This window comes from Alosa alosa, chromosome 5, assembly GCF_017589495.1.
Source record: "Alosa alosa isolate M-15738 ecotype Scorff River chromosome 5, AALO_Geno_1.1, whole genome shotgun sequence".
Lineage (NCBI taxonomy): Eukaryota > Metazoa > Chordata > Actinopteri > Clupeiformes > Clupeidae > Alosa > Alosa alosa.
In genome coordinates this window covers 15,459,115-15,719,988 of record NC_063193.1, presented here as the reverse complement: position 1 = coordinate 15,719,988, position 260,874 = coordinate 15,459,115, and the positions used below count along the sequence as shown (strand labels likewise).

The 260,874-nt window shown below is 43.8% G+C and overlaps 12 protein-coding genes, 1 long non-coding RNA gene and 1 other non-coding gene across 34 annotated transcripts in view; 6 read left to right on the top strand and 8 right to left on the bottom strand.

Moving 5' to 3' along the window:
• The window catches only part of fbrsl1 (fibrosin-like 1), a 233,947-nt gene extending 222,350 nt beyond the window's left edge, over window positions 1–11,597 (top strand). Inside the window, exons 10-19 of the mRNA XM_048242723.1 lie at window positions 1,854–1,904; window positions 2,125–2,220; window positions 3,535–3,606; window positions 3,731–3,760; window positions 3,925–3,996; window positions 4,789–4,921; window positions 6,113–6,196; window positions 7,715–7,798; window positions 8,713–8,992; window positions 9,099–11,597. Coding sequence (XP_048098680.1) covers window positions 1,854–1,904; window positions 2,125–2,220; window positions 3,535–3,606; window positions 3,731–3,760; window positions 3,925–3,996; window positions 4,789–4,921; window positions 6,113–6,196; window positions 7,715–7,798; window positions 8,713–8,992; window positions 9,099–10,419 — 2,223 coding nt within the window. The 3' untranslated portion in view covers window positions 10,420–11,597. The remainder of the gene's footprint in view (window positions 1–1,853; window positions 1,905–2,124; window positions 2,221–3,534; window positions 3,607–3,730; window positions 3,761–3,924; window positions 3,997–4,788; window positions 4,922–6,112; window positions 6,197–7,714; window positions 7,799–8,712; window positions 8,993–9,098) is intronic.
• Window positions 11,598–25,442: 13,845 nt separating this feature from the next.
• On the top strand, window positions 25,443–39,441 carry chfr (checkpoint with forkhead and ring finger domains, E3 ubiquitin protein ligase). Its single transcript, XM_048243915.1, has 18 exons — window positions 25,443–25,751; window positions 26,228–26,368; window positions 27,237–27,336; window positions 28,139–28,248; window positions 28,587–28,640; window positions 28,894–29,091; window positions 29,803–30,027; window positions 30,834–31,008; window positions 31,861–32,015; window positions 32,829–32,991; window positions 33,846–33,988; window positions 34,789–34,911; window positions 35,030–35,113; window positions 35,385–35,455; window positions 35,568–35,655; window positions 35,809–35,916; window positions 36,226–36,298; window positions 37,208–39,441. The coding sequence occupies exons 2-18, from the start codon at window positions 26,257–26,259 to the stop codon at window positions 37,248–37,250; spliced, it is 2,025 nt and encodes a 674-aa protein (XP_048099872.1). The 5' UTR covers window positions 25,443–25,751; window positions 26,228–26,256; the 3' UTR covers window positions 37,251–39,441.
• A 990-nt stretch (window positions 39,442–40,431) lies between these two features.
• si:dkey-112e17.1 lies at window positions 40,432–59,249 on the bottom strand. Of its 2 annotated transcripts, XM_048244185.1 has the most exons (8): window positions 59,072–59,229; window positions 53,618–53,720; window positions 51,173–52,167; window positions 49,437–49,488; window positions 48,362–48,497; window positions 47,528–47,679; window positions 44,470–44,697; window positions 40,432–42,247 (listed from the first exon to the last, which is right to left on the bottom strand). In XM_048244185.1, exons 3-8 carry the CDS (start codon window positions 52,027–52,029, stop codon window positions 41,564–41,566), a joined length of 2,109 nt encoding a protein of 702 aa, XP_048100142.1. In that variant the 5' UTR covers window positions 52,030–52,167; window positions 53,618–53,720; window positions 59,072–59,229; the 3' UTR covers window positions 40,432–41,563. The 2 variants fall into 2 exon arrangements, with proteins under 2 accessions (XP_048100142.1, XP_048100141.1); XM_048244184.1 differs by lacking the exon at window positions 53,618–53,720 and having other exon boundaries at window positions 59,072–59,249.
• An 85-nt stretch (window positions 59,250–59,334) lies between these two features.
• Window positions 59,335–60,348, top strand: LOC125294942. 2 transcript variants are annotated; one of them, XR_007193589.1, is made up of 3 exons: window positions 59,335–59,405; window positions 59,910–59,972; window positions 60,073–60,348. It is a non-coding gene; the product is annotated as an uncharacterized LOC125294942 (long non-coding RNA). The 2 variants fall into 2 exon arrangements; XR_007193588.1 differs by having other exon boundaries at window positions 59,340–59,410.
• Window positions 60,349–61,334: 986 nt separating this feature from the next.
• zdhhc8b (zinc finger DHHC-type palmitoyltransferase 8b) lies at window positions 61,335–114,628 on the bottom strand. 4 transcript variants are annotated; one of them, XM_048244026.1, is made up of 11 exons: window positions 114,301–114,628; window positions 69,980–70,101; window positions 68,755–68,912; window positions 67,310–67,482; window positions 66,869–66,971; window positions 66,455–66,546; window positions 65,647–65,737; window positions 65,362–65,473; window positions 64,977–65,086; window positions 63,082–64,214; window positions 61,335–62,304 (listed from the first exon to the last, which is right to left on the bottom strand). In XM_048244026.1, the coding sequence occupies exons 1-11, from the start codon at window positions 114,402–114,404 to the stop codon at window positions 62,136–62,138; spliced, it is 2,367 nt and encodes a 788-aa protein (XP_048099983.1). In that variant the 5' UTR covers window positions 114,405–114,628; the 3' UTR covers window positions 61,335–62,135. The 4 variants fall into 4 exon arrangements, with proteins under 4 accessions (XP_048099983.1, XP_048099982.1, XP_048099984.1 ...); XM_048244025.1 differs by having other exon boundaries at window positions 65,605–65,737; window positions 114,301–114,626; XM_048244027.1 differs by lacking the exon at window positions 114,301–114,628 and adding an exon at window positions 83,206–83,595 and having other exon boundaries at window positions 65,605–65,737.
• Window positions 114,629–115,105: 477 nt separating this feature from the next.
• Window positions 115,106–118,674, top strand: pgam5 (PGAM family member 5, serine/threonine protein phosphatase, mitochondrial). Its single transcript, XM_048243328.1, is given in 7 exon segments — window positions 115,106–115,817; window positions 116,396–116,568; window positions 116,673–116,798; window positions 116,986–117,074; window positions 117,415–117,467; window positions 117,469–117,543; window positions 117,978–118,674. Coding segments are annotated over 7 exon segments (900 nt in total). The 5' UTR covers window positions 115,106–115,584; the 3' UTR covers window positions 118,129–118,674.
• A 1,143-nt stretch (window positions 118,675–119,817) lies between these two features.
• Window positions 119,818–131,885, bottom strand: ankle2 (ankyrin repeat and LEM domain containing 2). Its single transcript, XM_048243329.1, is given in 15 exon segments — window positions 119,818–121,145; window positions 121,907–122,038; window positions 122,153–122,847; window positions 122,849–123,048; window positions 123,541–123,731; window positions 123,987–124,093; window positions 126,321–126,490; window positions 126,584–126,647; window positions 126,787–126,909; window positions 127,157–127,345; window positions 127,707–127,900; window positions 128,082–128,273; window positions 130,291–130,530; window positions 130,533–130,741; window positions 131,389–131,885. Coding segments are annotated over 15 exon segments (2,952 nt in total). The 5' UTR covers window positions 131,418–131,885; the 3' UTR covers window positions 119,818–120,928.
• A 1,394-nt stretch (window positions 131,886–133,279) lies between these two features.
• Window positions 133,280–151,038, bottom strand: golga3 (golgin A3). Of its 4 annotated transcripts, none has more exons than XM_048243690.1 (24): window positions 150,942–151,038; window positions 149,455–149,711; window positions 148,757–149,008; window positions 147,176–147,288; window positions 146,224–146,948; window positions 145,773–145,884; window positions 143,945–144,251; window positions 143,445–143,647; window positions 143,176–143,313; window positions 142,833–142,994; window positions 142,099–142,467; window positions 141,917–141,994; window positions 141,550–141,813; window positions 141,138–141,232; window positions 140,761–140,977; window positions 140,470–140,613; window positions 140,182–140,379; window positions 139,876–139,992; window positions 137,770–137,909; window positions 137,403–137,535; window positions 136,899–137,021; window positions 136,329–136,493; window positions 135,881–136,038; window positions 133,280–134,634 (listed from the first exon to the last, which is right to left on the bottom strand). In XM_048243690.1, the coding sequence occupies exons 2-24, from the start codon at window positions 149,597–149,599 to the stop codon at window positions 134,445–134,447; spliced, it is 4,548 nt and encodes a 1,515-aa protein (XP_048099647.1). In that variant the 5' UTR covers window positions 149,600–149,711; window positions 150,942–151,038; the 3' UTR covers window positions 133,280–134,444. The 4 variants fall into 4 exon arrangements, with proteins under 4 accessions (XP_048099647.1, XP_048099646.1, XP_048099648.1 ...); XM_048243689.1 differs by having other exon boundaries at window positions 149,455–149,750; window positions 150,942–150,995; XM_048243691.1 differs by lacking the exon at window positions 150,942–151,038 and having other exon boundaries at window positions 135,881–136,035; window positions 149,455–149,746.
• Window positions 151,039–151,634: 596 nt separating this feature from the next.
• Window positions 151,635–156,036, bottom strand: ranbp1 (RAN binding protein 1). The gene is made up of 6 exons (XM_048243872.1): window positions 155,900–156,036; window positions 154,212–154,348; window positions 153,953–154,110; window positions 153,477–153,605; window positions 153,066–153,143; window positions 151,635–152,751 (listed from the first exon to the last, which is right to left on the bottom strand). Exons 1-6 carry the CDS (start codon window positions 155,912–155,914, stop codon window positions 152,621–152,623), a joined length of 648 nt encoding a protein of 215 aa, XP_048099829.1. The 5' UTR covers window positions 155,915–156,036; the 3' UTR covers window positions 151,635–152,620.
• Window positions 152,901–153,034, bottom strand: LOC125295375. The gene has a single exon (XR_007193666.1). It is a non-coding gene; the product is annotated as a small nucleolar RNA SNORA77 (small nucleolar RNA).
• Window positions 156,037–156,293: 257 nt separating the features above from the next.
• trmt2a (tRNA methyltransferase 2 homolog A) lies at window positions 156,294–161,091 on the top strand. Its single transcript, XM_048243871.1, is given in 13 exon segments — window positions 156,294–156,535; window positions 156,810–157,454; window positions 157,797–157,905; window positions 157,992–158,173; window positions 158,597–158,711; window positions 158,943–159,058; window positions 159,136–159,247; window positions 159,363–159,485; window positions 159,637–159,712; window positions 159,858–159,974; window positions 160,426–160,522; window positions 160,688–160,767; window positions 160,770–161,091. Coding segments are annotated over 12 exon segments (1,866 nt in total). The 5' UTR covers window positions 156,294–156,535; window positions 156,810–156,819; the 3' UTR covers window positions 160,874–161,091.
• An 857-nt stretch (window positions 161,092–161,948) lies between these two features.
• On the bottom strand, window positions 161,949–172,338 carry dgcr8 (DGCR8 microprocessor complex subunit). The gene is made up of 14 exons (XM_048244144.1): window positions 172,225–172,338; window positions 169,698–170,699; window positions 168,855–169,017; window positions 168,567–168,709; window positions 167,846–168,179; window positions 167,346–167,543; window positions 167,149–167,250; window positions 166,819–166,917; window positions 166,611–166,693; window positions 166,333–166,433; window positions 165,925–166,031; window positions 165,615–165,742; window positions 163,589–163,702; window positions 161,949–163,372 (listed from the first exon to the last, which is right to left on the bottom strand). The coding sequence occupies exons 2-14, from the start codon at window positions 170,391–170,393 to the stop codon at window positions 163,289–163,291; spliced, it is 2,352 nt and encodes a 783-aa protein (XP_048100101.1). The 5' UTR covers window positions 170,394–170,699; window positions 172,225–172,338; the 3' UTR covers window positions 161,949–163,288.
• Window positions 172,339–173,179: 841 nt separating this feature from the next.
• On the bottom strand, window positions 173,180–200,644 carry tango2 (transport and golgi organization 2 homolog (Drosophila)). Of its 2 annotated transcripts, none has more exons than XM_048243342.1 (9): window positions 200,306–200,644; window positions 198,547–198,675; window positions 193,523–193,611; window positions 189,272–189,391; window positions 187,976–188,090; window positions 175,588–175,655; window positions 175,157–175,307; window positions 174,504–174,608; window positions 173,180–174,354 (listed from the first exon to the last, which is right to left on the bottom strand). In XM_048243342.1, exons 2-9 carry the CDS (start codon window positions 198,600–198,602, stop codon window positions 174,234–174,236), a joined length of 825 nt encoding a protein of 274 aa, XP_048099299.1. In that variant the 5' UTR covers window positions 198,603–198,675; window positions 200,306–200,644; the 3' UTR covers window positions 173,180–174,233. The 2 variants fall into 2 exon arrangements, with proteins under 2 accessions (XP_048099299.1, XP_048099301.1); XM_048243344.1 differs by having other exon boundaries at window positions 175,157–175,304; window positions 200,306–200,642.
• Window positions 200,645–205,228: 4,584 nt separating this feature from the next.
• arvcfb (ARVCF delta catenin family member b) overlaps window positions 205,229–260,874 on the top strand; it is a 176,406-nt gene continuing 120,760 nt past the window's right edge. For all 12 annotated transcript variants that reach the window (XM_048242923.1, XM_048242920.1, XM_048242919.1 and 9 more), the window contains exons 1-2: window positions 205,229–205,928; window positions 243,289–243,365. The gene's annotated coding sequence lies outside the window, so the exon portion shown is untranslated. The remainder of the gene's footprint in view (window positions 205,929–243,288; window positions 243,366–260,874) is intronic.

Here is a 260,874-nt window from a genome sequence, read left to right as displayed (position 1 = left end):
TTTATAGACAGCCATAAAGCGCGCTATATTACTCCCCAAGTGTAAAACGTAAAACATAAAACAGTTCCCCCTTGCTTCAGAGGGGACGGCGAGGTTTTAATGAGCTCGGAAGCTGAGCTCAGCATTTTTTGTGATGTATTTTCCCCCCCCTCCAGTCAATAGGGCGTCCTGTGTTTTTGATTTGGGGCAATTATCGCCCGTTGCACACTTAGGCACAGGCTGCGGACGTGAAGGGCCCCCTGCTTCACCGGAGGCCCGCCCGACAGATCGTGCACAGGCACGGTCTTTCCCTCCGGCCTCCTCCCCCCCCCCCCCCCGACAGACATCCTAGCTGGAGGACACACACACACAGAGAGAGAGAGAGACGGACATGCATAGACACACACATGCACAACAGAGACATACAGCAGTGTCTCTGTTCCGCGTTCGCTTCCTCCTCATGTAAACCTGAGACCACGGTGCTTGCCAAGGCGGCTTTGTGAAAACACAGTCAGAAAGTGCCTGTAAATGGTTTGTGTATTTATGTAATAGAAATGAGTTACTGTCAGTTGCAATTACCTCGTCCACCCCACTCGCCATTCCACCTCAGCCTACCCCAACCCCCTCAAAAACAGCAGAAGCATATTGACTTACAGGCAGTAGGACACACAAAGTCTCCATTCATAGATGGAAAGAGACTAGTGGGGGAGATGGGGAGGGGGGGCTGGTTCTCCCCTGCCTCTCTGAGGGGGACCCTGGTGGAACGGCTGCCAGCAGTATGTGCTCTGGGCCCCCTGAAATCAAGAAACGTGCGCTGCATGAAGCCATAGACCCCCCCCACACACACACACACACACACACACACACACACACACACACACACACACACACACACACACACACACACAAACACACCTTCCCCCCAGTGCCTCTCCTCTCCGCTCCAAATGGGATTATTCCATTAGCCTGATTTACCTTTGAAGGAAGCGCACGAGAGCTAGCGTTAAATCACGGCAAATCTCCCCCAATAAGAAGAGCTTTAGAGCTCATTCCAAACAGGCCTCCCCCAGAGACGAGCTGACTCTCTAGCCACCATGAGCCATCTCCCCCCAGGTGTACTGGAACCGCTTTTAAAAAAGACCCAGGATGCAGGTGCCCTTGTGGAACACTATATTCTTGAAGTCTAAGAACATCCCCAAGGTTGCTACTGCCTCATTCACATTTTGATTGACAGCTTTTGAGCTCATAATTTCCAAATTGATCATAAGATATTATACATGTCAGCTTTTCATTACTATTTTTATCAAAACACGGAGTACATTGGCGCTCGCAGTACACCACATTTAATCAGTGTATGAATGCTATTAATAAATAAGTATGATGAATAGACTAGATAAGGCTGTTATTAAGATTAGTGGCATAAAACAGGCCTAATTAGACACAGTCTGCAGGCAGTCCCTGGAGCATTGGTGTATTTTGTTGTGGGGATTAATGGTGCCAAATAAATAAATCTGTGGAGAGACAGGCTACATGAGGGGGTGCAGGTATTTCAAAGACCTGACAGAGCTCTCGGTTGCCATTGCCAGCTGCTGTGAGAATGAGGGCTACTTTCATGTGATGCTCGTTCTAATGCTGTGCTGTCTGTTTGCTCTGTTGAAAAGAAAAGATTTGATCATGCTCAGGTTTGTCTGTTTTTGACCAATGCAAATCGCTATGCAAATCAAGCACTTTTCTAAGTGTTGTTTTCTCTGAAGGCTGGGGGCTTGTTTGTAAAAGTGTGGTGCAAACACAAATCTGACTTTTTTTTTTTTCTATCTCTATCTATCTCTCTATCTATCTCTCTATCTCTCTTGTCTTGTTCTTGTGTTTTTCAGTTCGACAAATATGCTCCAAAGCTGGACAATCCTTTCTTAAGACACTCAAGCGTAAGTGCTCTCAAGATCAAGTTAAAAACAAATAATAACAATAATTGTTGATATAATCGCTCATTTTACAAATTTTATGTTACAAATAATAACAATAATTGTTGATATAATCACTCATTTGGCAAGTCTTATAAAGGGCTTGAGACTTGCTAACATGATGTAGTTCCAGTTGTATGAATGAAAAGTGTTTTTCACCCTGAAAATCCTGTTTGTCCCACAGTTCTTCCCCTCCTACCCTCCCACCATGCCTGGGATGCCTCCACTGCTGCCACATTCAGGACCCTTCAGCTCACTGCAAGGAGCATTCCAGCCTAAGGTTGGCAATCCTTTATTTTCTTTGTTACACACACACACACACACAGACACACTGTCTTTCTTACTTAATAATCCATATGTACACCTCAGTAAATAGCCATAGTGAGTGTTTTTAAAACTAAAGCAGAACAGCATACTCGCACACCATTCCCAGATTCCTTTCAACCAGGTTTTCGCCCTGTCTCATTGCGAGCACGGAATTACAGGCATGAAAGGCGGCAGAGCCTTTTTTTGTACTTTGCATTCTGTGTACAGGGAAAGCAGCTGCATTTGAACTAAATCAGCCCCAGATAAATCTGCCACGGCTTCTTCTCCCACCCCCAACTCCCTCACTCGCACACCACCATCACCACCACCAACCCCCCACCACCACCACCACCCTTCCAACCAATAATGGACTATGCAAACAAGGTCCCTAAGCTGCTGGGGGCTTTAGCAGCGGTGAGCAGCCCGCTCGCTGGGAGATAAGCAGCCGCGGGGCTGAAGTGTGACGATCGGGCCCTGGCAGACGCCCAATGCCGCTGACCCTGTGTAAGCCACCAATCAAAGCTGGCCCAAATCCGCTGGCCTTATTCCCCCGCGGCTCCATTAAGACTTTTTGTGGCCGGCCTCCAGATGGTTAGAGCGCAGTTAGGCCCTTCCATTCAGCACCTTAAGCCGTGCTGGGCTCCAGGCTGTGGCGCCGATAGAGAGGGAGAGAGAGAGAGAGAGAGAGAGGGAAAGGAGAGAGGGAGAGGAGGGAAAGGGGAGAGAGAGAGGGAGAGAGAGAGGGAGAGGGAGAGAGAGAGAGAGAGAGAGAGGGGAGAGAGAGGAGGGAGAGAGGAGGGAGGGAGAGAGAGAGAGGGAAAGGGGAGAGAGAGGGAAAGGGAGAGGAGAGGAGGGAAAGAGAGAGAGAGAGAGGGGAGAGAGAGAGGGGGAAAGAGAGGAGAGAGAGAGAGGGGAAAGAGCAGGAGTGAGTGGCCGCTGTTCCAGCAGCCTCACGGCTCTGGGATAGATTAGAGGGGCTGATCGCATTGCTGGCTCAAAAGCTGCGCGTGATTGGCTCGTTAGATTTGGCCGCCCGTTGATTTGTTTTTGGCTCCCCGGATGAAGTCAGCCGCCTTTTTTTTCTTTCTTTTTATTTTTTTTTAAAACTCTCCCGCTACTGTGAAGCCAGGCAGTAAGAACTTAATTGATAGAAAAACAGTTCCATCGATTTGGATGGATTTAGTTCACTTTGCTCACATTAAAATCTCACCTTCCATCAAGCTTATTATGTGCCGCACACTCTTATTTTTTCCTGGTCTTTCTAACACTTCTCCCCTGCCGTCTTTAGGCCTCTAATCCCCTGGATGTCGGCGCTCGGCCTGGAGCCATACCTCACACTCTCCTGCAGAAAGATCCTCGGGTAAGCTGGTGGCACTGGCACTCCCTCTAAATAGATCTTATTTTTATTTGGCGGCGACTACTTTGCTCTGCCCCTGCTGTTATTAGGCCGAGTTGACTGACAGGTTTGACTTGTTGTTTTCCAGGTACCAGATCCCTTCAGGACATCAGTAAGAGTAAGTTTCGCTCAATTTCTTTCTCTTTTCTTCACTCTTTCATTCTCTCTCTTTCTTTCTTTCTCTTTCTCTCTCTTTCTTTCTCTCTCTGTCAAATCTTCAATTTGCACTTAATGCCAAGGTCTTTGAGCCAACTGATATCATTTTCCACCTACTTATTGCAGAAGCCTGGCAAATGGTGTGCGGTTCATGTACAAATCGCCTGGCAAATCTACCACCATCAGCAGAAGATGAAGGTAAGCCAGCTGAGCTCGCAGCTCAGGTGATAGTCATGAGGTCAGACACAAGGATAGGTATAACTTTTTTCCCCCTCCGGAGAAGCAAAGCTTATGCAGGGATTGTGTGGGTGTGTGGGTGTGTGTGTGAGAGAGAGTCCCACTGGAAACTGCTTTGGCCTACTGCTATCACCTACTATTCGCCATCGCCTTGGTAGACTCATCCACACGGGGGTCATGTGCCCTCACAAATCATCTGTGGGCGATAATGTGGCCTTAAACGTGTTTTGTACTGCTTGTGTAACTTGGAGTCTCATATGCTTTCACATTTGCCTTTGTACCCGTGGTTCTTTTTTCATGTTTTTTCAGTACTATTGTAGGGCTTTTAAAGTTGTAATACTTTTTTTTTTTTTATATAAGGACTTCTATCTCATTTTTTCTCTCTCCACAAATGTATCCTCTCATCAACAAAGCCATTAGATTTTAGAACAATGGGTAGCAGAAGAAAGGTTGTTATTGTAATTCTGTGCAGCACAGGAACACTTAACGGATCATTTTCAGTGTAGATTGCCGTATGTAATGTACCATAAGCCAAGATAGAGGGGCAAGCGACAAGCATACTGATGTCGTCCTCTTGTATTTATTTATTTTAATTGTGCTCAGCCTTTCTGAATTCTTTATGAACACATTTCACATTAGAGAGTCCTGCTGATCCCTGGAGCGCTGTTTTATGCAGGCCAGCTCGATCTTGCTAATGATGCAGCTGTTATTGCCCATCTTGTTTAACGTCCCTGTGTCTGCCCACCCTTGCAGCAGATGCAGCTGGATCCTCACAAACTGGACATGAACGGGAAGCTGGACCTGTTCAGCCGGCCGCCCGCCCCAGGAGTCTTTCCAGGATTCCCGTACCCTCATGACCTGGCGCGACCTCTGTTCTCCTCTACAGGTCAGTGGGACTTCTCTCCCCCCTCCTCTTCCTCCTCTTCCTCCTCTACCTCAGCCTTACAGATACAGGTGCCGCTTGAGCCAAGCTCACCGGGGCAGCCCCTTCTTTTTCAAAAAGTCAAGATTATTTTTTTGTCCACATCTGGGAGTGAATGTGTTGCAACCATTTAGGTTTTATGGTCTTATTGTTGTGAAATTGGCCAGTGAAACACCTTTTATTTCTTGTTCCTCTCAGAGGGCAGTCATAGTGATTACCCTTACACTGAGCATTGTCTGAGCATGTCAGCTGGTAGGCCACAGCTCTGACTGTGAATAACTTTCCTGTCATGCTCCTACCTGTAATTGACTGGTGGCCCTGCATTGAAGGGCAACACAAACACAGGTGTCCTTTAGGTTGTTATTATGCAGTATTGTGTCATAAATGAGCTTGTAATTGGCTCTCCTGGTAATGATTGTAACAAGCCAGGAGAGAGACTACACACATTTTCTTTCCTCACAAACAAGGTCAAGTCCTCAGTCCTCGACAGGCTGTCTTATTCGAGTCATACCAAAAACTCCTGGCCATGTGCAACCTTTACTTGCCCTCTGTGTGATACATGCATCGAGCAAATTTGTACACAAGTGAGGGGGAAAAACATGTAGTCACAGGGGATGCAAATCTACTTAATTAGCTTTGTTTATCAGCTTAACACTATAATCTGTGCATTTCTAAACCCTTTATAGCTGCAGTTTCCTCTGTTAGCGCAGCCTAATTTAGCAAAGCACAGTCAATCGCTGCAACTCTACCGAGGCGACTGTATTCTTACACTGATTGTCATACAAACAACAAAACTATCTGTAAATGCAATAGAAAAACACTGGTTTTAGATGGCAACACAATATGCTCACCCATGTTGCCATTCAGTGTATCCTCTGTTGATATAGCAGCTGTAGGCTTTTTGCTGGTGTGTATAGTTATGAAAATCAGCAGAAACTGATTTACTGTATTATACATGTCCTAGTCTGTTGCCAATGAGCTTTCAAACCTAGCTTAGCGTAAAGTTAACCTTAACCGACTTTGTAGAGATGCAGCACAAAGATGAATCACAATGCTTAAAGTACAGTTTCCGTTACCTTAATGGATAGCTTTGTAATCTTCATCGCATACAGGTTGCAGCCTCTTAAAATGCTTCCTCTTCATATTGCTCTATAGGTTCAGGCCATCCAGCTGCTTCGCCCTATGGCCCTTCACCACACCACAGCGGATTCCTGCCCACGAGCCACCTGGCAGGTAAGCGTAAGTAGCCCCAACATTTTACATCTCCTTCCACTCTCCTTTGGTTAATAGATGTAGCTCTGTCAGCTCACATGCCCCTTTTGATTAAGACTAGATGGTTACAACAGCGGAAAAAAGGGGTTACTTTGAAGATTGTGCCATTGAAAATAGTTGTTGTTGAATTTCTGTGATGTTGTGCTATAGCCAGCTACAGGGCTTTCATGATATTTCAATATATCCTCCAGACTCCTTTAGTTTGGTGTATACTAGGAAAAGTTCAAATATCGAGCAGCCTTCTCAAAGTGCTATAGCAAAAGGAATATCAAAAGTGACATCTTTATAGAGACATCTTTGAACATTGCTCAGTGTGTCCTCTGGCCTTACACTAAATACAGTACCCTCCAAAATTATTGGCACCTCTGCTAAAGTTGACTAAAAAGAGGAATAAGTGCCAATAATTTTGGAAGGTACTGTAGATGGGTCTTTGTATTTCATGTGTAATTTTTTTATTTTTTATTTTTTACCAGAATGGGTCTGGCTCAAACGATTTTTATAAAAACACATTTCTCGCCTGCCCTCCCCCAGGGATTTTGCAAGGTTGAATTGGGATTGTGCTGGCATTCAGCAAATCACATTTTACCTTGGGTGAGGCCATTTCAATGGGCTCTTCAAAGTTTCCTTGGACCCATTCACAAAGCAAATCATTTGGCCCGTTGTATTCCGTGGCTTTGCTTTCCCATCTAAGGCATTGTGTGGATTCAGGGCTGCAGGGTGATTTCACAGGATAAGCGTCTGAGTCAATCCAATTTGGGTTCATAAGCACCTGGTGCACCGGGGGTGAACACAGGGGAAATGATGTCAGGCAGGCGCCAGGATTTCTTGGTGCAGAAAACCATCTATTGAATTTAGATCAAGGGAAGGTTGAGGCAAGATGCTACAGGCACAGTACAGTGGTATTCTGATGTGCCCTGTGTTTATTGATGTATGGATTGTTTACATAAAGGTTTTTATTTACGGCTGCTTCATGTAAGGTAGGTAGCTGTGGTTCGTGTGTTTGTTTTTGAGGCTGTCTGAGAGATTGGAGTTTGCCACGGTTAAACTGAGGATACTTGAGAGGAGCTCTAACAAATGTGAAGCACATACTGGGCCCGCTTTCAATTTGGTCTGGCCAATATGTGTCTGCCACAGCTCAGAACGCCTCACCCCCACCCCTTGCTCAATGCCTTTTCCCACAATCCATTGCTCCTCCGGCCACAACCCCCTGCCTGCAACCCTGTTAGGAGCGGGCGAGCCAGCTTCTGAAGCAATAGCAGCCAACACTTACATACATATACACACACACACACACACACACACACACACACACACACACACAGGGCAAAAAAGAGACAGGATAGGAAGGCTTTACACACCAAAAAAAACACACAGAGGAAAGAAAAAGGGAAATACCAGAGCTGGCTTGTAAGAGAAAAGCCGAGTGGAATGGTGCAACTCCTCCAGCCACCAAGCGCTCGCTAATCCCTGTTTGGCATTTTGCAGATCCTTTTAGTCGCTCCACTACCTTTGGCGGCCTCGGCAACCTTTCAAGCAGTGCCTTCGGAGGATTAGGCAACCCCTCGCTCGGTAAGCGCTCCTTGCCCCCTGTCCGCCATGCGCCTTACGGCTAGACACAGTGGAGCTAAGCGTCAGACCACAGTGAGGGCGAGGAGGGGAGGGGAAGGGATGGGAGGGAGGAATATAAATAATGAAGGAAATCAAATAGACAAAGGCACTTAGCTCTGCAAGAAAATGCCAAAGAACATCTCAACAACAAGGAACAACAAGATAGGCATTACAAGCAAGATACTACCCTAACCCCCGCCCCCTTGCTGCCAGGACTTAATCTGACATCTGCATGGCCAAAACTCATTCTCACAGGCAAGCTGTTTAGTTGCTTTTCATGCATTAATTACTCTTTGCCTAAGTGTTCTTAGACCAGTGTGGAGTGTGTTCTGTCCCTCTCCTTCCCCCCCTCTCTCTCTCTCTCTCTGTCCCTCCCTCTCTCTCTCTGTCTCTCTCTCTCTCTCTCTCTCTCTCTCTCTCTCTCTCTCTCTCTCTCGCTCTCTGCCTACCACTGCCAAGCTGGGCACCCTCTAGTGAAATCGATTTGAGTGAAATAGAGACTCTGTGGAATGCTGAGTCCTGGCTTTTCACAGCCCTCAACCACGGAGGGCAATTCACTCACTCTCCACTGAAAAGTCCTTGAGATGGAGTGAATGGAGAGCAGGCCACTGGTCAGCCATCAATCCAGGTAGAGAGGGGAAAACCATTAACCTCTCAGTCTTCTCAGACAGCAGAGCTGCAGCAAGAGCTTGAGAGACTTGAGACAAAGACAAGGCTACTTTTTTTTTTTCTTTCTTTCTTTTTCGCTCTTGGTCAGTCTGTCCATCTCTCTGTCCGTCTTTGCTTTTGCTTTTTGAGACTTCATTCAGCCAGTCAAATGATGAGGGGTGCTCACATACCCCTTTTTTGTTTGTTTTGTTTCTTTCCTTCTCAAGGCGCCAACAACGTCTTTGGTCCAAAGGATGGGCCAGGATTGCCGGGCTTCAGCAGTCCCCACCACGACACCTGGAACCGGCTCCACCGCACCCCTCCCTCCTTCCCGACCCCTCCACAGTGGCCCAAGGCCGCGGACATAGAGCGGAGCAACTCGGCTAACAGCCACGAGCGCGAGCGAGAACGGGAACGAGAGAGGGAGCGAGAGAGAGAGAAGGAACGAGAGAGGGAGAGGGAGAAAAGGGATTCCTCCATTGGAAAAGAGGAGAAAGATAAAGACAGGTTTGTATGAGCGGACCAAAACATGAAATAGTTTGATCCGGACCTTTTCGCTTTTCCTTTTGTTGATGCTAACTTTTATTCACCCCCTGATTCTCTGCACCTACAGGGATTCGCTGGATCGGAACCGCCACTCCAACCGGTCCTCCCCTGCCTCCGCCCCAGTCGGCTACCAAATCAGCAACCTGATTCGGTCCAACAGCCAGAACTCCAGCGACTCGGGCCGCCACCACAGCTCGGAAAGGGCCCGCGAGACCGAGAAGGACATGATGGAGCGCCACCGAGAGGCCGCCATGATTGCCGACATCAAGGTGAAGGAGAGCCGCTCCCCCGGAAAAGAGGTCCAGGAGCGCCGGTCCTCCGAGGACCAGTGCAAGCCCATTCACCGCTCGCCCTCGCCTTACTCCAAGGCCGTTAACCCCGACACCGGTCTCAAGATGGCTGCCGCCCTTCCTCCACCAATCAAGGACGGCGACCGCAAGGAGCCACCATCTGAGATGATCCACAAGGTCAAAAACGACATGAAGATCAAGGAGGAGCGCAAGGAGGAGCAGGAGGTGATGGTGGTGGGGTCCGAGCCGCCCTCTCAGCCCACGGTGCCTCCCCCTCCACCTGCACCTCCCGCCCCTTCTGGCCCGCACCACCTCCACCCTCAGATGACCCATCAGCACCCTCCGCCCTCCCCCCGCTGCAGCGACCTCCCGACCTCGGCCGCCCTCCACGGCGTCCCCATGCCGCACTCGCTCCCGCTCTCCATGTCGGCCATGCACCAGATGGGCAGCCTGAATGTGCTGGACCGCGCCCGCATGGCCCCCTTCATGGGCGTGAGTCCGTTAGCGGCGGCGGCAGCGGCTGGGCGCGAGCGTCTGCAGCACCCGGCGTTCAGCTGGGACCCGCTGCGGGAGGCCTACCGCAACCTGGACCTGCAGCGCCGCATGGACTTCCAGCTGCGGGCCGAGCAGGTGCAGCGCTTCCAGCAGGGCTCCCCCTACGCCGAGGCGGCTGAGCGCGGCTACCGGGAGCGCGAGCCTCACGACTACGCGCACCACGAGCACCTGATGGAGGTGCGGCGCGAGCAGGAGCGCATGCGGCAGCAGGCCGAGGAGCGCGAGCGCATGCACCTGCGTGAGGAGCTGGACCGGGCACGCCTGCACCAGCTCCACCAGTCGCCCATGGAGGGACACCTCCCGCACATGCCCCCCTTCATGTCGCACCTCGGGGGGATGCCTTACCCGAGACTTAGCCCCTCCACCGGGCACAATGGCCTTCTCAACCGCACGCCTCCCACCGCAGCACTAAGTGCCCCACCGCCACTCGTGCCCTCGGGAAGTGCCAGGCCGTCCTCGCCCAGACGGACTACCCCCCTCACCACCCAGGACCCCCGCGATTACTCCCCCTCACGAAACCCCAAAGAGGTTGAGGCGCGATAGCTTCACTTATCTGGATTGACTTTGGAGAGGAGTCTCTCCCATTCTGAAGACAGAATGCACTTATTTTCCTGAGCGAAAATCAAAAATGTAAAAAAATTGAAAGAGACGTGTATAAATTGTACAAAGATTTGTACAGCTGAAGAAGCACACGCCATTATTTTATATGGACTTGCAGAGAAGGTTGGTTTGGAAAAAAGTTGAAACTCAAAGCATATGTTCATTACCAATTTAAAAATTGATATTAATATATTAATCCAATTCTTCTATCATTTTTTTCGTGTGAAAAGTGAAATTATGAAATGAGTTTGTACATTTCCTATTATCTTTCCATGTATAGACATTATTTTTATGAATTTGCATATTGTTGCATTACAGTATGTCACATTTCCCCCAGTATCTATTCCTGTCCACTGTAAATCATGTCCACAGTGGAGGCTGGATTTTTTTTAAAGAATTGCTTGAACAGTCAATTTTCCCTACGGTACCTTAAAGTTCTCAGTGCTGATGTAAAAGAAAATGACATTTAAGGTGGTTTTGTTCAATTGGTTTGCCTTTGAGATTGAGACAAAAAGTGTATTATCCCTGTTGGTTATTGTAAAGAAAAACAATGTAAATATCTTGTTGATATTCCGCGAGACGAAAAATTACCATGTAAATTTACTAGGCTTTTTAAATGTTTCTAGAAAAACAAAATTAAATAAAATTGAAACCACTTCCGAAATGAAACCATGGTAACAGACCAGCCAGCGCAATCAAAAAAAAGCAAGCATTAAAGCGCGGTCATAGAGTGAAGACATGCAATCTATGCAACAACGCATTGGAAGACCGTGATGGAGTACAACCTGCAAGTGATATTGGGAATATTTTATGAGGAAGGAACCTGGATTACTGACACCCATCTGTTTTTCAAACAAAGGATTATAAAACTGAACTAGAGCCTGCCAGGTCCAAGACAAACTTTCATAGAAACAAAACAGTCTTGCAGCCCTAGAGAACTTGGGAGGAAAGAGATTGATTGATTGGGCGGCAATAGACTTTCTCTGTCGACCTTGTGGTGTTGTGCAGTTTCTTCTTTTCTTAGACTCTTGTATACAAAACAAGTAGAGTTTTAGGCGTGCAAAAAATGAACATTCATGGTTTTAAAATGTACGGAATAAAGGTTGGACCTTATATCTGCAGACTGTCTAGTGCTTCATTTTATGTGTCCTGCCAGTAACATCATTGTGTCCTCAGACAGAGAGCTCCTATTTAATAGCCATGCTCTATTAGCTATGGAAAATGGCACCCGTAACCTGAGGTTAAACACTAATATGATGTCCCTGACCAAAAATGCAATTCACCAATTCCCACTGTGTGGAGAGCTTATGAATGTGCTTACTTTCTTTATTAGAGCTGTATCCAATAGCTCATTCATATTTTATTTCCAATTATTATCATTTTAGTCTGACATTTTCATGCAATAAAGTCTGGTCTTCCTTGCAAATCGATGAGATGAGGGGAGAGGGAGAAGGACTAATAGAACATTGATTTTGTGAGAAAGCAGGTTTTGAGTGTTTGTGTTGCAGGTAACCGTTATTGACTCACAGGCGAGCGGCGTATTGACCTGCGGTCTGCACTCATTAACAGAAGCAGTGCCTGGGAGGCAGGCGATCGGATGTGAGGGGAGAGAGTGAGAGAGTGCCCCCCCCCCACCTCCTCCACTCCTCTCCCTTCCACTCTCCTGCGTGTGTGTTTGGCTAATAAGCCCAGAAGGCCCTCTAGTCTCTCTCATGCAGGAAGAGGAAGTGTAGGTCAGCACTGCTATGGCCCATTATCCGTCCACCTGGCTCTGGCCCCACTCTCTCTCCATCTCCCTCCCTCCCTCTATCTCTCTTCACCTCCCTCTCTTGCTCTGCCTCTCTCAGCGACTGTCCTGAGACCCACTATTCATCCTTCTAATGCCCCCCCCGCGCTTCCCATCTGTTTCTCGGCCAGTGACCCGCCTGGCTCACGTCCCCGGGTATCAGAGCGTAATGACAGCGCACATCAAACCTGCGAGGTCATTAAAGGATGTTATTGAAAATCAATGTTCCCCTGTGTCTGGCAGACCTCTAGGCACAGCTTTTTTGTGTTAAAAGGGTGGGGGTGGGGGGACTTGTGGACTAGATTGCCAGGCGGAACACCAGAACTGTGTATTAGGGAGATTTAAAACACGATCACTTTCAATTTGGAAGGGCTGTAATTGAGCCAGGGCGTGTGCAGAGTGAGAGCTGGTGTTTACTGCACTGATCCTGGCTTTAGCGCCTGTGCTTTCTTGGCCAATCTTTCAGTCTGCGGAGACAACTTACCACCACCAGCCTGTAATTGCAGAGTGTTTTTACTCCGTTGTTTACCTCAGGGAAATGCAGCCTTCTCCCTCCTCTCTTCAATGCATCAAACCTTTTTACATGGACACCCATCCAGAGGTGGTGCTGTACAAAGGCAGTGCTGCTGCAGGTGGTGCTGTTTATTGTGTTGCCAAGCTTAATTTCTTTTTGACCTATTCGCCAAATCAATCTGTGGTCAGTCTTGGCCTTTAATTGCAAATCTTTGGGTTTGGGATTTTCTGCACTCTTTATCATCAGGTCATACTTGTCCAAGTGTCCCCACTAGACATGAAATAAACAAAAAGATGCCTGCTGTGGCTGTTTTTATTTTTTAGCAAGCTAATGTTTCCTATTGCTGAAATATCCCTGTGAGGGCCATTGCATTAGTTCCCACTTAGAGAGTGTTTTGGCAGTGGAGATTGGTAATGAGGCTGGGGCGCAATGATCACATTCGAATTGCACCAGGCACCATGGGACCTACAGATTTTGGGGGAGTTCCGCTCTGTGAGCAAGCCCATAATAGCAGCACGGGTCCACTGCTGAGATTTGAGATTACCTTCTTCAGTCAAATCAGCCAAGCAAGGCCCAGGGCTGTGCTCAAGAAAATATCAAAATCTAGAGGTAGTATGTGCATACTCATTTACCCGGTATAGTATTTGTGTTCCGTGTATGTTTGTAAACATGGAGTCTCGTTAATCTAAAGGGTGCTGTCATAATGTACCATGGTTATCATTTTATCTCCTTTAAAGGTTACGTATGACTATTACTCAACTCCCACCCTAATCTTTTTATAGGTCCCAGCGTCAACAGATCAACAGCTGACATTTTCCAGGCCAGTCACGTCACTGGCGCGCTGAGCAGAAAGCTGCCCAGACGGTGTGAATTCCAGTCAGCAGTGACAAAGTGCTGGCTAATGTCTTTGCACCTCTAGTCCAGTGGCAAACGCCCCCTGTGTCACGGCCCGCCGTAAATCAACACGTTTCAAAACAGAACTCTCCATGAGCTAGAGTGAGTGTTGCTCTGGAGAGCCGGGGGGGGGCAAAGCAGGGGGGAGATTGGGTGGGAGAGAGCTGCTAGTCAATTTAATTCTCTTCCTCCACTTTCATTCAAATTGGAGTGTCATTTGTTTATTTTATGCATTCCCCCTACCCAATACCCACACACTGGCAGCATTATGGATACACGAGCTGTGCAAAATGTGTGAGGGAAAGGAAACGTTTGAGCAGCTGGGTGCAGCTGGCAGAGGTAGTCCCTTCCCCTGAGTGGAGGTCGGAGAGCCTGGCATGGTGCCCTCGCCACCCTGTGCCTTGTGTGGGCCAACCAAGTGGAGAGTAAGGGGGAGGTGGGGGAGAGAGAGAGAGGGAAAGAGGCCCCCCTCAGAAGCTCTTGAGAGCGAGAATCTTGAAGCAGATCGTATGCACACAAAACCCCTTCCAATTTGGCACATTGGGAGTACACAATTAGTCATTGAGACGTTAATCAAATGTGCCTCCGTGTTCGACTGAGGGAGGGAAGGACGTTTTGCCAGCTGGTAACAACACGACACGCTTGGACGAGCCAAAAGTGTACTTTATTTAAATATTAAACTTGTCTTGACAGTATTCCTCTGGAGTTCTGTTAGCACGTTGCCTGGCCCAGTGTTAGCGGATTGCCTCAGAGCTATTTGCCAACGGCCAAGATGAAAGATTCTTTTCAGAGCCGCGGGAGGAGAATAAAGACTTATTCCACCAATGTCTGATGTTCATAAGCATTTTTCACCTCTTCACTTACAAGTACACATATTTTATCTGGCATGGTTGATTCAAATCTCTAATACCTTTTTTTCAAAGGGAACAGAATAGATTAATAGAATCAGCATAAATCTCTTGTAATGAAGGTACATTTGGCAGGGCATTTTAGGGTTATTACTATTATCATGGTGGTTGGAGAAGAGCAATTACTCTTGAAATGAATGATAGATAATGTAAATCTCTGAGTTTCCATCAAAGATTGAATTCTCTGGTTCAAATTATACCTAATAGAAATGTTCCTCCTAATTTTTTAATTTTCAGTCCATAAATCCACTGGAGTACATCTTTAAAATCTTCCATTGCTGCAAGAAAGTGATAACAATCTCACTGAAAGTCTCTTTTGCACTAATACCAAGGCCAAACATACCTTGGAACATTTAAACACATAGGCAATATATAAAGTTGCTATTTACTGCATAGGTTTTATAGCTCTTTAGTGTCTCTTGTGAGTGATAACAAGGGGGAACACTTCAGTAGTGTGTTTACAGTGCTTCTTGCACTTAACATAACAATGTTATGTTGTTTTGTCTGAGCACAATGGCTAACTCAAACACAATGTTCAGTGGGGGAAACAATTTGTCTCCACCTGCCAGCAAAAGTGCTCCCTGTGCAGCACATTGACCCTAAAGAAAATGGATCAATTACAGTAAGCCTTTGTTTGGGCCCAGCTGTCTGTTTCCTGCTCTTTCCAGTTTTTGGTTAGCAACGCCTCCTGATTCCATCAGGTTGTGTGAGAGACCTGGAAGCTCCACCTCATGCTGTGTCTATTTCACTGAAAGCATTTTAGTTTTGTCAAGCTCAAATGGTGCTTATGCTCTTCACAAGGACAATGATGTTTAAATGTGCAGTACGTATTTTAGGAATGACTATAATAAATGACAGGAATAAAAAATTGAAATATTTTTTTTTTTTTTGTAGTTCATACAGTTCATAGGATTTGCACCTTCTATTAATTTCCCTTTTTCCTGTTGGTGGAAGAACACTTTGCCCAATATTAAGACCATATTTCAAACTGTCATATGACTTTAAAGACTATCTCCAAATGGAAAACTAGTTGTGACGCTTTCTGTTGTTTTGGAAAGGCCTTGGCATTCATTTGACAGCTCCAGCACTGCTTTGCTTATCAGACCCCTCACGTGTATTTTGATACTATCTGCTTCCTAAAGTTATTACGCATACACTATACAACACACATTCATGTAAGTTGTTGCTATTGTCAGCTACACATTTGAGGAAGGAGTTGGTGTTGATATAGGCAAATTGATGCTTTGAAAATACAACACAAAGAAAGAAAGAAATCCCCCTTTCAATTTTTTCTTAAAGAAAACACATAGCGATCCTGTCTGGGGCTGTCTTCACAAGCCCACTGAATTGCTGTCATGCGTGTGTGTGTGTGTGTGTGTGTGTGTGTGTGTGTGTGTGTATGTGTACAGCCTATTGTATTCTGAGAAGTGATCTCCTGTTGATTTGCTAAGCGTGCATAGCCAGCATGGATTCTCAGCCAGGTATTGTTCAAAATGTTCACATCTGAAAAACTCCAATCACACAAAAGGGTGCTGGAACAGTTATTTTCAAATAGAGAGAAATGGGTGAATTTATGTTAAGTACATGATGCAGCCAAACATAATTCAGTTCTTGTACCTCTATTGGCACCATCTTTTCACACCATTTCTGTCAGCCTTTGTGAAGGAAAAATACTTTGTGAAGGGAAAGAAAAAACATTGGCATACTACCTTTGGCACACTACTTGCATTGTGTTCATGGGCCGCTACAGGTCAGATTTCACCACAAAGAATAGCACAGACAGCCAAAGACTGGCTCTCACTCAAAAAACCTGAAATAGATTGTTGCCTGATTGCTAAACCCATGACATTCCACAGAGCTTACATCACTGACTGGAGACAAGATAAAATGTTTGTTATCATCTTGTCTTGTTTTAGTTGTCGCACACTGACACCGCTATACAGTCATTCAGACCCGGAGATGACCTCTATTTTAACCAGAGCACTAATGTACACATTGTTGTGTTTGGTATTATTTGTCTAGTGTCAACTAGGGAGCAATATGGGTGCACACTAATAAAGCGATAGCAGATGACTTCGGAAACTGGCCCCTTCCACAGAAACGCAAAGCATTCCTCCGCTGGTGGAGAGAGATTGGGGGCCTGGACTGTGTAGCAGGCCCTGTCTGGCAGCATGCTTTGAAAAAGCACTTATCTGGTATCTGTGCAGGAGCACACGATAACACTCCCCTATCTTATCTCGCTCTGTTCGTTAATGTCACAGCTTAAGGGCTGTTTCCCCACTTGCACCAGGATCTGCAGAGTGGATTGTTTGCAGATTAGCCAAGGGGGCCTTTGTAAGCTTGGACGACAGACAAAAAAACACACCCCAAATGCCTACTTTGCCCTGCAGAAGTTCCCATGTGTACGTGCCATGGCCCACTGTTTGCTCAACGTTGTGATAAGATCTCCACACTGAGGAAGGTAAATATAGTCTAACTGTATTCAATGTGATTGAGGCATTTCAAAATTACCCCTGACACGCCACAACGTCAAATATACAAAAGCACATACGTGTAGCCATAAATGATCTGACCTTCATTTGAGAGCACTGGGTGTGTTTTTCACAGAATGTTTTCATATTATAAATAGCTGTGATGTGTCACACGCCGTTTTGAGGAAACATGTTGCAATTATCTTACTATGGAATAAGGCCGTGCCAAGCTCCATTGACTTCAGACATCTGGCTATCTCTCTGTACCCTTGGCTACAGAGTGACTCACTCAGCGGTTGGCTTGGGTGTTGAAGGCCAGCTATTTAGCACATCAAAACAACAAGGACCCATATCAAGCAGGCCCTGTCCATGGCTTGCTGCAGTGCCGCCCAAGAATGTCTCTTATCTGGCTCTCGGCTTGTCGGTTTATGTCGCCAAAGCAGATGCCCACATTCTCTCCTGCGTGTTGCACTCTGGGAGAAGTGTAGCCATGACAGACAGGTCACATCGAAGCGGTGAGAAGGATTTAACTCTTGGAGGGATTTCCTGAGCCTCAAGGAATGGGGGAGGGGGAGAAAGTGCCGGACAAAGAGATGGGTTGCCAGAACCGTCAGGGCTGTAGTGGTGTGTGTCGCCACGGTTGTCAGGAGCTAAACACATTCCCCCTTAAGCTGTTCCTGCACCTGATCATCTTTCAGTCTCTGAAACAGCCACACACACACACATACACACACATATGAACACACACACACACACACACACACACACACACACACACACACACACACACACACACACACACACACACACCATTTCCTTCTTTGTTATTAGCATTGCTTAGGAGTCAGGCCTAATTTCAGCAAGCTGTGTGCAATCAGGTCCTGTTAATTTCCCACCCAGTCCGCACTTATTGATGTTACTGGATCCTTTTGAAATGAAAAGTTTATATGTGGCGTAATTATCCGTCTGAGGTTATTATGGAATCCAATAATAATCCACAATGTAAGTGATTTTCATTTCCTTGTAATCTTTATCACCCAGCAGCCCTAAAATGGGGCGTTTTTCAAAGGGCACACACAGGAGGCTTTGAATGCTCCGGCATTTTTTAAATGAAGTGGCTGGGGCCTCTGTGCTCTCTCTCTCTCTCTCTCTCTCTCTCTCTCTCTCTCTCTCTCTCTCTGCTCTTTTGTCTTTTCATTTTCAGCGCCAGGGCTTGACAGCGCGGGAGACACAGGGGATTTGTCAGTGTGTGATCACGGAGACCCTTTGACAAATGAGTGAATTTGGCAGGAGTGGCAGAGGTAGGGCCCTGGGCTCTGTCTGTGGACTGAGAGATTGGTCCTGCATGGGCTCCTGTGAATGTAGCAATTCAATGTAAAAATGACCCACACAATGACATCTGTGGATGAGATTCCATAAAATCAGACCAATATTTGTCCACAAGTTCCCAGCAAATAGTCTGTTGTATTGGATCGCAATTGGATAACAATATGACTGTCATCCGTTTAGCTTGCCTTTGGCCCGCCTATATCAGATACACCGATGTGATTGGCTCCCCACGATACAAGTGGCAAAAGTTACATGCATCATTACTCATTGCCAGAATGTCTCGCAGAGACAATTCAACTTGTGCTCTTGCGAGAACTCTGGATTTTTCTGGGTACACCTCAAATGCTTTTTCACCTAATGTGGAATGTAAATTATAGGCAGCCATAGTGACTTTGGTAGAAAAATCGTATTGTGTTGCCACGACTAATGAAGCATGGATACATTTCATTTCATGTCAATCTTGGGATGAATTATGAGAATATGTGTCGTTTGCAGTTAATCACAGTATCATGAGTAAATAACACTTAGTTCAGCTGCCTACATGAGTTGAAACACTTGTTTAAATAAAGTATCATGTTGTGTATGATTATCCTATACATTGCAGACCAATAGCTCCTGGTACACTTTCAATTTAGTTGTGGTCACATTTTCAGTCCAAATACTAGCAAACATAATATGGTCACAATTTAGTGATCACCTTCCCTTTGCTTATAACTCATGGCCTCAATGACAGCAAGCAGCTCGACGGGAATTCTATGGATTAGCCATTTTCCCTAAAGCTTGCTAGAATCTGCTTTACACAACAGTACCCTAAACTGCATCCACTAGGCCAGACACCTTGAGCTCTTAACAATATTCACTGAATGTTCCATATCATGAAGGCATGATTCCAAATGAAGTGATTAGTATCATCTGTCAGTGGTGTGTTATTTCAGTACCGGTAAATCTATTACTGTCTGTTCATATTAGAACCACATACTGAATTGTGGTCATTTTTCAAGAGAAATATCCAGTAAATCATATTAGTACAGTAATTGCAATGCAATCACCTTCTAGTCAATCTTTATTACAGTCAAGTCAGACACACACAGAGTACACAATTGACTCTCCTTGACTGATATTAAAATCATTGCTTATGCATTGTGTTTATTTGCCCATACACAATTTAAATCACTACCGGTGGAAACAAATTAGTATACATGCACTGATGTAATTGCCTTTTTATGTAATATGTACATTCTATAAATGTTTTCCTGCGAAATTTCAGCCAGAATAGGTCTGCATTGATAGTAATGATTGTGGAGGGGCAATAACATGGCTTTGTGTGGCTTGGCAGAGAGGTGGCTTACAAAGAACAAGTGCTACCCCTAGTGGTAGGTTAGGCAAATTGCATATGAGTCTTTGTTCCTATACCTCATAAGATAATGGACACTAATGCTTAATGAGTGAAGTAATTAGATGCAGACTGGCTGAGATTATATTTAACAGCAATAAGCACAACTTTGGCCTTTCATATAACACTGCTAATTATTTGTCACTGATTAAATTAAAATGTTAGTTTTGATGTTGCATAATTAATTGTTTTATGCATATTTAGATTCAAAATTGAACAGATGAAACAGTATGTGAAGCAAATACTATGTGTGTGTTCTTGTGTTCATTTTTGGGCTTTTCTCTGTGTTGTATATTTCATCAAATGATGAATAGAGTAATTGTGTGTTTGTGTGTGTGTGGGGGGAGAATTAACACACTGGAAAAGCTCATATACTCACCAGTCTTCACTCTGGCCATTCTGTCAGGAATAAATATCAGAGATTAGCTGCATGTGCAATAAGGAATTGCTCAGTAATTGACTATATGCCACGGACGGCTCTCAGCCAGTTAATATATTTCCAGTGAAGTGTCAGCTGTGTTGTAGTGGCTATAGTTCTAATCTGTCGGCTCTTTTTTAGACAAGCAATGTGAGATAAAGATGTCTCTTCTTCCCGTAACACCTTTAGTGTAGGCCTACCTGTTTACACGGACCCGGTTGGGTGCTGCACCTAGTGAATGAGCATGTTAGGATTTATGGGTTAGGGCAGGCTATGCACGTGTCAAAGTTGAATAAAGAGTTGCCCTGTTGGGCATAAACAAGATAGTCAGTGTCCGAGTGAATGCAAAAGGAGCAGAATATAACTGTAGAAGCCGTTACAACCCAGCTGACACTCCACCGGAGATGTATGCACTGGCTTAGAGTCTTCCATGACATGTGGTCAATTGTATTACATGTAACACCAGAAAGCTGCTTTAGTATTCTCTCATCGGCATCAATTTACATGTAGGTTTTGTGGTAAATGATTTATGTTCACCAAAAACTCAGCAAGAAGAGGGTCTCACCAAACCCAGACGAATCTGACCTCTCTCCCTGACTAGTGGTTGTCACTTAGCATGCTGTTTGTGAAAACTGGGTTTTTCCATCCCCACAGATACTGTCTATCAGAAATACAGATCACAGTTAAGGTGTTACATCATAAGGATCTTTGCATGTTACACTAGTGATGTATGGTGCTGTAGGATGTGCCTGCTTTAGTGCTTCATTTGAACAGGCTTCTTATGTCGGTTCGTAGAATGTTACTCTTCCCTTCCATACCTAGGCTATAGCTATACAGGGCCGGTGGTAGCATAGTGGCATACTGTAGCTGTTAATGATATAATCTGTACCACATTTTGTAATCACTGTTTTGAATTCTGGCAGATATGTCACACCATAGTAATGTTAATAGCTTCAAACTTTCAGCAGCTTTCCCAATAAGGCCTGACCAACCACAAACCTCTGTATTGTTTATTCTTACAGTAGTATGCTTACTATTACAATAATTTATGTTCCTTCTGAATTGTTCTCCTGGCTGCACTAAATTTTCCATGGCTGTACTGCAAGTGGCTGCAGTGTCCATATCACATTCGAGTCCAAGTGCCCACTAGGATCCAGGTTCACAATTGACCTACAGTCTTTTCTCGACCCCACCCCATCTCTCTCTCTCTCTCTCTCTCTCTCTCTAATTTCTTGTCACTCTTCAGTGTCCTATCTGAATATATTTATATAAAGAAAAGATACATGAAGGAAACTGGTAAAAGCAGTAACACATGATATGAGCCAGCTGACATCAAATGCACAAAAAACTGCAGGAAATAAAACAGTGCTCAAAATAAATAAAACCATACATTTTTTTTGCCGTAAAACAAAACCAAAAAAGGCACTTTTTCCAAACCCTGTTTTCTCCCTTTTCTCTTCTGAGATGAATAATCTCTGCTCGTGTTGAATTCATGGCACCATCTGTAAATGCCGGCACACAAGAAAACACTTCTTTCACTTCTGGTCAAATGGACATTGAAAGTTGAATCTATCTATAATATAATCTTATTCTGTAACTACAATGTACATTGCAGAGTGGTATTTAACCTCACTTCTCGAGTTCTCAACATAACGTAAAACTGTTTGTTCCTCAGAACAGCCAATCAAAACATCCCCGCCTTTCAGTGACCTCCCGTATTTGCATGCACACTGCAGTTACACCACCTTGTGGCACCGAGGTAGGGCACCTGCCTGCTATGCGGGAGACCCGTGTTTGATTCCCAGACGTACCTAACATGTCCATTAAGGGAATTACAAACAATACTACTACTGACACACTTTATATCTGATAAAATATTGAAGATTGATGTGTCTGTCATATATTCTTCAATTTCCCCTTGGGGATCAATAAAGTATCTATCTATCTATCTATCAGTGCTGCCTTAGCTTGGACACAATTAACAGGCATATCATGTCCTGATTGATTGGCTCTTAGGCAGATATTTTGTTTGTTTTACAAACCTTACTATGATGGCCTTAGAAAGCAGACTTAATCCTCGTTAGTTACCTTATAACCACATAAAACACATAAAGCTTTGTTGAATGCTTTACCCTTTCGGACCAAATCAAGACATTCCCTTTTGTGTTTGATAGTGTCAGATTGTCTATTATTGTATATCCATCATTGTCTATCATAATTTGCTCGATGGCATCATGAGGCTAGTTATGGTAACATCAATATTGTGAAAAAGGGGTCAACAAGGTACAGTAAATAGTGAATATAACAATAACATGGTTATTTAAAGCCTAGCTCGATTAATAAAAAATGCACATGTGTACGTATTTGGACAGTGTTTTTTCCAAAAGGAACTTAAGCTGTACTTCAGCTGTCACAAAATGTAGTGGAGTAAAAAGTAAGATATTTGGCCTAGAAATGTACTGGAGTAAAAGTAAAAGTTTAACTAAATTTAAAAACTCAAGTAAAGCACAGATACATAAAAAAGCGACTTAAGTACAGTAATTGAGTAAATGTACTCAAGTAATATACGCCACTGCTCTACATAAACACATTGCACAAGGCATTTAAAAGTAGCAACATTAGCAAGTTGTTTGGGTTTAATGATGCCCATGTCAAACAAAATTACACTTAAAGCAAAACCCAACATTTGTGTTGTGAATATATGAATAAATCCACATCCACATCCACACAGTGAATATATTTTTGAGTGACCATAATAAAATAAATAAACAATCAACCAAATAAAAAAAGATGAAGAAAAATAAAGAAACCATAATGACAAATCCAGCAAAGCAAAGATTCTGCTGCCACACTGAAACTTTATGACCATTTTTAATAATTATAACACCTGAACAGAATTTAGGCCCTATGTTATACAACCCCAAAACAGAAAAAGTTGTTACGTTGTGTAAAATGCAAATAAAAACAGAATGTGATAATATAAAAGTATCGTAAACCCATATTTAGCAGCAAAAAGCACAACATATCAAATGTTGAAAATGAAAATTTGGACTATTTCATGGAAATATATGTTAATTTTGAATTTGATGCCAGCAACATGTTTCAAAAATAGTTGGGACGGGAGCATGTTTACCACTGTGCTGCTTCACCTCTTCATTTAACAAAAATTCTGTAAATGTTTAGGAACTGAGGAGAACAGTTGTTAGAGTTTTGATAATGAAATGTTGTCCCATTACTCCCTGATATAGGATTTCAGTTGCTCAACCAGTATGGGGTATTCTTAGTCATGTTTTTTCATTCCATTATGCACCTAATTTGACAAATCTGGACTGCAGACAGGCCATTTTACCATCTGGACTCATAATCTATTGAGAAATACTGTTTAAATATGTGCAGAATTAATTTTGGCATTGTTTTCCTGAAATATTCAAGGTCTTCCCTGGAATAGACATTGTCTGGATGCCAGTATATGTTGCTCAAAACTCTGTATACATCATTCAGAATTGATTGTGCTTTGCCAATGTGCAAGATGCCCATGCTGTAGGCACAAATGCTCCTCCACACCATCATGTTGGGTTTTGGGTTGCCTCTTTAGCCCAGATGAGTCCATGATTTCCAAAAAGAATGGCAAATTTTGATTGGTCTAACCACAGGACCTTTTTCCATGTTACCTCAGTCCATAAACAAGCGTATAGGCCCAGATAAGACTGTGGTATTTTCTGTACCATGTCTCAATACAATTTTGCTTGTTTTGGCTGTTACAATTTTGGCTGCAGTTTTTGAATTGAGTATCAAACTGTGCACATAGACAATGACTATCAGATGTTTTCCTGAGCCCATACAATGAAAGGTCTGAAAACAGGTATGATGTTGATGCAGTGCCATCTGCAGGATGCAGACCACGGCCATCCAATTTGTTTTTCAGCTCTTTCCCTTATTTGCAAAGATTTCTCTGGATTCTCTGAATGTTTTAATAATATTATGTCCTGTATATGATGAACTCCCCAAATAGTTCACAATTTCATCTTAAGAAGCATTTAATCATTGTTTCATCATTTGTGCACATAGGTTTACACAGAGTGATGAATACCCCTACATCTTTACTTCTAAGAGCTTTACTTCGGGGATGCTCTTTTTCATACCCAATCATGTTGCCAGTTTCCCTAGTTGTGAAATATTCCTCCTTTTGTTTTCTGTATCATTACACAACTTTTCCAGCATTCTGTTACCCTGTCCCAACTTTTTCTGAAACATGTTGCTTGCTGGTATCAAATTCAAAATTAACATATTTTCCATGAAATAGTCAAATTTGTCATTTTCAACATTTCATATGTTGTCTGTGTTATTTTTGCCACTAACTACGAGTTTAAGAAATTTGCAGATTACATTCTGTTTTTATTCACATTTTACAAAATGTCCCAACTTTTTCTGTTTTGGGTTGTACATATCATTTTAAATCTCTGCCACATCTGACATTTGGGAGTTAGAAATATACATACAAAATATATTAGGCTATACTCTTAAATTCATCACTAAAGCAATTTCATTAAAAAAGACAGAAGGCCCCCAGCAAGGGCCCCATGCTGTGTTGACTCATCTTGTCCACCTGCTGCACGTCATTCCACTCCATTCACGGTGATGACACTCAGTGCTCGCAGATGATAGTAGAACGCACAAAAACAGAGAGACGATGAGATTAACCAGCCTGTCACTCTCTTATCTTAGCCAGACAGAGCAGAAACCTCCATGTCCCTCTGAGGGGGACTCTCCATTGAGTATGTAAGACAAGCAGAGAGGAGATGACTACTACTCCTGGACTGCCAAGGCAAATCACGGCTGTCTGTGGTATGGCAGGGTCTCGTGGTGACACTTCACCCGGGGAAACTCTGTGTCCTCTGATCTCACACTGACAGGTGACTGACTGTAAGGGAAGGTGAGGTGAAGTAGCCTAGCATACGCCATGGGAGCTCAGCATTCATAATTGTAACAGATTGTTTAGTATTTTGCTCAGGGTTTGACTACCTGGCATAGTCTATTAAGGATTGTAGTAGGCTAGCCTATTGCAAACTATATAATATATTCACACACACACACACATTCATACTCAATGAAACATGTGAAACTGCACACAGACGACTGACAAGTATGCCCCCCCCCCTCCTCCTGCTGTCTCCATTCCCACAGTCCACATCCTCCGCCCCTCTACAATCAGCTGATGTCTGTAAATACCTCTGGTTGCCAGGAAGTGTTGGGACTCGGGGCCAAGCACTGACTTGAAGGTGCTGAACATCGCCAAACAAAATAACCTAGGCTAACCAGATACACTTGCCAGCAATGAAGAACGAATCTAATTGTTTATTTCAAACAAATTGCCTTCGTTCACTTAAAAATAAGTTTGCGATTCATATGTTGCAAACTATTTAACGAATTTTGTCTTGTAGTGGATGTGGAGCTAGCAAAGAGCACAAACACTGGAGCCACGTTTAGCTTTTAAGGCAACTAACGTTAGCCAGCTAGCATAGCCACTTTGTCAGCCCCAGAAGGACCGAATAGTTTTATCTGGTAAGAGAAACAATCGACTGTAAGGAGACTTACCATACATGTGATTTCCTGTTAAGAATCGTCGTTGTGTTCATGCATGCTTGAACGTTTATATCGGGTATCAATCGATGCGAGTTAGATAGAAGCGATAATTACAAGCTAGCAAAGCACTTCCTGGCTGGCTAGCATGTTGGTGGACAGATAGCTTGTTGGTGTATTTAGTGCTGTGCAGTGTTGGAGTGATTTTCCCCTCGACTCAGCGGATGTTTCTGTGCGTAAACTATTTATCTTTGGGTAGAAGTGAAATTGGTCTTCAACATATTGTGGGGATCATCACATCGATCAAAACTACCGAGCTGGTATAGCTGACGTTCGGCAGCACTGCTGTTTATTGTCGTTATTTTGCCAACTAGCAAGCTACACCCATGTATGTGAAACGAAAACACAATTTCTTCAACATTACAGTGATTCTAACCTCGACATCGTTTCGGTCCTAGGCGTTGTTTTACAATCAAAATCGTGGAAAATGGAAAACCAGTCTAGAAGTCAACCTTGGGGGAAGCTGATAAGTTTGGACCGAAGTTGTGATTCGGAAGTATTACTTGTCAACCGAGAATGCACCATCGGGCGAAGGAAGGGTGAGTTACATTTCTCCATCTTGATTGTCTAACGTTATGCATGGGTTTGTTTATGTTTTTGTAATTACAACGCACCAAACGCCCACCAGTATTTAACTAGTGGAAAATGTTTATAGAAACCCAATAATCCCGACTATGTTGAAATACTGGTTAAATAGCCTGTCTTTGTCATCTGCAATCCAAACTTCGCCATTCCTTTGCAGCAGTAGCTTAATCTACTTTAGACATGACAAAAGATGCTGCAGACACGGACTGCGCGAGTCTGATTGAGCCCTGTATAATCAGTTCATCTCTTGCACAATATCTTCTTTAGTTCTGTAAACTTAGACACCCACCCCCACCACACACACACACACTCACACACACACCACCCCCTAGTAATAATGACAAAGGCGTCTATTGAGAACATGCGTGCAGAATATTAATCAGTTTTTTTGTATGGGTCTAGCCCAGGCAAAGGTTAGATGTCCCTGGCTCTGTCTGAGTCTGGGCCTTTTATGTCGAGATCTGTGTCTGATTCCCAACCAGTGGGCTTTAATTCATTTGTCTGCACGCATGTTGAATGAGTTGGTGCCTCTTCAGTCCCATTCCCTCTGAATTTTAATGTAAAACCCAGGAGCACTTGAGACTACAACAGCTTTCGCATGAGTAATGCTAAAAAAACAGTTGCATTAGCTGAGGAGAAAGTCTCAAACTCCACTTTTGGTATTTGGGCTTATTTTTCGTTAGAAGACCACAGAGAAGTGTTGTGTTGTGTTTCTGTTTAATTTTCACACAGTTAGGCATACCACTGTGCAAATGTGTTAAATTATGGTTACGTTCATCCATTGGCCAAGACTTAAACTTCTCATCCTTGTTGTTTGTTTAGGCTGTGATTTGTCTTTTCCTGCAAACAAACTGGTCTCAGGAGACCACTGTAAAATTGTGCAGGATGAGCAATCAGGGAAGGTTTGGCTGGAGGATATGAGGTAAGCCCATGTTTTAGGCTCAGGATGTGCTTTATTTGTGTTTAGGTGTCTGTGTGCCCCGTGGTAGAAGATTGCTGTTAAAGTTACCTGGTTTTCAGGGGTTAGATTAACATCAAACTTTGCTATAGGGCTACATGATTTGAGGAAAATATCAAATTGCGATTTTCTGACCGATATTGCGATTATGATTTGCGATATGATTTTTGAATGTCAATTAATCGATTCAGTTTATTATTCGAATGTCTCTTTAATTCGTGCCACCCCTGATTGGTGAGCATACCTAGTGCACAAGAAGCACGGCACCCCAAACCGACTGTGAAACTCACCAATCAGAATTTCTGTGCCACCAACCAGAAGTGGCATAGTCTAGGAGGATGGAATGAATATAAAAGTCAGAAATGTGACAAAATGAACTGTACACGATTATTTGTACCTTTTGCAATTAGGTAATTGCGTTGGTTCATATTGCGATTACGATTGCGATAATTGTGCAGCCCTACAATATTCACAGCATTGGCTCCTATTCTTCAATATGGCATGATTGCAACAAACAAAGATTGCAACAAAACACCCTCAGAGCAATTTGGACTATCCCAAACTATTAAGTGACATTTCTATAGGTTGAGTAACAAAATCTGCAATCTGTTCTACTTCATTCTACAGTTTCTCATAGTTGTTAATGTAAAGTATCTGTTTTTATAAATGAGCAGAAACCTAAGCAGTAACCAATAGCCTAAACACTATTTTGTTCTGTAACTTCAGAATAAAGTTTTATTTAATTAATTATTTTTCTGCCCCATAGTACAAACGGTACGGTGATCAACATGTCCAAGTTAGTGAAAAAACAAATGCACCTCCTGCAGAACGGTGACGTGATCTACTTTGTGTATAGGAAAAATGAACCAGAGCAAAGTGAGTATGACAGGCCTTGGCCTGGGCCCTTTGTTCTGTTTGTTTGTTTGTGTTTACTTGTTTGTTTTGGTCCTGCAATTTATTTACCCGTATTGCATGGCTCTTTAAATGGATGACATTTAACGGACCTTTGAGTTTCGCAAAATGTGAAGTTGCTTAATGCATAGGAAATCAGTTGCCTGTGTAATTTGCGTATGTGGCACTGGTAAACGAAAACTCTGCTACTTGTCAAGGGACATTTCAGATTTGTTCCTCCTGGTTTCATGTGGGTGTTGCATGCTTTACAAATAACAATATTCCTTCAGTTCAGCAGAATACAAACTTTTTTGTTCTTGCAGACATTGCATACATTTTTCAGTCCATGAGGCCACATCAAGCTCCCTCTCAAAATGGCAAGTATGACTTTCAGTCATTTCCATTTAGAACTGTATGGAGTAATCACTTCTTTAGAGCTTTTTTTGTTTTTATTTTGATCTACTGTTCGTTGTATTCAGCAATCATTACAATTCAATTTTAAGTTAAAGATGACCTAATTAAGTTAAATTTAATTCAACCTTCCGAATTATGGAGTCTGCTCCCAATTGATCTTGTCGAGTATAGAATTGTTTATAATATATGTTGATTTGTTCTGTGTTTACCTTGCAGACGGTGGGAAGCCAGTAGAGGCCAGACAGGAGAGGAGAGCCGAGAGCACCCCAGAGCCCCCAGCAGTGGCAGCCTCTCCTCAACCTCCTGCCCCACAGCAGCAGCTGGCCCTGGAGGAGCCCCAGCCCTCCACCTCCACCTCTCATATGTACTGCCTCTCCCCCTCCACAGCTTCAGGACCCCAGGCTTCGGCCTCAGGTACAGTAGGCACAGCGCAGAACCCTCAACCCTCATTTCTAAAGCGTTTTTCTTTCCTTTCATGTGTTTCTCTGAGTTTCTTTTGTTATATACTTCCTACAGTCGTATGCATATTTCTTGTCAGTATTACACACTGTGAGATCGTTGATGTAAGCAGTGGAAAGGAAAGTGGTTTTCAAAATTTGAGCAACCATGCAAATTAAGTCAAAGGTGTAGCTTTGGAGCATATCACAGCAGTTGGACATTTTGGGGGGATTTGTAAGATGCTCAGAGGATAATAATTTAGTGATGCTTGTGAAACTCTTTTAAGGAAGGGATGTACAAAAGCAGAACTTTTTGACTGGGGCTTGTTGAAACTATTGTTCCTGATTTTCATTTGAACCTGATGAATTGTAAGTAATCCGTACAGGCGATCAGTTACATTAGTTTAGACTACCTATAAGCCTCCTATTTGGGAAGAGCTTGCAGGCAGAAATGTGTTGCTTTGTAAAATCTGTTTCTTTTTTCACACTATGGAGCTACTTCACTTCAGTGAATACAGGTTCTTTTTATGCTTGGTGCAACCACAGACAACACTGCACCATTAAATTGTATTCACATCACAGTAGATCACTCTTTATTTGCTGATGGTTTCTACCTGCCCCTGACTAATAGCCTAAGTTGCCTTGTCTTCACTGAACGTGAAGTAAGACTGTGTTGTATCTCGTGTAGGTCCAGGTGAGGCTGCTTGTTTACACGCTCTCGGTGGCGAGTCCTCCTCCCCCTCCTCCTCCCAGAGTCCTGCTGCTGCTGGACTGCTCTACGCTGGGGGCCCTCATGCCCACGCCAGGCCACTCACCCTCCGGGAAATGCTCCGGAGCCGTGAAGCCAGCCCGTGCTCCGCTGGGGAGGGAGAGAGCCTGGAGCCGGAGAGAAAGAAGAGGAAAACGGGCACAGGTCAGCAGTCCTCCTGTACTTGTACTGTACTGTACGGGCACAGGTCAGCAGTCCTCCTGTACTTGTACTGTACTGTACGGGCACAGGTCAGCAGTCCTCCTGTCCTTGTACTGTACTGTACGGGCACAGGTCAGCAGTCCTCCTGTACTTGTACTGTACGGGCACAGGTCAGCAGTCCTCCTGTACTTGTACTGTACTGTAATGGGGCACAGGTCAGCAGTCCTCCTGTACTTGTGTACTACAGGTGCAGTCCCTCCTTGTAATTTGTACAGGTCAGCAGTCCTGTCCTCCTGTACTTGTACTGTACGGGCACAGGTCAGCAGTCCTCCTGTACTTGTACTGTACTGTACTGGCACAGGTCAGCAGTCCTCCTGTCCTTGTACTGTACTGTACGGGCACAGGTCAGCAGTCCTCCTGTACTTGCTTAGACGCCTCAAGACGAAGATGCCAGCAGACATATGTACAGTAGAGTACATGTGGACTTTGTTGTCACACTGTTGTTTTGCTTTGATCCCTGACTTCCCTCCAATTGTGGGTTTTGTGTTCATTTGATCTCTCTCTCTCTCTCTCTCTCTCTCTCTCTCTCTCTCTCTCTCTCTCCCTCTGTCCTCTGTCTCTCTCTCTCTCCCTCTCTCTCTCTCTCTCTGTTTCTCTCTCTCTCTCTCTGTTTCTCTCTCTCTCTCTCTCTCCTTCTCTCTCTCTCTGTGTTTCTCTGCTCTTTCTCTCTCTGTTTCTCTCTCTCTCTCTCTCTCTCTCTCTCTCTCTCTCTCTCTCTCTCTCTCTGTTTCTCTGTCTCTGTCCCTCAGATGGAGAGGACTTGTGTCTAGCGCCCTCTGGCTGCGGTGAGGCAGCAGCGCTGCAGAAGCAGCCTCCTGTGGTGGAGCTGCCAAGGAAGGAGAGAGCCACAGGGGCCAAAACAGACAAGATGGAGGAGTCACTTACGTGCATCATCTGTCAGGACCTGTTGCATGACTGTGTGAGGTAAGACACGGTGATGTCCGCAGGTGATGATTCCCCATCACACTCCACACACCTCCACCTCCACCTCCACCTGTGTAGAGCTGTTCTATTCCTTCCCTCTAGTCCTAGTAAATGGACCAGATCTGAGTCATATTGCTCAGAAGCAGAATTTTGAGAGGATTAGTTACCCCTAGGGCCGGTTTCCCAAACATGGATTAAGCCTAGTACTAGACTAGAAGAAGACTTCAGTGAAGATTTCTTTTAGTCAAGGACCAGGCTCAATCAATGTCCAGTAAACCAGCCCTAAGTGTACTGCCAAACACAATGGCTAACAACAATGGCTAAAAACCTAATGGAAAGTGACCGGAAGATGAATCCTTCCACGTAAGATAACGGTACATTTCTAATAGTCCTGGATACTTTAGCTTTCCCTAGCACACCTAGAATTTAGCACTGAGATATTTCTCCTTCTGAGACAGACGCGTGACATCTTGCCTCATGTCTGAGTCTGGATATTTCCTCAGTGCTGTGATATGTGGGTCATTTAACACTGTGAATTCCAATTAGTTTGTAATGGCGGTGCCGAGGCCAGATTGGGATGTTCACACAGCAGATGTCCCACTTTAGATTAGCCACTCGGCAGCATGTGCCGTCTCAATCCTGTCCAACAAGCAGTCAAACCGGTCACGGTTTCGCCAGACTTGCACTTGGCGAGCCAACGGCGGTTTCTGTTGTGCCTTTATTAAATGTTGTGCCAGCTCTATTTTTTTGTGTCTGTGTCGATAGTGTTTTAATTTGTATTCATGTATTCCAATGAATTCATGTGTTAATATTTTATCATCTTTCTTCTGTTGTGTGTGTGTGTGTGTGTGGTCTCCAGCCCTGTATGCACACGTTCTGCGCGGCCTGCTACTCTGGCTGGATGGAGCGCTCCTCCCTCTGCCCCACCTGCCGCTGCCCTGTGGAGAGGATCCGCAAGAACCACATACTCAACAACCTGGTGGAGGCCTACTTGCAGCAGCACCCAGGTATGCACACACACACACACACACACACACACACACACACACACACACACACGCACACCACAGAGTGTGTGCACACATAAGACAGCACAGTAGCAGATAGCACAGTAACCTAATGGAAGTTTATCTACAGTAGTCTCCAGATATGAGTCATGCCACAGTTTTGATTGAATTACGTTTGTGTCCAACGTTGTACATACCAAATATAAGCTTTATACTTGTAACCAAAGCTAAGATCAGAGGAATCATATGCATGTCTTCAACATTCACATTTAAGCAAATTTGGGACATTTTCTGTTCTTCAGCAAGGAATATTCTCACATTTGAGACTTCATATGCATATCTGCAGCAGAATCCCATTAAGCACTCACGGGATGCATAGGTGTAAAATATACACACTGTCAAGGATTTAGTAGGATCTCACTGGCAGTAAATGTCCAGGTGACCCACAGACAAGGCAGTTAAGCACATACTCATTAACATGAGACTGTGAGCATGCATACAGAAGCACTGTATGTACAAACATGCTCCCTCTTACCCCAGCTGAAGAGTGCAATTTCAATTAAATTTGACTCAAAAAACTTTATTTATTCCTGAGGAGCAATTTGGTCATGCAGGCATAGTGACGTATAAGACATAACACAACATATAAGACAGGATAATAAGAAAGAACAGGACCGACAGGCCGCTGTTGACATTTTCTGGTAATCGCCTGATAATCATCTGATAACAAAGCAAGGAACAGTTACAAGGAAGGTGGAGATGTACATACTGATGGCTGTGTGTGTGTGTGTGTGTGTGTGTGTCCTGCCACAGAGAAGTGCCGAAGCGAGGAGGACTTGCGGAGCATGGACATGCGCAATAAGATCACTCAGGACATGCTGCAGCCAAAGATCGAGCGCTCGTTCTCCGACGAGGAGGGCAGCTCTGACTACCTGTTTGAGCTCTCTGACAATGACAGCGACACGTCAGACATGAGGTGAGCCACCCATCAGCATTCCACTCTGTCAGCACCATAAGCCCTTACCTGCAGCTACCACTCATATCTGAACAGCTGATTACACACAAAGAACATACCTGTCAACAGGTTTACTCCGTTCAGCTTCATGCTCTTTGATATTTAAAGAGTTCATTCAGTCAGGTCATCCTGTATGGCAGAAGGAAATGTTCTTGAGTTTTGTTTGTATTGTGATATTGTATTGTAATCACCTTTTGCATCTTACCATTATCTTTAATTGGAATCAAATTACCAAAGACTTTAGTTGGGCAATACCTTGGTCAGTTGACAAGACTAGCCTATTATAGATTATCGTTTAACCAGATAATGTGGTTACGGTAGTTGTTTTGCGGCAAAATTTCAGGTGGCCATGTCTGTACATTTTGCCTTTAGTATTTACAGAACGAGAAACTGCCCTTGATAATAAATGAAAAATGGTGTGACCTGATGCCATTTTAGGGTAATGACAATGGGGTACACTGCCACCCTGCCTCCCAGTGGTGTAGTATACGTGATACGCAGGAATACGCAGTATACTCACTTAAAAAGCATCACTATCCCAGTATACCCACTTAAAATAGGCAAGGATACGTATTAACATTTGGGATTGATCACAGTATACCCACTACAGCTAACTAGACTACATCTCAGTATACCCACTACAGCTAACTATACTACATCTCAGTATACCCACTACAGATAACTATACTACATCTCAGTATACCCACTACAGATAACTATACTACATCTCTGCTGCCTCCCCAGTTTGGCTCTAACTGATGAGGGAGTCTGCCGCTTGAAATCTGATCCTGTTGTGTTGTGTTGTGTGTCCACAGTCAGCCGTTCCTGACTTGTCGCCAGTGTCCAGGCTACAGGAAGGACATGAGCCATGCGTCGTGGATCACAGGCCCACCTCCAGACGAAGGGCCAGGGAAGCCCCCAGGAGAGGGACCCTCCACGTCTGCAGAGGCCTCCCCAGGTGCTGCCCTTTCTCTCCTCCCTTTCCGTCTTTTCTTTTCTGTCCCACTCCACCATGAAACCAAAGACTGTTAAGGCGGAGCAAGATACTTCGTCAGTAGTTCATGTCTATGGGCCTTGAAATGGGGATCGAATCCTGTCTGCATAAAGAGGTGTGTCGATGACGTATTGACGAGTCACGCTGCAACCGCCAAACAGCAGCTGCATAAATAACCAGCGACACCTGATATAAGGTTGATTTTCTCCAGACTGGAATGCTCAAAAATGCTAAAAATGTACCTGAAATGTTCAGAAGGGTTTGAGGATCGTGAAAACGTGCCCGAAATTCACATTCCTAACTCTATAGAACCAAGACCTTAGCATATGTGGTGAAAGAGCTGAGCTATGCCCATAGACTTCCAATGGAGCAGTCGCTGCCTCTGTTCTGCATAAAGGGGATTTTGACCCCCCCTCGTGCGATCCGGGTTCCCGGAAGTGGCTCCTGATGAAACATCTTGCTCCGCCTTAACAATCTTTGATGAAACTCTCTTCTGTGCTGTTAGCACAGACATCATCTTTCATTTCTTGAAAGGGTACATTTATTACTATTCAGTGCAAAAAATAGTCCAAACGTTATTCTTTCCCCTTTGCTTAAGGACCCTCGTGAGCTGCCTAAAATCAATAACTAATAGCTTGACGTGTGTGTGTGTGTGTGTGTGTGTGTGTGTGTGTGTGTCTCTCTCTCTCTCTCTCTCTCTCTCTCTCTCTCTCTCTCTCTCTCTCTCTCTCTCTCTCTCTCTCTCTCTCTCTCTCTGTGTGTAGCCACCACAGAGCCGGAGTTCCGTTGCCCTCCCCAGGGCCCCCACGTCATCTGCACCTGCTGCCTTCAGCCAATGCCGGACCGCCGTGGAGAGCTCACCGCCCAGCAGATGTCTTCCCAGCAGTGTGAGTGGTCGTCTTGCCTGTCAGTCAAAGGCAACCAACCATTCAGAGAGTGCAGTCTTGTTTTTGTCTTGTGCCTTTGTTGGGTAGGTGTCCATGTGATTGGTCTTTGGCTCCACAGGTTTGGTGTGCCAGCGGCCGTTCTGCCACATGTACTGGGGCTGCCAGCGCTTTGGCTGTCAGGGCTGCCTAGCACGCTTCAGCGGTAAGCGCCTCGGACGATGCAACACACACACACACACACACACACACACACACACAAGTCGTTCCATTCTCTGTGTCCAACAAGCCTCTGAGGCAGCAGAGCTGTCAGCTGTAGAGGAAAGAAGACTTCTCTTTGTCTTTTTTGTCCCCCCTACCTCTCTTTCTCTTCTCCTCCTTTCTTGCTCTCTGTCTCTACATTTTCCTTGTGTGCAGTTACTCCAATAGTGTGTGTGTGTGTGTGTGTGTGTGTGTGTACTCACATCTATTTGCAGAGCTCAACCTCACAGACAAATGCCTCGACGGGGTGCTGAACAGCAACAATTACGAGTCTGAAATCTTGCAGGTACCGACAGCAGTTTTCACTGCTCTGTTTGTAAATCCATAATCCAGTCGCTCAGTCTCACTCGATCTCTCACACACAGAAACAAGTGCAACTGTGGTGTTTCTGTTGGTAGAATTATCTGTCCTCGAGAGGGATGTCGTGGAAGGAGATGCTGCAGGACGGCCTGCAGGCGGCACAGCGAGGGGTCTTCCATCTGTCTGGTAGGGAGTCCACTCCTCCTGCCACCACACACATGCACACACACATGCGCACACACACACACACACACGCATGCATATACCATCTCAACACACACAAACACAGCATATGCACCAGATACATACATGTATAAAAAAAATGTGTGTCTGCTGTAGATTGCCGCATCAACGGCAGTGCCGTGTTGTGCTTCTGCTGTGGTCTGCGAGCCTTCAAGGAGCTGGCCTACAAATACAGGGAGAGCGTCCCTGCCTCTGAGCTTCCAGGTGAGCCCTCACCTCACACACTTCCGAGTCCCTATCACCCTTAGACCACCACCACCAATTGGGCTAATTGCACTGCCTGAGGGTAGGAAGCCATTACATAACACGCTGGACAGGGTTCAGCTATCAAAGGAAAACTACATGGTGTGAATATAGAGGGCTATACACAATATTTAATTGCTGCCGTTTTGAATGCCGTTGTCCTTTCATGGGTGTTCTTTCTTTAGTGTAATCCACTGGGAGGTGGAAGTTTAGTACGTGAGGATGTTTTTGCGAAGTCCAGTGTCACTCATCGCTTGTCTGCCCTCTCAGCTGCTGTGACGTCGCGGCCAGACTGTTACTGGGGACGCAACTGCCGCACTCAAGTCAAAGCACACCATGCCATGTAAGCCTCTTCTCACATGAGAGCCACCCATTTTACACAATGTTGTTCTCTCAATATAGTGATTATTTTAACTTACTGTAGTTATGCATTTCACTGTAGTTTATGAACACATCTTGTGATAAAGTGAAGGTCATCCACCTTGTATTATTTTATGCTAGTCATTCACTTTGGATGCCATCAGTGGTAGGTTCTGTAGCTGATTTCTGGCAGTTAGCTTTTGTGTTTGACATTATTGTGAAAAAGGCTGGTTTAATAGATTGGCACAGTCAACGTTGTACATGGTGATAACATACTTAAGACTAGCTTGGCAGTAGTTTGGCCTCGTGCTTTGGAACATTTGACTGCAAAAGTCTTTTTGATATATTTAATATTTTCATACTACCTATGCTATGTATATCCCTACATTTCAATGTATGACCTTTTGCTTGTTAGACAAGTTGCACTTACTCAAAAACATTCAGTGGTGGTCCTGGCTGCCATACACATATTTCTCCAGCAGAGGGACCTGCTACATTGCCTTGGCAGTTTTTAGAGCCTGCTGAAAATTAATTTAGTTACTGAAACCAGCTGTAGTGAATTCTGAATGAAATGAGTTCCAATTTAATTCTACATCCCCAAATCAGAAAAAGTTGGGACATTGTGTAAATTGCAAATAAAAACAAAATGTAGTAATCTGCAAATCTCGTAAACTCATATTTAGCGGCAAAAAGGACATAGACAACATATCATATATTGAAAATGACAAATTTGACATATTTCATGGAGAACAAATGTTTTGAATTTGATACCAGCAACACGTTTCAACGTTGTCTACATCCTTTTTGCCGCTAAATATGGGTTTTCGGGACGTCCCAACTTTTTGTGTGTGTGTGTGTCGTTTCTTATTTCGTGTGTGTGTTCCCTCTGCAGGAAATTCAATCACATATGTGAACAGACACGTTTTAAGAACTGATGTGTACCTGTGATGGTGTCCATTCCACTGAAGAGAGAGAAAATGCCCTTGGCTGCCAAGCAGCCCCACAGACTGTGTGCAAATGAACATGATCAGGTGAACCTCATGTCACCAAACCCACATACTTCAGATGATGGACGCTTTATCCCAGAGAGGACATCTTTTCATTAATTTACTCTAAGTACTCCACCGTACTTTACCACATTGCTTGCTTGTGAATCACTGTACTTTTTTTGTACTTTTTTTTTTTTTTCCTTTTCTTTTTTGTCTTGTTATGTTAAGTATGTCGTTTGGTCATGTGGACTTTTGGGGAAGCAGCAGTTAGACCAGAAGTTGCACTTTGGAAGGCAAGTGAGCACAGAGCCTGCCAACACAGGCCAGCCACTCATTTCATTCCGCACAAGCTTCAGTGCTTAGTTTTTCTGTGTCCCTCGCATTTGAGGGCCTATATTTTACATTAGCGGAGATAGCAATCAAATCAATCTGTGTGTGAATGTGTGGTCTGTTATAGCTGAAGGGACTTGGTGTGGAGAGTGGTCAGATGCTGCCTTGCTTCTCTTAGACTTAGATGACTGTATACTCTATATGTATGACTAGATCCAGGCAGTTAAAAGTCTCTTAAACAGTGTAGTGCCTACCCCTGCACAGTTATGTTAGTGTAAACAGAGAAGACTGTAGGCTGTATGTGACTACAGGCCATAGTGACCGCAGTTAGCCAATGGTTTTGGAACTGAACAGGGGTGGCCCTGACTACATGGCTTTGCCGGATGCATGCCAAGTCAGGGCCAGATCCATTCCAGAATCGGAAGCTTGCTGGGATGATTTTATTAGTTTTGATTTCTTTTCTAAAGTGCTTAGATACTTTTGCTAGCTTTTTAGATCTTCCAGCAACTTCTCTTCATCTGCTGTAGCGCATGTAATGTTTCTTTGGAAACGCCACCTACTGGTAACTGCATGTTATGAGTGACTCCAGTCACTCAAAGGACTAATGGTCAACTGCACAGGTATGTTGCCAACAGTTTCTTATGCATCTTTCGAAGAATTATTTGTGGTCAAGGTGAGCCACACTCAAAAACACTCAAAAAAAATGCACTGTTATTGCACCGTCAGTCAACTTTGTTGCTGCTTCCATCTAATCTGCTTACTTTGGGAGGACAATGCAATTCTGTATTTATTTTCTCGTAGGTTAGTTTAGACAACTAAAAATGAAAATTAGGAGGGGGAAAAAAAATCTATTTGTAGAAAATGCAACTTTTTTTGTTTTGTTTGTTTGGTGGAACGCGTAGATGTGAGAAGCCTTGTGAGCTGTACTGAGCACGGCTTAGTGGGAGTCCATGTGATAGTTGTATAGGATTACACCTTCTACTCTGTGAGGGGATAAGAGTAATGTGTTGAAACTGTGTAGTTTTATCCAAGGCCACGGTCGCTCCGTTGTATGCTTTGCTCGAGATAATCAACTCTAAGCTGATTAATGCCGTGCATTACGGACGCTTACTCCGACCAGATGGTAATGGCCAGTGTTGGCTCTAGGTCGTGTAGAAGGCACAATGGTCGTCCATAGGAGAGGGGAGGAGATTCCTCTCTCTGTTTTTTTGCATAGGCTCATAGTGTTTTTTAAGCTCACACACATAAGTCAACCTTACTCCGACACGGAGGGCAACCTAATCAGGTGCCTAATGGAGTGCGCAGGCACGACTGCGGTCAAATGTCCTGTGGAAAAGTTCACTCGAGTATTTCCGGATATCTAATGTGCCAGTGTGTATGGCGGCTACTACTACACACAAATATTATTGTGGGTTGTGGGCGGTCGGACACATTTGTGTGACGATCTTCGAAGTCCAAACCTATTGTTTTGGTGCCCTTAAGTGTGCTTGAGGGAACAGAAGAGTGACCTTTTTTATAACTCTGGACGATGTATTCTACCCTTTTTAATAATTAATGAATCAGTGGTGGCCGAGTCAGAATGCACTCCAGTGCTTTGGCTTGAGCCTGTCACCATGTTTGTCATTTATATATGGCCTTAGGGTTGATTTTTCATTTCTCCAGATATTGGACCAGGGGGTTCAGTATGCAATATATTACATGTCCTGTTATTCTATATACCTTTTCCCAACTTTGTTGCAATGACTTATTTTGTAGAATTGTGAATTTATTGTAGTATTATTTCCCAATTGGGAATGTAGGTAGTCCCCCCCCCTAAAATACAAGTGTTTACATATAACATTTGATCAGTTGTGGGTTAGTCATTTGCCTCTTGGCAAGGGTGAAAGTTTGCTGTTTTGTAGTTTGCCCACAACAGTTTGGAACTGGTTTTGACCCCCTCCAATAATCAGTATTGCACAACAGCTTATTTTGATCCAGGGACATTGACCCCCTCGAGTGCAATACGTACAGTTAAGTGCATCTTCCAGACTTGCCAATCACTGAACAGCTATCTGTGTGTGTGTGCGTGTGCAGAGCCCTTGCCCCGGAACCTGCCCGCTGATGTCCAGAGGGCGGGAGAGGGCAGTTGTGGGTTTCCTGGTTTGTAGGCTCACACTAGCATTCCTGAGCGGCTCAAGACCCTGAGACGCCCCAGACGACCCTGAGACCCCGGCCCCCCCCCCGTGTTTTAATTGTATCCAAGCAGAGGACCTCTGCACCCTAAAGCCAACAACAGTGCAAGCCGCTGATCAGGAGTGGGTGTTAGGCCGCTTTGCCATTTTTTTTTTTTTTTCTCAAAAGGAAAACATTGTACTCCAGGGCAAATATTTACTCACTTTTGTGAGAAAGTCTGGAAAGCGCCATACAGTTCGGAGCACATAAGAACATAAGAGGGGGGTAGTTGAATTCTACCTCATCAAGGCTTACTACAAGTTCAAAAGGAGAACAATCCCGTCTGTACATTATGTCCAGCAGGTTTCTTTCTTTCTTTTTTGAGTAGCCAAGGACCATAGGGGGCATTTAGAGTAGCACTGTTAAAGTTGAATGCCTTTGACAGCTTTCAGTGCCTCCTGTGCATTAGCAATGCTAAAAAAAAAAAAGTAACGTCAGGTAGAATCATTCTAACAAGAAAGTTATTTTCTGTTTACTGCACTAATAAACCCTTGCATTGATTAAAAGACCTGCATTTGTGTCTAATTCATTGCATTTTTTGAAAAATGATAATACAGGTGCATCATGTGGGCACAGCAGAAATACAAAGAGATGGCACATAGTTTTTATTAGTGAATCTTGTTCACACACTCCCCTTTTGACTCCACACATTTTTTGTTACACTCACTATAATATTCTCTATGCAGTAGCGTGTACTTACACATAATAAAGGTTAGTTGCTTTTTTTTTTCCAGTCATGTTTGCAGTTATCAGTTCCCTTTTTAAAAAAAAAAACTTGGCTACATGCGTAAATGAAACTGCGTTTTGGGTTGCAGCGTCCGCATCCGTCGGTCATGATCCAGCATGGCAAGAGTCCAGGTGTATTTTTTTCTTTTCAGCAGAGCGGGAGGTTATGCGTGAGCACACATAGCAGCAGCAGCAAACAGCAGTAGCAGCATTAACGTTGGCCACAGTCCCACTGAAGGTGTGCTGATATGGGGCACGAGTGGGAACTGGGCCATGTGTGAATTAAACTCAGTGTACAGAGAGAGGCATGTTGGACCCAGTGAATCGCAGAAAAAGGGCCTGCCAAGCGGCTTGCTGCTCGACACTCTAATTGGTCCTCTACATAGTACTGCAGGATTAACAACAAACTTGTGTAACAAAAAAGTGCAGGTATTTGGAATATCACTTTGATATAGAAAAAAAAAAAAAACACATACAATCTATCATTTCAGTTAAGTGTTAATTCATAGCCCTAGTGAATGGTAAAATATACGCCTTTACCCCTAACTACTGCATTTACATATTGGATATTTTATATTCTTTTATAAGAAACATAAAAACAGACTTAAATGGCTACATGTTGAGTGGAGAAAGATGAGATACAGAATATTAAAGCACTTCGGCTGTCATTTTGAAATCATGATTCTTTCAGTCTCTGATAATATATTGACCTATGTGCAGATATAATGGTTGGTAAATGGATGGTTAAGAGTAACACAAATGATTACACACATATAGAAAACAAGTCCTTTCCTCACTCTTTTCCAAGACGACTCATAGATTGACTACAAGTTTAACTGTAGGGATTTTTCCAGGCTTTTTTGCCGGTTTGCCTTTGCCAGTGAAACGCCAGCTCAACACGGCTGGTTCGAGTCAGGAGTCATTTCTCAGTTCCGACTCAAACACTGCTTCGATTGATCGTGTCCTTGGCCCACCGTACTGCATGGCTTTGTTTACTGGCTAAGGGAGGACAGCTGTATCTGACCAGACAAGCTGTTTGACAACACCAGGGCTGATTGTGCAGCTCCGGTGGACACGCCAGCTGGGAGAAGCCCGGGCTCTGCTGTGCTGCTGTTGGCCCACGGCCTCCACTCGGACTTCCCGTTGCGGGACAGGACGGACCCATTGAGCGCGCTCCCGTCTGTGAGCCTCTTGCCCTGGCTCAGTCCGTTGTGCATGACGGAGGACTGGCTGAGGTGCTCAGCCAGCACCAGAGGCTGCCGGTCCTCCTCCTCCGATATGGCAAACACCGGCACGGTGATGTGATCGTCACCGCCTCCTCCTCCGGCGAAATCCCGGATCTTTCCGGCCTGCGCCTCCCCAAGCTGCTGCTGCAGCAGCCCTGGAGAACTGCCCCCGCCGTGGGCATCAGGACCCTGGTGGCCCCCAGGGGGGGACCTGCTGCCCTCTGGGGAGCCGGAGAGGAGGCCAAAGCATGGGGCGGCGAAGCGTGTGCGCCGGAGGTTACTGGTGGAGTTGAGACGCCGCTGCCGCTGTGCTGGCTGGGCGAGGGGGTAGGAGGCGTTGCTCATGGAGGAGTCGGACTGGCTTGTGTCCGCCTTGCCGCCCAGCGTGGTGTCCGAGAAAACCTTCCTCTTGCCCTCAGTCTGGCAGTCCGCTACCGAGCTGGATGGTGCCTGAAGAATTAGAATAGCCATGAGCCACTAGCTACTACAACAACTATTGTTAACTAGAATACATTGTATACAATGCCGTGTCATTATCTGTCTTATGTGATCATGTAAACAATATTCAAACCAAAAAAACAATTGCACCCTAAACTAAGCTATGACACCTTTTAACTAGATACCTGTCTGTTTTTGCTCCTTTACATCATGCCAACCCCCTCCCCCCCCAACCCCGCCCTAACCCCCCCCCCCCCCCCCCCCCTTGGCTGGTCTGAATGCATTACATGATCACATGGAACTATGGTATAGCCACACAGAGGCATACCCAGAAAGCACATGCAGATTCAAGTTTTTGAATATTTGCTACTTTGACCACAATATCTAGACTTATTTTCTATACCAATGCACAGGTTCATGATCAGATTTATTATTCAAACTGTATTATTAGACATGATTGTGTAAAAGAAATAATATAAACATATCACCCCATGTGTTTGTATAATAGAATGGCAGGATCTGATTTCACCCGCCATGCACATTTGCAGGAGAAATATGCAGATGTGAAGACTCAAGTCTTACTTATTTACATATTCATTTGGCTGACACTATTATCCAAAGCGACTTATATGGACCCTTTCAAGAGAGTTCCATTATCAGCATCATAGTTGGCCACACAAGACTTCCGTTTTAACATTCCATGTGTTGTTATCTTAATGCAGAGGAAGTAGATTTGGGGCCCAAATAGAACGTTCAAGCATTGTTTTTGTTTACCTTGTTGAAAGGGTCTATAGTAGTAAATTATTACGAGCAACTTGGGGGTCCAGCAAGGACACAGCAGTGGCGGCTGGGAATTGAACCCACAACTTTTCTGGCTGTTGCAATGCTAGCCCAGCTCCTTAGCCAGATCACTGGGCCAGAGGATATCCAAACCAGTAAGACAGGCTGTTTCTACGCCAACCCCTATCCAAACATCGAAAAGTGCCTCCAATTGGGCACACAAGCAAGCACAAATAACATGTTGGAACAAGGGGAGGAAGGTCAGAGTTGGTGGAGCAAGAAATCAGGACCATAGTAGCTCCACTTTGGCACTAGCACAACTTGAAAGATAAACTAAGAATTTGATGCCAGATATACCACAGGGCACAAGGCCTCAGTGGGCCAGAGGGGCACACAGAGGAAAAAATATTATATCAGGCAGGTAGTCCCAATAGACCTCTTAAAGGAGAATTCCGGTGTGATATTGACCTAAAGTGTGTTGAAACATGATACCGAGTGTGAACATACAGTATGTCTCATAGCTCACCTCGGCTTGTCCCCTCTACTCAGAAATCTGCCGCTAGTTAGCCAATGCTAGCAACAGGGTTTCGGTTTGTTGCCTCGGGCATCGGCCTAGCCATGAAAATAAATCACTGTTTTACACCATTTACAAGTAGCTCCATACTTCATTGGTAGACTTCCGAGGGCCTTGACATTTAAAACGAGACATGGAGAACTTTGAAAAAGCACTGGTAGTTTATTGCCTGTTGCTCTTGGGTGCTCCTTGTTGGTGCCCCCCACCCAATCCCAATCCTCCCCCACCTTTTTTATGCAGCCCTTGCCACTTAATCTACTAAACCCCTCTTCTACTGCACTCTTTACCCCCCCCCCCCCCCCCCCCATTAATGCACAAATAGGCTGACACCAGACATAATTTCACTGCATTTCTTACTTCCAGTAACTATATGCATGTGACAATAAACTTCCTTGTATCCTTGTATCCTTATTTACAAGACGATTTATACAGACAGTACCTTAAGGAATTTTACCGTTCAACGCCATCTTGAATTTAGTCCGCGATAAATTCGAATGAAAATCACTAATGAACAGGTATGATAAAGGGATCAGATTCCAAAAATAATTCAGTGGAAATGCATGGATTCCAGTTGCTGCTACTGGAAGCAACTGAATCCATGCATTTCCACAGAATTAGTTTTGGAATATGTTCACACTCGGTATCATGTTTCAAGACACTTTAGGTCAAAATCACACCGGAATTATCCTTTAAGTTCATCTATAAAAGAAGCCCCAAAGCTGCCATCTTTGCCCATATTAAATAGATCCGGATCTCATATGGGCAAAGGTGGCAACTTTGGGGCTTTTTTGTAGGTGACCTTCATAGGGCTATGTTTTGACCATCAGTGTACATCATATACACACAATATCATACATGCTAGCTTTTTTCTGCTACTCACACTATCGACCAGCTTGGTGAAGGGGCTGGTGGAGTTCCAGCTGCACCACTTCTTATGCAGCTGTGGCAGAGGAGGGAGGAAGTCCTGGAAGGTGCGGACGCTCCAGGCTCGTGGCCGAGAGCTGCTGGAGGACCCCGCGGTTCCGGCAGGGGCAGCTGTAGGCTCTGGAGATGGCCAGTCACTCACCTGGGAGGGACCGGTGTCACTGTGTCGCAGGAACCTCTCCCGCTGTTGAGGAACAAAAGAGTACATTAGGTCATGATGACTACCACAAACCCAAAGGTACCTTGACCTTTATACATGAGAGAAAGGCACTAGACATACACCAAAGGTCTGATCTACAAGGTAGTGCAAGTTGTGCAGATATTATGATGATCACATGAACACCAATACAAAACATGCATAAACTTTTTTAGTTTGTCCATTTAGTACATGTTCACTCGATATTTTAATTTAAGGAGTGCCTTGGTTAGTAGACTTTTCTTCTTTCCTTTTTTCTTTTTGACTCCTTAACACCAAAGAGCATCCGACAAAAACAAACATTGAAGGCTAAAACTTTTTAGTGTTAATGCAGTGTTGACACCAGCTTATTTCATCATCTTCCTGATTGACTGCTTAGCAATGGCTTTGATAGGGTTTTCTCACTGCCTTGAATCTTCCTGTCTCATTAAACAGACTTAAAGCATTTTCATAGATTCCATGCTGAATCTCTTCAGATGGGTAAAGCGGGCAAACCCATTTCAGTTTCAATATTAAGATTCCATTTTCATATCATTATCTTTATCAGTAAAATATCAATCCATGTTTATATGCATATAAATATAATGCAAACATTTTTTTTAACAGAGGAAAAAGTATGTTTCATGAATTAGATTTTTCAAAGTAGCTTCCTTTTTCTTTCAGGCCTGCTTTGCACACTATTATCATCATCATTTTAGCGGGTAGTGGAGCAGTGGTAACGTCCTGACGTCAGTCGACCTACTGTTGCAAGTCTGTGTCACTTTGGAAGTGTCTGCTAAATATCCGTCATCATAACCAGGGCCATGAGATGATCACCTAGAATGCCTCTTGATTAACATGAGTGAATGAAAAGCAGCCAGCAAGTGCTCAACATGTTTAGTCCCCTTTCAGCACTGTTGGAAAACTATTCTCAGTGTCTAATCAGGGTTGGTTGAGAGAATGCCAAAACTGTGAAATGCTGTCATCACAGCAAACATTGGCTGCTTTTGAGAGCCTAAAAATTCACTTAGACTTTGTTGTTTACTACATAACCCTGTGTGTTTACTTCATAGTTTTGAGTTTTGTTTTACAATGTAAAAACAATCCAACAGCACTTATTTTCATTTTTATTGTGTATTATTTAACATTATATATTTTTTTCTGTTAATGATGACCTCATGCATTACACAATATGTTGAGTCTTTCCCTGCAGTGGATTGTTTAAATTTGAATTGAAGTACAGGCTGGCACACAGAATTTTGGTGTTTTAAAACATCAGCCAGCAACTCTCTCTTATTAGACTTATGCACTGCAATAGCAGATAGAGGCAGATGTTAAAATCAGTCACTGTCAAATTGCACTGTTAGCAGCTTGGTCTCCACAACATTCAACACATTTCCTGCCACAGTTTGAGGTGAATGAACCTCTGGGTGAGTAATGAATGTTCCCAAACAGATTTTTTTGGAGAATATTTGATGGATTATAAGAGAACAGCTCCGATTAGCACTGACTAATGCAGTCACTCCATGAAGTGGCTTAATTAGCTACCAGTCTGAATTACACACCAGACTCGGTCATTAATTTAAATTTACACAGGGAGGACAAACACCCCGTTCATGCTGCACAAGGTGCTTTCCGAGAAGTAAACAAAAGTCTCGTGTATTGACTCACACGGTGAGCATACACGCAATGTTGACTCAGCTGATTGGTCGGTCGGTCGGTCATTAGATTATTATCATGTAATAACACCCAATTCAGGCCTTAAATCTGTCCCTGTGCTTAAAAAACACAATCGTACACTTGATTCGTGGCAAGAAAAGGAAAATAAACAGCACAACACTGAGGAACAGAGCACAAAAAACTAAATGGAGCGCGATGTAATTGAATTAGGAATTATATTACATTTTTCTGTTTGGGCTTGCCATCCAGTGGCATGGTTTAGGTGCGATGCCAGTTGGAGAGCCAGGCTCTAAGAGGGACAACAGTGGCCATCCTGTGGCCCTGTAGGAAAGCCCAGGAACACTGGCAGTGGCTGAAACGCTCCATTGATTGGAGTGGCTGATCAGATGTGAAAGGCACATCAGGCACACGTCCCAGTTCATTAGTCAGCTGTTCATCATCGGAAAGAGTAAGGTAATCCTTACAAAGAATCACTAACAGCTCTCCACGTCTAGACACGAATTAGGCAGGGGTTTAAAGTGGAGGACTCTATGCACCACAAAAGCTCCAAACACAATACTGACTTGTTTGAGAGCTGGACACGCACCCACCCACACACATACACACACACACACAGAAAACCTAAAAGTCAATCTAGGTATAAGAGACCCTCTAGTCCCACAGTCAAACTTTAACTTTAATACATATACAACACTAAACTTTTACAGCACTATAAGTAGAGTCACAAAAAAGTGACACACACTCACACACAGAGAGAGAGAGAGACAGAGAGAGAGAGAGCCACACACAGAGCATTAGACCAGGGAAATTGGCTGCACAGATAATACATTCATTAGCCTGGGCTGCTGGAAAGCACGCCAGCTCCCTAAGTGCTGCCAGAGATCTTTCATGCCAGCTTTTGTCGCAGAGCAGCACAAGTGGTTCACATGCAAAAAAACGCTGGGGCAGCCTAACCCCCAACATTATTATACATTCGCTTCGCCAAGGGAGAAGGGAACACTGTTTATCGTATGGGAGGTCCACTTTAAATGGCATCAAAGCCAGCGCCACTGCCACCCTCCCCTTCAGCATTTGGCAAGGATGCAGCCAGCTTCCCGAATGCACTGTGGACACCCCACACCACCCCACCCCACCCTACCCCACCAGCTCTGTTACTCACCGTGTGGGGACAGAATGGCAATCTGCTTGGACTGGGTCCGGAGGAGATCACAAACACCTCATCTGTGCCCAGCTCCAGCTCAGAAAGACCCCCAGAGGAGGTGTCCTGCTCGGGGTTAGTGGCAGACTCGACGCCAGCTGTAAATGACAACCCTGGACAAACACCCACAAGGCACAAACAACAACAAAAATAGAAACAGATTTAAAATGGATATTTATGTGTAATCAAACCCAACAACACAAAACTACTTTAAACTGACAACAACACAAAACTACTTGAAAGAAGAGAAAGTGCCTTTTCCCTGGGAAAGGGGTGTTACGTCTAGGTTAAATGCCACGACCTTTAAATCTCCCCAGTATTTCAGGCGGAGGCTTCGCCAGTCACAGTAAGCGAAACAACAGATTGCTGAAGTTACCCAAATGAGTTTAAATCCACAGACACCGTTTCTTCAGGCTGATGGAAATAAAATGAACTGCACTACACACTACATCATAAACCCAGTAGCACGTTGTATTATTTAAATAATTATTAAAACACACTTGAGAAATAGATGAAGAGTTCAACATTGGCTTACAGATGGAGACAATAATAGTGGGCTCCTTTTGCTTCCGTTCATGGAAACAAGTAGATTCTGTTCCCGACCAATTAAACTGGATGTATAAGTTCAATTCCGGGACAGATGAGGTCATCGTCAGCATAGCTGGACTCAGCCCAGAGACCCCAAAAGGGTCCCCTCAATTACAGATGGCAACAGAGATGCAGCGAAACGACAGCGAGGGAGACAGAGACGAAGAGAGAGAGAAGAAAAAGAGAGAGAGAGACGCAACATGCTACCTGTGTTTGGCAGGCTCAGGCTGTGCGACCGGTTGTTGTTGCCATTCTTGGGCACAGCCTCTTGGCCAGGATCATTGGGAGGCACCAGCTGCAACTCGCTGACGTCCGCCCCAGGGTTCTGCAAAAGCTGAGGCACCTATGCCAGGCCAGGCAGCAGGCAGGCCATCACACCACGGGACACAGAGACAACACGCAGCCAAACCATTAATGACAAACAACAAGTCTACTAAATATGGCACCACTTTCCTAACCATAAGTTCTGAGAGAGCCTGACACCATGTAGCCTTGGTAAATAAGAAATACATTGGAACATAATATGCTGTTTTATTAACTACTCCATATTTCTTCATGCCTTCTCGAGCCTCTTGCTGCTTTTAAAATTGTATTTGTTTATTGTTTGTTTATGTATTTATAATGCAGCAATTTATGGCACAGAGGCTGGTTGAAATATGTTAGGATTTCAAAAGGCTGTATGCATCCACCACAGTAAATCAGGACTTTGCAAAGTCACAAAATGTTTAAGTCAATCTGCTTCAGTGTGCTAATTGAGCTTGAAACTCGCTGTTGTGGGTAAACTGTTCCAAAGTTCTGAGCCAAAGAATAGCTCGGTCATGTAAAAGAGTTCATGTCCTTAAGTCACCCAAATGAAACATCTGACCTCAGGCTCATTGAGAATCTGTGGCTTTACTGGAGAAATGCAAAATGCAGCCCATAATAAGCCAATTGAGAAATTAAATAAATTATGGAATAAAAAACTTTTGAGGTGCAAAATGCAATCCCTTTTTCTTATCAATTAACTGTAGGTCTATACAGAAAGCTAATATTTACATGACTTCCATATGAATAAGTAAAGCATATATAATGCTTAATCAGTTCAAATTAGTCTGAAGGTCACTGATCATCATCATTGTGTGTGTGTTATAAAGACTAAAGAAGAACATTATGGGGCATATGGCTGTTACAGAAGAATATGGAGGATATGAAGGTAAGGCCGCGGGATCCGAGTCTAATCTAACCTGAGGAGGAAGGTCTACTTGCTTTTTATTGAGATCAGAGGATTGTTTGGTTGTTTTACCTCAGGGTTGCTGGAGGGAGATGCGCTGGCCCCTTTTGCGCATAGTTTTGGTCTGGAACACAAAAGACCCACAACATTTTGACGATGCGTGTAGAATTTTGTCTAACCTTCAACGTCAATCAAAGGCAATTGCTTGATTCCAGTGTATTACTTGGATCTGCTGAAGATTCACCCTTTATAAATAAGACTACAGAAGACAGCAACAAAACAGAAAACAACAATAACAGACATAACAATGCACCTTTGTTTTGTCTCTAGATCCTGATGTTCATGGCTCAATACTAAAAACGAAGAGGTTGTGCAAAACTAACCAAGCCTCCAGCCAAAATCAGACTGATTACTGCTGGAATTCCTTTAACAGAAAATGAGAGCCTCATGCAATTTAGAATTCCCCTCAACCGTATATTACTTAGGGCAGTGTACTGATTCCCTGCTGTTTTTTTTTTAACGTCTTTCTTGTTCCTCTTAATTAGATGTTTATTTAACTGCCGAGATCTGCTTCATATTCCCCCCTCATGAACCGTATATATACCACTGGTGTGGCACGCGGCACACACACACACACACACACACACACTTAATGGAAGCAAACATTTATTTTGCTACAGATTTACTTTCCACTATTACTGTGCTCATTTCAAAATGGGTCAGTACATGTCTGGGTTTCTGCAGCTAGCCAAGCAATGCTGGGAATGGGGGACGTACAGTTCAAAATGAAACGACATTTCAATCAAGCCTCAAAATCACTAAATCTGGCAAGCACTGAATGGCCTGTGCTTTCAGGGTATGAGGCGGTTCACAGTGTTGGTTGGGCATTGGGCAGGGGGAGTGGGAGTGGGAGCGGGCAAGAGATGAGATAAGGACACTCTTTGACAGTCCTCATCCATATTAGTACATGTCACTCTAAATGGATAGGATTACATCCTCCCAAAGTGATAGCATCGACTTGGAACATTGTTTGAGAACCCCATGGGATTAACAGATGAGAACAGCTTGTGAATTACACTCTTTGATATGGGGGCACTTGTTCTATTAAACAATTACAATAGCATCTGCAGGGCAGAAACGTACAGCTCTACTTGTTTTTCTTCCTTTTTCATTCGGGCCGACCATTGTGCGGCTGTGCTTTTCCTTTTGTCCGAGGGAATCAATGCCAGGTGCTGCACCTTGAGCAGGCTCTCCCTCCCACAATAGGAAACAGGCCCACATCAAGGTGCAGCTGAGCGGCGCAGCCCTCGTACTCCCACTGCACTTCAGGGGCTGAGAGGACTCCAGCTGAGTCAACACCAACTAGCCACCACGTGTAGGAGTGCAGCCCCATCAACAAACCCATTCATGATAGCGTTGCAGTTGCACTAACACTGAAATGAATATCAGAACCCCCTTCTATGTTACACAACTTGCTGGCCTGGCAACTACACCATGCTAAATCTGTGGCATGGGAATCTAATATTCAGTAATTCAGAACAGGTTTTGCAAAATCATTCCACATGTGGAAATTTAGTGTAAGACTAAATAAATTAAATAAATATTTTTTCTGTGACCATGAGGCTTTATTGGAAATTGGGTTGGCATGCTGTAATATTCTCTACAAATGAATACGTCCTGATGAGCACCTGCTCTTAGTTACCCTTTTTTTTAGATGAGAATATTATTGAAGCCATCAATACAATAAAATCAAACACATAAGCTAAAGTAAGGGAGAGTAGTTCTTTCATTCCCCATAAAATGCTTACCTGAAGATGATAAAGAGCACACAAGAGAGAGCCACAGCGAAGAAGGCAACCCCACTCACAATGGTCAGAACAGCATCCGTTTTCCTAGCCGTGGGGGTGAGGGAGCGCTGGTCGGCCATGGCGTCGCTCTGGTTGCGGTAGTGGAAAAGCAGGGCGAAGCCGCGGCCCCAGTGGGTGGTGGTGATGAGCTCCATGATCACCTCCACCATGTCGTCCGAGGAACCAAACACCAGCTGACTGCTGGCCGGTCGGTTGGCGCCGCAGAAGCGGGAGGAAAAGGTGATCAGGTCAGAGATGTAGAGGACGTCGTGCGGGCAGGCGTCTAGCTGTGACTGCTGCGTCTCCGGACTCACTGACTCGGTGGCGGTGGGCGAAGGTGGAAGCGAGGTGGGCTCGTACACAAACTCGCTTCTCCCCAGCCTGGTATCAGCCCTGAGGCCTTGCGGGGAGATGCCGTCACTCTGGGCTTTCTCACCATCTTCCAGCACCATCCCGGCAGCATGGTGTACAGGGGACTGCAGCGAGGGGACCAGAGGCGGCGAGGATGATGACCATTTGGCAGAGTTGGACACTTTGGCCATCTCCATTTTCGTGGACTGCTCTTGGACGACCACGGGCTTGGCCTCGTCCTTTGGTGAAGACTGGAGCTCCTTGGCGTTGCTGCTACTGCTGCTGCCTTGCGTTGCCGTGGCGACGCCTTTATGCTGTGAGGGGTCACCTTCTTCAACCTCGGGCCTCTCGGTTGAGTACACCGCACTGTCGTCCATCATCTCCTCGTCCAGGTCCCCCTCCGAAATTGCAGCAAATCTGACCTGACTGTTGTGATTCTCAAAGACGTCAAAGTCAAACATCTCCATGATGAGCTGGTGGCCTACAGGTACAAAGAACTGCCACACACAGTGAGTCCCTGAGGAGTAGTTATAGGGAAATCCAGGGGAGAGAATAAGCCCCTGGGCATCGACAACATCCACTTTGGCTCCGCAGTCGAAATAAACCTGAAAAAAAGACAATATGTTTCAAATGGGAACAGAGGATGGTGGAGACCAGAACAGTGAGGACATAATATACATATGAGTGTATTATGCATAATATGGACGAGGGACAACAAATCCAGCTTTTACGGGAAATGGATTCAGCGCAAACACTTAGCAGTTAAATGCAAGCACTTAAAAACTGTATCATCCTCCTTGGTTTACCATGTTCGTTAGAAATACCAAAATGTGTACTACTTGGAAATACCACCCCCACCCCCAACAGTTCTCAGTCAAACAACAAAGACAGAGCATGAAAGATGAATAATATTTTTTATAAACACCATGTCCTCTCATTATGTAGTTACAGTTAAGCCACTATGAGTAGGACATCCAACAATGCAAGCACTGTTTATTGGCCGCATTGTTCAGACCACCCAAATTTTGGTGAAACCAAAAACACAATGGTTATAAGCGTCAAGTAAATCAGTTAACTTTACATTCCCAGACTTTAAGACTTTAAGACTTTATGCCTGGTGGGAAGAAAGAAAAAAAAAAATCATTCCATCCACAAGAGGATGATCATTTAGGGGCGCCCACTTAAGAGTATATCACTGTCTCTGGACTCCCTCGCCGCCATTGCTTTTGAAATGCAGTTGAGGCCAGTAAAATTGAGTTGCTTTACGCAAAATGTGTGCATGCCTGATCTAGTCAATCCTCCTCCTTTGCTGACATATCAAAGCTGCTCTTTGCTCCTGCTATGGTAACCCCGGGGAGGTATTTCTTCAAACACACTGGCGGTAATGCGTTCCAGGTGCGCAGGATGCAGGGGACCTCACTCTAATGGCAGTCAGATGTCTGTCGGGGCAGACCACTCCAGATCCAGACCTTTCTGGGGGTCCTGCTTTATTAGCTTTCCTGCCGACCTGGAGGCTGGACTGTGGGAAAGCAGGGTGAACCAATGGCCCAGTGTGCCGTGCTACCAGACAGGTAATGAATCCCCTGCGCTCCCCGCATCCAACCAGCAGCATTCGTACATCCTGGCCTTGGAACTAAATTAAAACGGCTGCCAAAGCAGGGAGGCTAAACGCAAAAGCCTCCATCCCTTCAATAACGACAAAGCACTGTGATTGGGTCATATGTGCGTTTTCATCAAAAACATTCCAACCAGTCTATTTCTAATAAGAAATACTTTCTACATAAACATTCTGAGGCTGTATGGAAGCACTAAAGGGTCAAAAAGGACTAGCTCTACACCTCCACAAAAGTAGCCCTGATTAAGACCTTGAGCTCTCCTTATTGCCGACACAGCAGGAGGACCTTAGACAGTAAAAATGTCCATTTACAAAAACATTCTCATCGCATGTCGGGAGAAGCGACTGATCAGACGTTTTGCTGCTAATTCTAAGACATTGCTCTCCTGGGGGACATTAATGTCATTCTCTTGCAAGGACAGAACCAAGTATAGGCCTACCAGTCATGAGCACTGCTTTTCCCCCCTCGTCCTCTCTGCGTGTTGTACCACATCACTTCGTCCTCCCTCCCTGACCTCCTTACTTGACTTTGCCGCAGTTGTACTGAGAACAAAAAAAACAACCTGAACTGTTGAAACCTAGCTGGACGCTGTCCAGTAATTTGCACTTTGCAGTAAAAGAGGGAAACATGTTTATAGCACAGGAGGTTGCTAAGTGGCTTATCACCCATACTACATAGATACAGCTAAGGCTGCGGTATTTTGAGTATGTTTCTAAAAAAATTCTGAGCAGTATTAACAAATGTATCAAATGTGAGACACATTCTTGGACATACATGTTACAGACAAATCCTCAATCATCACATACGACATTACCATACATGTTCCCTAGTGGCTTCTTGTCCATATTTTATAAGAAAAACAAGGTTTGTGCTTCAAGAGTGAATTTCAATACAAAGCCTGACCAATATGAACAAATAAGTACCAGATTGTGAACACACATACCTGGAAATGAATACACATGCATGCAAGTCATCCATCTGCATACAAATAATAGATTTATACATTGACATGCAGCCAAATTGTATAATTCTAAACAGAGCTCTTTAACAAAACTCTGGCAGCCATTGTACTTCGGTAAGACAACCTGCTTCCTGGGTGCAGACGCTTTGGGTAAGCTGGCCTCCTGGACTTAGCGCAAGTCTGTGTACCACTACACAAATAATTACATGACTGACATTTGAACCGGTCAAATGCCATTCTCACAGAGGCGGAAGTGTAAGCCGATTTTGGCTTTGCGTGGCACTGTTCTTTATTGCATTATAGAATCAAGGAAACTTTGGGGGTGGAACTGCACAATGCACGCTTCGTTCTGACATTTTCCTTTCATATCTAAATATTTCACAAAAATGATTCAGCATTTACTTCCAATATTAGGGTCTCTCAAACTTATTCCAAGCTAGTGAATCCCAATCCCTATTTGACAAAACTAGGTTATAATTGTGGATTGTGCCTCAGACTTAGCTATCCGTTAGTGGGTAGGCACAGAAATGTGCATGGTAGACTTCACATGAATGGCTTCCAAAGTGGCACAGTGTATAATGGAAATGGGACATTCTTATAATGCCAAACATCCCAGTTCTGTTACATCACAGGCAGGGGGCTCAATTAACCAAGGATGCCTTTTCTCATAGGGAACAATACAGGACCATGCCAGCCGGTACTGTGCTTCATGCTGGGACAGGAGATGACATTTTAATGAAGTGATGCTAATAAGTAGCAGAAAGCAGAAGTTTATATAAGACCTGCTGGTCATCGCGCCCTAGTTGTGCCTTGGTCAAAATGACTAGACAACCCCCATCCAGAAGTAGATCACCCGGACAAATACAGTAATTGTGTGAGTCAAGTGACAGATTGCAATGACAAAGCAGAGCATTGTTCACACTGCATTACGGTCTATGTGGTTTGAAGTATTTTTTCACACAGGACTTCATTACTGTAAGACAGCAATGCACCATTACATTAGGCACTGACAAGATGCCATTGCGTAACCTACAAACTCTAAAAGCAGTCGAGGATGTAAGCCAACTAAGCTTTATTGAGAGAATAAATGGTACAAATGGAAGCATTAGCTCATTGATGGAAAAAAATAAACACATTTCTGATCCATGTTATAATTCATTTGTTTGTTTTTTATTTTTGCATGTCTTTGTTTGTTACAAATATTGAAACTCTAAGCAACTGCTACTGTGTTTATATCAAATATAGCAACTACAGGAGTAACTCTAAGGACAAGCAATAACAATCCAGTACTAATGTGGGTATTTATTGCAAATAGTATCCTCATAAAGCTGTATCAAATGGAATAAAACTTGTTATTAAATTCTGTGTAAATGCAATGTTTTTGTGAGGTTTGGCAATGTAAAATCATCCCAATATAAACAAAGGAGTCTCAATAAATTATTTGATTGATTTGAGAAACAAGCTTTTAGGATTTCCATCTGGTGTTTCACTCCCTTGAATACTTCTTCCAAAAAAGGGTGCCTTAGAGCACATTTGTTCTCTTTTATTATTTTTCTACTCTCAGTTCCTCTGCGTGGGCTCACAACAAGTTTACGTCAAGTTTTTTTCCCCCACTCCCCCCTGACCCCCCACCCCCACATGACAGGGGGAAAGAGCAAGCTTACGTCCTGACTGCTAAACTCCAGCAGACTGAGCCCCTAGTCCCCCAGGTCTTGCCACACACTCGCTCAAACGCACAAACAGACCCAGAGTCGCTCATAAACAGACAGGCGGGGCCCTCGTAAGGGGGCTGAGATCCTTGCAGCAGGGGCTATTTATTGGTTGTGAAAAGTGAGCCCCGCTCCACCGCCGGGCTATCAGCCTCTGCTGGTGTGAATGTTGTGACGATGTGTTACATTAGGTTCATCTCCGCGGCCTAATCTGTCACCGCGCTCCTGACAGCTCGGGAATGAATCCACCCGTTAAATCCCAGCCTTGCCGCCCGCTCCGGTGCATCTCCTTCCTGCGAGAAGAGAGGGAGAGGAGAGGAAAGGAGCGGTGCTTCTTTAAGAGGAGAAGGATCCTTGCGAGCAGTCTTGACACAGCTGTGGAGGGCTCAGATACACTAGCCTCCAATTTATCACATATCTTCCTTCTGATGTCAACTTTGCTCTCTCTCTCTCTCCCTCTCTCTCTCTGTCAATGTTTCTTATGACTAACTAACCTTGAATAAATGTGAATAAAATACTGCTTGTTTTGTTTAGGGTCATCAGGTTCACTTGTTATCTCTAGTACATTGTTGTTGCATCCAAAACAGTGTTTTATATTTCTTCTCATAATCCCCAAACAATAACACACTGCCAGCAAGATCCACTGGTATCTCGACTAGGTGGGTGGGCAGCTAGTGATCCAAATGTGTGTGGTACACACCAATTAACATAGTTTTCACAGGCTTTCTGCCATTCCACAATGAGCTGCCGTAATTATGGATGTGCACAGTGTGATGCATGTGGGCGAGATGCAAGCCTTATCTCCATGGAGAGATTGACTAGTTTAGCAAAATCGTTTCCAGATCTGGAATGTGATTCGAGCCAGTGCTTCCGAGACAGTTAATCCCAATATATCCAAGAGGCAAGCAGGATGACAGGGCAATTTCTCCTCCAAAAGACAAAGTGTTTTTCTCCTCATATCTCTGTTAGGTTACATGGAAGGCTTTCCAAGCCACTGCATTCATTCATGCATGCAAGTTATGCATCACATCTTATGCTTCCAAAATATTTATCCGCATCAACCAAGGTCAATGGCAAATGTAAATTACAAAACAAACAATGCAACATGCACAAACACCTATTCTAAATTCTAAAACAGACATGCAAATGCTACACATCTTATAAACCACTACCTCCTCTTTTTAGAGGGGGGCAAGCATGGCTACCAATCCAATTCATGTTTACGCTGTTTCAAAAAATCAACTTAACACAAAGGAGGACAAAGGCATCATTTAGACTGCCCCCTCAGGCAGATAATTACAGAGATAGTGAGTACCCTATGTGCACAGAGACTGAGGCAAGGGAAAGCTGACAGCCCAGTGCACCGACGGCCTTTTGTTTGTCCAATTCTAAGAATTCTGCCACTTGCTCCGGCTCAGCCACAGTGGACGTGGATGAGTCTTGACAGTTCGTATCCCACAACTGTTGCCCTATAGGCTTGCATACTTGTGAACTTTCCTTCCGCTGTGCTCTCAGAAGACAGAGAATGTAGGAGTGTTAGAGCGAGAAATGGTACAACTATTCAGGTAAGGGTTATTCAGGGAGCTAGGGTTATTCAGAGAGCTATGAATAGGGATGCCTGGTGGTCATGCGTAGATACTATTACATTTGGGGTCATTCACTGAGTGAATGATTTGTTGTAGTCATACCACCAACTGAATGGCAAAGTGAAGGAGTGGGAGTGAGGTTGCCCCAGAGTAATTCATTCAGAAACCAGACTGCCAAAAGTGGCAGGAAGGATTTGATTATCAAAAGCATGCCTTCAGCAGGAATCTGCTAATCATCTGTAAATTGTGGGGAGATTAAAGAGGCCTCTCCCCAATGCTGAGAAAGTGAAAAAAAAAGAAAGGGAAAAAAATGGATGCTGAGTTTCCACTCTCAGTAGCGACCCCACAGAGGGTGGAGGAACCAGTCAAACTACACCAACATCCACCACTTCCCCCTTTCTGTCTGCTGGTGTTGCCTGCAGATCTACATACTCATTAGTTACTGATCCATCATCTCCCTGGAGGAGCAGAGGAAACCCCAGCAGTTTGCCTCGACCACCGATGATGTTTATCTGTGTGACCTTGAACTGGCTCAAACCAAACACAAACACAAAGGAAGGGGCCAGCTATCCAACGGCAGTTTGATTACATTTGACACCAGCTCAGGCTGTGACCTCAGCCTGTGGGTAGAGTGGTCATTCATATTGTAGCTGCCCCCCCTGACAGTGGATCTAATAAGCAGCGAGCGGACCACCGTAGCAGAGCAGTGATGAGATAGTGTAGCAGTGAGCCGTGGAGCAGCGTAATGAGCACCAATTGAGGAGGTGTTGTTTATGCTGCTCATTGCAACACAGAGGCCAAGCTTCCACTGTGAGTGTAACCATGGCACTGCCAGGGGGTACAAAAAAGGCTCCATGCAAAGTTTCAGAAAGTATTTTATAGATGAAAATAAATAAATAAAAACTCAAACTGAACAAAATTAACTTAAGTAATAGGCTACTCATAATGGCGCGTGCATGTTGAAATACCTGCAAATAACATCTCTTTAACAAAACTAAGACTCTAGTGACAGCTCTATTTATGTGCCACCTAGTCTGAATAGAGCCCATTTAAACTCAAATAACAATAATTTACCCTTACTGAATTATGCAAACACTGACACATATGTCAGTGCCTTAAGACAGCCATGGCGGTTAATAAATTCATTTGAGGCTCGAACTGGATTGTCCTCTTTTAGAACTCCGTGTCATGCGCTGGCATTTTGTTTACTGATGGCAATGCGTTAATTTTTCCATTAGCATTTCCATTTACGTGACACCAAAACAACAGCTCAAAGTTCAAAAAGTGAATCTCGTCATGAAACTTATATTTAATGATTATATTTATTTTAATGCATTAATGCATTTCATGTCGAAACGTTTACAATGCGCCACGACGCCAAAGCTAAAAACACCAAAAACTGGGCAAATTCTACTACACGCTCTTCTTGTACTTGTTGAGTAAAAACCGCGGGGAAACTTGTTGAAATGTTTCCCTTTGGACAAGAACGCAGAGTCGCAACGCAGGGCTTGCTTCCATCGCATCGAAGTGACAGTGCAGTTGCTGTCTACAAATCACGTACGTACTGGTATTCTAAAGGAAAATAAAGTAGCCTAACAAACAACATAGGCTATGACGGTCAGATGACTGTTACTTACTTTTTGTGGTGCACATCCTGTGATCCAAAACAGAAAGGACACAATAAAAACGGGTGTACTTCTGAACATACAAAGTCCCATTTTCCCTATTTTTCAGTTTCACCGACGAAGACAGGACAGCAGAGCCTCTCTTGTCCCCCTCTCTCTCTCTCTCTCTCTCCATTCACCTGAGTCTGTGAGCGCGCTTTCATAGCGCGTGGACCCGCACGCACAACAGAACGGCGGAGGCTGAGCCAAGCGTATTCACGACACACCAACTGTCACTTCAGCGAAAAGTAGGCTGACCTGTTAGCAGAAAACCCCGTGAAGAAAATCACATCGATATTATAAGGTGGTAAGGTAAACATTAGGCGAAAATATTTGGGTGAATTACCTGCTGATATTTGACATATGGTATTTGGAGATAGGGCGATGAGAGAAGTTAGGCCTACAACAGCAAAAACAACCTTAACAGGCACAGTAGGGTAGCCTAGGATGTTTCTAAGTGCTGCACCAACTTTGTATAAAATTAGCTAGGCTACTTTGACGTTTTATATTGGAATTATTTTACAATGTTGTGGCATGCCTCATAGGCATGTTGTGTTGTCAAAAAAGTGCATTTATGCTTCATTAATTCCGTAAATGTTCCACATAATCTTGAGGCTGTCATGTTACCGGTGATTCAGTATTCATTCGGGGTTAGACCTTAAGTTATTTATGCAGTCTATGGTTTGGACACTTGTGAACCGTTTGGCCTTACGTTACGCAAGACAAAAAATGTGCGAGGCGTAGCCTACATTCCAGACCATGGTGTATTGGTTTGTGGACTAACATTCACATTATCTTTTTCTCATTTAAGGATCACGATCTAGAAGGACCCCCCCCACCCCTCTCCAAACACGCCAGCCAGAGGGCGCCCCTGGTAAATATTTTAGGAATATCCCAGTTCTGAAACTGACACAAAAAAAAATCTTCAGTGCTTCAATGCCGAGCCAATTGATTTGATATTGATTTGATTACAGCATGAAGAGTGAACAGGAAATGTATGTTCTCTTGGAAATTCTTACATCTTGTGGCGGTCAATCATGGGCACAAAAATCTATCAAAAAATATGAAACTAGTGTGATTGCATCATTCACTGTTGATCAGTCCTTATGAAATCTGGAAAAGAAAAATACTTGACAGAGGGCAACGTTCAAGCTATATTTAATTAGATACTTTTGATGAACAAAAAATAATAAAGTGTACCTGGATATCAAACTATATTTCTTCAGAAAGGAAATCTTCATTTCAACAAAAATCCTGCAATTTCCATGAATTTATACATGAAATAATATATGTACGTATGCTGTGCCAGACAGCCTTTGGAAATGGCAGGGAATTTTTGTCTGGGACATTTTGATGAGACGTACATGTAAAATACAGGCAGTCAGGTATGCAAAAAAAAAAAAACAGCTGTGTAAGTATGACAGGTCTGTTACCATATCAGGCCACATCTTGAATCAAGGCTTGTTAACAACATTCAAACCCATTAAGTACATTTCCTCATATTTTCTTATCCTTTTTATATTTTAATACACTGCAAAATATTTCAACATACAATTATACCTTCTATAACCCAAATATTGTTTTTGAGTACTTTTTTTTATTTATTTATTTAAATTATTTCAATTATGCACAAAAACCACTCAAAATACAAACATTCACGCTTTAATTGAATATCTGTATAAAAAAGCAGGATGTATCAAACAATTGAAAGGTTGGGTATAAAAAAAAAATCAAACTCATAAAAAACAGCAATGCTTGACCTGTATGCTTGAATAGGCCATGTAGCCATGAATCACATGTGAATATCTATTGCAAATGTATCCATTCCATTGATGTGGTATAAAAATAAATACAGAAACTTTTAATAAATGCAATCCACCACTGCATTAGATTTGTTCCAACAAATAACTAAATTTAAAAAGAAAATGAGTCTTTATGATTGCTCATGGTTGAGTGCCACACTGAACTAAGACCGATACTGACATGGATGCACATTAGCACCCCCTGTTGGGTCAGCCAAGTCATGGAATTTGTATGATGTCTGAAAACCAATCTACAATCCCCAGGGAAATAGATTCGATAGATTAACTTGGGGCAAATGCCAGGAGGTACAAATATCTGCCTGTCTTGTGCTGAGTATATCAGTGCAAACAATGTGTGAGGACCTGCAATAGTTTACAAACATTGTTTCTCTTTTGAAAGCATAGTTTAGGCAAAAAAAACATGAAAACAACAAAAATCATTCAAAAGACTAGCTTACAAACTATGGATATGCATTAAATGCACATGAGTACTGGTAATGCTTCAACATAACAGATTCTCAAGGACTTGGTTAGAACACTGGAAATAATACAAATAACAGAAGCAACAAATATGTTAGCAAGAAGAAATGCATTTAAAGTCTTTAACATTACCATATACATTTGAATGGGGGATGTACAAAAAAGAAAACAAATGGACTCAAATGGGCACTGTGAGCACCTTATTTTTCTCCATCATGGTAATATAACATTACCTGAGAATGGACAGAGAAAATAGACACAGAGTACTAGCCTTTAAAGAGAAGAGGCTACAACTAGCCTCGTTGCTGTTCTCTGCCCACCCAGCGTTAAGCGTATAATGCGCTACTTAAGCAACTTCTCAACAACACAGAAGTGCCTTCATCATATTCTTTTTTCTTTTTTTTTTTTTCTTTTTTGCTGAGGGCATGTAAGACCACAACATAAGCCAGGGAGCACAGCTATTGACGTTTTCCACCATTGAGACTTGTGCCCACACACTTACACACACACACATACACATGCACTGGGCCAAACCACAGAGGTCAGAGGATGTCTACTTTGGCAGTCGTTTTGTTATTGGTAACGGTTTTGCCAGCCTCTGATAGGTCAATATACAGTGTTCGGATGAGGTTAAAAAAGGAAAGGCCGCGACCCATGTCTCTTCTAGCACGCGTAGTGGTGGTGGTGTTTGCCTTGGCAGTGCTACCTCCTGTGGGTGGCGTTGGGCTGGGTAGTTGGGAGAGAGACCGTCATTCTCAAACCGATATCTCGTAGGTGGTGCCCCCCACCCCCGACACCTTTTTCACACTGGTGTGTCGGGCGGGGCTGAGAGGGGTGCCCGGGGTACCGGAGGTTGTCCCTAGGTGGCAGTCTCTCATTTGACCCATAGGTTGTCCATTAATTTTCACCTGGGCCATGTCCTCTCTGGATTAGAGAAAAGAGATGAAAGGACATGTATGTTTAACAGGAATTAAAGCGATTTTGAGATTCAACATCCTTCAGTTGCAATTTAAATGGTGATGAAACGGATTAGGTGATTGTGAGAAAGACTGTTAGATCATTCTTGCGTGCATGAGGGGAAGGTTAGTCCATCAGATTGCAGGTGGGTCCTTGATGCAGGCAGTATGAAGACCAAAATGTTAAAAGGAAAAAAGCAGAGATAAGATGGACTGACTAAAGTGAGAGAAATGTGAGATGGGATTCATCAGGATGGACAATCTCAAAGAAATCATGAGAAGGTGATGCATGGACAGTGTTACAGAAATGAGTGATTGACAAATAAAGACAAATGGAACAAACATGCAAAATAAAAATAAAAAATCAGTTGTTTTCAATCAGAGTTGAACACAGCAAGTTTATTTTGTTTCTAAACATTACAAATTCTATACAAAACAATGTTTGCTATGAAGGCAAAACATTTTCTTAAGGACAAACCTATATAGAGTGTTTCCTTGTTTACTTGCTGACAATGATAATAAGTTATAACAGGGACAGACTGACTGCTTCACATGATTTACGGGCTCCAGTCTCGTTCTGGCCGATACATGCTCTGACTAGGACTGACTAAGTTTCTGTAACGCTGCAGTCGGCCAGCTGAGTAAAGTTACAGCCATGCAGCGTCCATTCTGGATGGACTGCATGTTTTCTGGCCTTCAGCCCTTAGTGAGTGGTGGGAGGGTGGGGTGGGGTTAGGATTCGTACCTGGGGGAGCCCATGCGTGGCGAGTCACTCCTCTCCAGAGCGCTAATGAAGGAGACCTTCTGGTGGGAGTAGGAGGGGGAGCGGGGGATGGGAGCGGGGGAGTGGTGCGGCTGGTGAGCGGGCGAGCGGTAGGAGGCCGGCTCGGCCGTCCGGCCGTCTGTGTGCAGCGAGCTGGAGGAAGTCCTGGGGGCACGCGCCAGAGAGGAGGCCGCCGAGCGCAGTATCGGGGTCCGTGCCCCGTAGCCCATCACCCCCCCACCTCCACCGACTCCCCCCACTAGGTTCTCCCGCGAGCCGCCGTAGCTGGCGGGCCCCACCTGCGAGCCGGGGCCCCGGGGCCCGTCCGCGTAGCAGGCGCTGGGCGGCAGCCCGTAGCTGCAGGCGTCGAACACGCCCGAGTCGGCAGCAGTGCTGGCGTAGCTGGCCGACGGCGGCTGGCGGTGGCCGTGCAGGTGCATGAGTTTCTCCCGCTCCTCCAGCTCCTTGCGCTCCTGGATGGAGGCCATGATGGTTTTGGAGAGGTTGTCGTAGCGCACGGGCGAGGGGTCGCGCTCCTGCGGCTGCTGCGGGTGCGGCGAGCGCCGGCCCTTGAAGCCGCCTATCCGCACGGGGCTGTAGGAGGCGGTGACGGTGGCGGTGACGGGCGGAGGCGCGTGTCGCTGGAGTTCGGGCCCCCGCACGTGGCACATTTTCGTTGGCAGGTAGGGTGAGTGGAAGCCCATGGAAGGCACGCCTGGGTGGACCACGCACTCCCCTGCCGACGCCGGCGGAGAGGCGAAGCTGGGGTTGAGCAGGCTGTCGTACGACAGGCTCCCGTTGCGGTTGGACAGCGTGCCCGGTGTATACACGCCCTTGTAAGGCGTACCCGCCACTGCAGCAGCGGCCCCCACCGCCTCAACCCTACCGGCCCCCAGGCCCCGAGCCTTGTCGGCTGCGTGCCGGTGCTGTTTGAGGCTGAGCGAGCGAGAGTTGATGCTGAACTGGTCCAGCTGCAGGGGCGACGACTGGAAAGTGCGGTGGAGCGGAGTGCTGCTGTAGTCAGGGAGGTCCAGGTTGGGCTCTGAGCGATAGTCATGGCTCCGCCCGCTCTCCTCCAAGATGGCAGATGTGTTACAATCATCCGGTATTACAATCTGAAATGTCAGCAAACACCATAGAATGGTTATTGCATGAGGAAAATAGCACTGGTTTTAAAATAAATGATCTTATTTGAACTATTTTTACTATTTAAAAATACTCTAGACTGTAAAGGGCCTTTCACACCAGGAATGATAACTATAATGACACATGATGGATTCTGATTGGCAGTCAACTTTTGATCATTCTTAAAATCACTCTGAAAGTGATCCCCACACTCATAAAACGAATATGTTAGAAACAACACAAACTGTGTTGTCCCTATCTGGACTTAGAGATGTGTTAAAAAACAACACAAGTTGTGTTATTTTCAACACATTTGTTGTAAGAGTGTACATAGTATAACAAAAGCAATGTGTTAGGAACAACCCAAATTGTGTTGTGCCTATCTGGACATAGATATGTATTAAAAACAATACAAGTTGTGTTATTTTCAACACATTTGTTTTAAGAGTTCTGCATGTCGTTATTGATATAATTTATGTGTAGAGATCGTCAGTCATATTAGCTAGAACAATACTTATAACAATATGTTAGCGCTATAGTTATCATTATTGGGGTGAATGGCCCTTAAACCTAATCACCAAACAACATAATTTTTTTGTAAGATCCCATATAACTGTTGAGAATTACAATCAAAATATTTATCAATAAATTAGCCCGATTAACTAACAGACAATACATTACTAATGTCTATATTTTATGCATTCAGATAACATAAAAATAGATCGTCTGAGTATCATGGCAATAATTCTGACCTTCTCTCCAGCTGCATGGTAGTGTACTTTGGGCATGGTACCAAAAGAGGGCCGGTACTTGTACATGGCTGGGGTAGAAGGGTTCACTGGATTACTGGACAAGGAACTCTCTAGAAAAAGAAATACACAGATATATCTCACTATCACAATCAAGTCAGACTATGCATAGATGAACTTCAGAATGTGCTTCCATAAAGTCACCACCAGATGGCAGTATATGAGTATATCTGAGAGACAGGGAGGGAACAGAGACAGTATGAATTTCCATCCAACATCTCTTTGCATTAAGGACCACCAAATCTGCCGACAAAACTGTTGGATTGTCTCCCCTCAGCTCTAAGCAAGGACCCAACAGCTTTTTAGAGTGGTCTCTGGATATACTTGCCCTCACTGGATGTCAGCTGGTTCTTAAGATGGTTATAGCGGTCAGCTTTTGGTGGAAGAGGTGGCTGCATCTCCATGCCTTTGTCATCCAGGTCAGCAAGACTGATTTTAGACTGGAGAGAGAGAGAGAGAGAGAGAGAGAGAGAGAGAGAGAAAGAAAGAAAGAGAGACACATTAGCCTTCAATGTGTGGGCAGTGGACAGAGGGAGGAGTGCGGAGAGAATGACGAAAGGGTGAGGCTCACTTTTGTCCGGAGGATGCTGCTATGGATTCCATTGTCGCTAACCTTGATGGTGAGTTGTCTGTCGGAAAGGTCTGGCCGCAGGAAAGGTGGCTGGATAGGCACGACAGGCTTCTTCCTGGGAGCCACCATGTACCTGTTGAGGGGTCAAAAGCCACTTCTGAGATCAGGAGAATCCATTTGTGTTATGATACAGTATTATTTTACACGGCACAAGCACTCACTACTGTTACACAGTAACAGGATAATGGGATACCCTTTCTGAAATGCAAGACTACTGAAAATATTTTTTTTAGAGAAATGATGGATGAGGCTATGGAGGTCTCTCATCTCATGTCTGACCTGCAAAGAGACCAACCTGCCATTTTCTCTGAAAATAGTCTTAATGAGGCTGAAGCCCTGGCTGGCGGATATCAGAGGTCCTGCTTATGCACTGATCACTTTCCCCCACAGCACCATTGTTCTAGGCAGTGATTAAATCTAAGCGGCCATCTGCCTTCCCCAGGGTCGCTGCCTGCAAAACAGGACGTGACGCCTCCCCGCAGACTCCTGCAGCCACCGATGATCTCTCATCGTCTGCTTGGAAATGAGTAAACCATGAACGGTAGCAAGAGGGGCTTAGGTACCTCTGCGATGCCATGGAAACCTTGTTGGTGCAGCGCTGCAGTTTGTGAGGGCCTGTGGCATATTGTTTGTCTGAACCCTCATTTGCACAGCGACTCCATTCTGACCTTGGTAATTTCTTTACTCTGCGTTCTGTTTTTCCAACCTGTTCACTCAGCCATTTGACTCCCTTTCTGTCACTCTTTCTTTTTTTCTATCTATCTATCTCTCTGTCCGCTTTTCTCCTTACCTGGGAGCCAGGGGACTGCACAAAACATACTTCACGTTGCCACAGCAACCACGGGTGAATGGATTCACTCCTCCGCGGAACTTTCCAGTCACCTGTGGAACAGACCGCTTGTTTAGAATGCAAACACCACATCAACAACACAGAAAATATTGCACTCTTGTTTGTACATCCTCACACATGAACATCCCCTGTAATATGGATTTGTGTCGTTAAATGTTTAAGTGTGAAGGGAGGTGATATGAAAGAGTACATGTGTGAAGAGTTATGTGCACACGTTTTTGTGTGTGTGGTTGTATATGTGTGTGTTCAATAAATGTGTGTCTCTGTGGGATCTCGGTGAGTGAGAGTGACAGTGAATCTGTGTTTCGAAGTGTGTGGGTTTTGACCCCGGTTAACCTCTCAGCCCGACCTCACCTGCTCGTTTGTCGTGCGACCCCTGGCAACAAGCACCATATGGAAGCCAGTGAGCCCGACGACGGGGATGAAAAACAGCCCTGATATGCACATGACCACCAGACTGCAGGGGACTGGGAGTCAAGGAAACTCACAACTCACATCAACCTGGCACGCCCAAGCAATACATTCTCACATGAGCCAGAAACATTGTCATACACACACACACACACTCACACAAACAGTCACATACACACAGACCCACACAGCCAAAATCAAAATCGCTCTCTCCAACAGGACACACTCAAGACCCAGCGGCCGAATCATCGTGACTCATCAAGCACTCTTATTCCTACGAACCCTGCGTTGAAATTACATATTTTCCTCTTAACCCAGGGCTGTTGTTTTCCACTGATGCAAACGAGCGCTCGATGAGAGACGTTGGGGAAAAAAAAAGGATACGTCACAGTGGTGTGCAGGGCGCCCAGCCGCTCCAGATGGTGGAGCACGAAGAGCAGACCGAAGGAGAAGACGCCCACCATGTGGGTGCTCAGGGACAGCAGGAAGAGGAAGAAGTAACGGTAGTTGCGCCGCCCAATGCAGTTGTTCACCCAGGGGCAGTGGTGGTCAAAGTCCTGCGGGGGGGGGTGAATTAGGTACGGAGCTTTTTTCACTTTTATTTGCTGAGTGATTTGCTAAAGCATTCCTTGGCTCGACCATTGACTTTAAAATGTGTGCTAACTGCCAAGTTTGTGAGAATTTGTGCCTATCCGAAGTCACACTTTTGCCATGAGGAATTACTGCGATCTGTTCCTCTCTGGAGATGGCCATGTTTTACACCCACATTATGCAAGTCATCTCCCTGCCATACGCCTCCTGAGTTACAACCCCCCAAAATTTCCCCAGGATTACAACCTACTCCAGTAAATTCACAGCTGGCCTCCATCTTGAGGTTACACTCTCCTACTCCTCCATAGCACCACCAGTGAGCTCATCGTCAGTGGTAGTGTGTGTGTGTGTGTGAATGGTGGTGACTGGCACAAACCCCAAAACACAAAAGCTCTCCTCACAGGCAGTGTTCTCACAAGCCGACCAACTGAGGCTTATTCTCTCCTCTTCTGAAGAACACTCATATCTCTCTTCACACATACACACACACTGTGTGTGTAATAATACGAGACTCATGATGGGCATTATGTAAGGGGTGTATCAAGAGGACATTAAAACATGCTGCACGCAGACACACCCAGCTGGACACAGTGCGTATGGACCCACAATGCAAAGTGGCATGCTTGAGTACCCAGGGACTCATAATTCCCCCTGACCTTCTAATCCTCTACTGGCAATAACACAATGTGTTGCCACAAGCATGAGTGCACTAGTCAGTTTTATAGCTTTGTATTTCGAGACATTACATGCTGTGTGTGACAACCATTAAAAGTCTTGCATCTTCCCATCCGCTGAGCACCAAGCCATTTCGCTGTTGCTTCTGCTACAGGCATTTTATACTTAGTCATTTAGAGAACACTTTCACTCCGAGACAAAGTAGACATTTTATCTGGGCTAATGCTTTGTGTTCCTTTCATTATCAAGATAAAAGCCAAAGCGGTGTATGAGTGAAAGAGTATGGAGAAACCCATAATGCAAATTTAGTCCACAGGGGAGTAAACTTGTCAAGGCGTAATCTAACGAGGTAATACAATGTGCTGCCCGTGTTTATGTTGAGACCATATTAATCAAGAAAGAGATGAATTGTAACAGAATACTGCACATAACTCCACTACTGTTGTGATCAACTACTGACTACTGCCTCACATAGCCCACTGATCCTAAAAAGAGTGGGAAATCCAGTGGGCCTACTGTGGTAGTGAAATTGAGGTGTGTGTGTGTGTGTGTCTTCGCCTCACCTCCACGCAGTTGTCACACACGCTGCAGTGAGAGCAGCGTGGCGGCCGGTAGAAGTGGCAGGTGGCGCACCACTTCATTCGCACCTGGATGCCCTTGATCTCCACGTTCTTGTAGAGCGGCGCCCGGAAGTCGTCGTCCTTGTCCTCATCTTCGTTGGCTGTGGGGATCAGAGGGATGGCGATGACTGCATTGCCACCTTCACGCACACAAGTGTGTGGGGGTTTCAGTAGCCCGGGCGAAAAAGGTCTTCACAATAACTCAATTCCAAACACTCACCAACTGGCTCCAAATTAGATTTTGCAACAAGCTCTCAGAAGCTTAAGGTAACAGGTAACACTTTTATCCAAAGCAACTTACAAATACTCGCAACGTTAGTGAATTGAACTCGACTCAACCTCTTACGAGGTGATAACACTAATCGCTGCACCCACATGCCCCAGTGAAGGTCTCCTTCACTGCCAACAGTGCAGCGTGTCACCGCACAATCCTCCATCTGTTCCACACCACCGTCTCCATGTGCTGTCCAGCCAGAGCAGTGGGCCCTGTAGGGTAATGATGGGACCAAAGGCGCTCAGAGGGAGAGAGCCCATAAAAGCACTGCCATGATTATAACCTGTTTACAGTGGGAGGAAGAGCCCCCAGAGATCATATCATTATCCAAGTGGACTGCTTGTGAGGATCTGATGGGCCATATTCCATTCTATAAACAAACACACGTACACACACACACACACACACACACACACACACACACAGAGCACCCCATGTGCTGGTAATAACTGCTATAGCCGTGACAGATTAAGCCTTGGACAAAGAGGTGTGTCTCGTCCTTTGCTGCTATAAATGACCCAGAGTCATCCAATCAGGGGAGTTGTTTCTCGCGCAGCCAGTGGCACTCTCTTCATTTTCCCAGAAGCCCTTTGGGCCCCTGCCACAGATGTGTAAGTCATCCGACGTCTACGGCATATGAATTCAGCAGGCTTACAAAGAATGGGGAAGAGAGATGGACCAAATATGTCTATCGAGGTGAGAGCCAAAAGTCTCTCGCTCTCACACACACACACAATTGTGTGAATGTCATTTCACACACTGATGCACATATGGGCAGTCTCACAGGATCACATACCCACATGCAGACAGAAACACACACACACACACACACACACTGTGTTTTACCTCTCTCACACAGACGGACAGACGAATGGAACAGCTGGAATCACTGACCTCTGGGAAAGACGCCAGGGTCCATGAAGGTAGCCATGCTGAAGTTGGCCAGAACAAAGAGGAAAACAATGCCATTGTACAGGGGCACAGCTGGGGAGATTGCCTTCGTAAGCCAGGGGCACCTGTACAGAACAAACAAAGAGGATTTGTATTTTTTATTTACATTCAATCAATCACTTTGCACATATTTGTCTTTATCTGAGCTGACAGAGACAAAGTAGGTATAAATTGTAAAGATTGAACTTGTGTGAGGGAAGCTTGAGAGGGGGGACATTAGACTTAAAGGTCACATTTCACTGAAAACCGTTTAATACTTGTTACTTTTGAAATACTATAGCTCACTCCAAGTTGCATATGCATGCTGCACGAAAATGATCTTCTACCCCATTGGCGCATTAGCCAATGAAAGAAAATACACGGAAAAACAAGCAAAATCAGAAAGAGCCCTTCCCAATGGCCTTGAGGGAAACTGACTATTCATGGCCTCGCCCACCTTGGCTTGTGACCGCCTACAGGAAGACTGGAAGATTTTGGCGGCTAGGGATTGTCTCTCTGCAGCTAGTAGGAGCTAACAGCAAGTTGCCAACATGGCAGAAAAAATGGTGCCTGTTTTATTTCTGGCAATAACACATCAATGTTGCATGTCTTGCTGCTTAGAAACATGAGTTGAGGAAGAAATGGTTTGGATTTATCGTTGGAACACCACCACCGAAATAGTGCAACATTAGTTCTGTGTTCCAATCATTTCGACAACACTCACTGCCTTAGAAAGTGGTTTTGCATCGATGTTCTGAAAACCTGGTTCTGTACCGTCATGACGATCGACCACCAGCTCACAGGCTGTAAGTACAAACAAACTTTTACACCTAACGGCTGTTACAAAATAGCATGTTCATTTTCTTCACGTGAACATGCATGAAAAGGGTACAAGTTAGTTTCTAGTTGGGTGCTAGTTAGTTCTAGAAGTCTTTTTCCAGTAGGCTAATACAGGTTCTTATGTGCTCGTCAATGTTTTTTTTGAAGAAGTCAATTCATGGGTTTCTTCAGGTCACTTTCCACAGGTGTATAAAATCAAGCACCTCGATTATGAATGCAGACTGCATGATGCTTGATTAATACACCTGTGTAAATGGACCTGATGAAGCCATGAATTGCATAACAGATAAATTGATATTACCGAATGTCTTCTTGTGGGTATGCTACTTAGTACATCATACACCTTACCACAGTCACTAAAATATTTTTGTTTCCATTGTGCCAGTAAAGTTTTTTTGTGAGATAGTGAATGTCCTGTGTACTATTAGTATCTTGTAACTTGACAGTAATACACATTTATTTACTTTTTTAGGTACCCAAACAGAATACTTCATGAAAAGTATGAGTATTGATACAAAACGCCGGATACACCATGGGCATGGGGGGCCTGCTACCTCTACTGCCATCCAAGCCTGTTCATCCAAGGCCAGCTAGAAGATCTCGGGTTGATCAAGAGGAGGAGGAGGAGGATGAAAGCGACATCTCACAATAACACCTGATGGCTCCACCTATGGCCCAAGCGCAATTAAAGAGCAATGTAATAAAATCACAGCCAGCGAATGTGTTTGTGTGTTGTCCCTTGGGATCCCCAGGACAATACAAGCCCGAAACAATAACTCAGACCAACTCAGACAAACATTTCCCTAAATAATCCCAGCACCATCTTACAAAGGATCTGTAGGCCAGATGTCTGCATCGTCTGGCAAAAAAGGGACATTGTTAATTCTGTGCATAGTTTGGATGTTCTTGTTTTGTGTTTGCATTAGTTTAATAGACTGCAATATTACTATTTGTCAGTGTTTCACGGACCACCTAGCAAAAAAAAACAGTAGACCTACTTCAACAGTATATTACACAATAGGCCTTCTTACTGAACCACCTTGCTTATTGTCTTTTGCACCTTGCTTATGGTGTCAGAGGATTCATATGATTTAAACTGGCATAGGTTACATCAGTGTTGCAGAACTGTTTGGATTTACATACAAGTTGGTTCAATATTGCAAACAACTTTCGTCTATTATATTTTACCACATCTACTTGTGGAACACTTGAGATAGCTTGTGGACCACACTTTGAGTACCACTGCTGTATGTAAATATAATAAAGTTGTTTATAGAAAATTGACCTGTTTTGTATATTTGTTTTAGAAGTTTCATCAGTTTTGTCCTTTTTAAGCTAAAGGTTTATCTTACCTTTCATATCTTCTGTCTCACAGAGGGCCATAAGTCATCATAGTCGAATGTTTAGTGCATTTTTGAAGGGAGTACATTATGCTAAGGCAGACTGGTTCTAATCCTGGGTACAGGGTCATACAGACAACAGGGGTACTGGTGTTGCCCATTTTTTCTAACCACATGAGCAATCCCCTTACGAAAAAAAGTAGTATAGGAATCTTATAGTATTTGGGGCAAAAATATTATAGTAATCTTATAGGAATAATTGGGACATACTGTAGTAGTACTACTAATAACTATAATATCCTGTAACAGCTATATCCTGTAACCGTTTTTTCTATAGTAGTCTTATAGTACCTATAGTATGTCCAAATACTATAGTATTCCTATAAGATTACTGTAATATTTAGTCCCAAAATACTATAAGATTCCTATAGTAGGCTACTTTTTCTGTCATACGTGACAGAAAACAACTTAGTGAGCTAACCTCTGCCAATGTCAGGCTATCATAGTTCTCATTACCGGAGAAGTCTTGCAGCACACATTCTCTCTGCTTCTGTAGGCATTCTGGTACAATTCCAGCAAAAATATAGCTAGGTAGGCGTGTTTGCATTTAGATCTATATATATATTGGGCTATGACCAAGTGGTCTTTCAATGATAGTATCATGGAATTCAAACCATAACTATCTAGCTATTCTGATAGCATTAGCAGGCTAGGTCAGTGGCTGAACTGCATTTAGGGTGCTTACCTGTTGTTGTGAAAAAAAAATATCTACTAGGAAGATTGCAAAGACTTTTGACTATGTAAAGAAATAGGTCTTTTATTTTAAAACGTTTCCAACTGTTTATTATTAAAAGCAAGATGTGATTGTCACAAACGTTTACCTCTTTTAGGAGAAATTTTTTTTAAGCTGACAGGCAATTGTTACCATTCTATTAAACCAACGTTCACCGACAAGCGATCAGGAGCGGTTCTTCTTCCTACTGGATCAAACACATGAAGTTGTATCTCCGAAGACATTTTGTGCAACAGTTTTTGACTGCGAGTTTAGCCAGGTTTATCACTGTAAAGTTGAATATGGAGCATAGCACAGGCAGAATCGGGATGAGGGCGCACTGGAGGAAGGCGTCACAGTACTGTTAGCCAATCAGAGGTGAATTCATTAGCATGTCATTATGTTATTCATGACTAGAGGCGAAATCCAGTCGTTCCTCCCCGCCCACCTTCCCCCCAAACTAGAACAGCATGAAACAGGCGCAGGACAGCATTTTTTCACCAAAACCGGCTCACAGGGCATTCATCAATACTACAGACCACTGCAAAATTAATGAAAAAACGATGAGATGAGACCTTTAATGTGAACACAGCGACACCAAGAGCAAGTCATGTCCTCCCTACAACACGTGATGATATACTGCACTGCTTGTGATGTACACATATTCGCCCATCATTAATCATGTGGACATGTACAAATGTATAACCACGCCGTGCAAGATGAGGAATGACATACATGTATGCTGCCACCACTGAATCTCCTACCTCCCAGTCTGCAGCACACACACACACACACACACACACATATGCACACACACACACCCTCTACAGCCAGCAGAGAAAATGAGATTTTCAACATCTTTAATCCTGTGGAAATAGGAAACAGCAAGCCTTGCAGAAAGGAGGACATGATGTAAGCTACAATTAGTTTGCCTCAATTCCCCCAAAATAATCACATTATATATTTTACATTTGTAAAGGCTATAAAACAGTAACAGTAACTCAATCACGGTATACATGGTAGGAGATCTAATTCAGTCTGAAGTATTAAAAGTTGGATGAGGAATGACATATGGAGACAGACCTATACTTGGACTGGCAGAGGGCGCTTTACAATGGATTACATTTCCTGGGACTAGGGAGCACAGTGGAGCAGGCTTGGCCAAGGCTGGCAGAGCCCGCGCTGCTATCCTAGCAGTAGCTAAAAACAGTGAGTCCCACATATTGCTGTAAAACGGCTGGACAAACCCATATCCCTTCTGTGCCAGGGCCTCGCCACTCTCCATATCTTACCCGAGGCGTGATATTTGTGTTAGCTTTCCAAGGACTTTTCCCTTTTTTTTTGTGAAATATTTTTTTTTTCCAAAAGTTATAGGCTATATCCAAAACAAACCCCATGCCATTGGAATGGTGACAATAACCAGCACAATGGAAGTCTAACAGCACTTGATTGGTTTAGCTTACAATGCCAGTGCTGCTTTTTTTGGCTGCGTATACAATGAGAAGGAAAAAAAGGGCCAAGAGAGAATTGGCTGAAGTCTTCATTTTAGCACTCAAACACAGGTATTAGGTTGGATTCATGCCGTAATCTGGATCATGCCTACTGATCTCATATTAAAGGCATATGCTCTCAGAGCCAACTCTCCACAGCCTTCTGTAGGATCCTTTTGGAAGTGAATGTAGATATAATTACCCACATCTCACATCTCGCTATTAACTGAAGTCCATTGGCATGAGCGGCGTTCTACAAAAGTTGCCGGAGGTAGCCTATTTGCTGAGAGGGAGTTGGGGCAGTGGAAGTCTAACAGCACTTGATTGGTTTAGCTTACAATGCCAGTGCTGCTTTTTTTGGCTGCGTATACAATGAGAAGGAAAAAAAGGGCCAAGAGAGAATTGGCTGAAGTCTTCATTTTAGCACTCAAACACAGGTATTAGGTTGGATTCATGCCGTAATCTGGATCATGCCTACTGATCTCATATTAAAGGCATATGCTCTCAGAGCCAACTCTCCACAGCCTTCTGTAGGATCCTTTTGGAAGTGAATGTAGATATAATTACCCACATCTCACATCTCGCTATTAACTGAAGTCCATTGGCATGAGCGGCGTTCTACAAAAGTTGCCGGAGGTAGCCTATTTGCTGAGAGGGAGTTGGGGCAGCGCCATGGCAGCCGTGCTGGAAAAGCCAGAGAGAAGTCATCTGCTGACTTCTCCCCTGACAAGCTCAGGAATTATTCATCCCCCATCGTCCATCTCCCTAGAAACACTGCTGCTGCTGGACCAGCCTTACACTGGCTCACTCACATGCTGTCTTCTCTCACTTCGCCTCTCTCTCTCTCTCTCTCTCTCTCTCTCTCTCTCTCTCTCTCTCTCTCTCTCCAAAACATGTACACTTTCATTAACTCTCCACACTACTCGCTCACTGTCTCAGCTCAGTTCAAATCAATTCAAATTCAACTCAATTCAGTCCTATTTAAATCAGTCTGGTCCAATACAATACATCTCAAATCACAACATAGCAGTAAAACAGTCAGCACAATTGATCAATATCAGCATTTTAACACAATTGTAAGCCAATATCATGACATAAAAGCAGAGTCTTTAGAATAATAATCCATCCTCTCTCACTCTTTCTCTCTCCATCATCCCTCTATCCCTCTCTCTCTGTCTCTGATCATTGCAACCTTTCAGACAGTCTCCGCTGTTCTGTTCAATAATTCAGGGCTGAGGCTGGGTGGGGGGTTTAGAGGGGTTGCCACTGCCCTCTGATGGGTCCAGCAGAGAGAAGAGGGGTACTGCTCTGTGCCCCCCCCCCTTCACCACTCCACTCTACTCTACCCCCGGCCCACTGTCACAGTCAATGCCCACGGCTCACCTGGACCAAGGTGGAGGGCATGTGTGTGTATGTGAGTGTGTTTGTGTTTGTGTGTGTGTGTGTGTGTGTATGTGAGTTTGTGTGTGTGTGCGTGTGTGTGCATGTGAGTGTGTGTGTCTGTGTGTGTGTGTGTGTGTGTGTGTGTGTGTGTGTGTGTGTGTGTGTGTGTGTGTGTGTGTGTGTGTGTGTGTGTGTATGTGTGTGTGTGAGTGTGTGTGTGTGTGCATGTGAGTGTGTGTGTGTGTATGTCTGTGTGTGTGTGTGTGTGTTGAGGGAGCTTGTCAGGGTGGGCTACAAAGAGCATGGGGCACATAAAGGCCCGGGGGGGAAAGGTGATCCACCACCAGACCCTGCAGTCCTGCCAGATCCGCTCGCTCTCTGGAGAAAGGGTCATGTTTGAATTCAAAGCCCTTCTTAAACTCTAAAACTGTCTAAAACTGTGTGTGTGTGTGTGTGTCATATGTACGTGTATACATGTTGTGTATGTGCATGAGTGTTTGAAAGTGGGTTTGGGGTGTGGCATTTTATTATTCAATACATAATTGTTCCATGATTATATAGGCTAACTGTAAGCCAATAAGAAAAGCCACCGTTTGAGCCAGCGAACACACACAATCCATCTCCATTGTCTGTTTGAGCACAGAAACAAATGCAGAGGAAAGGTTAACCTGCCGCCCTTCTAGTAATAACTATTGAGCGAGACAATAAACCAAATCATTTTCCCTCCGAAAAAGGACAAAAAACAGCTTTGCAATGCATTACAATAGAGCAGTTCTGACAATGTTACAAATCATGAAGCACACCGCAGAGGACTTCTGCAAGTCGATTTCTAAAAACATTAAAACCTAACGGGGGGAAAAAACCTCAGTGGAGTCAAGCACTCTATTCCAGCAGAATCTAATTGCAGCACACGGGGCCATGAAATAACATGTGAGCGAAGACGTGTGGGCATTTCATTAGAACAAATAAAGGATTGTTGTTTGGGAGAGACACAAGGCAGTGGTGGAGAGATTACAGAAAAGAGGAACATTGCGGCGTACAACCATAACAAAGCGCAGGGTCTCCGTTTTCCAGCCGGTCGTATCAATTCATAAGAGCCTGCCGCTGGCAGCAGCCTTGTTTTTTTCTGCGGTGAGAATGCTGTTTTAATCCTTTGTCTGAATATGTAACACCGTGGTCAGCCACAGAACAACAAACACATGTGTCTTACCAACACACACACACACACATGCACACACACACACACGGTAAAGGCTTACACCCCCCCCCTCCACCACGGCATGATGATCCTATCACTGTTCCTCGTTTTTATCACGCATGCAAACTCTGCTGTCTGCGGGGAGCACATCTATGGTTTCTCACAGGATGAATTTACACCTCAGCATCTTCCTGGTCTCTCTCTCTCTCTCTCTCTCTTTCAGTGCCTGAGTGCTCACAGTGTGGTTGGGGCTGAGGTGGAGCTGATCTGAAGTCAGATGTAGGACAAAAGGACAAAGCTGGAGGAGTCTGAGAGGTGGGGGCAGATCACAGGACACAACCTAACAAACACAACCCTCGATTCCCCAAAAATAATTATATTCCACATACACACACACATTGAAGATAATGCCTTGATGCACAGCCCCAAACACACACACAAAAAGAAGCATGTAATCTTTTTCATACTCACAAATAAAGACAGGCAGACTAACACAAGACACACTCTCTCCCACACACACTCTCTCTCTCTCACCAATATGCTCACACACACTTCCAATCTCCTCTCTGGTCTGGCTTGAGATGCCAGTCAGTGTCTACAGGGAGAACCATTCAGTCCTGACATCTTTATTTGAACTCTGAAACTGAACTGAAAAAATACCACAACGACACTCTCTGAAAACCGATTCCCTGCTCTTCTGGCTCTGAGCCAATCATGTACCTGGGATGCAACTAACCTATCACAAACTCATCAACACTTTTACTCATAGGATCTGGCACTACTGAAGACAAATGATCCTCACTGAGGCTTGACACGCTAATTAAGTAAGCAATACTCCATCATTCTATCACCAAGGGTTATCAGAATTGAATTCAATTATCAGAATGCTTAATATCTTCTGCCTATTGTAGGTCAAGTGAGTTACTCTGTGATGCTTGATGTTTAGAAATGTCATTGCATTACAGTGTCAATGCAATTACCCATTATAGAATGGATAGCCCGGCTCAGATAAACAGGTAGGCCTACTATGGTACTAGACAACAATTTACAGGTCCAAAGCAAATCATGCTTACAGTCCCTTTTTTCTTTGAAGTTACCATTCCAACATTGTGTTACTACGCAGATAATCTGACAAGGCAGATTCAAGCCCCTCATCAAAGGCAACAGTCTATTCTGACAGTGAGCAACTGCTTCTGTTAGGCTACTCTAAAAATACTGAACATGCACTGTGGTGCTAAATCCATTTGCCAAAGCAAAGATAACACTATCAGAAGATGTCCAGTGCGTGTTCAAATATAATCTGTCTAGACAACTCATATAGACACATACAAGCCCTCCTCCACTGACTTCTTCACTGTGGGGGGGGGGGGGGGGGCATGTTACATGTTGTGGATGGAGCCGATTTTATCTTAGCACCCAAATCCCCTAGTCGTCCCATGTATGCATGGCCGCACCAGAGAGCGTAAGGGGGGAGGTTGAGAGCACACTGCTCGCACTGAAATGATAGATACTGGGAAGAGCAGCGATTAATCATGGCGGGTCTCCGGAGAGGACTGCTCTCTCTTCAGCTCATCTTACGCGCTGGCCCCCGGGACGTTAAGACGCGAGGGAAAAACAAACTCCGTCTTCATCAAGTGGCCATCTACACATTGCCCTGAGACGCCGAGCACAACGGATGGCTTACTGTCCCTTTCATTAGGACGGCGCTATTGGGCTAATTCACTGCTGGGAAAAGGACAGATGAGGCAGACAATTCCACAGAATTGCACTCAAGAGAGCAGACATAACTTCGAAAAGTTTTAATAAGCTGAAATGGTATGTGTGTGTGTGTGTGTGTATACATGAGTGTTTATCATTCATTTCAGCCTGTTGAACCTTATTGAGTCATGTACACACACACACACACACACAATGCTAAGAGGAATTGTCCTTTGTCCCTGCATTTTAGTTCCTCTGTTTAAATGTGTCCCATCATGTCCACTCTCAGATGGAGAAACTGGAGTCTGACCTCACCTGTCACACAAACGTAATTTTATCTAACAAACATTTAAATAGGCCCAAATCATTTAGCGACACAGCTTGGCAGTTTATCAGCTTATTTAAAGGAGCAGGAACATTAACTATGTTAGAAGTGAGTCAGATCCTCTGCTCACTCACTAGTTTAAGCATTCCACAGTCCACCAAACACACACACAAACACACACATACTGTCAGAAGAGGGACACACGGCTTAAACAGTGTCTGACAGAAGGTTGTCTGACAGAAGGTTGCCCCAGACAAGCTGCACAGTGAAAGTGGGAGGGAGGGCGATTGTCAAATCCCAACTCTCAAATGGATGTTAATAGTGCTTCACTTGATTTTAGAGGCTAATCGCTGAGTGGAAATATCCTCCGGATGTGTCTCTGTGGCTTAAGCTGCTATTTGTGCAAAAAAAGAAAAGTAGGGTGGGGATAAAATTGGCTTAGTGTACAATCAAGCAGGACCCAAGAAATCCCACGTCAAACATCTATAACATTAACACAGGTGCTGTGAACGTGGATGTCCGCTCTTCCGAAGTACTGATGTGCTGCCATGGACCACTGTTATTTCCCCTGTTGTGATGACACACACACACACACACACACACACACACACACACACACAAATACACACACAAAAAAAAAAAAAAAAAAAAAAAAAAACTGCTGGTACAGCACAAAAAAGAAAAAAAAAGACCCACTGACCCTATCGGGCACCTCTGACCTGAGAAGGTGAAGCATGGTGCTGAAGTCAGAGGGCCTCAACCTCCCTCTCTGCCTCTAATGGGCCTCGGAAGGAGTCAGACGCCATTAACACTCTGTGTGTGACACACAGCAGGGGGGTGGGTGTGGATCATGGAGATTCCTCAACCCCCACTGTACTCCTCGTCTCTCCACAGGGGTGAGAGAGGACAAGCCATCGGACTACGCTTACCCACAAATCCCCTGACACATTTGTCTAATGGAGAAAGGAAAGTACAACAACAACAACAACAACAACAACAACAACAACAACAACAACAACAACAACAACAACAACAACAACAACAACAACAACAACAACAACAACAACAAATACATATTTATCCCATCTGGCGACCCCCCCCACTCCCCATCCTCAAGAAGGAAACTGAGAAACCGGTTCTGATCTGATCCTGAATCAGGCCTAGCTCTGCCTGAGAGACCCCTGCTATCTGGATAAAGAATGAGACAGACAGAGTAGGCACTGCTACAGGGGGGGTTCCTCCTCAAACTGTCTCCTTAATTCTACATTTCTAACAGGGGGTGAGGGAGGGAGGGGGGTGCCGGTTATGGTGGAACGAGGGTATTTAGGACAATGGGTCAATCGGATTGTGTGAGACAAAAGACAGTTGGGCTAAGCCTTAGCTGTAAATATGTATGGACGTTGAAAGTCCACAACAAGGCATCAGACATTTCCACGAGAACACCATCCCTTATTGCCTTTGAAAGTGTAGGATGACCAAATGGTGTTGCTAACACAGATTCTGTGGCAGAAGGTGGCGAGGCCTGCATTTCATCATAACTAATCGTCCTTATTTTAAGACTCCAGCTGGTGGCCTTACATGTGGGCCTTTAGCAAATGCCAGTGAAAGCATTTCTCTCCATGTCTGAATATCGGACTCTGAGCAGCATTTGCTTTTATACCGGAGGTGCTGTACACTCGGTCTTTTCAAACTCCCGGAACTAACACTGACAGAAAAGAAAAACGCAGCAACAAAAACAGAAAAAAAAAAAAAGACAAGAAAAATCACCATCACAGATGTGAAAATGATGCAACAATCCAAGCTATAAATTCTAGCGGCAGCAAACATCAAAAAATGTTTGTTATTATTATTCACATCATCCTTCAGATTTATGTCATATTTAGTCATTGGAATGGTTATCACATCATAATTTGCTACGAATAGCTAATCATCATTGTCTACAAACTATACAGCTATTACTGCTGTACAGTAGCTTTGGGGTGCTGCCCTTGACCTTGAATGCCACGCTCTGCAGCTGTGAGCGCAGCATTGCACTGGCCCTCTGAGGCGGCCTCCTGCCGCTGCCACACAATCGGGATTGTTGGGACTTATCTCGGAGCAGCATCTGCGAGCTGGAGCGAGGTCGACGCCATTTTTCAGCCACTTCCTGCAGGAAGCTGCAGTTAGGGCTGAATTACTCTGCATTTAGAAAATCCCTCCGAAAGAGTGTGACCAGAAAAAAAACAAATACACAAAAACAGAGAAGACAGGAGTATGGAAAGACTGCATTGTATCTCGGTGTTTGCGTGCGTGTTGCGGCGCTAGTCTGCTAAGCCAAGGTGGTTTGCAGCAATATCAGATTTTTGTGTGTTTGACACAAACAGAGTACATGCCCGTGACATGAGTCTGAACTTCCCCCGCATTGGCTGCGCTCCCTGGATCTGGCAAGGGCACGTACTTTTAGCTCGCCGCTCCTTCTGCTAACAGTGTTTACAAAACAAGCCCTGGGCTTCCACTGGGGCTGAATCAGTGGGGCAGTCAGCATGCAGGCTTTGCATGGATGAATCAGATTGCAGGACCTGGCTGAGATGCTAAATCAAACATGCCAGAGGAAAAGCTTTACAGGATTAGCATAGGTATTTCTCTCAGCAAGAAAAGAAGATTCAGATAACATTGCTGGAATTGGCCATGTCTGACCAAAACAGCAAATACACTTGCTGTGCCCCTGACCCTGCAGCATCATATAGCTTAACTGGCACTGACTCATAATTTCTCCTCTTTCCTTTTTTGCCCCCACATGCAATCAGCTGAATAGCAGACCCTATGGAGGCCATCTCCCTAATGAACTGACCATCAATCACTTTAATGTATTCACCGACAGGCCCACGGCAGCTTGACCTGCGTGGGGGTTGTTGGGAGAGGTCTGCTGAAGGGGTAGAAAAAGGAAAAGAAGTAAAATTTCTCCCTGGACTCGAGAGGATACGTGGTTGGCGAGATTAGCTGTTGGGCTCTATAAAGGCTGGCCAAGGCCAAGCATAACTGGGAACTTGACAGTTCTCCATGAGAGTGATGGGGATTACATGCTATATGCTATGACAAGAATTACCTCCTTATCCCTCCAGTTTGCACTGCTGGTGAACCTACCAGTAATAGCTACCTTGTGGTAGTGTAATTCAGTAACATCATGACGAATGAGGATTTGAGGCTATATGAAGGCTAACAGGATTAAACAGTGACAATACAGCCATTTTCAGACTGTAATAAAAGAAGAAAGAGAGAAGGAAAAAAATGGAGAACTCAACACTCCACCAAGTTAAGTGTGGCGACACTAGCAAAGCAAAGTACCCCCCCCCACCACACCCTCTTGCCGTTCATTTCCCATCACAACACAACATTGTTTAACTTTAAAACAGTTCCTGGCAGAGCCCAGCAACACTTTTAATGGAGCTTAGTCGAGTACATCAACATCGCCCACGCTCGTTACAGGATCCTGGAGCCTTGAGCAGGGGCCCCCCCCTGTGGGCGTCTGCGCTCCACTCAGCTCCGATCCTGCTAGGCTGGGCCCGCGACCAGGCGGCCCATCCCTGCCCGGGCTCAATTGCTTCCAGATGCCGGGCACGGCACGCCGTGGTGCGGCAGCCTCACACAGGGGCCCAGGTGGGGCTCCGCCAGGGTTATTACCACACCTAAGTACTTATTTGGAGATAATGGGGTCAAGTTGCCTATTGTGTATGAACTCAAGCCAGAGCCCAGTCGGGACAGTTCATTGTAACTAAACGAGGCCACACAATTGCCGGAGAAAGAACTTCTGAGAGCACTGTGTGCGCAACCAACATTGTATGTCTGCCATCACAATAATTTAACTCTATTATCCCAGTGTGCCCTTTACTTCTTGCTTGCTAGCTGTTATTGTTACCAGCTCAATTAGGTTAGCGGTTAAATTACCTCTTGTTTGTAGCAATGGAATTCTAGGAGTGATACGTTGCCCTTTCAGGTTAAAACAGTTTCTAACTGTGGATACACATTATAGAAAGTGAGATTTACAGAAAGGCTCATGCCATCTGCAAGCTGGCAGCCCCGTAGAAAATGATTACAGATTGTTGCTATAGCCCTTGGGGATGCTGAGCCCACTCATACATAAAATAACAGCTGTAATGACACTGACCAGGTGGACATGAATAACAGTGAAGCAGTGGAAAATTCCATTTGCATAATCTCCATCCGTTAATATTCACAAGCCAAAGCGACAGCAGATAGAACCACAGTCCTCCCAGCACCATTCAGCCATGTAGAGCCTTTTGTGTGCGTGGATGTAAGGCTCTATTCTGAGTAGGCTTTCTCCTCAGCAGAAATCGACTGAAATCAGCTTCAGGATTAGGGTCACACACAGGCTTGCATTGTGGGATGGATGCTGAGCATCAGGGAATATTGGGGGTGGCAGCTTGGCGATATCATCTTCCTCGTCTCTTGCGGCTCCGCTCATGAGACCAGCTGATGGCCTGATTGCACGCGCTCTGGGGGCCGAAATCAAATGTGACAGGCCGGTGTTTATTCTTGCTGCCATTTTTTATGAGAGTTCCATCACCCTCGCCCCTGAAAAACAAGAATATATATGCTGATGCAGCATGACACCGGACACTTCATCACGCTTCAATGTGGTTTGTCGTGCTATTCTCTCCAATTCTACACGCAGTGGAGGGAAGAGCCCCCCTGGAGAACAATGGGGGCCTTTCAAAGGCTGAGCTGCAACAAGACACAACAATGGCTCCTTTTAGCAATTAAGCCTAGCTGCAGTGGGCGCGATCCCAGCAATGTACTCAGGGAATAGTGTGTGTCAGTGAGAGTGTGTGTGTATGTGTGTGTTAGAGCTAAAGGGGGGGTGGGGTCAAGCTCCTGACAGTGCCAAGTTGTATAATAAGTGTTGGCTGGCTGTCTCATGGCTTGTCTTTTCACCCACTTAAAACATTTCTTTATGTGAAATACTGATCTAGTGCATTTGCTATAAATATTTAAAAATCACAAATAATTTGTCACAGATTTATTAATTGTGTTTACAACTGTACTGTATTCAAATTATAATTAACTAAGAAGAACATTCTAAAAGATTATTCTTTTAGTAATACATGAATACAAACAACGATATAGACATTCCTGACTGTTTCAACATCTCACTAAACATTTACAAGCCAGCCAGTACCTGGTAACTCAACCTGACCTTGAAAGGCTGTAAACTGTGCTTTGATTTAATGGCATAGGATTTAACAGGCTCCAATGCTAAGCGTATTTTATATCAATCGCATGTATATTATAGTGGAAAGATCAGATTACATGGCCAACTGAGCTGGAAATCATACAAGTCCACCGAAATCTCAACACAATGATAACCAAACACACTTTACCCACATATTACAACAACAAAGTCCTCAGTCCACCGTGTTGAAACCATTTATCTGTAAGTGGTCTTAATGAGTCTCTTTGCCTCTCTTGCCCTCTGGCTCTGGTGCTGGCCTTGGGGTCATCGTCGCCTTCAGCACACAACATAATCAGTTCATTATTCTGGGAAGTCCAGTCACTGAGGAAAGTGCCTATCCCAATGGGGCAGCTGCCACGACGTATGTGACCTCTTTCAGGTCAGTGCTAGTATGGAGCTATAGTCACTGGAGGGTGTGGGCTATTTTAGGACAGTAGTCATAGAATGTTAAGGTTAATAGTCATAGAATGTGGAGTAGTCGTAGAATGCTAAGGTTGATATGGAGCTATCAGTAATGGAGGTAAGGGCTAGTATGGAACGGTAGTCATTTGAGGTCAGTGCCGGTCTGGGCCAGTACCCATTCACATTTCATACTGGGACAAATCCCAAATCCTTCCTTGTGTGAGTGGTGGGGTGAGGTAACTCAGTTAAACGTTGCTAATGTGGAGCGGATCTTTGAGAAGGCACTTTAATAAAGCCAGCAAGACTGCCTACTGAAACATAATAGGGATACATTGCATCGAGGAACCTAAAAGCAAAATGGTAGTAGTGCAGGCTCCGGTCCAGGGGTGGACCGGAAAGCCTGACGGCCTTCCTCCTTATTAAAAGGGATTATTCTGGACATCTCTGGACGAGCTACTGCAATGCCACACCTGTTTGCCCTGTTTGCCCACTTGGACTCAGATATGCAAGGCCTGATGGGATGGCCCCACTGAGAGCTTGGAATTCCATGATCAAGTTGTCGGGCCAACATGAGAAAGCAACAGCAAGACATTTCTGTTTGAGCCTGGTGTGTTGATGTAAATGTTGTAATCAAACAGTCACAGAGTGATTGAACTTTCAGCATATTTAAACAGAAAAAGCACTTAGTTTCAATGTAATTGTCTTGAAAGAAATCTGACACGGAGACAGTATATTGCATGCTAAGCAAATTACAACACTAAATTTGACAATTGGTTGCTTTTGCACATGTCTCAGTAAGCGCTTTCAGATATAACCTCCGGAGTATATGCGGAGGTTTGTCAAACGGAGGTCCTATCCTTCTGATGATTCAGATATGATGCTAACCTGCGGACCTTATACTGACCTTATACGGATGTATGTGTGAACGACATACACGCACATTACAGAATCTCTGTGTGGTTGTCGAGTCGGGGGTGGGGGCTTGTAGAGTTCACAAAATGCGAGATATGACGCAGAATATATGCGGCCGCTGCCTGTCACAGCTGCTTTTTGTTTACAAAGTGTAGCCTATGCATTATGTAGGCTAAAGAAGAGAAATCTATTGTACATAGGCTAATACTTGAAGTAGGCTAGTCACGTAAGTGCGCACTTGAAATTGACCTACAGTATTTGTATGTGTTCTTCGAATAAACACATTTATCTGTTTTCAACGTTATGTACCAGAATTACTTATAGAACCCCAAATCTGGTTTGCGTTGGAGAGAGAGCATGCACAAACTTTATGGTAGGCTACCAGCCAATTCAGTAGGCAAATTCAAGACTTCAAGGCCATCATACGTTTTTAAGCAACAAACAAAATACTAACATAACAGTGAAGTTGATGGTTTATTTTTTCCAAAAGCATCCTCTCCCCATGTGTCTATTGCATTTACGTAAGGAGCTTGGAACAAAGTTGCGTTTTCTTCGTTTTCATTTTCTCTAGCCATATTTATGCTCAACAAATATCAGCGAGCTCAGCTCTGAGGTCATGAGAAGGCTATCAATCAACAGAAGTGTTGGCTAACAATTTATTAAATACTCCTGTTATTGTCGTCAACGACGTCGCTGCTACATGCCTTTTCAGCGCCTACTGCTTATGATTCAGTCTTTTGAATTCGTTTGGCCTTGCCATGCAGTTGTAGGCTACAACGTGCCGTTCCCTTCATGTGTTCTATCAAAATGTTGTATGCCCTCATGGACAGTAGCTCTGTGATGTCTGCATCTTTCCCTGTCGGAGATTTTCTGGACAGCACTATGCCACTCCATCATAACACTGGCATTTAAGTCAGATCTAACCACATGGACGCACGAAAGAAACGTCACCAACACACCCTCTCACTAGGTGTGAATTTTAACCGCATGTTCTACGCCTCGTTCAGACACAGCACATTTACATAATGTCCGGAGGAAATACTAGGTGGGGAGTAGTAGAACAACCGGCTAAATTCGGACTTCCATATGACCGGTTATGTCGTTCAGATATACGGCCCCACCGTTTAACATCAGCAGAACCTCCGGTCTTACACGTATGTCTGAAAGCGCTTATTGTCAAGGTTTCAAAGTGTGCCATTTATGGTAAATGAAAACCATCCCTGTCCAGGTTATAGCCCCAGAACAATCTGCTCTGTGTCTTAAATTAAATCACAAATCATCACTCCAGTTCAGCCAGCGAGGCACTAATTCAGTTTCTCCTCACAGCAGTAGCAGGAATTTCCCGTGATAGTCTGTCACTGATGAATTGCAAATTGAGTTTTTATTTTCACGTGTAACACTAAATGGTGTTGCTGAGCAGGGAATACAAACTCTCACGGTTAAACACAGGTGCCATTTAAGACTATTTAGTGTGAATGATCTTTGAGTGTAGGGGAAAGGTGGCTGGCTATATATATAGCTCACTGACCTACACAAGAGTCAGTTACAACTGTGCCAGTGATGAAGTAGATACAAGCAAATCGAGGCTAAATATGTTTGAAAATGAGGGTCAAAGAACTGAAAGGCAAACATGCACAGTAACCCCCCCCCCCCCCCAACCCCTTGCATGTTGCCTTTGTTTAGCTATTTTAAAAGTCAAACAAGGGTCAGTTCTATTTCCAACCTAAAAAGAGACCCTCTCATTCCGTCACAGGGGACTTCGGGGAGGTGGAGTGCAGAGGCCCTCAGCAGCTCTCCTCGGCTTCCTTAACCCTTTCAAAAGAAAGGAAAAGAAAGAAAGACAGAGTGCAAGGGGCCTGGAAACAGGACCACTCCTCTGTGTGCACTGGGGCCTGGAAACAGGACCACTCCTCTGTGTGCACTGGGGGCCTCCTGCCCTGGCGTCCTAATGAGGGCTCCGTTTCAGAGGCAGACAGAAAATACATCACAGGGGCCTAGGAGAGAGAGAGAGAGAGAGAGAGGGAGGGAGAGAGGGAGAGAGAGAGAGCACACACACCTCCCCATGACCAAAAATAACCCCCTCCTCCCCACTCCGCTTCCTGTTAATCCCAGTGAACAGGTGCTGCTATTTAAAGCGCTCAAATCCCCTCCAATCCACGACCGAAATCTCAAACCTTGCCTACACGCTCACGATTTCAAAGAGAGACAATGCGCCGATGTTGCAGTGTCATGAGTTATGTGGGGTGCATCCACCACTGTACGCTAGCCTGAGAGTGCTATAGCACTGAGTGGGTGAGAGAGGGGGAGGAAGTGTCTTATAAGTGAACACCAGAACAAATTAAGTGTTGCCGTCAGAGGCTTGCTGTTGCAGATTGTGTTATTCTCCCGGGGGGGTTCAGTGGAGGGCATGTGTGCAATTAGCAGGAAGACTTCTTGACATGGCGGTGGGAGGCTTATCGGCCTAGCTTATCATCCCGCTTCCATTGAAATCATGGAAGTCTCTTTGTGAGACAGGCGCTTTGGAAAGAATTTCACAGGGCAGTCATTAAAAAAAGAAGGGAAAAAAAGTTAGGCCGGGGGACGTTTCCTCTCATTCTTGTACAGGGAAATATCTCAGGCTGGCTGGCTGCTTGCAGGAGAGAGACGAGATGGCTTGGCATGAGAGTATGCACAGAGAAAGGCAAGGGGTGGGGGTGGGGGGGTAGCAGTGTTTACTTTGGGTTTTCATATGTTTTCACTCCCTCTGGGCTTGTTGATTGGAATTGATGCCTTCAAGACGTCACCGACAAGCCCCTCACACCACTCCACCTCCACCACCACACCATTCTGCTCCCAGCCTCCTTTGACTGGCAGGCATCTAGGAATCCAAGGTTGCATCCCACCTCTAAACAGGAGAAATGAAATGTTGATCCCTGGCCTAATTTTTAAGGGCAGACAGAAGAAGGAAGTTTGGGCCCAGCGCCAATGAGAGCTAAAAAAACCCCTCATTACAGATTTTCCCCAGGCCACAATCCAATTTGTCTTCGTTTCAACACATCCACTCTGCACTGGGAATGGAAAGCAGCTTAAAAAAAAAAAAAGTACCTCTGCAACATTCAAGTACCTTTGTACGCTTGCATGAAAATAATAAAAGGCTAATTAACTAATAAGTAGCTAATCAATCCTACTGTGAGTATCTGATTTGGTTATATACTTGATGGGAAAGGGCCTGACCCTCTGGATCTGCCGGACATGAGCAGAAGCTGACCTTTGGAGATACATAATTTCATGCTGATCTGGGAATAGGTTACATCTGTCCACTAATGGTCCAACCCAGAAGCATAAGTGGAAAACAATACTCTGCATCCCTTTTGAGCTACGCTATGGCTGGACCTCACAACAGAGACATAAACTCTGGGATAAGCGGAAGGCAGGTTTACACACTCAGATATACGTACACATGCATAAACATACAAATCCATGTTCAAAGAGATACATACAAATTGCAGACACAAAATACAAACAAACATACACTCGCACACGAACACAAGAGTACACATACGCACACACATGCACACACAAAACATTCACAACATTCCTGGTTTTCATTTGTCACAGCTATCAAAACACATCCTATCGCATTCATCCATTCACACCTCCCTTCCTCTGAGTCTCCCTGGCCCAAGTGAGTACCTCACGGCTGATGAAAAACAGAGCAGTCAGTGATGGAAGTCCCCAGAGAAAGTGGCAAGATAGTACAAGCTGAATGAAAAACAATGTACACAATCTTGTTTAGACAGATGAACGGAGAGAGAGAAAAAAAGAAAGATGTTATAAAAGCTGTTCTGATGTTCAAGTGCGAACCAGAAAGATGGTGCAGTTTGACCATTAGACCCCCTAGAGTTGGCTGCAACAACACTGGACACTTTGTGCTCAACCTCTCAGTGCTGACTCACTGATACAAATGTCTGGAAATAACTGTTCCCACAGAGATGAGAGATGGGAAATGGAGTGAGCAGGACAAAGACAAAGAATGAGAAAGAGTGAGTGAAGAGAGAGAGGGAGAGAGAGAGAGAGAGAGAATAAAGAAAGATTGCACTGAAAATACAACATGACTGTGGCATGAGTGAAGCTGTCTTCTATCTGGAGGAGATAAAGACATGAGCGAACGTGGTGCCACTTCCCATACAAGGCAGACGAGACTATGGCCTAGGACCGTCAGACAGGTGGTAGCAAAGATGTGGATTTAGACATGCTGTGCAAACCACAGAGACAGGAGCAATTCATCAATTCACCACAGACGACACTGAACAAAAGAATTTCAAGCAGGCTGCGGACCCAGAGCACAATTCACACTGTTTAGTCTGTAGAATTTCCCGGCTAATGTTGGACTGCACATGTCAAGACAAAGCACCATTGGCCATCCGCCTGACAGTTACACAGGCAAAAAAATCGGCAAAACGTTGAAGTCTTAACAATGAAAAACATCAGTTATCGGCCTGTATGGATATTTACATTTGTGCTGTAGAGCAACAGCTCCTTTGCCCACACACACTTTACAGAAAAAAACATGAGAGCTAAGCTAAGCTAAGCTAAACTTAAGTAGCACGCCACTGGTAATGCTAAAGTGGATGATGAGATTTTTCACTCTCCAATCTCAAGCCAAAGCTATTGCCCCCACAAAAAAGTCACCTCAACTGCAGTTTTGCACAAGAATGCAGAATCTTGGACATGAACAAAAAAATGCATTGTACTGCATTGTACTTTAGAAAACCTGCAGTATGACTGCAGGGCCTAGGAGGATCACAGCAGACACCAACTAAACAAGATACCACCTCATCTTAAGGTGAAGTATAGAAGAGAGTAATATGCAAGCATCAGTGTGTTTTTTGGAGGCCTAGGACTAGTGAAGATCCCAGCAGAATATCCAGCGAAAATTGACACAGCAGGCAAGTCATAAAATGGCTAAATTAACAGCAAAACATGGTTTGTAAAGGAAAGATATTCCATTGTACCGCCTCTGTTAATCCGCTCCAGTGGAGAAACTCAATGCCTCTTTACATGCACAAGACCAATTACTTTAGTCTATAACAAGAATCTCTTCCAAAGTACTGTACTGTTGTTACTAACAGAAGCTTAACTGGTGGAATGTTCCATAGGATGTTCTCCATTCTGGCACATCTAGAGCGAACAGCCACTCTGTGCAAGAGACGAAAACAAATGGGTGCAGAGAACAGAAGTGGTTCAGTCCATGCCAGTGACTGTATAGGCACAACTGATGCCAGTTTTTTTTCCCTCGTTCTGTTTTCAATGCACCAAAGAACTGTACGTGACTAACCCTCCAGCACAGACACAGGCATATGAGTCACCTGCCACATCCGAACAAGACCTGATATCAAGGACATCGTGCGGTTTACTCTGCTACACATAAACCCTCATAAAGAGCATCTTAATGAAAATGGTACACAGAGCAAGTCGCATTCACATTTTATTCCAGCAATCGTAGCAATGCTTTCAAACTAAATAAATGCATCAAAACACTTTTAACACATTTTATAATAATTTGCCTTCATTTCATATTTTCACATTTTAAAATACTCTAAACAGCCTTAGTTTCCTTATGCACTGCAATAGCCCTATTTTATAATAATTTGCATTCATTTTACATTCACATTTAAAAATATGTTGAAAAGCCTCACTTTCCTTATACAGTGCAATAGCCCTATAATCATTATGCTTCAATCTTCACAATGCACTATGCATGAGCAGCACATAAACCTGTGAAGGTAAGCCTAGACAGTAAATAGACCCAAGACCCAATTGGGACTGACAGAAAGACCAAGCATCTCTCTAAGAAACTGACACATAACGTAAGACTGTAGAGCAGCTCCACTTGCCCACTATCACATCAGACGGTAGCAGAGAGGGAAAAGCTGTCATGTGAACCAGGCGAAGCCCCTGCTTACCCAGCCAAGCAGCTAGATTCAGTGGGATTAGGTAATTAGAGTAAACTCTGCACAGATAAGTCACTTTATCTTAAGTACATACACAGCCAACGTTAGCATGCTGCATGACTGCTAAACACTGTGATGCCTCGAACACTATGTGAACTTCAATAAACGCTAACATACACCCTTGATGAACTTCGATCATACCATCATCAATACTGGCCTAACACGGTTACTTCGAGCTGAGATTTATCAGTTCAACGTGATGGCAGGGCGCCAAGGACGTGGATCTCTCAGCAGCCAGCCCCACAGGCAAGGCATTTTGTGGTCAACCAGTTATGGCTGCAGGCCACTTCACTTGCTGAGTACCCACCGAAGAGCCAGGGGAGGGAACTTTGTAATTAAAGCTCTTTGAAATAGAAATGAGTTTCCGCAAAAAATTATATATAAATAATAATAAACAATGAGCATCCAAATCCTCACTATCTGTCCTTGGATCAGCACAAACACAGACCAGCAGGTACAATTAGTGAATTACATCTCACGTGGCGGCCCTGCCAACATTGGACTTCGTTTGAGTGTGTGATGAAGCCCTGTGATTCTAGACCTTGGTCTTCCCGGGGCAGAGATGAGAGGCGTTGTTAAGTCCTGTCCGTCCTCGCCCCGGAGCGAGAGCCTCTTGCTCTCCTCAAGGCCATTAATCATCAGACAAGCAGGCGGCTCACGTCAGCGTTAAATATGCATGAGGGCAATTTGTAGTCTGGGGCCTCATATAGCTTTCTGCAGCCCACCAGAGTTTCCAGGCCGGAGATGAGAGAGCGAGAGAATGAGAGAGGGGGGAGAGAGAGAGGGAGGGAGAGAGAGAGACAGAGTGAGTGAGTAGGATGGAGGATGTGCAGTTTGAGAAGCTAAACCCCAAGAGGACCTTAATAGGTGTTTTACATGGGCTGTAAGCTCATTACGAAGCCCCTAAAGTCTTATTGTGTTTCAGAGAGGAGAGAATACACAGAAATGTGCAGCGTCTTGTCAAGACGAGCCACTGGTGTCCTATTCAATATTCCAACCCCAACATCAATCTTGAGACGATTCTGAGAATCTATCTGATTTCAAGACTATATGGTGACAAACAAAAAGAGCCCAGGCAAAATAGTTCATGGTTTGTTGCAGCCCTCTCGTTCATGCCTCCACTGTACAGCGTTAACTGGTGAGGATCAGCCGCCTTCTCTCTCTCTCTCGGGCTCACTCTCTCCCTGTGCCTGCCCGCTCGCCCTGACTGTAATGAAAGGAGCCCTGTTGAGCGCGGCGGCCCTTCTGGCCCGAGCCCACGGTGGAAAATATGACGTGCCACCGGCAGGCAAGCAAGCAGGCCGGCAGGTAGGAAGCAGAGAGGCTCTTTCTGCCCGTGTGGGTGGGAGGTCCCGGCTACCGTCCGTGGCTCCCTTTCAAAACACACCCACCAGCATTTTCACCGAGCCCCTAGACAAGGAAGCCGCTGTGAGCTCCCTCTGAGAGAGGGGGGATCTATCTGTGAAGCCATGAACACGGCCATTAAGACAACAGGGGCACTGATTGATGGGCAAGCAGTGGCGTGACAACTAACACTGGCTTTAGATGGCATGGGGCAGCTTTTTTTGGCCGCCGGGAAGAAAATAAACTCCACCCACCAATTCCAGCCCCCACTCCTGCAGCTATATTCACCACAATGCTACCTTGCAACAGGTCTATAAACTGAATCCTTGTTTTAAGTTGAGTGGGCGAGGCAGACTTCATTTATATTTAAAAATGGCTAATACATAGCAGGGCTCAGCATATAAAGTTCTAGGTTCTTCCACAGCACAGTGTCTGAGTCTGTTCATGGCAGAGATGTGATAGGCCATATACGCTAAAGTGGACTTAGAATGTTTCCGTGCACAAGCTCATGGTGTTCAAGCCCGTTATTGTTATAAATCTCAAAGCTACAGTGCATTGCGAAACAAGGGCACATATATTCAAGGCATTAGAATTGTTACAATGCCTAAGGCTACAGAGCATATTTTATACCATTGATTCTGTCTGTAATGTGCTCAGAGGCAGAGCTGCACACTGACACTCCTCCCTACAGTCAGTAAGCCAGGCTCACTGCACCACCTCAGCAACCCTCCAGAGAAAGTCCCCTCTGATGCTTCTTACTGAGCCAGAGGCGTTAACCAATAAGAGGCTCAGAGAAGCTCGGTGTCGACTCGGAGAGGGAGTCTCCGGCATGTCAGCTGAACACCACAGAGCAGGTGAAAGATGGAGTGGACCACAGAGAATGATGTGGAAACTCCGTCTGACTCCACATTTCAGAGACAGAGTAATGGTCGTGTTCAGGTTACAAAGCACATAGAGTATGGTGTAAGAAAAGATAATGCAACTGGACCTTGTTGTAATGCTCTTCTTAGGCTGTTGTGTTAAGCTGTTCTGTGTTTTGTTGACTAATGAGCATAGTGGATAATGATCAGAAATATTGTGACTGACTATTAAGGCAGTAAATATCAGAAGTCTCAGATATAAAATGAACAACAGCTGGCTCTTTTGTACATAAAACAGGCATTGTGTTTATCCAACTTCAGTCTAAAATGAAAATGGTCTACTACAACATCTAAAAGCAAAGAGCCATCCTGGGGTGCTTCTATTATTTGCACTAAGTGTGGCAGAGCAGTGCTCTAGTCTGCACTACACATGGGTTTAAATTTAATTTTTGTGAGTCACATATTCCCATGGGACATCTCTCCCACAAAAACACAAATACACTAGCACAGTTGACAGGGGTATGGACACAGTAGACCCTTCACGCTATTTAAAAACACACAAAAGGGTGCTCATTACCAAAACCCTATTAATATATTTTAGTGATATGTTACGCAATCATCACAGAGTGTATATTATTAGCCCAAAGCCTTTGTTCTGAGATGCAGCCACAAAAACCCAAAATCTTGAAACCACATCAATGATCCCCTGAAGCAGGCCCATGACACGTGTGACGTCCACCTGAAGAGAGAGAGCCTTACAGGTCTTAAAATATCACGGGCACTGTTACGTACTGGGCACACAGACCCTTTACCAGGGTCTATGAAAAGAAGACAGTTAAATATTTAGCGCTAGCCTCGGCTAAAGCCAAGGGTGCAAAGGCTTTTAACTGAACCATCTGCGCGGCCTGTGTCTCTGTGTGTCTCTGCTCATTCCGAGGGAGACTGTTCTATTTTAGTATTTTAGACAGGGCCATTTAACAAACGGCAACAACACGCATCAATCAGATTCCTCCTCCTGTGCCGCCCATCCTGTGGAGGATTCCATCAAACAACAGTGACTAAAAAAAAAAAAAGGGGGAGGAAAAAAAGACAGAAAAAGAAGAAATCACATTCCTCAGTCTAATTTATCCCTCCAGTCAGTGGTCTTTTTCAGACTCGTCTCCCTTACTGTGCTGCGCCATCCCAGGCAAGTGTTCACTTCAAACGGCGGGAAATTGAGACGAGCCAGATGAAGAGAAGAAATATTCAGCCCATTACCAAGGATGTGTTTGGCTGCTTTGGCACAAAGCCCATGAGGAATAAAAAATATCTGCACACAAAAAGGAAAGTTCAACAGACGTGCAATTATCTGGTTGTGCTATCAACAGCATGTGAGCTACATGTTTCATGATGACCACGTTTACCAAGTAATACAGTAACATCCATAAGCCGGTAATTAGATGCTAATTGGTTAGATGGGTTATGGAGAGATGCATTAGCCAATCATGTCACTCAAACAGCGGACAGGCACAGCCAATACACGCTCGGCTTGGGCCACTCGGTCATCTGTTTGCGCTGGAATTCAACGACCGGTCTGTCACCAGGCAACCACACTATTTATGGCAACCATTTACATGTCATCTTCCATTTCATTCTAACTTCTCTTGTAATCTATTAAAAGCACTAAACACCGGTTAACCACTTCCAGGCAAATATGCAATTAAAATTCAAATGCCCTAATGATTTTTTGCAATTACGCCATGCCCTATTTTGGGACAAAATGGTCCATGCTGAAAAGCCATTGGGGACTTTGCTAAAGTGGTGGCATGCTGCGGTGGTGACAGCCCATGGTGTTGGCCTGTCACCAAAGCCTTCGGAAAGCACTAAGACACAAATACAGACACAAATCCATCACTACCTCCGAAAGCCTAAGCCTTAGTAGCTGAATCAGCCAAGCCTGCAACCCCCAAAAGTTGGTGGCATTATGGCCTCCACAATGTCACTGTGACAAGAAAGTAAAGGCCCTCTTACAAACATAGTGCGATGTACAAACCGAACGCAGAGTCAGCTAAAGGACGCGCGTAAAAGACAGCGCTCTGACAGCCATCTCTGACAAACCGTCAGAGACAGATTAAAAACCTGCACATTAATTCAATCAATCCATCATCAGACGTGGGAGGATGACAGAAGGTGTAAAGCACAAAGGGTGAAGGAGGCTTTTCAATCTTTTTAATTAGAGACCCCAATGTCCTCCCTCTTCGCACCATTATTATTCAACACAGCCATTTTCTGCCGGCTATGTCAGTGTTTGAATTCAACAGAGAGAGACAGTGAGGTAGACGGGAGGTGGAGGGAGAGACACAGAGGGAGAGTAAGAGGGCTAGAGGACAAGAAAGAAAGATAATAAGTATACGACGCTAAGAGAAAAAAGACACACAGCGAGACTCATGGTGAGCAAGCGTCTTACTGTGTCCTTATTTGACTAGCCGTTATCTACGCAGCCCAGCGTCTTGTACATTCCAGCTGCGGAGACTCTGCAACTCCACAGAGGCAGAAATGGACGGTTCAACAGGCTATGCATTCATTTTGGTCAAAGGACAAGCCCTTCTCTGTGCCAACACACGGTTCTGCTGACCTCACCGTTTCAAAGCCCTCGTCTACCCACTGTGCTCTGTTCTGCTTTCATTGCCCGTAAGCGACACACGATGACCTCTGGCCTGACCCTTGGCTACTCCTACACGACTGGTCAGGCGATTGGAAAACGTTTGGGCCAGTAACACAAGGCCTTTAGGCAAAGAGGACTCACCTGCTATTTCCCTGCATGCGCGCGACAGCAAGGCACAAAGGCAGCTGTGGGTTTGTTCTTACATGCCTGTGGGCTGTGCATGTGTGATGAACTACAATGTCCCTGCTGAGAAGTACAAACTCTTATCTGAAGTGCTGACACAAACACTATGCTCACACACGGACAAGCACACACACACACACAAATACACACACACACACACACAATACTAGAGCCTCAGGCTAAATCTAAAACATGTGCATAGAAATGAGCAGTTCCCTGAACTGAACATAGGTTTTGCTAATATATAGCTACATGCATCTATGATCTGTTATCTAAGGTCAATATATTTTTGTTTAATTCTAGGGCTTTCAACTTATGTTATAGGTTTCTTACCAGGGGAACAAGTGTTGGTTAAATAAATGTAAACGTAAATGGTTGTATCTTCACATTATATCATGGCCGCCTTTGATCATAACCAAATTTACTAACAACTGGCTGTTATTTGTGTTCCTGTTGAATGTGATTTTCTGGTAATTCTCTAAATTCCAAGGATGTATTAGCCATAACAATCCCAAATCCAACAGTCCTCTCTCTTCATGAGACGTAAGACAGAAGACAGACATGTCACATCCATTCAAAAGTTTCACTGATACGGTCACAGAGGGTTCTAGAAGAAACTGTGCCGAAGCCTTACTTCTACAGACAGCTCTGCTTCTAAAAAGAGAGTTCCTTATGCCATTAATGCAACTACTTTTGCACCCTAGAGAGCATGGGAAAGTAAGCATCCTTCTTGACTCCTGTGACTGATGAAGGAGACAAGACTGTCAGCATACAGCCTCAATCCCCTCAGGACATGCCATAGGACACATAATTAGAAATTCAGCCTGGGATTCGGAAGTGAAAAAGTGAACACTTGTGTCTGTACCAGTCACACTCACTGCTGCGCCACATATTTTTTCTGCCCTTTGCTGGAAATCTGCTGGAAATACCTTTTTTTCAGTTGAGTTCAGAGATTACCATTTTTTGCGTAAAGTGCAACATTTGCCAAGTTACAAGTTCAGCTTGGTGCCAAGTCTTGTTTTCTCTACAGTGACTTATCGCAAATCATATGATCTTAGATTATGTCTTTGGAATGCTAATAACTAACATTAGCAACAGCCGAGAAAGAGATGTGCTTTTAGCCACTGGAGAGTCACATTCGTTGTGAGTCAGCTAAGCTAAGCTTCACAGAGATATACGAAGCGACCGATGCCAGCTGCTGGATAGCCCACGGCTCATTAAGCCCTGGCACAGGGGTGACATCCGCCGTGACTTGATGACAAAGGCTCTCTCTCTCGGGCGTTAAGGAGAGAGGGAGAGAGGGAGAGAGGGAGAGGGAAGGGAAAGGAAGAGAGAGAGACACCATGCCAGGTCTTTACTCACGCGATGATGAGAGAGGAGCCAACTCGTGTCAGTGTGACGACAAAAGGCAGCATGACGCACGTGGCTGAAACGCACCTGCTCATGCCATGCTGCATCACAGCTCGCCCGTGTGGACACTAGTCCCTCCCATACCCCCATCTCCACCACCCTAGGACGGTCACTTTAAGTGGGTACCCACAAGGCTGGACACCGGTCCTCTAACATGCTGAGTCAGTTCTGCTAGTCCTCCGCACTCATCGGAGGTAAAAGCAGACCATAAGTCACTCTCAGCAGGTGTGAACTGACAGCAGGTCCATCAGATCGCATGTGCCAATGCCATCTGCCCAACTATTAAATGTTACTGATGGCCACTGATGGGCTTGAATCACATGCTCTAAGCCCAGATAGATTCAAGCAAGCATGGAAGCTTGAGTAACAAACACCAGAGGAACACTGGATGCATCTACAGTGTTACACAGAGTGTAGCACTAGCTGCCTGGTAGCTTTAGCTGTTGGTTGCAGCAACTCAAGCTAGGTAAAACTGATTGTTTTCATTCCCCCCCCCCCCTTACCGACAGTAGGCTACTTGGGTGACCCTGCGAAAGAGATCTAAGTGAAAAATCGCCAGAATTCTTTTTTTAAAACAACCTTGTATCTACCATCACCCCCAAGCAAAACCCTGAAATATGCAAAGAAAGTCAGCAGTGTTGTTTGTGTAACTTTCTGATGCTTAGCCAATACCTAAACTGGTAGCTCTCACGAGTTAAAGCAGACTATCAGCGCCTAACAGAATGTTTTTGAAGTCATCCAACAAACAATTCTCCAAAACAAGATAACAGGCATGCATAAACAAGGATTTGCCTGAAAACAATTATTTTCTCGCCTCGTGCTCAAATATCAAAGAACTGCCTGTAAGCTTGGATGGAAGACTCGTGCTACAGACGGAATTTGGTGTTGGGAGCTTTTGGTCTGGCACTAAAGTTTGTACACAGAAGCAGACGATAAAACGTCCTTTTCGATGTGGTGAGGAGATAAGGCTTGGTCCCCTGCCAACACAGTAAGCTGCTCTCGCAAGCTCAGTCTGTGCGTGTGTGTGTGATAGGAGCTCAGCAACAAAAAAGCAAGCTGATGTCTGCAGGTCTGAGGAGTCTTCCCAGAACCTACCTATCAGAGGCACTGCACTCACAGCATTTTTACTTATTAATGCTATCATCTTCCTCATTCTTACACAGGGATGGATTACTGCACGGGCCTAGGCCCAGGGGCCCAAGGGGTCAGGGGGCCCTGAAGCCCAAGCCTTTGCATGGAATCATTGCCTCAATATCAACACATCAGGATGTAGGCTATGAATCTGATTGAATTTAGTATTGGCCATCCCCAATATGCACCAGAATACAGGAAATCACATCAAACAAATAAAAAATGTTCTGAAAGTTCATAATCCGTCCATGTTCTTACAGCTTCACTTCATGTGCTAAAAAAGAGGGAAGTAGGACATCCCATGGGCAGGTTAAATAACACAATTGTGACTGCAAGCAGTCATCACATGAAAAAATTACATTTAAGTCATCTGGTAATTGATTATACTTAAAGCTGATAATAATAAGTGATATTTCTATCAGTAAGTTCACTAAATGGACCCTTGAAACTTGACATTGTTAGCAAAATGCTACCCCTTGAAACTTAGCATTGTTAGCAACATGCTACACCACAGCCAGGCTAAAAGAGGCCCAGAGTTGAGAGGGAGTATCGCTGGAAACAGAAGGTGGTCCAGCCCTACTGATTGACAGCTGCAGGCTCGAGGCTCTAGGTATATTTTTAAATGACAGAGAGCCTTGATCCAGTTACGCAGGCAGGGCATAAAAATAGCCATGGCACTCTGGTCCACTCAGTCACCACTTGGGGTCCTGTGTACGGTCCAAGTGGCGAGAGGGTGAATGAGTCACCGAGGCGTTTGAATGGCTGTGCTTGTCAAGGGGCCCTGGTTGAGCTCATATGTCCGACACAAAGCACAGTGCGGAGGTTACACTGAGGACCATTGAGCCGCTGCGTGTGTGTGTTTATCGGTAAGGCCGCTGAGCAGAGAGAGCAGGCGGCGTGTTTTAAAACAGCAGGCGCCTTGTGCCAACACACACCTGCCTCCAGGCCTGGTGGTCCGGTGGTCCAAAAATGGTTGGGGTTCTCCGATGCCTCTTAAAACAGCAGCAACGTGATTTTTGTGTTGTCATACAAGTGAATGAATTTCTCGTGAAAATAAGTATGTATGGATTCTGCTCTACAGCGGCTGCCATTCAAACAGGGAATGCTAAAACCTAAGTGCTAGAAGAGAGACGGATGTTCTTGAGCGTGCGCCAGACGCCGTCTGCCTGTCAGGGGAGAATGAATCCTTCAGCAGCAGCACAGAGGGAATGTAACGGACCAGCGCCCACTGCACTTACCGTTGCCACGGTCACCCTGAAGAAAGGCATGACACTCACAGACAGTGTTTATGAACGTGTATGAGTCGTTTGCATGTCCTCTATGGCTAGAAGAGGACACTAAAGATCAGCTGCCCACTCAAAGACAACAAGGCTACAGCAGAGGGCATGAAACAGAGGCAAACCACTGACGTTGACCACTGCTGCACACCATGGCATGTCCTTTCTGTTCCCTCTTTAGTATGTTGGGGGTAATATCGTGAAGAGAGGGCGAAGACTAGTCTGACTTTCAGGATCAGACTGTAGCAGTCAACGGCATTCCCTTTCAACGACTTCAATCAAATTGGCTGGTGTTTTAATTTAGCCCCATGTGCCTGGTGAGCTGTAGCCTCATTCATAATGACTACCTCATTATGCCCACCGCAAGGCAGCTCATAATAGCAGCCTGTGAAAATGTGTCACTTAGCAGCAAGAAGAGTGTCGTCGCCCGCCACCGTCCACCTCATCATCGTCGTCGTCAAGGGGAGACACAAGGGACATGTCTGCCACTCCCACACACTCTGTGGAGATGCTCCATTTTTCCCATCCGCTTTCTCTCTCTCTCTCTCTCTCACTCTCTTCCACCTCTCTCTCCCTCCTTCTGCATCTATCTCTCACTCTCTCTTTCTCTCTTACACTAGGGTACCTCAGAGGCAACGATGACCTGACACTTGATTGCTCTCTTATTTAGGAGCCATTTCCCCACACAGTTTGCCCTTATACAGACAACATTATCTCTCCAGCTAACACGCATTACAGGCCTGTTAAATAATGTTGAAACGGTCACATGAGCGAGAGAGGGAGACAGACAGAGACAGAGCGAGAGGGAGAGAAGCACTGCATGAGTGGCTGCCTGAATATTGCTGTTAATGTCAGCCCAACCTTCAACAAAAGCATCATAAGCTAATGGAGAAATCTCCCTCAAGCCCCTAGCATGCCCTTGTTGATATAAAACAGCCATTATGGTTCCCTTTCTTCCCTTCTATTACTTTCAAATTGTTAGCAAACTCCAACAAAACACGCCCTCGAGGATGAAATAAATTTATCTACCCGTTCCTCTCCCTACTGTCGAAGGTCATTTCCTGTAAAATACTGTAAAACGCCTTTTGTTAATAATTTTCTCAAAAAAGCAACACAACTCAGTCGTCTTCAGCCAGTGAAATAGCCATTGTTCTAAAGCACAGCCTCAACAACACTCTTCACCAATCCACCTTGCGGCATGTACCAGGGCATTAAGACCAATCCGTGCCCACAGAAGGTGAGAATGCGTCCTCTTGTAGCCAACCAAAGGGTGGCACAGTGCCCAATGGGGCATTTCAGTGGTGTGGACTGCGCTCTGCCAGTGGGGTCCACGGTGGTCCAGAGGGGGCTTTTAATCCTATGGGTGCACACCAGAAGGCAAGGTCAGGGGTCTGCCCACATTTGGAGCTCCCAGCTGCTGCCTCTCCTCAGCCTGGAGATTCCACGGACCCCCCAAGGGGCAGCTAACCAACACCACCCAACCCCCCACCCCCCCCCGTACCCCCGCAATTCCATCTCAACCGGCAGGGGGGCCATTCCTCGAGACATCCACCTGCCTGACCCTGAAAACACACACACTACACACACACACACACACAGAGTTCCCGCAGTGCAACCATACCCATTTTCTTTCATGTGTTTACCTTTAAGACGAGCCAGAGAGCAGGTGTGGCATCAGATTGACCCCCTGTCCACTCACCGAGCAGCTGAGGTTTATGTGACAACACTGTTTGGGGGAATAATTCTCTACAGCTCACAGTTCAGCCAACCATGCTCTTTTATGTAGCACAGCAAGTAGCACCATTTAGTTGTGGTTACTGTGCTAAAACGCAGGGTGACTGTAGCAGCACTCTGATAAACCATTGCACACTCGAGCGATATTTCTGTCAGGACTGGGTGGAGATTACATAAGTGACTCTGCTCTGAATGCAAAGAGGAAGGCGGCCATTGTTGCAAAGTAGGAGAGGCCTGTAAATCCATGCATTCTGCCACCACCTTCTTAATTTGTGGTTGGGGGAGTCTTAGTGTGATTGATGAAACGAAGCAGGGGGACAGACTGAGCAGGCTCCAGATAAGCACAATGCTAAATGAGTTCATTAAAGGAGGAGAGGAGAGATTGAGGAGGGAGGAGGGACAGAAGGATAAGGCCCCAGAAACCCATTTGAAAAGCTTTAGGGCTGCCGCACTTAGGAAATGAATCCCATCTTAAAGTCGAACTGTCATCCCAAAAGCTGCGTAACAGACAGACCACAATCAAATCCTCAACAGCCTCTCTCTCTTTCTCTCATTCTTTAAAAGACAGATTGAGATATGCAAATGCCTGGCCCTTTCGAGAGATCGTGTAGGGGCGTGGTGGATGCAAGTGTGGATGCAAATGACCGTGTTGGAAAAGCATTTCTAAGAGTAGCTCTCTGCATGTTCCACAGAGGAGAGAGAGCAAAAACACTCTGGGCTTTCTCTTACATATGGGGCCCATAATCACATGCCACGCTGTGGTGGCAGAAGCGTAGAGTATAGATGGGGCAGTAAGACTCCCTTGAGCTTCTTGGATGCTGCATTGTATTTAAACTCAGCATGCCTCCTTTTATATTTTCAAAAAAGAGGATGAAATTGTGGGATATCTGCAAATTGCATCTTTTTGAAGAATGAAATATATTAAAAAGTTTGCGGTTTTGCATAATGCTAGGCTAAGCCACAACGTAGTTTTGTGATAAAAAAAAATGTGGTAGGAATAGTAGGATCAAAGCAAATCTCCAAACAAAAACAATTCCAAATTGCTAAAAGGCTTATCCTTCTGTTTATTTGTAGATCAAGTTGCTCCCTTTGGTGGATAGCAATTCTCTGAGAAGCTGTAATCACCATATAGGCCTATGAATATTATGGTTACTGTCAGATTTTGTATGTAAATCAAATTAGCTGGGATTGCTCTCTCACGTACCATTGCTATCAATGGAAGTAAGAAAATCAGTCAAGATTGAGAAGGGGTCTGGGAATGCTTTGTTTGGCACATTAAACTCTTACCAACCGTACAGCAAACACATCTTTTTTGTAATCAAAGGCTTTAAATACAGTTGTTCACTCGATTCTAAGGAAGATACAAGTTGGTGTTGTTAAATACTGATACCAGCCATCGGTTGTGTTCAACAGCACTCCTAACCATATTCCCCTGTCTAAGTAAGAACAAGCTCATCCCATGCCGGATAAGCGATTGTGATCGGTTCCTGCTGGGTCTTCTGTGATTTTGGAGATCGCAGTGAATTGAGGCATTGCCAGACGGATCTGCAGAGCAAATTCAAGCTGGCCGTTCACCCTGTCTAAATTCAAGAAGCATTAGGAGAAACTGTTTATTTTAACTGACCAGACATACTGGAACATTAGATAATATATAGGCCAGACACAGTAAACACTGTTAACACAGTAAACAGTTAACAGAAATAAATGTTGCCATGGATCTCAGCCAGGCTTCCACTCCACACTGGCCCCTGGTTGAATCCCTGCTACCACCTTGAAAGGTGTCCTGATTGATGAGAAAAGCCTCTCAAACTCTCTGTTGAACTCAAGGGGCCAGCCCCACAGAGCTGCTCAATTAAACAAGCCCTGCATCCCAATGTGCACCTCTGCCCACAACAGAGCAGTTGTATTGAGTATGTGTGAGGTACCCACACCAGTGAGGGAGAGGAGGGGGACGTCAGGAAAATGTAGCACACTGCAAACACTGTGCATTGTGTACAACCATTACATATGGAACACCTAACATACACAACATAACACAAAACATAAGACAGTGTGTTTAAGGTAAATCATTTTTGTAACGGCATTCTAGAAAACACTTCCTGGCAAAGCAAATAAGAGGCAATCATGTTTGATAGTGCAAGCGCTATATATCAGGCAGAATGGCTGATAATATGAAGTTGCCTGTGTACTGAACAAATACAGAAAGCCACTTGAAAGCTGGAGCCTACAATAGCTTGTGTTTGCACAGAAAACTTTGTATAGTTGTATAGACTGAATACACATAAGCACACAGCTGAAAACCAAATAACTGTTGAAGGGTATAGTGTAAAATGACTGCCACATATTACCACACATAGAATTTAATGGGCACATTTTCATTTCACACACTCTCATAAAAATCTTTTTCAACCCATGTCACTAATTGCATCTCAGTGTTAATTCTACATAGTAGATCATCGCTCACAAAATAGGCTCCTTTATTGCAGACCACTACTTTCAGAGGGCAACGGCTGACAGATGCAATTAGAGAATGCGAGGCCTTTGTGACATGGCAGACACCAGGCTACAGACTGCGTGTGTGCAGTGTGTGCACATGCACGCAGACACACACACACACACACACACACACACGCAGACACACACACACACACACGCGCAGACACACACACACACACGGTCAAGCTGAACTCAAGAAAATGATCACATGAAAGCGCCTCTAGCCTCTCCTCCCTCTCCCCGGCCTCGTGAATGAGACAGTGATTTGCGCTGTTTGGGCTTTTCCATCTGCCCTCCCTCCTGCTCCTGGATAGGCCGTTTGCCATGGCAACATGGGTAAATCTGGACTATTGAAACAAAATCAGAAGGAAGCTTCAAAAATGCATTTCAACCAATTTAGCACAATCATGTGGATTTGGCAGCAGCAGTAAGTGCTGAGGAGGGTTGGTAAATGTGTCTATGGAGCTAAACGTGTTGACAAAATGGCAGACTCATACAGGCACCAGCTGGATTAGAGTCCTTCAGCCATGTACAATAGCTGTACAGTAATCAGTGTTTTGTTCAAACTAAGTGTGCCTAAGAAGTCTCTTTGGTTATGCTATCCAGCAACCCTGACCAGATTCTCTCTCTCTCTCTCTCTCTCTCTCTGCATTTATCACCGACTACAACACCACATGGCATCCTACACTTCATCCCCAAAACACCAAGCCACTTTGGCTGGTGACAATTTAAGAGCAGCTCAGTATAACCACACATGATTCATTTCCATCCTACACTTTCAAAAATATATTATGCAGTGCTTCAACAAAACAATAACAAAGCTGTATAGTATACTTGGGTTAATCAACAGAGCAAAACTAGCCTCATGCTAAAAATACTCTCAAATATGAGAGGAGCTCTCTCATTGGAAAGTGTAAATATGCAAAATATATATACCCAAACTTTTCTAAATGACTGATTTCTGGTTGGTCATCTGCCGGCTGAGCAAAACAATTTGCCTAAAAAGGTCAGATGGTTGCGTCACAAGAACAAGAAGAAGCCAAACAAAGAAACTCTAGAGAGATAAGACAGGAGTCACCACTTCCTCCAGTGCAGCCCTGACCCTATCTCTCCACAGGGAAGAGATAACTGAGGACATTTCTGGGGGTTGGGTCCCATGATGATCGATGACTGCACACAACCACCTAACATAACATAACATCACATGGGGGCTCATGCCCCAGAGTGTAGCACTGTAGCTGCCTGGCCACTCTAGTTGTTGGTTGCAGCAACTTGAGCTAGGTAGATTTGATTATTTTCGTTTTTCTTTGTACCGACAGTACTCGGTGACCTCGAGAAACAGAGATCTATGTGAAAAATCACCGGAATTCTCCTTTAAGGCCTGTATAGACACTACCTAAAATGATCAAGGTAAACACAGCATCAAGAGCCTAACACCACTATCTCAACTCAGTAGAGACACGACAAAGGAGATGAATGTGATAACGATAAGTGAGAAGGTGGATGGCCCATCAACGAGAAGCATACAACTCCTTCATGACAAAACCTGTTCCTTCATTCCAATACAAGCCTCTTCCAGTCTGCACAGCTTTGAAAACTTCCTGGCCATACTATGGATTTCCCCTGTATAACAACAATTACCTCACAGTATTTTGACAGCATATGATCTAATTCTTGGGGCTGCATCAGAGGTTATTCTCTCAAAGCCAAGAAAAACATCCCGCTGGAGTGTAAATAAACACAGTGCAGGAATGTTTGATGGGGGGATGTGTCCGTCAGCGTGTTGCCATAGTTACCATATCTGTGCTCTATATTATGCGCACCCTTGCATGAAGTCTGACTCACGTTCGAAGGTAAGGCAAACGTGACAAATACAAATCTGCACTGAAATACATTAGCATAACTTAGTTTAGAGAACACAGCACAATTTACGCAATTACACTCAATATGGCTGGGTCTGACAGCGCAATGATTTCTCAGTCAGTTTTCCTTTCGATGAATTTTCACAGTCAAATTGGTCCATTTGCATTTGCAATTTCTCATCAATTTGCCTGTCCAGGGAGCTGCGGATTACGAGCGGTGGTGGCGGCGGCAGCGGTGGCAGGACTTCTTCACGGCTAACAGAGCCATCCGACTTGTCTTCTGTAACACTCGCTCTCACTCTCAGCTGTGTGTGTGCCTCAGTTCTAAGGCCAGGCACTACGCGAGGTGTTGAATACCGATTAGACACAGACACACACGGCAGCATTACTCACGGCATGAGTTGACTGTCAAAGACACCTCTCAAGGACAAGAAGAGAGAAGCTCAGAGAAATGCAATCATAGAACATATAGCACAGCTGACATATATTCATACACATTACATATTCTGCACAATAACAAAATAATAATGGTAAAAAAGGACTGAAATGAGTCAAGGGCAAACAGGCAAGGAAATATTATGTTCCTTGAGATCTGAGTGATTCTTGCTCGTGGGGATGTGTTTGTGTAAAGACATCTTTTGATCATCATTGAACAGCTGACAAGACAATAGTAGAAGGGGGACTGTAAGTACACCAGAAACAATAGGAGCTATGACATTAGAATTGAAACCACACGTTCACATAGTTTGCTGTAATGCATTGAGCATGAAGTACTTAGTATAATAAAGAATTGTGAGTATCACAATGTATATTAAGTAGGTAGAGTAAACATTAACTAGAATGTACAGGTACTGAAAATACGTTTAGTACAATGCAGGCATTAAGTAAGAAGTGTAAACATTAACCACAGTGTACTGTAAATAGGTTCAGGTCACAGTTTTGGTAATGTAGGTATTAAGTAAGTAGAGTAAGCATTAACCACAGTGTACTGAAAATAAGTTTAGCTCTGGGCAGGCCTGAAACATCAATAGAGGTTCCGTGCAGCTGCACAACCTTGTCTACACCCTACACACACACACACACACACACACACACACACACACACACACACACACACACACACACCTGATGGCTTCACTCAAGCCTATTCAACTTCAGAGCTAAGTTGCTTTTTCTTAGAGTCCCCTGAAGCCTTTGTGCTCCACAGTCCACAGACACTACATGTGTGGTCATCAGCCATCAACAACAACCTAGAAAAACAAGCTTCATTTCCATTATTCAGAAGCATTCTCAATCAGAAACACAGCTGACCTTTTCTGCTAGGAAAACAGTGTAGGCTTCACAGAGGAAAAGATGACAGCATACTCCCAAAACATTCACTCATAATGACTGAAAGCTCTCTAGTAAATAGGCAATCATTAATGACAACTAATTGCCTGTGTTTGTGTAGATACTAGTAGCCATAATGATCCACACAGAGTCATTTAGTTTGTCCCATTTTGTTAGAGTAGTAATCAATGGTTTATTTTTGTCCTGACTGAGGCGAGAGGCCAATGACATCTCTATCTCTGGGCTACTGGTTTATGACTGGTTCCCCCTAGCGAATATAGGCCACGCTGAAGGCTTTCTAAATATATGGGAATGCGGTGGACATGATAAGAGCTCCTCCACGCCAGTACAGAGACAGCGGTAAAAAGCCAACAAAAAGCCTGCTAAGCATTTGGTGCTCAGTCTTCAAAGCCACCCTGACCACTCACATTTAGGCTGAGCTGCCCTTTGGAGATGAATGGTGGACATTTCTGTTTGATGTCTCCGACTACTGGGACTATTTTTTTTTTTTTTGTGTGTGTGTGTGTGTGTGTGTGTGTGTGTGTGTGTGTGTGTGTGTGTGTGTGTGTGTGTGTGTGTGTGTGGGGGGGGGGGGGGGGGGCAAGCATGACACGACACTGAGAAAATCCCACGATAATTAACCAGCTAACTCTTCCACTCTATCAAAAGGCCTCTTCTTTGTTCAGCCAGGCTAAGTGTGGGTATGAGGTGTGAGAGACAGATTTCTGTTTCAACTTATTCCTGGTCTCCCTCTGCCAAAAAGAGGGAAAGAGGGAGAGCGAGAGACAGAGACAGACAGAAGGAGAGAGACAGCGAGAGAGAGAGAGAGAGAGAGAGAGAGAGAGAGAGAGCAGGGTGGAGACACCCTTGGAGGGAGCAGCTGGAGATGCTAAATCAGTTCCACATGTTTTTCTTTTTCTTTTTTTTGGGAGGCGTTTCCAGAATGCTCCTCTGCACCACCATAGCAGCAGCAGCGGCGGCGGCGGTGCAGGGCGGCCAAATTGAGGGACGGCCAGAGGGCCTCCCTCCATCACTTGCTCAGCCTCGCCTCGCCTCCACCCACTCTGGCCTCTGCCAGAGCCTCAGCTTCTCACTCCCAGTTCCCGCACTTTTCACCTATTAGCGTCTTTCTCAAGCACACACATGGCTTCATTTACTTCCCCCATGCCATCACGAGGTGGGGCTCCACTTTGGTGGGAGGGTGGGTGGCTCAGGCAGAGTAAGAAACATGCATAACAGAGCCAGGTTTCCATTATGAGACAAGGGCTATGTACGGGTGTGTGTGTGTGTGTGTGTGTGTGTATTTTTAAAACACAACTCTTATGTCTTTGGTTACTGGGATATGCACCGATGAAAAGAAAGAACCTGAAACCTACTGGAAGCCCACAACCAGTCTCTCCCAAAATAGGCGGACAATTTCACAGAGAGCGAGAGACCGACCACAGGAGGGGACAAAAACAGTACACAAGGACATCAGGGAAAAAAGGAATGAATGTCCCACAGGCTGACATGCCCTCTCCAACATTTGCCAGGCCCTAAAGACTGTCTGGTGACCACGTCAAATGCGATGAAGTGCTAATTCATTTTAAGCCCTAAAAAACCAGGTTGGAAATAAATATCAATAAGCTCCACGGCCTGCACAGCGCCTGCTGAAAGTACATCGATCCAGGGCTTGTTAAAAGCACAGGGCCTGGGCCTGGAACAGATGCCTTAGAAAAAAAGAGAGCTGGGGAAAAAAACCCAGCATGCCTCATTAGAACCTCTTAAATACCAACAAAACAGGTCTGTTACAACAATACAATCTGTTCTTACTGAATTATGCATGCACTCTTTCCGACAGTGTCGTTTCCTTAAATCTACGACATGTTACAAAGGATAAACAACTCACAGAGTGTTTACGTAGGCAATACACTCACTGACGCTGATTCATTTTGATTCCACAGAATCATGTTGCTCTCTGTCTGTGTGCCAAAGTCTCGCTCTAAGGTCTGACAGGGAAGAGGGAAGCTGCCCAGAGAATGCCAGGCAGTCTGCATTATCTCACACTGACTGGCATGAGCTGTGAACAGTGGGGTATAGATGCAATAAGATTAGACACTCTGGGCCTTTTGATTCTCCCGGCCTCCATTCATCGGTCCAGAGGCAGACAGGAGCAGTGGCGGCAGTGGAGGTAATGATGGCAGCTCAGCCGGCCCCCCCCATCTCACCGCTGCTCCTTCACGCTCGACAAAGAGCTGACGGTCGTCGGCTTCGCAGACGCGGAGAGGACAGGTGAGACAAGACGAGACACTGATCACCAGACTCATCCGAGAGGGGGGGCTTTGGTTGGGCCCAGGGGTGTGGGGGTAGCTGCTGGACGTGCCTCATTTCACCGATAAGAGCGACTGCAACACATTTCCTGCGGTCACTGATGAGTCAGATCAAAGGGGAGGTGATGCCAGCGGTAGCCACAAACTCACAAGTGGGAGTGGGAGGAGCCGAGAGTGCAGGGGGGAAAACATGTAAAAGATTGCATGAGTCAGACTGTCTTAAAGTCTCCCGCCACACTGATACAAACTCACTTGCAGGTGTTACGTGTGATTCCATCTATTTGCAATTCATTCAGTCTATAATACAGTATCCTGCAGTGTGAGCTGGCAGAGCCAATTTTACAGACATTTTCCATAGCTTGCGGCGTAGTAATGTCTGTTGAGTGATACACGTCCTGATAAGGCAGCAGAGACAGGTTTAGGTTCACGGAGAACAAGTGCCGCAGAGGTAGCAAATGCTTTTTATCTCACCAGGCACTAGCCATGCTCTCAACAGAACACTGGAAACTGTGCTGAAGGAAGACTATGGCTAGTAGGAGTTCCTTCTCAATTCGTCCAAATGTTTCTCAAATCTCACTCTGATTACAGATGAGTAGAGCTGGACCCGTTCCAGTGGGCTTGAGCTCCACAGGGGACTATATACAAACCATTTCTCGGCGAAAGAGAAAACAGAACTGACCTAGATAGATTAGCAGGGGTCTAAGGAGCTGAAGAACAGTTAGGTTATTCAAACTTTAGCGTGGGTTTGGACAAGATATTTGAAATAGCATCACACACAGCCCACCGTCTTCACAAATGTTCTAATGTTCCAGATTTAATTAGCGAATGTCAGGGGACCCCTAAACATGGAGAGGACTCCATGACCTAAATACAACATATGACAATAGCCCTGTCCCCATCTGATTTGACAAGGCGGCACACATTGTACTGTGTAGGTGGATGAAGTGATATTGCTCTGTGGTCCTACAATTAGAAAGAAAAAAAAAAACTCTTTGAAAAGCTGCAATTAGCTCTCGACAGTGTTGTGCAAATTATATGAATCACTTACGGATATTAATGCACCCGTCTTTCTTCTAAATAATAAGCATTCATCGTGTGTTTCAAATCCTGGTTTGAAAGCAGGGTATTAACAGTAGTTGGACACACCAATCCAAACGTTTTCCTGTGCCCGTTTACACAAGCTTGGTGTGCTACATCAAAACGTTTAGTGTGGATTAAACACAATCTAAAAGCAAAAGAGCCCTACATTTAGCTTTTGTTAGGACTGTTGAGTGACTAGAGTATGGTCTAGCAAGCAAACGAGTCCAGAATTATGACTATACATCTAAACACGTCATAAACAGAGTAAATGAGCTTAACTGGATGATAAAGCAAACCATTAGGCAGCCTTACTAAAAGAGAAAAGAGATACATTTCCTGAACCTTAGCCACTATTGCACTACTTAAAAACAACATACTGAGAAGAGACGATTAAAATCACTGGGGGATGAATGTTCAATTACATGCTCACAAAGTTCTCCTAAATGCTTTGGGGATTAGGGGGATGTTTAAAAACAGAGCAGACGAGAGCACAAACACACTTATCTCTCTCTCTCACCAGAGTCACTTTGGCATCATAGAGGAGCGCCTTTAAGATAAAAAAAAAGTCCCCTTCTTAACCTTTGACCCTGAAATTTACCCTCTTCAATTATTATATAATGAAATCAGCATTTAATAAAACATAATAAACTAGTTACATATTTGATGCCAGCTAAGAATATTTTCATTCCATTTGGCTAGTTCCACTTCCCCATCTAAACTTCAGACAGACTGCTTATACCCTTTCTTTCCGACTGGACACTTCCCCAAAATCAATTCCATTCCCTGAGTTGATTTAGGGACACCAAGTAGGTGAACTGTGGCGGTCTGAAACACAATTTGTTCTAGATTTTTCTATATTAACGACTCTGGTGGATGTAAAATACTAACACGACTATTTATAGACATAAAGTAGGGTTAGTATGGATTTTCAATCTTTAAAAAACAAACAAACAAACAAAAACATGTCCTATTCACACGGCTCTTCTGTCCCCATATGGAACTGACTGTATGCACCATAATGCCACTCTAAGCTTCCTGGCTCCGAGCCACTGTAACACAAGCACAATAATGTGGCGATTTGTGTGAGTGCCAATGCTGGGCCGGTCTCCCCTCCGCACGGGCTGATGAAAAGGGCGCTCACGTGGCCCGTGACTCACTCTCCCCTCACCATGACTTGGAGGGGCCGGCTGGTCTGCAGACTGCGCTCGGAACGTGGAGCATGTGCCGCTGCACCGATGGACGGGGCTGGAGGTGGAGATGGTGTGTGTGTGTGTGGAGGGGTGGAGGGGGGTTCTGGGTTGTGTGGTAAGAGTGAATGAGGACATAGTGCAAGGCCCGTGCACGGCATGTGATATCCCTCTTAGTGATTCAGACATTCCCCAATCCTTCAGATATTTATCGGGGGGAATCAAAGAGCATTGGGGTAAAATCCTAATCTCCCCAGGCACCCATCTGCTGGGGGAAACCGGCCCCGAAATGTGTTGCTAGGGTCCAGTCACATGCAGCTGGGTGCAAAAAGGGAAAACAGAGCAACAACGGGACAGAGAGATACCAGTGGCAGATGACTTGTCACCCCTTGGACATCAGAACTTTCATCATCAACATCAACTTGACTTTTTGCATTATCTTACCATCAGGTACAAAGTAAAAAGGATCCACAACAAAACAAACGCATGTGAACAAAACAAGACAAAAATCGTTGCATGTGCACTGTGAATGCATACTGCAGTAAAATGAAGGAGATTAATTTTTTTTATATTGTCAAGAAGTATAGTCTTTCTTGAATCAGTGTGTTCTATAGGATCAGATTAATGTAATTATTACAATTTACCCTCCATTAATTGCTCTTTATGTGTTTCTTTGTAAAGCCAATATGGTTTGAAAGAACATGCCACTCCGGAGCAACTGACCATTCATATGTCTGCCCTAACATGTATAACTTTAATCTATGCATATTCACAGAGAACTGTAAAAGGGCAAACTCACTGTACTAGCAGGCAACACAAATAGTAGCACTAGGGGCCTACTAGGTTTGTGTGCACAGCTGTATATTCTACCAAATAAATGAAGAACAGATGAAATAATGAACAGTTTGGATCCCAGTCATGGTCTGAGCAGAATAAACAGAACTAGGCCTGCATTATGAAATATCTCACATGGCCAAGCAAACACCAACATATCAGAAACCCAATCACTATAACAATGTTGCCAGTATGCTTATAGCTGTAATCAATAGGCTACTGCAAGGTGATCACCTCAAAGATCAGTGTCCCTGATCAAAACACTGCTCTTTCTTTATGTGCTTCTCAAATAAGAAGGTAGTGTCTCTTCCTCAGATCTGGTAACCGATCAGGCAGTATAGCTTCATAGAAACATTGCTAGACAAGAGGTGTTGAAAAACGATACAACCAACAACCGGCGCCGACTGATGTGGCCTTGTAGTACCAAATCATACTTATGGTCAAATGAGTCAAACGAGTGTGCCATTCTATGGTGCCATTTCGTAATATCCCTCATTGCGATGACTGATACGGGGCCGGGTGAACATCTTAACGCTTTCTGAACGAAAGACGTAGGCTGCTGTTAACTTTGCCAGAGTGATCTCTGCAACATATTCCGTGAAAGATGATGCACCGCTCACACTTGGTCAAACACAACACAAAAGTTATAGCTCTATAGCTGTTGAACCAGCTAACCTTAGTCATGTGGAACGCTCAAGTTTTCCTTCACGTAACTGATTCCATTGAATGAAGCAAAATTTGTGCTCGTAACAGCCTAACTACTGATGGAATTAACAATTGAAATAATAACTACAACAGGTAGCCCATGCCCATCAAATATATTCAGGTTACCGTTAGCTACAGCATCGGGAAATCAACTGAGAAAACATCGGCCCATTGTGGACTCGACCTGTCAGAAACTTTACAGAAATAGCGCAAGCAACGATTCAATCCAACAAGAAAATTCTGAATCACCATATACGTTACAGTAACTGAATTAATGGGTTCAAACATACTCCCACAAATAAGACTGCGGAACTTACGTAAAAACGAAGAATAAAGTGGTGGATCCAACAAGAAGAGTAGCTGCAGTGGACACCGGGATATATTTGGTGGGTTTAAATCTCTTTCCAGCGCTGTTGGGCATTCTGTAATGTCCACATTCCTTAATTATTTATTCCTATCGTGGATGCATAAATCTGGAGGTCTGTTCAGTGCAACCCTTGAACACGTAAGGTTTCGCTAGTTCGTCGCCGCTGCTACCGTTAATTTTCTCTAAGGTCGTTAGACAGGCAGTCAGAAATACACGGCGCTCAAGAGGCTGAAAATCCCACCCTAGCAATCCAACCCACTGCTGAGGTCACTGCACTGCTTGAAAGGTGGAGCCTCTTCTATGCAAATCCAAGAGGTGTGCGCTCCGTTAAAGTGTTGCAACTAGTCTTGAAGAATTAACCTTGGTTAGATGCTGCGATGGCTAGAGAGAATGGTATTCAGTGTGGATTTAAGTAATAATGTTCCAGTGTAAGCTTACGAAAAAGATGGAATGGAATTTCTAGCATAAAGTCAGGCAGAGGTGACAAAACACCATTAGCGACTGGAAAAGAGGAACATGTTTGAAAATGATATACTTTAGTAATGAGTTCCACATACCCTCTGCTGGTGAGTAGTAATAGTGCAGAGTAAAGAGAATATTTTGGTGAACGCGCGCTGGCAAGACCACAAGTCAACGATTCTGCATTATTTGCAATATCTTACAAACGACAGAGAAAGTACTCACTGCTACCACTATAGTCTAAAATAACCACAACAATCTAACCGTTAATTGTTTTACTACAACGTAATACTTCGGCGAAAAATTAAAACGGGAGCTGATTTAGTGACAGGAAATGTTATGGTAACTATTGTATCCGTCCTGTTTGACGCTAACGAGCCACCGTATGAGTTTGGTCTTTTGCCTCCCTTGAGTCATTAGCATAGTGACAACTTTATTTTTAGCTATCCTAAAAAACTAACTTTAGCTGTCGGACACTCCCGAACCACAAGTGCTTAGTATTTTATTTTCCCTAAAACAATGCAAATATTTTCGAAAGAGGAACGGTGATGTGAGAGTTACGAACATAGTCTTGCTGCCGATGGTTGACACTTCCGAAGCATCTAACTGGCTTGCTAGCTGCTAGCATATTAGCTGACCGGAGGTGTCCAACGTTTATCCTTTGTGCGTCATTAGCTAAATAGCTAGCTGTTCCAGCTCTTTGTGCGCACAGAATTAGCTATATATTCCCTTAAGGAAACCGGTGAATTGCCTGGCATTTGGGAAATCTACCAGTATGTCGTTTCGGAGGGCAGTTAGGTTAATGTGTGGTTTTGCGGGCGGCTCAGGCGTGTTAGTATATGCTGCTTCGGCAGCTGAATCGAGGGGATATTTTGGGGAGACGCAAGGGGAACGGCAATGGTTCAAAACTGGCCTCGCAATTATCCACGCAGCTCAGCCAAGCGTATTGTTATCGGGGAACAATTCAGTGCAACCGAGTGGAAACGGTTGGGATTCCAACTGGGATAAGTATGTCTGTGTTTTCTAATGTTATGTCATGTTCAGGGTTGAAATGTCCGCTTCAGTGAAACAACTGTTACAATCAGATCAGATAGTAACTTAGTCTGCCTGTGAGCATTACCAGGTCTTTGGCCTAAGTTGACTTAATAAATCACTCAGAAGTCATTGCATCCTGGTGATGTGACATATTGTTGCTTCAGTGGGGAACTGAAACAAGTGATCACAAAAAGCAACACATAGGCCCCCAACATATCTTCATTGAGCACTATGAAGAAAGATCGTCCAAAGTCTTTGAGAGAGATGCTAATTTTCTGTTGATTTGCTAGTGGCAGTGGTCCCAGAGTAGCGTATTGGCTTTAGCAGTATTGTTTTTGCATAAACATATACAATTTATTGAAAATAGATTCTTTAATGGAAGTTAAATCTACATGAAAACACAACCACAAAATAATTGTTGAATATGTTGATGTACACATTCCATATAACAACCAGGTTTTAAAGTAAAACCAAGAAGTAAGGGTTGCCCAATAAGCCCATTTTTATTTTCAGCCTACTAATTGCTTGCACTACTTCCTTATTGCACATAGGAGGGACCCTGCTTCACTATTAAATGGAAAGAAAAAGGAGATCACAGGTGATGACTTGGCAACAGAGGTGGAGAATAACAAACCAAAGGCCACCCGTCATATCCTCCTCATTCGCCACTCCCAGTACAATCTCAGTGGCAGCGAAGACAAGGAGCGGTTTCTCACCCCACTGGGTATGGGTAGTGGAAGTCTGGCTTAGTCTGAAACAATGTAAGTTCAAGCTCAAGGACGGGCTAAAACACTTCTCTCTATCTCTCTACCTCTCTCTTTTCCTCAGGTCGCGAGCAGGCAGAGTTGACAGGACAGAGACTGGCGGTTTTGGGACTGAAGTATGATATCCTTGTGCACTCCTCCATGACAAGGGCTACAGAAACTGCTCGCATCATAAGCCAACACCTCCCAGGTCAGAAGAAGTTGCAACTGTTATGCTGGTTGTAGGTCAGCATTCAGCTGTGTTAAGGATAGTTGTCATTTGCAGAGGATTGCTCCTTTGTAACATCAGCATTTACTTCCCACATCCTTGTGACTACAAACATGTTAAAGACTTAAAACATGCACAGTGCCTAACAGTTCCTATTTGAAAACTGCAGGGGTAGAACTGTTGAGCTGTGACTTGCTGAGGGAAGGAGCTCCCATCCGACCAGTCCCCCCTGTTGGCCACTGGAAGCCTGATGCAGTGGTACGGTTCATGCAATCCACCTCAGTGTCACTCCCGTGTGCTGCAAGAGCCCATGGTTATTTTGTGTCATTTATCAGCCAGACTCTAGATCCCTAGATCTAGAACTCTAGCTCCTAACCTTTTAGATCTCCATACACTAACCTAACATCACCATCTAAGCAGCAGTCCTCTCATAAGGCCGGTGCACTGACATAGTGAATGCCACATGGGGGCCGCCATGTATTCCTTGTCATGAGCCCAAAGGAATGAGAGGGCCCTGAGGTCCTCATTTGTGTTGTGTGTGCGTGTGTCTGTGCGTGCGTGCGCGCGGTGTGTGAACCTGTGTACCCGATCCCAGCAGTACCACGAGGACGGGGCCCGGATCGAAGCCGCTTTCCGCCGCTACATCCACCGCTGACGTCAAGCAGAAGGAGGACAGCTATGAGATCATCGTCTGTCATGCCAATGTCATCCGCTATTTTGTGTGCAGGTGTGTGCCCACCCCCCCATCAGTATGGGTTCCGCTCACCCCTCTCCCTCTGTAGGATAACGGGGCCCAGTCATCATATTCGCTGTTCTATCTTTGCTATTTTGCTCTATCAGCTCTCTGTTGTGACACTCATACCTAATGTGCACTCCACCTGTGTGTCAGTATTGAAAGCAAACACTTTGGTGACCTTATGTGGTGTCAGGTCAATACTATGTATTGAATAAGTCAATTCTATTAAATGTCTGCTTGACTGGTAAGTCGGAACTCTACAGAAAGCATTTGCCTTGCACAATAATTGTATTTGCATACAATAAGGAACGTTTTATCAATGGCATACTGGTATTTAGAGCACGAGGACGGGCTGTGTATATTCTGTGTTCTTGTATTGAGTTTGTGTCCCAAGCTCTGTGATGAAGACCTCTCGTGTGTTGCAGGGCTCTCCAGTTTCCCCCCGAAGGCTGGCTGCGTATGGGCCTGAGCAACGGCAGCATCACCTGGCTCACCATCAGGCCCAGTGGCCGTGTAGCACTCAAGGTGCTGGGCGACTCGGGCTTCATGCCCCCAGACAAGCTCACGTCGACCTGACACCAGACGGCCACTCACCATGTGGGACTGCCGCTTCAGCTGGAGGCTGTGGCTTGTTTTTGCTGTTTTTTGTTTTGTTTTGTTATTGATTCTCCTTAAGTGTCTTGAAAGTGTGACAACTGTTTTGTTGCTATTTTTGTATTGATGATGATGATGATGATGAGGCAAGTAGTTTACCTACCTAATGCCATGTTTTTTCGTCAATTACATTCAGGACACTACACCACCTTGTATTAACTTGGGTTTTGTACGAAAATGGGTATGGGAAAGTTGTATGGGGGAAAATAGTGTTTGCATATTTTTTTCTGGATTACTGGAGCTCTGAATATGAATGCAAGTAAGTGTCTTGTCATTCAGGAGGACAATGGAGGGGATTCAGTCAAACCAACATTTGTCTGATAACTTGGCTATTGTTGCTCATATATTATGTTGATGGTTTGCCTGTGAAATAATGACTCCTGTCCTTGATATGCGTGCAATAGAGTTGAAGCATGTTAATGTGTTTCTTCCTCTATGTCTCTTCAGGAAATACACCTATGACAACTACTCCAGTTTTGCTTAATTCATTGGTTGAGATATTTTAGATGTTCAAAATGTAATTTAATAATGGTGGAAAATTTGACGTTATTTGTGAAATGTTAATTTCCAAAAGTGCCAAATACAATAGATTAAGTTCCCAACAGATGTTTTTTTTTTATTTGTGTTTTGCACAAGGCATTAGCTCCAAAGCCCATTTACAACTCAGTTCTAAGATACCACATGAAGGAGCTCAAAATGGTGTTCACTGTTTTATTCGTTCCTCAGAAGTACATCAAATACTTTCCTTTGACATATACAGTAATAAAATTGGACTAAAAATGCATGCAATGGGGAAGCCAGATCAAAAATAATCAAAATATCAACAATTAAACAGCAAATCCAATGCACCACAATGTTGGCACTACGAAGCCTTTAACAAAAAAAAAATGGAGTAAGGCTGGCATTAATGTACTGTATTAGCATACTAAATTGTAAACGTTTTTTACAATCTTATGTAAGAGGTATTCAAATGCTGCATAAAACCAGTGCTACTATACTTTATTCAAATTGGGCTGTTGTCAAAAATTATTAAGCCTTGATGTCATCAGTGCAACCTGAACACTGTGAAACAACTGGGTTTGCCACACATGGTCATACTAAAAAGGCACTAAGAAAGCTGAATGAAGCAGGGAGCAAAATTCCAGGCTGTCACCACATTGAGTAGCAGGGAGGGTGGGACAGAGGGTGAGTAGTACACAATCTTCAAAATGAGACCTTTTTTGTAAAGTGGGCTCAGGAAAGGGGCTTGGGGGGGGAAATCCAGGGTCCCCTACTGCTAAACCGTAAAAGTCAAAGTGAAAGGTACATTTTGAGCCACTGGGTCAAAAGCATAGCAGAAAACGAATATCTCATGGAGAGTGGCACGCTTCAAATGTGCTAGTATTTGTGATCCCAAATGGTTTCCACATAAGAGCTGGTTAACAGAAGAAAATCTGTTAGTTTGACCCCCAGGTGATGAGGCAAAGGGTAGGTAAGGGCAATTAAAAAAAAGACATTGACTTGACATCTGGAAAATTCCACATTCTTAATTAATGCTGACAAATGATCTGCCCATCTCTGGTGCTAACACTGATGTTGAGAGGCAGTACAAACCAGACCTGATTTCATACCCTGTGCTAACATTTTGTTCAGTTTTATTAATAAATCTTAAGAAAAGACTACAGATACCTCACTCAAATTCACAACACCACAACTTACACCACTGACCAAGATCAACAAGTTAGGTCCCACGTGACCATAGGATACAGATGGTGCGGTTTGGACCACCCCCATCTCTAGAAATGCACCATTCAGTTGAAATATCAAAGTTTGGTTGTTGATATGTTCAGACAGTTGTGCAGTTTTGTTGGAACATTCATTCATATTATAGAGATGTTAAGAGACAATTCAGTAACCTGCAATGTACAGCCCACAAACATCAGAAAGGTAAGAGACATCATGAGGATGGCTTTTGTGTGTCACTGAGAAACTGTACTTATAAAGTGACATGGCTGCAGCTTGGTGCATGGCATAATAACTGTGTGAACGAAAACATTCAGGTATCTACAAAAATTAACACATTTATTGGATTTAAAAAATATGGACAGGGAGGCATTGGTAAAACACGATTGGCTGATTCTGGACAAGGTGTGGCAAATTCTGACTGGAGGCTGTCCCTCATCTCAGAAAAATTAAGGCAATTCTCAAATTCATGAACTTAAAAACAGGAACTGGCAGTCATTTACACAGATAAACAAAACAAAAACAATTTTTATCATTTTGTGCTACGTAAGAGATATACCAAAAATAATTTCACACTTTTTTCTCCTCACATTAAGCTTAAATTTTTACAAACTATTTTCAAGCAATGGGTCCGCACAAGGATTTACATTGGATGTTTGGAATGCAACCCATTTTTTTTTTTTCTCCATTATTAAACAATAAAATCTTTTCTTTTTTTTTTTAGCGAGGACACAAGTGCATGTCACCATGTTCTATAAATAATATTATTACTGTCATTTTTGACAAAGCTCACACTCATACATACACTGTAAAGAGACTAGTTTGAAAAAATTCTGAACATACATCCAAAAAAATCTGTACATCACATGTCGGAGTACCACATCGTTAATACAAACCCTCAAGACACTTGTGCATATTTCTGATGTGATTGAATCCAGTATGCAGTCACCCGGGTTGGCGAGGTGTGCAGCACGGGGGGAGGGGGGCTGGCAGGTGCATCTTAAATTGGGGGGTCGCTGAAGTGCTTGAGGCGAAGGCGCTGGATGAAGCTGGCGTGTGCTGGACTGTAGCGGCCGGGGCTGCCGAAGTCGGGCGACCCCGGCGTGTACCGGGAAGGGCTGCAGCGGCTGAGGGGGGAGGCCAGAATGCTCACGGGGGAGCCCGGGGTGAACGTCTGGACCTTAGGAGGCCGCCGCACGAAGGCTGGGGTCGGCCACCTGTAAAAGGCACACAGGCAGGTAGGTAGGCACACACACACACACACACACACACACAATTCATTTATTTGGGATGACCAATACTGATTACAACAACACAGCATTCCAAATATTAATTAAAGAGCTCATTTGTGTCTCACACAGCAACACAAACAGTGTGCAAGTGCTTACAGCTTTACAGGTAAATCAGGATAAATACATATTATCAGGGGTCCATACATGGTGACTGCCTATGATGGCTGACACAGAGCAGTATTTGGCTATTTGCTTAGATTTTGTCTTGTTAAGTCCAGTAATTTGCAATCCTCTAACACAGAGTCTATGAACATGTCCAAGGGTACCATAAATAAGTACAACCATTTTTGTGCTATAACCACCTACTGAAAGAGCATGAGTTAATGGCTGGTATTTAAAAAAAACATTTCTGAGAAACACAGGTCCATGTACATGTCAAAGCAACAACCCACTTCCAGAATCACAATAGTTTTTAAAAGATCATCAACAACAACGTCAGAAGTGTTTGGAGAGTCTCTGAGAACACACACACACACACAAATAAATGGCTGCTTTTGGATTTAAACAAATGGTTGAGAAACTAACGCAGGAAACAGACACCAAGGTGTGTGTTAATTAACACTTAAGAATTAGAAACTAAACCCAGATCTATACTGAACTAAATCTACAGTACTTGCTCATCCTGTCATTTTGATTGCACAAAATGTTTACATACAAAGAGAGATTATAAGGACTTTGGTACACACCTTTGCATCTCAGTGGGGGAGTATGTTTGCATTGTGCTCTTCCATTTGTAAATGCTGGGGTATTTCAGGGGATCAACATCTATGGCTTCTACTGCAGACAGTACTTCTCTGTCCAGCTTGGTTGGCGAATCCCTAAGAAAAGCACCAGAATCAGCTTACATTGGCTCAGCACATACATCTCAGGTTATACCACAACATTAAAACTTGAAAGTTGTCCAACTATCTTCAAGAACATAATTCACTTACCCTTCAATGAAAAGACATTTTTTAAAGCGGGGCGGCGTCCTTAATATAAAGTCAGGGGAATCCAGAGATCTGTAGGAGCCAGATGACCCTGAGCTGCTCATATCTCGGCCCCCGTGGTCCCAAGACTTGGACCTGGAGCAGAGAGTGCGCTCAACCACGGGCCCCCTAGTCCTCTGACCCCCACCCTCCAGGCTCTCCTCAGCCGACACGTACTCGTCCGACCCCGAGCTAACCCGGTCCTCCAGCCTCCGGTCACCTTCGTCCAGCCCGTCCCCCTTGCCCCCGCTCAGCCCCTTCCACGAGCTGCAGTCACGCTCCGAGCAGCTCACCGAGAACACCGAGTCCTCGCCTGCGCCCAGCGACAGGCGGCCCACGCTGGAGATTAGCTCGGCCGCCGGCAAGTACGAGTCCCTCAGGAGTCCGTCCTTCTGCCGGGAGCTTTCGCCACTGCGCCGCCGCTCCCGGGGCTGCCGCTCCATCTCGTCCAGTAGTGTCATGCGCTCAAACTCCACCATCAGGTTGGACATGGGGGACAGCAGGCAGGCAGAGGAGGACGACAGGCCGCGAGGGGAGCCCTTGTCCCCGTTCTGAGTCCGGTCGGCGCTGGTGCCAGAGGGGGGCGGACACAGGCCGTTCCTGCTGGAGGACGAGAGCAGGCTCTTGTCGGAGGCGCAGAGGAGGTCATGCTCGCAGCCGCCTCTCGATGAGGTCGGCGCTCCGTGACACAGGCAGGATGTGGAACTCACGGCCGCCCACTGCCCCCTTCAGGTTGTCCTTGGAGCAGACGCTGGTGAGGGCGGCGTTCTGCCGGTTCTTCATCTCCTCCAGGCTCAGGTCATCGCCCTCGTCCAGGAAAGCACCAACCGAGATGGAGTTGCAGAACTTTTTTGGCTTGCCTGTATAACAGAAGGAGAGAATGAATTGAACTTTCAACAATGACTACTGAGATCTGAAGACATTTACATGACCAGTAAAATCAAGTATTTTTGTCCAAGATGGGACACTGGAGAAAACTTTGATTTTGAGTGCATTAAGCGCAGATTGTATTGGCTTTCCTTCCAAAGCTTTCGCACAAGATTCTTCTCTCATTTGGTTTTTCAGCGCTACACTCTGGGGGCATGCACATGAGACATGCCCCCAGAGTGTAGCGCTGTAGCTGCCTGGTTCAGTTAGCTGCTGGCTCTAGCAATTTGAGCTAGTTAAAACCGATTGTTTCGGTTTTGTTTTCCGTATCGACAGTACTCTGTGACCTCGACAAACGGAGATCTACGTGAAAACCCGGATTTCTCCTTTAAACGTGTTGTGACAGCACTCCACATGTTAAGCACATCACAGAGGCTCACCAAGAGCAGGTCCTTTCGATTCAAAAAAGCATTCTACTCGTTTACCTGGTGATGGAGTTCTGAACCTGTTGCTGGTCTCGTTTTCTCCGGTCTCTCGGTGGGCACGCTCACTGAAGTCTTTCTTGCTCAGGTGCTCCTCCAACTTTCGGAGACCCTCTGCAGACGACAGGTCGACAAAGGAGTCCAAGAACTCCCAGTACTCAGCCCAGGGATGGCCCAATTCATGGGCAAGATTTCTGGAAACAAACAGATCATACAGACTGTCAGAGTCAGAGGCAAGAGCAACAATGTTTGTCTCAGTAGCTTTTCCTGGGTGTGTGTGCCAATGGTGCATTAGAACAAGACTAGGGCTGTGTTCTAATTTGCATACTTCTGTACTAACAATACCTAATATGAGTGCAGACATGCATTCACTTGTGCACTATTATTAGGTATTGTAAGAGTACAGAAGTATGCAAATTGGAACATAGGGTAGGTTCTCCATCCTGTACCTGCCCACTCTCTCGGCTCCTCGGTCGGGATCAGACTTTAGGATGTGGTGGAAGTGTACAGCACGATCTCTGGGGGGCGTCTTCCATGCTCTGGCGGAATTGGCCGCCTGAGGGGGTTAAATTTGATCATACAGAATATAACCAGAGATGCACCACACTGTTAACAGGCTTCCTCCAAGAAGTATTGAGTGCAAAATGCTGGCTTTTTGCAACACAACCGTGAACAGTTTTGCTAACCCATATCATTAGGACTAGAATAGTCCTAGTTGAAATTCAAATTTGATGATATTCTATTATTTTATAGCAATTGTGTTTCTCTTATTTCAGACCTACACAGGAACGGTGGTAAATTCCTTGTGCTTTAGGTAGGGGACTTCCCACAGTGACAAATCAACAGCCAAGCCTTTCACACATTGCACAGCATGACACAGCATGACAAGAGATTGACTGACAATGCACAATTGATTTGTGGCAGTTGCAAATGCGCCGCATGTCACACCCGGGATCCGTACAGGCCCTCTTTCATGGTACAACTTGTGGTGCCACAGAAGCCAATCAACAACCAAGCCTCTGTAAAACAGTCGTGGATCTGCTCAAGGTTTCTTCGTATATGTATCTCCAATCTAGGGAGTTTTTCCTCGCCCCTGTTGCCCATGGGCCTCTTTTCTTTTCTCTGATTGTCTAACACTCTGTAAAGTGCCATGAGACATGTGTAATGTTTTGGCGCTCTATAAGTGAAATTAAATTGAAAAGTGAATTGACAACAGGACGCAAGATAAAACAATCATAACCAACAGGTTTCAGGCAGCCACAAACGCACCGCGTGTTGTACCCGTAAAGGCTCTCCTTTGCGATGCAGTTGTAGGCTACATCAACGTGTCTCATGCCATTCCCTTCATGTGTTCTATTACAATGCTGTCTGCCCTCATGGACAGTAGCTCCGTGGATGTCTGCATCTTTCCAGGATTTTCTGGACAGCACTATGCCACTCCATCATAACACTGGCATTTAAGTCAGATTTAACCACATGGACGCATGAAAAGAAACGCCACCAACACACCCCTCTCACTAGGTGTGAATTTTAACCGCATGTTCTACGCTTCGTTCAGACACAGCACAATTACATAATGTCCGGAGGAAATACTAGGGGAGTAGTAGAACAACCGGCTAAATTCGGACTTCCATATGACCGTTTATGTCGTTCAGATATACAGCCCCACCGTTTAACATCCGCAGAACCTCCGGTCTTACAAGTATGTCTGAAAGTGCTTTATGTTTGCCAGCCCCTTGCTTCTGCTACCCGTACTTTCAGTACCAGTTCTTTTTTTCATAGAATTCCTCCATCACATCTGCAGAGGGGAACAGTTAGCTCAATAAAGTCAGCGATGTGCTCACATTCAGAATACAACACCGCATCTGGTCTCAAAATAGTCACATCAATACAATGTGGAACTTGCAGTTGCTTTTCAACATCCACCAGGAGTTTCCAATTCAGTGCTTTGCCCCATTTTCCTGTAGTGCTTGTATTTGCCCAATGCCCACTTTTCTGTCCCTCTTGCACAAAACAATTTCTTCTATCCCTGTCGCTAACCGGCAAAGAGTTAATCTCAAAAACTCTCTGATTCTCAAGCATATATATGCCAGTGGTTTTAAAACCTGATTATGTCTCCAGGTGTAGTGACCCTGGGTCAGAATATGCTTTAAAAGAGCCATGGCCCACACATAGCTTGCAGCTTCCATCTTCACTAGGTTCTGTGGAGTAGGAAGAACATCATATGTGGCTCCTACAATGAATTTAAAATGGTTAGCATCCTTGGCCTATAGTTCTCTCCAGCTGATCTCAACATCTCATCAGTTCATCCATTGCCCTTGTTTCGCTTGAAACACTGTCTAGCTTTCCCTTCTTGCTCGCGAAGAGAGTCAGTTACCATCTGTCTTTTCTCCTGTGCTGTAGCCTTGCCCCATGCTTTCCAATAGGCACCATGACCAAAACGAGCTCTTCCACTCCTCACCTGCCCAACAATATCCTTATGTTACAATGCGCCTTGAGCATGTTTAACTGTATCCCATGGATTCCACTTCTTCCATGTTTTCACTAGTGACTAGATCCTAGGACTGTGACAGAGTCATCTCCAGACAGGTCTTGAACTCCTCCACCAAGCTGGTCACTGTTAACTCCAAAATTCCTTTTCCATACAATGCTACCATACTAAAACAACATGGCACCCTGAGCCATTTCCTAACTGCATTCCCGGTACTAACAATTCTCTCAAATTCCTCCATCTTAGACCAAAGCTGTTACTTGATATAATGGCACAGTGAGAAAATTGTTACCTTTGATGGACTCAGAGGCCCAGCGTAGGCTTTGACCGCCATGACGGGGTCCATAGGACTTCTAGACAGCATGGAGGGTAAAGGCTCAGAGGGCTCAGGGGACCATGGAGTTCCAATCACCGGCTGGGAGGAGTTGTCCGTCGCCCTCAATAAGGGCACATAACAGCGATCTGGGTCGGGAGAGGGAGACACGCTCAACTTCCAGCAACAATAAGAAGTAAACAATAGTATGCTCAAAGCTTTTATTGCCGGGGGGTCCGTACCTTCTAAATATTCACAAATCTTCTGCTTCACTTCTTGAGTTTTGTTTTTTCTTTCACATATGACCTGACAAAGACCCAACAAGATAAACTGATTAGTCTGTGGTTGGTACAAAACAAAAAGACTGGAAAATGAAACATAAACATAACAAACATTTGCATAAACAAAACAAATCACAAACCACCATAGATAAACAGTCCCTTACATCGCATGGCTTCTGGTCATACTTGTTTCTGCAGTGTTTGTCAGTGTCAGGGTGGGAGCAGAGAACGTTCACCACCTCTGGGCAGCCAAACTTGCAGGCAAAGTGAAGTGGTGTCTCAAAGCCCTGAAATGCAACAGAAACAAAATATAACCAAATCTTTATCTTTTCTTAATGCAATGGAGAGATGAAGAAAACAGGTGTACAGAATACAGGAGGACAGAAAGCATGGCAAGGAAAAAATTATAAAGAGGACAGAAAAAAATGAGAAGGCAGAGAGGTATGAAATGAAACAGACACAGACTAAGAAGAAATAATGTAGAGACATGCAGAGAAAGAGACGAGTCAAACATCTTGGTGTTGATGGACTCACGGCTTTGTCCGGAGTGTTGAGGTACAGGTCCACGATGTAGCGGATGCGTCTCCGCAGCATGTCCTCGTGGTCGTCGGGGTACATGAGACGCATGAACTCGGGGTTCTCCAGTGTGTCCAGCAGGAGCTGGGCCACCCCAGCCTGGTTCTCCTTAGCAGCCACGTGCATCACATTGTATCGGCAGCCCTCCTGTAGAACAAGGCCCACGATACAACACTAGTGTTAACACCTGGGGAGGGAGGGGGGTTTGGCTCTGTTTTTGGTTATTTGAGCCACCGAGATCTGACTGAGACGGCAAAGAGCCTAAACTATATGGTGAATGGTGAACTGCAGTATGACACTGCAGCGACACAAGTCCACTTTATTCCAGTTTGAATGGTCCTGTTTGTGGTCAGGTTGAATGCCCCATTTTCAGCTAGTTCCTTTATATAAATTTTTTTTTATCTGACGTGAAAAACTTCTTTATCTCCACTTCTGCATTCCACCTCCAAAAAAGAAAAGCTCTCTCCTGAGCCCCCTGACATCACTCTCTCACACACACACAGCTCACCTGCACCACAGTGGGATTATCCCCTGAGCCGATGAGATAGCGTGGATTGCTCCAGACCAGCTCAGCGAAGGCCACCTCGTCGCCCCTCTCCACGGCCTTGCGCAGCTTGGCAGTCAGGTCCTGTGTGCGCGGGCTCTTGAAACTGTTTGCCTTCTCCCTGTTGATCGTGTCCGTCTCCATCCCAGAGCTGTTGTCTATTGTAAGGGTTTAGTGGGAGAGAGAGGAGAAGCGTTCTTCTATAGTGTCGTTCCATATTCAGCCAAACTTTAACAAGCCACCATGGACAACTGATGGTATTTTGTCAATGTGTGTCCCCAAATATGTAGTATGGCCTTTCAGGAACAACTGCACTGTGAACATCACCCCCTCACTCACCCTTAGCAAAGAGGCCTGGTTTGACAGGCGAGATGCATGGCATGGCTTTGCTGGGAGAGGGGTAGTAATCACAGACACCTTTGGCAAACTTCTCTGCATCCTCACGGCTGGTGAAGGCTTTGAATCGAGCCCCTTTCATCATCTTCACCACTTGCAGAGCTTCTTTCTTTTCACTGTACACATGTACTCTATCTTTAGAGGAGAGAAAAGAAACAGAGAGCTATTCAGCCAACAATCTACGGCCATAAACCTACAGCAACGGGCAGCATGAAAGCATTATTCATAGCCAACAATAGCTCAGCGTATTACAAGAACAGAGGCATTTTCATTTTCCTTTGGAAATTTTTAAAAGAGGTGAGACAAAAGCAGAATGTCGTTAATAATATGAAATGGGTTGAAAGACTGCACAGGGCACTCAATTAAAAAAAATCAACCAGACTAAATTATGAATTTACATAATTATAAAACAACCAAAGAGGGGCCCCTTGCACAACAGAGCTCATAATCCCTTATTAAACTAATGTGTTAGGCCTCCTCTGCAACGGAACAGAAATAAAGTCTCGAAACGTCCACAGCGCGAGCACAGAGGTCAGTGTGAATCTCAAACTATGCTAGGCACAGGTAGAGGCACAGACACTTCCAGCCACCATATCAGAGCAGCCAAGTAACCCAACACCCTTGTAGCACCTCTGAGGCCAAGATAACAGGTATTACAGCTGGGCTTTACTGCAGGATGTCCCAGCGTTGACTCTGGGTCAAGCTGTTCCCTGAGCTCTTCCTGAGACTAACATGCCACTCGACAATTTTTTTTTTAAAAAAGTTGTTCTTTCCCACTAAATGTACTTTTAAACAAACAAACCATGTAAGGGAGGGAGATTGTACATCGTCCTAACACCTGAGTTTGTTTGAGGGCAAACACTGAACAGGAGTGTGAGGAACAACTTGCTGAATTTATCAAAAAGTGCACACAGCCTCCAATACAATATTACTGTCCTGACCCGTTTCATTTCCGTTTAAAATCTACATAAGTAACCTTGACAGGGATGAACCAACCGGCAAGAGCTTTATTCAGAATCACAAACTAAATCTTTCAACAAGCAGCCTATAACCGGTTGTAAGGATTAGGCTATATCCTATGTAAATGGCTGTAAACTCAACTCTGGCAACGAATAAGCCTCCTGAGTAGACCATAATTAGAAAACTACACAACTGCCCAGGCATTGAGTTACTCAAGAACAAGAACAAGATAAATAGAGTTCCTCAAGAACAATAACAAGATAGATATTGAGTTCCTCTAGAACAAGAGTGAAGAAGCAGAGGTATACTGTAATAATGCAATCAACTAATGTCTCTATCTCTATGAAGGAAACATGGTACAACTTTAACACTTTGGGCACTAACTAATTAAATATGGAACTATTCCAAAACTATAGATTTTCAGGTTCCAACTAGCTACACATGCCATTTTTGTCCTATGAAAATAACCAAAAAATTAATTTCTCCATGTTCATATGCTGTAGATACCTCAAATATTGGTTCAACATTAACAAATCATTGTATTTGAAGATGAAAAAGAAAGCATTTTAAAAGTATACAAATCCAAGCACAAAGAAATTATGCAATCATAGGAATTGAACAAAAATATTTTACAGGTCTTCGGTCATTATTCATTATTTAGACAAACTTTGAGCAACTTGGAGAACCGGAGACCGGAAAACTCCACTGCAAAGTGCCGTCAACATTAACAAGTAAACGTGGGTTAACACTCTCAAAACTGTTGGCAATGTATACCGAAAGCTCCAAAATGTCAGACTGTTACTTTACTGACCCTTTTGAAATATGCCCCTACCTATACAATGGCCCCCTGCCCTTGCCAAAATCTATACACGTCACTGTATTGCATCTCAGAGACTTTTAACACATTCACTGGCTTGGGGGTTACCGTAAAGACTGCTGACTCCATTAACTAGATCAGAAATCTGCTCCCTTAACCCAGGCCTCATTATCAGCATCTTTAATAATGCACATATTCTGTCAATGATTGCCCATGCTTACACCTGCCATTTCAATCCACACACTAATATTCGTAGGGCTACCAGTAGCTGGCCACTTATGATTCATTCGAACGGCACAGATTAGCAAGATTAAAATGGACCCATGTAGGATTGAATGAACCCAACCAGGAAATATGTAGTGAGGAGCATCATACCAGTCCTGACCAGCACATCCTCCCATGGTGGGCACACGCCATAGTAGAAGGATGGTGACACTTGTGTGGGCTTGGAGGGCGTCTGCCCATCAATTTGAGCCTCGTCGGCCCTGACGCAGCCCAGCACGGCCGTCTTCTCCGTCAGAGCCTCCTCCTCGGGTGGGTTGAGGCCCATGCCGTAGCCAAAGTCACCGTCCTCGCTGGCCTGTGGCTCTGTCGATGCTGATGGGTTGGAGGCCCCGAATCAGGGTTGGAGGCCCCCGAATCAATGCCCGAGCCAGCGCTGGTGCTGCCATCTTCATTCACCAAAGCACGGGCCAGCTTCCTCTCAAAGATGGCGCGGGTGGTGGCTGTGATAGGGCCGCACTTGAGGTTGGCCTTGGCGAACTCGTCACGCAGCTCATCTGCGCTCAGGCCCTGCAGCCTGCTCAGGGTGGCCTCCATGCTGCAGCTACCTGATGGATGACAAATAGCACTGTGAGCCAACCAATCAAATCCAAATGTAACTAATCAAACACTCTGAATTCACAGACTACAGCACTTCAGTATACAAATATAAAGATTACAGAACTTTCATTCAATTACATTCTTTGTTAACGTCTATTCCATGTGCAACTTAAGTGTGCTATGCATGAGCAAATGGGCTGTGAAACATCTTGAATTCTGACATACAAGGGGCATCCGAACCATAACACTAACTTATACCGGAGAAATGTCTCGCAGTTAAACTTGCAACTACAAAAAATAAACACACATCACAAAACACTGTCAGTTGTCTCTTGATGTCATATGCTGTGCAACCAGACCCATAAGCGAAGATGGCAAGCAACATACAATTTAGGAAGAAAAGCCAACTGTTTTAAATTTGGACGCACGATTTTAAACACCGACTTCCCTTACAATAATTCTCTTGTAAAAGGCTACACTATATATAGTGACTAAATATACATATTTTCCAATGTCACGCCCAAGTGGGATACACGACAGCTTTTGTGTTTTAATCATTCACCATTCCCTATGCCACGGTTCTATCACTGTTTCGACAACTCAAGTGGGCATGATGGCATCGGAAGGGTGCAATCGCATCGAGCCACTTACCAAAAATTACCGTTATATCCGCTGCTCATGCTGTATATAACGCTTTAATAAAACGTAAAATAAATGTTCAAACAGACACAATGCTAGGGATAGTCTGGAATGGTCTCATTGTTTACAAGCTTCGGCGCGCATGCTCAATGAGAAAGGGAGGGCTCAGTCGCACAGCTGAGCGAAACGAGCTGGACTTCCAGCCGAAGGAAGTGCTCAAAGGTGTTTCATCTACATTATCTTTGGTTTGTCCGGCCCACATCTTGGCCCATTACATGCACCTGCATTGCTAGAACTGTTGTTATAAAAACAGCACCTCACTATAAAAATCAAGGGAGGACCCTTTGGACCGGCTGATATGACACCACAGCAAGCCACCATGTAAAAAAGTCCTTAGGAGCAGGTTGCACGAACAGATAGCTAGGTCCACGAAAAGACACAATACTACTTAGAAAAAAAATTCAAACACATGAGCAATTCGTATGTTCCTAAATGCCATGTAATTCAGCTGGATATTCAAAGAAACCACACATCCATGGTTGCTAGCTAAATCTGGCTAGCTTGCTATAAATAAGCAAGCAGACAGGGAGGGCCAACCGGTATGTTGTATTTCTCTCATGTCAGCTAGCATTATTAATTTATGTATAGAGCTAGGTAAGGGATATGAAATATCAGTCAGGTAATGCAGACCAACCGACAACTTGTCGCTAAATCAGCAGACCGTGTGACGTTATTATTTTCTCATCTAGTTAGCTAACTAGCTACAACTGAAGGAGCTAACGTACGCGTCGGTTGAGCACACCCAGCTAACTAACGCAAACAGTGGCAGTTAATGGCCACTGCAAACAGTTACTACATAACTACTTTCAGCAAAAATCGAACATTTCTCTGCCGCTAATACTTATCTATGGGCAAGGGGTGTAAAGTCGCTGAAAATGAAAATTACTGTTTTAACTCGGTTCTAGCAGCGTGCTCATACGCCCACCTCCTCTCTGCTTCTCCACCTTCTTTCACCGCGACGCTTTCAAAATGTACTGAGAAAGGACCCTGTCGTGTAAGGTGTCATCAAACACTGCCTGTCAGAAAAAAATGGCGAGCCCAGATAACATAACTAAGTCTCTGGTTCACAATCATTGATGCAACAGGGTGCTTACAAAGTAGATCCTTTCCTTATGAAACTAGGGCAAGCTGACTTGGAATAAATAGCAAGATGCCCTAGACCTACCCGTATCCATTCTCAAACAGTAGGCTAAGCATGGTCATACAGGCTATGATGGCAAGAAATAAATCTATAAATCATGCTATGTGGGGAAAATAGAAAATTATTTAAAAGTATACCCAGCATCTCTACTCTTTACATAGTCTAAATTAAATTACCAACATTTAAGAACAAGACATTATGTAGCCTAGTTTATGTTGCCTAGATCAGTCAGAATTGAACCAAAACATAGTTTTCCCAGTCTTTACTCATAGAAATGTATTTTTGCAGAATTGGGACACAAACATTTCTTTTGTACAAAGAAGCTCTTTAAAGTTTTAAAAGAAATCACTGCCAAGTGAATCAACTCCCCCCTGCTTAATTACATGTGATGTGCATTATTCCCTTTGTTTTATGTGTTGCACCATAATTATATTTTGGAAAGCATTCTAATTACTTAGGATTACAATCCCCAGATTCTTGCATCTTAATATTATGCAAGAGTTTAAAATACAGATACATATGATGTTAGGACATGTTAGGACTGTAAATTTGATGCCAACTGGACATTCAAATTACATTTAATCACACAGGTAAATAACTTTTGGATGTTGCAAACAGCAGATATGAAAAGGTGCCTGTAATTGCCTGATAAATGAAAATGCTTCCAATAAAGCTGATAACAGTAATTTTAACCAATCAGCCTAACAACGCTAACATGTGAAAAAAAAAAAAACGTTCTTAAATATAACCATGGTAACAATAGACTAAGAACAAAAAATATATATATATCTGAGTAAAAATCACTCAGAAATAAGTAGTAACGTTAAGCATAACATATATTATAACTTTCTCTCCCTGAAAGTCAGTTAAGCTTGTTTTCTAATTGTGCAACATCAGTAAATGTCTCATATTTTTACACCCAAGTCCATTTGATTAGATCCTGACAGCAGTCATTTAACATAATCATATAATACATCTCTCAAAACACTCTTAAACACTTTCAATAGAAACATTAATTATATTCATTTAAACAGGAACGTTCTTAACAGCTTTGAAAACATTTCCCCCCATTACAGTCTAAGCCAAACAATACACCTTTACACACTTGAGCATCCAAAACAGTGTGATTCTTTTGAGAGTGTGATATTAAACTGTTTACTAGTGTAAGTGGTCAAAGAGCTGCACCCTGTTGACCTTTAAACAAACAAACAAACAGGAAGGTTCAGAGCTATGACCAAAAAAAGTGAATCTGCACAAACTGTAGCACAAAAGATTTAGTTATGGCAGAGGCTGTGACCAGTGCAGTCGAAGACCGCCAGGCACACGGATTTCGGCTGAGCAGGAAACGGAATGAGTGGGCATGCTCATTCACAGGCACAGAGGAATGGAAGAACAGTTCATCCGCCGCAGGGCCCGGGGCCCACAGCATCAGTTAATAACACCATCAAACTCCTGCATGTATCCCCCCCCCCCTCAAATCTTTCATCATGATGACCAGAATCATACTCTGACCAAACAAAAAGTAATTTAAATAACTAATATGCTATAGACATATTTCAGAATACATACATACTCTGCTCACTTAATATAATCTGATAATGTTTTGAAAAATCATAAATAAATAATGACAAAAAAAGATACCAATCAGACAGATTTCCTGACACAGTAAAGCTGGGGTATAAAAATGGGATTTAACCCAAGAACTGTCAGTAATGATGGGACACTGCCAAATGTTGGCAGTTGACAGGAAATTAAAATACAAAACAAAACATTGGGGAGGGGGGGATTTTTTTCCCGCTTTTAAAAAGTGCCTAAGTAGATAAAACCGAAAGTTTTCGCACAGTGTCTTTTGCAGATCTCTTGCATATTACGATAGTGAGGCCTTCTGCTCTGTGTCGCCATCCCCCTCCTCCTCCTCCTCCTCCTCAATGACGGGTCCGTTGTCATAGACACCCAATCTTGAGAGCTCCTCTTCGGTGTTTGCCAACGACGTCATGGACTCGTGTACAGTGACCGTGTGCTCCTCCATCTGCTTCTGAAGGCTGTCCATCTCTTCCCTATGAAGCATCAGGGATAGCAGGGATAGCATCATCATTACCAACACATTGACACACCACTCCTATGGAACAAGATTAGCTCAGTAGTGTTACAATGCTAGTTATCCCCCGGAGACAAGAAATACTCTTTTCTAATTGGCTGGTAGGGTGGCTATTAATTCTTTATATCAGGATTGTACCATATGAATGGCAGAGGCTGTGACCACTGCCCATTTCTTCCTTGGTAATGAGTTTTTTGAGCGGTAACTTGTTGGTGCCCCCCAAATCCCAATCCTCCCCATAGTAAACAATCTACTAAACCCCTCTTCTGCACTCTTTAATTAATGCAGGCTGACAAACATAATTTCACTGCATTTCTTACCCAACTTATGCATAGACAATAAACTTCCTTTGTATCCTTGTAATGCTCTTTTGAAAACTAAACTAGTAACTTTGAACATGGAAGCAGGCTGTAAACAAGCTCCCCATGTTATCATAGTCAGTAAAGTAGTGAAACAAACTGAACTTTGAACTTGAAGTCGGCTTCTTTTTAAACTGAACCGCATGCGTCCTTTGTGTGCTATAAATGCATGACTATTGCCTTTACACATGAGTGGTAACCATGGGATAAGCTGTATCCTTTGAGGTGTCCTCAAATACGGAATTAATGGACTTGGCAGAGAAAATGTTCTTTGCCTCCGCCTTGTCCATTAACCCTTAAAGGAGTACCGTCACACCGGTGTGACGGGAATGTTGGGAAATTAACATTCTAAAGAATATCTGGGTTCATTGAATTCAACATAGAATTTTAGAACCTTCAATTGTTGCGGAACTTAGAATGTTCAAAAACCTACACCTTTAAGGGTTAATTCCGTATATCGGGACACTTCAGTGGCAGTAATCCCTTACATATCATTACATAATAGCTATTTTAAATAGCTGGGTGAATGACAGCGTCGTGTGAAACTAATAACACAAAAGGTAGTCTCATTTTAAAATATACTATGCTGATTAATGGCATATTATTTTACAAGTATTAACGCAGACTGTCTCATAGCCTTACCACAGCTCTGCTTCTCTGTAAGGTTCACTAAATGTTCAACCTGGAGGCATTTTATTTCCGCACAAAAGGCAACCCTCTGAGAGGAAGCCAACCAGACTGGAAAGCTGAGCCACTCTGACCATTAGTCCAGTCTCTAATGCACCACGTGAGAGCAGCGCCGTGCATGAACCTCACTCCTGCACAGCGTGTGTCTGTTACACTCACTTGAGCTGGCGCAAGCAGTTGTGCAGGTTATTGAGGGGCTCCCTGCTGATGGAGGTCGAGGGTTTCAGCAGCTCGTCCAGCAGCGAGGCCGGCACAGGGCAGTCGGGGATCTTCACAGGGGTCACGGGGTTGGAGTCCGCCTTCAGCTCCATCCGCTGCTGCAACGTCATTTCACAACCAGGGTCAGTGCTCGACTAGACTTGACTCAAGAGCAGCGATAACAAGCAACTCAATGCGGCATGACTTTTTGCTTAAACATTCACTTGCTTATTCACGCTCGTCAAACATCAATGCCTCCTCTGAATGACTTTCACATGAGATAATGAGAGAACACAGGCATGAGTCCACTGCGCTTGCACACAATGCCAGTATTTGGGTTTTTTTTTTTTACTAAGGGAGGCTGAATCCCGCTTTATTCATGGCCGCTGACACATGAGTGCTGGCTGACCTTTCTCATGCGCGTCTGCTTGAGGTCCTGCTTGAGCTGCTGGTTCTGCTGCAGAACCGTCTTCATGCTGTTCCGCAGCTCGGCCACTTTGGCCTGCAGCATGAACTTGTCCTTCCGGGTGCTAGTCAGCTCCTCTTGCACCATCTCCAGCTCCACCTTAATCCTCTGCACACACACACACCAAGCAATGATGGCACAGCATAATGTTACATCTTCATTCTACAAAATGTTTTCCAGATGTAATGTAATTATATATATATATATATATATATAAATATACACACATATATATATATATATAAGTTCAAAACGATAACTAAACTACTGTTGAGACAAGCAAGATTTTAAAACATTAAAGGGAAGGTCTAAATGTAATATACATGTACATACACATATGTAAATGTAATATAATATGTACATTCAAAACAATGACCATTGAGACTAGTAAGATTTTAAAACGTTATAAGGAAAGGCCAGTTTTTGCATTCATATAAATCATGTAGCCCATTCCATAAGGGGCTCAGACTCCTGGGCCAGTGTTTTCAGCGTGCTCCTGGGCAGCAGCCCTACCTGCAGTGTGTCCTGGAGGCCGTCCATCTCCCTTTGGTTGCACTGCTCCGACATCTCTACCTGCTGCTTCTGGGTCTCGATCTCCCGCTGTCTCTGCTCAACCTCCCACTTCAGATCCTCCACCTGAGAACAGTACACACACACACACACTCTAATGAGGTCATCTTTCATAACAGAGTTTCATGCACCTTGGAGGAATAGCTGGTACAATGCAATTAAGAGACTTCCCAGGGCAATTAAGTCATACAAGCAAATGCATAATTCAAATTAAGAATGATGGAGCGAAGAGTGAGTACTGTACTGGTTGTTTTTGGTGCCTGATTTTGGACACTTTGTAGGCCCTTGTTTGGTAACTAAGCAGCGTAAATATAGACAAAACAGCAGATCCCCTCAAAGCCACATGACTAGCAGTCACATTAGACTGAGCATCTGGCAGGGTATATAAATGAGGCTCAAAAACATCCATGAGCAAACAGCACAGGGCTGATGGCCAGGCGGCCGCACCTCCTGGTTGGTGAGGGGCTGTTTGCTGAGCTGCTCGTCCAGCTGCTGCTGCAGGATCTGGAGCTGGGTGTTGGCCTCGGCCAGCTCCTCCTGGAAGCGGGACACCTCCTGACCGTGTTTCTCATCGTGAGTCCTGCACCAGGCAGCAAAGAGAGGGAGGGAGGGGAGGACAAAGGGAGGGATGAGTGGATGAATACTGATGTCAGTGTAACAGTCAGTCTTCATGAAGGCATTTCAGCAAAACTCAATTTCAAATGGGGGAAATCACAGTGGAGGGGTTCCATAAAAGAGTCTCTCTGCCTCAGGAAGTTCAAGTGGAAGTCTTGATCAGCTGCTTTTGCACTGACAGATATGGATCCCGACTGACCTGAGCTTATGGGCCTCTGTCTGTAAGGCTTTGATCAGCTCTTCTTTGGCCTGCAGGTCCTTTTTGATCTCGGCAAGCTCCAGCATGGCAGCCCTGTAGTGCCTTCGGTTGTGGGCAGCCTCCATCTTGGCCTCAGCCACCTGTGAAACAAGCAGAACTATTCATATACTTGCTTGCATTCGTTATCCACTCATTAAGACAGCATGTCAATAATCAAAAACATTAACACTCCATTTTTACTGATTTTTATCTGGTGAAATAACACACAGAAAATGGTAGCATGGTTTCAGATAAATGAGGTTAAATTATGTCTTTGGTGGATGCATTTTAATCTGATGCTAGCCTAAACTTCAAAAATCCTTCAGACTTTATTATTTCTCAGAGAAGCGTCACAAAAACCAGTTAGTTAGCTAAATAATTAAGGAAAAAATATAACATCCGATCAGAGTAAAATGTTTGCTGTGTGGCAAACAGACAAAGCAGACTCATGTCTGAATGTTTTTAGCAGCACACCTGGGTTTGGCTAATTATACATAATAATAATTTATTTCTATAGCACCTTTCATACACAGAATGCAGCTCAAAGTGCTTTACATTTGGAGCATTTAACACAATAATAGAGAGGAAAAGTTGTAATAATACAAACAAACAAAACAATAAAAAAACGGAAGACCCTGTAAAAAGCAGCAGAATGCAAAATAATAAGCGCTTTCAGACATACGTGTAAGACCGGAGGTTCTGCCGATGTTAAACGGTGGGGCAGTATATCTGAACGACATAACCGGTCATATGGAAGTCCGAATTTAGCGGTTGTTCTACTACTCCCCTAGTATTTCCTCCGACATGATGTAAATGTGCTGTGTGTGAACGAGGCGTTAGAACGTCGCGGTTAAAATTCACACCTAGTGAGAGGGCGTGTTGGTGACGTTTCTTTCGATGCGTCCATGTGGTTAGATCGACTTAAATGCCAGTGTTATGATGGAGTGGCATAGTGCTGTCCAGAAAATCTCCGGCGGGAAAGATGCAGACATCACAGAGCTACTGTCCATGAGGGCATACAACATTTTGATAGAACACATGAAGGGAACGGCATGTTGTAGCCTACAACTGCATGGCAAGGCCAAAAAGACTGAAAAAGACAGTAGAAAACAGCGCCTACAGCGGCGTCGTTGGCGATAATAACAGGAGTATTTAATAAATTGTTAGCCAACACTTCTGTTCATTGATAGCCTTCTCATGACCTCAGAGCTGAGCTCGCTGATATTTGTTGAGCATAAATATGGCTAGAGAAAATGAAAACGAAGAAAACGCAACATTGTTCCAAGCTCCTTACGTAAATGCAATAGACACATGGGGAGAGGATGCTTTTGGAAAAAATAAACCATCAACTTCACTGTTATGTTAGTATTTTGTTTGTTGCTTATGATGGCCTTGAAGTCTTGAGTTAGCCTACTGAATTGGCTGGTAGCCTACCATAAAGTTTGTGCATGCTCTCTCTCCAACGCAAACCAGATTTGGGGTTCTATAAGTAATTCTGGTACATAACGTTGAAAACAGATAAATGTGTTTATTCGAAGCACACATACAAATACTGTAGGTCAATTTCAAGTGCGCACTTACGTGACTAGCCTACTTCAAGTATTAGCCTATGTACAATAGATTTCTCTTCTTTAGCCTACATAATGCATAGGCTACACTTTGTAAACAAAAAAGCAGCTGTGACAGGCAGCAGCCGCGATATATTCTGCATCATATCTCGTGATTTTGTGAACTCTACAAGCCCCCACCCCTCCCCTCGACAACCACCGCGGAGATTCTGTAATGTGCGTGTATGTCGTTCACACATACATCCGTATAAGGTCAGTATAAGGTCCGCAGGTTAGCATCATATCTGAATCATCCGAAGGGTAGGACCTCCGTTTGACAAACCTCCACATATACTCCGGAGGTTATATCTGAAAGCGCTTACTGTGAAGAAATAGGCTACATGAATGCTGTGACCTGCTAATGTGGTGCCGAAGTAAGACACAAGAGATAACGCACAGCACGGGTCAAGTGAGGGTCAAGGAGTCTCAGTGAGTGGCCCAACCAGTAGCAGTTGCTCACCTGCTCTGTTAAAGTTTTCACTTTGATCTTCTCCTTCTCGAGCGCCGTCTGTAGAGTTTGGACCAGCTGCCGCATCTGCTCGTCCTCCTCCTCTTTCCGCTTGAGGACAGCTTGGACCTGAAAGCAAGTTCAACCACACTGATGCATTTACTTCTATTTACCAGTTGATCGAGGTGAAATGGATGTGTTAAAGAAAGGTTTGACACAAGATTGGATCAAACAATCTTTATATAAATGTTATAACACACACACACACACACACACACACACACACACACACACACACACACACACACACACACACACCTGAAGATTGAGCTGGACCAGGTCTGCTTCCCGCTTGGCCAGCGCCGTCTCCAAGATGTTGGCGTGCTCCTTCAAAGCATTATGGGACTTTCCCAGTCCTGCCAACTTCCCTTTTTCATGCTCCATCTCGAGAGCCAGCTTCTTGTTGGCGTCCTCCAGCCGCCGGATTCGCTTCTTGAAGCATCGCGCTTCCTGAAGCTGAAAAGACATATTTCCAAACATTTAACTTCTCAGGTAACCTACACAAGTTAAAGAAAAATGTGACACTAGCAACATCACCCTTCCCACCTCATCCTCCAACTCCATAACCTTCTCCTGGTATTCCTCCAATTCCGTGCTGGTGAGAGAGATGACCTCCTGCAGCTCCTTCTCCAGCATGGCTTTGCTGTGAGCGATTGCCTTCAGCTCGGCTTTTAATCTCTCCACCTTGTCCTGAAAGAGTGGACAACATAATTTCACGCATGCGTTATTCACACGTCTTTCCTTGTACACTTCGGTCATAACTGTCTGTGTGGAATCATGTAGCAATTCTAAAAAAATCAATTTTTTTGAAAAATAATGTCAAACTGCAGACTGTACCTGCAGCGCCTGGTTGTTGCCTCCTTCTGTGAGCTGAGCTTTGAGTTTGACCACCTCAGCCTCGGCAGTCTCCTTGTCTCCCAGGGCCTCCTGGAGTCTGCGGCTGAGGATGCCCACGGCGTTCTCGTAGGCCTTGTGCTTGGCCTTCATTTCCTTCTGCGCGGTGGTCAAATCAGTCCCCAGCCGCTTCATTTTTACTTTTTGCTCCGAGATGGCCCTGAAAACGGTGACAGGAACCATTACGTAAAACATACTCATGCTACTGTCCATGTCAGACATTTGCTGTCAATAACAGTGCAAAAAGTTGGAAACTTAAGTATTATGCAACATTTTGGACTGCTACTATAGAGACTCTCGAATTTCGTGCCATGACTCACTTTTTGGCTTCTTCCTCCATGTGCTCCACCCGCTTCCTTAGCTCCTCCCTCTCCTCCGTCACAGCAGCTAACTGACTCTGATCAAACTGCAGATTCTGGAGAAAAATGAAGAGCCATACACACGTTAAAACATGTTAAGAGCCTTCTGAAATGAAGAGATCATTTCACAGCAGCAAATAAAGCCAACAACAAAACAGTTTTTGGGACAAAGAAGAGGAAGAGAGAGAGAGAGAGAGAGAGAGAAAAGAGAAGAGAAGAGAAGAGAAGAGAAGAGAAGAGAAGAGAAGAGAAGAGAAGAGAAGAGAAGAGAAGAGAAGAGAAGAGAAGAGAAGAGAAGAGAAGAGAAGAGAAGAGAAGAGAAGAGAAGAGAAGAGAAGAGAAGAGAAGAGAGAGAGAGCTTGTATCAGTGCACCTGTAGCTGCGAGTCAAGCTGGTTTCTTTCAGCCTGGACAGACTGGAGATGGGCTTCCAGGCTGGTCATCTGCTTCTGCACGCGCTCCATCTCCGCCTGCAGCCGAGCTTGCTCCTGCTCGGCGCTCTGCTTCTCCCCCTGGGCCTGCAGCAGCTCCTGCTTGAGGTCCTTCACCTCGGCAGCGAGGCGCTTCTTTGTAGTCTTCAGCTCGCTGATCAGCTGCTCTTTGGAGCTGGCGTCTCGGCGGTAGGCCTCGACCATTACCTGCAGGGTTTAAGGAGTGACCAGGGTGAGTGAGTGACGAGTTAAGGGAGTCATTTTGAGAGGCATCAGAAAAAAGGATTAAGATGTGGGGAAGCAAGCAGACCTTTTGTTGTGAAAACTGTTCTTTGAGTTTCTGGGCATGTTTCTTTAAGGTGCTGTTTTCCTGTTGTAATGTCTCGATCTTGAAGAAGCAGATGACAGAATAGAAGTTCTTATTAATCTTCAGTCACATACCAAGACAATTATGCAGTATATAGGCACCCCACCAATCCTGGATTGTCTCACCTGTGAGGCTTTCACCTGGACCTCCTGCTTAAGCTGGTCCAACATGTCGGCCGCCACCAGCACGTCCTCCCCGAGCTTCTCGGCCCCCTCATCGATCTGGCTCTTGTCCGCCCGCGCGGCCTGGAGAGCCACCTCCAGCACTATCTTCTCATTCTGTAGGAACTGGATGGTGTCCTCCTTGGCAGTGCCGTCCGTCTGCAGCTCGGCCAGCTGGGCCTCCAGCTCCAGGTAACGGGCCTCCAGCTGGTTGAGGGACTGCTCTTTGGTGTGGAGGCTTTCCTGGGTGTCGGTCAGCTGCCTCATCAGCTCCAGATGCTCCTGCTGAAGGGTTTCCAGCTGCGCGTCCTTCTGGGTCAAGGTCAGTCTCACCTGCGGACCAAAATAAACCTCAATGACATGCTACTATGGGCCCCGAGTTTGGCGGCGATATAGGTAGCGGGAAGCTACGTCAAGACAGGGACTCTGAAATGGGCGAGACCTCTTAGGTGAAGTGAAATTGAATAAACCATTCACATGCAACCAGTGTTACATTCTGATCAATCTATCGATCATTTATAAATTAACTTCAGCCTGACTAAGCCCACTTTTTGCATCTGACTTCGCTCTGGCCAAAAAGTGCACTGTCTGCAAAATACGCACCCCTTGAGATGAAAAGCATCTATCGCCCATAACTGCTGCCTGCTACAAAAGAACATCAGAAGCAAGTGATTATAGAGATTCGTAGGAATGTTTACCTGTTCTAGTTCCCTTTCTAGAGCAGTCGCAGTGTTCGCTAATTTGAGCAGATGGTCACGCTCTGCTTCAAACTCATCCAGCTTGTGCTGGAGATCCTCCTCCACCATGCTCTTGGCATCCTGAATCTGCTGAATGGCAGCCTCTTGAGACATCATGTCCACCTGGGGTCGAGAAGAAACCAGATCAAACATGATCAATATCACTCAACTTTCTCCATGATGATCAGACCTGTTAAGCAAGATTCTGCCTTCCTTATGGGTGGGGATTTAATGTTTATAAATGCTTCTAGAGCTTCCAAAGAGCTTTTCATTCCAAAGAGAGATAATGACATGATGATTAGACCTCAATGCTTTGAAGCTGGACAGCAATGCGCTCCTTCTCCTTGATAGAGCGGTGCTTGGTCTCCTGAAGCTCGTGAGAAAGAGTCACATTCTCTATCTTTAGGTTTTCCAGCACGCCAATCTGGGTCATTTGTCCAGCCTACAAACAAAGAACAGATTCATTATTAGTTAAATGGTCATGGTCATAGTCATTGGATAGTCCGATTGGATGGTCATCTCGTCATGGAGGTTTTTTGACACTGCCTTGCAGATTTCCCCGTAAATGCTGACCTGCATGTTGGCCATCTCGCCCTGCAGGCGGACCCGGGCCTCCTGGGCTATGGCCAGCTGCTGGTGGTACCACTGGCGGAGCTGCTGCAGGGAGTCGATCTCGGCCTGCGAGGTCTTGAGCTTGCTCTGCAGTGCGCTGCGCTCCAGCTGGACCTGCTGGAGCTGGTTCTGGAGACCCCCCATCTGCTGGCGCAGGTCCTCAACTACGAGCAGAGCACCGAGGGGGTTAGGGTTGAGAGCACTGCAAAAACACATCAAGCTGCACTGGCTCAGCACACACACGCACGCACACGCACACACGCACACACACAGGGCATCCATAGAGCGTACATGACCAGTTCTTTAGCGTTCACAGATTCACAGTTCAATGTTCACTTTGCTGGTGTTCATGTTGACAGCTTCTCTCATTCCAAAATGCTCTCGGTACAGCCACACTTCCTATGCCTGTGCATTCTACTCCCTACTGTACATTTCATGCATGAATTCAGCAATGCACTCACCAGTGTTGTCCTTCGTAAGTAGTGCATGCTGCATCTCCTCCACTTTACCCATGAGCCTCTGGTACTGCTCCTCGGCCACCTGTAGGTCGGTGCCCAGTGACGCCAGGCTGGCGTTCTTGCTCTCCAGGTTGCCCTGTAGCTCCACCATGGCGCGCTCCAGCTGGGCGCTGTTCTGACGGAGCGAGGTCACCTCTGTGGACAGGGAGCGCTGCTTCTCCTGGCTGGCCTGGGTCTGCTCCACCTGGGCCTGCAGCCGCGCGTTGACCGTGGCCAACTGGGCCTGGAGCTCAGTCTTTTCTTTCAGCGCCTGGAGAGGAAATTTCACCGATTGTCAGGGCATCGGAGGTGTGGTTGGAGTATTTGTAGCCAAAGTGGAAAAACACAATTAAACTAACAGAAGAGATAAGGCTTACACATTTCTCCGGTTTCTGTTTTAAGCTCTCAAGTACATAGACCAAAAGCACATTGTATTTGCAGTAACTGAGAAAGTAACCTTCATAAAAAGGCTAAGATGACTAGAAAAAAGTTAATGTAGTGAGTGATCGATATTCCTGGTAGAGGGAGCACAGGCCTTAGACCAGGGGTGGGCAAACTGCCAAGGGGTTTAATCCGCCCGCAGCATTTAATTTAGTTATCAGGCTGCTCGCTATTTTTTTCCTGCGATAGAGACGACGTTGGTTAGCTTTACTGCAAACTGCTTTTCACTCTCCTTAGATAACGTTTACAATGTCAATGATAAAAAAACATCATGTTAAATAGTTTAACATTATGTTATCTCTAAGTTAACTCTTAGTTATCTCCTTTGCAGCAGATCTAACGTGAACATTATGCAATCCATTTAATTGGGAACGCGTCTGCACTCACGAGAGGGAGAGAGAGCCGCAGGTTCCAGCTGGCTTGTGATTGTTGATAATTGGTATCTCCTTCTTATAAGAAAGTTTTAAAAGGAAAATCATGAAGGCAACAGTAGTTCCCACTACTGACCATTTAAAAACTGTGAGAGGGCCCAGCCGTAGGTACAGCACTAGCCAAAGCGGAGCAGGCAGAAGATCATTGAGAAATAAACGTGAATTAAAGCGACTGTCTTAAAGCGACAGTGCACAATTTATACATTTGTTAAACAGCATAAAATTATCAGTATTTTTAAAACAAATACTTATCATACTAAATTATAGGCTATAAAAAATGTTATTTTTTTTATGCGTGTGTCGTGGGGGTTTGTGCGGCCCGCCGGCCAATTTTCAAAACCCAATGTGGCCCTTGAGCCAAAAAGTTTGCCCACCCCTGCCTTAGACCAAGGGTGTGATGTTTGGGGGCACTACATGCTTTAGCTGCTAAATGTTTGCAAGCCCATAAATGGTTTAATGCCACAACCTGGAGGGCTCTCTGGGATGGTTCTCTACCAAGTTTACTTTCACAAGCTGCTTAAGCTGCATTATAATCCTCCGTGAGGTCTGAAACCCCACAGGAACATGTGCCTTTATTTAGCAGGCCCCTTCATTTTAATAAGGCTATGACTTCACACTTTTGAACCTGAACGGGATTGGGTGTTTTAATTTAAATGTAACACCTTTATAACATGCTGTGTGGCAGGACACAGCATGTTATAAATTCATTCCAGTTTTGGAAATGAATGCAGACATCTCCAGACTACTGATTAGAAGTGGTGAAACAATTAAAATCTGTTTTTTTCAAAAGATACACACAACAGAACATGGGAAAGGACTGACATATGAACGGACTGTAATACCCACAACAATGAGACAAGCTCAGTGGTAAGTCATTAGTAGTCACTGTTCTGAGTTTAGATTCCACACCATAAATGTACCTGATTGGCCTCGGATGACAGTGACTCGAGTTGCCCTTCTAGTCGCATTTTTTCTTTCAGGACTTGGAGCACTTCATCGTGTGTTCCCATCACTGAGCTACCTAAGGACACACTACATAAACACAGGGGTCTTAGCATTCACAGTCAGTTTAAATGTGAAACAGTTCACACACTCACACACACACATACCAAAGCCCAGACATATTTCACCAGAACAGAATTCTTGAGCATAATCCTTTACAATCACAATGACCTCACATAACCTCAAACTTACTTGATAAGAACATCAGAATCTCATGTATTTACATTCAATTGGTTATCAGACAGTAAGAGTCTTGTAGTTTTATATGTCTAGACATAACAAAAGCAGCCTGTTCGTTCCATTTTTATCACCGAGTGCCTGATAGCATCAGTCTCATCTGCAGAAGCTTTTGTTATGGGGCCCACGTACCTGCTGGAGAAGCTGTCCCTTCTGCTGCGGGGCTCGATGCTGCCATCCTGCTCCTGCTCCAACTCCCCCAGCCGCTGCTCCTCGGTGGCTGCTTGCAGCACGTCGTGCAAGGAGGGGAACTGCCCCACGGCCTCCGCGGCGATCTCGCGGCCCTCCACTGTGTACGGCGCCCTCTGCCGCCCCACCGCCACCGCCAGCGTGGCGAAGGTCCCCGTGGTGGACACGCTGCTGTAGGACGAGCTGTCGCTGTCGTTGCCGTCGTGCCTCGTGCCCGACTCGCTCCCGTCCGCCTCCGACGCGTTGTCGCGGATGGCCACCGTAGGCGACTCGAGACGCCTCTCCGCCGCCTCCGGGGAGACGCTGACCTCCGAAAGCGTGGAGACGGAGGTGACGGAGTGCGCCGAGCTGAAGGAGGAGTCGACGCCGCCACCGCCACCGCCACTGGAGGTCACCTCCACACCGCTGCCACCTCCGCCTTCTGCCGCCTCAGGGGTCTTGTAGTCGGCCAGGGAGTGGATCTTGGTGCGGGACGACTTGGACTTGCGCTCCTTGGCCGGCGGGTAGCCCAGGCTGCCAACTTTGGGCCCCCGGGGGACGCTCGTCCTCAGGAAGGAGTACTCCTTTGTCATGGAGACCGTACTAGCCCTTGGTAGACCCTCAGGGTGAAGCATCAGCTCAGGGTCAAGAGTGCTCATCGGGCGACTTCTTGGAGTAGAGCGATGTGACTGGGAAATTAAAGAAACCCCATCACACATTAAAACCCTGCAATAGGTTAGTCCCACTTACACAACACCTAAATGATTTTACTTTATCTAAATGACTCCTCTGGCCATCAATACTAGGACTCAGTAAGACTATGTGTTTGAATACATTAAAAAACATGGCCAAAGACTTTGGACTGAGAACTAACAAATCAATTGAGTGGATTACTACTCTTCCATGGTAAACTCACCCTCTCCTTCTGCCTCTGTACCCGGTACTGCTTCAGCTGTTCCTCCAGACGCCGCCGAGCCTCTCGTCTGATCTTCTCCTCGTTCTCCATCTGAAGGGATGGCTCTAGGGAAGCTATAGAAGGGAAAACGGTTTGAACACAAAAGGGTCGCACCTACAGCTCAGAATCAACTCGATCGCAAATGCATTTTCCAGTACTAGGATCCAAGCATGGCATGTTTCAGGCCTCTGTACTTTACTGAAGTGGCTATGTTTATCCTCTAGAAAGCTATGATTAGCTTTTAGGTATGCGTCATCTTCTGAGAGCCTTAAAACATACAATACTGTGGATTGCCCAAGAGAGGACAGAAAATGCTTCATTATGGCTTCACGCCACGGTCATACAAGCAGCACTTGTGTGCTTTTTCACGTTGACACGTTTTTTTTGGTGGTTTGGTGGCTTTGTTCAAACACATAGATGTTGCTGCAGCCACAAAAATCTGTGCTTGTATGAGGTGGTGATTTTTTCTATTGGCAATTATGCCCACATGCAGTCAAACCCTGCTGCCAAAGATGAGTCATAATCATGTTACAGCCATTCTCTCAGTCCTGTTAGTCAAGTGCCAAATTATGGTGGAAACACAAACCAATAAACTTATTTTAGCTTAAGGTTAGTTACAAATACTGCCCCACAGCCTGTACGTTTGGGCACACACTTTTATCTCGTGTCACAAGATAAAAGGCAAGAAGGTATAAAACAACATTGTCCTTTAATATTAAATCAGAATAGCTAGCTATTCTAAGCTTCAACAGGCCTGTGGAAATGACATCACTAACAGTCTGGTCACTGCACATTTGTCATAAACACCATTTGGTTGGGCCAGATTTGTTGGCATTTGACCAACTTACTAAAGGTTCTGCAGGCAGATAGGGATGGCCAACTCTTTGGAAGTTCCTTCATTTTGTTACAGCTGGACTATGAGGAAACTAGCTACAGATTACAAAGTCCAGAGGGGTCAAACAGTTGTTCCCCATGGAGCATCCACTTCAGTGACAAACATCACATCTTGGATACAGGATTGAATATTCCAAAATACATATAGCACACGGCAGCGAAGCTATCATATTACATATGTTCAATTTACACTTTGAATCTCTCTCTTACTTATCCATGAAACAATGAAATCAAACGGTAGCCTTGTACCAAAAATGCTCCAAACCTTACCAACTTAAATCCCCATTTTCCCAAAACACAAACAACAACAACACAAACAACTTGTCAAACAACCAACCACACAAGCACCCACAACCAACTAAGGCCAACAACGAGGTAGGAAGCACAACAGAGAAAGGTCACAAACTACAGCAGGTTCCCAATTAATCTCCAAGCGGTGAAACAGCACACAGGCAGGGGCACCAAAAATCAAGGGGTGGATTATATCAGCCTCAGAAGCATAAATCCGAGCCAAACCAGGGTTAAAAAAGGCAAAAGGATATTACTGTTGTCGTTATTATTATGGGGATTAATAATCAAACGCAGGCTGGGGAGAAGGGGGTAGCACATGGGTGGGTGGGGACTCAGTGGATGTCACCGTATGCTTACACAATTCCGTCTCCTGCATAGGTATACTTAGTCTGAGCGACTGCAATGCGTCACCCTTGTGAACAGAGCCCTCAGCAATAGCTCCCTCAGACTTCTCTAGGCTGTCAGGGAAAGCAGGCACACCTGGAGACTGCTCTTTGGTCTGGGGAGGGGGTGGTGGAAGCAGGGGGCCGTTTGGCTGCCGGTCCCCTCCAGCTCCCGGGCCCTCCACCAGTCCTTCTCCATTTGGCACCTTGTCTGCCTTCACAGGACCTGCAGGGAGACAGGGATGGGTGGATCTGTGAGGACAACCATCTCCTACATCAAAGCTGTGACACAATAGGCTGCAAGCATGTGCGAAGCCAGGTGCTCAACTGGAACACAATCATTTTGTTTCTTGGGGAATAAGTAGAACTGCCCTAACAAGTGACGGGAAACGCCAGCATAATATTAAGCAGAAACTACATTATGCCTGAAGATGTTAAATTTATGGTAATGCTTTAATTGTCAAAGCTCCAAAGTGCAAGAAATAATTGTTAGACCTGCAACTACAGAAATACTAAAAGAGTCTCCACACATCTGTATCTGAAATGCAGCAGAAAGTTACTGATATAATGGACAAGGCCATCTGAGGTCATTGAAGACAATAGGCAATAGACTTTAATGGCCTAGCTTGACAGACCCCATTTTTACAGCAGTTCTGCTCTAGAAAGACTTACCATTAGATGTGTCCTCCACTGCTTTTGAATTTGATTCAGTGACACTTCCAACCGGATCAGAACTACTATCTTTGGATTGTTCCAGGGAACTCAGGTGGTGGGGACTGCTTTCCATGGTGGAGATTTCTGCTTTGCCGTTTTCCATTTTTTGGGGTGAGGTGACGCCACAGTAGCGCCCATGGAAGAGAAATGGGGCTTGTAAAGGTATTCACTTCTTCACAAACATCCTTTCAGAAAAGCTTTGGTGGCAGAAAGTCCTGATGAAAATGGAATATTGGCAAGAATTCATCAGTTATCTAAAGAAATGAAATGAAGACATTTTAAGATTCCCATACCATGACATATATCGGCATTGTAAAGACATGAAGACACTGAAATTCATGATCTGTATATTTTAATCTATGTTTAATCTAATCTTAATTCTTGTTACATTAATCGTGTGGGCGATAAAGGCAAACTGGTTTGACAGCACAGCGAGTCACGTGTCACTGATGACAGCTCATGGGTCATGGCACTCAACGCATGACAAGACGCAAATCTTTATTTTAGTGTGCTGTGTGTTCTGGAGCTACTTAGTTTGTATGAAATTTCATATTTATAACAGTCAGTAATTTAAAAATGGAGGCTCAGCAACAGAAATAAACATTTCATTAAGAACAGTTAAGTGGATTGAGATTAGCCAACGTTAGTCTTAGACGTCTACACCAAGTTAACGTTAACTCCATTCTCTTCAAAAATCTTCAGATCCTAGTGCACATTTAGCTTGCAAACTAGATGACAATTTCGGTACACGTTATGAGGTAAATTACATAGAACGCTGACCACAATTTGTGCACTTTAGCTCAAGGCTAAATAAGCTAATTTCGGGAGAGACCTGTCTGTTTTGTTAACATATTAGCCCTCCGATTACTATCATTACCGCTACAATCCTCTGGTTGTACAGAGCTGCCGATTAAGCGTTGAAAAAAACAATACCTCAAAGTTTCCTTAATTGGTGAAGATCTTGACTTAACCACTTGATCGTGAAACCACGGAATCAATTAACAATCTGGGATGTTTAGCCACCGCTAGCAACCTACCGTCAACTTACCTACACACAGAGACTACATGCAGCTACCTTAAATATCTTCTACATTTCCAATTACGCTCAGTGATTAATAGAAACTGTATGAATATCAATCTTTATAATGTCAGTTTTTAAAGACAGTGCGTTATGATCAGTCAACAATCCAAATCACAAACATGAGATTGCCTTTCAACGCGTAGAACTAGCCTCTGCTGGACCAGAAAGATGTTGGGTCCATGAGAAGCTAACTCTAGCTATAGCTAACTAGCTTAGCATACTTACTATCTAACAACAAAATACAAACACGCTGTTAAAATATTATGGCAGCACATATGCATCAACTAGCGCCCAACCCAAGACTCCAGTCACCCAATTTCCAAACATTTTCATGCCTGGGTAACCGTAAAATTAAAATACCAACCTTAGGATACGTTCTCCTTCTTGGTTCTACGTGGCTGTTTAGATTCCATGTGTGCCTCATTCCGAAGAGAAACATGGTCACAGCTAATACGTTCCGGGGTGGGGTGTCATTCAGTGGTGAAAGCCAAGATGTGCAAGGGAATTAAATTACATATTACTTTAGATTATTTAGGATGTTCATTTTTAATGCCTTAAAAACGGCAAAGAGCAAAAATGCACGACGTGTTTGTATTACATTTAATATGGGTAGTGTCTTCCCTGCCAAGTTCTCAAAATTAAGTGTGATAAATAGTCCTCTAATATGCATTCCTCCCATTGTTCAGACATAGAATATTAGAACTCTCCATTGACATAGAATAGCTTAATTCATCTGTCCCAAGGAAGTTCTTGTGCATCAAGTTAACCACCAGGGCACATAAAGTCACGTAGAGGTAGAGGATGGTACATCATCTAATTTTGTTCATATCTCACTTTATATCATACCACATATTACCACAGAAATAATTCAAATCTCAGGGTCATGGAAAATAATGTTCCTTGTTACCAGGGGTATGATTGTCAGGCAAACAATTATGGAATTATTAGCATAACCCCAGCTTCAACTTTAAGAGCTGTAAAATACTAGAGCTCAGTTACAGCTTACAATTAGTCTCAAAAGTTATTGAGACACTGTTAGTTCAAAAGGTCTGAAATATGATTTTCAAAATAGTGTCATTTATTTCCCCCCCTCCCCCAAATGGAATGGAAAGAGACAGGACATCTTCATTGGTTGTTTAAAATTGAGGAACCATATCCATACAAGCACAGATCAAAAGCAAGTCTTTCATCCATGTACACTTATTTACAGATGCAACTGGAATGCCAAAACAATCTAAGATCTGAAGTGCCGACAAAAATTGTTTATGTGCTTTCTGCCCCAAAAAGCATTACTAGTTGTCACTTTCTACTGAAGTTCAAGTTTGAGCCTTTGCATTAATCATCAAAACATACGTGAACTGTTATTAAATACATCTGCCTCTCATAGAAAAGCAAAAATATTTGGGTTGTCTGCCCATGTTCCACTGATGTGATTTGAGGGCAAAATTGTATTGTAGTTCTAGTCTTCCATCCCTTGGCAGGGGAAAAATATAATAACCCCCAAGAAAACCTCTTGGGACTGCTAGATTTTCATCTGTTTAATATCTTGCATCCAATATCCAAGTCCACATTTGAAAAAGCTCATTCGTCATGCCTCAAACCCACCCAGACCACTTACACCCGATCTTAACAGCACTCACAGTTACTTTAGAATGTCTATAAAAAAAGAAAGAAAAAGAAAAACTAAGTAAAAATTACCCAATGTGGGAATCAATCAATACCACAAGCCTCTTTTCACAGCATGTCTTGTCGATACTTTTGAGTTACAGATGGCCAGAGCGGATCCAATTTATTTTCACCATGAAGAAAACAGGGCAGGTGAGGAGGGCAAGATAAGCACTTAACATCTTGATTGAGGAATGGACAAAATTGTTGAAGTGTGGCACCAAGGTCTTGTGATCTCAGAAGGCAAACAAATAAAATAAACAAAACAAAAACAAGTCAAACAAAGAAGCAAGTGTCCAAATTCAGTTTCAGAGTCTATTGTAGAAAAAAGGGGGAAAATGACAAGTTGAAGATCTGAGTGAAGCCGCCGTCCGGATCTCATTTCTTCTCCTCCTCGGCCTTCACTTCATCTTTCTGCCCATCCGATGTCTTGGCGTCATCTTTGTTCTCTTTTACTGAGAGTTCCTCCAGTTTGTCAGCCACTTTATCTGCACCATCACTGTCACCAGCTGCAATAAAACAAACAAAACTAATGAAACTGGACTGTCTTGGACCGTAATGGTCAATACCTGGTTTGATTTTGTATAGTCTTACAAAGATAAAACAGAGTCCTAGTTATTCACACTTAAATATAAACAGTTGATGTACAAAATGCTTTTCAGTTGTAGCAGAACTAACATACCAGCACTTGCCCCAGAAATAGCAAGCTAGCGTGTTACATTCTGCATGTTAATGTAGCAGACAGAAAAAGTTCCATGCCGGAAGGGGCAGCAAGGAACAGAGTGAGTCTGCAGGTCAGGAGGACAAAAGAAAAGCATCTCACCAGATTTCTCTTCTTTTTCTAGAAATTTTCTAACTTCTTCTTTGCACTCATCAAACTTTGCCTTGAACTTCTGGGCATCTGGGGGGGAAAAAAAAAGTTTTATTAGGAGTGATCTCAAAAGACAACACAAACACAATACTACTTCTGACTTGTACTTGTCCATTTAAGGTTTTGATTGCACCAGGGCCCTTCAATATCAACACTAGAGCTCATCAGTAAACACAAGTGTAGAGTCCATTTTTAATAAATCAAACATTAAAAGAAGCAATACAAAACATGTTATGCTATGTTAGAGATTATCCACCCTAAAGAGATATACTTAAAATGTTGTCAGATGTTTACACATCTGCACTCCAGTGATCCATGCTAAGTCACCACAGCATATGGTTTACTAATGTCAGGAAAACTTACTTTCTGCATTTAGGAATCTAAGTGCTAGGAGTTCTGGTTTGGGTTCCTCATCTGCAAAGTCAGCATGTGTGTTCCACACCCAGGCCCTGTCACTGCCAGCATTGGGTTTCAGCTCCATCAAAGGCATAACTACAAATGCAATTGACAGTCAACACATGAAACAAATGTTTAAAAAAAAAAGAAAATTAAAGTTAGCTCTAAAATATTAATAATTAGAATGAAAAAAAACACCACACTTTAAACCACACCATAGTAAATTAAACATAATGATCTGACACTTTGCAAGGATATGAATCTCTGTCTTAGGAAAGACTATCATTTCAGCCGACATCTGCACTCTCAACCACTCATTGTAAAAAATGACACACACCACACAGGACAACATGGCCTACAGTCAGTAGAGCTTACACAAACAGCAAAATATCAGGCAATGTTTCATTGTTAGCATCCCACTCCAAGAGATTAGACACACATACTGTTGTGGTTGGCACAGATCTTGAGAGTGCGGTCTCTCCTCATCAATAGACGAACGGAACCCTTATCTTTGTGTCGCAAAAGTTTCACGTCACCCGTACCACGCTCCTTCCATTCTGGTGGGTCATTTTCACTAGCAAAACGGTAGAGCTTTGCTCGCCTGATGAACGTAAAAGGACAGACAAAAAAAATTACAAGTTAGTTAGAGGATGTAATGCAATTTGGACAACTATTCCAGTAAGTCCAGTAAAGTCAACTTGCATTTTAAAAATTTCTTCCTCATCCTCCTCAAGCGTCTTCACATCTTGTACTGGAAGTGACACAATGGGCTCAAAATGGGGGTCATGGTTTGAGTCTTCTGCATTTTCTGTAGAGGCATCATGCTCCTCCTGTGTGTCCTGTCAAGATCATGAAAATTAAAAAAATTACTATCAACAAATGCTGGCACACATTAACATTCAGCCCAGTGCTGCAGAAGACAAGCAAATGCTTAATGTTAAAACAGTTTCCATCAAGACAAACTCTTAACTACTCGCCAACATGCTGTGTCTACTGGGAAAAATGAACCCACTGCTGAACAACGTGCTGAAAGACGGGGGATTTGGGAGATCAAGCGTTAGGGGCTCCCTTTTGTTAGCGATTTGCTGCAACAACCAAACTTGTTTCCATGGCTGCTGAGGTATGCACTTGTTTTAAAAATCAAGTGAATTCTGATAAAACAGTTGTAGGCCCCACCCCGAGTGACTGGTGGGGATGAGAAATTATTTTATGTATGGCCAGTGGGTAAACCAATTATAAGCCAAAATACCTTCACAAATTAATTTATTTTATTAACTATTGATCGTGCTACAAAATACCATAACTGGGATATGCATGGATGTTTTGTAACTTAACAGGTAACTCCGCTAAAGCCTAGCTTGCTGACAAACCGGACAAATCATCCCGCTAGTACTTGACACGAAGTGTCTAATTAACTGTTATCTAGCAAGTAAACGGTCACCCTCCCACCCATGTCACGAAATATAAAAACATGTAGATAGAAGATAGAATTAAGAGGTAAGTCGATGTTATCTCGTGCAGTGGCAAGACGTAATAAACTTAGTAAGCATGCCTGCTGCCAGCCATTCTACATGCCCAAAAATCCCATCTAATGGCTGGGGTCGGTGAAAACGCTTGCTGCGTATCTAGCAAGCTAGTCCACGTTAGCATTCAATGCTTTGGTTAGCTGTTCGGCTAAATAAGATTTGGGTGTAACGTTAGCCAACATGTCCCAGCTGGCATTTCATACGCAACTTGAGCTTGTAAAGCGATGCTCTAATAAAACATTTTCTCCACCAGGTGGTATTACTTATATTTTTATACATCTGCTTTTCTCCCTCCTTCCTTCAGTCATGTCTGTAGAAACTGGCTATTTGTGAGTAACGTTAGCCAAAGGTAGCCTCCACTGCACGTCAAGCAAAAACATTTGTCAGTCTACCTAGTGAGTCGAACTAAACCAAGTCATGCTACATGAAATATTAGGAATTACAAAATGTCAACTCCATGAATCATGATTAACCTAGCTAAATGCAGTAAACTGATAGTGTTTCCTTCTCATGCTTCATTGTAACGGTAAACTAGCTATCCCAGCCGACTAGCAGGTTAGCATGATATGCTCCTACAATAGGGCGGTAAACGGATCTCTCCGTAGATGCTTGTTTTTAGACAGTGCACTCGTTGTATTTGCAAATGTGTTGTAGTCAACACACTGACGTTAAAATGTGGCCAATTTACAATGATCTTAGTATACAACGGAACATGTAGCAAAATCAACTAGCGACCGGCTTTTAAAGCTAACAGCCAGAGCCCACAATGAACTTCGTTTAAGCCATCCGATAATGCAAACACTATCAAATGTTTGTATATGTCATTTCTGTACATCCTCAAACGAGTAAATAAACTATATTCACCTTCGGATCTGCCATTTTAATGTAGATGTTTTCAGATTGCGACAATTGATGATTTCCAAAGTCGAGCACTTTTCCAAGCTTCCTGCACCGAACTGATTTCGCGCGCGGAAGAAAGGAAGTAATGGACCCGCCTCCTTTCTCTGATGAACAGGAAATAGTGTTAAATGAACTTGGAAGTTATTTTAAGTTAAGAAGTTATCTTCCCTGCACCACATCACACATCTTTAAAGTTGACAAAGAAAAGTCCTTTCCATTAAAGAGAAAATGTAACAATTTTGTACCATGCTCCCCTGTCAATCTTTAAATTACGTGGACCTGATCTACAGAAAATAATGCCAGAGACCGTGCGCAGCATTAATTTGTTCTTACATATTATTTGCCAGAGTGTCATATGGGTGATTGTAATGCAGCTTATATCGATTTAACACATGGAGGAAAATATTATTGTGAAGCAAGCTGTCGCAGAACAAGAACACGTTCTTGCGAATGTAAGATTGTAAACTCCCATAACTCCCAGCTTTAACACGTGGTTAAAAATGGCTGCGCAGTTGTCAGTGTAACCATTTTCTGTATTCTACTGAAATTGAGTATTAACCGACTTTAGGAGGCTTCGTGTGACATTTTCTTTTAACCAAGGTAAGTGCATGATTAGGACATCTAAGGGTAATTAAGCTTGTAAACGTTTTGCCCAAATTGCATGTTTTGGCTAGTAGTATTTTACCATACCTGCTGTTGGCATTCGTCTATAGGCTCATGCAGCCATAAATTAACATTTCTATTTCTAGCAAATCAAGCCGGCACCCTCATTGACAATGTGTCTTACAAATGCCAAAACTAACAAGAAATGTTTAATCTTTACCTTCCTGCTGCCATGTGAAAGAAATAGTATATTAACTTTCCTGCCCTCCAGGTCGAGGAACATGACAGACATTTCAGACACAACAACCCTACCTGTCACTTCAGCACTAAATGACAAAGACGTGCAAGAAGTCACAGACCAAGATGTAAAAAGCAAAGAAGATCCATCAGGAGGTGATGGGGATGTTACTGTGGACCCCAACTCCAATGTATATCGATATATTAAGGAGGATCTCTTCACCTCTGAAATCTTCAAAGTGGAGATTCAGAACCTGCCCAAGTTCATTGGCTTCAATGATCTCAAGAAGTTCCTCACCAAGCATGGGCTGAACCCACATAAAATCAAACTGTTTGGCAAACAGACCTTTGCTTTTGTCACTTTCAAGAACCAGGAGGAGAGAGACAAAGCCATGAAAGTGGTTCATGGTGTCCAATGGAAGGGCCGTGTCCTAAGTGTGCGGCTGGCCAAGCCTAAAGCAGATCCCATCCTGAGGAAGAGAAAGCAGGACGAGGCTGAAGATGGTAGAGAGCCCCTCTCTAAGCGCCAGGGGAAGGACGGAGACCAAGAAGAGAGGGAAGCAGAGCCTTTGAGCACACAGCTTGCTAATGTGGTCACCCCCTTATGGAACTTGCCTTATGACGAACAGTTGAGACGGAAAGAGGAAGAGGTGATGGGGATTCTGCAAAGGTTAACCAGGTAGTGCTCGGATACCTTCCACTTTTTATGTTTTTATATATAGACCCTTTCAACAATAAAAACAAAAACAATGCTTGAACATTCTATTTGGTTCCCAATCTACTTCCTCTGCATTAAGATAACATATGGAATGTTAAAAAGGAAGTCTTGTGGGGCCAACTATGATGCTGATAATGGAACTCTCTTGAAAGGGTCCATATAGCACTTGGATCATTTTCCTATTACTGTAAAAATTGCTCCCAGTCCTGTCTCAGTCTTTTAGTAACAAATTAAGTCTTCTCTACAAGTTAATCTTCATCTGCCAAAGTGTTTAAGTGGATTTTAACATTTGTTTTCGTACAGAGAAATAGGCAACACCAATAAGGCTATGTTGCCCTGGCTGTTTGTACAGAAGGAGAAGAATAATGGCACTTGTTGCCCTTTAGAGAAGATCCGGCCTTCTCCAGTGCAGGTACAGTCATGAGAGTGCCACCATGGAGCGATCCAAAGCTCTCCTGCACTTTGGAGAAATAACTTGTGATATTGTGTCAATTGCAGACTGACTACAGGAACAAGTGTGAGTTTCTGATTGGGATGGGAGCAGATGGCCAAGACAAGACTATAGGCTTTCGCCTTGGGAAGTATAAAGGCGGCACATGCGCAGTTGTGGGACCTGGTGACACCATTCACGTTCCACCAGAGACCAAAAAAGTGGTCCAAGTCGTCCAGGATTACATCAGGTAACATGGGAGTAGAACGAAATAAGTTTATGTACACCTTATACCGTTTAGTCTAGTTTTTATTACAAACAGTGTCAAAGTAATTTTAATGGTAAACTAACTTGTAATAGGAAGAATGGCATATCTGCAGATGTACCCTACCCGTCTACAGAGAATCAGCTCTCCCACAACCCAGAGAGTCACAATATTACCCTGTCAGTCAACATGGCTCTTTGGAGATCATCTTTGCCAGTTTCCATCCTTTGGCTTGTAAACAAATACGCATGTAACGTGTCCAGGGGGTAGGGCATAAGTCACTAGTAGTATTTATGACGGTTGTGTCAAATACAAGTACTCTGCAAATGTAGGGGGTAAACAGAATTGGATGCCTTTTAATGTATGCTGGTTGGTAATGTTGAATGTGTATTATGTATTCCTGGACAGGACTACTCCATACTCTGTCTACAGTCCTGAGACCTATGAGGGCCACTGGAGACAGCTGACAGTGCGGACGACCAGGACCAATCAGGTCATGGCCATGGTGTTCTTCAACCCTCAGGTACATAAATGAAATATTGTGCCTGTGCATGCATACTTTTACTGGTTGTGAGTATATTTTGAAACGTACACATGTACATACAATTATAGTCATACAGCTTTTTACCTATGGCATGTTTTAATGAGATTAATTACAGAGATTCGTCTTACAGAGAAAATTGATCACTTTAAAATAATTTGGTTAAGTTTTGGCATTATTAACCTATTTCATGTCTGCTGCTGTTCTTTTCAGAAACTGACAGAAGAAGAGATTGATGGACTAAAAAAGTCAATGAAGGTGTATTTCACTGAAGGAGAAGGGAAAGACAGCGGTGTTACGTCATTATACGTTGTCAAACATGGACAAAGGTGGGTTCCATTTCTAAGAGTTGTCTTTTCTGGCTGCATATTTTGATCTGTGTGCTCATTGTGATGTATCATGGAAGGACATCACCAAACACAGATGACCTACCCTGTGAGCATGTCACTGGAGACGAGTGGATTCATGAGGAGCTCCTAGGCTTGAAGTTCCGCATCTCGCCACACTCATTTTTCCAGGTAAACACTTTGTTTATATGTTTTCATTGGGTTGGACGTTAATGGATGGTCATATAGACACTATTCATTCTGTCAGAATTGGTTGTGAGTAGTTTGTGGACACCCTTTTTGGCAGATCAACACACCGGCTGCAGAAGTGTTGTACTCTGCTGTGGGGGAATGGGCACAGCTGAACCAGGACAGCACTGTGCTCGACGTCTGCTGTGGGACTGGCACCATCGGGATTTCTCTGGCAAAGGTACAAGTAACAGGGACTGTGTCTTCACTAATGTGTTCTGTGTGTGTGGTCCTATTTGTGTGGTCACCATTTGCCGGGGTGAATTGTCTGTGATCGTTTCCCCCTCGTCGCTGTTGTAAATAGTGGTCGTTTTATGTTCTTGGCATCACAGAGAGTAAAGAAAGTAATTGGAATTGAGCTGTGCCAGGAAGCTGTGGAAGATGCCAAAGTCAATGCTAAGCTGAATGGCAAGTCCGACATCTCTTCCCTTCTCCATAGATCTTCCCTAATATTCACACATGCTTAATGTTTGTTTAAAATGTAACTTTTTAATCTTTTTATCTATACACTTCCAGGGTCTCATTAGGGGTTTATCCTCTTTTTGTGTTCTAGGATTGAGCAATGTAGAGTTCCACTGTGGAAAAGCGGAAGATGTTTTCCCCACTGTGCTCAATGCAGTTGTATCCCCTAATGTCACTGCTATCATTGACCCACCAAGAGCAGGAATGCGTATGTACTTATACACTTACTCTTTACTTAATTTTTCTAGCCTTTTATATTCAAGTAATGGTATGCCCTCATTTTGGTTTGATTTTTCTAAACCGCTAGTTTTTATATTTTATTCAAATTAATTTTGATGGTATATATGGGTATGTGGAGGACAGATGAACACATTTGTATTTCCTGTTAGCCACAGGCTAAACACTATGTAAACGTATAAGCTTTCACAAAATAAAATAGCCAACTATACCAAAACTGTACCACTGCCAAAAGACACCAGTTCAGCATGTTATGCAACTTTTATCAGTTGTGGTATTGGTGTTTGTTTGTATGTTATATAGTTAGTTAGCTGTTTTACAACTCCATTCTGCTGTTTAAATGAATATTGGCAATTTATTGTTCCTACATTGCATACTAAGTGGTTTGTCACAATAACATCTCTCATTAAAATGCTTGACAGACTCTAAGGTAATTCTGGCCATAAGGAGAGCAGAGCATCTTAAGAGGCTGGTTTACGTCGCATGCAATGCCAAAGCAGCCATGAACAACTTCATTGAGTAAGTAATCTCACTGAGCTTGTAAGTGACCAGTCTAAAACATTTACACATCTATGAATAATCACCTTATTATTTGTCATTGTTTTAAGTTTACTTTTTCCACACACCCAAATTTGCTACGCCCTGTGCATGGAGATCAGTGTCTAATCAGAAGCTGGTTTTCAGCCTGTGCAGAGCACCTTCCAACCGTGTGCGAGGAGCTCCGTTCCGTCCTGTGCGATCGATGGCTGTGGACCTGTTTCCCCAGACCCTCACTGCGAGACCATCCTGCTCTTCGAGAGGGTGGACTACAGCTCCATGGACGAGAAAGAGAAGGATCAGCCTGCTGATGCCAAACCTCAAACATCTTAACTGCACTCTGTCCTGATAACGTTTTCTTTTTATGTCCAAAACATTCAGATTGAAGTTTAAGAATTAGCATGTGTCTGCAGTGTTTGTCAGACAATATTTGTATGGAGTTTGTTTTGGGTAAATGTAGGACCGTAAAGCTCTTTTTCCTTTTGATCTAACTGCACAATGTTTGGTGTACATGGACAATTTTGTAAATGAATAAAATGGACTACCTTACAGTTGCTGCAAATGGTTTTACACAACAATGACCAACTGTAGAGTACTAGTCAAGACACCTTTATTTGCATAAACAAGTCACTGTAAGTCAGCGATCATAAGTCACATTGACAAGAAATGTTTTCTTCCTAGGCATCAATGCCTCTATTAAACAACTTATTAGACCTTCCATGGTAACAAGTGTATATATATATAAAAAAAGAATATATTCTTCACACACCAACACACTTGGCAAGACAGTTTGGACAGGCAGTAAACTCAGAATAAACTGGGGTGAAAAAAGCACATTCTTAAAAGCGTTCTAACTCTGTAATACAGCAGCCTTGTGTTCATGTACAACGGTGAAGTTCTGAAAAACAAATGCAATCCAACACTCTGGAAAAGCACACTAAACTAAAATACTTCACACAATGACAGTGCACAGCAGTTTATATATAGATTTTTTTTTTGTTCCAGCAGTTATTGCAAACTTTTATCCCTCCTTTCCAGTAAATATATCTATTGTATGTTTTATGCAGCAACCTACAGTATTCTATAAAAATGCATAAGACTATTAAAAGCTTTGGTTCACACCTTGTATGTCATTACATGATCACATTGTCACGAGGTATAGAGTACCTAGCTGTTTTTGCTTAATTGCCTTTTGTACTGCAGTTGACCAATTTGAAAATTCATATCATTATTTTGAAAACCTGTTGACCTGAACACAATCAACTCGCTACAATGATTGCAACGTACACATATTTTAATAGGCCTGTAGACACAACAATCGGTTAAGACAGCTGTAAAAACTCATGCTAAAGGCATTCACCCTTCAACCCCCCATCCCCCTCCCACTCCCAAAATATCAACATAATAACAACTCCCATTTCATTGCACTGCTGTTAGTTTCTAGGTAGCTTCACCATCAGCAAAGACTCAAGTAAAAGGGTCTTATATTTCCCTTGTGTTGGACATTGAAGAGATTGAGATAGACTAAGGCAACAAACACCAGCATCAAACTGTCTATTTGAAGTTCATGTAAAATGGGCAATACTGATGTTCTCTGGACTTGGCGTCCTTGTCTTAAGTACTCATTGCAGGTGTTTTTTAATTAAAGGCGATATATAAAAATGTACGATGAGGGACCGAGAAGCTCAACGCCTTCGACCTACAAGTCTTCACAGCCACAAAGACTACAGTACTTGAAAGCTCTGGTGCTTTGTGTTCTCCGCAGTGCCAATGGAAAGCAAGAATTATAGCTTGTCAGATCAGCACAATTGGCTGTCCTTTGATATGTTTCATCCTGCGTTTCCACAAAACAAGGGGGGGGAAAAAAGGCATCGTACATACTTTTACAAGTTTTGCAATAAGAGCAAAACAGTAATATCACTGCAGATTGTGGGCAGGGTTCAAACAGGTTTTAAAATAAGACAAAAACAAAAACAAAACAACAACAACAACAACAAAAACTCCACTTCAAATGCAAAAAAAAAAAAAAAAAACATGCAAATGAAGGTCTGCCATGTTATGTTCACCAGTCATGACCCTAGCATCCTACACACCACCAGCATCACTGTGTACACAATGCTACCACAAACTTCACATCAATACAGGTGCTTGATTCTACTGGTTACCACCAAAGCATGATTAAAAGAGGTGAAGAAACACAAAACACGAAACCTATTCATAGACAAAAAAAAAAAATGATGTAGAAGATCAAATGGCAACCCTTAGAGCAAAGAGCAGATTGTTTTGATTACTCAGCATCCTACACCGAAATTGGACAAGTGTAAACCAACACACAACTTCAGGAAAAATCAATGGAGTTCCTGATTTTGCTGATGCTTTTGTAAAAACAGGAAATAGTGGTGGATAGTTTTCAGTCAGCAGAATTGGGATAAATAAATACTATGAACTTGTGGTTTATCTATAGATGCTTAAGTGCTGTACAGAAAATGCATTCAGAGGTATAAGATGTTCAACACCTTATCCTAGTGCAGAATTTTCTTCTGACTGCATTTACGTCCTTGGCTAAGGTGGCAGGTGAACGGAATGCATGCTCGGTTTTCTGAAATGACCTCCTCCATAATTGTAAAACATATATTGCCTTTGTACACTAAATGACGATGCATAATTCAGTAATCACTCTTAGACTTGTTGCTTTTCTTCTGGACAATCGGGTACCGTGGACAGTGCTAGTTGGTCTGTGGGAACGTTCTATACGTCAACTGTGCACAGCGGCTCGCTACCTGGCTGGGCAGATTCCATTATGGTCATTTTTGGCTTCTTCCTGGTCTCTTCCTATAGAGAGAAAACAACATACACATTTCAGCTGGCTGTGGTAGACATTTTGTTTCAGTTGTTTTTAAATTAAATCTACAGCTATGGAACATTAAACCCACTATGTCCAAGGCAATCATGTGTAGCAACCAATCAAGTGTAGCAACCAATCAATGCAACCAAATCATGTACAGTAGCTGCATTCATGGTAGTAGCACATTTGAATGCCAAACATACCCTCTGCTTAGCCAATTTCCTCATCTCATCTTGAAGTTTGTTCAGGATATGCAGGTTTGGCTTGTTCTTTTTGGCATACTGCTGAAGTTCAATCACACTTTTGTCTGAATTCTCCTGTAGGTTGGTAAATATAAATATAAACACACACACGCAACCTCAAATCAAAGCAACAACTCATTACCCATCCTGACATGCCTCTGAGCCTTTTGAACAGAAATCAAAGCGTGCAAGTCAGTTTGTTTCCCTAGCAGTTAAAGTGATGCGATGGAAGAATTGATATTTATGCCCTGGCCCGCACATCAATATTCAACGCCATTTAGCACTTCGATGGTACCCAGCTCTTCAAAAAAAAAAAAAAAAAAAAAAAATTGGGTTATGATCCTAACCAATCAATAATGTTGTGGCGGTAGTGGGGTAGCTTAACGGTTGGGCGCCAGGTGGATTTATCCACCACCACTCAGACAGAGTGAAGATAAACTAAAGTTAAGAAATAATAACTAAATGGCTTTATAAAGCACCACAAAACATTAAATGATTTTAACTCTAACTAAAAGACTTCAAGAAATGCAAACAGGTGTGTTCAAAAATGGAATATATTGTTCAGGACACACATGAACACCACACAAGCAAACAAATCACCACAACAGCAGTAGCAGTCCATTGAGCCTATTTTTAGGTCCGGCCACTAGGAGGCGGTAGGCGGTAGCCTCGACAAAAATGCAAAAAGGCAAGACGCAAAAAGGTCCAAAAACGAAAAGTATCTTCGGTCAAAAAAGACCTCTTCGGCCTAAGGCCACAATAAATTCGAACAGGTTAAACAAATTATGCTGCTTTTACAAGCTACTCAAGTGCAGCACATACATAGCCGACTGCTTCAAAGCTCCCAGTGTGGATAAACCAATAAACAAAATAACATTAAATAGCAAAATCACTTAACAAAAAAAGAGCTCTCCAAAACTAGAGCACAAACGTGATTTGTTTTCAGTTTACAGTTTAGATTAGATTACAATAAAGGCAGGCCGGCGCCGGAGGAAAGGAAAATGTAGAAATAAAAATATCCCCAAAAAGACAAAAATAATAATCCCCAGGAAAACCCCTAAGGAAACCCTCCCCAGTAGCCTATGTAATCTATATTCAACTTAAAGTCGCGCCGCTCACGACTAAACAACAAGAGCGCTTTTAAAGAGCACAGGACAACACAGAGAAGTGGGCCAGCTGCTACAACCTCGCTACTGTCGCGTGTCTCCTGCAAACAATGGTAAAACAGTTCTAATGCAAGGAGATCACGGAGCGAATGGAGTGCACACCAAAGGGCCAAACAACTCGCACAAAACTACTAGCTTACCCACGTTGCGTGACTCCTGCAAACAATGATAAGACAGTTACAGCGCAAGGAGATCACGGAACGAATGGGGCAAGACAGGCCGACAGGCCAGGAACAACAACTTTGCTGCCGTGATCGCTTGCTGAACAATGATAAAACAGTTCGTTATTGCAAAGTGATCACGGAGCTCGGTTTGGACTAGACCAAACACGCACAAAACTCTGAACTACTCGGTGGAGTTATCAACCTGCCGAACAATGGAAAGACAGTTCTTTGAGGCTAGGCAATACTCACGGAGCGTCCGAGACAAGGACCAAACCAGGCCGCTCTCACAAGGCAAAACACTCTACCTGTCGTCACGTTCAGCCTACGCAGGGCAACACCAGCGAACCAAACACACAGCAGACGAAACACCGGTAGAGGGAAACGAGAGAGGCGGAGACAGCGCTACCTGGGCTGTTATTTATAGACGCTGACCATCTTCCGTATGTAGCTGCCATGTTTTCATTAAATTACTTTATTATAGGGGGTCAGGTTTGATCGCCACAATGTTACATAGTACAATATCCAATGTTGCAGACATCCATTAGCAATGTCAGAGACTTCATTCTCTGTATCATAAGTCAGTCTAGCATCAGGATGTGGTACATGGCATTATTTTAAGGTAAGAGAATTGCATTGTGTTGCTTTACAAGCACTTACCTTTTTGACCATCTTATTGCTCTCTCTGCCATACATGCGTAGCAGTGATCCCCAGTTCTTCACGTGGGGATGGAGCATCTGCAAGATCTTCTGAGAGGCCAGCTGCTTGCCAACTCTCTTGTTCTTGCCTTCAGTGTGTGTGTGTGTGTGTGTGTGTGTGTGTGTGTGTGTGTGTGTGTGTGTGGGGAGACATGTTTTTAAAATGTAATCATTTTTAAATATTCCCATGCTTTAACTAACAGAGGTGCCTTTCATTAACACATGTAACACATGCCTGCTGGATTAACCTCTGCATAGAAATCTCACTTACACCATCCACGAACTGTGTGCTTGCCACAAGTCATGACATATTCACTTTTCTGGTTCTTCCCAGGGATAACCTCAAACTTGATGCTTGTGTCACCCATACCGTGATTTCTAAGAAACACATTTATAAACACATGAATTGTAAGATTATTGCATCATAACATAATGTGAGGTCTATATTCCCAACATGGCCTCACAATAAATGTAATGGGCAATAGCAGTTCATTTTCAAACACAGAGTCAATAGGAAAAGATTGTTGAGAGTAAATGTTATTGTATAATATGTTCTTAGTACTATTTAACATGTTAAAAATATTGAGCAATATTGCCCCCCCACACACACACTAAAATGTATTATTATGTCATCAAATCATTTAATAACAAACATTATAGTAATTTAAACAGGATCTACCTTTTAAGGCACTCATGAAGAATTTGATACGGTGAAAGTAAGCCTGCTTTGTTGGTCAGCTCATACACCCTTGAGTCTTCAATACTGATATGATTAAAATACTGTAAAAAAATATCAAAGACAAACATCATTGGCAATCTGCCTTGTTACATGTGCCCTTGCTCTCATTTGTTGTGTAGGCTAGAGCAAGGCATGGTGAGTGCAGTATTTGACATCACATCAAAATGTGTGTTAAATCTGATTCTTTAAAACCGAATGAACGAATAAATAAATTGCACCTCCAGTTCATCTCCTTCAACGGGCTTCTCCTCAGAAGTCTGTTTCACAAAGTCAGGGATGAGGATCTCCAGTGTAGCTCGAGCTTGGGAAAGAAAATCAAGTCCAACAGTCACAGAACGTATGGTGTTCAGAGAAGTGTTGTAAGGACATCTTAAGTGAGTGATCAGGTTGTGAAGTGATTAGACTGAAAACACAAAACCAAAGTACCAGCTTTATTCTTGGCCAGTTTTTTACTACTTGCGGTCCCTGTGCCGTATGTCACTCCATCTATGATGACAGAGGCTCCAAAGGGCTCACTTGGGTTCTCTGCAAAACCAATAATAGTTGTAGTCACCACAAAGGTAACACGGTAACATCATGTGTGTTCAATACTCCAGAATAGACTGACAAAACATTCGTTCAGACTAGACTCAGACTAGAATTTTTAGTAGACAAGGCTTTATTTTTGGATGCAAAGAATTTTTTCCCTAAACAGTAATAAAGATGAGACCACAGGATTTTCACATAAACTCACAAATCAATGAATCAAGGACTTACCACATTCAAAAAAGTTGTAAACAGGTCGGACCTTAAGTACACGTTGCATATATTCATGCAGAATGCAAACCTCCGATTTCCCATTCGGGTTGATCACAAACTCTACAAGAAGTGGACAGAAGAATATTAGTGAAACACACACCAGAATAAGGCCTTCATCACATACCGTTACACTGCTGATTCCTGAGACTACGTACCCTTCTTGGTTGGTGCATCCTGCACCGAGAGGGTGATGAGCTTCTGATTGGCTGGCAGGATGGGCCTCTCGGACTCCGCTTGCTTCCGTTTCATGTCTCTGTTGAACTGCCTGCGCTCTGCCCACGTGCGGAACTTCTTCACAGTCACCTGTTCAAAGTCAAAGCGCTTCTCCAGATAGCCGCGGAACTCTTCGATGTCTAAGCAAGAGGAACCAATGAACAGTTAGTGTAGTTCATGCAGAGTGTAACAGGACCAGGTTTTTTAACACATTCAAAAAAGGATGCACATTAATAAACAGGAACTGCAAGGGCATACAGGGGCTTCTCTACATGGCTAAAGGTATTCAGAAACTTCTTTCAATTAGCTTCCTCAAAGCATGAGAGTTCACCTGGGAAACCAACACACTAGACACTTAAGCTCACGTTACAGATTCGGCTTCACTGACTGATATGAATATATACAGGAACACAACACCAGTCTGAATCAGTGTCCTCCTTACCAATCGACTCATCCTTGCAGACCTCCACTTTGGCCCTAACCTGGCCCAGAGCCCCCTGGGCCATCTCGTGGACCTGAGGCTCCTTCACGTCAGGCTGGGCCTCCGTGGCCTCCCCAGACACCAGTGTGGGGTCATCCGCGGCCTTGGCAGTGCTCTCTTCCGGGGCTGTAGAGTCCGGTTCATCCACCCTCTCCTGAAGATCCCCCTCTTCTACAGGCTTTAAGGGAGAGCCACGGGAGTTGGCAATCACCTCGCCATTTTGCTCCCGTTCCTCGTGTTCCTTCATTTTCTTGTAGTGCAAGCAGGGAATGCTACTTGTAGGAGGGTCATGTTTCTGTTACAGGGCAGAGTAAGGTCATTAGCATGTAATAAGATGTGGAGTTTGAAGACCTTGTGAATGTAATGTGAATGTCACTGATGTTAACCACCAAAATGTAATACAGTTGAAAATAAATACAAAGTTCTTTCACAAATATACAAATATCTAGATTAAGAGAAATTGAGGGGGGGGGGGGTCAAGCGCCAACATGTATTCTTCAACATTATTGACCTAATTGAAAGAGTATTTTTTAAACAATCATTAAGCTTCTGCCCTGTCAGCCATGTTGAAATCATGTACAAGGTGTCATATTACTGGAGACCCCATTAAATCATTTAGTGTTAAAAATCCAGGCTTCCTTTAAAATCTCATTTGACAACAGATGACCAAGCCCCTCATTACCCTGATGCTCCCTGTTCCGAGGAAGTAAGGTCTGGACCAGGTAACAACCCTGGTTTCCCGGTGAAGGTAGACTGGAATGCCAGAGTTATGGAATGTCATGATCCAGCCGTCAGGTAGTGGCTCAGTGGGTGGGCGCCCACGACCTGAACAGAGACACCATAATCAGGCATGCGTAAACAACATATATGTGTTGACAGAGCAGTAGAGGTATAATACATCTGTAAAGGACCTGCCCCCCCACCACCACCAACATCCATCATTATGTTTAAACTGTCCATCCTGACTCACTCTTAAGAACAGTCTTAATTTTGGTCATCATTGGTTGAACCCCAGCCTCTCCATCAGACTGGTGGTCACTGTCTCCCGCGTACTTGTCTTCTGCCAGCCGCATCTTTTTGGGCACTGGCATACCCTCTTCCAACAACGCATCTACGTCATTGTCAAAGTCCTCCTAAAAGAAAGTACCTTTTAGTGTTGTGCCAACCCTTTCTTGACAACCCAGGGGCTGTTTCAAGTATGTGGTTTAGTGACAAACCTGGATGAGTAAACTGAACTGGTAAGAGGTAAGCTTTCTAATAGAACAGCCCCATGGCTCTGTATCTGTAGGAGAATAAGGCCATACAGCTATTCAATCATGTGGGTTCCCACGAGTTACCTTAGTCAGGTTTTTCACTATACAATATACTTACACACCCCCCCCCCCCAAAATCATGGTGGCACATCTTGGCAGTGGACAGGCTTGAAACAATTTTGATCAGAACAAGTAGCGTACATGACATACCACAGTTCGAAACTCTACTTTCCATAGCTTTTATCCATTAGCATTAAATCATTGCAGATTCTAAACACACTGGAAATCTGAAACACCTTCAAATGAAACACCTCAAATGAAAACTTAAACCAGACAGCTGAAGGCATAAAGACAAATAGTATGAGCTTTGAAGACTTTCGATGCAGCAGTAAATTAAAGTTGATCCAATTGCAATGCTAAATCAATGCATGTCAAATTCAAACTTTGTGAGTCTAGTAGATTGACTAGAAGAGCTGGTTCTTAGACAATTAATTAAACACAATACAAAATGGTTTGTCAATACTAGCATTTCCACCCTCTTTATTTGACAGTGCACATACCTCATAAGAGTAGTTTAGGTCCTCTTCGTTAGTTTGCTCTTGTTGTGCAATGACGTCTGATCTGAAGCCGCCCTGGTCTCCGTCTTCAGCCTCTAGGAAGTTCTCACTGAAATCCTCTAACTCATCCAGGACGGCAAACTCAACCTTGTTCTCTAGGTCCACCTCCACCTCCTGACCTTTCGCCCCGGTGCCTAGCGCACCATTACCACTGACCCCTGGACAACCCTGACTAGCCATATGCTCTACAGAGTCATGCAACACACCATTCAAAACCTCTACACTTCCCTCAGAGTCCCCTCCCTGTCCTACCCCTGTGTAAAGTACCTTCCTGTCTTTGCTTTTGCTAGCATCCGAGAAGCTAACGCTAATCTTGACGTCTCTGAGCAACTTCAAGTCGGGCAGGAATTTGGTGACCGGAGGAGCGTGGCGAGCCGTTCTAGGGCACGAGGCGCCAGGGACTGGCTCGTCTGATGGGTGGCAACAAAAAGTCAGAGAGCCCTTGGTGAGGAGCTGCGCCTCTATGCTCTCTGCCGGGGTGTTTGTGGGTCCATCACCACCAGAGCTAACGTCCATTTCCTCTGCGTCACTGGACGTTTGCAGGGGAGGTGGTGGAGGTGCTATGCATTTGTGGCTGCCTGACAGGTCATCTTCCGGGGGCTCCAGTGGGAGAGGAGGCAATACATCATCAACATCCATCTCTACTAACAACTTTTATAGAGAAACTAAGTGCAACAGGTGAACTATCAGGAATCCTTTATCTACAGTTTCCTCAAAGGCTTTATAAAGATCTTGCAGACAGACATGCAGAAGTACATTGCCAGGATGCCTCAAATTTTGCATTAGTCATGTACAGTGTTGAATATGCTAAGCTGACTACATTGTTCTTTTCATTAATGTAGACAGCTTTTTAGTATCACTGTCTCAATTATTGGAAATCACAATGCATTCAGCTTAATAGACCACATCTATGGTCATCCTCCATTCCAGAATCTTCCATATGACCTGTAAGAGAATGAAGATAAACGTATATGAGTGTATTGAAGGTATTGTGTTAGTGCCATCATGAGTTAATGCGCAACCAAAGAAAGACAATGCTGCTTCAAATTTCCTGATCTGCATTTCTGACGAGTATCGTTAATTTGCATTATCAGGACAGTGGTGGGTGGGCCGTTATCTCCATTTTAACAGGAACTTTCAAATACAAAACCAGCATTGTTGACAATGGCCTGGGTTCAATTAACCCTTGTGTTATCCTCAAATCTTACCGACACTCTTTATCCTTGGGGTCAATTTGACCCCAGCTAAATAAACCCTCAGAAAATGATTATAATTCATATTGTTACCCAGTTTTTTTGTGACAGGTACTTAACAAGAGTGTAATAACCACCATCAAAAGCCCTACAAAACAATCCCACCCCCCCACACCCTTTATGAACCTTGGAACCCTGGCTGGCAATATTGCCCATCCAATGTCAGCAGCCCAAAGGCTTGCTGTTGCTTCCCCTTTTGACTTACACAGTCCTACCAAAATAACTTATATGTAATAAGTACTTGTGTATGTAATAATGATAATAACAATATGTTCTCATACTATTCAAATAATAATATCCACAATGTGTCAAATATTCATCTCATGTTTCACACAGCTGGGGTCAAACTGACCCCAAGGAACAGCAATGTACAAAATATTTGTACAGGACATTGAAAACATATTTTTGTACAAATTTCATGCCAAATCTGTTGTACCCTTCAATTGAGGAAAAGTCATTAAACATGAAGCAAAAAAAAAAGTGAACTATATATTGTATGATGTTAAACGTTGCTTGGGGTCAAATTGACCCCAAGGATAACAGGAGGGTTAATAAAAAAGTAAATGAATTGATCTACTTCTAGTTGGAAAGCATTTTCTTAACGTTACAGCTTCATAAAAGATAACTTAATATTTATAAACACTGACATCTAGAGGTCTAACTGTTAGTTAACGGGAGGTAGGCAATGTTAACATGTCCACACGTCATGCAAAAATACTGCAAGTTAGCCAGCTAATTTATCATAGACAAATAAATAGCAAAACATAATAAATGCGATTAGATATGACCTGCTGGTCGTTATGAAAGGAGTTGCGAATCATCCAGACAAAATGTCTGGCCTTCCAGTTAACTTAGTCGGTCTCTTACAGCAAGAAGCTAGCTGGCGACCATTGCAACACGCAAAATTAAACGTTAGCGTGCGCTAACAGGGTTTATGGCTAGGGCTGTTTCAAACGCTGGTACAAATGTCTTGTTTTTACAAATGTATACAACCTTCAGGTTTGAATTATAGCTATTCTATGTTTGCTAGTTGATCTAGTATTTCTCGGGGTCATTGTTCCGTGTAGCACTAACTGTTTAATATTAGCTGGGAAGCAAACGTTTATTAAAACCTATGGTTTGATTAAGTTACAGCTTCTCAATTGTCGGTACAATTGCATTTTAGCCACTTCGGACGAACGTACAGTTGTGAAACAAATCACAATACATTCACTCACCTTCCCTAATTGTATCCTCGTCTCAACAGAGAGAAATACACTTATGTCCAAGCCAAAAACGTCCCTCTCCCAACGCCATCTTTAGCACAGAGAGATGGCAACGTTCTCAAGGATCCTCCCAGTTACCGGCTCCGCGAGCTCCCAGCCAATCGTTGCAGATATGTGTGTAGGTAAGCCAATGAGAAACCAATCATGTAAAGACGAAAGACTGCGGGAATGAAAATACCAATCATAAACAGTCGAGCTCATATTTGTCCAATTAAATATAAGTAGCCAATACGCCAACAATTTTCCCTTTTTACTGAGGGTGGCAGCCGTTCATTGACTCAAAAGATTTTGTATGGTCCAGGGTACCTGTCTGAAATCAGGCACAGTTACAGTAGGCGTTCTGTACGTGATATTTAAAACATTCCTGCTGGCATCTGGATGGGCAGTTTTAATATCAGATGTTGTATATAATCAGTCTACTTTATTATATTATAATAATTACATGCTCAGCTTGAAATGAATATGTTTATATTATGACTGAGCACTGAGGGGGAATGGGAAATCACGGCAACTCCTTTTTTAGATAAGATGAGCCAGAGTGCAGATACTAGCTGAAATTAAAACACCAAAGTGAATGCAGATAAATGTTTGGATAGAGTGGATGAAAGATTGGGTACACATCCTGCTTAGGTAACGAGGTTGGGGAGAAATGTGTTGTCTGGTAACTAGGTGCAGGTACTGAGTGTTTGGCATGCATTAAAGCGCTTCATTGATCCTTGCCTGGTTATTGGTCCAAATTATGGAAGTAATTGCAAAACAAAATGCCACATCAGCGCACCAAAGTTCTAAGGCGAGGTACAGTAAGGCCCTGAGAGGATCCCTGGAAGTGACTTCAGAGAAGAGAAAATCAGTTGTGAGTATTTTTTTTGTAACTATTAGATTGAAAATAAAAAATGTCCACCAATAGTTTTTGCTTCAGGAAGTGCTTTTTATTAACATATTCACAAGGCATGATGGGTAAACTGTTGCGTTTCAGAATAGTCTCCTGAGTTGTGAGAGGACACTCAGTGTTCCCATTCCTACGGTTACAAAAAAAGTCAGGAAAATTTCTGTCTGGTGTTACTGAGAAACAGTGTGGCCCAGAAAGCAAAGAAAGTGTGCAACAATTTGTAGGGGTGTGGGACAGGGATAAGGGACAACACCTCTGTTTCTCATGATTTATCCTGAACAATACAATTCAAATATACTCTTGCTTCAAAGTTCTTTTGATTTAGGAGAGCCTATTTCCTGCCAAGAATTGCATCATAGTCCAAGACCTTTTTGCCACTATGGTAAAAACTAGCTTTGCTTCAGTGTAAACACTTAACATGTAGTTTTGAACATCATTGTCCAGTGAAGCCTAAAAAGTGGACCAATACATCATTACTGAAATTTACCAGTCAATGATCAAGAGAACTGATTGATTCAATTTAACATGGTTGGAGATTTTTAGAACGGTCAGAATCTCTCATCTATCCTGTGGTATCACATTTCTTTCCACAATCCATAATCAAATCATTACAGCAACATCAAAGTTACATTAGTTGTTAGTCTCCAAAATGGAAAATACATAATTTCTTTGGCAGAAAGCATTAAGTCCACACATTGTTGAGATATATTGTTTTATTTCTATTCAATAAAAAATCATGATAATAATATTGTTTCAAATAATATGTGATGATAACAAAAATCCTGTAATTATAAATGATGTAGCTCTGTTGTATCCACACCTTCAGCAGCATATCCAAGCAAAGCTTACATATGGTTTCCATAACATGATTTCTATAGTGCAACCAGTCCGGCTCACAAAGCAGTGACAACTCATTTGGATTCCACCTCTTCTACCTTACACCCTCCGTTCTCATGCAGTAACACAGGCGGTCATGGCTTGTGAGAGTGAGGTGTGGGGCTAGGAGGAGAGGTGGGGAGAGATTTCCAAGAAGGCACAGCGTAATATCCCCCCCCGAGCATTCGTCCGTTGTTCACTCGTTCAGTTGGAACTGGAACGAGTTGGTGCTCCACCGGCTGATGTCCGAGTTGATCATGGTGCGCTCTGTGAAGGTCACGTTCCCTGCTGCATCGATGAGGATAATTGTGTTGGTCCTGAAAAATTGAACGTGTCAATAGAACAGTGTTATAGACTGTGATACAAAGTCCACTTGAAAGGGGATGGGGTGAGTGGTGCTCTTGAAAGAGGAGTGCATAACTCTTTTTTGCCAGTTAAGTGATCGTTATTGAGAAGAGGTGCTCACCTTGTGCCATATCCTGTGGCTCGGACGCACACAGCAGACAGCGAGCGGAGCATGGGCTTACTGTAGCCCTCTCCCTGACTCTCCTGCGCTGGGTCAGGAGACTGTCTGAGGAAGAGGAGAGGAGGGAGGAACAGAGGAGAGGAGAGAAGGAGAGAGGAGAGGAGAGGAGGAGGGAGGAACAGAGGAAGAGAGAAGAGGGAGAATCAGAACATATGCCACAGGGGAAAGAAGTAGAGAGAGAGAGAGAGAGAGAGAGAGAGAGAGAGAGAGATGAAGTTCAAAGGACCAAATGATATAACATGACCAGAAACTTTTGAATACCATGATGATTTATGGGCAGCCGTGGCCTACTGGTTAGCACTTCGGACCTGTAACCGGAGGGTTGCCGGTTTGAACCCCGACCAGTAGGCACGACTGAAGTGCCCTTGAGCAAGGCACCTAACCCCTCACTGCTCCCCGAGCGCCGCTGTTGATGCAGGCAGCTCACTGCGCCGGGATTAGTGTGTGCTTCACCTCACTGTGTGTACACTGTGTGCTGTGTGTGTTTCAAAAAACAGCATCATGCACAACAAACACATCAAGAAATGAGACTTGTTCTAAAAAAGCCCAGAGGTCTTTCCTCAAAGGAGGCAAGTGAGAGAGACTTCACTCACAGGTCCTCGTTGTTGAGAATTTGCAGCAGTTCCTGCACCATGCCATCGGGGGGCAGTGTGCGCCCAACCACGTTGGAGAAGAGCCGCTTGCCGTGCTGCAGCTTCTTCCAAGGCGTCTCCAAGAGGGAGTTACTCAGCCCGTAGATTCCTGCTGAAACAGCCAGAGCGGTCACTACTGGAGAGCTCAGGCTGGCTGACACACACACACACACACACACACACACACACACACACACACACACACACACACACACACACACACACGTGGCTGTGGCATTCGTGTCTTTCTGTGCTTTAAAAAAAAAAAAAAAAGTGGTGTGAAGAAAGGACGTAACTGAACAAACATGCCTCGCATCAGGGAGCGTATGCGCGTGTTTGCGTTCTACACACACGACAGAGAGCTCAGACGAACACACAGACACTGAGCAAACCTGGCTTCAGACGGATGGGTTCCGAACTGCCTTTGTTTCCATAGTAACACACCGTGTCTTCATTGGCCCTGCAAGAGACAGAAAGAGGAAGCCGACAATGATTACCACACACCAACATTGTCGACAAAACAATTAATGCAAATCCATGAGTTATTTTTAGACTTTTTGAGACTTTTTGATTTGGGGGGCTGTGGGTTAGAAAAACAAAACAGTAATTAAAATTCATAACCAACGCTATTGTCATAAAATTCAATCATCGTTGGGTGGCCATTAGCATAGCTGCCAACACAGAGCCATCAACCTGACAAACGCACACAGATAATCAGACCACACAAACGACAGCTCTGCTCGGAGGCAGGAGAGAGCTCCCCACGGTCCACTCTGCGTGCAGCTCTACGCAATCTTATTAGCAGCGAGGTGCTGGGATATTTCAATGAAACATGTTTGTGTTGAGTTGCTATAAATAACCGAGGGACGGAAAGCCAGGCCTTATTAAATTAGGCCAATATTCAGGGTTCTGCTCCTCTACATGTTCATTCCATCTGATTAATTAAGGCAAATTCAACAGTGTTGCTTTGCAAATTTGTTTATGCCACAGTTGACAATTAAGTGGAAGGGAACAAGCAACTGTGAAAAGGGCATTCATGCCGGCAAATAGACTGTCTTGAGCACAACTACTCAATGGGAAAAAATAATCAAGCAGGCCAAAGAGCTTGGCGTCTGCATAAAACTTTTATTACTGTTTTAGGTTTTTAACAAACCATGGAAAACTAAACTCTTCATTTGAAAAGGTTACATAATGTTTTCATAAATAAAAACGTACATACAACATGTATCAACTAGCACAGTGCATATACCAATTGCACATTTATTATTATTATTTTAAACTCATGTTTAAAAACATGTATTTGAATGATTTATGCAGGTACAAGGACAGTACAGTTCACAGGATTGGGCAAGATACAGATCCAAACAGATACAGACCCAAAAGATCCAAATCTACCTCCTCTGTGATGTTAAACTAGCTTCCTTCCTCCCGAGTGGATTAATGAAAAGCACTCTCACATTCGCATTCATTTCTGTGCACTATGAAGACGAGCGTTCGGGGATTTAACTATCTATAGCTGATCCCAGTTTTATTTTTTTTCCAGGTCAGTGGTTTAGTTATCACAGAGCTGTCTTAAGCTGAGATGGTACAATAAAAGGATGTCTGCATGTCTGACTGCAGAAGGAGAAAGTTCTGGTGAGTTTTTATTTTTTTTTAGGTGCTTTGAAGTTCGCTCTGCCCGACAACTTATCAGTAGGACATCCTCACACATGCGGCTTCTGTAATGAGCAGCATGTCAACTCCTCTGACATCTGCTTGTATTTCTCTCATGCTTCATGACGGGCTCAAGAGGTGAAGAGGGGGACAGAGGGGCATCTATTATGTATTAAGGTGAGAAACACTCTAGACTATTAAGCGAAAAACATTTACAAGGAAAGTACTTACACAAAGCTGATCTATAACATAAGGTGAAGATATAAATACAGTAAATGAATATAAGCAGACCCTTTTCAGGAACAACCTTACTCTGACAACCAGCATATCGCAAAGCACATCTAATCATTACATGCTACAAACCATGTAACCATTGTAATAGTCTATCAATTTTGACAAATCACCCACAGACATCAATAAATAAAGAATAACTACTAACAACATACAGTTTTGATAAAAAGCCTGATTCCACAAGCTCAGATAATTGAAGACTTTGGATTTCTTTGGAAGCTTTACTTAAATAAACAATGGCATCTCTAACGGTATTGTTTAGCTTTGTTACTAGAGCAACACCTTGGTTCTGAAAAAACTTCAACTAGACTGCATTTCCGGCGGGAACTGCGAAAGTGTGCTTGCCCTGGTCCGGTCACCAACGTGAGCAGACAGTGACATACGCTATGCTGAACCTGGCTTGATCCAAGCATTCTAACAGTGCCTTTCAGTGTTGGAGCAGTGGCAATACCTCAAAAGCTCTATTCAACTATTGCCTTGTGGGTTGAATGCGATTCGATTTTTTACCTTTGGCCTGCCTTCGAATTTAGCTTCTATGACTGAGATCAAAATCAATAAAATAAAATGACAGCAGTGATTGGCTGCAAAAATAAATAATGTCGCGTCCTTAAAAGCCTCAAACTGGGCTATCAGGTAACCTACAGAGGAATTGAAATGATGAAATATGACCAAGGCATTAAAAAGCTGCTTGTTTGTCAGGATACTTTTTCACTGATTTATTTAAAAAAAAATATGAGCTATGAGTGTGAATGTTATATATTCCATCCCACAAATTATGTTTTACTGGTTTATTTGACAAATAATCTATATGGATTTGCTCTATAAAGACCTTATGTCTGTTTGGGATTGTTTTGTGAGCCTGGGGTTGTTTTGAGAGCCTATTGATGTAGCCTATCTCAGAATAAAGGAATACTTCATATTACTCTCTAAACCAATCAGCCTGTAAATCAACTGTATACTACTGTCTACATTGCACTATATTTCTTGACCTGTCTCTGTATGTTTCATCACCTTTCTATACTTTGCCTCACATTGCAACACAGCTCAGATCTTTGGTTGCTATGAAGGCCAGTCGATTCTAAATGGATGGTTGCTATGGCCAAAGGCCAGTTCTATCTCTGCCGTTGTCAAGCGGGCATTTAAAGTAGAATTCTGATTAACCTTATCTTATTTAAACATCTCTATTTTTACTTAGCCCACTTCCATACAGTGGGTCCCATTAAGAAGTGGCCACTTCCTGCACGCTTTACCTTTGATTCACACAGCAGCATTATTAAATTAATCTGTCACCATACCTATGCCTACGTTTGCAAAGAAAACATTTTAATTTGATTCACATGAAACGTTACATTTCATGTACATGTTGACAATGAGTAGGCTAGTTTTGGTTGTTGGTGGTGTTATTGCATCCCTTAGTTATGCCTACAAATGCAAGTTCCCTTAAGCTGTCACAGGCGTAGGTGCTACTGTACTTTTAGGGCTAAAAGTGCTTTGAATTACTGTTAGTAAAAAAATAGCAGTCCTAAAGTTACATCGTGAACGCCACAGTGCAAGCATCTCATATCAAATGACCATGGCATTAAGCTAAACAACATAAATCCCAATTAGCAACATACATCTCCTCCCTATAGCTAGCCACACAAGAAATGAATGATACTAAATCTCTGCTTGGCATGCTTCTCCGCTTAGCATTCTAATAACAGAAGGGGCACATTTATGTTGACCACTACAACATGACTCATTATGTCTGTAACGTTAACTGTATAAAACACTTACTTTCATAAAGGACGCACACCATCCAGCACATGGAAACCGATATTTTAGGTTCTTGGCCACAAACTCAAAACGTGTCTCTCTGAAGCTCTGTTCTAGAATCTTTGCTCTGAAGGCTGTGTTGCTAGGCGACATCAAATAAACGAAATGATAGTCTTTCAGTATTAAATGTGTACGCGCAGTGATTCGAATGGATGTGTGTGGTTTGCAAGAATAAACAAGAAATAACATTTCCAATAATTTCCCATGATAAATTACATAATATTTGCACCTTCATTACTTGTGAATCTCACACCGTATTTCAAGTAGGCTACACTAGTGAAATGTAATACAACGTTGCCACCTAGCGTTCAGATAGGTAGGCTATTTAACATTAACGTGACATTGCTCGTTTATTCTTTCGTCAACTCCATGCTTTTAGGAAAACAATCTTTTTATCATAGTTCCCTCTTCAATGAGCGATTACCAGCTCGTTTTTGTAACAGAGATAGCTGTTTATTGTCCCTAGGTTTACAGAAACACCTATTCATATTAATACGTAGCCTATGGAGTGCTGCCGACCACTGTTCATTACATGGCCCAGAATGCCTTGCATGTCTTTACAACAAAACAACACAGTAAAACCTAAATGCCCGTAAACATATGCATTTGCATACTTGTAACATTTTTAATAATACTCTCCCATCATGATATGTAACAATAATGAAAAAAATTTAATTTGAATACCGTCAATGTGAAACCAACTCTATTATGTAAGCTATATATGGCTACTGTTCTCCTTACCATTTTAGTTCGTTAGTCCATCTTATCCCATGGCAGAGCAAGGATTTCATGATTGGGCAAAGTTGCCTGGAAACATTGTGTCTGCTCTGAGACATTGTGCATCCATGGAAGGCATTATGATAGAAGGTAAAAGGTGAATAGTTACCAACACCCGGGTGGTTTGCTAAATGATGGAAACTTTTGAATATTTCTTTTTTTTTTTTTTTGCCTATGCACCCTCACACTGGAGTCCCCAGTTCATATACAAAATTTGGTATCGATGTGTGACAGTGTTCCTGAGATATGGATCGACTTCCTGTTTCGAGAGTCACGCCCAATTTCGTTTTGGCTGTGACGGGCAAACGCTTCGAAAATCAAAAATCCTTCCACTAACATTTGTGAGGCTTGGTCCAAGGATAATGTACGTCAAGTTTAAATTGGCGTTCGGACCAAATTTGTGACCTGTGAAAATGTAGTTTCGCTTTCTGTTCAATCCAATATGGCGGACTAACGGCACGCCCCACCTGACGCCATCTTCGCGACCAACTTACACCGGTACTGACCGGACGCTTTTAAAGTTGGAACGGTGTCTCTGTCTCAAAGGGCCTAGGTGCTAGGGCTGACAAAAAATTAGGGAGACGGGAAAAATAATAATAAAACTTAAGAAGAACAATAAGTGTGCTGCTTTGCAAGCACACTTAATTACAGACATATTTAGGGGTGTACTGATATTCTCAGCACAATCCCACTTTGTGGGCAGCCGTGGCCCACTGGTTAGCACTCTGGACTTGTAACCGGAGGGTTGCCGGTTCGAGCCCCGACCAGTGGGCCGCGGCTGAAATGCCCTTGAGCAAGGTGAAGCCCTCACTGCTCCCCGAGCGCCGTCGTTGAAGCAGGCAGCTCACTGCGCCAGGAAATTAGTGTGTGCTTCACCTCACTGTGTGTTCACTGTGTGCTGTTTATGTTTCACTAATTCACCGATTGGGTTAAATGCAGGGATCAAAAAAGTATACTTATACTACACTTAATAAGGGCATTCAGAGCCTAAAAAAGACATTGGTGAAGTACAAGGTTCTATGTCTTATGTGTTTTTATTTATATGATCTTATATATTATTCAACACCTCAATGTCCTCCTTTATTTCCCTTACTATTCATCCATAGCCACCCCATATCTTAAACAGGCAATGATGTGTAGTAGTTCCTGCAGAGGACACCCTTGAAGACGTTCGGAGAACCGTGGAGGCCTTGGAGATGGTGCTGATGGAAATATTGTGCAATTGCTAGGATACCCACACCATTCTCCATGGAGTATGGAAATGAAACGAGGCGGGCTTTCTCGCTGGGCAGAACTGGCACACAGACAGGAAAACGAAATATTAACCACAGTTATGATTATTTCATGATCTATCGCTACTCTCTTTGATGGAGGCAATGTGGTAAACCAGTTGAGTGCAGATCGTCTACATATTTTCTTTTAGTGCAAATGTGACACAGAATTCCACTACCTGCTTAAAGTTCTTCTGAAAAGAAAAAAAATGTTAAAACCACTAAATATATAAGACATATACTTGTGTGAAGACAGTGCAGCATCTATTCATATTGGTGGATTACTTTGTGTGTCTAAAAACAGGCGTATGCTGCTACAGAGCTCCCGAAGAAAATTATAATTTATTAATGGCAGTGTTTGTAAGTGCTTGGAAGCCTGCATAGATAATCAACAGCACTGAAGGAAGTATATGAAACGTGCAGTGTGAAAAAGATATGAAATAATAATCTCCTGCCTGTCACTTACTCACATTTCAAAATACAGATTCAGACCCCCAAGATAAAAGGGAGAAGCCAAGCGATAGCCAAACATGACAGGCCCAGATAACTCCAATGATAAAAAAAACTGCATGTGAAGATGAAACCAGAAGTCAAACATCATTTAATCCAGGTGATACGACCTGGATTCAAATTCATCATTGAGGTTTTATCAGCTTATCTGTAATGCTTTTAGGTGAATTGTCAGGTGATTTAAAATGCACCAAAAATGTTTTGGCTTTTTTTTTCAGTGCACTTTACATGAAGGCTTCCGTGCCTCTACAGCTACATAAAGAGGGTGTAATATTCTCTACACTCTATGGTACTGAGAACCTAGAGCTGTTTCTTATGCTGCAATTCCAGAATGTTGCAAAATCAGCAACCAGTTAGCATGCAGCTTCACTGGGACTGCTATTAATCACTTAGTCAATGTTTGCCATTGCCTAGTAACTGCATTTTCTATTGCAGCACTACTAAAAAGCCAACATAATGCAGTACTCTAATGTGATTCGCAGACATAAAAAGTCCAAGTTAAGAATATTACATTTCAGATATACTCAGGAGAAATGTTAAATTCCTTGTGCTTTTCCCACAGCGACCAATAAACAACCAAGCCTATTTACAATCAAAAACAAAATCACCAACAGAGCAGCTTTCGAGAGCATTTCACTGGGGTTATTAAGTAGACACCTTCCTTCATCAGTGTTTCGTTGAAAAAAGCTCTACTCTAAAGCACATGTCTTAATTGTCTTAATTTTGCTTACACATACAAATATTCCATCAGATCAGAAAGGTCTTGGTAGTCAGTGGTGTGCAACTCTGAACAGACTATCGGTGAAATTAGATATAGGCATGTTTCTTTATTGTTCAATTATCTAAATTACAGTAAGTTACAAGTGTCTACAAGTGTCTGATAAGTGAGCAAATCTGATGCACCTGTAATAATAGCACTTAACAAAAGTTCTATGGACCCTTTCAAGAGAGTTCCATTATCAGCATCATAGTTGGCCCCACAAGACTTCCTTTTTAACATTCCATATGTTATCATAATGGAGAGGAAGTAGATTGGGGCCCAAATAGAACGTTCAAGCATTGTTTTTGTTTACCTTGTTGAAAGGGTCTATTAAGGTTTTGCACCTACGTCATAATGTCATGTGACCGTTTGTTTACAACTAGAGTGGTAGGCAAGAATGGTAGGCAAGGCACTGCAGAGAGTGGTGAGCAAGCCTACAACAGTCGGGTTGCATAGGCTACACATAGTTACAAATATAGCTTCAAAATTGAAATTTTAATATCAAATATTGACCGGATGCCGACCACTTGTGTAGGCCCTAAACAGTTGGTTTTACAATAAGAAGCAAAAGGCGACAAACGACCGCTTGGCCTACCTATCCTAGTGGTTGTGGAGGATGATCGTTAGCAGCTGTGAAGTCTTTTATTCTCAAGATAGCCTAATGGTGTAGCCTACTGTCTTCACTTAAGACGTAGGCTAAAAAAATACAACTATCTACAGTCATCCAAAATGAATTGCCAGAGACAGGCTATGAAGGGAAAAAGTGCAGCATTTTAAACATGGCAAGATTATTTTTACCGAACAGTTTGTTCTAATTTGTCTCGCGGAAATTAGTGCTGGTGGACATCAATCACCTATCTCCTGTCCTTCTATTTCAAGTTATCATGTGTGTCATTTGATTATATAATCACAACAAATGCTAATAAATGAAAACAGAATAGGCTTTTGTGCTATAGGCTAACGTTACAGGTCACTTAGGCTAACTCCAGATGTCAAAATAAACTGATTTGATCCTAATAGTTTAGCGATCACACACAACAACTTAACACAGCAACCTCAAACACCACTGTTGAACCTAGGCTACTGCTTCAGTCATGTAAGAAATAAGCAGTTTATGAATTATCTTTACCCGCTTAATCAAGTCCACATGACCAAAATAACAACATATTTAAAGGCTGAGCTAGCATAACAGCCTAATATAGGCTTATGCTGCAATGGATAACTAATAAAAAGTTTCACACAATTAATGACCTTTATCACTACATTCTGAGTTTTTTCTGGGTGGTTATATATCCATGCAGATCGTCTTGGAATAAGCCATCGCTGTTATATGATATAATATGTTACAGGATTCATGACTAACGCCATTAATGTTATGATGCTGACTGGACGCTGGCTATAACAGTAGCTTCTAGGCTACCGCTTTAAAGTCTGCTGAGTCTACTGCCTACCAAAACCTGTCGCTGTTCAGTTGAAGTTAAATGATCAAATATTGTTTGATTTTGTGTCAGCTTTCAGAAGGAAGACATGTTCCTTTCTGGTCAAATTTCGCAGCTTCTAAGAAAGGCTATCGTCTTCGTGTAAACCGAGTTTTGAACAGAGAAAAAAGTTAGGCTACCATTAGGCTACATGCAGGTTCTCCGATACAGATCAATGCACCAAATCAGGGCGATTTTAGCGAAACAACGTTCCTGTGACAGGCTATCAAATATTGAACAATGGGATAACGTTTCATCATCACCTTTATTGATGCCTGAAATGTTGACATTGCTGAAATACAGAGATGTAGCCTACTGAGAGGCAGCTGCAGACAACGATGTTCAATGGGTTCAACTTGTCCTTTGCCTACCAGCTGGATGTAAACAAAGCTATAGAACCTAGAATACCTCACATGAAAAACGTTAATAGTAGTAAATTGTAGAGATGCACCAATTGCAATTTTTTGGGCCGATTCTGATTTCCGAGTTTGACCTGCCGATACGGATTTTAGCCGATGCCAATTTCATTTCTTCTAACCATTTTACAGCAAACACAAATAGCTATTTTCTATCTTTTCTTTAATTTAACATGTTAACATAGAAATGTAATCAACTTATCAATAATGAAATGGCTGTTAAAAAAATGGAACCCGTGAGCAGACAGATTCTTCTTCAAGTCTAACTTCAGCTGCAGTATCAAACTATAATGCTTCCCAGTGTGGGACCTGGGACATTCATTTCACAGACTACTAATATAAATGCACTGTTATGGAACAACCATTTTTTTAATATGAGAACAATTTTCATGATACATTTGAACATGCTACCAATGAACATATTTTCCTATGCATTGATGCATTTATGGGAGAGCCAGGGAAATGTGGGAGTAGGCCATCACGCAAACACAGGGAAGGAGAAGTGCTAATGGGGATTAGGTGCTCCACCATGAAAACAGCGCACGTCTGTTTTGCGTGAAAAACTTGAATCCAAATTCCTGTTAAATGCATCAATTAGGTTATAGAAACTTTCAGAGATTCAGTATTCAGAGCATCAGTTTTCTTCATTGTAGGCTACTATGTCAAAAAGCAACTTTAACTTTTGTTTGCCTTTCTAATAGGTTATCATTTGTTCACTTTCACAACATCCACTTCTCAATCTGCTAGACTAGGGTAAGGCATAGCCCTAGTTTACGTGCAGTAAATAGTTCGAGTATTTTTTTTAAGAGGAGTAGAACTGTTAGGGCTACTGTATATGTCGCTACTTGTTGGCATCTTATTATCATGTAGCCTATGATCGCTAAACTTTGATTCTTTTTAATGTCGCAATCGGTTATCTCCGTTCAGCTGCGCTTGTGGTTCAGCTGTGGGCAGGCAATTAGCGGCAAGGATGGTCAGTGATGAGCGCCGTTTACGTAGCCTAATGAAGTGACAGCTTAGTAAATTCCATGCAATATGGCAAAGCACAGCGTTCGCTGCATAGAAAAAAAACCAGTAGCCCAGTAGATATTTCTTTGTAGCCCTACATCTAGCCCTGAGTGTTGGCCTAGTTGCTAGCTTTTTCAAACTTTGCAAACTCAGCTGGGTATCGTCACAATTGTGGCGCGCGAGTGCATTTGACCTGCATAAAATCGGCATGTCTCAGACTGACTGGTCGGTCGCCGGTCATGGCCGATCACGTGAAAATCGGCCAATTCCGGTCACCAGCCGATCTATCGGTGCATCTCTAGTAAATTGTAGTATTAGTATTGTTGAGATTACAATTATGATTATTGTATGATTATTATACAGCTATATGTATAAATATGACCGCCGCTCAGTCCTGCACATTCTCTCACAAAAATAATCTCCTACTCCATCCCCTGCTCTTGCAACTTTTGTGTATGTAAATGAGTGTGTGCATGTGTGTGTTTGCATTTGTGTATGTGTGCTTCTGTGTGTGTGTGTGTTCGCATGTGTGTGTGTGTGTTTATGTGTATTTGTGTGCGTGTGAATGTGTGTGCGTGCGTGCCTAATGTGTGTGTGTGTGTGTGTACCTGCTTGCCTGCATGTGTGTCTTTATGTGTGTGTGTGTGTGCGTGCGTGCGCATGCATGCGTACGTGTGACTGTATGCGTGTGCGTGTATGTCTGCGTGTGTCTGTGAGTGTGTGTGCCTGTGTGTCAGTGCATGCCTGTGTGCATGTGTGTTTTATGTGTTCATGTGTTTGTGTCTTTATGCGTGCGTGTGTGTGCGTGCCTGTGTGCGTGCGTGTGTATGTGTGCCTTTAATGTATGTGTGTGCATGCGTTTATATATATGTGTGTGTGTGTGTGTGTGTGCGCGCGTGTGTGTGTGTGCGTGCGCGCGCGTGCGTGTGATTACTGAAGAAGAAAAAAAAGAAAACAAATCTTCTGATTGAGCCATTATTCCATGTACAGTATACTCTTGATACATCTTGTGTTATCTCAACCTCATCAATCCCGCTACAGGTAAAACACAAGATTTCCACACCACTCGCCATTAGCATTTACAGCATGTGTTGCTTTTCCAACTGAGCTGTGCTGTGTGTAGATATGACACTTCATGAGAAACTAACAGGTTTATAATGATGTTGTGTTGTGATTATATATATATATATATATATATATATATATATATATATATATATGTGTGTGTGTGTGTGTGTAAAAGCCAAACAAATCAATGGCAGTTGCTAACACAGCTGTTGCTCTGTTCCCCTTCTCTCTATTTTGTCAGCATCCATACGTCATGTTCTCTGCACAAGGCAGAGCCGCCGGCGTGGACCAGACAGAGAGAAATGGATTGATTTCAACATCCAGATGATGGTCAGCCAATGGAATAAATCACCTGCTACAGAGACATTACTTTATCCATCGCCCCCCCCACCTTCCCCAGCATCTTGGGCATGTGTTCCATCTTGTCTGTTAAGATCATGGCGCACAGATGACAGCTGTTACTTCAATTAATACGATTGCCCTCGTTTTCCAAATGGCATTCTAACAAAATGAAACATTTCTTGCTGAGATTAAGTGTGGATCAGACGCGGAGGGAAAGCATATTGCATGCGTGGCCCCATCTGGGAGGAGAAATGGGGAGCTAGACAAAGACAATCACAAAACATAGATCACCTCCAAACTATTTAACAGCAGGAATTCTCAGTCAGGTGTGAGAAATAAAGAGAAACTGTGGCTTTGAAACTTAGCCATTCACCTTGAACTCCCCGCCATGCAAATGAATGAAGCTCTTGTTTGAACCAGTGGTATATTCTCAGACAGCACTTTGATATGCCCTTCACAGAAGGAGCTCAGAGACAAGAGTGATGCAAATGAATAAATAGCCTCTGTCTTTTGTATAGAAACATCACAGGAACCTCCTACTGAATCAACTAAACACATTTCTTTCAGCGGAGAGAGGGAGAGCGAGAAAGAGAGAGAGATAATAAAAAAAATATATATTCCAAGGTCCCTCAGAAGCCTGGTTAGTGAGAGCACAGACAGGTGTTCAGAGTGAATTCTAAATGGGCTTTCTTGAGCGCGTCTCAGTCTGGAGAGAGCAGGTGGCTGTTCCCGAGCGCCCGCACTCGCTCTCAACGATCCAAGAGATGGGGACAATGCCATCTCTGTTTCATTCTGATCCGCCACCATAAAGCAGCCGCAGAGAGAGAGAGAGAGAGAGAGAGAGAGAGAAGAGAGAGGGAGAGAGAGAAAGAGAGAGAAGAGAGCAAGAGAGAAGAGAGAGAGGGAGAGAGAGAGAGAGAGATACACTTATCCACATTTCCAATGAATCAGAGTCCTTAGATCAGCTCAACAGAAATATAATGCCTGTTTCGCCAATATGTAGAGGATGCCATTTCTCAAGAAAATATTATGTCTAAATATTTTAAACATCCAGGGTCTACTGGGGATGTTTCTTCTTCTCTTGTATCCTACTTAAACTTAGTAAAGTCTTTGGCTAAACGCTCAAAATTATTTGACAAATAGAATGATTTATGGAGTGTCGACATTTTAAAAAAGAAGTTAAGTTGTTTTTAACTTGTTAAAAAAGAATATATTGAAAGTTGTTTAAACATACTGGGCTTTTTCTTTTCTGCAAGTGCTGAAACTTTTCTGCTTCACAAAACAATCTTCCCTGCACTCTTTGCACCGCGTCTCTTTTGTTTAAGGAGGAACTGCACTCAATCAAGGCCGGACAATTTCCCGATATCAATCCCGCCTGGGCGATCACTCACTTGAACTCTGCCGTTAGGAGGTTGAAGCCATTGTAGAGATGCCCTTCGTTGGACACCTTGCGAAGGTAAGAGAAGCTGTCCAAATTGTCCGTCAAGTAGTTGGACACCAAAAAGCCTGGGGGAGAAAAAAAACAACAAAGTTCTAGGAGAAAAACGACCATTGCCTAGTTCACAGAGTGCATTTGAAAAAGGATTAATGAAGGTGTTCATTTATGCCTGTATTGATTCATCACAGTCGGTGCACACAATGTATGTTTTTTTCCCACAATCAATACATGCAATGCCCTGCAATCTATGAAAACAATTAGCAAATGAAGTCTCAGCTTTTATTCTTACTCTCTCTTTTATTCTTAGTTTTCCATCAAAACTTAACACAGAACGCTGGAGATGTTTGTCTCTACCCTCATTCTCTCACCTGCTCTCCTGTTTGATAGTTGACGAATATTCCAATTATTCATTGATCGAGTACAGAGGTCATACCAATTGACACAGACCGAAAAACCTTTTCAAATAGTATTGTTCTGTCAGATGCATGCCAGAAATCTGGCTTTGAGAGGGATCAATTTAAATATGTTAGGCTGCCTTAGACAGCCTTGATCATTAGACTAACACGCTTTTTCTTTCAACAGATCCACATCCAGAGCAGACAGCTGGTGAGGGACTGGGGCCGAGATACTTTAAGCCAGACACAACAAGCAGAACCAAGAAAGTGGGATGGTCTCTCCATTCATTAGACATTAGTGTAAGGCCGGCTGCAGACTGCCGGCGTGGCGTGAGCGTGGCGTGAGCGTGGCGTGAGCGTGGCGTGAGCGTGGCGTGTCAGTTGCGTCGCGGCTGTGTGGAGTTTTCTATCTCTATTCACACCAGAAACGTGTCTGACGCGGCGCTGCGGCGGCCCCTCTTGCCTATTAAAACATCTCTTCACTTTCTCTTTTGAATGGAAACGCTTCCATCACGCATGCGTGTCATGTGAAAAATAGGCGCCGGTCCTATTTCTAGAATGCACACGTTGTCACGCAGGCAGTGTGCAACTTCTAACCTGTTTACATGGGAGCCGAAATAAAACGGACCGCATGCGCAGCTGCTGACACGCCAGCTCACCACGAGGGCAGTCTGCAGCTGGCCTAAGTGGAGTATATCCCGTTACTGTTGTTCCTGACCTGGTGGTAGCTTTGAGTCTCTGCTGGCATAAGGACACAAAATTCAGGAAGTTTGCCACAGGTTTGTCTGTTATTTTGTTCCACAACATTAGCAGCCATCTTGACTAAAACACCGAAGCCCGTTTTCCAGACTCACCTCTTCCCTGTGCATCAGGATTTTGCCGGCCCTCCAGGTAATTGGTCAGTGCGGCCAGCTTGCCCCTCTTACTGATCCCCAGCCATGAGCCACCTTCCTTCCCCTCCTCCAGGTCCAGGCCTTCCAGAGATGGCAGCCATGACACATTTGAATCACATTGACACAGGAGCAAGCTTAGTAACAGCTATATATATATATATATATATATATATGTATGTAAGGGATAATGCCCGACGAGGTGTCCATTATCAGAAATAAATGGACGACGCGGAGGCGTGAACCGTCCGACGCGAAGTTTCCGCGAAGTCCATTTATTTCTGATAATGGGGCCTTCGAAGGGCATTATCCCGTTTATACCATGGTCACTTTACAAAATAAATAAATATGAAATCAATTATTAATACTAAATAAGTTTAAGAGCTAAAATCCTTAAGTTTTTTTCAGCTGTTTACAGTTGATTCCATTGTTGTGAAGCCTGCCTCCAGGCTCAACCGTCAGCCTATTATCGTTGTTATAGTTACCATTCATAAGCATTGATATGGAATGGCGATTAAACTTTTTTTACCAGATCTACTTCATAGGTGAAGTATATCACTTTTTAAACGACACCCTTTTCAACCTAGACCATGGGTTGAAATAAATAAATAAATATATATAACAAATATAATAACAAAATTATTCATACCCCTGGCAAATATGGTTTTAAAGTTGATTTTCTCAACTGAAAATGACACTGCCACATGACAAAAAAAGAAGTGTTTTTGTCTTTAACATTTTTATGAAAAATGACGTGTCCAAAATTATTCATACCTTTTTTAACAATCACTGGAAACATCTTTATGTGCATTCACAGCTCTCAAAATGGTTCATATGATACCTACCAAGCCTCTCCATGTCTCCACAATAATTCTAGACCGCACCTTTTTAACAGCAACCCTGGTTTTGAGGCAGGAACGATTATTTGCCATCACTCTGGCCTGATGCTCACTTTTTTGACGAATTGAGACTGGACTATGGCTGGGCCATTATAAAATGTTAATATTGTTCTCTGTTAACCATTTCTTCCCTTGTTTAGCTGTATGTTTTGGATCATTGTGTGGTTTAATAGTCAAATTCCGCCTATTGTGGCAAGTCTCTTGGCACACTGCCTGATCTTTTTCTCCAGAATCTTAATGTAGCCTCTTGTTTTAGTGTTACCGATTACTCTGAGAAAGTCACCAGTGTAGAAAATCAACATTAAATCAATATTTGCCAGGGGTATGAATAATTTTGTCCTTAACTGTATGTTATATATATATATATATATATATATATAAATAAGCAAATAAATAAGCTTAGCAAGGGTAGCATCTATATAAATATCATGAGCCAAAACGTATCAGAGCTAGGAGTATTTGAGAGAATGAAAAAGAAAAAGAAAACAAAAGTTAAACCTTGGGACATCTCCCCTTGCTCCATAAAGACACATAGTGAACGTTTACTCTCCACAATGAACAGATGGCCATTACAAACCTCTGATCAGGAACAAAATGCACAGTTTTTCTACAGTTTTTCTTTAGGGCAACCCTAAAAGGTAGCAGCAACGCAGTTGGTGCAGCAACTAAAAACAAAGACAGGCAGAGCGGAGAACCTCGGAGAGCACGGATGTCTCGCCAAGATCTGGGCCCTCCAGGGAGCAGAGGCCCTTTGAAGACAGGCAGAGCAGCTGAACTCTAATCTGAACGCGCTCTGTTCTCGGGCAACTTGTTGTTAACGGCGCGCAGGCGGGGCCTGGCAGGATGGCAGGGGCAGAGCCTCCGTACAAACGAACACTCCTGCCATCTGCCCTTTACATGAAAATGGGCTCTCGAAATGATTATGACCACCGACGTGCCAATTACGTGCTCTCTGTAGTGCACCGAGTGCTTCAGGATGATAGATAGGCTAATGTTTGGAGATGAACACAGAGCACCTGGATGTTCAATTGGTGGGTGAGGCAACACGAGGTCAAGAGTAGTTCACTACCCAGAGAACGAGGTAAGAAGACAAAGTAATATAGTTTGTGAACTATACTGTAACCTTACTGGCATGAGAGTAGAGATGACAGGAAGTGTGTGGTATAGTGATGGGCAATGGTCTCAAAACATGACCTGAGGCTACACTCAAACTGGTCTTGTGGCCTCTCGACCTGCATGTGGTGATGGAAACTGATGCTATCCACACTCAACAGCTTCCCCAAAGGCAAAGCAAAGATGAGACAATTAGAAGGCAATGCATTTTGTTTTAGAGACTTAAAAGCCTTTGAGGAAACCGATACGCCACCATGGTTGTACTGTATTTTCTCTGCTCTAAAAGCACTCTGGAAAATCCCCAGCAGCCTGAGCACCACTATAAGCTATGCCTTTTGGTCAGTTTAAATACAGTCCATCTGCTGAATGACTTCCACTTGGAAGGTTTAACAACTGAGCACCATCGCAAAAAAAACTCTCAGTGACACGCTGTGTCAGTCCTTTGGTGTTCTGTGGCGGTCATCTCCCCTCCTTGGACAGATAATGCCCTCGATGTCAGCTCCAAGATTTACGGTTCCTGAACCACATAAAGGCAGTCATCAATTAAACACCGCCTATTGGTGTCTGACCCCCAGATTACGGGCGGAGGGCGAGACAGACAAACAGCAGCAGGCGCTGCCTTCGCTGCATGTGGGACGGGGTGATTGATTTGTGCGCCATGCGTTATTGTGCATCAGAGCAGAGGGTCATCAGTCAATTAAAGGCAGTTTTCCTCACGGCTTCGATGCCTTCCAGTAAATAAGCAGTTTGTCAGTGTGCGTAAACGGGCTGGAGAGGCGGAATAAAGCGACGCAGTGAAGCTTGCTAGCTGAGGAGAATTGTCGTACTAATACACCTGGCGTCTGGCTTGCTGAGTGCCAGATTTTACATGTTGGATGTTAAATCTCACTAGCGACCTTCAGTGCATGTCAAGGAAGCAAGTGTTGTACGTACGGTGATATGATAACAGGTATCAGTCATCGGTTATACATCTACACCACCTGGCTGGGTCTGATTATCTGATCGCGCGGCTGCTCATACCACTGCTATGCAGACGACACACAGCTCTATCGGTCATTTCCACCTGATGACCCTTTGGTCTCTGGACGGGTCTCTGAATGCCTCTCAGACATACCTACATGGATGAAGGCACACCACCTCCAGCTAAACCTCACAAAAACCAAACTGCTGGTCCTCCCAGCTAAACCTACTACAAACCAACAACATAGGGAAATTCAGGCCTTACCGGATTCAATATGCTACCCAATTCCTGGTACAGGCCATAATCATCTCACAACTTGACTACTGTAATGCCCTCCTGATAGGTCTCCCAGCCTGCACAGTGAAACCCCTTCAGATGATCCAGAACGCGGCGGCATGCCTGGTCTTCAACCAACCCAAAAGGGCACATGTCACCCCGCTGCTCACCCAGCTACACTGGCTGCTCACCCAGCTACTTGTCCATATCATACTCTACCTTGATTGTTTCCCTTGTTGGGAGTTGCTTTGGGTTAAAAAGGGTCAGCCTAATGTAATGTAATCTTGAGAAACTGGATGGACACAGTCAGTTTGAGTTAAAATGAAGTGAAAGTACTGAGTACTAACATGAGTAGGATTAGTAACTAGATTGAGATGACTGCGTGTGCCGAGAATGTGATTTCTCTGTTGAAATGGGTATACGTCCTCCAACCCTCGAGCACGTCAGCCTGAAAGTGAAGCAAGGGCATGGAGGAGCAATGGTCCAGTGGACTAACAAATAACAGCAAATATCTACAACAACTGCAAGGTGAGAGGACATTTGGGTAACGGGAATTTCACACTGAAAAATTGTCTGAGGCAATGCCCTTACCGCTCAGCAAGAGACACTATGTGCTGACTACCGCTGTTTGCCTTCACTCCTAGGTTTTACTATGCTGCATAAAGTCAAGGCAAACTGTGGTAATGTGGAAGTGCTTGCTTAGAACAGGGAGAATCAGTGGGCCGTTTACACTGCAGTGCACTAATTCCTTTTAAATCATGTCTGTTGACATGGAAACCAATATCTGCCGCTGTAAAGCAAGTCTTGCTGAGGCGGCTACCAAACAAGTGTTAGCAAGAGACGGACAAATAAGTATACTCTTTTGATCCTGTGAAGGAAATAGAGAGAGAGTTAGGGGAGAGGTCTCCTCTCAGAGCTCAGAGAGAGAGAGTTAGGGGGGAGCTGTCAGAAATGTTCTGTACTCACCACTAAGGATCTCATTGCTGGAGCCCCAGAAGTCTGCAGCCTTGGACGGACGGTTGTAGAATTCATCTCGGTTGGCAGCCAAGATCAGCCTGAAGGACATGTGTTAGAGGTGAACATCACATACAGCGTGCAAGTCGGCAGGCATCAGACAGACATCCAGAAGAAAACTCAGAGAGCACAGACCTCCCCAAGGCCAAATCAAATGCCTCATCCATCATTTTTCATTTATGCCTTTTATTTGGGTGTGATACAAATGGATGTGATTTATTGAGTTCTTCTTTGGCCCATGTTACGGGTAATCCTGCTGATTAAATAAATAAATAAACCACAAAACATAACCTTGGCAGACTAATAATAATGGAAGTTGGTAAAGACCAAGACCTGTCTACAAAAGATTAAAATACCCACACATTTCTGCCACTGAGGCTGTACAAGCAGCATTAAAGCTTAAAGGCCCATGACCCAAGTTCACAGCTTGTTTTATTGTTGCAGTTGATGTCTTGAATGAATTTGTAGGCTATATTCCCCGAGAAACCCACAGAGACCATGCTCCTTTGGCCGAGAGAGAAAGAGAGAGAGAGAGAGAAAAAGAAAGAAAGAAAGAAAGAAAGAAAGAAAGAAAGTGAGAGAGAGATAGATAGATAGAGAAGTGCAGAGTTGGCAAACCCTGGAGGTTGCACGCTCTGTGCTCATCAGTCTGAGCAAGTCATGAGAGCACGACTGTTCCTCCTGCTGTGCAGAGGCAGCTGTGGGAAGAGATGGCTAAGCTGGAGTCTCCAACATTCCACACACTACTCTGTGCTCTTCCCATGAAACACCTTCCTGTTCCTAACACTCTCAAACTCTCTTCATGGACATGTACCAGTGCCAGTGATGCAAGGTAAGTAAAAAATGCCATCAAACCTTTACAAAGGACAATCAAGCACTAAAAAGTAAGAATCTTACTGTATGACCTTAGGGTCAAATTAAACATAGTGATTACATGTATGATTTACACTGCACAAGGGTGGACAGAGACGGAGCAAAAGTATAAAATGCACAGTGCACAATGCCAGTAATAGATCTGAGTCCATCATGGCACATGGTATATATTCTTTGACAATCCCCACCCTAAACACTGACAGCAAAATAATCAGGGGGAAAAAACTGTTGCTGCCAGCAGGTCCTTTGCTTCTGGTAGCCATCAACTACACTAGCTATTGGCTCCAAAAGTCAGTTTCTGAATTAGCTGAATACAAATGGATGAATGGAAGCACAACAAAGTGGTGATGCATTACACAATGGAAGAAAGGAGGCTAAGAAGAAAGGCATAAAGAAAGAAAGAAACTCTTCCTCTTTCGATCCTCATAGCAACTGCACTCCATCTCTCCGCTCAGTCCAGCAATGCCCATCACAGACCCAGGGTTCATTAGAATGATGTATTGGCTAATTGGTCTCAACTGATTGACATTGATTGCCAGTGCGGCTCCAGCATAGGGAGTCAGAGTCCTAGATCACTCTTGTGTGATGTGCCTACATCATTTTTATTTAATGGCAAAGCAAAGGCCATGTGAATGTCCCAGATTAGTTGCAGCATATGGGCTCAAAACTGTGGCTGGTGTGCAGTTCATCATCAAGGGTGAACAGAGAGCATTTTTTTGGCTGTTGCCTCCAATGAAAAACGGAAATGACATGGTCCGAATCAGTTGTTGATTAAACATTACAATACCTCAGAGCTGAGTATGGGAGGGAATACTTAAAATAGTTTAATAGTGACAAAGCACTACTGCCTAGGACCACTGCAATGTCCAATGTATTTTCCATTAAGAGTAATTCCAACAAAAGTTGGTGCCAAGTGCTGCTTCACTTGGTCCATAGCATTTACAGACCCCAACAGGAACTTTATCACTGCTTGGCCTAATGCTGCATTTGACATTAATCTTTGGAGACTTTTACTAGCTCTGCACAACTGTCACTTGTTTAGCACAGCAATGGTGCATGACTTAGGGACTTCACATTAATGTGCTGCTACTGTCCATGAATCACAACTGGCAGCCCGCGCTACACACACAGACAGACACACATGCGCACACACACACACACACACACACACACACACACAGGGCGCGCGCGCACGCACGAGGGCACGCACGCACGCACACACACACACACACACACACACACACACACACACACACACACACACACACACACTCTCTCTCTCTAGGCCTCTCATCCACTCTATCTATGTTTGGCTTGTGTTTTATGTCAGTGCTGAGACAGCAGAACGTGCCAGTGGAGGACCTCTTCTTAGCGGTGTAGCAGTAGTCATGCGGCTGCCTACATTTCACATCATGTTCCCAAGAGCACCTTCACACATGTGTGTAGTCCATGACATGACATGTCTATGGCATGAAATTTAACTGAATACACAATACCGTTCTACAGCTTCACTGCATAGGCTAACACTGACAGATTTATGAACAGTTTTATGGATTCACACTGACATTGAATATTAATACATTTCCTCATGGGAAATGTTTTGAAGGCCATATAGTACCGACAAGAAAGACCATCAGTGATATATTCCTAAGGCATATATTTCCATTTTTTCAATTAGCCTTTATGACGAGTGTCGGTCCTTCAGAAATATATGGTGTGTAACAGTAGTACCTCCTTTGCATTTGGTCATGTTCCTACTCAGAACAGGGACAGAAGACCTCCTCCGGACACATGTGAGGTTATTATGATTCACTACTGACCTCTACCTGCAGTCAACCTGCACAAATCAGATCTGCCACGACTGAACCAATTAGACAACTTCTTGCGTTGGAGAGACAGTGTACATTCATGCCACTGGAGTTATCCCCTTTAGCACTTACCCCCGCAGAGGATGATGTGCATCTTTAGTCAGTGGTCTTTTCTACCCAGCAGAGACTTTCACTTTCACTTTCAATTACAGGGAGGAAACAAAGCATAGACATAGGGCTCCAGCCATTTCATTTGTATCCTGGAGCAGTAAAACAGTGTGCTTCACATCGGAGCTAAAACACTACCAATTAAATTAATAGACATGAGGGAGACATGAACAGCTTTTTATCCATATTCAAAGAGTATTGCACAAATTGGGCTACTATTAACTGTAATGACAAATCATTGAAAAGGACAATAGCTTTTTTTTTGATGATGATGATGATAAATTAACCTAAATGCCTAACAGGGGTCAAAGGCTAACGACCATTTTCAGGCGAATGGTCCAATGGACCGTTCCAGAAATGTTCTCCGTTAATGACTGTGCCTGGGAGCAGGATCATTTGTCGGCAGCTGTGAACCACTGCAGTGTAATTACAACAGGACAACAGGTGTGTAGGTGATTGAAATACCCCACATTCAGCTGCATGGCAGCCAGGTGTCTCATGTTTGGTTGTATTCCCATGAGCACAGATGGAAAGTCTATAATGGATTTATCATAGCATAGCATAGCAGAGTGTTTCAAAAATATCCCGAGACCATAGATGAAAGGAGGAAAAATCTATTTCCATCAACCCACAGTACAAAGGATTGTAACTAGGGTTGCAAAGGGCGGAAATTTTCCGGTAAATTTCCGGGAAACTTTCCGGAAACTTCCCATGGGAAGTTAAGCTGGGGAATTTTGGAAATATTCCAAATTGGAAACTTTAATGGAATTAAAGGTAATTATGGGAATTAATTGGAATTTATGGTAATTAACTGTGAATTTTGGGTAATTCATACAAACTGTTTCATATATAAACAAACATTTTGTTTCGTAATAAGCAATTTCATTTGAATGTTTGTATTTTCGCTTAGCTTAGCATACAAAGTTAACTAGCATGCTACTGGGAATCCCATTCTCTGCCTATTGTTTACTAGCATGCTAAACTAGCAACACTGAACTGCTCAAGATACACCACACCACTCAACAACAAAATCCGATTGGTTGGAACCTTTTTTTCCCATGCACATGAACGCACCATAGGTTTCCTTTATGTCTAGCCTATGCTGATTGCTGTGTGCATGTGACTGACTGATGTGCAGGGTACAAATTCGACTGAAATTGCATTAAATCAGGTTGTTTTAACTAATATTATGCTCTAGATGGGGTTTTGTCCACTACATTTAAGTTCCCTGTTATAGACTAACTTTCCATATTAAAAATTCCCAGTTTATTCCCATTAATTCCCGTTTATTCCTGTTAATTCCCATATATTCCCGTTAATTCCCATGGAAAGTTTCCAACTTTGAAAATTCCCAGAATTTTGCAACCCTAATTGTAACTACAGTTTGTCAAGAACAATGTTTATGTAGGAATACATTAGTAGTGTTATGTGTAGCGGAACCTAACCCAGCCATGAGCTTGCAATTGGCAGTGTTGATTTCCTTGGTAGAATTCTCAACCTGGGATTTTACATGGGTCTATATACGGAATTTGCATGTCAGGAAATATGTTGCTGTTTAGATAAAAAAAAAGGGCATGCACTGTCTTGCATGATTTGGCAACAGAGCCTGTTCATATAGGGTTTTAAATCCTCCCCTTAGGACATGGCTTCTGGGGCAGACAGTAAAGCTCTTTCAGTCCTAGCGACTGTTTTAAGCTCTGCTTAAAATCACTCAGTCAGGTCTATTGACTGACTGGTCCATAGCCATAGGCCAACATGACCTTCCAAGACTTTCCCTGGGACAGATCAAATGGAATTGTGGGAAAGTTCCGCTACAGCAGATGTTGGTGCAGACTGGGTGGAGAACTTTAGGTCTGACAAAACTCAGTCAAAGGTCTGTCTCAAAACAATGAAGCAATTGTTAGTGAGTTGCAAGATGGAAAAACTTCACTGACCAAAGAGAGGTGCTTTTTTCATAAGAAAGTCTAAATACTTAAATGGCAATGAAACATGAAATAAAGACAATTAAATGTTTAACAATAGTCTTACTATTTTGTCAGTACTTTTCATTCACACTGCAAATGGCAGAAACTGGATCTGGTGCTGAAAGAAAGAGAAATCAATCTGTGTGGGTCTTTCAACTCTTACCTGTATGCATTTTTGGATGCAGGCCGTGGGTCAAACTTGAAGAAGATGATACACATGGGGGTCTTTTTTCAGGAGGTGCTTTTTCATAGAGTGGATGGTACAATCAATTCTGGGACATTGTGAAAGGGCCTGCATGTGTCACAGAGACACGAGAAGAAAAGAAGAAACCCACTAATTATGTTCAGTTCACTTTTGATTAAAGACCCTGGAAGGTTGACACTGCTTGACCTTAAACAATTAAAACTAAACACAATCTCACTCCTTATTTACCACGGGCATCATACAGTGTCAGCCTGTTGTAGCCACACTCAAAGTTCACATTTTTTGGATAAATCCGGCTAGGGCTTCACCATTCTCCTAGGGATGTGTGCATGAACAATTCACACAAAGTGCTTCCATAGAGAGCACTGCATTTCATAACCAGCATAGGCTCTGTCCTACAGCGACCTCCAATTTCATTTTTACAAAAAAGTGAAAAAGTTTTTTCATAGAAATGTTCTCCTTGTTGACAGCATAAAGGTAAAATTTGTTTCATAACCGGTCATGCAACCAACATACTATCACCACTATATGACCTTATTGAGTATTTCAAAGAAAAACATTACATCAAGTTGACAGTACAAGGCACACAGAGCAAATAGGCTGTGGTGAATTAACTGCCAATTGAAACTTGTTCTAGGAGTAGTCTAAATCATTCAGAGTTTCTCAACCATTTTGGGACACCAAAAGTCACATCAAAATGCCCAGGCACACTGACTTGCTGACCTAGCAATTGCAACACATCCTGAGGACTCGTGCAAGACTGATCTCAGCTTCATACACTGTCATGTCTGTCAAATGATGCCAAAATGGGGAATAACAACTCACTGTATTGTATACATTTATTATGACAGAAGATAAGACACCTCTTTTGACACAAGTTTGTCGGCGTACTTTTTTATTACTACCTTCAATAAAAGGGACGCTGACATCATCTTGTGGAGCAGGGGGAAAACAGTGATGTGTCACTGCCCTTTACCCTATATTCAGCAAGCCATTCCTTGCCATGCTAAACTTGATTTATCGTTCTTTTGTCACAACTAGTAAGGTAGATTACTTCGAAAGTATGCGAAATGTGCTTACGTTAACGACACAATCAGCTAATGCTATCCAACGTTAGAGTTCGCCTAGGTCTTGACATTTCAAAGAGCTGCTTCACTGTCAAAATGTAACGTTAGACGTAAAATTTAGCCAGTTAAATGTCCCCATGGCTTTTGTTAGAAGACTGGCCACACTGGCATGGGCTAGCCATGGTTACAAAGTCAGTTAGCTAACTCGACCATGTAATGTAATGTAATGTAATGCAGGTCCACAGCTGTCTGGCTTGCTAGCAAGTTAGCTAAGAGATAACTGTTAGCTAGCTAACCGTGGGGCAGCTGTGTGACACAGTACATTGGCTTGCTACTAGCTACTTTACCAGCTGGGTAGCTGAAGTTCGCAGATTGGCCCAAAGAGTTGGTTAAAACCGACATGTTAGATAGCGGACATAGATTGCAATACACTTAAGTTGTTGTACAATCACTACAACTAGCATCCTCCTACTGTCATGTTTACAGGGAGTCTGCTTGGAGCGTAGTTTAGCTGTTAGGGAAAACTAATGTTAGCATGCTTGCCAGAACGTTCATGTACAAATGCTAACGTTACTCGGTTGCGGAATAATTTGTTGACAAATCAGACTTGTTGCCTGGAAGTGAACAATTATATTAACATAGTTACTTACCAGTCCATCTGTCAAAATTCCACAGACTTATCTGGCACACGTACTAGCACAGATCCCGTCGCACTGCTCGTACCGCTGCTCACGTTGTGTTTGATGTCAGTAGAGAAGAATACAATGATTGGTCGCAGCCTGGTAACAAGGTCGGCCCACTTACTATACTAGCCTACTGCTGAGTGGTCCCAGTCCAGAGTTCACTGTCTATTTCTATATTTCCTGTTTGTTCTGACTCGCGTGAAAATGTCAAAATTATAATGCTGAAGATTATTCCTCACAAGACAAGACTCTATCTAGTAACGTTATCTACCTATCTATCTAAGATACAGTCATGGAGCAGGTTAAACGTAATAGGCTACTGGTGATGTGGGACCCGCGGTTGTGTTCATTCAAAAAACTTTATTTATCCCCGAGGGGCAATTTTCTCTAGAAGATGGAGGGGACTTGGAGCATATTCAAGTTCAAAAGGCGAATAGCCTCAAAAGTAAAGTGATATCCTTATAGGTCATCCAGCCAATCCAAGAAAAATAATCATTCATTAGGTTAACAGTTTCTAGCTACTTTGACATAGGGTTATAACCCATCCAATCCTGCGGAAAAGATGGTAGGCCTATCAGTTTATCTCAATTTGTTATAGGCTAGCCTATCTCTGATGCATCTGATCATGCTCTGAATCTGATCCGGAAACAGCTCATATATAAAAACAGTGAGGTAAATTAAGTGAAATCCTCAACATCCGTACATCCGTGGCCATCAAGGCTAGTCCACAGCCTCCCAGTTGGCACACAAAGTATTCATGATGCTTTGCAAATAGCCTGCCTTTAAGTTTTTGTAATGTAAGCTATAACCACCTGCTCTGAGGCATGGGGAAGAATATTGGCTAGGCTTATATTGAGGATGAATGCAATGCCTTGCCAAATTTAAACACCTATCAGACAGACAATGCCAAATGAGAGTATGAGAGTTTGTAGCCTAGATTAGGCTGTAATTGTAATGCATAGCATATTTAGTCTAGGTCCTGGGTAAGATTTTATGCACTTCATTTAGCGGATAATATCTCAACTGTTATAGACTAATATGACCCCATTGAACAACGTGGGATGTGTGCCAAAATCTCTACCCGGGACGAAAGTCCTGAAAATGACCACAACAGATGACACTATTATCACACTACAGGTGACTGGGACTTTTTTCCTTTTATAGATATCCTCTACATTTCTACCAGTTTAATCTTCATATTAAGATAAATACTTTTGTATTACACTTTGTCTTAAAAATAAAATATGCATAAAACAAAATATGCAAATTAGCAAACAATATCTCATTAAATATGCATACATATAAATTCTTAAAGGTAATGTTTACAACGACCATGTATATGTGTACGAATTCTGGTTTGATATTTTTAATTGTGTTTTGTGCTATATTGAATGGAAAATTATACAAACAAGGGATGCATAAGTTGTTTTTTTGCAATATCTTGGTCATTTTAAATTGTTATCATTTAATCTTCCACATATTCCTCAAATATGTTGTCTTTGACATAAGACCATTTGGATTTGTATCTAATTGGTATATTTTTTAAGTAATTGCATTTTTTGTATCAGTACCACACTTTTCCATACGTGGGGTCAAAAATGACTCCAAGCATTTTCTATGGAATTTCAAAGGTTAACCCTAGGAACCTTTTATTTTTATCAACTGTGACTATCAGGTATACATTAACATGTATTATTCATAACATAACAACAACTTTTCATAACATATCAATGTAGGTGTCATAGGAAATTACAAAAAACTGCATGTTGCCCTGAGGCAGCATTGAACCATAACAGACTTGCATATGGCCATACCAAATATTCTAATAGGGAAACATCTGTATATGTGAAGTGCATGAGTGTGCTTCATGAAGTTTTATAGAATGCCATCACTATGGTTGAGTATGTGCCCTGACTATCATACCAACATCCATGGCTTTTTGGTATTGCTGTGAAGCTGCAGACTTGCTACTCTGTACCCTGTAGTTTGAGGCCTGACTGATCCCTCTATTTGCTATAGGCCTACCCCCTGTGTTTCTCTTTTGAGACAAATTGTTTACTAAACTTTCAGAAAGTCAGTTGCAAGTAATGTGTGTGTGCATGAGTGTGCATCAGTGCGCATACATGAGTATGCATGGGTGTAAGTGTGCAAACTCATGGATATGTGTGTGTGGTTGTGTGTGTATGTATACTGTACCGGAGAATGTTTGGGGAGATTTATGGAGCTTTTAACTGATAATTTGTATTATTATAACTTCATATCTGTAAAACATTGATTTTCATTGTTCTTACATTGTTCTTCTTCTGAAATTGGTACAATGTTGCCTGGCAAAAACTAAGTTTATATCCAACCTTGCTATTATCATTGGAACGTTAAAGTGAAAAATACAAAACAGGTTTATTCCCTGTGTTGCAAGGTAAAACTTTCACAACAGAGTCCAGGTATGGGGATGAGACCTCATTCAGTGATAGGATTTGTACAACTAGCCTGCCTTGCATTTGCAGTACTTGCAACAACGGATACCAGCTACCCGACAGGGACACCCATTCTTGTGTGCACACTTGCCACACAAGCAGGAATCTGGTAAACCTTCAGGTTTTGAGATTACAATCTCAGGGACTAATAAACTGCCCTTTCTTATAAAACCATAAGCATCTGCATTTAAGATCAAGGTGGTGTCTGTAAATGGTGCTTGGACCCAAAGCTGCTGTTGAATAGGCTCTTTGTATATGTTTTCTTGCATTAGTTGAGGTGCAAGCGGCCCTCTCAAAGTCCATCTTAAGGGCATTACTATCGAACGCAGCAATGCGCAGGTCGTCAAATGTCTCCATGTCCGTTGATGGTTTGAGACATTTGACCAAGAATGTTTCTGCCATTTGAATTGCACTCTGTAAGCTGTGGACAGTTGCCATTGAGAATCAGAAAAGAGTTGTCTGGTTTGTGGACAGTGTTCAGAGCTGCAAGTTTGGTTGATATTTTGCTGGTTGTATCGCACCCAGTCAGCACATGTAGTGCTGGAAGAGCTCATCTCCCAGCGCTATGCAGATATCATGAAGGGTAATATTGATCTTTTCACTCCTGAGTTGCGGATGAGCCAGAAAATTGTTATGTGGTATAATAGGCACACAAAGACATCTGTGTCACCTGATGACAGTGTCAGTAGATCCTGTGGATAAGTTGTTCTCTCACTTTCTCCAGATCTTTTGGAATTTTGTAAAATAAGGTTTCAAATATGAGTAATTGGTATGTACCAACTTATCTGTTTGTGAGGAATAACTTCATGACATGAAGACATTGTAACTTCATCAACTTGTCTGAGACTAATCTGGGGATGACATTTTTTGACAAATTTTGCAAAAAAATAAAACAAAAACACTAGCAAAGCTAGTTAGCGTTAGTTAATGTATTGTAGCAAAGCTAGCTAGCTACAATACAAATGAAATATAAAACTGATACAAATTCATTATAATTATTTAAATACACAAAACTACAACTCATGATAATGACACGTAAGAAGACACATGCCAACACAAAGAATAAAGAGTAGATTTCCTAACTTTTCTTGATTTCACAAGTCATCTTGCTTTACAGCCATGTGCTCTGCTACGACCTCACTATGGCTGCCAAGTAAACTTTTGTTGGAGAAAAAAGTTGGAGGTGATGGCGTGATGACAGCAATATTTAGAACAGGTAGGAAATGTAAGCTTTTAAAGTTTAGGTTAATAAAGCAATTCATGTAGGTCAACCTAGTTGTATGTAATAGGTTGACTGTTTTTTAGCCCTTTTCTTTATATCAAATCAGAATGCTTACACTCTTCTAAGACCTTATGGTCACTGTGAACATTGTGATCACTTCAGAAAATCTGTAGCTTCAAGGGTTTATATGTACGCATATTTAATGAGATATTGCCTCATTTGCATATTTTATTTTATTTTATTTTGGCACACTTCCCACTTTGTTCAATGGGGTCATATTAGTCTATAACAGTTGAGATATTCTCCGCTAAATGAAGTGCATACAAATATTACCCAGGACCTCTACTAATTCAAGCTACCACATAGAGCAGCAGGGTTTAATTGCCCATTTAGTTCTGATACATTTTTTATTTTCTGTTGTTGTTTGCATTGATGTTTCATTAGGCTACGCCTTACTTACAAATCCCACTCCTAAATCCACTCACAATGGAAGCAATAGAAGTGCAAGTTCGATAGTTTTTCTGTGATGGGCCTAATCACATGTATTATACAGTAGGCCTATTGGACTACAGTGACTTATATATTCTGAATGAGAATTAAGGTTATTACAATTGACTGAATCACTGTGTTTACAGTTCACACTTCATTGCTATGCCTGGTAATTTTTCACAGCACAGTTTTCACAGCACATTACTTCGCCATGCAGGGCTTTAAGTCAGCAACTTGGCCTACAAAATAAACATTTGTGGAGGAAAAAACATTGGTCCACAACTTGAATGTAAATAAATTAAAATTACGAAAATGTTTTTGTTTTTTATCTGAATTTGCCCTATACATTATTTGCCACATGTAAATGTGTTTTACAGTTTCTCTTCCACATTGCAAACTGCATAAATGACATCAATTTTGCAGCAGTAATAATACTTCACCTTTATAGGTTTTCAGTGAGGAGATGCACTGTATAACTTCGCAGCCTGTCTTTTCATACATCAATGCAAAGCGCTTCATTTATCTTATTAGCCTATTGACAGCTTTTTACCCAATGATATGATAAATACGTTCTTGATTGATAATACAAAACGAACCAATCAAGAACGACTGCAATTTGTTCCTCGAAGGTTGCCCCGAAACAGGGGGCGGGATAAAACTTGCATTCTCTCTGATAGGCTTGCTTGCTGTCTGTGTTGTTTTAGCGGTTGTAATACTGCGCTGAGAGTGAGTGATCTCGATAATTAGAGTAGATCAGAGACGTGTCGAAGAAAAAACTAAAGGAAGACCTCTTCAAAATATTTCGTTATGAATGCTTTGCAACCCCAGATAAGGATTACTATGTAAGAGCATATTTCGAAAATTGGCTAGGCTATTGCTTTGTGGTCCGCAGTTTGGAGATCCTAATACACCTGACCTACCACCACCACCACCGCTACCTACCTATCTACCCAGCAGCAGTTGCAGAAGCTCTTGGAGTGAAATATCGTTACAAACTTGAAGAAAGAAACACGGAGTAAAGATATTTTGTCTGCTCTGCGACCGTAACGTCTCCTTGCAGATTTTTGAGAAATAATCTAATAAAGCACTTTCAGCATGGACATCCATCCAGAATGGCTTTTTTGAAACGGAATATCTCACTCGCCGGACAATAGCACGGTGCTTCTCTGGATTCCGCGTAACCTCTTAATATTTCTTGCCGTTTAATTCTACTCTCTTGGATAAAACACACACACCGATACTGCATTCCTAAAAGCAGTTCCTCCTGAAGAAATCAACCCTACTGAGGTGAAGTATCCACAACACTGAAGAACCATCCGCTGATAGCCTACCGCTGGCAAGTTTACGCAGCTCTCCTTACGCGTGCTGTCTCCCAACCCACACTCTGAGGCGAGTGAAGAAAAAGGTAGTCTTACAATTATTAATGTGTTGTATGCATTTAATTTGTTCACTTAAGGGAAGATGATGATGTTTTGTAGATTGAGCTCTTACAATGCTGAAAGTAGGTTTTTAATGCGCCACGCGTTGCTGCGCGGTTTTGGATTGGTAGCCTACTGATAGAGGGAATTGGCGTATCAATGTGAAGACGTGCATTTGCTTGCTGTCAGGAAATTATTTTGATAAATGAGAGTTTATGTTATTGTTGTTCAGGCTAGAATCATCAATGAATATTGCCTTTGCGAGAATGCGTCAGCCATCAAATATCATTCTTTTTTTTTAATCATTTTTATGATGTGCACGCCGAGTGCTGTATTTAGGCTACTACTGATTTTGTGTGATTTTTAGCTTGTGATGGTGTGCTAGTGCAATAGTGAGGCTATACAAAGTCTAATTACGTGTATGTCAGTCTCTGAAAGCCTGAACAGCAACACATAGTGGCAGGGATATAGGGCATCATTGTACCTACCTCACCATACTGTAAATTTGTTGCTACTATCCTCTACATGATTGTTTACACCATATTCTTGTGGGGTTTGTTTTGCACATTTGAGCACGACTTGTAGTGGGAATAGCTTGTCCAAAAAGCTGTTTTTCCATTATAAATTCTGTTTTTTTGGCCTGTATGGAAGATGTCATAATAAGTATAATACCAAATCAAAATAAGTATTATACCAAAGATGACACATCTCCTTTTTGTCTTTCCTTGAATGATGAAAACTGTAATGTTTTTTTTTTTCCTGTAAAATCGTCTTTAAATGTTAAAAATGTGCTGTAATGTGCATTTCAGGAAGGATTTTGATCTCAAAGTTTCCTCTCAGAGAGATTTATGAAACACAGGCACAGATCTGTCCCTATCACTGGAGAGGCAAGTGGGGTGTTGGATTCGCTTTACATGACTACTGCATGAAAAAATAGATGCAGCAAGACTGCCATGCATATTCAGTGTACTATGAATGAATATAAATAGCTGCAGCGATCTGTCACAAGGTCATGCTCTGGGAAGCTGCTGGCTCAACTTGTGCTTCAATGACAGTTTTCCCCTCACAGAAACACAGGCAGTGTGTGTTCCTTTAGAGTGTGTTGCACAGGGGCGCAGGAGATAGTTCAAAGTGAGGGGGACCAAATTGTGAGCAAAAACCCAGATAGTGAAATTAGGCTTCCAGATATTGGACCACCACTTCTGACCCACCATCAGAATATTTAAAAATGTTGGTCAAAATTGCCAAAATTGGGGAATGGGCAGAATGCCAGATGCCCTCAGACCAGCTTCTTGCTATGTGGGAAGTCTCAGCTTTTACACTTAGGCCTATGCAATTCTACTTTGATTATTTTTGAGTTATTTCACACTGCTTGGGCCAATGGTTGAATACTCTTAACAGCTACATGGGATGTTGGTATTTTCTGAAGAATGAACAAGAGTTTATACAGGTCATATGCTTATGATCCAAACACACATGCTCCTTAATCATTGAAGTTAAATTTAAACTATTTTTTGTCTTTCATGAAAAAAAGTAGGCCTATATTTGTTTTTATATCAGCCAATAGGCCTAGGCTAGTTTAACTGTATGGAGCATTAGCAAATGGTTGACAAGCTAAGCTGTGAATGCAAGCAAATGAAAAGGAAGCAAACATGCACAAAAGCTTTCGTGCAATGAAATGGGATGTATTAGAAAGAGAAGTGTAGTGAATATGTCAAGCAGAAACTGAAGTTGGTGACAATGAGCCCAACACAAGTGACTAATCTTCTATGCACCAGCACCTGCCAGCAACAAATGACGCAAAACAGTATGTACAATGTACATTATGTGAAATTTGCCTACGTATAGTTTTATTTATTTTTTTAAGTATATTTTTTTGGCCTTTTTATGCCTTTTAATGATGGTGACAGTGAAGAGTGACAGGAAGTGAATGAGAGAGAGCAGGTGTGGGATCCGGAGAGGACCACGGGGCGGGAATCGAACCTGGGTCGTCGGCGTACAGTGCAGGTGCCCCAGCCAGTTGCTCCACGGCCCAAAAACTGTAAACAAACAAAGTGGGGGCAGCCTGTCCCCCGAACAAAAACAAAACTCTGTCAGTTTCTCTGAGAATACTGAAGGTTGGGGTGAGCTACCTCTCTGGTGTGTTTTGTTTGGCCCTGGGTTAAAATATAATGCACGTTGTTTTGGACAAAAGCCTCTATATATTCTAATTATATTATAGAAACTATATATTATAATTACACATATAAATAAAAACATAAACAAACGCGACTTCCTGCGCAATCGCTGACTGTACCTTTAAGTTTGTTGATGCCATTAATACAACACATTTTGTGTAAAACAACATTCCCCTGAAGTTTACAAGGTAACATGATGTTGTTCCAGAGGCCCATTGTGAGCAGGAGGCAATTGGCTGCACAATAAGAAAGCAGCACTATTCATCCTCTAATGAACACTTGGCTTTGGTCTTGTGTAAGTGACTCTGTTAAGTGTCTTTATTTGGACATCCACTGATGCAGTGATTTCAAGTAAAGAGTTGTTGACAAAACTCTGAGGAAGGAACAATATATAAATCTGGTGCATGACAACACTGTGATGAAAGAGACAGCACTTGAAGTCTAGAACATGATCATGGCTGATGAAGACACAGTGAGAGCTCCTTTTTGTATGCATATTGATTAGAGTAACAATTGAAACGATTTTTGGATGAGTTTGAGCTGACCATTTCGAAGATGCAAAGTCACATGACTGACAAGGCATGCAATGTTGATTGGATAAATTTAGAATAAAACAGCCATTTTCCATTGAATAACATATATATGTATGACTGACCAGTTGGGTTACATAATGTGCTAATATGAAAACAAGAACATACAGAAGGTGTATTTTAATGATGATGAGTAACGGGGCCTATAAATTAAAGTGTGGCGTTTTTGCTGGACGCAGGCCTATTAGAGCACAAACAGATTGGAGGAGGATAATCTCTAAGCCAAAATGCTGCTGATTAGGATGGGTGACTTACAGTTGTATCCAATGTCTGTCACTCAAGCCTGGGATAGCCAAAGGTGCCATAGAATACCCACGTAATACTTTCACTGATTACTGAAAAATCTGAAGACTCCAGTTTTTATAGCATGTTGTATAATGCATGTGATAACAGACAAAATGTGTTTAATAGAAAAGGTGCAGTCTCTTTCACATAATGGGCCCTATTTTCACGAGGCAAAACCTGGCACAAAGTGGATTATCATCCCGACGCAAAGTTTATTCTTATTTTACACACAAGTCATTAAGCTTTGCGCCCAGGGGTGTGGCATTTAACGACTTAGGGTAGGGTCTGGCGCATTATCTGAAAATCGCTATCTTGCACAATCTAAAAATCATTACGCCACTGACCAAGAAAAGCCTGGTCTAGAGCAAAAAACGCATATGAAGCACAGCTGAAGACGCACTGTCACAAGATGTAAGCAGCAACTCCTCTGCAGGATAAATGACTTTAGGTTTTTTAGTCAGTCTGGATTTTTTCAGGCTATGTTTTCGATGGTAACCCATTGTAAGTCAATATTGAGAGTAATTAACTGTATAACTGTTTTGTCATTGACTATGACACCAGTGAAGTTAGTTTCACTTTGCTATTGAGTTCAAATAATAGATGAGCAATAGGCTATACTCTGCTAGGTTTTAGTAAAGCATGGTTTAGTGGAATACCTGTTCCATACAGTCTTGCATGCAAGCAGATTCATTCAAATGCGCTGCTGCCTATCAAAACACTGATGCGCTGTTTGAAGTTCCATTATTGCTATTAAAGGGAATGACAGATGTCATTCTCATTGGTTTAAATGATGTTACGCCCAAAACACACCCATGACTGATTAAGAAACATAGGAACGCCTTGATGTTTGATAACAAAACCATTCCCGGACTGGACAACCCACTAAATTTAATTAAGATATTCACTAGTGACCATGCGTTTTAGATCGCTAAAATAGGGCCAATTGATTTTAGTCATGTGAGTTATTGAAAGAAACAATCTCCGTCTTTGCTACAGTATGATTAAATCATGTCTGTTTGTCTGGTTATGATCAACCATTTCCATACACAGTGCACAGGAATATATGAGGCCTCTCTGTGATGTCCAAGTCCAGTATATCAGTATGTTGGCTATTTGCATCCCCTTCATGCATTCAAAGAATCCCTGGAAATGTGAGGCACAGACTCAGGGGAATGTTGCTCCCTAAGATAAACGTCCATCAAAAGCCAAGTTCATATGTTAATGGAGCTCTCCAAGTTCATATGTTAATGGAGCTCTCTAACATCCACACATGCATTCCATTTGTTTATGCCTCGTCCTCACTTGTGTACATAATCCAGTGACAAACATCCAGTGCGATTTGTGTTTTTGTGTGTGTGTGTGTGTGTGTGTGTGTGTGTGTGTGCATTTAGGAAAATGCAGTGCATTTTGGGCCCATTCAGGTGGCTCACCTTGTTGATCTCTTGTCAGATTAGGATTACAGGAGTATTGTTAAATCCCACATTTGTGCCGCATCGGGATGGAATATCATCCATTATTGCGTGACAGGTAATCGCTCATCCCACCACGGCGCACGTCACCCCAGGAGTGAGCGTTCTCCAGCCCATCAGCCATGATGTGTGCATTGTATATGTGGGGTGATGGCCTGTTTGAGTGGGAGTGATCAGTGACATTAAGGGTTGTGAGCCTGCCAGAGAGGAGTTGGCATGGCGCTCGGTAGAGTGCTCGTGTGGGCAGAGAGGTGGCGCAGCAGAGGCTGAATGAGCTTTTATGGCCACGGCACCTGCTCGTGTGGCACCAGACACCCCAAGACCCGAGCCTGTTTGGTATGCGCCGGAATTCTCAACAGTGCGTCGCCTGCTCTGCCTGGCCTGGCACATAATGGCATGGTGGTTTAGCCGAATTCTTTGTGTGGAAGTGCAGGCAGTTCCATAAACAAAGCTAAAGGCAGCCACGTAAAATGAAAACATGGTTTGCTGTTGGAGGCTCTGAAGTCTGTCAGTAGTGTGCCATATTAAATTTTATTTTGGATGAATTCCTTTTAGTTAGTTTGTTTACAAAAATTATATTTTTATGTTTGCATTTTTCATGAGTTACTGCACATAGCATTGAAGGACATAGCCAAGGATTGACTTGGTAATCAGTGCATGATTGGCTGTATCAGGTCCTGGTGATTGGACTATATCACTTACTTATAGACGGTTTTGTAAAGGGGATTGTTTGTTTTTTAAATGTGGACTTCCCTTTTATCACTTCATGTGCTAATGAGCTACTATTTCTGAAATGTTTTGTGTATAGGAGCATTTTCTGGTGACATCATTTGCATGCTGTGGGGATTAATTCTGCATCTAGCTCTTCCTCTCCTCTCCTTGTCTCTTCTCTACTTGATAATGTTGTATTATTATTAGGGCTGTCAAAATAACTGATTAATTTCGATTAATTAATTTGAGAAAAAATAACTGATTAAAAAAATTAGTGCAGATTAATCGATTCCGTATGACCTTTGACCCCGAGCCGTTCTAGTCAGTAAAAATTAGACTGTAAAATGAAGGAGAGAGAAGAAAATGTGCTGCCTGGATCATTGATTGGAACATTTACTTTTAAAAACGGCCTGATGGTGTTGATAAAAATAAAGTGTTGAAAATGAAGTCCTCTGCAATGTCTGCAGCAAGGAATTTGCATATCACCGAGTTCATCAACTCTATAGTCACACATCAATGCAAAGAAATAAGTGTTGACATTGAGGGGAGTGTTCATTGTGTCCCCTAGGTTATATCTGTGGCCTGAAATGCCTTGTATGTGAAAAAAAACTTCTTCCCGAAGCACTTTTGAATTTCCTCAGCATATTAGGTCATATCATAGATTATTATGGCAATTATTTGAACAATGAAAATAATAATAAAAGAGTTTTTGAACTTTAATGTCACTAATGCTGATTATTCAATGATTCATTTGAATTTAAATATTTAAAATACTTTCACAGCAAAAATTATATATGCGATTAATTTAGATTAATTAATCACAGAGTATGTAATTAATTAGATTAATTTTTTTATCGATTGACAGCCCTAATTATTATTACATAGAAATTAATTGTGTGGTGTATTCATTAGGTTTTCAAGGTCTATCCTTTGGGTTCTTTAGGTACTTAATGAAGTATAATAATGGTGGTATTAAAAAATCAGTGTGTGGATTTGTTTGTAAAAATACATGCACATCATTAAAATCTGTACACACACACACACACACACACACACACACACACACACATGCATGGGTACATACACTCCTATACCCCTTCACCCTGCTCATGAACAGAGGCCTGTGACTCCCAAGGAGCTGAACCCCCCTCTGAGGACCCCATAGATTGGTTTTGACTTGAAAAAAGAGGTTGGATGAGCTTAGGGATCAGCATAATGCATATGCTCTGCTCTCCGAGTCTCTGCTGCCACGAGGCGCCCATGATCTGCTCAAATGTGATTATATTTAAGAAATTCACGGATTATCCATCCATCCACAGAAGCATGGCTTAGGAAAAATAAATCTGGGCAAATTTTGGGAATGATTGGGGAAGGCATGCATTTTGGGAAGGTCCTTCAGTTGTCCTTTATTAAATGCCATTCCATAACCAACTGTGAGAAACATATACATTGATTACGTTTACATGCACATCAGTATCCCGATTATGATCAGGATTTTGAAGTATCCCGGTTTTGTATTTGCACATGTAAACATTATATCTCGATTTCAGAACCCGGATAAGTCCTTATCCCGGTTTTGAGAAACCCTATGCTAGGTGGAGTACTACGAAAGAAACCAGGATACTGCTCCATGTATACACCTTATCCCGGTTTCTAATGCAAACTTGCAATTGCATTATGAACCGGGATAAGGTGTGCTATTAGAACTATATTGTTGCCAACCGGGATACTAATATTCATCATGTATAGAGGGTTATTAATAACCCGGTTTCTCTGTGTTCATGTAAACACCATATCCTGAATATGATCAAAATAGGGATAAGCCTCATAACCAGGATACTGAAGTTCATGTAAACGCAGTCCATGAAAAGGATAAACAATTGTATAGCACAAATTAGGGGGTGTAGGACAATGTGAATATTGCAGTATTATGTTGTGTAATTTGTGTTTTGCTTAAATCTGGCCACTCAATAGTAGCGTTGTAATCTATGTTAAATAATATAATTATTAGTAATAAACATTTTTACTTACATTTTATGCAGATAGTGTGTGTCTTTAAACAATGACAGGCAGATTTATGAAAACTATCTTATCGCCAGAATCTTGCCAAAACACAGCCATAGCATATACTGTATTGCCTAGTTCGGTCTTCAAATACAATAGCCCCAGCTAAACATATACTGTAGCCTTGCATTTTGAGTCCCTTGTGTCAGAACCGCAACAGCATCTGGGGGCATTGCTTGCTTTTTGTCCCAATTTTTCAGTGCCAGTGCCTTTCACAATATTTCACTGTTGGTATGAGCAGCGCATTCTCTCTCACTAGGCTTGAGCTCATTCTTCTCAGTGTTTTTCCACAGGCTGACCTGAAATGACTGCCAAAGTAGTGATTTTTCTTAAAACAAGATTTTGCAGCATCGCCTCTCCCTCCTCCACAGTACCCTGGCACCGTTATTAAAACAACAGCCTGCCAGTGCGCTGTGACATCTGACTGGAGGTTAATCTGTTCGCTTTTGTCTCCCCTGATGCAAGCCAAACGGGATGCTCTCTCGGCATAAAGGCAGCGCAATTAAAAGCCCAAATCCCTTTGCTTTTTTTTCAAAGGAGGGGGGAAAAATGGGCCAAATAAAGAAATATCCCTCCCTCCGACATTTTCTCGTTTGATCCCTCCGACCCTTACCTCGGAATGACAGCAGCTAAAAGCATGAGACAATCAGGGGCACTGTATGCTCGGTGCCTTCTCTCCCTACAGGCAGCCTTGCCAACCATAGCCCATAATAGAATTCTAAACACTATGAACTCCATCTTCCTATTCTGCTGAAAAAAAGTTATTTTAAATTGATGGGGATTTTGTGAGTGTGTTAGTTTGATTGTGTATGTTCAATGTTAATTTGATCATAATGTTTGTGTATTGAGTGCTGTACATGCATGTGTGAGGAATGTGTTGTTGATGTTGTTGTTGATGTTGTTGTTGCTGAAGTAATCTATTCTTCTCTGAGAGGATTAGTCGGTAGATCTCAGGAATAAAGTTTTGGCGGACATGACTGATGCGTCATCGCCGTTGCCACCCAATGTGCACTATATTTCAAAGTAGCCCGTTTCCATTATCTGCACAGCATTTCAGGAAGGATGGATTATCGATGTTTTCACCCCCCATATCCCCCTCCATTTCCTTGTCCCTTTCTTCATTCCAGCCCCTGGCAGGAAGAGGGAGATAAAGAAAGACCCAGTAAAGAGTAGTAGTAGCAGCGGCTGCAGAGATAAGGCACGCTCACAAATATCCCCCCATCTCAAGGGAATCTGTTGTGTCTGTGTTACCCCCCCCCCACACACACACACACACACACCCTTGGATCTGAGCATCTACTAATCCTCTCTTTTTGGACATCCCTGCCCCTGTTCTGGCTTTGAGCTGTCTGCATTGAGGGAGGGGGGGGGGGGGTAGCTCGTCTGATCTCATAGGTAACAATCTGTGATTATTCCATGTAATTCATCCTCCCTGTGCCCAAGCTTGCGGGCGCATTCGTCGACGCCAAGGCGGAGAAACCCATTCCTCGTGTCTCCCTCGAGTGGCCATCCTGATGGATAGGTAGAGTGCACACTATTGGGGATTACCCCCCCTGACGCTCCACGCCCAGACTTGATTATGTGGAGGGATAAGAGCTGCTTAATTGTAATCACTGGGCCACCCTCTGATGGTAAACACAGCTGTGTGTGTGTGTGTGTATGTGTGTGTGTGTGTGACTGGCTGACGAATGAAGCTGCAGACCACATCCTCCCCACCTGCATGGTTGCCATCAGGGGATCCTGCAGTCTGCCCTGATGGCAAGTTCAGGAATTAAGCTCTCACTTCTACTGCTCATCTGCCTCCTGCCAACAACAGCTCGGCGTCTACCCGAGCGTTCAGCCTGGCAAGCAAATGATGGCATTGAAGAAAAGCAATTTGTTATTGTCTGAATGAGCCAAAGTTTAGTGCGGTTGTTTGCATTTTTTGCTGGCTCGTCGCCAGAACTCTTTGGCTTTTTTGCATTGTCCTCTGCAATAGGGGGAGCTCTTTGAATGTTTGTTTATTTTGAGTCTCTTTAGCGTCGACTCCACCCCTGAAATTGTTGTGCATCATGCTGCTATTTTGGTCGTTCCTGGCATGCCCTTATTTTCTGCCGGATATCTAAAAGCAGGATGATGCAAACTTTGTGTAACGCAGTGCCACTGGCAGCCTTTTCTCACTGGCGTCTGTTTGATCGCCTTTATTTTGACATGCGGTTTTTGTGTATGAACGCATGTCGTGACCGTGCAGGGAACGAGCCTCGCCATTGTCAAAGGAAGGGCTCCCGTGCTGGTGCCATATCTGATGTCGTCACAGTAAGGCTGATGTGACGCCATCAATGGACATCCCAGAAACAAACTCCATCCTGTTTAAATTGTTGTTTGCGTTGGTATGCCAGTTTAAATGTGGGAAAGCATAGGAAACTATAGCTGCCCGTTAATTAGTTAGGTGTTCTGAACAGACAAAGTGTCATGTCATGGACAGGCTGTGTTTGTTGTTATAGTTATTTTCTGATGGCTCAGTTTGTTTGTTTTGATGGCAGAATCCATTGATCCTTGATTTGCGGTGATTTGGGGTGTCTCAGGAAAAGCACCATACGGTGCTGTTTGTTCAGCGCTAATGGTTTAGCCCTGGGGCTGCCCGTGCAGCGAAAGAGAAGCTGGTGCCACAGCACAGAGCTCCATACATTTTGTGTTGCCTGGCCTCCCCCCGTGTGTGGTGTGCTGCTGAGGCAGTGGAGACTGGAGGGGTATGGGGGGGGGGGTTGCTGTGGGAAAGTGCTGTCCTAATGAACCCTCTCCACAGTCGAGGGAGAGCATGGCCCTGGGCCTCTAGGGAGAGGAGCTTGATCCTCTGTTCTGCCTATACTAAGGACAGCCTCAGCTTTAGCTCTTTCAGAGGAGCTATTTGTTTCTTCAGTAACAGTAACAAAAACAGCTGCGTCAGGAGGATCCACTTAAAAAATGTTGTGTGTGTTTGTATATATGTGTTTTCATGGAGGTAAGTCAAGGCTATCTCTGGGCTACCACTGGCTTTTCTCTTTCTCTAATTAGGAACCATGACCCAGCAACATGGCCAAACACCTCATCTCCCTTTCCACCAGAACGATTTAAATTGAATTACTTTTAGTTGTTTTCTCCACTGTATTTGATGCTATTGTTCAGAGATAAATTGGCTTTTGAAAAGTTATTTTAATTAGATGTATGCAGAAAGCTCCTGACTGTTTTGCATAGTCGTGCTCTCTTCGAGTCGGGTCTTCCCATTCCGGAATAGCAGGGGATTAGTAGAGCTCAGAAGACTGTGTTTTTGAATGCATTTCAAAAGCTGGCTCTTCAAAACGCACTCAGAAAAGAAATAATAATGAGCTTTAGACCAGGAGTAGTCAGTGAGCGTCTGCGTTCCCCATTATGCAATCACCAAAGAAAACCCCTGCAAGTTGCAGGAAAATAATAGGCCACTGTACACGTAAGCCGTGGCAAATAAAAGAATTAAAAAGCGAATTAATTGAACGGCTTGCCTCGCAGTGGATCACATCGCGTTTAAGCCGCCCATAAGTCGGCTTCTCATGTGAGGGGTCGAACTGTGGCACTTGCTCCTGAAATCACCAACCCAGCGTGCTTGCGTTGAAGTACAATAAGCAGCCTTTTGGCTGAAGATAAACAGATAAGCAACTGATGCGGTAGAGTCCTAATGATCTACTCATTACACGCGAAGGTCCTGATCCGAAACCCCTTATCTGTATAGACACAGAACCATAGAAACTACAGATTTAGCCATGAGGTAGCTCTTGTTCCTGTTTCGAGCCTATTTTGGATGCCGGTTCACGCTCCTACTCTGTCTCCTATGTGAAGGCCACAGTAATTAGTATGGGAAGCTTCTTTTATTGTTGAGGAATGGGGAAAAAAGCCCAAAGGTCCATGTTCTCAGAGAAGCAGCACTATTAAGAGACAAATGCTGGACATTATGAGTCTATTCCCTCGTTTTGCTTGTTTTATCTGCTTTTTGCTAGAACAGGTATGGGGAGCAGGTGGTCAGACTTTTGCTATACTGGCACATCCTGGAGTAAAAAAAAAAAAAAAAAATTATCCAAGTATCTGAGATGTATTTTCTCTGATGTTCAATTGGCTTCTGTGAAAAATAATGGGAAAGCTGGCCATTTCCGAGTGATGCCTCCGAGGAATGAACAGGAAATCTAGTGGCATCCTTATATTAGTTGACATTTCTCTCAGTCGGACTCCACAGAGGCCGTTCTCGAGCCCTGAACAAGCTGTTACTTCCTTTTTAGGAAAAGAGGGCTCAAGTGTCACTGGCATTGAGCTCAGGCCATTAACGACGTTGTGTGTTCAACGTGTCAGGCCGGCACACCCTGATGGTGTGATAGTGTACAAAGGAAAGAAAGACAAATGTTTTGTGCGGAGGTCAGGCAGCATCAGTTCATAAAAAGACTGTCACTTGAGGTGGCAAAACATTCTTTCTATCTTTCTCTCTTTCTCTCCCTCCCTCTCTTCTCCTCATTCTTTCCTTTCTCTCCACTTAAACGCTGGCATGGAATAAAAGAGCGGTTCTGTCTGCTGCAGAATGCGGCAGTGGATGTGCCAGCTCTCTCATCAATGCTCCTTTATGTGAGTGAGGCTTCCGTGGCGGACCAGGCCAAGGCTCTCCAGTCTCTCGTTCTCTCCCCACAGTCTTGGGTGTGAAAGGCAGGGGCCTTGATCAGCTGAGGCTGGATGAGGTGAGCGTGAGCGAACGAGCCGTCACATCTGCTTTCTCGCACACAAATGGAGACTAGTATCTTTTTATTATATTTTTTACCTCTACAAAGGATCTTATGTTTCCAAAGTAATTTGTCTGCCTGCCTGCCTCCCTGCTTGTCTGTCTGTCTAAGTAAGCATGAATATGTAAAAACAATGACAAGCATGGTCTAAGAACGAACCCATTAAATACGAAAACGAGATACGAATTACTGGGCCGTTCCACAAATTTAGTTTCACTTTCGTCCACTTTTTTTTTAAGTCTTCATGTTTCGTGACACAGCATACAGTATGACATTTGGCCTTGGTGGAGGCCTGTGCTCTCCGAGTGCTCTTTTTCATATGTTTATTTTTTCTCAGCTTTTTTTTTTGCCACGCGGCCCAAACCTGGAGAATGTGAGAGAGGTTTATTAGAGCGTGCCTCATGCGTGGTGTGCACACACAGCCGAAAGCAGATAGCCAGTTTCAGTGTGTGTGTGTGTGTGTGTGTGTGTGTGTGTGGTGAGTAGTGAGGGAGGGAGGGAGACAGAATGGAGAGAGAGCCATGAAATCAGATCTGCTGTGCCAGCGCCCACAGCGTGCACACATGAACTCGTATACACACTTGTGTACACACACACACACACACATAGACACACACAGACTCACACTCATTTGCAGATGCACACGTTGGCATTCCATCAGCGGTAGCTTTGCAGAGGCATCTGGATGGCAAAACCCAGTCTTCACCCAGGAGACATCCCTTTAAGCTGTTTTATGTCTAGTCGCAGAATATCTGCAGCATTTACTGAGCAAAATATTCTACCTGGACTTCGCACATGAATATGTATGGCCTGGATTCTGTGAACGGTTACAGTGAAATGTCAGATCAGATCATGCCTGATCTGCCCCAACTCAAGGTCAATACCTATCTTGGTAACTTCAAGCTAAATTTTCCAAAAATAGTTGTTGATACTCGTAGTCATTAATTATGTACTAGTAAAGTGCAAGGTGCTAACATTGCTGGTGCTAGCTGTTGGCAATCGGGTGTTTCATCTTTAAATGGTCCATAGCAGACGTGTTGTACATTAGTACAGCTCACTTACCAGTCACCACTGTGGTCTCATTTTCGCTGAAGTACTTCCATACATAAGAAAGCCTAGTCTGTTTAGCCTTTAATAATTTTGTCCATGCATGACTAGTTAACTGCTGCTTACAGTACTGACTAGTAATTTTAATTGTTGATAAGTTGATGTAAGTTGATGAAACCCCTAATGTTTACTGATATAATATTTATACCAAGCATGGCAGGAAGACATTTGTGCCCTGTTCTTTAACAACATTCTGGATACTGTCTATTAGCAGCAGACTTAATGGTACCAGCTAATGTTAGCATAAAAAGTAGAATGGTCCGGCTTTATACCATTCAGCTGCATTGTAACTGTGGCATAATCTGGAGATGTGATAGTGGGATAGATTCAGTGGCAGGAAATGCTACTCTGCTTTACCATGGCTTCATGTAATTCAGGGACATCACTGTGAATATCCTTCCTTTGGAAATTCCATGGCTTTCAGGTAGCAGTTATCCAAACAACATTTTCATTGCTGTTATGGTCTGGATTAAAATGGTTTAAATTTAAATGGTTTTGACAAGACTCCCTCTCCCCATTATATTGTTATTCTACCTGTCAGTCAAGCGATGGCTTTATTGCTCCGCCTCCTGCTGTCACGCTGACTGATAAGGGCTTACGGATTGGCTAGGGAGCGTTTTATTTCCCTTGTGAAAGCGAGAGCTCTGATGAAGCACACTCTTGAGTTATGGCTACTGTCCTCCTCAAATGGCCTCCTAATTGCACGAATCGTGTGGGTATAATTCAGCCCGCTTTTGGTGCGAGCCATCATTGGCCCCGTCCCACAGTCATCAGTTAGAGTGGTAATTGCAGTATGGACCAGGTCCTACTACACTCTCTCTCACTCTCTCTCCCACTCTCTCTCTCTCACTCTCTCTCCCTCTCTCTCTCTCTCTCTCTCTCTCTCTCCCACTCTCTCTCTCTCTCGCTCGCCCGCTTGCTAGCTAATTAACTAATGGGGAAAAAAACGATGTGTCCATAGAGTCCTGAGTGCCTCCTAATCGGGAAACAATGTGTTGCACTCCACCAGAACAGCCCTCTTGGACACCGTGCTGCAGAGAGAGGAAGAGCAAGAGGGCCGTGTGACAGATGGAAGAGTGAGTGCTAGAGAAAGAAGAGGAAGAAAAAAAAGTTGGTGATAAAAATAAAAAATAAAAAAATAAAATGGGCTAGAACTAGAAACATGGCCTGTGTAGTGTAGTATTGATCCATGGCAGATTTCATCTGCGCATCTCTCGGACTCTCCATCTGAACAAATGGTGTTGATTAAAAACGTCCTCCTCCAACAGCAGGTAGGAGTAACGTGAGTTGTTTTCCGAGCCAGCCAGCGGTGTGTTATTCAGAGGTCTTGGCTGGAGAGCGTAGCCTGCCACACTGGATAGAAAGACCCAACACTTAGAAGATCACTGAAGCAGCAGCAGCAGCAGCCCCAGCAGGATACCCCCTGATATTGCCACCATGGGGGGAGGGAGTAAAGAAGGAAGAGATGAGAGAAAGAGAGAGAGGTGGGGGTGGTGTCATGAGAGCAGGGATGCATTTCATCATTCGGAGAGAGTGAATGGTGGGGGTGTGGTGGGTTGGGGTGACAGCTCTTTGAGGGCTTTGGAAGATGGGTGAAGGGTGGGGGAGGTGGCTGAGGAGGGACTGCACGGTTCGAAATTCAAGGGCAGTCCTTTATAGAGGAATCCACCTGACCAGTGATGGAGAAGCCATACTACACCCTATAACTCATATAATGCCTGCTCAGTGCATGCACTCTTATGCTATTGTAGGTCACATATCAAAAGCTTGTACATGCCTCCCGAAACGTGTTTGCCATATAAATGTTTTACACAGTAGTTTGCAAGTATGAGTCTCTCTCTCTTTTCTCTCTCTCTCTCACACACACACACACACGAAAAAAGAGCCTCACTACAGCGAGTCATACCAGTTTAGTCCAATGGTGTCATCATTTCATGAATGGACCATGTCTGAGAAATGGGACAGGAATGTCATCACACTGGACAAATAGGACACGCATGGCGAAGCTTTGTCAGTGTGTGTGTGCAAGGGTGACCCTGCCTCTAATGAAATAGTGGGGTTTGCAGTCCTGTGGGAAATGGACAGCCTGGAGCTTTCTCTCTCTCTCTCTCTCTCTCTCTCTCTCTCTCTCTCTCTCTCTCTGTGATCATAACCCATGCTGCATTGCTCAGTGGACCCCACTGAAGAATAGTGTGAGGTGCTACCTTGAAGTTGCACCACTGTGGATCTCCATTCTAACACGCTCCAGCAGTCAGCGAATCCTGCACTGCCTGCAAGAATGACGGGAAGTAGACTGCCTGACTAATTTGGTACGCTCCAAGTGACTCAGTTTGATATGGTACGCTCCAAATGAGATGTAGATTGTTGGAGGAAGTAGCCAATCCTCTTTATCTGAAACGTGCACCTGTGTTGGCTTCAGATGGAGCTTATTCTCGGTTTCAAGGGCAGCCTGGCTAGGCCCGTTTGTGTCGCTCGTTTGTTTCTGAGGTTTGCTAATGATCTCTGATCATCAAACGCTTTGCTCAGATTGGAGTTTCATCCTCCACGTGCTGTGGTTTGATATCAGACATCTGGAGGGAGTTGTCTTTTCAACACTGACATGAAAGCCTAAGATGTGTTGAAGCGTGTAAGTGTATTCTGCTTGCTGGTGAGGTTCTACATGCATGTTGAACAACATGTTGTGATATAGTTGATAGAATATTCAAAACATATATAATATTTATTTGCAATTGAAAAGTTCACAGACCATGCAATGATTTTTTGAATGCATTCACTGCTTCAGTTATGTTATGAAGGCATTTGTATTTTGTTATTTTAAAAGAATAAACCAAAGGAAATGAATTGATAAGAGATGCAACGTTTGATTAAACTATCGGTCTCTCTCTCCATCAGACAACTAATTGGTCTCATTCCCAACATTTATCATGCCATTTTTTTCCATTGGAATCTTTTGACCTTTCTGAAAGTCCCTCTAAGTCAGATGGAATTCCCGTCGCACTGCTGAATCGTTTGACCTCGGGAACCGCATTAGCTTCACAGGCCCCCAGTGCGGCGATAATAATTGGAGCCAATCTCTTGCCCGGTTTCACCACAAACATGAACATTTTTCTCCCTTGCATTACTGTCAACCGGCTTCTCCCATAGATGTCCTTGTGTCAGCGCTGTTTGATATGCAGGAAATGGATCAGGAAACAATTAGGCACCATGACAAGTTGAGCGACCTCAATTACTTCTGTTGGAATGATGGCGGTTACACTGCAGACAGAACAGATGCCAAAAAATTCCGCTGTACCATGAGGTTCAAGAGTGAGTGAGAGAGAAAGGGGTAACTCTTTTTCACATTTTAAAGAGTACTCTATTCATTTACATGTGTGTTCTCACATTTTTCTTTACAACTTCTACAAGGTGAAAGGTATTGCTTGTTGTTTTTGTTTTTTACACTTATTTTTGTTCTCATCTGTCAGAAGGGGTCAAGTTCTTGAGAGTTCTCACAGCGTTAGGGTTCATGTACAGTACACGGACGTGCCTCCCACTCCTTTGAGAGTTAGAGGGGGTCTCACCTCGAACAAAGCAATTGACGGTCTTCATGTGCACAGCCTCTCAAAGGGGGAATCATCCCTGTTCAGAATTTAAACATACCCTTCAATACATGTGAGGAGGAGGTCCTGTGTAGTACATCCTCTCCATTTCAATCTCCTCTCCTACCAGTGGTGGGGAGGGTTTTTGAAATGGAGGCAGTTTCCTAAGAAACATTCGTCGGGTCGGGCCAGAAAGCGCTCCAACTAAATTCATGTTTGTGCCTCTGCTAATGCTCTTTATATGTCATCCTCAGACCGGGCCACCACTTTAAGTATCTCATGAGCCGGATGGTTAGGAATGACGAATGCATAGAAACTCCAGGGCATCTGTTCAGATCATCACAGACACTAAAAACAGATCATTAAATCTGTATGAGAGGGAGAAAGTCTTGCCGGCTCATCCACTATGGACATAACAGCTTATCACTGGAGATCAAACACAGGGCACAGTGTCATCGCGTTCAGTGACTCCTTAACAACGGTTGTTGTTGGTTTTATAATAATGAATCTGTCTGAAAGCAGCACCAAAAAAGGATAGCCAAAGCCTACTGGAGGTCAGATTTGCATGGAGGTCAGATTTGTTTGAACCTCTTTTGTCTGATGGACCTAAGACATTATAGGATCTGCGAGGGGGGATTACCTTGGGAAGTGGCCTTGCACTCTTCTGTGGTGAGATAATGAACAGCGCGCACTGGAAGAGGCTGCTACGGGAAACCCGGAGTATCGGGATCCTAGTCCGGAGCTCATTTTCCATAATGGACACAACTGTCTCCCCTGCTCCACACTCAATTCCTCTAGTCTCTCCAGCCCAATCTGGGCTTTTGGGCATCAGCCCCTGGCCTCTGAGGCGCTCGGCAACATTTCCAACAGCTGGTCCAGTCAGCAAGATGTAGGCAGATTAAAGAGACAACCCCCCCCCATGCCCCCCATCCTGCAAGTCTTTCATTTTGATCCCTTATGTTTCTTCTATTCACAAAAAAAGAAAAGGAAAAAAAAACCACCAGCCGCAGTCTTTCAGAGAAAGATGAATTGCTTTAATACACGTTCATACAGAGCGAGGCGTTTCATTTTGAAGCGGCGTGCTTTATTGCTGTTGTCCATTCCTAATACAGGCTGCAGTGCGTTTCGTGGCGCCTGGTTGATTTCATAACATGTCATTCTGCTGCTTTACCAGGCTCCACATATGTCACTGTCAGACATCAGTAGCGCCCATGAACAGTTCCATGAGAAGGTAATGGTGTTTGTCATCATAAAGTAAATTTCAGTGTGCTACAGTGGGAAGTCTTTTTAAAACTAAAAAGTGCTGTCATGTGCTAAGCGATGTGCAATCCCAGGAGGAAACCCATCAGCTCCACTCATCCCGCACTGATTTATGGAATCGATAATTATGCCCCCCCACCCCACCCCACACCCCCGATTGGAGAAGCTGTGAATGCAGTTAGCAACATAACCAGGGAGACCATACAGCCTATAAATCAGTATGTGAAATACATTTTGTGCATAGCAAGAGCTGCTGCCATCATATTTTTCCTCCCTATGCATAGTGCAGGGCGATTACGATTCTGTACAAGCCAGATCAAAGCATTGGGAGCTGACTGCCCCATGGTGGATTGCTGTAATGGAGCTCCTATATGAAAAGCTTGACACACACAGCAAAATGCTTTATGTAGAGTGCCAGCCTGGTAATATAAAAATGGTTGATGGGCTATAAATTGCAGTTATGTAACAATATGAGCATAGCAATGGGTGGTTTAGACGAGTGTTCATTCCATCCAGTCAAGCACTTTTAATGCACTCCAACTGTGTATTACTCAAACATAACACACTGTCACAAATGACATTTGTGCTACTTCACATCATATACTTTATTTGTAACCATGGAGTCAGCCGTTGAGGAGCACAGGCTCGTTTCCATGCTGTGCCATACGGTTGCTGTGCTGTGCTGCGCTGTGTTGTCTTCATTTTTCTCCTGTCGGTGTGCTGGAACATGGCCGCTGGCTTCAGGGGATTCTGTTCCGCCTCTGCCTTATTGTTCTGTGGGGATGTAACCTAGAATGCATGACCTTCCCCTCCTCCCTTGAACACAAGGGCTGGATTAAGAGTCAGATGACTGTATCTGAGGCGCTGGAGGTTTCAATCTTCTTACCTCGCTGCCGGGTATTTAGGTTGGCAGAGCACGTGGGTATTACTGTACAAAAGCGAAATGATACTTCCGTGTCCACAGTGTGACCAAAAATACAGGCTGGTGTATGAGCGTTTGATGTGTGTTTTATATGTATGTTTTTTTATGTACTTTTGTGTGTGTGTGTGTGTGTTTCAGGTTTTGTTTTTACTCAAAACATGCATTGAACAGTGAAGCTTTGCATTCTTTCAATACCACTAGAGTCAAACAAATCCTTGGTTCCTCTAGTATTTCTGTGTGTGTGTGTGTGTGTGTGTGTGTGTGTGTGTGTGTTTGCGTGTGGCTATGTGCGTGCATGTGTGTGTGTGTGTCACAGAGCTGGCTCACCTCTTTTTTTTTGCCAACATTTTTAGCCAATCACCTGGCTAAACCTTCTCCCTCCTACACGTGAACCATGATGCGGCAGTCCTGCGGTCCAGCCCAGCCAATGCTGGAGGTGGGCAGCCGCCGGCAGTGGCAGTGACGCTGACCTTTTGACCTGGCTCTCTCTGTACTTTCCATTTCTCTCAGACTGTGTCCACTCCTCAGCCATGCCCTCCCCGCCACCCTCCACACCCCACCCCCACACCCCTCCCTTCCCCAAGCCTCCCTGACCGGCCTGGCCGCCTGCTGGCTGACCCCCCTGGCCCCTCAGCCTTCATCACACTGAGTGCAGGCAACCATTAGTGCTTATTACGCTGCACCAAGATAAGCTCACCCCCATCTGCTAATGCTGCTGGGGCACGGGGACTAATTACAAGGCACTTCCCATTCAACCTGCTTTTGCCCCTTTGTGTTGTTGTAATGACATTCTATCTGTAGTTAATTGTTAATTGGTGATACTTTGTTATGGATTAAATGTGTTAAATACTTGTCATTTGTATTAAATGGATTTCAACCGAGCTGCAGCAAAAAAGGGGACAAAGAACATCTCTTATCATTGCAAGTGAGAGCTCTGACATCGTTGCCAGATTTTATTTTTCAAGCTTTCCGTTTCCAGATTTTTGGTTTTTGATCACATACAGTATGTGTTGCATCTGCTCAGTAAGACTCTGTGACACTAGCATCACTTTCCCGTAGGCTTTTAATGGCTGCATATCAAGAAGTTTAGGCCAGTTTCAGTAGTCGTTGCCTTAAACACTTTCAAAAAGGGTATTTTGAACCTTTAGCATATGTGAACATGTACATAAATTCCAAAGTGTCCCAGTGAGGCTCTTCATTAGAAACCTTTTCCTGTAAGAGATCACAAGACAACCCTTCCACTACCGCCCCCCTCCCCTCTGCACCCCACATCCCTACCCCATCCCATCCCATCTCATCTGCGGCAAGTGAGATTGCATCACGTCTCTGCGGTTACTAAGGCGACTGAGAAATGATCATTAGTGTATCTTTCTGTGTCTTTGATTTCCTATTTATTGCATAAGAAAATTCTAGAAAGATCTGTGAGAGGGAAAAAAAGCTGGGTGATGTTTTTGGGTGTATCATCTGTTGCACATTAAGAGATGGAAGAGAGAAGTCTCAGTAATCAAAACGATACCCAAAGGAGTCTCCCTGGAGAGTGCCAAAGCCAGCTTTTCTAGTGCGATGGCTCCAGCGTTTCAGTCTCAACTCCCGCATGCAATTTTAATTTAGTTTTAATTTGACTGGCATTCCTTCAGTGCTCCCCTTTTTTCCTGTCAGACAGGTGAGCTACTACCGTGAAGAGCTTGACTCTACACCATGAGCTTGTCATGGTCTTATGAGTAACTGGTGTGTGTGTGTGTGTGTGTGTGTGTTTGTGTATTATCCATGTGTGTTTGTGTCTGTGTTTCTGTTTTATCCATGTTTGTATACTTTGTGTGTGTGTGTGTGTGTGTGTGTGTGTGTTTGTTTGTTTGTGTAGTATCCGTGTGTGTGTACTTGTAAAGCAGGCTTTCTGAATGCTGACATGGCTCAGGTAGGATGAGCAAAGCCTCGTTGAGCACACTTGACAGCTCGCTCATTTCAGAGTTTAAAGAAATTCAGGCATCCATGTTTTGAGGTATGTGTATTTGTGTGTGCGAGCGTGTTTGCTTACACATGTGTGTGCTGTGCATCTCTGTGCGTGTGTGCATGAGCGAGCAGGATAGGGAGATTAATCGGGTTACTGCAAAGAGCTAATTATAGTCAGTCAAGAGCTGCACATGCTGTCCTCTGGTCCTTCACTGTATGCTAAAATACATGCACAAACATGGCACACCAACCCATTACTCTTTAGCTAGCTGGTGATCAAAGCACAGGCTGGTCACCAAAGCCTCTGACGGACGTTCACTGAATCTGCTCTACAGCCATAGATATTTCGGTTCGCCCTTCCCTCTTTTTTCAGATATAAATAGAAGAAAAGCATTGATCTCCCTGCCCATGCCCCACCCTTTTAACCACAGACCCTATTTGTGGGTCGAATTTGACCGCCTAGATTTTATGGAAAAATGACGCAACCCTCGGTCAGGACCATGCCGTCGCTCTGCATTTGGCTATTTACATAATTGCAGGCCACGCGCAACCTTAATCGGAAACTTTGATGTTAAACCATGCGCAGACAATGGGTCTGTTGCGGCTAAGATATTGCTGTTGACCTGAACATGCCCGCACAGTGTTTACTCACTGACTCTGTGTGTGTTCTTTAAGCTGTAGTATGCCAGGCATGAGGAATTAAGCGTGCCGTCCGACGCAGACGTAAGTAGATTACTCCGTGCCATTAAGCGCCCCGACATCTGAGAGGGGTTATTTGAATACACAACCAACATGCCTAAAGGGCCCCTTGAAAAAGCAAGTAGCACGAAGAGGCTGAGGGAGCGGTTGATGTTTCATGCTTTTGCTGGCCTGTTGGCCTTCCAGTGTCCCACAGGACCCTAGGGAGTGCGGTTGGACGAATTTCTCCAGTTCCATTGAGTCAGATGGTTGACATTTTGTTGGCGTTGACTCAATGGCCGGAACCCTTTGTGGCTCCCCCATCCCATGAGCTTCCTTATTTTTCCCTCTGCAGGGATGATGATGAGTCCCATAAATGCATGCACAAGTACGCTCTTGTGGATGCACATTAATATGCATACCTCTCCACATGTGCATGCATACACACACATATACTTAAACGTATAGGAATGCGTTTGTGTGTGTGTGTGTACACATACAGACTGTGTAGCGTTGAACTCTCTCACTCATGGGCTTTTTTCCAGAAAGAGGTCAGAGCTTTGCTGCACTGTTCTGACCTCTCTCTCTCTCTCTCTCTCTTTCTTTCTTTCTTTCTTTCTTTCTTTCTTTCTTTCTTTCTTTCTTTCTTTCTCTCTCTCTTCAGGCCAGTACATCCACCTCTCAGAGTGTAAATCTGGTTCATAGGGCAGTTCATGCTGAGTGGTCAACTTGCTTGCACACACATACACACACACACACACGCCACACACACACACACACACACACACACACACACACATACTCTTGACAATATCCCAGCACACACAAAATAAACAAACACCCCACAAACTTGGTTGTCCTGGATACACCATCGCTTTGCTGTATCAAGCAAGCTCCTGTGGTTTCTTTGAGTCCAGGCTGTTTAAGTGGGGTGTGGAGTGTAGAGAGGGGTGGGTGAAGTGAACTGGAAGTGATGCACTTACACAGCCACCACATGTGCATTGTGCCTGGGCAGCCGACGGCGAGCTGGAGGCGTCTGGTGAGACGAAGGCGCTCATCGAGGAGGAGGAGGAAGGGGAGGAGGAGGGCTGCTTGGACACTCTGCTCCCGGGCATTAGCCACCTGGACTCCCAGCGCTCCCCGTCTGGACGTGGTCACTTTTTAACCCCTAGGCGTTTCGGGTGCTATAAACATTGTTACCCAAAGTACCATTTTTTTTTTAGCCTCTGAATAATTGTTTTTTTTTTTTTTGATGACAGACACAAATGATATCCCTCTTCAATAAGGACATACTCTATTCATGTCCCTTCTCATGGCCCTCAAAGGCTGACGGCTTCTACACACAGACGGTACAGACGGTAGATATGCAAATGACTTTGAACAATGACTTTGACAAATGAAAGTATAACCGTAATTTGATTGGTTGGTGCCGTCTGTCGATTGGCTTGATTGGCCGGTGCAGTCTGTCGGTGCAGCAACAGCTGAACTTCTCAACGCGAGCGATGGGAGAAACGCGATGCAACGGACCCACAATTCAGTTCGGCAACGGATGACGTGAGCCCATGTAAAGTAAATGGGATGCGTCTTCAGCACTGCAACGCACGCAACTGTGTGTAGAAGCCATGACAGTGAGATATCTTCATCGTTCCTCTTGCAGCTCTGCGACAATAGGCCACTAGTACCCCAGGTTATCACCTAGCGAAAGGCCACCAATTAATACTTGTCATGGCAGAAAATTTCCGTTTTTCACTGGGTGCAAGTGGCACATTAAATAATGATCCATAATTTTTTGTTTCTTCAGAGCTGTGCTCGCCTAATCAGATGCAGCTTCTGATGGATGACGCCTCCTTCGCAAACCCTGGTTCTTTATCGGTGGCTCCTTTTATCTGCCCAAGAAGCATTTAGAATATGGAATATCTTGGTAAAGAAGCCGTGGTGGATCCTCTGTCCACACGTCTCTGGTATTGCCATGGTATTTCCACCCGCCTGCCCATTTCTCCTGCAAATCTCCCCTTCTCTCGTTTATTCATTTCTCTTCTCTTCCTCCGTCTGTTTTCTCTTCCTGCCTTTTTTTCCAGTCACCTGCTCTTCGTATTGCAGGTAATATACCACTGGTTGGTCATTATCATGCTTTTCTTGTGCCTAGGACACCGCAAGGTACCAAATTCATTTGTCTCTGGTTGTAATTTTACATGTGGTCAGTTGGCAAAATAATAACCAGGATTACATGCAATCATGTCCTTTGAAATATTTATCAGATGATTAATATTTAACTCGGCCCATTTTGGATCTAACCAAGTATTGTATGTGCTCCTCTGTTGGAAGAGCCTCACTCACAGGAAAAGGTCATCTAGCAATCTTAAACTTGAGTGCTCAGCAGCTTTTAACAGCATGTTTGGAAAGCATCATCTCTCCTCGGAGGCATATTTGATATCCATTCGATCTTGCTGAATGTCAATATTTCTACAGGTCGGTGCTGGCCGACCAGTCTGGATCTGGACCAGGGGGCTATGGTTTGTTGATTTGAGGCCTTTTCTCTTCTGGGCTTCACTCTCCTTTGAAACGTCTCTGCCAGCGAAGGAAAACATTCTCTTTCCTTTTGAACTGCTGTGTAATGAAGCGGCAAAGCTCCGTCCTTAGCCATGGCCAAAGCGACAGGTGTAGGAGGGCCTAGCTGGAGTTAATTTGGATTAACTTCTTGGCGCTGAAGTAGAGGTATTTTCATGCTACTTTAGACTCCGGGACAATTATTCATGGGAGCTTTGCCGTTTCCATGCGAATCACCCAAAGGCATGCGGTCGAGCGAGAGTCTGTTGCCTGTCTGTTTGAGAAGGACCATTTGTTCGTCAGTGGAACTGTGCGTGCGTGTGCGTGTGTGTGCGTGTGTGTGTGTGTGTGTGTGTGTGTGTGTGCGCGTTTGTTACTACTGCTTGCTAGTTCTCTGGAGCTAGTGGGGACAGATTGAGAACTGCATTCAGTCATTCTTGTCAATGGGGACTTGCAGAGAAATGCTACGATAAGGAGTTCCTGTCCCCCCTCCTCTTATTTACTCTTGTACTTCAGTCGATCCTGTGTCTTCACTTTTGTCCATACCCGCGAGAAGCATATCAGATGAGTTTGCTTGACATGGTGTTGAGTTTCTAGGCTTGCTTGGATTTACAGGAAGCAAGTAGTTTGTTACTTTTTATGGAGGTGTCACACCCCTGCTCTAGTCGCATGTGTCTTGCAGTGGTTTTCGGTTGCACAGATTCCACAGTCAAGCAAACCAAACAGGAGCACTAGCCAATGAAAAACAATTAACATAATTTTATCACTGCATGCAAACACGAAGCAGAGAACAAATCATCCGGTGACAGTTTTTGAGTTCAGTTTTGGTTTCTACATTTTTGTATGATCTGAAGACCATGCTGCAGTGCAGATGAAGACTTCCATTCCCATTCATCCGGGGCATTCATTACCACTAAGCTCTTCTCAGTGCCTTTCTATCAAGGCACTCAGGCAGGTACAGAAAATCAGATCCACATCTTCAAGAGTTGATTTACATCTTTCTTAAGATACAGAGTTCATGTCCCCGACAGCCTGTCTGACTATAGAAGATGTAGTGCATTACCGTCAGAATTAAACCTCAGAAATCTGATGACTGTTTCTGAGGTCCAGGCACCAGACTGGAGGGGTTGTGTAATTGGTTCAGGGAAAAGCGGATGGAGGCCAGTTGTCTTGGAGACCGAGCCTGGATGGGGAATGCCAGTCAGGCAGAGCTCCACGTTTCCGAGTGAGCTATACAGTATGTCTCCTCTTCTTTCATTTGCGCACAGCGAGCCAGTATGTCAAGAATTCAGGTCTGTGTGCATAGAGCGTTTGCTTATATTACAAATCTAAGCCTGATGTAGGGGATCAGGAAATGGACTAATATTTTCATGCGTTGGCCATTCCATACACAATAAACCACCAATTTAGTCTGTGTCATTTTAATGAGTTTTCCATACCCATGTATGCTGTTTTTCTGTGTTAACATTCAAAATGGGGTCACTAATGCATGACTATATTGAATCTTGAGCAATTTGAGCGTGAAATGGTTTGGACCGTTGTATACGTAGCACCATAGCTTTATGAAGCTGATGGAATTTTAGTTGAGTAGTTTAGCCTGCACTATGTGGAGTGGAACTGCTTCCAGAGCAGTTTTCTAAAGTTGTCTCTCCAGTGTTTGGAGATGATTAATTTTGTGACGGCTGCTAATGCTGGATTATTCTTGGACTGCTGTGCTCGTTTAGGCTGGGAAAAGAAAGAAAACTTCAGCTTTTTATGTGATGAATGTAAACATGTTTTATCAGGAACGGCACTGTCTTTTGCCCAAATGATAATAGAAATGGGAAGACTGACAACATAGAACATAGAAAGTTCAGCAGCAAACCACATTTCTTTCTCTCATCTAATGAGTCTCGGATGACGAGCTTGTTTATCCTTTGACAATGTAGCACATTGTGTTTCTTTCACATGTGCGTCCTTGAATCGAAAAGCTTTACATAAGGAATAAAAAGAAGCCATCAAAAAGCAAGATATGGATATGCATATACAACTAGAATTTTTAGATTCACTTTGTGGCCAGCCTTTTACATAATGCAAGAGGAACTGACCTCATAAAAAGGCAACCACAGTCTGAAACCAGCAATTTCCTCAAACCTACACAGTATTGTCCAACGGGAGAGCATTCCTGTGTCCTCATGCCTTATGCAACTTGCCAAAGGTGGCTGATAAGAACAAGCCCTGGCTGCGGGGGACCCACAGTGGACATTGAGTCCAGCAGAATACCAGGCCCCTTCTCCTGTGTTGATTTGATTACAGACAGCTCTATTTTTAAACGCACTGACAAGCCCTCCCCCGGGGTGGACAGAGGCCAGGCCTTGGTCCACTCTGGGTTGCCAGGGCTGAGGAGTGTCTGGAGGGGTTAGGTGATTTGCTTGGCATGCCGTTGGTGGTTCACCCAGGGAGCAGCAGTTGGGCCCTCACCCATGAACGTCCTCCACTGACCCTTCTGCCTAATGGTTTATGTCCGGGTGATGGGCGTCAAGAGGGCTGGCATGCTGGTGGGAACATGGCTGCCCAGTAGTTCACACAGTTCTAATTATCTGAGACACCGCTTCAGGCTTCCTGTGGTCAGATGTAAAGGATGTACAGTAAATATCATTTAAGGACTTGTGATCTGTAAGATTCTACATGCATTTGTTGCTGTAATCTTCTCATCTTTCCATGTTACCATATGATGTGAACACTACTCTCACACATTGTATGTTGGATGTGCACACATGCATGTGTGTTCCTTTGTAACTGCCTACATATGAGTCCTGGGTCCATGTGTGCTTTTATGTGTGTGTGCGCACTTGTTAGCATGTGTGTGTGATGTGTTGTGTGTGTGTGTGTGTGTGTGTGCGTTCATGTGTATGACAGAAGGCGAACATGTGTGTCAGATCACGGACATGCGTGACTGGAGATGTGTCGGGTATTCTCTACATTTTCTGTGCTATGCTACGCCGTGCCACACAGCCCTTGCCTCCTAGCTGACATGCGCTACGGCCCGCTGGATACCTCACTTTGGCAGGAACGGGTCCCGTTCACCATGCCAACCCGAGAACGACCCCTGACTCCCGCCGGCCTTTAATGGGCCCGTTTACACTGCTGCCGTTGCATAAGCAGCACGTTCACCGAAGCGGCTTAGGCCCTGGCCTGCTTGGTATGCGAAAACAGCAGCCTTGGAGAGATGCCAATTCAGATTTGCTATCCCCTTTCATCCCAACTTATTTGTGGAGAAGGGAGAGACTGGTGCTGACATTTATGTCCACACATTGTTTTAATCGGATGCGCCGACGCAGCGAACCTTAAGGGCAGAAATGGTGAACTCTAAGGACATTTGCACTGTGTGGAATCCTTCAGGCTGGATGAAGCGTTCTGGCAATATTGTGGTTGCTGGCTACTGTGCTGTTGTGACCGCCTTTGTCTGTGTGTCATCGTGCTGACATGAGGGCAGAACATTTGCATCCCCTCACAGCTACATCACAGGCAGAAAACAAGCCTTTTAGGATCATCCCTTACCTGTGTGTAGTGTGGCAAGGCAGGTGGAAAGAAAATATAACTGACTGCTCTTGTAATTAATGTTAAAAACATTGATTCATTTCCGCATTTAGCATTCAATTAATGTCTTCATCAGCAGCCTTTTCCCCAATCAAGGACAACTGCCATTTTCTCTAAAATACATCAACAGTGACTGACTTCAGTGACAGAAATGAAGACACAAGCGTATCATCTAGGTAGAGGCGGTAGAATGCGCTGGAGCATACTGTTCCCCACAGGACAGTCATTTCCTGCAAGGTCTTATGTCTTATGGCATCCCTGAGCGGAAGGCCCCAGCAGGGGAGAAACATGAACTGTACTGTCTCTCTCCTCCTAAAGCCTCATGTACACACAGGGGCAGTTTGTTAAGCCTGCTCCGCAAATCTGTTACTGGAGGATTTTCGCCTGTCTCTATCCTTTTTTTTCCCTGTCTCTATCTTGCTCGCTCTCTCCCTCTCTGTCTTTACTTCATTTTTTCCTTCTGTGCTGTCTCTGTCGCTGCCTCACTGTTACGGCGGCACACGTCTGCAGAACAGCAATGGGGCTCAGGAAGCTGAGAATGCAAAAGGCAAACACCAACGCTGCTGCTGCCGTCACTGGTGCTGCATGGCTATTGAATTTAGCAAAAGGACGAGGATTCAATAGGATTTCACCCCAATGGAGGATCTGTTGTTTTCTCTCTCTCTATCTATCTATCTATCTATCTATCTATCTCTATCTATCTCCATTTCTCTCTGTGTGTGTGTTTTATGGTGTTATCTTCCACACAATGGGAACCAACTTAGAGAAATGAGTAAATCCCAATGAAACTGACCATAGACAAAGCGATGGGGAGAGGCGGGTTGGGGAAGAAAACATGTTGGATGCGTTTACCCTCCCCCCCCCATACACAAACACACGCACATACACACTCACAATCACACTCACATGCACACACACACACACACACACACACACACACACACACACACTGCAATGCTGCAACGGCAGTTGTAGTGAGTCAGCAGTGGTGCTTTTGCCACATTAGCAGGATTAGCGGCTTCATTAGCGCTCCACACCTGATCCTGGCAGCCTCCTCCACGTGAGGGAGAGAGACGCAAGAGATGAGGAAGGGCAGCAGTGGTCTGATCCCACGCAGTTCAGCCTTCCGTCCATAGAGGGCAGCTGTGCTCTCTCCATCTGGGTGTCTCTCTCTCAGCTACACTTTCCCTCTCTCTCTCACACTCACACTCACACTCACACTTTCTCTACCCCTCTCCCTGTTCTAAGCCAGAAGACCCTAACAAGGCAGAATGTTGACTTGTAGGTTTGACAGTACAGAGGGACTCCAGTGGGGGCGACACATGACATTATTGTGATTGACCACCAGGCAAATTGGCCCCCTTTCTGTGGGGATCTGTGCTGCGTTGTGTGAAGTCACCCGGGTATCCCTGATGAAAGTTAACATCTGCTTAGCGTTAATGGCTGACTTTTAGAGGCTGGAGACCAGAGATTGCCCACAGGCATTTTTAATGAGCTGATTTGGATCGCTCTTTCTCTCTGTCTTTTTCTCCCTCTTGCTCTGTTCTCTCCCCACTCCCTTTCACCATCACATGAGGAGTTCCTGTGAGTAAATATTGGTGGCGAGACTGTGTTTACACAACTCTGTGCGTTTGGGTGAAAAAAATAACAGGGATAAAGAAAGACATGTACTGTAGACTCTAAGACATTATAAGCTTACCACTTTCATCATCATTGTTTGTCCCCTCTCTCTCTCTCTCTGTCTGTCTTTCTCTTTCTTTCTCTCTCTCACTCTGTCTCTTCTTTCTTTCTTTCTTTCTTTCTTTCTTTCTTTCTTTCTTTCTCTCTCTCTGTCTGTCTCTCTCTCTCTTTCTCACACTAATCTGGCATGGCTGCTGGAGATCTGCAGTAGTCTGGACCTTGGCAGCTCAACCCTATCACATGAACACCCCGACACCAGCAGGAGGATTTCAATCAGACCACTCGCTGAACCCTGCAAGAATGATGACAAACAATGTGGAAGTGTAATTAACAAACAAGCCGTGAATATGCTTTTAATTAAGTAGTGTTTGGCTCAGATGGGATCAAGAAAACATTGCAGTTCTGAAAATGAATAGTGTCTGGGCTGATGATATTACCCATGCATCTGGATTGGCACTCAATCTGATCCCCATTGTGTTTATCATGAGTGACTTTAGAATGTCAATAAAAAATATACTTCTGTTCCCCACCAAAATATCCCATGTTTAAGATATCAGTAGTTAAAAGTAGCCATATAGTGTCTGCAGTGGACTGTCACTAAGAACCCCATCTAAGCCAGGTTCTCCATTTTGTTATCTGACAATTATTTTTGAATCTCTCTGAAGCCAGTGTTATTGATTTTTGTCAGCTCCAATTAATTTGCACTCCACCAGAAATGAAGTGTGCATAGTGTTGTCTCCTGGCATATGGGGAGGGAAGGGAGAATTCTCTGGCAGCCGTTCCAGTCGATGCAATGTATTAAGTACTTTTTATGCCCTTCCCATTTCAAGATTGTGAAACTAGATTTGGAGCTACAGTACGTTAAGCACAGTTAAAGGAATTTTTCAGTGTGGTATGTATGTATGTATGTATGTATGAATATGTATGTATGTATGTATGTATGTATGTATGTATGTATGTATGTATGTATGAATATGTATGTATGTATGTATGTATGAATATGTATGTATGTATGAATGAATGAATGAATGAATGATCATCTACTACAAAGCTATTTTTAGCCTGCCATTATGTATCATAGGAAACAAGAGGAATAATTGCATTGTTCTAATGCAAATGTCTTCAAGGTTTTGTTATGAATAGGATATTCATCCAGAGTAAAGCACTTGTCCTTTTGAGAGTTGTGTACACTTCAGAGACTTGAAACACTTAATGGTTCTGTTGTTGTGTTTGCAGATAGTCACTCCTTTCTAGATTGAGGGACGTTCCTCCTTATTTTGTCGGCTAACGAGAACCGCGCTGAATAAGACAAGCCAGGGCCAGGTTTGATGGGAACTGTAGTGAGCAACGTGGGTAAAAAAGAAGACTAAATAAATAAAGGACCGGCAACATTAATAAGACATGGCCTGACAGCAGCCAAGGCTGAGCCAGAGCTCTTCCCCTAAATGATGGGTGACAGGATGATGGGGGTGGTCCATTACCAGGCTGCCTTGGCTGCTGAGGATCTCTTTTCAGACTGGCTGACTTCGCAACGGCACCCGTGTTTAGAGATGCGCTCGTCAGATCCATGATTGATATAACACAAAGCGATTCTCCATCAGACCGAGAGTCACTTATCAGTTTTCTGTTGGCGGATGTTTGTTCACACGACAAGCAGTCATTCCCTACACGTTGTCTTTTTCCTTTTTTCAAAAGGCGGTGTGTTGTGTTTCTCCCCTTCTGAAGGTGACACACAGCATGCCAAATTACTGTAATTTCAGCACCAATAGAAATGCTTGGAGCCTTTCACAAGGATCATGCTATTTGTGGGGAATCATAGTTGCTCACATCAATTGCTCCTCTCTGCAATTTGATCTACCCCCCTCCAGCTAGTGGTCAGAGGTCTTTTTAAGAGTCGCTCTCGTCTACGTAGGTACAGAATGTTGCGGCACAGAAGAGTTGGCTGCTTCTTCTTCGTTGATAGTGTTCCCTGTTTAGCGCTCTCCCACAGTTCCAGCTCTCCGCCGATGCATCTCTGCCACCATGGTGCTTTTGTTTGTGTTGATGGAGCGGCCTCCCGCCCTGCATCTCTCGCTCCGTGGGTCTCCGTACCCCAAATGAAGCTGTTTGAATGCACAGCTCCCGGGTGTTGACGCAGCGTTTAGGATTTGTGAGGGCCAGGGCTCACTGGACAGGAGCCAACCAGTGGTGGTGGCTGCAGTCTCTGGATTAGAAGGAGTTTGTATTCGGCAGGCCTGATTGTTTGAGGAGGCTGATGGGGTGGGGGATGTTGAGAGGGAGTGGGGTCAAGCCACATGTGGACACAGTGGGTACACAATGTACAGGATTTACAGTCCGAGGTAACAGTTGCTATTGTAGCCATTTTGTCTGTTTGTTTGCTTGTGTGGATGAGGGGTGTTGCTGAGCTCCTTTTTAATTCCCTCCGTGGATTATTGCTCTATTATGTTGCGTGTTTAGTGATGAATGAATTTGTATCCATAGAGACCATTACCTGGGCCATTACAGCCGAATACCAATCGTTTCTGAGTTGTGACTGGCTAATCCACACACAATTGACCGATCCCAAGCCCCGCCCCTTTTTACTATGTCACAATGAGGACTTGGAGGACCTCGGTCAACCTCGGTCAATTTTGAATTTTCTAGTGTCCATTCTGTATGACAATACGCCGGTTATGCGAATGCTATAATGCTTCTTTTGCAAGTAGACTAAGTAACTAAATAACTAAAGAGCTCAAAAAGGTTCAAATATGCCTGGGGTACTTGTAGAAGTGACATCCGATATCCTGACCTTGTGAAACGCTACCACACACAGGCCTAAGTTTGCATAACTTTGGATAGGCTGCTACTTTTCAGTAAAGAAATCTGAGTGTGTACGAAATTGTTCCCTTTATTTGTGTTAATAACTACACACAAAAACATAACCAAACCTGGTTTCCACTGTTAAAACGACAATATAAGCCTACGCAAAAAATTATACCTACCTTGCAGGAACTGAACTCGCACACTCATACCCATACTCAATCACGTATCGCCTTACACACAACAAGAATACTTTCAGCTTTTAGGCACAGGCTACCTTGCCATGTTTTAACTTGGGATAGAAGACTGTTCAAAGAAATAAGCTAACGATCATTTTTTCAACAAACGCAATATCCTACTGCGATGCATTATTGATGGATGAACGAGAGAATGTCTTCTAAAGATCAAATCATGTGCCGATTCAAAACTATGCTTTGCTGTATAGGCTATGCAGTCTCGAAATCGCCAAAGGCCTAATACATTGCCCACATTTAGCCTAAGCGGGCACTGATGAAGTCTTATGCAAGACAAATCACGTCTGCAATTACTCTTGATAGCGTCTGCCTGCCATGCAGATATGTCGTGCGTGGTAGGTTTAATCTCAGATAGATCTAGTGGTTTCTTTTCAATACACTTGTATCATGTTTATTTTAACTCTTCCTTCTAAAGCAGCCATTCAAAATAATAAGTAGGCTATCGGCCTACCGAGCTTTTACTATCTCCACCTCCCCAACATGAGCTGCCTAGGCTAGCCACTCTCCCAAGTTGCGTGGGAACTTGGATCTGCAGCACTTGGTCCCGTCTTCAATTAATCCTCGAAATATGGTTAGATTTTGTTATACCACGTCAACACCATATGTTTGCACAGACCTTATTGAATCAGTCACATCGGCAGCAAATAAGGTAAACTACCTGCTTGTGATAACGTGCTAATTGTTTATCCCCAGTTAACATGCATATCCCATTAAGATCCGTGAACAATCGGATTGGTTTTGTCCTCGATTTGTGGTGTTCCACCTTGTTGATAACAGCGGATATTGTGAATGTGTCCTTCCGCATACTGAAGGTCTTTTTGGCCTCTGTTTTTTGAATATATCAATATTACTTGACGCCCAGAAATCCAGCATACACTGTTGCACTCGGCTAAATGGGGGTGCTGTGTCCCCATGTTGAACACGCGTTCTCGCACACTTTCCTGCAAACTTGTCCGACTTAGCAACAGTAACTATGGGACTGACAATGGGAGGTGGGGCTTGGGATCGGTCAATTAGCGGTGAACATGGCGCGGTCTTGGGTGTTGTTGTCCATGCATGTTGTTAATTACTGCCAGTGTACATTTCACACGTATTGTAGGTGTGTGAGCGAGAAATCCAAAGGTTAAACTGGCAAGTTCTCCACCTTCCACCAATCACTTCTTCCATCATTCATTCAACCAGATTTTTGGTTTGACATTTGGATGAAGGTTATTATGAACTTCATGGTGAATACTATTGCAATTGGTTCATCATCAGGATTTCCAACTGGTGTTTTTTGTACTTTGCATGCTGGTTATAAATTTCTCTGTTGTTTTTGCCCAGACTTTTAAGACCATCCAATACTTGTGGCTAGCGGATGAATAATTGATTTGGCAGAGAGCTACATATTTAATGAAGGAATATTCACATTGCCATATTAATCACATGATGAAGTACCTACAGCTCCTCAGTTGTTGATGGGCTAAGAGGAAAGACGCATAAGAGAGAGATAGGTGTGATGAACGTTCATAAACCACAGGGAATTGGAGTTCCAGTGATGGCCTATGTGTTGCTGTAGCGCTGTAAATTAGTTCAGTGGCGCAGCATGGGAAAATGAGATCATAATTCAGAACAAGGGAGCTCCGTAGCGTGAGGCTAGCAGGGTGGCTATGTTGCCTCTATGTCCCTCATTAGATCCATGGAAAACCTGAGCTTGCTAATTCATCTTATTTTAATTAATCTTTACAAAGGGAGCATTGTCTTAATCAAAACAATGATTTTCTTCAGGCCGAATGGTGCTGGCTTCATTAGCTTGCATGTTTAATCCACTGCTGTTACCACATGGAATTTTAACTTTCATTTTTATGTTCTTTCTGCCCCAATCTGTATCGCTGCTATTTTGTCTTCATTACTGATGCATTTTACATTCAAATGGAAGGCGATACATTTCATTTCAGAGATAAATAGCTCTGGAGGGCAGAGAAGAGCTGCCATGCATTGAGCACCGAGGAAATTGCCCTCAACCAGCACTGCCATGTCACTCCACTTCCCTCAATCGCATCCTACATGCCCTCCGCTGTCACGGCCCTCCTCCCTTTGTAGACCAGCGGCTGCCACGGTCCTCCGTCGTTGGGATGGATGTCCTCCTTTCCTTTGAACGAGCGTCCCCTCCGCAGGCCAGCGGCGGTGTGGCATTACCACACCTGTCAGTCTCAATTAACCTTCCTCTTGGAGCCCCCACAGCCTGGTGGCTGCCCACCCAGTTGCCACTGACAGGCCTGTGAAATCCCCAAAAGAGTCGCTACAGACAACAGCACAGACAGTTCTGTCCCCTTTTCTCATCGACTAGACTGATGTCTGAGTGGGCACTAATGTCATATTGGCTTGTATGGCTATCCTCAGTCATTTTGGCACTCTGGCGGAGTTAGTCTTCTCCCCCACAAAAAAAGAACTAGTTTCAGGCTTTTTTGATGACAAATAAACTTGGTTCCTATCTATATGGGCTGAATTCCGTAAACCTTTTTCTTGTAGGTTGTAGCCATACTCCCTCCATATGTGTTGTTCCAGCCCCATTCTTCATGTCTTTGCTGTGTACTTCTCTGTGATTCTGGATAATAAGGAAGGGCTCGTGCTCTCTGAAACTGGACTTTCCCCCTTTAGGTCTTGCCTCTGGACCAGTGGGACGGCTGTTTCTTCTGCCAGAACTGGGCTGCTCTGGATGACTGGCTTTCAGACGCCCAGCAGACTGAAACGGGGGTGGGGGGGGGGTTTAGCTAGATAGCTCAGCCTCCATCACAGCTTCATCTTTATCAGGGCCCTGTCACAGAGCGAGCTGCCCCGAGATGGACCATAGACAGCAGATTGCTTTTTAATCGTTTGGAGCCAGATGCAACTCTGGCCTCATAACCCCCTGGTTTGTGCATGGGCACCCCTCAATCTGTGCACCCCTCAACCCAGCCCACTTCTTCTTTTTTTATTTACCCCAAAATTCCCTTTGTTTGTACATGTCTTCTCAGATGTTCTGCAACCAACAGAACACAATGATCTCTTTTCCTCAAAGGCTTAGAGCTTTCCACAAAAGTCAAAGGCTCTCTGTGTCTTCCCCTGCAAAAATTCTTAGAAACGGGATAACTTTTGGAACCCCCTAAACCTCTTTTGCCCAAAAATAACACAGTGCCTTCAGCCCTGGGCTAAGGTATTTAAAGAATACAGCTTTGTGTCTGGTGAGGGCAGTGGTTGTGCAATGTAACCAGACCCTCCTGAACACATAAGCCCTTATGCAGCAAGATGCTGCCGCACAGAGGCTCCCAATTCTGTCTTTAAGCGGCTAAATTGCTACATTCAAAAACCAAAATAAAAAAAAAAATACCCCAATAGCCTGGGCTAAAGGTGTAATTATGGGATGCTTTCTCCTGCCTCCTATATTTAAATGTGCAAATACTCAAGCAAGATAAATGGTCTGGTCTAAGCAGACACAGTGGTACCAAGGCTCTGTGATATAAAAAATCAGACGGTGATGGAAGGCCATGTTGGGCCATGTCTTTTAATTGCTGTTTGTTGTGCTGTAAGCTCACACAAAAGACCTCACAGAGCAGAGTTTGATTGGTGTGGAAAGTGCAAGAAAACATAGAGCAGTGCCGAGTAGGACAGACAGAGGTTTGCAGTCTGCTGCCTGGGCTGTGAATGAGGCCACCACCGCTGCTGCTGCTGCTCGACCCTCGTAGGTCTCTCAGGAATTGTAAATGTCGTCACATTTTAAACAAGGCAGGCTTTTCACAGTAAATTACTTTTTTTTTGTCTCTCTCTCTCACACTCCTTTCTTTCCTCCGGATAGGCACAGTGCACTGTGGTCCCGTCTGGAGACTTTATTATTTCATTTGACATGCAGGGTAGCCGTTAAGCCAGGAATTAAACGATTTAGAGACCATTGCTATGAAAAAGCTATCTTTTTTTTTTATTTCCAGACTAGTATTATCTCTTCCACACTATTTTTTCTCCCTACTGTTGCGATTCCAACTATGTGAGGACCAGACAATGGAATTAAGGCTGGACAGATGTGGCATCCAACCCCCACCCCCAGTCCCTCCACCCCACCCCACACCACCACCCGTAGCCCTCTGGGATCTGCTCCACATCTGACTTGGCGTCAGGAGAGGCGCTGTGGGTCACTCCTGACAGTTGCACTCTTCCCTCACTGCTAAACGCACTCCCACGGGTGCAGCTGATGATCCGGCTCTGTTGTGACAGCTCCATGCAAACGCACAGATGTTTTTTTTTGCCCCCTTTTCCATCTGTAGGGTGTCAGTCCCCCCACACCTCTCCAGAACCCATCTGGTGGACTGGAAAATAAAGGTCCTGGCCCTTCTCTGGTGTGCCTAATTTTGCCAGCCTGACCTTGGGGTCTGGCCATCTGCATGTCAGAGTGGCGAACTGACTGCTGTGGGAGCGCGTTTTAGGGTCACGCTAGACGTTCCCTGCCCAGCTGTTTTGTGTTGATTTCAGCTGCGTGGGTTCCTGATGTCACAAGTTCAGAGTTAAGTGGAATGCGTAACTCTGTGGATAGACTGAAGTATCTCTATTTTTTTTTCCGAAGGCATCCGTGTAATGTCAGTGTGTATTAAGTTATTCCTTTTATAGTGAGCCCAGTAGCTTGTGAGTAAATGGGTGAAAAGATTCTGTTGCTGCCTTCCTTTTCATTTATAGTGGCATTTATCAGTGGCATTTATTCCATGGGGGAGGATGGGCCGGGGAGCCATGGCAGTCAGGAGTGTCTCCCAGAGTAATGCAGGCTAAATTAAATCCTAAAATGCCACAACATAAATCGTGCTTCAGCTCTCTCAGAAACCTGAGATGCATCTCATACAAAAACCTCTCTCTCTCTCTCTCTCTCTCTCTCTCTCTCTCTCCCTCTCTCCCTCTCCCATACCACTGTTTCATACTTGTTCTCTTTTCTTCCTTTTTAGAGATATTTGCTGTGGGCCACATCTGATGGTAGTCAGGACGGCCTGATATTTGTATGGGTCTTTCTCATCATCCAAAGGTGAGTATTAAATACCGGTAGCTTAGGAGTTCTTTGTGGTAGTGTTAATTTCGTCAGACGAGGCGAGAGGAAATATGTTCGTCAAGCGACCTTTTTTTTTTTTCATGATTAAGACGAGACGATGACGAGACGTCAGTAATGTCCTGAAACACTGACTAAGACTATCTTAAGATGCATTATTGTTGACGAAAAAAAGACGAGACTAAAATGTTTTGCATGAAATAAAAAACTAAGATAAAATCTCCCTTCATGTTAGTCTACAAAATGAGAAGACAGAATATCTAGCTGTTACGTTTTCAAAATATTCGAATGAGTTCATACGAATAACAGCTTTCCTGTAGGCTAGTCTACGTGCTGCTGCTGCAACCCTGTGGCTGCAACACGAAACTACATGGAACAAGAACACTGGAGATTTCTGCCAGAGTTAGCAAGCTAACTACCTAAGCTTTATGCCACTGCTACATACCCAGAAGTTGACGCTTCTCTCATACAAATTAACATCCCCAGAATGTCCATACTGAAAATGTTCAGCATGTAATGTCAACTATTCATCTAGTTAGACTGATGATGCAAAGTTTGCTAGCAAGTAAGCTAATATAGAAAGTTAAGCTAGCAAGTTAGCTATGGCTAAGATGGAGAGTCTGTTTGGGGAATGTGTTGTGTTTGAAATATAAGCCATCTAGCTTGGCGGAGTAAAACATTAATACATTGGCCTACTCTGACAGTGTTTCTCAAACTATTTCAGTTTCAGGACCACTTAACTAACCCTAGCTAAAAAAAAAAAAAAAAAAAAAGCCTACTTCAACAGTAGCCTATAATTAGTCTATAGGCCTACTCACTGAACCACCTTGCTTATTGTCTTTGCACTTTGCTTATTGTGTCAGAGGATTCATTCTGTATGATTTAAACTGGCATATCTTACATAGACAGTGTTGCAGAACTGTTTGGATTTAACTACAAAGTTATTTGGCAAACAACTCATCTATATTATATTTTACCCACGCCTGCTCAAGGACCCTTGGTGATCCCCGACCACACTTTGAGAAACACTGGTCTAAGAATATGACAGTGGTCCAGTCAAATCTTTACTGTCTATGGTCAAATCCCAGCCGAGCTATAATTGTAGCTCGACTTACCTGTGCATGTAAACATACGGACTGACAAAAAATCAGAATGAGTAATTATAACAGACGAGTAGCCCTGTGGACACACAATATTGTTGGAAAATTGAGATGTGTGAAACACTATTTCACTCAAATGGTAATCAGAAATAATTTGTTTTAAAAAAAAAAGACTAAAATGTGTTGACTAAAACTGACTAAGACTAAGATACCTTTTAGTTTTCTTTTGACTAAAACTAGACTAAAATGACGAGACTTTTAGTCGACTAAAAAACTTGACTAACAAAAAATGATATTTGAATGACTAAATATGACAAAGACTAAAAAGGACATTTCGTCACAAGACTAAGACTATGACTAAATTAAAAATAGGTGACAAAATTAACACTACTTTGTGGCAGAAACGAGAACGTGCACACATCCTGAATTACTTACACCTGACTTGACATAGTCGCTCCTACTGATCCTGGATTAGCGTTAGTGAAATGAGTTGAGCTAGGATGACCAGACAACGCTATTTCAAACCTCGCTTTATCACTTATCTTGGATGTCTTAATTCTGCCTTTGTGAAATACCCCTCGGGTTGCAGTTTGTTTTTGTTGCCATTTGTGGAGCCTGGGCTGTCTTGTCAGAGACTGAGTTTTTTTACGGTGTGTTTAGGGGACAGGCAGCTAGAGGATAGTGAGATGTTTGCTTTATGTAACAAAAAATGTTTTAGCCTAAAAAACGTGTGACATCGCTTAGAGCACCTTTATATTTGAGTTAAATTGTTGAATTGGAGTAAATTCATTGTGCCTTCCTTGATTCTGTAATAACTGCTGCATTCTCAAAAGATCATGCTATCTCAAGTGTCATAATTAAGTTGACCAACAAACAACTGCAAAGATTCATGACCCTTTTAAAGATCAATATATTTTCTCATACTTTGAACAGCCATTTATTTCAATTATCTGAGCTAGCCATGGCTTCTGATTCAGAGGGGCATTGATGGATCAAATGGTGCCATCATGGGCCCGGTGTAATTAGTTTTATTTTGAGTAGATTCATTATCTTTGTCTGATGCCGTTGAGAAGTTATCCTTCATTGCTGCCTTCCTGACAGATTTGGCCAATTACCAAAGCTTGTTGTTGTTACATTCATCAGCAAAGTGCAGAGAATTACCCAAGGATCAATCTGCTTATTTTCTCGGCCCTATTTTTACAGCGAAATGTGTCGCACAGAAAATGAAGTGCGTCAGAGCAAGCAGTAAAAAGCGTTGAGTGGGCAGAAGTTGATTTGTGACAAGTTTGTTGAAAGCCTTTAAACTGAATGCATCAAATGATATTTCAATGCAGAAATGGCAATACCACTATGAGTTTTGGACCATGTGCATCAGGAAGACTTTTACATGAAATAAACAATAGTGTACCATATAATTAACCAAATGCTCATAATTGGACCTTATAATACCTCTTTCTGAAAGCCCAAGCCACATTGCTTTGAAGTGACTATTATATTGTTAATGAGGGTATGTGATTTTGAGCCTTGAGCTTTTGAGCTTGGTCATAGTGAATGCTGCTAAACGCATCAATCAGACACCACGGCAGAAACATTTGGAAAAGTCTTTACTGGCTGTAAATTCTGTGTTGTGTTCTAGCTTTCCTCAGAGCAGAAATGATTTTCAGAATTTGAAAGGACCCTGCAGAAGTTTGAAAAATAGATTCAGAATGTGTGAGGTTAAAAGTTTTAATATGTGAGGTTAAACGTTTTAATGATCAATGTTAGTACTACCTACCTATCATTGCCGGGAGATGTTTGTAGCTACATTTTTATCATGGAAAAAACCCATAAAATATATTGTTTGTTAAGATTAATGGTTTTCATCTCCACAGAGACAGATTGAGGTTGCTCTATTTCAGCAGATATCTTATCAATGTATATGTCAAAACGATTGGCTGCAGAAATGTTTTTCTCTGCAATGATTATTCATGATGAACTTCTAGATGTTTGGCTCCCGTCTGTTTGCTGGCAGTCTCAGCAGTACCTGAATGCAAAATGTAATTAGGAAATCTCCTGCCTGAGAAACCACGGGTGAAGTCAAGGAAAGGGGAAAAACGTCAGACTGCGACATGGACCACTTGACTCTCCAATATTCATCTACTGAGAAAAAGCCAAGGTCACTGCTGCACTGCTGATGAAGGAGACCCTAATTATCTCTCTGAAGTTGGAATATGAAAGGCTGCTTTAATAGTCGTCTCGGAAGTGAATAATAATCTGTGGGCCAGAGGTCGGACAAACCAACAGCCCGTCATTTGTGTTTAAGTCAAGAGCCGCGCTCCCGTGTTTGAAGTGGCGGTTTGTGCCACGCTTGCCTGCACAAGCAGGGGCAGCCGGTTCGTCTGTTGACCTTCCCTCAGCCTTGAGACACCGGCATCCTATGCGAGTCTAAAATGGAGAGTACGCTGGTGGTAGTGCAGACTGAATTTAACTGTGACTGTTTATTGATTTGCCTGTTAGCCCCTGAAAGCCATTTAGGTATTACTTTGTGTACGTGTGTGAAAGTGGAGAGGCTATTTTAAGAACGATATGTGTCCCCAGTTACGGGGACAGTCTCATCAAACTCAAACCCATTTTGGGGCCAGACAGAGCTGATGAGTTTGACTTCTGAGTGGTTGGATGGATGACTTGAGTTCTGTCAGGAATCAGGATGGCACCTTTCCGTGGTCTCGGGATGAAAGCTTTAGGTTCAGAGGACACAGGGATGCAGCATGACAGTGATGGGAGAGGAATCATGATGAGAGAAATAAGGTCTTTGAAGCAATCAAGACCTCCTCAGGATGTGTGCTTTGTCACAATAGAACCGGAAGTCCTGAAAATGGAGATGCATTTATCAAGCCTGATTAGCTGTCAGCTTGATGCAGTTAGCTAAAGACTCAGCCATTGTCATCTGTTTGTCTGAAATATGATGAATAGCGCACTGCTTTTTTTCCGAGAAAGCGTTGAAGTTCTCATGTCACGGATGTAAGATTAGAAGGTGATTATATTACCCTCCCTGTCACTCTCTCTCCTTGATTAAAAATGGCTGTGCCTGCTTCCACTCTCCTGCTTTTTTGTTATTTCTCTTCTGGAGGTAATTACTCTGGACTTTCAATTCTCTGTGTGCACCTCCTGGACTCTTTCAAGTTTTAAAATTAATCATCACTCTCCCATATATTATTTAAGTACTGTAGCTGCCTGCGTTTGATAAAACGAACGAAAGTTAGTGGCCGAGATATTCCACATGGAATAGCCCGGAGTGTTAAGGCGCACTCCGTGTACCAAGCATCTGTTGGTCTGCCGGGGCCCTGGTGCCTGAATAGAACCGGGGCAGTGACTTCAGAATATTAGCTGTGCACTCGGCGTGTCTCTTCAGATGAACTGAAGTGGCTGTTGTAGTAAGTTCTCATTTGGCTGTGAGGTGTTTGTCTCAGAGGGGACACGGCAGTGGGTACTCAGTTTGGTGCATTATGCCTCGTAAATTCTCATCAGACTTGTTTTGTTGAGTTTAAGTGGCTCATTCATGGCGTGACACTCTCTTGATGGGGCTTTCAGGTTTATTGTCCTTTGGCATCATCACTCTATCTTGTAGTGCTGATTGCTTCACCTTTTCCCCGATTGCTTCGTTTAGGCCATAGATAGCAACTGGACATCTTTGTTCTGAACGCTGCAGTGTCCAGATATTTGTATGCAGCACAGCAAGGCAAAGAGCACACTTTGCAGTGTCCTTGCATGTACACATGGTTCTGAGTATGGGCTGTATATCTGCAGGTTGGCTAATAACTATGTGTGTGTCTCTATGTGAGTGCATGTGTGTGTGCATGCATGTGTACATTGAGATGCACCACCTCACGGTGAGGGCCGTCGAGTGCGAGGTGTGACTAATCATGGGATCTCCTGTTCATTCCGTGTGGCGGGGTGTCCTTCACGGCTGACTGGTGAGGCCGCTACATGCCTAGCACACCAAATGGGCTCCGGCTTCGGCTCCCACCTCCCTGCACATGCTCAGGGCTCATGCATGCATACAGTACGCACCGGCCTGGTCTGAAATCCATCACGGCTGATGGGGAAAATATATGGTAATCAGTGGTTACATAGACTAGTTTGTTTATGTGTAATCCCAAAGGCATGTGATTTACTTCTGCTGGGGCAATGAAACGGCAGTTCATCCTTCACAGGGCTACAAGTTTACCTACAGAGCACCTCCAGCTATTTGATAGTGTAATAAACATTCCCTGTTTTCAAAGTTTGTGGCCTCAAGATGAGAACTACTGCCTATTACCGACAGTAAATAAACTTTGCCCGAAGTGACATTCCAGTCCCATGAGTTGTGGGAAAAGTCCGTCATGTCCAGGAAGTTTGTCCCTCCCGTATCAGCAGATCTCTGCACGGCCCTCCTTTCATCATTCTTCTAGTGCTCCCTCCCTTTTCCTCACAACCTCGAGCAGTCCACTGTGCCACTTATTTAACTAGGGGCCACTGAGGTCTGAAAGGGGGCATGAGGCCTAGTGGTTTATTATGCAGTGAGTGACCACTGAGATGGTCGTACATCAAAGCTCCTTTTGCTTTTGCTCAGTTGGTCACTGTAGAATTAAAGGAGAAGTCCGACTTGAGCTACAGTAGGTGGAACCCATATTTTACCCTTTTTATCGTACCAACAGTACTCGGTGACTTCTAGAAACAGAGATCTATGTGAAAAATCGCTGGAATTCTCCTTTAATGCTCTGTATGAAATGAAATTGAATCTTCATACTTTATTTACACATTCCTTGTGCTCAATACAAAGCAGTATCAGCAAGTAGCATTATAATGGTATAATCAATGTCTTAACTTGTTAGTACAAAAGGTTGTAGCCTGTTCACATGACTCCATTCTTACATGACCTGGTCACACTGCTTTAACCATGCCTGGAGTCCCCCGCTTGCAATCTAAGCCCACTCTGCTACCAGTCCACATTGATGGGGTCAATGTGGAGGTGGTTAGCACCTACAAGTATCTGGGTCTCCACCTGGACAATAAACTGGACTGGTCAGCCAACACTGATGCACTCTACAAGAAAGGGCAGAGCAGGCTGTACTTCCTGAGGAGGCTGTGGTCCTTCAATGTGTGCAGTAAGCTCCTCAGGATGTTCTACCAGTCTGTTGTTGCCAGCGTCCTCTTCTATGCAGTAGTATGTTGGGGAGGAGGCACAAGGAAGAAGGATGCGGGCTTAATTGACAGGCTGGTAAGGAAAGCTGGCTCTGTAGTGGGAGCTGAACTGGAGTGCATCACTTCACTATCTGACAAAAGGACCCTGAACAAACTGATCAACATCTTGGACAATGAGTGTCACCCACTCCACAGCACTATTGTTAAGCAGAAGAGCCTGATCAGCTGGAGACTTCGCTCACTGCCTTGAGACAGACTGAGAAAGTCATTTGCATAGTAGACTGTCTGCCTCTTCACCCCCATGTTTGGTACTGTCTGTCCACTAGTCACTTTTACCACTGTCTTTATGCCTCACTGTTTGCGTGCTATATTAGCACATTAGCACATATGCATAACCCCCTCCATGCCACAGCCGAACTGTGGCCACACTTATACATTTTCATAAATAGTTAAATATATAGATATATAGACTTTACTTTATTGTTGCACTGTTGGACTTACTCAATTGCACTATCACCATGACCACTATCACCATTGCACTACCACCATGACACTCATTCACACAGAGCACCTTAGAGCACCTTACTATGCACAGAGAATCACAGGCTCAGTCCCTGCCTCAGTCATTGCAAGCGCCTCTGATTGATTAATCACCACTATGTGGATACTGTTTTTAGAATTGATTTAGATTAAGTGTTAGTTAGTATAATTTGTATTTTTGTAATTTGTATTTTAGTATATTTTTATACATTGTATTTAAGTGTTAGTATAATTTGTATTTTAGTATATTTAGCATATTCTTTATCTTCTACTGTCCTTATTGCTTAGTTGTGTTTTTATATTATATACTTTAATTACTCTTTCTGCTGTTAAAGAATGTGTTTGTGTTGTCCGTGTTGTCTTGAATTTCCCCTGGGGATCAATAAAGTATCTATCTATCTATCTATCTATGTATGAAAGACCATGATTCAATGAAAGAGCACCATTACATCATTTCATTACAAGATTACTGATGAATAATTAACTGCAGCTTCACCACTAATTATGCATGCCGTAAAAAGTATTGAATAAAATATCTGCTGCATTATTAGGCAGAATGGAACAGCGGAGTGATTTAGATGCGTTAGTGTGACTGTCGAATAGAATGCTTTGTTCTTCGTGAGCGGCATTTGCAAGATTCCCGTCGCCCTCACAAATGGTATCCCAATAGGATTTAGAGGCAACATGTTTCACGTTGGCATTGGTATGCAAACACACCAGTTGGCAGAGTGAGTGTGAGAATTTGGATGTTTTTTTTTTAACAATCAAACTGATTAAAATATTTTCACACAGGCAGATTGAAATGGCTAATTGTTTCTTAATGCGAGGCGAGCATCTCAGCTCAGCTATCAGTAATTGGAGCTGGTGGCCAAGGAACAAGGACAGGTTTTTTTCCATGTCCCTGCATAAGCTGCATAATTTATCAAAGATTCAAATTATTACAGTGTATCAGTTTAGGATATGCATTACCCAATGACGGTAATGACATCTTGTCACAGTGAAAGATGAGAGAAACATTCTCTTACCTGTGCATTGGTAATGCCCAATGCACTATAGTGTCTGATTATGAGTGGGACCAATCACCCCAATGTAGAATGTAGTATTTGTTAAAAACAGTGTTATTGTTTTGTGTTACAGAGATAGTATATGTTTTAACTCCCTCAAGTGTCCTCTAGATTCCTTGGTATGTGATTGTGTTTTTGTAGCTTCCTCTCTCTCTTTCTCTCTCTCTCTCTCTCTCTCTCTTTATGTCACACACTCACTCACACACACACACACACACACACACACACAAAAACGACAGAAAAACGTTTTGTGTGTGTGTGTGTTTTAATTGAGAGAGAGAGAGAGAGAGAGAGAAGGAGGTAATGCGAGGAGTAGAGACCCCTATTCTAAGACTGGTGGAAAGTGTGTTGGAATTTTAATTGCTATGACTGGGCGGCTTTGGAGATAAGACGAGGCAGGGGGCTTGAAGTATGCGTGGGGCTTCTTTTAATAGATTCAGGATCATGATGACCCAGTGCTTTTTCACTGCTGTGAATCCGGGGTGGGACCTCATCACAGTGGGGGGTGGTTTTCCTCCTGGTGGATGGGGTGTGGGGATGGATGGCTTCATTGGCAGAAAATCATATGATGCATGTCCAAAGTTCCATCAAACAAATATATACAAACATTTACACTTCATCAATACACTATGTATGTGTGTGTGTGTGTGTCTCCTCTTTCTGGTCTCTCTTTCTCTCTCTCTCTTCACCCCCTCCCCCTTTGTTTCCGTGTAGACGCGTAACCATTTCCTGACCTGCCTGTGATCAGAGGGTGACATACAGCTGAACAACAACAACAGCAAGAACAGCGACCAAAAAAAAGAAAACTAGACAGTTGGCCTCCTTGGCATGGAGCTGAGACAGTTCTCCCACTCTCAATAAGCTCTCCGTGACTTGATTTGGCCAGCGCCGTGAGTGATTTCTGAGAGCTCTGTCTCGGCCGTTTGATATTGATTTCTGTGAGCTGGGGCCCAGCATTGTAAATATTGTAAACACTGGCAGGCAAACGCACATCCTCAGCAAATGGCAGCATTAAATTGGCGCTGGGTTACAAGTAGAGAGAGAGAGAGAGAGAGAGAGAGAGAGAGAGAGAGAGAGAGAGAGAGAGAGAGAGAGAGAGAGAGAGAGAGAGAGAGAGAGAGAGAGATGAGAGAGAGAGAGAGAGAGAGAGAGAGAGAGAAGGGGGCCTTCCCCGGAGATGAGCTCCGTGTAATGCCATCTCCTCCGTACCCTTTTGTTCTTCGCCACCTGTAGCCCTGACTTTTAAAGCAGTAATTGGTAGTAAGGGTGGGGAGTTTTGCTTTGAACAAGAGCGGGCTAAAAATAGACCTCTGCAGGCAGCCTGCTTCTGCCAGTGGGAGAGGAGCCTTTATTTTTCTCTGTCTGAAATAATATGGGACTGTGAAACAGTATAGTTTGAATCATTATTTTTCAATAAGCTGTGATCATTTTTAAAAGTCTCTCATCCTTGATGAAACATCTCACTGTTGGGATTGTTTGTGTATCTCTGTGTATATTTTTGTATTTGAGTGTGTGAAATTGAAATTGAACTCTCTTATTTGTGTCTCGAGACCCTGAATAACAAACCGAGGAGATTGAGTTTGACTCATAGCCTTTTGGTAATCCCCTTAACAGAATACCGGCAGATCACTTTTCCCACACAGCTGTGACTCCGTGGCCTTTTCAATGGGCAGCAATTTCTCTGTCCACTGAGTCATCACGTGAGGACCAGTGCCCCATCCATCCCCTCTTATCGAGGACCACCCATTCAGGGAGTAGTAGGAGGAGGAGGAGGAGGAGGAGGAGGGGAGGTGGTGATCGGGTTGGGAGGGCCCTGGACCCTTGAGCTCCTCTCTCTGTTCACTCAACCTTGTTGTCTCATCCCTAAGTGCCCAGACGAGAGCAAGCCATCCCTGCCCCCTCTTTTCATTCCCCACACCCTTGACTTGTGCCACCCAGAGGAACTCATTCACCCCCTGGCTCTAGCCTAGCCTAGCCTAGCCACATCGCTCTTTAAGCCCAATTCTGGACGAGCTCTGTGTAATTGACCTGCCACCCAGGACAACTTCAGCTTGCTCCCCTCGGGTGGTGGGTGGGTGGATGAGGATGTGGAGGCCCAGCTGATTATTTTGCTGCCTTGAGGCAATGGAAGGTGGAAGTGGGGGAGAGGGGGAGGGTGGAGAAAGTAAGGAGAAGCCTGGCCTCTCAATGAGTCGGAGGTTAAGGATTAAAAGGACTAGTGGAAAGGGGGAGAGGTCCGACACCTAGATGGTTGACTAATCTCCCTGATCTCATTTTGACCCGGATGTCCCTACCACCTCCTTGAACAAACGCGATGACATCATCATTATGCAGGACCCCCCACCCTGGTCCTTTTGAAAGCCACCCCATCCGAAACAAACTCGGTGTGACGTTACGGTGGGTTGAGTTACAGCGGTAGAGTAACTTCCTCTCGTCTCCACTGGCTACTGCAGGCGAATCAATACTTTCTCATTAGCTTGTCTCTTACGTGCTGAAGCAAGACGAAGAGCTGGGGGTTTCGAACCAAACGCAGAGACAATGATGTGACGTCTGGCCAAACGGCACCACCTTTCTTTTTGTCTCCCACTGCACCGTGTGCTGTGCGGTAGGCAATGCTGATGCTATCGCTGTGCCCCACAGCTGTTGGATGGCACAGACTACTGAAGTGTCCTTGTATAATGGCAGGCTGTAGCTCAGAGCCGAAGGCTTGACACGATCGTTATATCATTTGCTAGTGGGGGGAAAAGTCTCCGAGTGCACTGAGTTTGGCGTATCACTACTCAAGATCATCTTGGCCCAGAAGTTGCATTTTCCTCTCTCTTTCCCCCTCGGTTCAAGGCCGGTCATGAAGATGGATCATCCATACACTCCTTGCCGAGTGCTTTCAGTTTTGCAGTTCTCGCACAGTCTGTTCTGCCGTGTTCCTTCAAAATTGTTACAAATTGTTTAGCCCATCACCAGTCTGTCCGCTTTGGAATGTGCCCAGGCAAATTTGCGGCGTCCAAAACTGGCATGGCTCTCTGGGGACTCCGGAGCCACTCACACCTCGCTGCATAGCCAAACAATTTCATAGAGAAGACTATTCACAGCTAGCAGCACTCACAGCAGTTCTGGGCTTTAAAATGGCTGCCTGCTTCTCTGCGTCTCTTTCAGTAAAGAAAGTGGCGGGAAAATAGAGAAAAAAGGTGGAATGGAAAGATAAAAAAAATGCAGTAACACACACACACACACACACACACACACACACACACACACACACACACACACACACTACTATACGAGATCCTGAACTCATCTCTGACAGACTAGGAGGCAAAGCCCACTGTGGCTCAGCCACCACTGCTTAATGGGGGTTTGAAATAAATGATTTGTAATGAGATGATCACAGCATCAGAGGAAAACAGGAAGCCACGACACATCAGGAAAGTCATGGCGCTGTTTTCCGTAATGAGCAGTTAGGAGCGGGGTGCTAGTTGCATTTCCAAAAGTAGAACCTCCGAGGGATGTTAGCGGCCGCATTAATGTGCCGTGTTTGTGTGTTTTACAGCACAAAGGCAAATGCCTAGAACTGGAACGCTGTAATTAGCACTTTAATTAGCAAGATAATGTATTCTGAGTCTACAGGTAAAAGTTTGCTCAGTTCAACAAAAGTTTGATTTCATCCATCCCCCATGTCTAATTTTAGGCAGGGGAGGCTACGGCAAGTCGACAGAGAGGAGATGCATGGTTTCTCCACGGCAGGAGGCGTGAGGGAGAGAGTGCAGGTTGAGGAGAGATGTGGAGCTCCATCCCCGGCCTGTTGAGGAGGGAGGCAGGGAGGCGGGCAGGCAGGCAGGCAGGCAGGCAGAGTCCCCCAGGGGACAGGCACAGCAGGGTGTATGTCCCTCTTCTTCGGCTCACAGGAATAAAGGAAGGATTTGGAAACTAGGCCCATATTAATGGCTATATTATAGGTACCCTTCAGGCGCACAAATTGTGATGGCATTCTTGCCGGTATAGCGTCTGCTCTGCAGCAGTTTGACTCACTGACAGAGTGGCTTAAGCTGACTTTTATACATCTAAACAGTGTTTTATACCTCTGAACAGCAGAGGAAGGATCACTCTGCTTATGTTTTTTTTTTTTTAGATAGGGAATTCTCCCTAAATGCATAGACATTGTAGGTTGATGTTTTTGCAAATAAGGTATGGAGGCATGTATTTTATTTCTATATTATCCACCATTATTAATTCTGTTTGGATTCTGAGACTGTGTAGCTGTGGCTATTCTGCCCTCTTCCTAACAATGATATCTAATGTCTGTGTCTATAGATGCATGCACATTACCCTCCCTGCTTGACTCTGATATTTGGCACAGCAGAATTGCTAGGCATAATTTGCTCTGTTTACTTGACAAAAACAGGCACCTGAATATGCTACAATGCTTATTTGTCGAGGCTCCTTATCATGATCGTTCGTGCCCCAGCTGCTTGTGGTCACAAATTAATCACTTGGGGATGGGGATGGGGATTGGGATGGGGATGGGCATGGGGTTGGGGGTCCTAACTCCCAAGCTGAATAAATGTCACAGAGTGACCTTTTCTCATTAAAAAGTCAAGTGCAAGTTGGGCAGAACATATAGTTATTGCTAAGATCCCACATAATTGTCTTTGGCCATTACTTGCAGTATTAATGGGCTCTGTCTCATTTCCTCCATGGCTGGCTGTGGTGTCAGAGTCCCCCTCCTCTTACAGATACTCCTCTGATATTTTCTCTCTCTCTCTCTCTCTCTCTCTCTCTCTCTCCTGTTGTATTTCCTCTGCTCCCTCCCCACTCTGCACACATCCCCATCTGATGATCTGCTGCGCTCTACCAGATGCCATCTCGCCATTGCTCTCTAGCCCTCCCTGCACAGATCAATACTGCAGGGGCCGCCTGTCTGGGTCGGGGGGTCGGGGGGTGGGTGGGGGGTGGTCGTCCGGCTCTATGTGGTTTCACAGTGCTAGTGCTCTGATTGAGAGAATGTGTGCAACAAAGAACACTTGTTTATTTTCTCCGTGCCAGCCTTTGCATAGAGAGTAACTACTGAGGATGTAACCGCATTCAGTTGTGGCGCTAGTCTCTAATGTGGCTGTCGCCTGATTTGCCTAATGGCACATCCGGTAATACATTTCCAATTGTGTAACCGTATTCCCCTCACCCCTTCTCTATTCTTCAATGCCACTGGAACCAGGATATTTTTTTCTCAGGAATAGATGGATGAGGCTGGGCCTTGGGTGATTGGGTGTGCAGGGTTGAGCGAGGTGCCCCGCTGTTCAGCTGTATGTAATTAATATTTGGAAACTATACTGAATGGGTTCATTCCACTTTGGCTGCAGGGTTTTCCAGGGTGTTCTGTAGAGGGGTCAGCCCAACAAGAGCCCCCTAGTGTGAGGGTGCAGTGACCCAGATTGGCGTGAGCGGCGTGGGTGATTTTGACGAGCACGTAGGGCGCGGTAGGGCTGGCGGGCAGGCGGGTGGGTGGGTTTGGCATCGTCGTGTTGACCCCCGGGGCGACGGGTGCACACTGGGGGCAGTGGAGATGCACAGCCCCGGCTGGCAAAACTGACACCCCTAATGCAGTCATCTGTAATGTGGTGTATGCCACACACACACACACACACACACACACACACACACACACACACACACACAGAGTCAGCTGCTTAGCGTGCTCCACTGGGGATGGGGAGGAGGAGTGATGTGAATCACTAATGCCCATAGATGCAGTCCGTAGCAGACTTACAGACCGAGTATACACCTCACACACACACACACACACACACACACACACACACACACACACACACACACAAACACACACACACACACACATACACACACACACACACACACACACACGCATACACATTCTCCCACCCTAATGATGACCTCCTCACCCCCCACGTCCCACTTTATTCAATTTTCATTACTCCTGGTTTTGCAATGTTAATTTACCAAAACATTTCAATTATGCCAGGTTTCCATATTTATATTGATTTGTGTTGTTGGTTAGACAGAGCTCTTCATTAATTGGAAATGAAGTCAGCACTTTAGGGGATTGTATTGAAATTGCTTAAGGCAACTTGAATGGACATTTTAAAATGAGCAAAGCAAAGCAAAGCAAGCAGAACGATTAGATTCACTTTACATCTACCTTAGCTTGCTGACTCATGATGGGGCAGGCTTACCGTATACTCAAAGCATTTTCAGTGTGCTTTACTCCAATGTCATTAAAGTATTTTTGCATAGCAGTAGCAGAGTGTACCAGCATTTCTTTTTGCCTAGTTTATGCTTGGCATTTTTCCAGTTGTACCTCACTGTCACTCCGGAGGAAGAGAGGCCAAAGGCGATGCTTGGTAAGAGTAAATGGATGAAGAGGATGAATGGTGTAGGTGTTGTGTGTGTGTCATGCTCATGAGACCCTTTCTGTTGCCATCTCTGTTCCCTTTCCATACCACGGGCTCAAAGCTCCTTCACTTGGGCACAAATATTAATGTCATGCTCAGGCTCTCTCTGTCTCTCTCTCTCTCACACACACACACACACACACTCACTCACTCACACACACACACACACACACACACACACACACACTGAGTTACTGACTGACTGACTGACTGACTCATTGCACACACACACACACACACACACACACACACACACTGAGTTACTGACTTACTGACTGACTGACTCATTGCACACACACACAGACACAGACACTGCTTCCCTCCCCCTCTTCAGACAGCTCAGGGATTCATGTCAAATCTTACAGCCATCACAGAGAAATTCCCCAGGCTTTAAATACAGAATGCACTGCAGTAATTATCATGGAAGAAGTGTTCCTGCCCTGGTTTAAGAGGGAGAAAGAAGAGCTAAGCAGGTTTATTTTTAATCTGTAGAATGATATTTGTTTTCCTCTCTCTCGCTCTCGGTTGTTTTTCAGTATGAACTAGGCCTTCAGTATATAAAAATACAGCTGTTTTTCTTTGAGTTTATGGCACATTTGTCTTCTACAACAGAATTCTCTGAATGCCAGTGGGTTTGGCTTTGATTGTTGCTGCAATTAGTCCTTTAGGGAACCGTAGGTTAATCCTCTCTCTTCCCAGAATACTGGCAAAATTATTTAAAATCTGCAAGCAATCCCTATAGACTCCCCCATTCTAAATATCCTCATTATGTTTGCTTTAAGCTGTACTTGCAGGATTTGCTTGTTCTAGTATGTGTGAGCTATTTTCTATCAGATGGTAATCACTTAAATGGGATGAAATTGTGAACATAGTGCGAGATTGTGATCTCTCTGCTGTTGTGACCTACTGCCTTTGTCCTTTGTAGCACATTGGCTGTGACTGTTGTCATTGTGTCCGGCACAATGGTGGTAACATGAAATTGTAAGGGTTTTGGGTTGCACAGAATACAGTACACACTGTTAGGGCTCAGGTGGCTCAGAAGGTTGCGCAGAACAAGGGCATGATTGTGGCCTCCTCCAGGCTGATGTACCTAGTCCTGGCAGTCTTGGCAGGAAACGGTTTTGCTGAAGCAAATGAGCTGAGTGCAGTCACTCCGGGTCTGTGTGACTGGCGCTCTCTCTCTCTCTCTTTCTTTCTTTCTTTCTTTTTCTTTCTCTCTTTCTTTCTCTCTTTCTCTCTCTCTCTCTCTCTGTGTCGTGCTGCTGCTGAGCGAATTGGCTGGCATGTCTGTTACCCTCTAGTAACAGATGACTTGACTCGTAGGTCTTTCTTATTCCCTCTCTTTCCTTCCAGCAGACCAAAGCAATTCACTTTCCGTGCTTTTAAAAAAAAAAACACAGCGGCAGCACCTGCCTCCACCCCCAAACAATACTGTGGATGCAATATTAATGACCAACTCTTTACCTTCCTCCACCTAGCACTTCCCTCAGCCTCGCTGTTGGATTTGAAGCCGGCTCTCTCCATTTTTGTCACACAACACCTCACGCTATGCCTCCGGGCCCGAGGAATAATGTTTGAAAACTTTGATTAGAGTGTGTGGTGGCCATTCCGTTTCAGCTGGGGAGAATTACATCCATTTTTAATGTAATGACTTCTTTTGAGAGCCTCGGTGCGAGAACTGCTCTGCAAGGATGACTGCGTTTGTTTGTGTTGACTGACTCGCCCCATCATTTGGCTCGCACGTTTTCCTTTGCATACCAGTGGTAAAAACCCGTATTAAAGACTTGGAGCGCTTTGTGGCCACTGAAATTCCTTTTTTTTTTGTTTTTGAGGCACATTTTTGTCTGTCAGTGCTTTCTGAGGTACCGCTTACGGAATATGTTTGGCCTGAAGCAGCGAAGCCGCAGCTATCTGAGGGTACGGTAAAGAAAAAAATGGATTCCATTAAAGCCACCGCATCTTTTGAACTCCTGTTTGAAAGAAGAATTTCATTAGGGTGTCAGGCTCCTCATCTACGTGCAGAGAATGGGACTGCCGGACTCGCCTAATTGAATATGAAACCAACCCGAGTTTCGCATCAGGAAATCATATGATGGAGGGAAGTGTGGAATAATGAGAGTGAGAGTGTGAATAGGATGAGCTCTTGGTAGGGAGAGCTGTGGGGTGGGCAGTAGAATGGTTATTTTGCCCATTCTCCAGTGACCTGTGGTTCTGCTGCACCCGTCTGGAAAGCAAAAAATCTCCTGCGATTCCGGAAATGATGAGTCGCCTATTCTAAAAATAGCAGAATCTTACCATAAAACTAGGGGACAATTATGTTGGGCAGAACCCTTTTCCTACCCTGGGGTGAAATATAATAAATTTGGCATCCAAACCCATCAAAACCCCCCTCCGCTGTTGAAGCCATCAAAAGGCCGGGCATTGGTGGTAATGGCCTCTCTTTGGGGAGAATCTGAGAAGTTTGTGGTTTCCATAAGGGTGTAGTGGGGGACTGACACACTTTGCTTAAAGCAGCTCTGCTGCTCTTGCAGAATGCCATGTTCAGCAATAATAATCCCCCAGATTCACAGTAAAGTGAATGAGAAGGCAGAGTGTGGTTGTATGCACTATTCCAATCAAGATGAAGTGAAGTTGAAATGAGCGTGGTGGCTTTTACAGACTGAAGCCTGGCAGAGTGCTTGTTTCAGGGTTCACTGCACTCCTCTGCCCCTGCCCCTGCCCCAGTCCTGGCTCTCTGTCTTGTAATTAAGTTCTCCTTTGTCTTTGTGGAACGTGGCAGATTCCCTCAGGGATAGATCCCCCCCCCTCTCTGCTGGCACAGGTGTTACATAATTGAAGAGTACAAGGTTTAGCGTGCCCGGCATCGAGCAATCGCCACCCCTACCCCCACCTTCACCCTCACCGCCACCCTCCTTAGCTCCCCTGCATATCTTTTATTCAAACCGGCAGGCCGTGAAAACTCCTCTCCGAGAGGTTCTGCCGCTGCCATCGGGGGAGACTGATCATCCATATGTTCCAGGCCATGCTCTCGTCATGGGCTGAATGCACAAATAGATTGGCGGGGAAGAGACGCCGCTGCCTCCACGTTGTGTGCTGCAATCTCTGGCGCGCAGACATCAGAAGCTCTCCGCACTTGCCCCCGTCTCCCCTCCCCCACACAAACATAAACCCCCATGTGGCTTTTTTGGGGGGAGTG

Excerpts from the sequence above, each read along its gene's own strand:
- chfr (XM_048243915.1), top strand. The coding sequence starts at position 26,257 with ATGGAAAACCAGTCTAGAAGTCAACCTTGGGGGAAGCTGATAAGTTTG. Across the intron at positions 27,337-28,138 it reads GTTTGGCTGGAGGATATGAG|TACAAACGGTACGGTGATCA; the intron begins GTAAGCCCATGT and ends TCTGCCCCATAG. Across the intron at positions 28,249-28,586 it reads GAAAAATGAACCAGAGCAAA|ACATTGCATACATTTTTCAG; the intron begins GTGAGTATGACA and ends TTGTTCTTGCAG.
- si:dkey-112e17.1 (XM_048244184.1), bottom strand. The coding sequence starts at position 59,152 with ATGGGACTTTGTATGTTCAGAAGTACACCCGTTTTTATTGTGTCCTTT. Across the intron at positions 52,168-59,071 it reads CAGGATGTGCACCACAAAAA|GTTTATTTCGACTGCGGAGC; the intron begins GTAAGTAACAGT and ends TCTTTTTTTCAG. Across the intron at positions 44,698-47,527 it reads TGCCATTCTGTCCCCACACG|CGGGAGAGGTTCCTGCGACA; the intron begins GTGAGTAACAGA and ends GTTCCTCAACAG.
- zdhhc8b (XM_048244025.1), bottom strand. The coding sequence starts at position 114,404 with ATGCCCAACAGCGCTGGAAAGAGATTTAAACCCACCAAATATATCCCG. Across the intron at positions 65,738-66,454 it reads TGCAGTCCCCTGGCTCCCAG|GTACATGGTGGCTCCCAGGA; the intron begins GTAAGGAGAAAA and ends ACCCCTCAACAG. Across the intron at positions 62,305-63,081 it reads CCACGCATGGGCTCCCCCAG|AGAGGACATGGCCCAGGTGA; the intron begins GTACGAATCCTA and ends TCTCTAATCCAG.
- golga3 (XM_048243690.1), bottom strand. The coding sequence starts at position 149,599 with ATGGAAAACGGCAAAGCAGAAATCTCCACCATGGAAAGCAGTCCCCAC. Across the intron at positions 141,233-141,549 it reads AGCTTGACTCGCAGCTACAG|AATCTGCAGTTTGATCAGAG; the intron begins GTGCACTGATAC and ends ATTTTTCTCCAG. Across the intron at positions 140,380-140,469 it reads TTATGGAGTTGGAGGATGAG|CTTCAGGAAGCGCGATGCTT; the intron begins GTGGGAAGGGTG and ends ATGTCTTTTCAG.
- ranbp1 (XM_048243872.1), bottom strand. Across the intron at positions 154,111-154,211 it reads GAGGAAGAAATTTTTAAAAT|GCGAGCAAAGCTCTACCGTT; the intron begins GCAAGTTGACTT and ends TACGTTCATCAG. Across the intron at positions 152,752-153,065 it reads AGAAAAAGAAGAGAAATCTG|CTGGTGACAGTGATGGTGCA; the intron begins GTGAGATGCTTT and ends GTTTTATTGCAG.
- dgcr8 (XM_048244144.1), bottom strand. The coding sequence starts at position 170,393 with ATGGATGTTGATGATGTATTGCCTCCTCTCCCACTGGAGCCCCCGGAA. Across the intron at positions 169,018-169,697 it reads ACCTAAACTACTCTTATGAG|GAGGACTTTGACAATGACGT; the intron begins GTATGTGCACTG and ends ACTTTCTTTTAG. Across the intron at positions 166,434-166,610 it reads TTGAAGGAGATGAACTGGAG|TATTTTAATCATATCAGTAT; the intron begins GTGCAATTTATT and ends ATTTTTTTACAG.
- tango2 (XM_048243342.1), bottom strand. The coding sequence starts at position 198,602 with ATGTGTATCATCTTCTTCAAGTTTGACCCACGGCCTGCATCCAAAAAT. Across the intron at positions 193,612-198,546 it reads GCATCCAAAAATGCATACAG|GCTGATCTTGGCTGCCAACC; the intron begins GTAAGAGTTGAA and ends CATGTCCTTCAG. Across the intron at positions 174,355-174,503 it reads GCCACAGGATATGGCACAAG|GACCAACACAATTATCCTCA; the intron begins GTGAGCACCTCT and ends TCAATTTTTCAG.